This window comes from Triturus cristatus, chromosome 12 (assembly GCF_964204655.1).
Source record: "Triturus cristatus chromosome 12, aTriCri1.1, whole genome shotgun sequence".
In the NCBI taxonomy this organism is placed as follows: domain Eukaryota; kingdom Metazoa; phylum Chordata; class Amphibia; order Caudata; family Salamandridae; genus Triturus; species Triturus cristatus.
The window spans coordinates 18,421,587-18,709,944 of NC_140595.1; the positions used below are offsets into that span (position 1 = coordinate 18,421,587).

Consider the following 288,358-nt stretch of genomic DNA (forward strand, 5'->3'; position numbering starts at 1 on the left):
GAGACTTGTGCAAAGTTCTTCCGGGTTATTCTGTAGAGGAGGTTGGCATCTTCTTCCCATTCTTTTTGTTATTATTTAATAAAGGATTAAACTAAAGAATTAGTCAATGTCTATGGTGACTTTTCCCGTAACATTATTTTAGTTTTCTTTTTCATTTCTGCAGCGCCCACTATCACTTTTGTACGGAACTATCTTCATCTAAACGCCAATTTTCTATCGTTCTTGGGTTTCTTTTGGTCTTTTAGCTCTTTAAGTTGGAGAGATGTGGTAATACCTACTGGTTCACTGCAGCGTGGCTATATTTCCTACCTTTTCATTCATGTAAATAAAAATTCATTTACTCCATCGTATTTTTTTGAGTGATAAATAGAAAGCAAAACAAAAACAGTTCACACTATTTTTGCAGTTTATGTACTAAAAATGGAACTGACTGATTTTGCCAGAAACAAAATTGCAGCTTGCACATTTAAACCCTGGGTAAAAAGCGTTTGCTATTTATCTAGTGAATACCGGGCAAGTAACTTGAAACGATAGTGCTGCATGTTATAACTAAAGGGCTCATCAAGCCAGTTAGAGATGCAACAGAATGGCACCTTGCTACCAAGTGAGTCCAGTCTAGTTGTATTTTGGCGTTGCTGGAAAAAATATTCTTCTAGTTTTCAGAAAAGTAGGTAGCTGGTGCCATACTAAGAGCCTAGAAGTGTGTCCTTTTTAACTCTCTTATTCATTTCAGTTCCCTGTGACATGAGCATCTGACTGGGAGTGTAAAAATAAAATCCCAGATCTGCATATGTCCTATCCAGGGCTATTTAATGTGTTTGCCTGTCCCTGCTGGAATCACATGCTCAGCGGCAGCCAGGGGTAGCAGCTGCTGCCTCTGTCTCACCCTTCATTAGCCCTGGAAGGACCCTCACTAGCCCTCATCTGAGGGGTCGTGAAGGCAGCAGAAGCAACTGAAAGTAAACCATGCTCTGACAGAGCTAATAACGTTCCTTTTCCTGCCACTACTTAATTAATAAAATTAATCCCAGGGGCCTAACTTTTTTCAGAGGAGCCGGCCGCCATCTCTGCAGAACCTTGGCTACCCAGTATTGATTCCGGATCACTGACAGAATATCGAGGAGAAGAATATCGACCTACAAAAATATCGAGGAAAAAATATAGAATGCCAAAATATCGAATCCCTATCTACACACAGGTAAGTACAAAATTATCGATTCCAAAATATCGTTGTAAAAAATATAGGGGCCGATTCCGATCCTGGAGAAACCGGGTACGAACCGTCGGGCGGAGCGTTTTCTCTGTCCGACTCGTACCCGGTAAAAACACCATACAAACATGCAAGTACGATTCGTACGGAAACACCATTTCCGTACGATTCGTACAAAACACCGACCGACACAAAAACACATACAAATGTGATCCGGGACGGCGCGTACGCGACATGCAGACGCATTTAGGCAGCTTTTTACGTACCAGCAAGTACGATTCGTACCGACAGCACTCCGGACGGCTATATTTTTACGGCACACAAAAAGTGCCGGTAAAGCTAAGTACGCCGCGATGCGTGAGGAAAAGGGGGCCCGGTACGCGCCGAACACCCCCCCATCCCCCCTGTATGTACGGTGCGGACCCCCACCCCTGTATGTACGGTGCGGACCCCCACCCCACCCCCGTATGTACGGTGCGGACCCCCACCCCGTATGTATGGTGTGAACCCCCACCCCACCCCCATATGTACGGTGTGGACCCCCACCCCACCCCCGTATGGACGGTGTGGACCCCCACCCCCGTATGTTCGGTGCGGACCCCCACCCCGTATGTACGGTGCGGACCCCCACCCCCGTATGTACGGTGCGGACCCCCACCCCTGTATGTACGGTGCGGACCCCCACCCCACCCCCGTATGTACGGTGCAGACCCCCACCCCCGTATGTACGGTGCCAACCCCCACCCCCGTATGTACGGTGCGGACCTCCACCACACCCCCGTATGTACGGTGCGGACCCCACCCCACCCCCGTATGTACGGTGTGGACCCCCACCCCTGTATGTACGGTGCGGACCCACACCCGTATGTACGGTACGGACCCCCACCCCACCCCGTATGTACGGTGCGGACCCTCACCCCCGTATGTACGGTGCGGACCCCCACCCCACCCCTGTAGGTACGGTGCGGTCCCCACCCCGTATGTACGGTGCAGACCCCCACCCCACCCCCGTATGTATGGTGCGGACCCCCATGCCCATATGTACGGTGCGGACCCCCACCCCACCCCCGTATGTATGGGGCGGACCCCCACCCCACCCCCGAATGTACGGTGTGGACCCCCACCCCTGTATGTACGGTGCAGACCCCCACCCCACCCCCGTATGTACGGTGTGGACCCCCACCCCCGTATGTACGGTGCGGACCCCCACCCAACCCCTGTATGTACGGTGCGGACCCCCACCCCCGTATGTATGGTGCGGACCCCCACCCCACCCCCGTATGTACGGTGCGGACCCCCACCCCCATATGTATGGTGCGGACCCCCACCCCCTTATGTATGGTGTGAACCCCCACCCCACCCCCGTATGTACGGTGTGGACCCCCACCCCAACCCTGTATGTACGGTGTGGACCCCCACCCCCGTATGTACGGTGCGGACCCCCACCCCACCCCCGTATGTACGGTGCGGACCCCCACCCCACCCCCGTATGTACGGTGCCGACCCCCACCCCCGTATGTACGGTGCGGACCCCCACCCCACCCCCTTATGTACGGTGTGGACCCCCACCCCCGTATGTTCGGTGCGGAGCCCCACCCCCGTATGTATGGTGCGGACCCCCACCCCCGTATGTACGGTGCGGACCCCCACCCCACCCCGTATGTACGGTGCGGACCCCCACCCCCATATGTACGGTGCGGACCCCCACCTCAGCCCCGTAGGTACGGTGCGGTCCCCACCCCGTATGTAAGGTGCAGACCCCCACCCCCGTATGTACGGTGCAGACCCCCATGCCCGTATGTACAGTGCGGACCCCCACCCCACCCCCGTATGTATGGTGCGGACCCCCACCCCACCCCCGAATGTACGGTGCGGACCCCCACCCCCGTATGTACGGTGCAGACCCCCACCCCCGTATGTACGGTGCGGACCCCCACCCCCGTATGTACGGTGCGGACCCCCACCCCGTATGTACGGTGCAGACCCCCACCCCCGTATGTATGGTGCAGACCCCCACCCCACTCCCGTATGTACGGTGCGGACCTCCACCCCCGTATGTACGGTGCGGACCCCCACCCCCATATGTACGGTGCGGACCCCCAGCACTATGCACTGGGGGTCCGCACCGTACATACGGGGGTGGGGGTCCGCACCGTACATACGGGGGTGGGGGTCCGCACCGTACATATGGGGGTGGGGGTCCGCACCGTACATACAGGGGTGGGGGTCTGCACCGTACATACGGGGGTGGGGGTCCGCACCGTACATATGGGGGTGGGGGTACGCACCGTACATACGGGGGTGGGGTAGGGGTCTGCACCATACATACGGGGTGGGGGTCCGCACCGTACATTCGGGGGTGGGTTGGGGGTCCACACCGTACATACAGGGGTGGGGGTCCGCACCGTACATACGGGGGTGGGGGTCCGCACTGTACATACATGGGTGGGGTGCGGGTACGTCGCGGACATACGAGGGGGGCTGCGGGTACGTTACGGACTTGGGGGTGGGCTGGGGGTACGTCGTGGACATGGGGGGGCTGGGGGTACATCGCGGACATGGGGGATGGGGGTACGGCGCAGACATGGGGGGGCTGGGGGTACGTCGCGGACATGGGGGGATGGGGGTACGGCGCGGACATGGGGGGGTGTTCGGCGCGTATGCGGGCACATGTTTGGACGTCTCCATGGTTGCTGTGGAGGTTCGCTCCGTACGGTGTTTTTATCATACGGGTGTGGTTTCGGACGGACGGGATGGATCGTACTTGCGCGTTCGGACGTCGGTTTACCGAGTCGTACGTAAAAACGTCTGGGGACATGTCGGACACTTTTTCCGACCCGAGGACGTGTCGGGGTATATTCCCAATGCGATTCGTATGGTGTTTTTTACGTACGAATCGTACTTGCCAGTTTGTACGGGACTTGTACGATTCGTACGTAAAAGAATCCGGATACGATTCGTACGGGGAATATTTCTCCAGGATCGGAATCGGCCCCCTGGTTGGTCAAAATATCGAATTTTTTAAATGTCTTAAAAGTAATGTAAAATTAATGAAATAATAAATATAATTAACTGAAACATACTTACAAATACTTAAATAACTTTACAATTAATAAATAATTAATGTAAGTTAAAACATTTTTTTTTTAATACCTATATATATTAACGTAATATTAATAAAAAATATTCTATATTTTTAGCGTAGGATAGCGGGCGGATCAAATTTACTATTACCACTCCAGTAAGTCCAACAGTAGGGAAAGCATTGGATAGCGGGATGGTAAAAATTACTATTCCCACTCCAGAGAGTGCAACAGTAGGGAAAGCGCTGGATAGCGGGAGGGTAAAAATTACTATTCCCACTCCAGAGAGTGCAACAGTAGGGAAAACATTGGATAGCGTAGGTGTAAAAATTACTATTCCCACTCCAAAGGGTGCAACAGTAGGGAAAACGTTGGATAGCGTAGGGGTAAAAATTACTATTCCCACTCCAGAGAGTGCAACAGTAGGGAAATCGCTGGATAGCGGGAGGGTAAAAATTACTATTCCCACTCCAGAGAGTGCAACAGTAGGGAAAACATTGGATAGCGTAGGGGTAAACATTACTATTCCCACTCCACAGAGTGCAACAGTAGGGAAAGCGTTTGGTAGATTAGGGGTAAAAAATACTATTCCCACTCCAGAGAGTGCAACAGTAGGGAATGCGTTGGATAGCGAAGGGGTAAAAATTACTATTCCCACTACAAAGAGTGCAACAGTAGGGAAAGCATTGGATAGCGTAGGGGTAAAAATTACTATTCCCACTCCAAAGAGTGCAACAGCAGGGAAAGCGTTGGATAGAGTAGGGGTAAAAATTACTATTCCCACTCCAGAGAGTGCAACAGTAGAGAAAGCGTTGGATAGCGAAGGGGTAACAATTACTATTCCCACTACAAAGAGTGCAACAGTAGGGAAAGCGTTGGATAGCGTAGGGATAAAAATGACTATTCCCACTCCAGAGAGTGCAACAGTAGGGAAAGCGTTGGATAGCGGGAGGGCAAAATGTACTATTCCCACTCCAGTGAGTGCAACAGTAGGGAATACATCAGATGGCGTAGGGGTAAAAATTACTATTCCCACCCCAAAGAGTGCCACAGTAGGGAAAGCGTTGGATATCGTAGGGGTAAAAATTACTATTCCCACTCCAGAGAGTGCAACAGTAGGGAAAGCATTGGATAGCGGGAGGGTAAAATTTACTATTCCCATTCCAGTGAGTGCAACAGTAGGGAAAGCGTTGGATAGCGTAGGGGTAAAAATTACTATTCCCACTCCAGAGAGTGCAACAGTAGAGAAAGCGTTGGATAGCGAAGGGGTAAAAATTACTATTCCCACTACAAAGAGTGCAACAGTAGGGAAAGCGTTGGATAGCGTAGGGGTAAAAATTACTATTCCCACTCCAGAGAGTGCAACAGTAGGGAAAGCGTTGGATAGCGGGAGGGCAAAATTTACTATTCCCACTCCAGTGAGTGCAACAGTAGGGAATACATCAGATGGCGTAGGGGTAAAAATTACTATTCCCACCCCAAAGAGTGCCACAGTAAGGAAAGCGTTTGATATCGTAGGGGTAAAAATTACTATTCCCACTCCAGAGAGTGCAACAGTAGGGAAAGCATTGGGTAGCGGGAGGGTAAAATTTACTATTCCCACTCCAGTGAGTGCAACAGTAGGGAAAGCATTGGATAGCATAGGGGTACAAATTACTATTCCCACTCCAAAGAGTGCAACAGTAGGGAAAGCGTTGGATAGCGTAGGGGTAAAAATTACGATTCCCACTCCAGTGAGTGCAATAGTAGGGAAAGCGTTGGATAGCGTAGGGTAACAATTACTATTCCCACTCCAGTGAGTGCAATAGTAGGAAAAATAATAATTTAATATTTTATTAAAAATAAATTAATTATTAATAGTAATAAAAAAATCATTAAAATTATTTACCAATCACACAACCTTTAATAATTAATTATTTATAAATACCAATAAATATGTTTTTTAATTAATTACCTATTAATAATTATTTAACAACCAATTAATTTTCAATACAAAAATAATAATAAATACAAATACAAATTAATAATTAATAATAAATTAATTATCAATATACAAAAATAATTTCAAAAATTAATTATTTACAATTAAATTACTTCCCACCATATTCCCCTATAAACCCACAACCCACTACAAATAATAAATTAATACAATTAACATCATTATCAATTAAACAATTAATAGAAATTAATTACCAATTAATACACATTAATTACCAATTAATAATTAATCAACAACCAATTAATTTTCAAAACCAAAAATTGATAAATAATAACAAATACCAATTAATAATTAACAGTAAATTAATTATCAATACACAAAAATATTTTCAATAATTACTTAAATATAATTAAATTACTTCCCACCCTATTACCCTATAAACCCACAACCCGCTCTGAATAATTAATTAGTACAATTAACATAATTATCAATTAACCAATTAATACAAATTAATTACCAATTAATAAAAAATAATTACCAATTATTACAAATTAATTACCAATGAATAATTAATTACAATAAATTAGTTATTACCAAGTAATAATTACTTAATAACAATTAAATTACTTCCCACCCTATTCCCCTATAAACCCACAACCCGCTACAGAAGTAAAACGCAAAATTAAATTACAAATAATTAATAATTCCTAAAAATTATTATTTATTGTACTATAATTAAATTACTTCCCACCCTAATCCCCTATAAACCCACAACCCGCTACGGAATTAAATTACAAAAAAATTAAATAACTTAAAATTCATTACTTTAAAAATATTCAAACATACATTCCAAAATTAATACATACTTTTACCACATATACTAACACTTAAAACACTATAAAAAAATTCGATATTTTTAACAACTATGGGGTCGATTCCGATCCTGGAGGAATATTCCCCGTAAGAATCGAATCCGGATTTTTTTACGTACGAATCTTACAAGTCCCGTACAAACTGGCAAGTACGATTCGTATGTAAAAAACACCATACGAATCGCATTGGGAATATACCCCGACATGTCCTCGGGTCGGAAAAAGTGTCCGACACATCCCCGGACGTTTTTACGTACGACTCGGCAAACCGACGTCCGAACGCGCAAGTACGATCCGTCCCGTCCGTCCGAATCCACAACCGTATGGTAAAAACACCGTGCGGAGCGGACCTCCACAGCAACCATGGAGACGTCCAAACATGTGCCCGCATACGCGCCGAACACTCCCCCGTATGTCCGCGACGTCCCCCCAGCCCCCCCGTATGTACGCGACGTCCCCCCACCCCACCCCCGTATGTCCGCGACGTCCCCCCAGCCCCCCGTATGTACGCGACATCCCCCCACCCCACCCCCCGTATGTCTGCGACGTCCCCCCAGCCCCCCCGTATGTACGTGACGTCCCCCCACACCACCCCCCGTATTTCCGCGACGTCCCCCCAGCCCCCCGTATGTACGCGACGTCCCCCCACCCCACCCCCCATATGTCCGCGATGTCCCCCCAGCCCCCCGTATGTACGCGACGTCCCCCCACCCCACCCCCCGTATGTACAGTGCGGACCCTCACCCCCGTATGTACGGTGCGGACCCCCAGCGCTGGGGGTCCGCACCGTACATACGGGGGGTGGGGTGGGGGTCTGCACTGTACATACGGGGGGTGGGGTGGGGGGACGTCGCGTACATACGGGGGTGTGGTGGGGGGACGTCGCGTACATACAGGGGGGGCTGGGGGGACGTCACGGACATACGGGGGGCTGGGGGGATGTTGCGTACATACGGGGGGCTGGGGGGACATCGCGGATATACGGTGGGGCTGGGGGGACGTCGCGGGATACAGGGGGGGCTGGGGGGGGTTTCCGGCACGTACCGGGCCCCCTTTTCCTCACGCTTCGCGGCGTACTTCGCTTTACCGGCACTTTTTGTGTGCCGTAATAATATGGCCGTCCGGAGTGCTGTCGGCACGAATCGTACTTGCTGGTACGTAAAAAGCTGCCTAACTCCGTCCACATTTCGTGTACGCGCCGTCCCGGATCACATTTGTATGTGTTTTTGTGTCGGTCGGTGTTTTGTACGATTCGTACGGAAATGGTGTTTCCGTGCAAATCGTACTTGCATGTTTGTATGGCGTTTTTACCGGGTACGAGTCGGACGGAGAAAACGCTCCGACCGACGGTTCGTACCCGGTTTCTCCAGGATCGGAATCGTCCCCTATATTATGACTGTCGATATTACTTACTTCGATATTATGTAAATCGATATTTCTTACCTGATTTTCGATATTCTTCACCACTATATTTTGGCAATTCGATGTTCTGTCCATTCTATATTAAAAACTCGATATTCTGTCCAGTCGATATTTTTTTTTCGATATTTTGACTGTTTACCATTGATTCCACCATACTCATCTTTCGTCCCCCACCCTACGTCTGGACTCCTTATTTGACCTTCGTGGGTTGTGTTTTTATCAGTTTTCTCATTTTTAACTGTTTTCCTCCATTTCTCTCAATCCTGCTTGCACCGCTGCATGCTCTGCTCTCTCTTGCTCTGGGTCAAAGTCTGATGATGTCAAATAAGCCCCTGGTATATTTACGGATAACCCTAAATACATTAACAACTTCAGTTATATTGGCACAACGTGTTCTAGACATTGGTTAGTCTTGGGTATTGATATTGCAACTGAAACACTAACAACACTCAATGAGGAATTGACTGAAATTGAGAAACAGATAAAAGACTCTAGTTCAGTTACTGAGGCCAAGAAATTAATTGAATCCGTTCAAAAATCTGTTGATGAATTCCACAGAATTGAACAAAACAAGAAGTCTCTCAAAGTCAAGAAGGATATCAAAGCATACTCAATTGAACGTACATACCCCTACCTTCAAAAAGACTTTTACACCAACAGGTCCTACTCAAACCCGCAGAACAACAGACCCTGGGGACGTTTTAACAAACGGAATACCCTTGTGGGCTTCTCAGATACCTCAGCAGAATCCTCCGATAACTCTGACCCAGGTGAGGGACCTAGCACTTCCTCCCGTAACCAGAATTTTTTAGGCAGAGGCCAGACAGAACCATCGAGACGAGGGCGAGTAAAACGGGCTCAGAGATGGTACAACCAACCTGGCGAACGTCAAACCAGACAGAAGTTTTACCAATGGTAAATTCCGCTACAACTGCAACCCCTCAATTGGCAACTATCCCCATTTTCAATCTTTCGACACACAACCTACTAGACACTGAATTATCTCTGCTTAGTAAAGGGCTTTCCTTTGTCCCCACTACGCATCCCAACTACCTTGACCTTCATGCTGAGTTACTTAGATTTTTCAGACGCCTTCGTCTGTATGCCTATTTTTTGAATAATGCCACACCTCAACCTACTGCATTTACACCATTCCGCCCCCCCTCAACCTTTTTTCCAACATCCAACATGGTACCGGTGGAAATTGTCACCTTTGAAAAAATGGTACTCAAAGACCTCAACGCTTTGAGAGACACCAAAAAGTTTATTCCATTTAACATAACCCTTCAAGAAAAGAAAGCTATTGAATCCTTAAAAAGTAACAACTCCCTTATCATTAAATCCGCAGATAAGGGTGGTGGCATTGTTTTACAAGAACTCACTGATTATAAAGCAGAGGTATTCCGCCAACTACACAACACTGAGCACTACTGTAGACTGCCTAGAGACCCCACAAATGAATTACAGGCTCTTATAGTTCAAATTACTACTGAAGGAAGAGATGAAGGTTTTCTTAGCTCAAAAGAATTCCAATTTCTCAATGCCAAATCACCCAGAACACCGGTAATCTACACTCTTCCTAAAATACATAAACACCTCACCTCTCCCCCTGGCCGCCCTATAGTCTCGGGTTGCGGCTCTATTTTAGAACCGCTAGGCCAGTATGTCAACTATTTTATAAAAGACTTCGTACCCCAGACTCAATGCTATATTCGAGACAGCATGGATATGATCAATTTAATAGAACACCTTCCATTTGATCCTTCTGAGCACCTCCTCTGTACCCTTGACGTGGAATCACTTTATACCAATATTCCACAGCCCTTTGCCCTCAGAGTTATTCAACAAACTCTTGACTCTAGACCGAGACCGCATGGAGTCCCCACGTTATTCATCATGAAATTACTTGAAATTTGCCTCACTAGGAATTTCTTCTGTTTTGATGACATATTTTTCCAACAGGTTAAGGGCACGTCGATGGGCGCTATTTTTGCCCCAAACTTGGCCATTTTATGCATGGACTGTATTGAAACTACCACTATTCTGTCACCCACTAATCCCTTTATATCAGGCGTCAAAGTATGGCGTCGATATATAGACGATGTCTTTCTCATCTGGCACAATAATACTGACTCACTGTCTAATTTCCAGCATTGGCTTAACAACAACTGTCTAGGCCTCAAGTTCACACTCTCCAGTGACTCCACATCAATTCCCTTCCTTGATTTGACCATATACCACTCTGAAGGTGAGCTCCTAACCAAACTCTACAGGAAGCCTACCGAACGAAATACTCTGCTCCGTTATGAGAGTAATCACCCCAGAGCCTTGAGGGACTCTCTACCATACTCACAATTTTTGCGCATTCGGCGTAATTGCTTTTCTAAAGAGAATTATTTCACCGAGGCCTCAGTCCTCTCTGAAAAACTTAAAACTAGAGGTTACCCCAAACGTCTTGTTCGCAACGCCCAGAAACGGGCTTGGTATTGCCCTAGGGAAACATTGCTCACACCCAACCCCAAAAAAGAAACCAAAAGAATTGTATGTGTCACCACCTTCTCTGTCATCTCAAACCAGGTGCGAAAATCTGTCCTTAAACACTGGCCTATACTGAATGCAGGCAGCCTTAATCTGGAGAAACCATTATTTGCCTTCCGCAAAAATCGCAATTTAAAAGACCACCTTGTGCGAGCAGCAATTCCCAAAAAAACACCTCCCACAACACTTAATTCATATTGGGGTCTCGCACCACTGGTGGGGCATGCAAAATGTGGCAACTGTAATTTGTGTGATCTGACGTTAGAAGGCAAATCCTTTTCGTTCGGTGACATTGTCATTAATTCTAATGGTTTCTCGAATTGCAACACATGTAATGTGATTTATTTGATCCAGTGCCCATGCAAGAAAAACTATATTGGGCAGACTACCCAGAAGATTAAAACAAGGATTGGTCAACACCGCAGCAGGATTCGCTGTAATGTCCCTAATGCACCACTGGTAGAACATTTTAATCAGGCTAATCACCAGGACAATGAGATCAAATGGACTGTTCTGCGAATCATCAAGCTACCACCAAGAGGTGGTGATCTGGCACAAATGCTGAACAAAGAAGAACTGAAGCTTATCATTCAACTTGACACAATTCGCAATGGTTTAAACAGAAATGAAGATTGGCTCTCTCTTATTTAGACCCCTCTGCAAATTATGGGAATTCTGTATAACCCCTTGTTTTATGCCTTTGACAATTGTTGAAATTACGATACTGGTTTAACTGATCGTCGTATTGTTTTAACTGATCCACGCTCTGTTTCCGTATTCACCTTCTTCAAGTTACACTGACCCAACATGGCCGCCATCTATTCACTCACGCAATCACGTCCCAGCACGGCCGGCACTTCCTGTCACATGACCCGGGTCCGTTATCACGTGACTCCTGAATCCTTCTTTTACCCTCCAGCCAAGTCAGTCACTACCAACTGGCGATTGTGCGTTCCCCTGGATGCTGGTAAGTGTCATACTGGCGCGCTACTGTGCTCGTTCTCGACGACCTTGCTCCCCTCACCCTTAACTCCCGCGGTATGGTTTTCCACAGGCGGACCTTGGATTCGCAGGCCGTTTTGCTGGGAAGTTGGTCGTTCTTTGAAATTCCCGCAACCTGTTGCATCGTACTACTGGTGAGCGTACATTCCTTCACTCCGCCCTTCCCTTCCCTGGTTACCTTTTCGGGTTCTAATTGTTTTCCGTCCTAGGGTTAGCTGAACCACTGGTATTATCCTGGCTGACCCATGCAAGCAACTCCTCACTTGGACTCCAGTGCAACCTACTCTAGGAGCGATTCGGTTCCTTTTGGGTTAGTTTTCCGCCTTTCCTTCGTTCCCAGTCACGACGCGACCGGCTCACCGTTAGTCTTCACGTCCTCTTGACCTTTTCGCTATTGTGTTCATGTACCACTTCACCGTTAACCTTCTGGCGATTCACCTACACTCCACCACGCACCATCCCAGTCCATTGCACTTGTCCAATTCAGCCTTGAGCGTATGTGCAAGATTCGTTCATTCGGTTCACTTCACCAGCCATACCTTAACTTCGCCTCAACAACCAGCCGCCAGATGTGTCTCTCACGTATGGCATGCAGTGCATGGTTACTGACAGTTTTTCTCACAGTATTATTAGGTTTTAACTTACCTTTCCTTTCTCTCTTATTTTTTCCCCTTCTAATTGTACAGGAATTGTAAATTCAGGCTTTTTACTCCTTCTAGTCCTGATGATGATCTATGTATTGGTTGAATAGATCGAAACGTCGTCGACCCAATGTACAAACATGCATCTTAAACGCACTTGTTAAAAATTGTGCATGTTGTTGTACCTTTAAGAAAGCTTGCCCTTGTATTTGTACTGGCTATAAGCTTCATTCTTCAGCCTGATGTATGTTTTTTGTGTTTGATTGTCTGCACTTTCTGTTTAGTTTGTAAGGACACAGGACTGTGTCCCACTCTACATTCTAATTTTATGTCAGAAATTAATTCTAATTGATCATTAAAACTTCAATGCCCGGCTGGGCATTGTATAAATGATATAGAGCCGACTCTGGTCTATATTTATCGCATGTTGCATTGTTCTTGAAGGACCTGTTGTTTTTCAAAATAGTTAGCACCCTGGGTCCTTCGTACCTTACGGGTTTCCCCTTGTCAAGCTTTAATATATGTCAAATAAGCCCCTGGCCCCAAAAATGAGTGCCGGTACCCACTCCCTACAGGGGCTCCGGATCAGTCGAGGAGCCAGGTCTCGAAGGTCCTGCCTAAACAAGTGCAGGCCCGCCATCAGCAGGGCCACCGGAAATATGGGATTATGCGACTGCAGCATTTTCCGCATATTTAACTCTTTACCACTGCATAATCTGCCGAATTTAACCCAAAAAATTGTTTCTAGCTCAAATGGAGCAAAAGTTACTAAAATTTCAGCGACCTGTGTGACAGTGGAAGGCCTTATGAAAAGGTTACGGGATCATATTTCACTTGCTCACTGCTATGGATTTTAAGCTGGTACTAATAGTGAAACCCTGACCTAGACACTGTTATCATGTGAATTGAGTGACAAAATTATGAGGCAATACTATCACAAAAAGTGTGTCGTTAGGTTGCAGTATTTGCATATTTGGCTGCATTATTTAGTCCATCCTGCCTCATACTTTGGTCTTCCCTCTGCCACATCATTGCAGTAGCCAACCCTGTGTATACGTTCTTCATATACAGTTCTACCATCACTCCTGCTTTATAAGGGATGGTACTTTTTGTGGCATCAGATTTTTGGAGCCTACTTAAAAGTGAAAATACTCATACCTGTCTGTGAGAAGTTGGCCTGATATATGATGTCACTAGTTCTAGTGTACACCCTGTATCAGTCTAAACAACCCTTATGGTGATTGGTTGTAAAGTCAACCTTATAGACCAGCTATCCTAGTGGTAGCATGGACAAGAGCAGTCTTAGGCTAAACTCTGTATGGCATGTGAAGCCAGCTGTAATACCATATGTAATCCCTTGAATACCAAATGAAAGGACACCACAACAGATATATATATAAAATAAAGTGTATTTATTCTAGACAAACCCTCAGCACTCTTTATGAGATTAGAGGTAAGTACAACACAGTCTTATTTATGCATACATTAAGTCACACAGGTAAGTAATACAGTTAGGCCGTAGGGGCCACGCAAACCATATACTAAGTAAGTGGTATAAGAACCACTGTCATGAACACAGATAGGCCTAGGCCTAGGGAATTGCTGGGGCTACACTATACTACCAAAGGTTAGGAAGTGGGAGGCCCACGGGATTCAGGTGCAGAGTGGAAACACTCACGCGTAATGCGTAAAAGTCGATAGAAATAGTAGTTATTAGAAATTAACAGTTTTAGGACACTTCTGGAATAGCTAGGAGTTCGAGACTTGGAAACTAGACCCTAGGATAGTCAATACCCTTGTGAGCACCGGAGTACTCAAGTTACCTAGCCCATGGGCTGCGGGTGCATAGGTGTGAACTTACGTCGGGTTTCGTCGTTGACTCCTATGGATGCCTGAAGGAAAGTTGCTGACAGGCAGTCAGTGAAGAGTGTCCGGTGGATCCCAAGGATGGAATCAAGAAGGAAGGATACCTGCAAGCGGAAGGGACAGAGTCTAGGTCACCAGCCAGGAGCCGGGAAGGAACCAGGAAGGAACCAGGCAATGTCGTGCAGATGCAGGTGAAGAGGTAAAGCTTGTCGCAGCAGCCACGAGTACCAGGAGGCGTCGAGCATGACCAGGACCAGGAGGCGAGCTGTCCCACAAAGGCTCTTGCTGTTGGCGGCGTCGATGTCGAGTTAGGACCCAACAAACCTTGGCAAGCGGAACCGACGCAGAATGGAGGACTTGCTTCTGGTGCAGACCAGGAAGGTCTGGGGTGGTTCTCTTTCACAGAGGAGCGGGTGCCAGTCTGGAGGAGCCGGACCAGCAAGATGAAATCAAAGGTTCGTCGTCGCAGAGGTCACTAGCCAACGGGCCAGCAACCGGACAACACGTTGAGCAACTCAGGTGCAGAAGGGCCCCACGCGGAATACGTGAAGTGTGGGGAGCTGGTCTTCTTTGCAGATGGTTCTCGGGATGGGGGCTTCTCAATTCCCCAAGTACAGCCTCGAGGAAGCCTCAGAAGTCGCGCTAGTCAGTTACTAGCCACTTTTCCCAAGTCGACGGTCCCACGTCCCTCGTCGCCTCCACGGGTCTCAGCTTCGCTGCAGATGTGGATCTGGGTCAGAGGTGTCTGGAAGTCTTGGTGCTGGTCAGTCTCTGCAGTCGTCCCTCGTAGGATCAGTCGCAAAGCAAGCAGCGGTCGCTGGATGGTGCCTGGTTGCCCAGGGTGGTCACTCCTTGGCCACAAGGGAGATTTCTTCAGTCTTCTTCCTGAGGTCGAATGTCGAAGGTCCAGAGTTTCTGTTCAAGTTGCAGATTCAGGTTAATCTAATTTTACAGGGCTCAGCTACCTACTGATATACTGGGCTAGTGGGCTGGGCTACCTGCAAGGTCCCTCCTATGGGTGGGAACAGGAAGGGGAGTGGTTACACCCCCTTTCCTTTGTCCAGTTTCACGCCAGAGCTGGGGCTGGAGTGCCCCAGCGCCGGTTTGAACTGGACTATGCATGGGACACCTTGTGTGCCCCAGGCATGTCTCATTCCTTTCAGCCCTCCCTGCCCCAATACACTAACGTCTGTCTGGGGAGGTGCTAACACCTCCCCAAGCAGGAAACCTATTGTCCAGGCCTCCCTGGCTGGAAGGGCTCCCAGCTGCAGGAGGTCAGACTCGTGTCTGTGGCAGCAGCATCCATTTTGTGATGCTGAGGCTTTGGTCAGAGTTAAACAGCAAAGTAGGATTTTAACATGTCTCTCCCTCTAGAAGGGGGGAATAATATCCTCATCACCAGAGATGGTATGGGGGTATTATTCCAAAGTGTTAGACACCTTACACGACATGTTTTGATAAAGCCAAACCATAGTTACCATAACCGTTTAAGATTATAAGGTACTGTAAGAGTATATGGTAGGCTATATCATAGAACAGCTATAAGGACATGGTTCCGAAAGCTGCAGACAGGCTCAGCTCATGCCAGAGCACCATCTCACATGTTACCAAGCACTCTGCCTCCAGGATTGTTAAGGCCTGCCATAGGAGTGGCTCACAGGTACACATGTGTCTATTTTAAGGGTAGATATAGGTATACTTTATCTAAGCAAGGGGTGATTACACAACCTTGCCCCAGCTGAGTGACCAGCCAGTTGTGTCTGATTGGAAGGCCAGGCCAGGGGTGGCATAATACATGCTGCAGCCCCTGGGAGGCCTAGGGTACACCTATGCCCTGGATACCTAGGGTACACTGTACAGGGTCCAATAAGATGATCCTTACCAATTGGGTATGTACCTAGGGTACATGGAGTCCATTTTAAAGAGAGAGCAGACAGCCTGAGACCCTGAATGGCAGGATATCAGGCCAACTTAGTCGAAAAACCAGCTAGACACTAGGCAAAAAGTTGGGGGTAACCATAGTCAGATATCCACCTTCCTACACTGTCAACCTCTTAACTAAAAAGAAATGCGGGTGAAGTCAGAAGTTTAAGTGGGCGAGTCCATTAAAAGTGATTGGAGAATCAATACTTTCAGAGACTAATTAAAAGTGGGCCAGCCCATCAATGCGGATGGAGGCATTGTGTTTGTTAGGCAGGGGAATACAAGTAAAGAGACGGTGACACCAACCAAATGTGGGTGAGTTGACAGGTGGACTACCCCTTCATTTGCCCCAATTTCCAGGTACAGAACATTTTGTACTTCATTGACCTCCCACTGTTGATTTAAAATGAAATACTACAGCGTGAAATCATAGCAAAAAAACAAAAACCCAAAATGCCAACGAAGGCCTTGACCTTTGGGGTAGGGGGGTTGAAAATAACAAAAAATCAACATGGAAATGCCCTCTCAAAGCCAGGCCTGGTTCACCTCAGGTCTGTAGCTCATTCTCTCTACGGCTGCCGCAAATTTTTTTTTTTTTTGTATTCACAATGTTGTTGATTGTAATTGTATTGTGTTGTAATTGCATTTGTACCCCTGACGAGGCGTCAAAGCGCCTTTTCAGCGAGTAGCACCCTGATTGCCGCACTCACTAGCAGTATAGTACTTTTCTTCCTGCCGCTTTGCATTTTTTAAGCCTAATCGCATAGTTCAACCTGCGAAAAATGGCAATTCAGCACATCAACAAACAGGAAATGATTAAGCAAAGCGTCCTGGTTTTTGCTGAAGAAAATATGGTAATCATATATTTAAATGTGATTTAAAGACCGTACTCTTTGGAATACCCGACCTGACGATAACACAGTGTTGTTGAAATGTTTTAGAATTTGAATATTTCTAAATCCCCAGCATAAACAAAGCAGCACAGTTCCTCCTCATTTCCTTGTAAAAGCTCTACACAGTGAAAACACCACAAAGAGCACATACCAGATTGCCTTAGAGCCCATGTTAGGGTCAGGCAACATCGCTCTCCCCCTGGGAAGACAGATAAAAATGATGACCACAGCTAAACAGCATTTGAAATGCAATAGGTCTCGCATTTACGCAAGTTTAAGCTATTGGCATTGCCTTTTATTTATGTTTCAAAAACCGAAACATAAATAAAAGGCATTGTCATTTACAATGCCAATAGCTCAAACTCGCTTAAATGCGCGACCTGTTGCATTGCAAATGCTTGTCTTTCCTTCTGCTGATGTTCTGGGTGATCTGCAGGAGATATAAGGGTGCTGAAGACGTTTCAGGATTCTATCAGGGGCTAGTCTCCTTGCCGATCTATGTTGTGTTCCTTGAAGACGGGAGATGTGCAGTGGTTTGTAGTCCTGCTTTTGAATTCGGCCTGCTATGTTCCTTGAAGAGAGAAGGTGTGCAGTGGTTTGTAGTCCTGCTTTTGAATTCTGCCTGCTATGTTTCTTGAAGAGGGAAGGTGAAGGTGTGCAGTGGTTTGTAGTCCTGCTTTTGAATTCTGCCTGCTATGTTCCTTGAAGAGAGAAGGTGTGCAGTGGTTTGTAGTCCTGCTTTTGAATTCGGCCTGCTATGTTCCTTGAAGAGAGAAGGTGTGCAGTGGTTTGTAGTCCTGCTTTTGAATTCTGCCTGCTATGTTTCTTGAAGAGGGAAGGTGAAGGTGTGCAGTGGTTTGTAGTCCTGCTTTTGAATTCTGCCTGCTATGTTTCTTGAAGAGGGAAGGTGAAGGTGTGCAGTGGTTTGTAGTCCTGCTTTTGAATTCTGCCTGCTATGTTTCTTGAAGAGGGAAGGTGTGCCGTCGTTTGTAGTCTTGCTTTTTAATTCTGCCTGCGATGGTCCTTGAAGAGGGAAGGTGTGCAGTGGTTTGTAGTCTTGCTTTTGAATTCTGCCTGCTATGTTCCTTGAAGAGGGAAGGTGAAGGTGTGCAGTGGTTTGTAGTCCTGCTTTTGAATTCTGCCTGCTATGTTCCTTGAAGAGGGAAGGTGTGCAGTGGTTTGTAGCCTTGCTTTTGAAATATGCCTGCTATGTTCCTTGAAGAGGGAAGGTGTGCCGTTGTTTGTAGTCTTGGTTTTGAATTCTGCCTGCTATGGTTATTGAAGTGGAAAGGTGTGTCGTGGTTTGTAAGTCTTCGCTCCCCAGCTTTCAACAAGAATTCCTTTCTGCTGTTCTTTTTGCTTGCCTGCTATTCATTACACACAGTGCTCTTTACTTCTTTCATGGATGTGGCCTGCTCCACTCCTCGGTTCAACCCTTCAGTGGAATCCCCACTTGCTTACCTCTAGCTGATATTGTAGTCGATTATATCCTGGCTTGGTTGGAGACACCGCCTCTCAGTGGCTAGAGACTTTTTGCCTAATAAAGTAATTTTTTCACCATGTGATGTCTACGCACCATGTTTTACTTATGGCCTTACACATGTTTTGGAGCTTTTACTATACTGAGAGGGTGATAGCCATTTTACATTCAAACCAAAACATATCCTGGTTCTCATTGGCAACATACTGAAGTAGATTCATTCTTGGAAGAGCTGCAGGAAAAACCTAGGCAGGTAAAGTCTCCAGCCCTCAAGCGAAACTAGAAGCCCAGAGCAGCTTCATTTGCTTATCAGAAGTTGAAGCTAGCCACGGTGACCACCCACTTAACCTGGTTGTCCTTAGTGGTGCAACTCACACCAAACAAATGTGCCCTTCACATGCAACGTGAGGATGTGCCCCAAAGTGTTCAAGTCACACCAAACAAATGCGCAGTTCTTATTCCACTTGCCGCCTCGGATACAGCAGGACCTTGTGACTCCCCTGTCTGCGTGTCTCTAAGAATGGCACGCTCTGCTGCCGCAACTCTGCAGCCACAGCCATCACATTTTTTTCCTTTGATTGATGCCCCTGGGAGCCGCACGGGTTTGAGAGCGTGGTTTCTCGCCTGACCTGAGTTGAGTTTCAGGTCTAGGTACTTGGTGGAGGCTCCGGTAGACGCATGATGGCTGTGGAGGTAGGTGTGGGGGGCGTTCTTGATGTTTCTTGATGTTCCATGACTATTGTTGCTGGTGTGTGGCGGGTTTTGGGGAAAGCATTTTTGATGGTTGACTGGACCAGTTTGAATGAAAGATATATGCAGACCTTCAACCCCCCTTTTAACTTTGGGTCATAAATATTGAGGACCCACTGCAATGAGGGATCTCTGACTCAGAGTGGACCACTGCTCAGAGCTGCTAGTGGTTGATGAGCGAAATGATAGAATCCTGACGCATCTGTCGGCACGAAACTCACTCATTGCTGGAGTTGTGTCGTAAGCATGACGCAACTCCATCAATGCATGGGGGATGCCTATACCTATTGCACTGCGTCACCCTTACACCTGCAGTGGCGTCCTACAAGTGGTGTAGTGAAGTCTGATAGATTTCACTGCGACACATCTATGAGGCTTTCTTTTCGAGGAACGCCCACCCTGCATACATTATACCTGACGCAGGTACAATGTGGCGCAGGGCTTTACAAAGTCACCCATCTGCTTTAGTCCTTCACTTTGTAAATATGGCGCAACATGGGGTATTATTTACGCCAGCGCAAAAGTATTGTAAGGGGCTCATAAATAAGCCCCTTTTTTATTTATTTTCAAACTGCTGTTTTGTTCTACCAGTGGCGGTATGCATTTCCCTCCTAGTGTTTTACAAAGACTGTCTCAAGCCTCACCACCCATCCACCTCAGTGGCTAACCAGAGTGTGCTTAGGAGACTGCTTACTGTGGTCTGTGGTTTAAAACTGTGCTCAGAAAATGTATGCAAAAGACACACAATTGACGGACAGAATGCAGAACAAATCAAAACACTCACCCCCAGTCAAGAGATCTGGGTTAAATCCATCATTCTTTTGCTCACCATGCCACCCCAGTTTAGACCTGGCCATATGCAAATCAGTCTTGACCCTGTGCCTCATGGGACCAGTCCAGCCCGAACTGCCAAGCCAGGTCCTCCCTGGACCGGAAACAAGCATCCTAGGACCGGTTTCGGAGTTTCACCCCTCTTCAGCCAGGATACCATGCTAGTGTGCTGCTGTCCCAATAATTGGTGTAACAAGGTGTCAGGCACAATGGGCTACTATGTCAATAGAACACTTGGCACGTCCAGTGTTCAACTAAACCTAAACTTTAACGGAGCAGATAATTTTCCCTGCCGGGGATGCTCCGGGTTGGCAGTGAGTACCCCCCCACCACCCCCTATTTGGGAATATTCTAGGATGGGGTAAAGTAGGACTTTGTCAATCCTCAATTTTAGGCACCATATTACGGACAGTGTACACTGCCTAAATAAGACAGATTCTCTAAGCTGGTATGCCTAAGGGGTTCCACCTCAGAGGGAACTGAGCGGGCAAAATTCCCACAAAGAATAAGGGATACATGCCCATTGTCACACACTTCTAGCTATGAACACTCCTGTGCGTCATGATTTAGTATGCATAGGGACTGTTCTAAGGTTAAGTATAATCCTTCTCGCCATAATAGCCAAAGTAGGCAGGCGGGTTGGGGGAGGGGTCACCTAGCAAGTGGGCTGCTGTCCCATAGATGGGGCACGCAGGTGTTCAGGCACACACGGTGCTAGAAGGGCAGCGGCTGGTGAGATCAGCAAATAGATGGGGCAATGTGTGCCATAGTGTCTGAATTCTTTCCGTCCACAGTTGGCACGGGTGGAGTCATGTGAGGCAGTGGAACTTTCACACCAAAGCTGATTCAGGCTAACGTCAAGGGCTATCGTGAGATAGATGGGGTTCATTTACCACCGGTAGGGATGTATCTCTTTCTTCTAGATTTGCTGGAGGGTCTAGAGAGGAGAGGTTGCAGGTAAGACCATAGCTGTTTTGGTGGGGGGCTCTGGTGGCGACGGTGGCCACCTCCAGAGCTGTGGCGGAGTTACAGGGCGATCTGGAAGCAAATGGGTACAGAAGGATACCTCTGCACGGCACCATAGCGGGTGCCAGAGTCAAAGCCCAGGAGCCTCATGGGAGGTTCCTGGAAAACCGTGTCGGTGCCCTGTTAGTCCTTCGGGCGGTTGTGGGCCTGAACAACCGGGGGCTTGCCTTGCTACGCTACGCCCTGAAACGGGCGTGAGTAATAAGGGACCATATGTCACGTGATCCGGGAAGAGGATCACCAGAAGGGGCAGAACAGATGGGGTTCGCAATAGTGCTGCTTGGCTCATCAGGCGGGCAGGCGGCCCAGATGGTTGCCTTCCCTTGGATCGCCCGTAAGATAACCCACCAGATTACATAACGGTGTATGTAATAAACCTGCAGCAGTTGTACCCAAACAAACAAATGTGTGGCGTGTTTATTTATTAGCATGCATGCTACGTGTGCTGGGGTGGGGAGTGTTGCCAATGATGGTGCTATGGAAGAGGTTCATTGAAGGAATTGGATCTCATGTGACCAGTGCACAGCCGGGGAAGAAGGAAGACGGCTGCTGGTTCCAGGATTTTAAGCATGAACTGGAATGTTGAGATTACTTCCCTATGAATGTTCTGCTGTTTTTGTTGCTGCTGTGGATGGAAGCAATAAAGCATGTCTGCTTAGTATTGGCCCTGAGTCTTAATAACATGATGATGTTTCCCCCACTGGGCTGAAAACAATTTCCATTAAGATGCTCAAAACTGGGGTTTGTTGACCTAAAATTATATTGCTGAATGTGTTTTAGAGGGCCCCTTGAATCTGATTACCAGATGTGCCAATGCTTTCAGTGCCATGTGGCTCTGATACTGGCATTTCACTGGCACCTTATTGCATTCTGGGAGTTGTAGTCTCGGCTCACCATTAATTTAAGTAACTTTCCAATAGTTTGTGCAAAACATCCCCAGGCTTGAAACATAATGCCATTGCTTACATCGCTGGTAAACCCTCACTGGAAGTTTCATTTCAGAGCGGATCATATGATGAAGCCAGGTACATATAGCCTTTAGGGCTTAGAGATGGTGCCCACCACACAATGATTAGGTAGACGGCAACCATTTGCAAACTGGCCAGTGGCATTCCTGCTCCTGAGCCTGGCAAGAGAGCGGAAGTAGTACAGACACACCGGACACGTGAATAAGGGCACCTTTCATGTTTCCCTTGTTTTACGTGTGCCGAATGTGTGAGTTAATTGAGCGTATGTGAGTTTGTGTGCACAAGTGGTGTTTGGGTGCTGCACAGGCATATATCTGATTGGGGAGTCCAGGCTGGAAGATTCTGTGGAGGCCCACCCTTGCCTAATGGGCTCCATAGGTAGCATCTAGTGTATATTTTGGTGGGACTATGCGTGCATCGTAGTGGCCCAGACATGACATATTGGGGCATTCTTGTAGACATTCTGGTGATGAAAGTGGGCAGTCACTGCCCTGCTTGTGCACAGCCATGGTGACCTGAGCCATCCACGACATATCGTTTGCATTCTTGAGAATAGGCTGACTCTTCATGGCACAATGGGCTGAGAATCCATGCAAGATGATGGCTCCACCCGCACTTGAAGATGAGGAAGAGGTGGAGCAGAGAGGCAGCTCCAAAAATTCTTTTACTAAAAAGGAACAGTTGGGACTTTGGGACAAACACTGTTTTTTCATGAAACTTCTAAGCTTGTGTTTGAAGGAATCTGGCTTATTTGTTGAAATCATCTGATTACCATGTTGATTTTCGTCGATTTATTTCTATTTTTGAAACTTTGGTTCCCGAGGGCACTTGCTGCTTATGCTGTTGACATATGGGTGATTTACCCATCTATTTCGATAAAGCATTTACAGCAGCATTGATAATGCTGTCTGAGGTGAGAGCATGTACTATTGGAGTGAGATGGATGCCTGTTGAGCCTGCGAGCTCTGTGTAGTTGAGCTTTACTCTCTGTGGCTTATGATTGTGAGATGAGTATATGTTTTGATTCACCCGGGAGATATTTGTCTACTATCACAATTTCGAAGTCTTTTCACCTTATGTAAGCGGTAGCTGGAAAACGGGCAGGTACCAGAATTTTGTATCTTTCCTGTCCATCCATCTCTGGCATTCCTAGTATCATTCAGAGTGGAAGGAATGTTGGTTTTCCCGCCTTTGGGAAAACCAGGGTGCATCTGTAAGGCTGCCTCTTATAGGACGGCCCCTCCACTCTATACCCATGGGGAGTTTCAGACAGGCAAATCCTCAGCATGCCATGGATATTTAATTTTTAAACTTTTTATTTTTCTAATAAACAACCTCCAAAACCTAGAAGAAATGTCAAGCATTGGCAATGCCAATAGTTGTCGCCGTTAAAACCTATTAACTTTGTCAATGCTTTTTGTTCATGCCGTACAGCATGAACAAAAAGGCGGATACTGTACAGCATGAACAAAAGGTGGAAAAAGGAGCTGTGGGGTGGCTTTGTTATGTTGTGCAGGCACACATATTAGAATGAATGTGTATACAACCTTGAGAATCGGGAACACAGATGAGAGAACACAATATAGAGCGCAAAGAGAGAGAAGCACACGAGGAACACACATGCACTCCTATGGGGTGCAAGTAATAATCTAATAGCATCAGTTATCTGAAAAAATAGTCTTCTTAAAAATTGGTTTTAACAATAACATCCTGTAGTCATACAAACCATAGCAAATAGAAGCAATTTACACGATATCTTGAAGTGAACACCCATTTAATTTCCAGCTTCTGCTTCATAATCCTATTTTTGTACCGTTCTACCATTCTAATTACTCTAAACAAGATATAGGGTTTGAGATCCATCGGATTATTAGGACTACATCTCCCAGAATGCTTTCTGATGTTAAATAAAAATCCAGGACTAGAGCACTGTGTTCTTGGTGACATGGACTAATCTGATAACCTTACTTACAGGTAGGCTCAGTGTTTATATTTAGCAGATTTCAGTTGTGTTTTCTCAGTGTTTTCCGAACCATTTGAAATCAGTGCTTAGCAGTGTTCATTCGGGTGCCTGACAGTCAAGATAGACAATAACAGTGTTTTTCCAGTGTTTACAATTTGTTTTTGCAGTGATTGATACAAAGCACACATTTAATGTAAAAGAGAAGTAATGCAGTGTATGCAGTGCCTTCCCATTGGCACGAAGTCCAACAGACCTATGGTAGATTGTTTTGAGCAAGTGTCTTTATGCTTAGTTTATTGCTACAATGAAATGTGTAGGAATATTAAAATATGCAACACATCCTTGAGCGGAGGTCTTCAAACCTTTTGATGCCAAGACCCCCTTCAAAGGTTTTTAGGCTTAAGGACCCCCTTCTGACAAAAAGGTCTAGAACCTGGTACTCCTCATCATCGACAACTATTGACAATTATAATCGCCCCTAATTCCCACAGCAAATCATTTTTATGGTGGGGAAATAATATTGAACAGTGTTTAGCAATTCAAAGGTCAGTGAATGTGGGGATTTAGTCAAAGGTGTAGCAAAAACAAAGAGCCTCATATATGAGGAACTGGCGTAGGGCAGCGCTGCAAGTCTTCTAGCTGCGCTGCTCTACGCCAATGTGAAAATACGGTGCATTCTTCTCCTTTTCCCTTGTGTTGGCACACAAAGTGCTGTCTACCACCAACATAGGTAGGATTGTTTTTGTACAGGAAGGGGCACCTTCCTTCACAACAACAATCCAGAGAGGAGTTTTCCTCTTTCGTTGTGAGCTGCAGAATGTAGCACACGTGGAAATAGGAAAAAACTAGGCGAAATTAAAACATTTCTCCTCTTTACGCCTTCGCTGGGGAGGTGTCCATTTATGGAGCTGCCCCAGGTTTATGTGAATTTACAAATATGGGGAAGTATGAAAATCCATGGGTTTTGCGTGGGAACCCCACGCAAAGTCCATGGAACCTCTCCTTGATGCAGAGTAAGGGAACACAGTGACTTGCGCTGCTATGTCATATATCTATGAGGTCATGCAAAGCCATGCAGGTGACTTTGTACGGCCTCATAGGTATGGTTGAGACGCTTGCGCCGCCGGAGCATCAAAAAAGGTGATGCTCTGGTGATGCAAGCCTCTCATAAATAAGCCACAATATATTCTATACGTTTTTAAGGTCTTTTACCCAGGTATCTACCTATAAAATAATGGGCAGCGTAAATGAAAAATAAATAACAAAAGTTGTTACTCAGTGGGAAATGCACTGTAGTACATTATGAAACCTCTATTAGGTAATGCACTGCAGAGGTCTGTGTGTAACCAGAGAGCCGCAGAATTCAATCTGGATTGGGGCAGTGGAGAATAGTGATGTGTATTTTTAGTGCTACGAGATCACAGCCTGTGACAGAAAGCACTGTGAATAAGTAACTCATTATTTTATACTTGTTTTACACACAGTGTAAGATAGAATTGTGCAAAATGTGCAAATACTTTTACGATAAAATGGTGCTTCCAAAATGTAGAGTTCTGTAATGCATTTTTTTTTTTACATAATTGTCCCTTCAACAACTCTTTAGGGGTACTAAGGGCTGTGAAAATGCAGCTAAAATTAAAAGCAAGCACTTCACAGCCCAGCCGTTAACTCTTTGTACTACCACTCAAAAAAACAAATGTTTGTCATCACAAAGTGTGGAGGGATTCGATCAATTAAAGCCATGACCGGCTCCCAAGCACCCTTTACACTTGCAGATTAACTAATAGGCATATTTTAATTTAATTCACGCAAGCAGGCACCCTGCCAGGAAAACTTTTCACAGCACTAGAGACTCAATTGATAAAACTTCAGCTGATAACGATTTAAATTAATTGTCCCAGGACGGCTGTCTTGTTCCCAAACGAAAGCAAACATATGGGATCGCAGGCATAAGCTGGGGAATGGGCGACCCCCTTCCCAGTACTCCACGGCCGCCCTGGGGATCTCGCCCCACAGATTGAAGACCTCCATTCAAGTATGCAAATATTTTTCCCACAATGTTTAAATTAAGATCGACATCTTCTCATCCCTATCAAATGTTGAGGAGGCTTCCTTTAGAACCGTCTGCATCTTTTTTATAAAATCATGTTAAAAGCTCAATAGACATTTTGCAAATATAGAACTCTAACCGCATGTTAAAAAGTGGAACGAATAAAGCAGCAGACACAGCACACGTGTGCCCTGGCTGTTATCATGTCACCGGCATGTGCACTCAGTACCAGCCTCTTCATTTTATGTCTAGAAGCGTAATTGTAAATGAATGCCTTCGAAAGGAGGTCATGCTTATTTATTGACAATTAATTCAGCAGGTTCTCTGCCCTCTCTTCAAGGCGAGTATTCCTGGGACTCGCCCAGAAGGTTAAATGTGGCCTATGTCAAACACGGGAGACACCCAGCCTTCAGGCTGGAAACAGCTGCCTTGCAACCAGTGGGGAAATTACTAATATTGGCTGTTCTGCTTCTTGCTAGCCGGGCATCTAAATCTAGGATGTGTTACCTACTGCCAATGTTTACAGAGAGGCCATTCTTGGGTCTCATCTAGACATTTCATGCACTCTCTCTTCGAGACATGCTTGTTTACAATCAGTGGGCTGCAGCTCACATCTTGGCTAGACAGCGCATGCACTGCCTCTTGGAGACATGCTGTTTACAATCAGTGGACTACAGCTCACATCTTGGCTAGACAGCGCATGCACTGCCTCTTCGAGACATGCTGTTTACAATCGGTGGACTACAGCTCACATCTTGGCTAGACAGCGCATGCACTGCCTCTTCGAGATATGCTGTTTACAATCAGTGGGCTCCAGCTCACATTTTGGCTAGACAGCGCATGCACTGTCTCTTCGAGAAATGATGTTTATAATCAGTGGAATACAGCTCACATCTTGGCTAGACAGCGCATGCACTGCCTCTTCGAGACATGCTTGTTTACAATCAGTGGACTACAGCTCACATCTTGGCTAGACAGCACATGCACTGCCTCTTCGAGACATACTGTTTACAATCAGTGGACTACAGCTCACATCTTGGCTAGACAGGGCATGCACTGTCTCTTCGAGACATGCTGTTTACAATCAGTGGGCTACAGCTCACATCTTGGCTAGACAGCGCATGCACTGCCTCTTCGAGACATGCTGTTTACAATCAGTGGAGTACAGCTCACATCTTGGCCTAGACAGCGCATGCACTGCCTCTTTGAGACATGCTGTTTACAATCAGTGGACTACAGCTCACAACTTGGCTAGACAGCGCATGTACTGTCTCTTCGAGAAATACTGTTTACAATCAGTGGGCTACAGCTCACATCTTGGCTAGACAGCGCATGCACTGTCTTTTCGAGACATACTGTTTACAATCAGTGGGCTACAGCTCACATCTTGGCTAGACAGCGCATGCACTGCCTCATCGAGACATGCTGTTTGCAATCAGTGGGCTACAGCTCACATTTTGGCTAGACAGCGCATGCACTGACCATTTGAGGTCATCTTCAGGACAAAGGAAATAATGCTGTTACCATTTATTATATTGGTTTGCCAACCTTGATGCTAAACAATTAGGCGTGAATTACTTAAAGTGGGAAGAAAATGTGTGGAGGGGAATCCTTTGTGATTCAACCAGTCTTGGTCTTTAGCTGAATGCGAAAATGCTGAATACTTCTGCAGAACCTTCTATATCGCTATTAATATGTTTTAAATGTGCTTACCCTGATAATCAGTTTGCATAAATGTTATCTGTTTTCTTTAGTGGCATCCCTACACAGTTTATGAACTGAGAAAATTCAGGGATCTCAAATGTAGGAAGCAGGAACGCCGAGCGCCGTCTATGCCAAGGCGGACCTCTTTTACTACAAAGAGCCCAAAGGAAAACATTGACCTGAGCAACTTGAATTCCGTCCCGTTTATTTTTACTAGGGGAAACCACTATGGAAAATCAGCAAAATATTTAACTTAAACAGCACTGCAAAAAAAATTACTTTTGAAACGCGGTAGTGTCGTGGTTAGAAGTTTGAGACACAGACTTTAATAATGTTTGCTGCACTCCTTTCTACTCTCACTGTTGAAAGTGGTTCACTACAATCAGACATTCGGTAGCACTGCTCTTTTGCGAATCGCATTTCTCTGTGATTTATCTGTGCTTACTTTCACTAAACAAACTTTGCATCCTATTGATAATGGGATATTCTGCGGCATGACATCCTTTTTTTGTTTTTAGAATGGTACCGATCATTACAGTCCGGGTTCCAGTAAAGGTGCAGAAGTTTCAAAATAAACCCCACTTTATATACAATGAGACCCAGCATTCTAAGTTGGCCACCACATTAACAAGGCAACTGGGGTTTAATTTGTTTTTTCTTTCCTTTGTTACGCTGACGAGTTTGAACATTCGGTCACAGTTTTGTCAAGCACGCAATGGGCATTCATCAAATATCTTTTAAATAAGAAATGTGAATACTGGAGCTCATAGGACTAGCAGCAGTAACAAGGCTCCGAGATAGGTTAGCGAAAGATCACAGGAACATCAAAAGTGCTGAGGGGGCCAACAAGCATATACATGCTCTACAGCACCCACCCAACAACCAGGAAAGCACTCTTTATACTTCAGGGGCGTCACTAGGTTTGGTGTCACCCAGTGCGGGTAACTCATGCTGTCACCCCCTCACGACTTACGCCATGGACCTCCTCTGTGATAGAGCCAAGGCCACCTCGTCCGGCACGCCTTCCCGGTGGTCATCCTGACTCCTGCAAACCTCCCGTTCATCCACGTCCTTGGTCAGGGTGTCCCTTCTGGATCCGCCGGCCTCTGGTTGCACTGGTTGTTCTCCCACCGCTTTCTCCTCCGTAGCGTCCGCTACCGCGTCCTCCGTGTAATCCTTCTCTGCTCTCTTGCTTTCACCTCCTTCCAGCCGAGTATTACACCGGCAACAGAGGAAGAGACCAGGAAGCAGGACTCCTTGGTGCCCCCGGGGCACCGCCACAAGCCCCCAAGGCCTTTTCCTGGCTTACAGTACTCCCCTACCAGGCCAAGAGTCCACCGGAGTGCGAGAGAGGAAGTCCACATTGGAGCGACCCAGAGGTGATATTGAAAGGACTGGAGGGCCCATTTAATGGCAGAGGCGAGGCTGCAAAGTTTGGCCAGCAGCCAACACAGCGTAACAAGATTGGTGTCACCCCATGTGCTGGTGTCACCCGGTGCGGTCCGCACCCCCGCACCCTCCTAGTGACGCCACTGTTATACTTTAATGTTTAATATGCTGGTCCTTAGTACACAGGTGGCATACAATAGTTTACTTGCACCTGCATCCTTCAGACTACAACTCCCTTTCAGGACTAGTTAAATTTGCGTCTCTAACTGGATCTGCCCTGAACAGTACCAGAGTATGCTTTCTGTCCATCTGTGGATCCCTTGTGCGTGTTACATCCCTCACACCCCAGCACACTGCCCTCCAAGAAGCCTCACTCATCAATGAAGGGCTGAATGCCAGGGGTTGTGGCAGTGGCGGCTGATGGATTTTGGAAGCGGTCTGCCTGGGCTACAGCAGCAAATCCTCAGAGTTCAAAAGCACTCCATAGCACTCAGCTTCAGGCTTTGCCAACCCCTGGGCCGTATACCTTCACAGGTTTTCAAATTATCCGTGAGCACATACCCTTAAACACGAGCTCAGGCATGCAAGCTAACTTACATACACACACACAGTCGCAGGCACGCACACAGACAGTCATATAGACATACTCATGCACTCCCCAGCACACAGACAAACACACGCAGGCTGCTAAACACAACAAGCATTGGCATGGCCAATAGGTCTCGCCTTTGGGACCTTATAAGTGTTTAAAGAACAAGTTACTTACCTTCGGTAACGATGTATCTGTAAGAAACATTAGTTAGTTAGATTCCTCACCTTAGAATATCCCCAGGCATCAGGCTGGATCCGGAAAGATTTTTGTAGCAATACCCCTTGCGCGTCGGTAGGCGTCGTCTGCGGTTCCGCGTCTGTCGTCGGCGTCGTGCGCCGGAATGACGTCGTCGGAGTACTTAGACGCCGCCCTCACGCGCTGACGTCAGTTCTTATACATAGCTTTCCGCGCCAGGGATGCTGAGCCATGCAAGAGACCGACACTGGTGCCAAAAAATCTAGGGCCCTGAAAAGGATAGCCTTAACCCTAGATGTCAGTTCGCAGAACGGGGAGGATGGGTGGGTCGGTGAGGAATCTAACTAACTAATGTTTCTTACAGATACATCGTTACCGAAGGTAAGTAACTTGTTCATCTGAAAGAAACACGTTAGTTAGATTCCTCACCTTAGAATATATACCCCAGCAATACCAACCCCGGAGGTGGGCCTGCGAACCAAGATCACACCAGAAAGTCCTGGAGAACAGAACAGCCAAAGTGGCCATCTCTCCGGACTTGGCTGTCCAGGCAATAGTGCTTGGCAAACGTGTGCAGTGAAGCCCACGTTGCCGCCTGACAAATGTCCTGCAAGGGGACTCCCCGTCCCAGGGCAGTTGTCGCCGCTGTGGCCCGGGTGGAAAGGGCTCTCAGCCCAACAGGAGGGACCTTTTTCGCCAAGGAATAGCAGGGTTTAATACACAACACGACCCATCACGAGATGGTCCGCTTATGCACAGTTTTACCCTTCTTAGCACCTACATATCCAACAAAAAGTTGGTCGTCCACCCGGAACTGTTTTGTGCGGTCTAAATAAAAGGACAGCGCATGTTTTGGGTCCAGACGGTGGAGCCTCTCTTCATCTTTTGAAGGATGCGGAGGCGGAAAGAAGGTGGGCAGAGTGACAGATTGCCCGATGTGAAAGGGAGTCACAACTTTAGGAAGAAAAGAAGGACGTGTCCGGAGGACAACCTTATCCGGATGAACCGAAAGGAAGGGAGGCTTAGCTGACAGAGCCTGGAGCTCACTCACCCGCCTAGCGGAGGTGATAGCCACCAGGAAGGCAGTTTTCAGAGTCAGTAGACAAATTTGACAGTTGTGAAGGGGCTCAAAGGGAGCGCACATCAGAAAAGTGAGAACAAGGTTCAAGTCCCACTGAGGCATTACGAATGGAACAGGAGGGAACATATGAGTACTGCCCTTAAGAAAACGGGAGACAACAGGGGACTTGAAAAGAGAAGGCTGATCAGGAAGCCGTAAGAAAGCAGAGATTGCAGCAAGATAACCCTTCAAGGTGCCCAGGGCAGAGCCCTGCTGGGCCAAAGAAAGAAGAAAGAGTAGAACCTCAGAAAGAGGGGCGGAAAGGGGATCCACAGCCTTTGCTGTGCACCATGCCACAAATTTGTTCCACCGGCAGGCGTATACCGTCTTTGTGGAGGGACGCCTGGCTGCCAGAATGACATCACAGACTTCAGGAGGCAAGTCAAATGGCATCAACTGTCGCCGCTCAATCTCCACGCAAGGAGGTGGAGGCTGGAGAGGTTCGGGTGGAGGACCGTCCCCTGCTGCTGCGACAGACGGTCCTCCTGAAGAGGCAGTCGTATCGGGGGATCGATGGACATACTGATTAGCTCGGGATACCAGTACCTTTGTGCCCTATCCGGAGCCACCAAGATGACTTGGGCCCGGTCGCGCCTGATCTTCTTCAGCACTCTGGGCAGAAGTGGTATAGGCGGAAAGGCGTACTGCAGACCGCAACTCCACTCGCGCCGAAAAGTGTCTCCGAGCGAGTGCCGCCTTGGACATTCCAACGCGCAGAACTGCTGACATTGCGCGTTCTCTTCGATGGCGAATAGATCTAACCAAGGCTCTCCCCACTGCAGAAAGAGACCTTGCGCCACGTCCGAGTTCAGACACCATTCGTGATCCATCATGCACCGGCGGCTGAGTTCGTCTGCTCTGGCGTTCAGAGAGCCCGCCAGATGCTGAACCACCAGGGTGATGCCCTGATGTTCCAGCCATGTCCAGAGGCGCAGAGCATCCTGACAAAGGGTCCATGAGCCCACCCCGCTGTGGAAATTTAGCTCGCAAACTGAACATTATCTGCGCCATCTTGCCCCTCCCCAGCACCACGCACAAGCGAACGCACGGCCGCCATTTTAGGCACCCCACTCTCTCCCCGCTCACTCTCGACCGCCAGCGCTTTCCCCTGGCGCTGCAAGCATCCCCCGCGCGCTGGCCACCCCCGCTCTCTCATACAGGCCATAAACCCTCTCCTTCTGCGCGACCCTGCTACGGAACCACTTCCGACCGACAACCCATACATGGTCATGCCTCTCCTTTGATAACCCCCTTCCTCTGCACCCCATTGTCTGAACTGGTCCCAGGCCATCGCCTAGCCCTGCGGATGCAGTTTATTGCCCCTACTGTAAGGGAAACACCCCACATCAAAGGGATTACAGTAGAATCAAAGCCCCTACCCCCTGAGACCCGGCCGGTTGCACACACCCCCGGGAATTAGCGGAATTCCCTGCTGCGCGATAGCCATCTCCCACTGCGGGTAGGGTGGGAACCTCTACTGTAACCATGTGTGGGATCGGATCTGAGCCGGGGCTTCAGGGGATATTTCCCCGCACATCAAGGGAATCTCAAGAATGTACTATGTATAATAAAGCAATAAACCAGTGTATAAGAGACCAGGTCTCAGAGATGCAGTTAGAGCACCTCGTGACGATACCTTGCTGTCTGATCTGATGTGTTCTGCTCCGACGGAATAAAACTTTGTTTCCTGCCTTCCAGTCTCCGGCGCCTGCCTCTTTTATTGGTAAATTATCGAGTGGTATGAGAGGCGATTACCGCCGGGCAAATACTTGAAAGGTTATCGACTGAAACTGCCGCTACCATTTAACAATTGGCGTCCCAAACGTGGGGCCCATCAGCGACACGTGGATCCAGTGGGAGAGGTCCCGACGACAGAGTGAACGACTGCAACGATCGGGAGAGCTCCTGCCCAATAGACCCTCGTCTGGCAGCCGATCATCCGAACTTCACTGGTTCCGAGCAGACTTCTCTCGAGTGATCTACGGTCCTGACTGGGAACCATCAGGAGTGCCGCGGCAAATACGGAGAGTAGAGGACGATCGGGCGCTGGAGGCGGAAGACGAGAAACTGTCCACGCGGTCCGGGTAAGGTCGTGAAATACGACAAAAGTGCGAAATAATTGATTGATTGTTTGAATACTAGTATTGCTCATTGATTGTTCTCTTTGAGATATTCGCTGTCTACAAACGGGGAGGAGTAGAAATACTCTCTCTCTCTCCCTTTGCAGATAGTGAAGGGTAGGTAACGCAGACTTTTGTCCCCGTTGAAACCCGTCGTGCCTATCTTTATCTCCCCATTGATTGATTGTCCGAACATTGATTGTTTTGAAGAATAGTGCTTTTTGAGATATTCTCTGTTTGCAAATAACGTAGAATAGGAATATTCTGTCTAGTCTTTGCAAATAGTGAAGGGTAGGTAACGCAGACTTTTGTCCCCGTTGAAACCCGTCGTGCCTATCTTTATCTCCCCATTGATTGATTGATTGATTGTCCGAACACTAGTTGTTCGATATTGGTTCTTTGGAGGTATTCTCTGCTTACAAATAACGAAGAATAGAGATATTCTGTCTAGTCTTTGCAAGCAGTGAAAAGATAGGTAGTGCTGACTTTTGTCCCCGTTGAAACCCGTCATGCCTATCTTCTCCCCACTGATTGGTAGTTGGTTCTGCCCGGACCGCTTATTAGAGGTGAACCACCCGGCTCCACTGGAAGGCACCCCTAATAAGGACATGTTCACTAAATATGGACTAGTCGCCGTAGCTTATAGCAAGCTGTGGCATAAATATACCAAGAAGGACCCCGAAAGTCAGTGGCCACTGATGGGATCCTTCGACGACCACAAGATAGAAGCGCTAGAAGTAGCTCTGCGTAGCAATAAGACGACGCCTACTATGCTTGACAGTATTGGCATGTGGCGCAAAGAAGCGACGCAACGGAAAAAGAGGGAAGAAGTAAAAGCAGAAAAGGAATTACGAAAGGCAGCTCACCTTGCCGCTAGAAAGTTAGAAGAAGACATAAAGGAGAGAAGGGAAACTAAACTAAGACAGGAGCCCGAAACCTCAGGCCAGTACGCTGTTAGGACCCCTTCTTTGCTCTACCCTGAGTTGTCCTCCAAGCAGCGAACGAATGACGAATTACTGTTAGGTCCCCCGATCATTTACATGCCCCCTCCGTATGCACCCTCCCAATCAGTAGTGCAACACCCACAACCCCCGAACACGAGCGAAAGCAGTACAGGGGCCTCGGCCCTCACGGCCTCCGCGCCGGCTGAGCCTCTTGTACTGAACCCAATGTCGACTACAACGCTAGATGACCATGAGATGGGAAAGAAAGAGTCCACCAGAATGAATCGATTAACTAAGGATGAACGAACAGGAATCGACAAGATAGTAAAGGCACTGGTAGGATCCTTTTTGACCTTACAAAAACTAAAATAACGCTAGGAGTTAGCCCTTTGTGGGACATATGAAACCAAGGGAAGGAGTCAAGCTCACGGTCGAGACGACCACGAGGTAGCCCGACTCCATTACTCTCGCTACCTAAACATGTCTGCCCTACTGCCCACCCCGCCCAATAAGCATGACAAAATCCCGCACAAACGGAAGCCTGCTGACACCCACCATCGACGTCACCGAACTAGGGCTAGATCGCGCACAATTGGGCTATGTTATTTTTCCGATTGCACAGTAACCTCCTTGTGCTCGTCATCAGACTACAAATATGTACAAACACTCCAACGAAGTAATGTAGTTATAACATTTTAATAACTTATAGGATATAACAAACACACCAACAGGGTAAACAGGTTAAAACACGTTTTAAAACAACTATTTACATGACAGTCTGCTGCAACCTCCATCCCAAAGCCTTAACGTCCACGTGACACCGTCCTCGCCTCCCCTTCCTCGAAATTGCAACATTGGCCTGTTTTGGGCGGTCCCTCTTAGTTGACTTTGGGCTATAAAAGCCATGCAAAAATCCATTGACATCAGTGGCGAGCGATTGTGCGAATAGGCCGGAGGCTATACGAAGCGCCGAAGTTCTGGCAACACCAAGGCGGAGCCCGCCACGCTGTGCGGGCCTTTCCGCTTTCTCTTCTTCTTTCTTTAATGAGGGCTGGTGCCCTGGCGGGGGGAAGCGACGCGGACGGGCCTCCCCCACCTCCCCAGGTGGAGGCTTGCCGGGCACCCCAACCGTCTTTGACTCTCCGGCCAGCTAAGCTGCACCCAACCGTCTTTGACTCTCCGGCCAGCTAAGCTGCACCCAACCGTCTTTAATTCGCCGACCAGCTAAGCTGCACCCAACCGTCTTTCACTCACCGGCCAGCTAAGCTGCACCCAGCCATCTTTTTCATCGGCCTGCTGAATTTCACCCTGGCACGCTGTGCGGGTCTTCCCAGTCACTTCTTCCTTCAATAACGGAGGGTGCCCTGGCGGGGGGAGGCGACGCGGACGAGCCTCCCCCACCTCCCCAGGTGGAGGCTCGCCAGCAGATGAGGGCACCCCAAACCGCATCTTTCACACGTCAGCCAGCTGAGTTGCGCCTTGCCACTTCATTCGCCGTTCGGCTGAGCCGGCACCCCTGCACGCGGCCGCCAGGCAACCACCCAAGCACCGGGTTCACCAGGACTGCCGCTAGCACCCGACGTGAGGAGTGGGCCCCCGCAGCAAGGTAATCGGGGTCCCACCCCGGTGGTGATACCATCCAAACTGCTGTCGTCACTGCTACTGGAATCTCCCCGGTGGCAGTACCATCCGAACTGCCGCTGTTACTGCTGCTGGCTCCTCTCCGGTGACTGTACCGAAGAGCTGCTGCTACTGCTGCCCTTGAACTCCGGCGGTTGACCCCTCCGGTTCCAGGCCTGGCCCACCGTGAGACAATTCTGGACTCGAAAGCTTGTTTGCTAGGGCATGGGCCCCACCCTTGACAGAACACTCCCCTCAGCCTTGCAGAATTGGTTGGAGTCATTTGACGTTCGACTCCTGCGGACTTCCGGTAAGGACAAAACCACCACCATTGCTCTTTTTGCCCCCGGGCGGCAGCCACCTTGCCTCCGCTTGATACAGTGAGACAGTAAAGCGTCGGCGGAAGAACCCGCCTGCTGCCCCGCCCTAAGAACAAACCGTGGCATTGCTACAAGGTTGCAGTGACGCCATGCTGATGCAAAGTTGACGCTAACGAAAGTTCTCGAACTACCGAAAGGGATTCTGGTTCAACTGCTAATTCATGGAAAGACTTAGACTGTGCACTGGCCCGACCCCGCCCTAAGATGGCGCTGATGTAGGAGTGGCCTACAACTCCTTGTGGCGTTCCAGTCACGTGACATTCGTGTTAAAAAGAGATATATATACATGTATGCGATGCTTTCACACATGGCGGTGGGGGAGAGGGGGGAACCGATTTTTATGTTAATCCAGTGTTGCTCATGTTGCTCGACGCCTCTCACACCGTGGCCGGTCTATGGCGGCTGTAGGCCCGTACTTCCATACTGACATTGTTTTAAATAAAGGGCTTCTTAAAAAGGAATTACGAAATCAGTGTCATGACTAATCATCTGGGTTGTTGAAAGTTTTTTTCTTTTAAATAAATGATTGTTACTCCTAAGCGAAAGCATACAGATAATACAGACACAATTTGCCTAAAAATCTTTTTGTTTAACGGAATTTGTACCCATCACGCCTGCCCTTTTTCCAAGAATTGTCGTATCAATAATGAACTATAACTTAAGGTACATGTCGCATGCAAGGTATGGTATCCTGCACCATAATACACGACCAATTGAGAAATACATGCACGACCAGGGAACGCGAATTTAGGAGATGAATGAACTAGAGCATCTTTGCCTCGAACTAAAGAATAATGGGTCCGTGGTATTACCCACCCCTGCGGCTAGCCTGGTACATGGTAGGTAGAACCTTTCGTGTCTGCGCGCGCTGGGGTATTTTGAATACTGCACCTCCCCTCCCCTCTTATTTCCCCTCTATAGGTCACGACGAAGTTCCGACTGAAGAGTGGAGTGGACCTGGACCGCACCGAGTTCAATATCAGGGAAAACATAGACAAACGTTGTGAGATAGTGCGTAAAATTACAGACCATCATTGGGAACATGAAAAACCGTATGATATGATTGTGCGTGTGTACTACGATTATACGCTATGAATGTGTATGCATTTCATGTTTGGATCACTTGAAGAGAGCGTCACTGTATGATTGGAGTGCTTGTCCACCGATCAAAGGGAGGAGAATAAAGGGTCAGACACCCCCTAAGATAAACTACAAAGTGCTAAAGGTACGCCACATGCGTAGGAAATAGGGGACAGGAAAGGAGAGGTCCCCGTGCTCAACGCAGCCCTGAGTCTCCATCTTGATGCATGTACTGTCACCCCCTATCCGGCATTTGTGTGTACGTGATCACCGAATTTATGTCTTTTCCCCGCTTGTGTTTTCTTACATGGAACAGACCCATGCTACTCCATGTTGTGTGTGCACCAAGTGGCCTATTATCTTACCCATCTCTCTCTCTCTCGTTTTGTGTCGTATGTACGCCAGAATAGCCTACTTGATGCACACGTCTCTCTCTCTCTCTCTCTCTCTCTCTCTCTCTCTCTCTCTCTCTCTCTCTCTCTCTCTCTCTCTCTCTCTCACTCTCTCTCCCCCTCCCTCGCAAAAGGCTCTTTCTTGTCCTCTTTCTTCTTGAATAAATTAACGACATACACCTCTTTGGTAAGTGTATAATTGGCCCAAACACGGTGGTGTTCGAACAAAATTGACAGAAACAAAAACGACCATACTTTACCACGATTACTACCTCTCCTTTCTGCGAACGTTAAGCCTAATCGGCTGAGAAGGAAAGGACAGGTAAGACGACTGATGTCTCCCAATCTGACCCTCAACACGGGGACTATATGTCAGTGGTTTTTGTTCTTAAAGGACACCATCTCCACCACCCAGAATTACCCCTGACCAATTAGCCCGAAATAGAATGTCTAAAGCACCCTGTTCTCCCAGAGATAACTCCAGCCCTATACTAAGCCGTCTCAGAGTATCCCGAACGAAACAACTGATGGCCCTGTTTTAAACTGATAAAGGGTCACCTACTGTATGAAAAGGATACTCATGAACGCATGACAGTAGCACCTCGCACTTACGGGTACTACCAAACCTTGTATTATAAGGCGCAGAAACCGACACCTAGAAGGCCAGACGATGGACAGGGACACCCACAGAACCCTGCACCACAGCAGTAATTAATAGATTAGTAACACGCACATTAACATCAGAGTTAATAGGCACCAATCATGTAGTAACAGATAAGAGCATTTCCGCAACTACTCAGTGGTTGGGAGAGAGAATGAAGTATGTAAATGTCTTCCCTGCCAAGATCTCTAAGACTTTCGTTTCTTATAACCTATTCAAGGATAACCTGCAGCCATCGGAAGAGAGGGGTCGGACGTGACGCACAGTCTGGCTGCGGATCATAAAGCATCTATGACATCGACCAAGGGGGAAGCGACGAAGCAACAAGGGTGTGAGACGAGACACCGTTATCAGAACGATGAGCGCGAAGGGCTACATCGAGGCCCCTGCTCACTGACCAGCGTGCCTGAAGTCTCAACCCGTCGGGCCCGATTGATGGGCCCAGTGCTGAAAAGATTCTGCTCTCCTTGGTCCGCATTTTTGATCCGATCCCATGCCACCCCATTCTCTCTTCCTCTTTCATTTGGACTATGACTTTGACCTACTACCGAGGAACAAAAGGCCGGCACCCTGTCTCAAAAGTACCTGTGGTGAACTGTGTTAAGGAACAGGACTGTGATCAAAGAACAGTGAGTGGTCACACCCTGCCACGTGAAGAAATCGGATTTGAGCTGGACCTTAGTTCCACCGCCGGTGCCCAACAGTGCCAACGAAAAGAAGAACAACAATGAGAGCTTACCAGTGATAGCTCTTTATGAAACAAGGACACTGGAAAGAAGAACCCATGTCAAAATTGAAAATCCTCTCCCAACCACCTTATTATATTAACTATCTTCTTATCAAGTTTTCATGATGTTGCATCAATCACTTCCGACTGTACACTGAGAAGTTAAGAAAATGTAACTTTGTATAGTAACATTCATACAACACCAGCCATGTACACGACTATACTGCAACTTTGAATGTACTTCCTCCTCGCCTACTTTATCAAACTGTATGAGACAATGTACAAATGTGTCAGATTACTCCTGCCTACCCTAAACGACTCTGTATCTTTAAAATGTGTGACGAACATTGACGATACTGTAACTGAAAGGCTAACAAAGGCGAATATTGGCCGGACAAGCTGGCGAGATATGTTAAAAGGGAGGACTGTGGAAATTTAGCTCGCAAACTGAACATTATCTGCGCCATCTTGCCCCTCCCCAGCACCACGCACAAGCAAACGCACGGCCGCCATTTTAGGCACCCCACTCTCTCCCCGCTCACTCTCGACCGCCAGCGCTTTCCCCTGGCGCTGCAAGCATCCCCCGCGCGCTGGCCACCCCCGCTCTCTCATACAGGCCATAAACCCTCTCCTTCTGCGCGACCCTGCTACGGAACCACTTCCGACCGACAACCCATACATGGTCATGCCTCTCCTTTGATAACCCCCTTCCTCTGCGCCCCATTGTCTGAACTGGTCCCAGGCCATCGCCTAGCCCTGCGGATGCAGTTTATTGCCCCTACTGTAAGGGAAACACCCCACATCAAAGGGATTACAGTAGAATCAAAGCCCCTACCCCCTGAGACCCGGCCGGTTGCACACACCCCCGGGAATTAGCGGAATTCCCTGCTGCGCGATAGCCATCTCCCACTGCGGGTAGGGTGGGAACCTCTACTGTAACCATGTGTGGGATCGGATCTGAGCCGGGGCTTCAGGGGATATTTCCCCGCACATCAAGGGAATCTCAAGAATGTACTATGTATAATAAAGCAATAAACCAGTGTATAAGAGACCAGGTCTCAGAGATGCAGTTAGAGCACCTCGTGACGATACCTTGCTGTCTGATCTGATGTGTTCTGCTCCGACGGAATAAAACTTTGTTTCCTGCCTTCCAGTCTCCGGCGCCTGCCTCTTTTATTGGTAAATTATCGAGTGGTATGAGAGGCGATTACCGCCGGGCAAATACTTGAAAGGTTATCGACTGAAACTGCCGCTACCATTTAACACCGCCCTGTTTGTTGCAATACCACATGGCGGTGGTGTTGTCCATGAACACCTGCACAACACTTTCCCGGACAGAGGGAAGGAAGGCTTTTAGTGCAAGCCGGATCGCCCTCAGCTCCAAGAGGTTGATATGGAGCTGAGTCTCCTGCGGAGACCAGAGTCCTCTGATCTCCGCCTCTCCCATATGGCCCCCCCATCCCAGGAGGGACGCATCCGTAACTACAACATGCTCCGGTTGGGGTAGGGAGAGGGATCTGCCACTGACCCAATCGCGATTCGTGAGCCACCACTGCAGCTGGTTCGCAGTGCCCTCCGAGATCAAGACATGGTCAGACAGGTTGCCTCGATGCTGGGCCCACTGAAACTTCAGGTCCCACTGCAGAGCCCACATCCGCCACCTGGCGTGAGGTACCAACAGGATGCAGGAGGCCATCAGCCCCAGAAGCCGCAGCACCAACCTGACCGAAACCCAGGACAGAGGCCGGAAGATGGAAATCAGGGCCTGAATGTCCTGGACCCGCTGTTCCGGCGGATAGACCCGGAACTGCGCCGAATCGAGAACCGCCCCAATGAAAAGGAGCTTTTGGGAGGGACTCAGGTGCGACTTCGGCACATTGATGGAGAACCCCAGCGAGTGCAGGAGGTCGGCCGTAGTGTGGAGGTGGGAGACGACTTGCTGGGGCGAGCCCGCCTTCAACAGCCAGTCGTCGAGATAGGGGAAGACTGGAACCCCTGATCGGCGCAGATGAGCTGCGACCACCGCCATCACTTTCGTGAACACCCGAGGGGCACTGGTGAGGCCGAAGGGGAGCACGGTGAACTGAAAGTGCTCCTGACCCACCGTGAACCGCAGGTAACACCGGTGGGCCGGCAGGACAGGGATGTGGAAATAAGCGTCCTGCAAGTCCAACGCTACCATCCAGTCTCCTGGGTCTAGGGCAGCCAGAACCTGAGCTAAAGTGAGCATCTTGAAACGGTCCTTCCGGAGGAAGGAGTTCACGCTCCTGAGGTCCAAGATCGGGTGTAGGCCCCCTTTGCCCTTCTTGGGAACCAGAAAGTAGTGGGAATAACAACCACGACCTACTTCCGGACCAGGAACGCGCTCGACGGCCTCTTTGGCCAAGAGGGCCAAAACTTCCTCTCGTAGAAGATGCAAATGATCCCCCGACATACGGTGGTTCAGCGGTGGCATGGCTGGAGGGGTCGTCTCGAAGGGGAGGGAGTAGCCCCTTCGGACGATTTGCAGCACCCACCTGTCCGACGTGATGGAGCGCCAATGGAGCAGGTGATGGCGAACTCTGCCGCCCACTGGCGTTGAATGGGCCAGAATGCTCGGACTAGGAGGGCTTTGAGGCGGATGCTGTCGGGGTAGATGTGGACTGACCGGCACGTTGACCTCCAGTACCGCCTCGGCGGAATCCACGTCCGCGACCACGTGCAGGTTGGTTCTGCGGCCGGTGGCTGGGCGGACGTGAGGAGGCTTCCCTTCCTTGGCCACGAAAGGGACGAAAGGCGGAAGTTTGCGTCCGCGGGGCCAAAAGCCTCAAGGACTTGGCCGTGGCCCGGGAGTCCTTGAACCAAGCCAGCGCACTGTCCGCCTTCTCACCAAAAAGGCGAGTGCCATCAAAGGGCATGTCCATGAGGGACCTCTGGACATACCCTGAAAATGACGTGGACCTCAGCCAGGCGTGACGCCGAAGCGCCACCGTGGTGGAAATCGCCCGACCCAGCGAGTCCGTGGTGTCAAGTCCACACCGTATGGCGTGCCGTGCTGCATCTCGACCGTCAGCAAGTGCTTGAGTGAGTCATGCCCGGGCCTCCACCGGGCACAAGGGCAGCACGTCCTCCACCGTATCCCACAGAGAGTGGAAATAACGGTCCAAAAGGCAAGCAGTATTTGAAGACCGCAGCCCCAAAATCAGGGACGAGAACAGTTTCTTGCCAAACTGTTCCAACCTCTTGGATTCCCGATCCGGAGGAGCGGACGGGAAGGATGATTGGGAGGTTGAGGCCTGGATAACCAGATTCTTGGGGGTGGGGTGTTGGGAGAGGAAACTGGGGTCGCCCGGAGCAAGGCGGTGGCGCCGGGCAACGTTCCGGTCCACAGGGGGAACTGTGGAGGGCTTGGACCAAGTGCCCTGCAGAACGTCTATGAGGGCCTCTTTAAACTGCAGCAGAGGCTCAGTGGAGCTTGCTGTTGGTTGAAGGACCTCTGTGAGGACGTTAGTCCTCACGGCCACAGCAGGCAACTCCAGCCCTAGGGCTTCGGCCGCCTTGCGCAGCACCACTGAAAAAGCTGCACCCTCCTCCGAGGCCACAGTCGGCGGAGAGATGAAGCCAGCGTCCGGCGAAGTGTCCAGACCACTGGCATCCCCCAGTTCGTCTGCCCAGTCCTGTGCAAGTTGACCCTGGAGGGCCATAGGTTCCTCAGACCTCTCCCAGTCGCCCCCATCATCTGCTTTCTGATAAACAGGAGGAACGATCGGAGCCGGACGGTAGATGAAATGGTCAGCCATCGACGTCGGGTGCGGCGCCGTACCGGCGTCGGGTCCGGACCGGGGCTGAACCGGGGAACGGCGCCTGTAGGAGAGTAGGGTCTGCTTTCTATGTTCACCCCCACTTTTTGCTTTTGCTTCACTGGTTTTCGACTTAGATGTGGCTGTGGGCCTGCTAATCAGACCCACAGCCCAGCTGTTCTCTCTCTAAATTCATACTATGTACTTTAGGTACATAACCCAATTGGTAGGGATCACCTTCTAGGGCCCTGTACAGTGTACCTTAGGTACCCAGGGCATAGGTGTACCCTAGGCCTACCAGGGGCTGCAGCATGTATTATGCCACCCCTGGCTGGCCTTCCATTATGACACAACTGGCTGATCACTCAGCTGGGGCAAGGTCGTGTAATCACCCCTTGCTTAGGTGTAGTATTCCTATACCTACCTTAGATTTAGACACATGGGTAACCTATCAGTTACTCCTATGGAAGGCCTTAACAATCCTGAAGGCAGAGTGCTTGGTTACATGTGAGAAGGTGCTCTAGCATGAGCTGAGCCTGTCTGCAGCTTTCAGAACCATGTCCTTATAGCTGTTCTATGATATCGCCTACCATATACTCTTAAAGTGCCTTATAATCCTCGTGGTTATGGTAACTATGGTTTGGCTTTATCAAAACATGTCGTGTAAGGTGTCTAACACTTTGGAATACTACCCCCACACCATTTCTGGCGGTGAGGATAGTATTCCCCCCTTCTAGAGGGAGAAGACATGTTGAAGACCTACTACTACAATTACTCGGTTAAAGTTAACCAGAGCCCCAGCATCACAAAATGGATGCTGCTGCCACAGACACAAGTCTGACCTCCTGCTGCTGGGAGTCCTTCCAGCGAGGGAGGCTTGGACAATAGGTTTCCTGCCTTGGGAGGTGCTAGCACCACCCTAGACAGGACTTAGTGTATCGGGGCAGGGAGGGATGAATGAAACAAGACACTGCCTGGGGCACACAAGGTGTCCCATGCATAGTCCAGTTCAAACCGGTACTGGGGCACTCCAGCCCCAGTCCTGGCGCGAAACTGGACAAAGGGAAAGGGGTGTAACCACCCCCTCCCTGGTCCCACCCATAGGAGGGACCTAGCAGGTAACCCAGCCCCCCAGATTAGTATAAGAGTGGGAGCTGAGTCCCTAGGACTTTAGATTATCCTGAAAAACTGCAACTTGAACAGAAACTCTGGACCTTCGACATTCGACTACGGAAGAAGACTGAAGAATCTCCCTTGTGGCCAAGGAGTGACCACCCTGTGCAAACAGGCACCATCAAGCGACCTGCCGTTTGCTTTGCCCAAGTTCTACGAGGAACCAACTGCAGAGCCCGACCTGCGCCTTGACTTCCAGACTTCTCGGACCCTGATCCACATCCACAGCAAAGCTGAGATCCATGGAGGCGACGAGAGACGTGGGACCGGCTAACAGGGAAAATTGGCTACTAGCTTCCAGCGCAGCTTCTGAGGCATCCTCGAAGTTGTGCTCTGGGGATTGAGAAGCCCCAACCCCGAGCACTATCTGCACCAAAGATCAGCCCTCCACACTCCACGAGTTCTGCGTGGGGCCCGTCTGCATTTTCCTGCTTGACGCGTCTGTCCGGTTACTTGCCCGTTGGCTAGTAGCCTCTGTGACGACGAACCCTAAACTTTCCACTGATGGTTTGGCTCCTCCAGACTGGCCCTTGCTTCCCTGCGAAAGAAAAGCACCTCAGGCCTTCCTGGTCTGCAACAGAAGTGAATCCTTCATCCTGCATGGGTTGCGCTTGCCAAGGCTTGTTGGGTCCGAACTCGACATCGATGCCGCCAACAGCAAGAGCCTTTGTGGGGCAGCTTGGCTCCTGGTTCAGGTTGTCCTCAACGACTCCCGGTACCCGTGGCTGCTGCGACAAGCTTCACCTCTTCACCTGCATCTTCACGACATCGCCTGGTTCCTTCCTGGCTCCTGGCTGGTGACCTAGACTCTGTCCCTTCTGCTTGCAGGTACCTTCCTTCTTGATCCCATCCTTGGGATCCACCGGACACTCTTCACTGACTGCCTGTCAGCAACTTTCCTTCAGGCATCCATAGAAGCCCACGACGAAACCAGACGCAAGTTCACACCTATGCACCCGCAGCCCGTGGGCTAGGTAACTTGAGTACTCCGGTGCTCACAAGGGTATTGACTATCCTAGGGTCTAGTTTTCAAGTCTCTAACTCCTAGCTCCTTCCGAAGTGTCCTAAAACTCTTTAATTCTAAACACTACTATTTCTATCGACTTTAACGCATTACGCGTGAGTGTTTCCACTCTGCACCTGAATCCCGTGGGCCTCCCACTTCCTAGCAATTGGTAGTATAGTGTAGCCCCAGCGATTCCCTAGGCCTAACCTGTGTTCGTGACAGTGGTCCTTATACCACTTACTTAGTATATGGTTTGCGTGGCCCCTAGGGCCTAACTGTATTACTTACCTGTGTGACTTATGTATGCTTAAATAAGACTGTGTTGTACTTACCTCGAATCTCATAAAGAGTGCTGAGGGTATTTTGACTAGAATAAATACATTCTATTTTTTATTTTTTATTTTTTTTAAACCTTTATTCATCAAAAATGAGGACGCAGCTATTCAGCCGACAACCCGGAGGTGCGGCAGCTTCAAGAGAGCAATACAAAGATGCATCCACAGTGCATAGAAAGGAGAAACAAAAAGGTTCCATTTTAAATACACACAAACACAAACCAAACCCAAGCAAGGCGAAGTACACTGAATACACCTGGTGATTGCCCCTCAGGGGAGACCGGACCCCCTTCGTCTATCAGTCACAGTGCTGTGATAAGAGGAAAAAGGGGGAAAAGCAGAGGCCCAAGAAGTCAATTAACAATCAAAACATATGTACAGAGCTGGAAAGAATGCTAAGGAGAGAGCTGCTCCTCGGGGGGATCCAGATAAGGGGCAAGGCATATGCCCCCCCTATATTGGTTCCAACGCCCCCAAATGGCATGCCACTTCCGAGGGCGCCCTCTAGCGCAATATACCGTCTTTTCCCTGAACATATTCCAGTCCATGTTTTCCTTCCACGCAGCCAATGTGGGGGGTCCCACGGAGCCCCACAGGCGCGCGATGTCTCGCTTAGCCACCATGTTACCCAGAGTCACCCACTGGGTCTGTGCCTCATCGTGGTCAGCAGGCCCCCAAACGTTCAGGAGACAACACCGCGCCTCCGGCTGCATAACAATGCCCGTCACCTCCCCCATTACCGCATGGACTCTCCTCCAGAATTCCATGATGACGCCACATTCCCAAATGATATGCAGGAAGGTACCCACCATACCACAGCCCCTCCTACATAAGCCCTCCTCAGAAAATCCCATATGAACCAACCTTGGCCCCGTAACATAGACTCTGTGGAGTATTTTGAGCTGCACCAGCCGCAGACGTGACGGGATCGCAACCTCCTTAGGAGAGGAAACCGCAGACTGCCAGTCCTCGTCATCCAGCTCGAGTCCGTCCCTAATCCATTGATCCCGCAGCCCCAATAGCAGGTCAGCCCGAACATTAATCAATTTCGTATAGATAAGAGAGATCGTACTCTCCGGCATATGGCCATCGAGGATCCGGTCCTCCAATGGAGAGGATTCAGGCACCTTCTCACCTTCTACGAGAACTGACCGCAGGGCATGACGCACCTGAACATAGCGGAAAAACTCAGATTTCCCCAACTCATACTCCTTTTGCAGCTCTTCAAAGGACTTCACCCTCCCCTTGATCAGCAAATCTCCAACCCTGGAGATACCGATCAAGTCCCATTTCTCAAAACCTTTGGTATGCCAAAGCTTCCCTAATTTGTCAGACTCAAACAACGGGGTAGCAAGGGTGAGCCTATCCTTCCAGCCCAGCGAGTCATTCGCCAACTTCCACACCCGCACCGCCACCCCCGTGGGCCCTGTGAGGGACGAGTCCAGCGATCTCGAGTACAACGCTCGGTGATAATTACCGCCGCGCAACAACCATCGGTCCATGGCGTAGCCGGGGCTTAAAGCCGGACCATAGAAACCATGATTAATCGCGCTCAACTGGGTAGCCCAGTAATAGCGTCGAATGTCCGGAAGCGCAATACCCCCGTCGTACCACGGAAGCGTCAACTTAGCAATCGCAATGCGCGGCCGCCCATCCCACAACAACGATCGTTGGAGGCTCTCAACCTCTCGAAAGTAACTGGCCGGTACCCAGTCAAGAGTATTCTGCAAGGCGTAGAGGAACCGAGGAAGAGACATCATTTTGAACAAAGCGGCGCGTCCGAGGAGGGAGACCGGCATCCTCCGCCAGGCCGCAACATCCCGCCGCAAACGCGCCAGGGGAGGGAGCAGGTTCCTCTCATACCGCAAAGTGGAGTCAGTGGAGATAAAAATCCCCAGGTACACGAAGCCCTGCTGGGCGATCTGAATCGAACAAGTTCGCGGGACAGGTGGGACGTCGCCGCTCAGAACATACAAATATGATTTACTCCAATTGATGACGAGACCAGAGTTCTTACCAAAAGATGTCAGAACGTCACAAACCACTATAAGCGAGTTCTTGGGCGAGGCGAGATATAACAGGATGTCATCGGCATAGAGCGAAATACGGTCCTCGTGATCAGGCGACCATCTAAGTCCACGTATATCCGGGTGCCAGCGTATCCACGCCGCCAGCGGCTCGAGGGCAAGGGCGAACAACAAAGGCGACAGGGGGCAACCCTGCCGGGTGCCCCTCCCAAGCTGGAACGGAGTCGACGCTCGCCCATTTACCACAACACTCGCAAGAGGACCCTCATAAAGCAACCTCACCCAGCTCACAAAACCAGGGCCAAAGCCGAACTTGGCAAGCACCGCCCACAGGTATGCCCATTCCACCGTATCAAACGCCATCGTGGCATCTAGAGACGCCACAATAGCTGGTTCACGCAGTGTGCTCGCCCTGGCAATTACTCCATGAAGTCGCCTAAGGTTTAACGCAGTGTTACGGTGTGGGATAAAACCCGATTGATCCGGGTGGATCAGGTCTCCAAGTACCCTGACCAAGCGGCCCGCCAGGATTTTAGCCAGAATTTTCGGCTCAGCATTAAGGAGTGATATCGGCCGATAGGAGGCACACTTATCCCGGGGTTTACCATCCTTATGGATCACAACAATCGTCGCCAGTCGCTGGTCCAACGGAAGGGACCCACTCCCCTGCGCCTCCACAAACATGGCGCGCAGGTGAGGAGCGACCCTATCCGGAAACAGCTTATACAAGTCAATCGGCAAACCATTTGGGCCTGAGGCCTTGCCCGAGTGCAGCGCGCGGATAGCACCCGCCACCTCGTCAACCGTTATATCTCCATCGAGGTCATCTCTATCTACGTCAGAAAGGCAGGGCAGAGCGATGTCACGCAGGAGGTCACGCGAATCATCAGTTGGCCTATCCGAAACCGAGGTGTAAACCATACGGAAATAATCCGAAAAACACTGTTCTATACCCTCGGGGGCAACAACCACCTCTCCCCCCTCTCCCGTCAGCTCCGGCACCACTCTATTAACACGTTCTTTTTTGTCCAGCCACGCTAGGAGTTTCCCGGCCTTATCGCCAACATCGTACAAGCGACCCTGCTGTTCCCTACCGAGGGTCTTGGCGGCATTCGTCACCAGGTCCCTATATTCCGCTTGCTTCAAGCTCAGATCATGCAGTGAGGCCGCTGTAACCTCCCCCTCCAGGGCCACCTCTAAAGCCGTGATCTCATCCTCAACCTGCAGAACCTCGCCATCTCTCCGCCGCTTGGCGGCCACTACCAAGGAGAGGGCCTCCCCCCTCAACACGGTCTTAAATGCTTCCCACAACGACACAGCCGAGTCAACGGAACCCTGATTGTCCTTAAAATAGTGATCAACTGTCTTCAGCAGCGCACTGCGCATCTTGGGATCACGGAAGTACCAGGGGTTAATAGGAGCAACCCTGCCCCCTCCCTTGCGGCCGACATCCAGCCGGACCCACACTGGCGAATGATCAGATATGCCCCGCGCCATATGCCTAGCCTCAGATACCAATGAGGCGTGCGCAGCCAGAGTGAGCAGATAATCAATCCGAGAGAGACTACCATGCGCCCCGGAGTGGAAGGTATATTGGCTCTGCGTGGGGTGCCGGAGCCTCCAGCAGTCTACCAAACCGAATGTATCTAGAAAATCTGGAAGCCACTTCTGAGCCCCCCCGGTGTCCCTGGGCGGGTACCTATCTAGCAACCCAGAGCCGACAGCATTAAAGTCTCCCCCCACCACTAGCATACCCTCCGGGAGGTCCAACAAGGCCCTGCCCAGATCTGCATACGTGGAGGCCTGCAGGGCAGGAGGGACATAAACCGAAACCAACACCAACGTTCTGCCCTCCCACCTCCCCGCCACCGCCACAAACCTCCCCCTATCATCAACAATGGTGGAGTCCACCTCGAAAGGTAGTGAAGCTCTAACTAGGATACCCACACCCCTGGAGCCTGAGGAGAATCCCGAGTGGGCGATGAATTTGTAACCTTTTCTATTAAGAGCATGGCAAGTATTACCTATAAGGTGTGTCTCCTGCAGTAGGGCCACATCCGGCAAAGACCGTTTCAAGAACTGCAAGACTATCCCCCGCTTAATACGATCTCCCAAGCCATTAACATTCCAGCAAATAATATTGAAGCCCCTACCCCCCATCCCCACACACAAAGAGGCCCACCCCACTCCCGAAGTGCCACCAGTACACAACCCTGACAACCATTACTATGCCTTGCAAAAACAAACCCCCCAACAACAACCCCAAAATCCCAACTCCACCCCCCACCCTGCACCCCTGCTGCAGCTTACAAAGCCCCCCCAACTTGCAGTGTGCCTGTCGCCCTACCATAACGCAAAACTACAAAAAGTACCCTGAGGGAGGAAAGAGCTCCCATCTTCCTCCCGCAACCCTCCGTATTACTGCAATCAGCTCAAGTCATTGTCCGGAACCAAAGCAAGTCAGACTGGCCCCAAAGGCATCAACCCTGCCCATCCCGGTCACCCTCCACGTCTGTGGCAGCATCCCCGCCAGTCCGTCGTCGGGGCAAAGCGTCCAACCAGTCTCCGGCCATAGCAGGCGACTCAAAGAAGAAAGTCCGGTCCTCATACACCACACGTAATCTGGCAGGGAAAAGCATAGCATACTTCAGGTCCCGCTCCCGAAGACGTCTCTTCACCCCCAGGAAACTCTGCCTTTGCTTTTGCACCAGCTGGGTGAAGTCAGGATAGAAACTCACTGATGCGTTCTGATAAGAGACCGGGCCCGTCACCCGCGATGCTTGCAGGATAGCGTCCCGATCTCGGAAGTGAAAGAGCCGGGCGACAATCGGTCTCGGAGGGGCTCCCGGCCTGGGCCTCCCGCCAGGAACTCTGTGATCCCGCTCGACTGCAAAAAATTTCCCAAGGCCCTTAGGCTTCAGATGGTTAAGCACCAAGTCCTCCACGAGCAGATCTGCGGAGATCTCGTCCGAGGATTCCGGGACCCCAGTAATGCGCACGTTGTTGCGCCTGGCCCGGCCCTCAAAGTCCTCCAGCCGGCGGGCGGAGAGGTCGTTCTCGGCCCGCAGCTTACGAACTTCAGTCTGAAGTTCCGAGACATCATCAGCGAGGCCTGTGGTCTTGAGATCAAGGGATTTAACCCGCTCATTAGTTTTGCCCAAATCCACGCGGATTAGGTTGACATCCACCAAGATAGTATCCACTTTATGCGCCAGGGCATCAAACTGTCTCCCAATCGAGGCCTGCATCCCCTCGAGCGCACCCATGACATCCTGCAACGAGAGCTCCGAGGTCGGGGATGAGGCAGCCTTCTGTACGTCCAGCGACTGGCCCGATCCCCCAGGCGATCCCTTCTGCTGGGCATAGCGATCCATATTATTGGATTGGGTATAGGCTCCCCGCCTGGTAGCCTTGGGTTTCAGCCTATCCACCTCTGCTTTACCCGACATATCTGGCACCGAGCAACCCGGTGCAAGGAGACGACCCTCTCTCAGTTAGAGGGAACAGGAGAAGCCAGATCTGCAATAACCAGGCAGAGTAGGGCGCAAGGCGTCCAGAGGATAATAAAGCATCTGAAGGCACTCCCGGGCCAAGGCAGACAAAGGGCGAGAAAGTGAAAGTGAAAGTACGGCGTTCTCCGTCCGCCAGTTCACACCTCGCCAGGCCGCTGTTGTTCAATTAGAGGCCGGGCATCCTGCCAACGCCAGCCCCTGGCATCCCTCGGAGATAGGCCTCAATCTTCCGTCATGCACAACTCCGGTTCCCGGCGGGCGATCCAAGCCCGGGCAGCATCAATCGCCTCAGCAATGAGTCATCTGCAAGATGCCGTGCATATAAAACAGGATTTAAGACAGGATAATCGACGGAGGGCGCGTGGGTCCCGGTAGCTCAAAGCTCACGCGGCCATCTTGGTCAAGCGCTAGGCTCCTCCCCCTACATTCTATTTTTAATAATATATCTGTTGTGGTGTCCTTTCATTTGATATTCAGGGGATTGCAAATGGTATAACAGCTGGCTTCACATGCCATACAGAGTTTAGCCTAAGACTGCTCTTGTCCATGCTACCACTAGGATAGCTGGTCTATAAGGTTGACTTTACAACCAATCACCATAAGGGTTGTTTGGACTGATACAGGGTGTACACTAGAACTAGTGACAACATATATCAGGCCAACTTCTCACAGCGCCGTTTCCGGACGACGCCGTTCCCCGGTTCAGCCCCGGTCCGGACCCGACGCCAGTACGGCGCCGTCCGGCGCCGCACCCGACGTGGAGGTGGAACCGGTGTCGGCACCGGCAGAGGAGGCGTCATGAGGTCGACCGGCGCCGACCGAGATCCAGGCCTGGATCCCTCGGGGACCTGTGGTGTCGGGGCCGGAGCCATCGACGGCGCCCGGGCCGGAGCCGCCGGCACGCGAGGTCACCCAGTCGAACCTGCGGGGCCCGAAGGCGCGCCTACAGGCGTCGACGGCGGAGCCAGGCCCCTCATGACCGAGAGGAAGGCACTGACCTCCGCCTGAGTCGCGTCAGTCCCAGGGACCGCCGGGTATGGGGACGGACGCGGCTCCTGCGGCTCCGACGGAGCCGCGGGGGTGGGACTACCCTGACCCTCAGCCGAGTCGCGCGACCGGCAAGGGGAGTCCGAAGAGCGATGTCGTCTCTTGGACTTCTTGGAATGCTTCGACTTACCCGAAGACCCCGACGAGCGATGACGATGGCTGCGGCTCCGCGATCAGTCCTTGGACCTCCTCCTGGACCGGGACCGAGAGCGACGCGGAGCCGAGTGCCGAAGCTCGAGAAGCTTACGGGACCGCTCCCGCCTAGCTTTAGACGTCAAGGCCTTGCAATCGAGGCACGACTCCGTGTCATGGTCGGGCCCCAGGCAATACAGGCACCGGCAATGGTGACCCGTCACCGACATCAGGCGATGACAGGCGTCACAGGCCTTGAAACCAGGCATCCTACCGGCACCAGAGTCGAGTCGATAGACCAAAAGAAGTCAAAAAGTTAGTCAAAAAATGACTAGGGGTAAGCTCTTCCCGGATCGGCGCTTACTGGCGCGGAAAAAAGAAGAACTGACGTCAGCACGCGAGGGCGGCGTCTAAGTACTCCGACGACGTCATTCCGGCGCACGACGCCGACGACGGACGTGGAGCCGCAGACGACGCCTACCGACGCGCAAGGGGTATTGCTACAAAAATCTTTCCGGATCCAGCCTGACGCCTGGGGATATTCTAAGGTGAGGAATCTAACTAACGTGTTTCTTTCAGATCCATGCAACAGTTAATGGTGTTGCACCAAGGATATTGTGCTGTATAACTAAATACTTATAAGGTCCCAAAAGCGAGACCTATTGGCTATGCCAATGCTTGTTCTCAAATACTGTCCGGTGACGCGCATCTCTAATGACAGGGCCACATTACGGGTCTCGCAGAGAGTGGGTCACATGGCAGCGCGTGGGACTAGGAAGGAATGCCATAAGTGGTAGATGGGTGCACAAGAGAGCCAGGGGTAAGTAATACAGGTTCTGCTTTCTTTTCACGAAAAAAAAGATTTAATTACTGCTGCTAATCATGGCTAGAACAAGCAAGCGCAGTGAAACCTCATAACATGGCAGAGGCAAAAGGAGATGTTCCTGTAAAACTCAATGCTAGCATTCTTTGATGGCATCTAATGTACCTCAGAGTACTTCAGTGACACTCTGTTAGACCTCCCCTCGGATGTAACCCCTCTGTGGCAGCACTGTCACTGTGAGGCCTTTCTGGCTTCCTTTCTTGCCCCCTTATTTCTGTAGGGTGCTTAAACAAGGAACATTCTGAAGGGAAATCAGGCATCATAAAACCCATTTTAATGTGCAAAGCAATCTGTGCCCTACTCTCTAAAAGTGGCGAACTTTCGGATTCCTGCATAAACTGAAATACACAACATAAAAACACATTTTACATTTCAAAAGCGATTGCTGTGTCCGGATTTGTAAAAGTGCCAAACAGCTGGATTTTTTAGTTTCAACATAATTCTGTACTTAGAAATTCATCTACACATGCAGTCAGTCCCTGCCATTTTAAAAGCCCGGCTGCACTCACCATGGTAGCAGAGGATGCTAATGTTGTTGTCCATCGTGTCCAGGTGGTCCAGCTTCATAAATAGCATTGATTGGACGAGCAAAGAAGACCAGCGCGTGGGCTTTTATTTGGAGGCAAAGAGCATAAGCAGGCAGCAAAAAGCTCCTGGCTCGTTTCAACACCTGGCGGGAAAATAACAACAGGGAGGGTTCAAAGCAACGTCGGGGGCTGAGGAGGGCTGACATCAACGTAGCGTGGGCTGCTACAATGTAAGAATAAAATAAATAAGTAAAGGAAATGGACCTTGTGTAACGTAATCCAGTGCTCATGTACTGCGCTCCAGTGACCTGGGTCTGATTTTGTGCTTCATTAAAAAAATTGCAAGGAGGAGGATGGGAGCGGGATGGGAGGAGAAGGCCTGCAAACAATGCACTCTTATGCAGTGCTGCACTAGAAGATAAAAAAAAAACACCTTTCCAAGCACGCACCCGGTGGAAGGACACTGGCTGAGACAGGAAGGTGTACTTAGTGCATGCTCCACCGCACAGACGAACACAGAAAAGGAAAGTGAAATCAGGAGGCCATAAGCAGTGAGCAGCAAGGACACGGGAGTGACGCTGAAACCACCCAAAGGTAAGTAATGGATGGGCTCTAAGCCCCTTATAAGTTTTTGTTTGTTTTTGTTTACAAGAGACTCGTAGGCGTCAGCACATGCGTATATAGCACCATCATACCCCCACGGTGTGGCAAGCCGGCCTCACCGTTTTTTGTCACTGGAGCAGATTATACATCTGGTGTCCTCAAATTAATCTTCAACCAGGCAGAAAACTTTAAATACGAGGGGGCAGATTTACACGGACTGCAACTCCAGCAATACTCAAGGGCTGCCCATACCTAACATGCTGCGTCATGCCTTACGCCTGCTTCAAGCAGGTGCAGGGTTTTGACGCAGCGGCGTCGGAAAAGTGACTCATTGAAATCTTGTAGATTTCACTGCGCCACTTTTTAGAGGCTTTTTCCGACGGAATGCCCACCCTGCATACATTAAACCTGACGCAAGTTTAATGTAGCGCAGGGCTTTACAACGTGACGCATCTCCCTAGATGCATCATGTTGTAAATAAGGCGCAACATGGCGCATGATTTACGCCGCCGCTGCGTCACAGAAGTGACGCAACGGCGGTGTAAATGTGTCGCAAGGGGCTTGTAAATCTGCCCCGAGGTTCGGCCACAACTATCCTAGCAGTATGGTAGCTTGCTGCAAATCCCTAAATATTGTTGTATGGTTTTTGCAAAACATGTCTTTTCAGTGTACGGATGTAGATGGAATAGTAAAAATCACTTAATTATGTGGAGTGCTTGATGATGTGATTTAAATTTTTTGAAGCACTTTAAACAACATGTCAATTTAATCATGTCATTGAAAGTGAACATATTACTCTTTTTTTACCACAGATTATTCCAATCGTCCCTGAGTGATTCCTTTAATTCATTTACGTTCTGTTGTCCAGTATGAATGGGGTCTTGGATGTGTCTCAGACTGTACACGGGTCCAATGGAACTACATTTCCCAGTGGTCTCTGGTGCAGCCAATCTTGGCAGCGTCAGCACAGGCGATATATCAGCAATGCAACCACAATCCTTTTTGTTGTTCAATAAAATCTTTTGTCCATTGGTGCTGGAACAGTTTACAGAGTGGGGGCGCTGCCATTAGTGTCACATCATTGATGTCACAGGTATTGTGAAATATCGAAGCGTCATACAAACAACAAGTGAAACAAACAAACTCCCCCCATTCAGAAAGACTGGAGTAAGGGTTTAGGCCCTCATTTATGAGAAGTGACGCATCGCTGCGTAAAAGCAGCGATGCATCACTTCTCAGTGCGCCCTCCTGCGGCATGATGGATGCGTCATATTTACTGTATGACGCATCATGTCGCAAGGAGTTACAGAAACGTCAGTATTTCTGACGTATCTGTAGGGGCAAAAGTGATGCATTGCTGGAGTGTGTCACAAAAGTGACGCAACTCCAGCAATGTGTCCTTTCACATGGAGCAAGCCCCATGTGAAAGGGCCTGCGCCAGTCTTACGCCTGCCTCGACCCATTGGCACCCTAGAAGTGGCGCAGTGAAATCTCACAGATTTCACTGAGTCTCTTCTACGAGGTTTACTTACATAGGAACGCCCACACTGCATACATTATATCTGACGCAGGTGTAATGTAGCGCAGGGGTTTACAAAGTGACGCATCTGCTTAGGTGTGTCACTTTGTAAATAGGGCACAACAGGAGGCATGTTTTACGCCACCGATGCATCACAAAAAGTGACGCAACGGAAGCGCAAAACTGTTGCAAGGCCTCATAAATAAGGCCCTTAGTATGCAGCCAGGGGTTCATTTTGGAGCGCAACTTCTTTGTTTCCACCACATTTCAATATTACGGGAAATAAAAACAGTTTGCCTCATTTGTGCTTTCCTTGATGTTGATATATTTTGAAGTATTTGTACAGTTCGATTACAAGAATTTACATGTTGTGTTCAAAGAAATATAACATCTTATAACCTTTCCTTTAACATTCCTTGCACCCCAGAAACATTATCACAACGTTCACACTACAAAATCCTCTCACTGTTTAGTCAGAGAAAGTAAACTGAACACCCTTGTGCATGCAAAAAGTAGCAATTTGCCAGAAGACATTGCCCGACATTTGACCTCAATCTTTGCTCACCCAGCAAAAATGACAAAAGGAAAAAGAAACTGCAAGGCCTCCTTCATGTCCATTCACCTTCTGAGCTCCATCGTGGTTATTTCGGGGGTGCAGCAGCACTTCAAACACCCCTATTTCCAGTCTTCACCTTAGTGAGAGTTGCTGTTCCTTGCACCCATGTCTCTACAAACGGGTCATGAGTTCCTGTCATGTCTTCTCTGACTCCTTTGGGTTTTAGCAGCGTAGTACTTAATCTTCAATGTTGGCATACTACTGGGCTGATCTGTTTACTTCTTGGGGGTTAATTATCTTACATTTTATTTATTCCAACATTTCCCTTCTCCTGGTCTTGGGGAGTAAATATAATGATCTGTGAATTCCAAAGTTGTTTTGTGACTTAGGAATTCTTCTGTTTTTTGTTGTTGTTTTGGATGCATTTGCCTAGAGGCTTCCATTTTTTATAGTTTTTTTCTCCCTGGATTATTTTTCGGTTTTGAGTTTTGACTTCGGATTACAAATTTTAGATGGAATTGTGACCGCTTCCAGGGACTCGGATAATAGACTTCTAGACTCTAGTCTCTACACATGGGCTCTGCCATGCATCCCCCTTGAGGGGCAGGAATGCCGGCACGTGGTACCCTTCCTTCTGCCAGGCGCCCTTCATGGAAGGGAGGCGACGAGGGTGGATGGGTTGGATAAATGGAAGCACGGATGGGTTTAGGAAACGATAGAGTGAGGGTGGATGAGATATGGATGTATGTTTGCAGAGACAGATGGATGGATGGAAGGAAGGGTGTATGGGTTTAATGAAGAATGGAGTGAGGATGGATGGATGGAATAATGGAATGGTGGATGAGTTTAGGAGAGGATGGAGAGAGGATGGGTGGTAGATGGATGAATGAATGGAATGATCGATGGGTTAAGGGAAGGATGGAGTGAGGATGGAGGGGAGATGATGTAGATTTGCAGAAACAGATGGATGAATGGAAGCTTGGATGGGTTCAGGAAGGATGGAAAGAGAGTGATGCAGAGGTGGATGAATCAACGGAAGGATGGATAGATTTAGAGCAAGATGGAGACAGGGTGGATGGAGTGATGGATGCACAGTTGGATGGATGGGTGGAATTAGTGCAGGACAGGGAGAGGGTGGATGGAGGGATGCATGCATGGATGCAGAGTTGGATGGATGGATGGATTTAGAGCAGGATGGAGAGAGGGTGGATGGAGGGATGCATGCATGGATACAGAGTTGGATGGATGGATGGGTTTAGAGCAGGACGGAGAGAGGGTGGATGGGGTGATGCATGAATGGATGCAGAGTTGGATGGATGGGTGGAGTTAGAGCAGGACAGCGAGAGGGTGGATGGAGTGATGCATGCATGGATGCAGAATTGGATGGATGGGTGGGGTTAGAGCAGGACGGAGAGAGGGTGGATGGAGTGATGGATGCAGAGTTGGATGGATGGGTGGGGTTAGAGCAGGATGGAGAGAGAGTGGATGGAGTGATGCATGAATGGATGTAGAGTTGGATGGATGGGTGGAGTTAGAGCAGGACAGCGAGAGGGTGGATGGAGTGATGCATGCATGGATGCAGAGTTGGATGGATGGGTGGAGTTAGAGCAGGGCGGAGAGAGGGTGGATGGAGTGATGCGTACATGGATGCAGAGTTGGATGGATGGGTGGAGTTAGAGCAGGACAGAGAAATGGTGAATTGAGTGATGCATGCGTGGATGCAGAGTTGAATGGATGGGTGGAGTTAGAGCAGGAGGGAGAGAGAGTGGATGGAGTGATGCATGCATGGATGCAGAGTTGGATGGATGGGTGGAGTTAGAGCAGGACACAGAGAGGGTGGATGGCGGGATGCATGCATGGATGCAGAGTTGGATGGATGGGAGGGTGGAGGTAGAGCAGTACAGAGAGAGGATGGATGGAGTGATGCATGAAAAATGCAGAGTTGGATGGATGGGTGGGGTTAGAGCAGGATGGAGAGAGGGTGGATGAAGTGATGCATGCATGGATGAAGAGTTGGATGGATGGGGGTGGAATTAGAGCAGGATGGAAAGAGGATGGATGGAGGGATGCACGCATGAATGCAGAGTTGGATGGATTGGTGGGGTTAGAGCAGGACGGAGAGAGGGCGGATGAAGTGATGCATGCATGGATGCAGAGTTAGATGGATGGGGGTAGAATTAGAGCAGGATGGAGAGAGGATGGATGGAGTGATGCACGCATGGATGCAGAGTTGGATGGATGGGTGGAGTTAGAGCAGGACAGAGAGAGGGTGGATGGAGTGATGCATGTATGGATGCAGAGTTGGATGGATGGGTGGGCTTGGAGCAGGATGGAGAGAGGATGGATGGAGTGATGCATGCAAGGATGCAAGTTGGATGGATGGGAGGGTGGGTTTAGAGCAGGACGGAGAGAGGGTGGATGGAGTGAGGCATGCATGGATGCAGAGTTGGATGGGTGGCTAGAATTAGAGAAGGACGGAGAGAGGGTGGATGGTGTGATGCATGCATGGATGCAGAGTTGGGTGGAATTAGATAGAGCAGGATGGAGAGAGGGTGGATGGAGTGATGCATGCTTGGATGCAGAGTTGGATGGATGGATAGGTGGAATTAGAGCATGATGGAGAGAGGGTGGATGGAGTGATGCATGCATGGATGCAGAGTTTGATGGATGGGTGGATTTAGAGCAGGATGGAGACAGGGTGGATGGGGTGATGCATGCATGGATGCAGATTTGGATGGATGGATGGATGGAGTTAGAGCAGGATGGAGAGAGGGTGGATGGAGTGATGCATGCATGGATGCAGAGTTGAATGGATGGGTGGAGTTAGAGCAGGATGGAGAGAGGGTGGATGGAGTGATGCACGCATGGATGCAGAGTTGGATGGATGGGTGGAGTTAGAGCAGGACAGAGAGAGGGTGGATGGAGTGATGCATGTATGGATGCAGAGTTGGATGGATGGGTGGGCTTGGAGCAGGATGGAGAGAGGATGGATGGAGTGATGCATGCAAGGATGCAAGTTGGATGGATGGGAGGGTGGGTTTAGAGCAGGACGGAGAGAGGGTGGATGGAGTGAGGCATGCATGGATGCAGAGTTGGATGGGTGGCTAGAATTAGAGAAGGACGGAGAGAGGGTGGATGGAGTGATGCATGCATGGATGCAGAGTTGGATGGATGGGTGGAGTTAGAGCAGGACACAGAGAGGGTGGATGGCGGGATGCATGCATGGATGCAGAGTTGGATGGATGGGAGGGTGGAGGTAGAGCAGTACAGAGAGAGGATGGATGGAGTGATGCATGAAAAATGCAGAGTTGGATGGATGGGTGGGGTTAGAGCAGGATGGAGAGAGGGTGGATGGAGTGATGCATGCATGGATGAAGAGTTGGATGGATGGGGGTGGAATTAGAGCAGGATGGAAAGAGGATGGATGGAGGGATGCATGCATGAATGCAGAGTTGGATGGATTGGTGGGGTTAGAGCAGGACGGAGAGAGGGCGGATGAAGTGATGCATGCATGGATGCAGAGTTAGATGGATGGGTGTAGAATTAGAGCAGGATGGAGAGAGGATGGATGGAGTGATGCACGCATGGATGCAGAGTTGGATGGATGGGTGGAGTTAGAGCAGGACAGAGAGAGGGTGGATGGAGTGATGCATGTATGGATGCAGAGTTGGATGGATGGGTGGGCTTGGAGCAGGATGGAGAGAGGATGGATGGAGTGATGCATGCAAGGATGCAAGTTGGATGGATGGGAGGGTGGGTTTAGAGCAGGACGGAGAGAGGGTGGATGGAGTGAGGCATGCATGGATGCAGAGTTGGATGGGTGGCTAGAATTAGAGAAGGACGGAGAGAGGGTGGATGGAGTGATGCATGCATGGATGCAGAGTTGGGTGGAATTAGATAGAGCAGGATGGAGAGAGGGTGGATGGAGTGATGCATGCTTGGATGCAGAGTTGGATGGATGGATAGGTGGAATTAGAGCATGATGGAGAGAGGGTGGATGGAGTGATGCATGCATGGATGCAGAGTTTGATGGATGGGTGGATTTAGAGCAGGATGGAGACAGGGTGGATGGGGTGATGCATGCATGGATGCAGATTTGGATGGATGGATGGATGGAGTTAGAGCAGGATGGAGAGAGGGTGGATGAAGTGATGCATGCATGGATGCAGAGTTGAATGGATGGGTGGAGTTAGAGCAGGATGGAGAGAGGGTGGATGGAGTGATGCACGCATGGATGCAGAGTTGGATGGATGGGTGGAGTTAGAGCAGGACAGAGAGAGGGTGGATGGAGTGATGCATGTATGGATGCAGAGTTGGATGGATGGGTGGGCTTGGAGCAGGATGGAGAGAGGATGGATGGAGTGAGGCATGCATGGATGCAGAGTTGGATGGGTGGCTAGAATTAGAGAAGGACGGAGAGAGGGTGGATGGAGTGATGCATGCATGGATGCAGAGTTGGGTGGAATTAGATAGAGCAGGATGGAGAGAGGGTGGATGGAGTGATGCATGTTTGGATGCAGAGTTTGATGGATGGATAGGTGGAATTAGAGCATGATGGAGAGAGGGTGGATGGAGTGATGCATGCATGGATGCAGAGTTGGATGGATGGATGGATGGATGGGTGGAGTTAGAGCAGGATGGGGAGAGGGTGGATGGAGTGATGCATGCATGGATGCAGAGTTGGATGGATGGATGGGTGGAGTTAGAGCAGAATGGAGAGAGGTTGGATGGAGTGATGCATGCATGGATGCAGAGTTGGATTGATGGGTGGAATTCGAGCAGGATGGAGAGCGGATGGATGGAGTGATGCATGCATGGATGCAGAGTTGGATGGATGGGTGGGTGGAATTAGAGCAGGATGGAGAGAGGGTGGATGGCGGGATGCATGCATAGATGCAGAGTTGGATGGATCGGAGGGTGGGGTTAGAGCAGGACGGAGAGAGGGTGGATGGAGTGATGCATACAAGCATGCAGAGTTGGATGGATGGGTGGAATTAGAGCAGGATGGCGAGAGGATGGATGGAGTGATGCATGCAAGGATGCAGAGTTGCATGGATGGGTGGGTGGAATTAGAGCAGGATGGAGAGAGGATGGATGGAGTGATGCACGCATGGATGCAGAGTTGGATGGATGGATGGAGTTAGAGCAGGATGGAGAGAAGGTGGATGGGGTGATGCATGCATGGATGCAGAGTTGGATACATGGATGGATGGATGGATGGGTGGAGTTAGAGCAGGATGGAGAGAGGGTGGATGGAGTGATGCATGCATGGATGCAGAGTTGGATGGATGGGAGGGTGGGGTTAGAGCAGGACGGAGAGAGGGTGGATGGAGTGATGCATGCAAGCATGCAGAGTTGGATGGATGGGTGGAATTAGAGCAGGATGGCGAGAGGATGGATGGAGTGATGCACGCAAGGAAGCAGAGTTGCATGGATGGTTGGGTGGAATTAGAGCAGGACGGAGAGAGGATGGATGGAGTGATGCACGCATAGATGCAGAGTTGGATGGCTGAGTGGGTGGAATTAGAGCAGGACGGAGAGAGGGTGGATGGAGTGATGCACGCATAGATGCAGAGTTGGATGGCTGAGTGGGTGGAATTAGAGCAGGACGGAGAGAGGGTGGATGGAGTGATGCACGCATAGATGCAGAGTTGGATGGATGAGTGGGTGGAATTAGAGCAGGACGGAGAGAGGGTGGATGGAGTGATGCATGTATGGATGCAGAGTTGGATGGATGGGAGGGTGGAATTAGAGCAGGATGGTGAGAGGATGTGTGCATGCAGAAACAGATAGATGAATAGAAGGATGGATAGATTCACAAAAGGGTGGATAGAGGATGGATGGGAGAAGGATGAATGTATGAAGAAGGATAAATGGATGAATGAACAGAAAGAAAGAAGGGAAGTTAGATGAAGAAAAGGATGGCTGATGGAAAGAATAAAGGAGCAAGGAAGGAAGTGAGGCTGGCGAAAGAAGGGTGGATGGACAATAAAGTATTAGGAGACTGGAATGTTGAGAGCTCCATTGCAGACAGTGGAGTGGCTCCGGGCTTATAATGGTATAATGGGTGGTAGGAGCCTGGAGCATCAACATTCCAATGATAGTTTTCATGTTTCTCTCTTTTTAATTTAGAACATTCTACCCTTAGTGGGTGGAAGTTTCTAATAGCCATACAGCCCTGATGTGTCAGGCTATACCTGATGTTAGAGACCCTCACCCTTATTATAGACCCTCGCCTGCAGCTTGGGCCTATATCTCAGGTTCAGGGCCTTTAACAACCATATAGCCCTTGGCAGCGGGCAATAAGGCTATATTGAATTATGAAGTGTAAATAAAGAAGGAAAAGACAGATGAGAGGAAAGAAAGAGGAAAAATACAGTAGGCTGGAGAGAAGAAAAGAAAAAAAAGGAAAAGCCTGAAAGAAGGATGGAGAGAGACAAGGAAGGACCTTCAGGGAGAACCGGCTGCGAAGGACAACGGTGCATGCTTACCCAGTGAAATCTGGGATGTGGTTGAAAGTTGGGCCTATTTCATATTTCTGGCTATCCCCTTTCACATATGTGTAAAGGGAATCCTCACGTTGAGCAGACAATGACTGGGGCCTACCCAACTAAGAATGAATGGGTGAATGACTATCACTAAATGCTTATTTGTCAGCTACTGTAGATTGTAACGTATTCCACTGTGACTGTTTTACAAACATATGCGTTAAGTGGTAGGCTGAAGTGATGGCTTCTGGCTGCCACTCTGTCCTTTCCTTTGCAAAGAATAAATAAGAGGCCCAAATATCAACCCTTAGGGACAGCTTAACCCACTAGTGACTGCTGCTGTGAACTGGTGATGCCAGATTGAAGCACCCCAGCCTCCTAACCAGAGCAGCCATTCTTTGGTTCTGAGGTAGAAGTTGGCAGAGACTGGGTGTCATTCAGAGGGATAAACCTTATGCATAACGTGGCTCTGCCCACACTTCAGAATGGGCTGTTGGATGGCTTTCCACATCACCATCATCTCATACGGGACGAATCGGTGCACAATCAGCTGGTCCTTATAGAAGCATGCGTCAAAAGTGTCAACATTGGGCAGGGTGATGCCATATGTCAAAACGCCCACGTGGGAGTCTGGCTGGAGCCCAGCTTCCTGCAAGCACAAGCCCAGATAGGCATCGTCAATGGGAATAAGGGGGATTTTCTTGGACGCCTTAAAGATGGCATGAGACGTAAACCCAGACATCAGGATTCCTCCGCCGCCGCAGTATGCTGGAAATGTGTCGTTGGCAATGATCTCCTCAGGTACGTAATACTTGCTCCACGTATCCCGGACGAGCGGCATGCCAATGTTCAGCATTCCAACAAAGAGGTGAGGGTCCTCTCTCATGGAGTTCTTCACTCCCAAGAGGTACTGGACCACGTTGGAGGTATGGACGAATACATCGTCATCACCGTTGAAGACAAACTGGGCACCAGGGCAGTTGTCTTGCATCCACTCATAGAACAGGACCTGCTTGACTGTTAGGTTGTAGAAGGTGTCGTAGAAGTTCCACTGGAGAATGTCGCTGTAGTCGCTGCTCTCTGCCTTCAGGAGATTGTTCATCCTCTCCCTTTCATGGTCTTTGGTGGAGACCCCAAGGATGAAGAGTCGTTTCACTTGAACTCCATGGTACTCTGTCTCTGTCCCCCATGTTTTGCGGATAATTTCTCGCCGCTCAAAATTATCCGGAGCTGACTTGACCACCAACAGCAAGAAGATGTTTACAGATGCCTCGGCCCCCCCACATTTGAAGGGAGTGTCCAGAGTCCTATTAAATCTCTTACAGTGACGGTAGCGAAAGAAGTTCTGCATATTCAGAGGGAAGTGTTGAAAGCGAGTGGCGTTTACTCCGCGAACTTTTGTCTTGCATGTGGGTACTGCAAGGACAGGAGGCCGGTGGACATGTTGTATTGTGGTGATGGGCAAGTTGGATATCACAGTGGAGTCTTCATACAAGTTGTAAACAATGATTACTGTGCAGACCACTGTCATTGCAACTGTTAAACATCTGGGGCAGCTTCTCCTCATCTTCAGACTTTCAAAAAGAACCTGCAAAACACAAAGGCATGCATCAGGTATGTGTCCGAGGAGCATAGTCCATTACAGACAGGGCCTCCAATATTTCATAATTATCTTCCTTAGATGTTAGAAAACAACTTTTTACTGAGTTTTGCAGCCTGGTAGCTCTAAAAGGCCGCCAATATAGCGTGGCTTACCAGTGAACAAGTGCCCTGGAGATGATGAACACAATTTAGTCCAGTTCGGCCTAGAGGGTAAAAAACAAAGGGTAACAAGCACTGACAAAGCCAATAGGTCTGACAGCTCCCCTCACCCTTTTGTCTATGTCAGTGCTTGTTTTGTTGTGTCATGGTTTTTGCAAATCATTACTGTTGAGGAAGGTGCTGGGTCCTCATCAATCTGAAAAAAATGTCTAAATTCAAAAATGTTTTTGGTCTCAAAAAGTACACTGCCATGGTAGTCCCTGGCACCGAAGGGAACTAACTTGTTTGCGGATGTGCTCCCATTGAAAGGGCACAATACGTCACTCACAGTGAGGTGAACCAATGGCTGAAGCAGGCTGACCCACTGCCGCATCCTGTGAGCTGTAGTGGGTGGACGGCAAATGTGATTGACACAATAACAGACTAATGGATGAGGATTGCTTACTTAAAGCCCCTATAAGTATATGTTAGATGCAATTTAAGTAAAAATTAAAAAGGTGTTGGCTAACACCAGACCTAAAAAAACGAGGATACCCATTGGTGGGGTCTCCCTAGATTATAACGCCTACTTCTGGATGGCAATGGATCACTCCATCAAGCTCAGGTCATATGGTGCCATTGCCCGGGACGTTTTGAGGCACCGGAGGTATCTAGGCACTTCTCCAGGGTGGAGACAGTACAGAGGAGCTAAGACAGTGTAAGATCGGAAGATGAGACATTTAGGTACGTTATCTTCTCCAGTCTGTAAAAGAGTGGAAAAGGCGGATATGGATGCAAACTTTCTGGGTTGAACACAGAATGGGGGAGCTGAGCGTATTTTGGGCGGGGGCTAGATCCGGTACTGGAGATCATGAGAGAACACTTGTTGCACAAGTTACTTACCTTTGGTAATGATCTATCTGTAAGAAACATTAGTAGTGATAGATTTCTTACCTTAGAATTACCCCTAGGCGTCAGACTGGATCCAGAAAGTTTTCGCCAGCAGTACCCTTGCGCGTCAGTAGGTGGCGTCGTGCGGCTCCGCGTGCGTCGTTGGCGCCAAGATGACATCGCTGGAGCTACTTAGACGTGCCCTTGTGTGCTGACGTCAGTTCTGTACATGACTTTCTGCACCAGGAACGCAGAGCCATGCAAGAAACTGACCACTGGTGCCATGAAACTAGGGCCCTCAAAGGGATGACCTTAACCCTAGAAATCAGTTCGCAGAACGGGGAGGATGGGTGGGGCGGTAAGGAATCTATCACTACTAATGTTTCTTACAGATATATCATTACCGAAGGTAAGTAACTTGTGCATCTGAAAGAAACACGTAGTGATAGATTCCTTACCTTAGAATAGATACCCCTGCAATACCAACCACGGTGGTGGGTTTGTGAACCAAGATCACACCAGAAAATCCTGGAGAACAGGACGGCCAAATAACCCGTCTCTCTGGACTTGGCTGTCCAGGCAAGAATGCTTGGTAACCGTGTGCAGTGAGGCCTACATAGCTGCCTGACAGATGTCATGCAAGAGAACTCCCCGTCCCAAAGCAGTAGTGGCTGCCGTCGCCCTGGTAGAATGAGCGCGCAGTCCCACCGGAGGCTCTTTTTTAGCCAAAGAATAACAAGCTTTTTTGCACAGAACGACCCACCGAGAGACGGTCCGCTTTTGCACAGCCCGACCTTTCTTGGCGCCCGCGTATCCAACAAAGAGCTGGTCATCCACCCGGAACTGTTGTGTGTGGTTCAGGTAGAATGAGAGCGCACGTTTTGGGTCTAGACGGTGGAGCCTCTTTTCCTCTTTTGAGGGATACGGAGGCGGACAGAAGGTGTGCAAAGTGATGTTCTGCCCGATATGAAAGGCGGTGACAACCTTCAGCAGAAAAGATGGACGAGTCCTTAGAACCACTTTGTCCGGATCCACAGAGAGAAAAGGAGGTTTAGAAGAAAGAGCCTGGAGATGACTCACTCTTCTGGCAGAGGTGATGGCCACCAGGAAAGCTGTCTTTAAAGTGAGAAGATGAAGAGGACAGTTGTGAAGTGGTTCAAAGGGAGCACACATCAGATATGGTAGAACCAGGTTCAAGTCCCACTGAGGCATTATGAAAGGAACAGGACGGAAAAGATAAGTAATGCCTTTTAAGAATCTATTTACAACAGGGGACTTGAAAAGAGAAGGCAGATCTGGAAGCTGTTAAAAGGCTGAAATGGCGGAGAGATAGCCCTTGATAGTGCCCAGAGCAGCCTTTGCTGTGCATCATGCCACAAACTTATTCCACCTGCAGGCGTATACCGTCTTAGTGGAGGGACGTCTGGCTGCCAAGATTACATCACAAACTTCCGGAGGCTTCAACTGCCGCCGCTCAATCTCCACGCAAGCAGGTGGAGGCTGGACAGGTTCGGGTGGGGACCGTCCCCTGGCACTGCAACAGCAGATCCTACCGAAAAAGCAGTCAGATCGGGGATCGATAGCCATGCTGAGTAGCTCGGGATACCATGCTCTTCGAGCCCAGTCTGGGGCCACAAGAATGACTTGGGCCCGGTTGCGCTTGATCTTCTTCAGCACTCTGGGTAGAAGTGGTATAGGCGGAAAGGCGTATAGTAGATCGCAACCCCACTCGCGATGAAAAACAGTTGCCTAGCGAGTGCCGCCTTGGAAATCCCAACGCGCAGAACTGATGATATTGCGTGTTCTCTTCGGTGGTGAATAGATCTAGCCAAGGCTCTCCCCACTGGTGAAAGAGACCTTGCGTCACGTCCGAGTTCAGACGCCATTCGTGATCCATCATGCACTGGCGGCTGAGTTCGTCCTGTCTGGCGTTCAGAGAACCTGCCAGGTGTTGAACCCCCAGGGACATGCCCTGATGTTCCAGCCATGTCCAGAGGCACAGAACCTCCTGACATAGGGTCCATGACCCCACCTTGCCCTGTTTGTTGCAGTACCACATGGCGGTGTTGTTGTCCGTGAACAGCTGCACTACTCTCCCCTTGACAGAGGGAAGGAATGCCGTCAGTGCAAGTCGGATTGCCCGAAGCTCCAGAATGTTGATATGGAGCCGGGAGTCCTCTGATCTCTGCCTCACCCAAGTGGCTGCCGCATCCCAGAAGGCACGCGTCCGTCACAACTGTTTGTTCCGGTTGAGGAAGGGAGAGGGATCTGCCATTGACCCAATCATGATTCGAGAGCCACCACTGCAATTGTCGTGCACTTCAGGTCCCACTACAGAGCCCGCATATGCCATCTGGCATGATCCACTAACAGGATGCAGGAGGCAATCAGGCCCAGAAGCCGAAGGGTCATCCTGACCAAAACCCGGATAGAGGCTGAAAGATCGGAATAATCGCCTGAATATCCTGGACTCGCTGCTCGGGAGAATAAACCTGAAACTGCGCTGAGTCCAGAACCGCTCCGATGAAGAGGAGCTTCTGAGAGGAAATCAGGTGCGACTTCGGCACGTTGATGGAGAATCCCAGCAAATACAGGAGGTTGGCCGTAGTCTGGAGGTGGGAGACGACTGCCTGGGGCGAGCACGCCTTCAACAACTAGTCATTGAGATAGGGAAAGACTGGAACCCCTGATCTGTGCGGATGAGCTGCAACCACTGCCATCACTTTTGTGAACACCCGAGGGGCGCTGGTAAGGCCAAAGGGGAGCACGGTGAACTGAAAGTGCTTGTGACCTACCGTGACCCGCAGGTAACGCCGGTGGGCCTGTAGTATGGGGATATGAAAGTAAGCGTCCTGCAAGTCCAATGCTACCATCCAGTCTTGCGGGTATAGGGCAGACAAGACCTGAGCAAGTGTGAGCATCTTGAACTTCTCCTTCCGGAGGAAGCGATTGACGTTCCAAAGGTCTAAGATAGAACGCAGGCCCTTGTCCTTCCTTGGGACCAGTAAGTAGTGGGAATAACAACCAAGACCTACTTCTGGCCCAGGAACGCACTTGATGGCCCCCTTGGCCAAGAGGGCCGTGACTTCCTGTTGAAGAAGCGCAAGATGGTCCCCTGACATGTGATGGTACTGAGGTGGCATGGCTGGAGGGGACGTCTCGAAGGGGAGGGAATAGCCCCTTCGGACAATTTGCAGCTCCCACTTGTCCGATGTGATGTTGCGGCAGTGGGGGAGATGATGGAGAATCCTGCCACCCACTGGCGTTTGATGGGCCTGAAAGGTCGGACTAGGAAGGCTTTGCAGTGGATGCTGCGGGGGTGGAGGTGGACTGACCCGCCCGCTGGTCCCCAGAACCACCTTGACGGTTCCCACGTCCACAGCTGCGCTGAGGATGTTGCTGCGCAGGCATGTGGCTCTGGAACAAAGGTGTTGGGGCACCCCTTCCGTGGCCACGAAAGGAGCGAAAAGCGGAGGAGGGCGAGTGGCCGACAGGCCCAAGGACTTAGCCGTAGCCCGTGAGTCCTTAAAACGCTCCAACGTACTATCCGCCTTATTGCCAAAAAGGTGAATACCATCAAAGGGAATGTCCATCAAAGTGTTCTGGACATCCCCTGAGAAGCCAGTTGTCCTCAGCCAGACGTGGCGCCGAAGTGCCACCGTCGTGGAAATCGCCCTGCCCAGCGAGTCGGTGGTATCAAGCCCACAACGAATAGTGAACTTTGCTGCATCTCTGCCAGCTGCTATACCTTGGGAGCATACTGTCTGTGCCTCCTCCGGACAGTTGGGCAGCACCTGCGCAACCGTATTACACAGAGAATGGGAATAACGGCCCAAGAGGCATGCGGTGTTCACCGACCATAACCGTAAGTTGGCAGATGAAAACAGCTTCTTGCCAAGCTGCTCCAGCTACTTGGATTCCCTATCCGGAGGTGCAGAAGGGAACGCGCTCTGGGAAGCAGAGGCTTGGACAACCAAGCTCTCAGAAGGGTGGTGTTGGGAGTGAAAGAGGGGGTCGCCCGGAGCCGGGCGATGGCGGCGGGCCATGTTCCTGTCCACAGGAGCCCCTGTGTTGGGCCTGGACCAAATACCCAAAAGGACGTCAGAAAGTGTGTCATTAAAAGGCAGCAAGGGCACCGAAGAGGTAGCCGCCGGCTGAAGCACTTCTGTCAGGAGGTTAGTCCTGATGGCCACCGTGGTGGAGGGCCTTGGCTGCCCTACGTACTACCACTGCGTAACTGGATCCCTCCTCCATAGCCACTGTAGGAGGAGACAGCATGCCAAGGTCAGGTAAGGTGGAGGTGTCAAGACCACTGGCATCCCCCAAATCTTCTACAGAGTCCGGATCATAATCACACTGTTGTGTGAGACGGTCCTCAGACCCCTCCCAGTCCTCCCCTTCCTCCGAAGTCTGAGAAACAGGCTGAAAATAAGGAGGACGGACACAGTGGAAAAAGGGCTCTATCGGCGTCGGAATCGGTACCAAGCGGCGCCGTCCCGGCACCGTGTCCGGTTCAGAGCTGAAACTGGGACCAACGTCGTCCCGAGGGGCAGGCGACGTCGGAGGTGGTTCCGGTGGGGTTGACGTCGGTGGAGGTGTTATAAGGTCAACCGGCGTCGACCAGGGTCCGATCCCAGATCCCGGGAAGTCCTGCGGTGCCGGGGCCGGAGCCACCGGCGATGGAAGGAAAGGACCCCCAGTTGGGCCCGTGGGGCCTGTAGGCGCACCAGTGGGGCCAGACGGCCCAAAGAGTCGGGCCAAGGCAGCAAGAAACTCTTGCACCTGGGCAGGCATCGCTGATGGACCTGTAAAGGGTGGGTAGACCGGCAGCAATCGCATGCTCCGCCGGAGCCATGGGGGTGGCACCACCCGCACCCTCAGCCATGAGGCGCGATGGGCGAGGGGAAGTCAAGGAGCGACGACGCTTGTTCGACTTCTTTTTAGAATGCTTTGACTTACCTGACCCCGAGTGCGAAGACTTAGATCCAGAGGAACGATGGTGACGGCTCCGCGACCGGTCCCTCAACCTCCCACAGGACCAGGACCTTGAACGGCGCGGTGCCTACTGCCAGACTTCCAGCAACTTTCAGGACCGCTCCCGCAAAGTCTTCGGAGCCATGGCCCGGCAGTCCGGGCACTACTTGGAGTCGTGGTCGCGCCCCAGGCAGTAGAGACCCACGCGGTGTGGGTCCGTCACTGACATTGTGCGGTGACAGTCCCTCACCTCGGAATCCAAGCAGTAATGCTTTGCGAAAGTGTGAAGGGAGGCCCAAGTTGCCGCCCTACAAATGTCCTCCACAGGAACACCTCTAGACAAAGCAGAAGTGGAAGACTTAGCTCTAGTAGAATGTGCCCTTAAACCCTCTGGAGGTTCCTTATGTGAGAAAGTGCCCTCTTTCTTGCATGGTATGCCCCCACTTTTTGCTAAATTGCTGAATGTACTTTGACTGAGTGTACCCTGGACTCCTGCCAATCAGGTGCCCAGGGCCTATGTTCCTTCCTTAAAACACACAGACTCCCAATTGGCAAACCCTGGCCACATGTCAGCCCCTAGTAAATGGTACCCTAGGTACCCAGGGCCTTGTGACCAGGGAAGACCCCTAAGGGCTGCAGCACTCATTGTGCCACCCTTAGGGGCCCTGTACCCTTACACACACACACTGCCTTTGAAGGCTGAGTGTCTGGGTGCAGGACAAAATGAAGAGTCGACATGGCACACATCTCTGTGTGCCATGCCCAACACCCACACTGCCAAGGCATATGTCAGTCCCCCCTCTGGCTGGGTGCCTTATGCCCATGGTGTGGGCACAGGAGCAGTAGCCCTGTGCCCCTACAGTACCCAGGTCCATTCCCGGGCACTGTAAGTGCAGTGCTGCCATTTAAGAGTACATGGAGCTGAGAGCTCGTCAAACACGAGCTCCACAGCACCATAATGGCAACACTAAAGACTGGGAAGTTTGGTATCAAACTTCTCAGCACATTAAACCCACACTGATGCCAGTGTGAGATTTAATGTACCAAGCACCCCAGAGGGCATCTTAGAGATGCCCTCCTACAACTAACCTACAATCCACGTCTGCTCTGAGGCTGCCCAGGCTGCCACACAGCAGACACGTTGCTGGACCCCTGGGTGGGAGACCCCCTGCTCTCCCGGGCCTGCAACAATGCACATCCTGGGTGAGGTGATAGATCTCCTCCCCCAGGATGAGCAAAGGGAAGCTTCAAAGGCCTGCCGCCTCTAGGAGTTTCCCCAGGCCACTGCAACCACCCACTCTGGCGGGAAGCTTGGCCGGAAACCCCATACAAGGACAGGGGATGTGCCAGCCTGCCCACCCCACCCCTCAGGTGGGGGAGGCGAGGTGAAGCACATCTCCGGGCTCTCGCCATCTTGAAGATGGGAGGCCCTACCCTATCAGGATTAGGCTACTGCCCCCCTCCCACAGGAGAGGGGCAGGATAGGGGGTGTTCCCACCCCAGGACAATGACCCATTCGTCCCTGGTCTTCACCTACCTGTAACACCCCTAAATCTAGTATTTAGGGGCACCCTGAACCTTCCTTCCCCAGATTCCAGATTCCGAAACAACAAGAAGAGTGATAAGAAAAGAAGACGTGCCCTGCAGCTGCAAAGGAGAGGGAGACACCAACTGCTTTGGCCCCAGCCCTACCGGCCTGTCGACCTCGGACTTGCTCCTGCTCCAAACCCGGCATCTCTTGTGGCCAGCAACCTCAGAAACCCCAGAGGACCTGGCTACCTTTGAACTCTGATCCCCTGGGACTCCCATGAGTAGAGGCTCTACTCAGAACCTACCTTTCACCCCTGGCAGAAGCCCGGAACCGCGATCCCAGCCCACTCTGCACCCGCCAAGCCTGGCCGGTGCCGGAGTGAACTTAACCCACGAGGACGACACCACGCCGTCTGTGACCCCGAGTCCGGCACCCAAGGACCCCCCTCGACTATCCTGAAGAAGCTTGCAGCCTCAGAACAGAGTGCCACCCCAACCGCGATCAACAAGAGGGTAAGATTTCCGACATCAAATGGCACCTCTGCACCCGGCGCCCCACGGCCCTCTGTGCCCAATCCCGGGGTACCTACCTATCCTCCAACTACCCAACTTACCCCTCGAAGTGGTGGTGGTACCTGAAGAGTCCTCGTCCCCGAGCCTGCAGTCTTTTTCCAAACCAGAGATTTCCCATAGAAATCAATTGAGCGCCCGAGGGCTCAAAAGCACCCTGCATCCAGCCGCCCGAGTGGCCCTGGCAGTGAAAACTCTACTCTAACCTACTTCCCCACTTGCCCTGAGTAAGTGACCAGGAGCCCAGCTCCCACAGCCGCGTGGCTTGCCCGACAGCAGCCACCAACCCAGGCCCCCCTATCCCTCGTAGGATAACATTGGGCCTAACTCTCTCTGCACCCGGCCGTCCTGAAACCGCTGAGGGTGAACTGACTGTACCTACCTGACACTGGGGGACCCCTGAGTCTATGCCCAGAACTTCAACTCTGCCAGTCGAGTACTTACCCTTAAACCGCTAACTTCATTTTCCTCATAGGGTAACATTGACTGGCTTTTTCTTGGAAATTCTTCTAAGTGTGAACTTTTCAAAACTCAAAATATTCACCAAAAATCAACCGAGTACCAAAAACGAATTTACTCACCTGCTCTTAGGTGAGCTCCCAGTGCTGGATCTTGGTGCCCAGCACTGACTCTGAAAAGTACCCACAACTATACTTACCTTTAACTCATTTTTCTTCCATAGGAAACCATTGACTGCTTTTCTATGAAATTTCTTCTAAGTGTTGATTTCTGCAATTTCTAAATATTCCTCAAAAATCGTATAACATCTGAAAACGTAATTACTTACCTGTTTTGGATAAATGTCCCAGTACTGAGTCTAGACACCCAGTACTGGATTACAAAAGTAACGATAACCTACTGTACCTGTAACCTACATTTCCTTCTATAGGGAATCATTGATTGTTTGCTCTGAAATATTTTCTAAGTGCTCAGTTTTGAAATAGCTAAATATTAGTTAAAAATCATTACAGTACCAAAGTCGACTTTCAACAGCGGATTCTGAGAACTGACCCAGGACTGGATCTAGGATCCAAGCCTGGAATTACAAATGTAATCTAAAAAGTAATCTGTTGCATATAATTTGAATTTATCATTGAGCTCAATGTATTGTATTTAGAAATAGAGTTGCCTACTGCAACTATTTGTAACTGTTTACTAAAAAGTCTATTGCATATACAAAAGTATTTTTATGAAACATCTCCTGTCGAGAAAGTATATTTTAATTCCAAGTGTTGGTTCTAAAATAAAACAAGCATATATTTTTTATATACAAACCACTGGCCTAGAGTTCAGTTATTGAGTGTGTGGAACTATTTGCTGACTGAGTGTGTACAACAAATGCTTTACACGTCCTCTGATACTGCCTTACTGCTCGACCAGGCTACCACTTTGGAGAGTAAGGTTATATCTAACTTTAACCTCTGTTAAACTCTTGGGGTCTGTGGACTCTGTACACCCTGTACCTATTAAGGAACAGTACATACAGAGCCACTTTCTCACATTGGTGGATCAGCGGTGGGATACAAACTTGCATTTGTTGGACTACTTGGTTACCATCTGACCACACTACAGAACTCCTAAAAAATGCCTTTAGAATTCTGATTGGTCTTTCCAAAATTACTATAAGTCTTGCTAGGGCCTTGCTTAAGTCCCATTAGAATTTTAGAAAAATAAAAGTCACTATAGTCAGGGTAGAGGGTTAGAACTGTCAGGTTAGAATGTCTCAAACAAACCCAGCTATTAGTGATAATAATAACATGGACCTGGTGGAGGAGCTCGACCTCACACCTTACTTACACTTGTCTTTCAAGGAATTGAGGTCCTTATGCAAACTTAAAAATTTACAAATGGGCCTGCATCCAACCAAACTAGGGCTCCAGGAGCTCTTGGCTGAGTATGCTAAGGACCACCCATCTGAACATGGTGATGGCCAGTCAGATGAGGAAAGGGAAGCAGAGGAGGTTGACAACAACCCCCCATGCTATTCCCTAGGGAGGAGAGGGCACCCATACCCTCCAATCCAAGGATTAGCATCTGGGCACCTAGAGACTACACAGGTGGCTCTGGTCCCAGAGAGAACACTGGGGGACCCCCCAGTGAAGAGGACAGCCTTGTGAGGCTGGCCAAAAGATTAGAGCTAGAGTCCAGGCTCCTGGCTCTAGAAAAAGAAAGGAGAGAGATGGGGTTAGCACCCATCAATGGTGGCAGCAATAATAAAAATAAGGATAGGGAGGAACCTTCTGACCTTAAAATCCCCAAAGGGATTGTCCCTAAATTTGAGGAAGGTGATGATATCACGAAATGGTTCACAGCCTTTGAGCGGGCTTGTGATATCAGAAAAGTGAAGAAACCTCTCTGGGGGGCACTCCTGTGGGAACTGTTCTCTGGTAACTGCAGAGACAGGCTTCTGACCCTTTCTGGGCCAGAGGCAGGATCCTATGACCTCATGAAGAAAGCTCTGATTGAAGGATTTGGATTCACCACTGAGGAGTATAGAATTAGATTCAGGGGGGCTCACAAAACCCAGACCCAGTCCTAGATTGATTTTGTAGATTTCTCAGTGAAGACACTGGATGGTTGGTTAGCTGGACATGGTGTGCAGGGTTTTTATGGATTGTACAATTTATTCATGAAGGAACATATTTTGAGTAACTGCACAAATGAAAAGTTGCATCAGCATTTGGTAGACCTAGGTCTAATTACTCCCCAAGAATAGGGAAAGAAGGCAGACCACTGGGTCAAGACTAGGGTGACTAAGACAACCACTGGGGGTGACCAAAAGAAAGTGGTCCCAAAACCTCCCCAGGGGAAAGGTGGTGAGAATCCCCAAGATAAAAAGTGTGAGTCTTCCAAAGGGCCCCAAAAACCTGTTCAGGTGTGTGGGACCCAAACTACTCCCTATGTGCCCCAACCATATAGGAGGAAGAACTTTGATCCCTTAAAGGCCTGGTGTAATACCTGCAAGAAGCAAGGACACTTAACTGTAGCTTGCCTCCAAAACAAAGCCCCTAAGGCACCCAGTACAGCTACTCCTGGGGCAGCAAGCATACAAATGGGATCAGAAGTGTACCCTGAGCAAATCTGGAAACACACTGAAGCCAGTCTGGTCTCCTTGGGAGAAGTGGAGTTTGCCACTGTAGCTGTGTGGCCACCCAACTTAAAGAAATACTTGCAGTACCCCTGGGTGAATGGAACTAGGGTAGAAGCTCTGAGGGATACAGGTGCCAGTGTCACTATGGTGAAAGACACACTGGTTTCCCCTGAACAATACTTGATTGGGAAGTCTTATCCAGTCACCAACGCTGACAGTGTCACCACTAGTCATCCCATGGCCATGGTAACATTAGGCTGGGTGGGGGTTACTGGCCTGAAACAGGTAGTGGTCTCTCCAAAGTTGCCAGCTGCCTGTCTGCTTGGAAATGATCTGGAAACCTCAGCCTGGGCTGACGTTGAACTGAAGGCCCATGCAGCCATGCTGGGCATCCCTGAATTGGTGTGTGTGCAAACCAGAGCACAGAGCAAGAGGAAGAGTGAAAAGGTAGGTCTGGAGCCTGGAATAATGGCCCAGCCAACCAAGATAAAAGGAAAGAAGACTGGGGAACCAGCTTCTACACAGCAAACCATTCAGGACCCCTCTCCCCAGGGAGAGGATTTGGATACCCCTGAGGGACCTGGGTCCATGGAGCTTGACCCTTACCAGGTTGAACTCTTGGGCCCAGGGGGACCCTCTAGGGAAGAGCTGTGCCAGGGTCAGCGAGACTGTCCCACTCTTGAAAGCCTGAGGCAGCAAGCTGTTTCAGAAGCCAGGGGAGATGTCAGTGGTACCCACAGAGCGTATTGGGAAGAGGGATTACTGTATGCTCAGGCAAGAAACCCCACTCCTGGAGCCACCAGGAGGGTGGTAGTGCCACAGAAGTACAGGGAGTTCCTCCTAACTTTGGCTCATGACATCCCCCTAGCTGGACATCTGGGCAATCCAAAACTTGGGAAAGGCTAGTGAGTCACTTCTACTGGCCCCAGATGCACCAAAAGGTGAAGGAGTTTGTCAGCTCCTGTGTCACCTGTCAGGCCAGTGGCAAGACAGGTGGCCACCCAAAGACCCCCCTCATTCCACTACCAGTGGTGGGGGTCCCCTTTGAAAGGGTAGGAGTGGACATTGTGGGTCCACTTGAGCCACCCACAGCCTCAGGGAACAAATTTATTCTAGTGGTAGTGGATCATGCCACTAGGTACCCTGAAGCAATTCCCCTTAGGACTACTACAGCTCCTGCAGTGGCCAAGGCCCTCCTGGGTGTCTTCACCAGGGTGGGTTTTCCTAAGGAGGTGGTTTCAGACAGAGGTTCCAACTTTATGTCTGCTTACCTAACACACATGTGGAAGGAGTGTAGGGTGCAGTATAAGTTTACTACCCCCTACCACCCACAAACCAATGGCCTTGTTGAGAGATTCAACAAGACATTGAAAGGTATGATCATGGGGCTCCCTGAAAAACTCAAAAGGAGATGGGATGTCCTGTTACCATGCCTGCTTTTCGCTTACAGAGAAGTGCCACAGAAGGGAGTAGGTTTCTCACCCTTTGAACTTCTGTTTGGTCATCCTGTAAGGGGACCACTTTGTCTTGTAAAAGAGGGCTGGGAGAGGCCTCTTCAAGAACCCAAACAAGACATAGTGGACTATGTGCTTGGCCTAAGGTCCAGAATGGCTGAGTACATGGAAAAAGCATCCAAGAACCTTGAGGCCAGCCAGGAGCTCCAGAAGCACTGGTATGACCAAAAAGCTGCACTGGTTGAATTTCAACCTGGGCAACAGGTGTGGGTTTTGTAGCCAGTGGCACCAAGGGCTCTCCAAGATAAATGGAGTGGCCCTTACCCTATCCTAGAAAGAAAGAGTGAGGTCACCTATCTAGTTGACCTGGGCATTAGCAGGACACCCAAGAGGGTCATCCATGTGAACCGCCTCAAGCTCTACAATGACAGGGCTGACATCACCATGCTGATGGTGACTGATGAGGAACAGGAAGCAGAGCATGAACCTCTCCCTGACCTCCTCTCTTACAGCCCAAAGGATGGGTCAGTGGATGGTGTGATCTTATCAGACACCCTCTCTGCCCAACAGCAAACTGACTGCAAGCAAGTCTTGCAGCAGTATGCTAGCCTCTTCTCCCTGACCCCTGCTCTGACCAACTGGTGTACCCATGATGTGGACACTGGTGACAATGCACCTGTCAAAAACAAAATCTATCGACAGTCAGACCAGGTCAAGGAGAGCATCAAAACTGAGGTCAGCAAGATGCTGGAGTTAGGGGTCATTGAACCCTCTGAGAGCCCCTGGGCCAGCTCAGTGGTTCTAGTCCCCAAACCTCATCAACAGGGTGAAAAGAGAGAGATGAGGTTCTGTGTGGACTATAGAGGGCTCAACCCTGTCACCAAGACAGATGCTCACCCTATCCCAAGAGCAGATGAACTGATAGATAAATTAGGGGCTGCCCAATTCCTCAGTACCTTTGACTCAACTGCAGGGTACTGGCAGATTGGCATGGCCCCAGGAGCAAAAGAGAAATCAGCATTCTCCACCCCTGATGGACATTTTCAGTTTACTGTGATGCCCTTTGGGTTAAAGAATGCCCTTGACACTTTCCAGAGGCTGGTGAACCATGTCCTGGCTGGGCTGGAGTCCTTTAGTGCAGCTTATCTTGATGATATTTCTGTCGTTAGCTCCACCTGGCAGGATCACCTGATCCACCTTCGAAAAGTTTTAGAGGCCCTGCACAATGCAGGCCTCACTATCAAGGCATCCAAATGCCAGATAGGGCAGGGCACTGTGGTGTACTTGGGCCACCTTGTAGGTGGAGGCCAGGTACAGCCCTTACAACCTAAGATCCAGGCCATCATGGACTGGATAGCTCCAACAACCCAGACCCAAGTCAGGGCATTCCTTGGCTTGCCTGGATACTACAGGAGGTTTGTGAAGGGGTAAGGGTCCATTGTGACCCCCCTCACAGAACTTACCTCCAAGAAAATGCCCAAGAATGTGAACTGGACAGTTAGTTGCCAAAAGGCTTTTGACACCTTGAAAGAAGCAATGTGCTCAGCACCAATTCTAAAAGCTCCAGATTATGCCAAGCAGTTCATAGTGCAGACTGATGCCTCTGAGCTAGGGATAGGAGCGGTCCTATCCCAGACCAATGATGAAGGCCAAGACCAACCTGTTGCTTTTATAAGCAGGAGGCTACTCCCCAGAGAGCAGCGTTGGAGTGCCATTGAGAGGGAGGCCTTTGCTGTGGTTTGGTCCCTGAAGAAGTTGAGGTCATACCTGTTTGGTACTCACTTCCTGGTTCAAACTGACCACAGACCTCTCAGATGGATAATGCAGATGAAAGGAGAACATCCAAAGCTATTAAGGTGGTCCGTTTCCCTACAGGGAATGGACTTTGAAGTGGAACATAGACCAGGGACTGCCCATGCCAATGCAGATGGACTTTCCCGGTTCTTCCACTTAGACAATGAAGACTCCATAGGACAAGGTTAGTCTCATCACCTTTCGTTTGGGGGGGGGGGGGGGTTGTGTGAGAAAGTGCCCTCTTCCATTGCATGGTATGCCCCCACTTTTTGCTAAATTGCTGAATGTACTTTGACTGAGTGTACCCTGGACTCCTGCCAATCAGGTGCCCAGGGCCTATGTTCCTTCCTTAAAACACACAAACTCCCATTTGGCAAACCCTGGCCACATGTCAGCCCCTAGTAAATGGTACCCTAGGTACCCAGGACCTTGTGACCAGGGAAGACCCCTAAGGGCTGCAGCACTCATTGTGCCACCCTTAGGGGCCCTGTACCCTTACACACACACACTGCCTTTGCAGGCTGAGTGTCTGGGTGCAGGACAAAATGAAGAGTCGACATGGCACACATCTCTGTGTACCATGCCCAACACCCACACTGCCAAGGCATATGTCAGTCACCCCTCTGGCTGGGTGCCTTATGCCCATGGTGTGGGCACAGGAGCAGGAGCCCTGTGCCCCTACAGTACCCAGGTCCATTCCCGGGCACTGTAAGTGCAGTGCTGCCATTTAAGAGTACATGGTGCTGAGAGCTCGTCAAACACGATCTCCACAGCACCATAATGGGAACACTAAAGACTAAGACGTTTGGTATCAAACTTCTCAGCACATTAAACCCACACTGATGCCAGTGTGAGATTTAATGTACCAAGCACCCCAGAGGGCATCTTAGAGATGGCCTCCTACAACTAACCTACAATCCACGTCTGCTCTGAGGCTGCCCAGGCTGCCACACAGCAGACACTTTGCTGGACCCCTGGGTGGGAGAGCCCCTGCTCTCCCGGGCCTGCAACAATGCACATCCTGGGTGAGGTGATAGATCTCCTCCCCCAGGATGAGCAAAGGGAAGCTTCAAAGGCCTGCCGCCTCTAGGAGTTTCCCCAGGCCACTGCAACCCCCCACTCTGGCGGGAAGCTTGGCCGGAAACCCCATACAAGGACAGGGGATGTGCCAGCCTGCCCACCCCACCCCTCAGGTGGGGGAGGCGAGGTGAAGCACATCTCCGGGCTCTCGCCATCTTGAAGATGGGAGGCCCTACCCTATCAGGGTTAGGCTACTGCCCCCCTCCCACAGGAGAGGGGCAGGATAGGGGGTGTACCCACCCCAGGACAAGGACCCATTGGTCCCTGGCCTTCACCTACCTGTAACGCCCCTAAATCTGGTATTTAGGGGCACCCTGAACCTTCCTTCCCCAGATTCCAGATTCCGAAACAACAAGAAGAGTGATAAGAAAAGAAGACGTGCCCTGCAGCTGCAAAGGAGAGGGAGACACCAACTGCTTTGGCCCCAGCCCTACCGGCCTGTCGACCTCGGACTTGCTCCTGCTCCAAACCCGGCATCTCTTGTGGCCAGCAACCTCAGAAACCCCGGAGGACCTGGCTACCTTTGAACTCTGATCCCCTGGGACTCCCATGAGTAGAGACTCTACTCAGAACCTACCTTTCACCCCTGGCAGAAGCCCGGAACCGCGATCCCAGCCCACTCTGCACCCGCCAAGCCTGGCCGGTGCCGGAGTGAACTAAACCCACGAGGACGACCCCACGCCGACTGTGACCCCGAGTCCGGCACCCAAGGACCCCCCTCGACTATCCTGAAGAAGCTTGCAGCCTCAGAACAGAGTGCCACCCCAACCGCGATCAACAAGAGGGTAAGATTTCCGACATCAAAAGGCACCCCTGCACCCGGTGCCCCACGGCCCCCTGTGCCCAATCCCGGGGTACGTACCTATCCTCCAACTACCCAACTTACCCCTCGAAGTGGTGGTGGCACCTGAAGAGTCCTCGTCCCCGAGCCTGCAGTCTTTTTCCAAACCGGAGATTTCCCATAGAAATCAATTGAGCGCCCGAGGGCTCAAAAGCACCCTGCATCCAGCCGCCCGAGTGGCCCTGGCAGTGAAAACTCTACTCTAACCTACTTCCCCACTTGCCCTGAGTAAGTGACCAGGAGCCCAACTCCCACAGCCGCGTGGCTTGCCCGACAGCAGCCACCAACCCAGACCCCCCTATCCCTCATAGGATAACATTGGGCCTAACTCTCTCTGCACCCGGCCGTCCTGAAACCGCTGAGGGTGAATTGACTGTACCTACCTGACACTGGGGGACCCCTGAGTCTATGCCCAGAACTTCAACTCTGCCAGTCGAGCACTTACCCTTAAACCGCTAACTTCATTTTCCTCTTAGGGTAACATTGACTGGCTTTTTCTTGGAAATTCTTCTAAGTGTGAACTTTTCAAAACTCAAAATATTCACCAAAAATCAACCGAGTACCAAAAACGAATTTACTCACCTGCTCTTAGGTGAGCTCCCAGTGCTGGATCTTGGTGCCCAGCACTGACTCTGAAAAGTACCCACAACTATACTTACCTTTAACTCATTTTTCTTCTATAGGAAACCATTGACTGCTTTTCTAAATATTCCTCAAAAATCGTATAACATCTGAAAACGTATTTACTTACCTGTTTTTGGTAAATGTCCCAGTACTGAGTCTAGACACCCAGTACTGGATTACAAAAGTAACGATAACCTACTGTACCTGTAACCTACATTTCCTTCCATAGGGAATCATTGATTGTTTGCTCTGAAATATTTTCTAAGTGCTCACTTTTGAAATAGCTAAATATTAGTTAAAAATCATTACAGTACCAAAGTCGACTTTCATCAGCTGATTCTGAGAACTGACCCAGGACTGGATGTAGGATCCAAGCCTGGAATTACAAAAGTAATCTAAAAAGTAATCTGTTGCATATAATTTGAATTTATCATTGAGCTCAATGAATTGTGTTTAGAAATAGAGTTGCCTACTGCAACTATTTGTAACTGTTTTCTAAAAAGTCTATTGCATATACAAAAGTATTTTTATGAAACATCTCCTGTCGAGAAAGTATATTTTAATTCCAAGTGTTGGTTCTAAAATAAAACAAGCATATATTTTTTATATACAAACCATTGGCCTAGAGTTCAGTTATTGAGTGTGTGGAACTATTTGCTGACTGAGTGTGTACAACAAATGCTTTACACGTCTTCTGATACTGCCTTACTGCTTGACCAGGCTACCACTTTGGAGAGTAAGGTTATATCTAACTTTAACCTCTGTTAAACCCTTGGGGTCTGTAGACTCTGTACACCCTGTACCTATTAAGGAACAGTATATACAGAGCCACTTTCTCACACCTTACCAGCCAAAGAGTAGCATATCTTGATGCACAAGACAATCCATCTAAAAAGGGTGCGCTTTTGCACCGCTCTACCTTTCCTGCAGCCAACAAAGCCAATGAAGAGCTGGTCGTCAACTCGAAAGTTTTTTGTCCTGTCAAAGTAGAAGCTCACCGCCCTCTTAGGGTCCAAGCGGTGAAGTCTCTCCTCCTCCTTGGAAGGGTGAGGGGGAGGATAGAAGGTAGGGAGGGTAATGGACTGCCCCAGATGGAAGGGAGTTACCACCTTAGGCAGAAAAGCCTGAATGGTCAAGAACGGGGGTTTTGAACTCAGAGCTTGAAGCTCACTTACCCTCCTTGCGAAGGTGATCGCAATGAGAAAAACCGTCTTGAAAGACAACAGTCTCAAGGGACACTTGTGTAAGGGCTTGAAGGGAGAACCCATCAGATAAGTTAAGACAAGATTTAAGTCCCATTGAGGCACAATAAAAGGGGTAGGAGGAAACTTGTTTGTAAGGCCTTTCAGAAACTGTAAAACAATAGGAGATTTAAATAACGATGGTTAATCCGGCATACAAAGGAATGCCGACAAGGCTGAAAGATATCCCTTAACAGTGGCTACAGCAAAACCTTGCTGAGCAAGAGAAAGAGCAAACTGAAGAATGTCAGATAAACGAGCCCTCAAAGGATCAATAGATTTCTCCCCACACCAGAGCACAAATTTAGACCACCTATAGAAATAGATAGATTTGGTGGAATGACGTCTGGCAGACAAAATTACATCTACCACATCTGGCGGGAGAGAAAAAGAATTCAGGTTGCCCCGTTCAATCTCCAGGCATGAAGGTGTAAGCTCTGGAGGTGGGGGTGTAGAACCTGCCCCTCCGACTGCGAGAGGAGGTCTGCCCTCAGAGGGAGATGGAGCGGAGGGCACGAGGAGAGGTGGAGAAGATCTGTATACCACACCCTTCTTGGCCAATCCGGGGCGATCAATATGACTTGGGCCCGGTCTTGGCGAATCTTCCTCAGAACCCGAGGAATCAAGGGTATGGGAGGAAATGCGTTAAGGAGTTGTGAGCTCCAACTCAACTGAAACGCGTCCCCCAACGCTCCCTGCATCGGATACTGGAGACTGCAGAATGACGGGCAGTGAGCGTTCTCGTGAGTGGCAAACAGGTCCACCCGAGGAGTTCCCCACATCCGAAAGACGAGACGAACCCCCTCCGGATAAAGCCTCCACTCGTGGTCGGCGGAGAACTGCCGACTGAGACTGTCTGCACGCATGTTCAGAACCCCGGCCAGATGATTTGCCATCAGACAAATCTGATGATCCTGAGCCCAGGATCAGAGACGTAGAGCCTCTCTGCAGAGACAAAGAGACCCCACTCCTCCCTGTTTGTTGACATACCACATCGCGGTAGTGTTGTCCGTCAGGACTTGAACCGACTGACCGCGAAGGGAAGGGAGAGAGGCCTTGAGCGCCAAACATATCGCCTGCAATTCCAGAAGGTTGATGTGAAGCAACGTTTCCTCTGGAGACCAAAGACCCTTGATCTCCAGATCCCCCACATGAGCACCTCACCCTAAAGTGGATGCATCCGTTATTACTGTGGCCACCGATGGAGGTAGATGGAAAGGCTTTCCTTGAGACAGATTGCCCTCCACGCTCCACCAAGACAGATCCGCCGCAGCTTCTCTGGAGATCCTCACAGACTCCCTGACATCTCCTTTGTGCTGATACCACTGCCTGCGGAGGCACCACTGGAGCGCCCTCATGTGCCAGCGTGCATGGTTGACCAACAGAATGCAGGAAGCAAACAGACCGAGCAGGCGAAGGACCTTCAGGACTGGAACGACCGCTCCATTGTAAAACAAGGGAATCATTTCCTGTATGTCGAGAATCCTTTGTGGAGGTGGGAATGCTCGACACACAGGAGTGTCCAGTACTGCCCCTATGAACAGGTTGCGCTGAGAGGGCACCAGGTGAGATTTGGGCACGTTGATCGAGAAACCCAATTTGTACAACAGCTGAGTTATAACCTGCAGATGATGAAGCACCTTCTCTGGCGACTCCGCTTTGCTCAGCCAGTCGTCCAGATAGGGGAAAACTGGAATCCCCGACCTTCTGAGATGGGCTGCCATCACTGCCATCACCTTGGTGAAGACTCGAGGTGCAGTAGTATGACCAAACGGAAGGACCGCAAACTGATAATGTTGCGACCCTACCGTAAACCGGAGATACTTCCTGTGCAATTTCAGGATGGGGATGTGGAAATACGCATCCTGCAAGTTGATCGACACCATCCAGTCCTCCTGATGCAGCGCTTGAAGAACCTGCGCAAGGGTGAGCGTCTTGAACTTCTCTTGCTTCAGAAAAGGATTCAAGATCCTGAGGTCCAATATTGGACGCAATCTGCCATCCTTTTTCGGAATCAGGAAATACCGGGAGTAGCATCCCTGACCCCATTCCTGCTCTGGAACCACCTCTATCGCACCTTTTTTCAGTAACGTCAGGACTTCTTCCTGCAGGAGAAGACGGTGGTCCTCCGAGCAAGCTCCTTGACAAGGAGGGTAATTTGGAGGGAATTCCCGAAAGGGAAGGGCGTACCCATTTTCTACAAGATCTGGAACCCAAAGGTCTGTATTAACCGATTCCCAATCTTGTAGAAAATGCGTAAGCCGGCCACCCACAGGACCAACATGATCCAGAATGGTGGATCTAGGGCTGCTTTGCAGTGGTGGGAGGGGCTGAGGAGGAGGAGAGCTGTCGACCTCGAGTGCGACCCCTGATTCTGCCTCTGTAGCTCTTATACAGAGAGCTTTGCTGCTGTTGCTGCTGGTGCTGTCTGTAAGAACGAAAGGTTGACCTTCCGAAGCCCCTGTACCGCTTTCTTGCCAAAAAGTCCGGAACCATCAAAAGGCAAGTCCAAGAGCGTTGACTGGACATCAGGGGAGAACTCTGAAGATTTAAGATCCCATGACTCTTGCAACCGAGTCAGCTGTATCCAAGCCACTTTGGATTACCTGACGTGCTGCCGCTTGGGTATCTGAAAGGACCTCATTGAAACTCATCCTATCCTCTTCTGACAGCTTTGGGGCTAGCTGCTTTGCTGAGTCCATAAGAGCATGGATATATCGGCCCAAAAGACAGGTGGCATTCGTCGATTTAAGGGTCATGCTGGCAGAAGAGAAGACCTTCTTGGACGACTGATCCAATTTCTTCGCCTCCCTGTCACTCGGGACTTGGGAAAAAGAACCTGTTGATTTTCTGGAACAGGCAGCCTGAACCACCAGACTCTACGGAGATGGGTGAGATGTCAAAAAGTCTGGGTCCCCTGGAGCTGCCCTATACCTCCTAGCAATAACTTTAGAAACTGCAGGAGCAGAGAAGGGCTTACCCCACACCTCCATTACTGGTTCTATAATGGCGTCATTAAAAGGGAATAAAGGCACCGATGCAGTAGAAGGAGAATGCAGAACCTCCGTTAGGATGTTAAGCTTGAACTCTGCAGAAGGCAACTGCAGATCTAAAAGTTCAGCCGCCTTCATAATAACAGCGTGGTATGGAGCCACATCCTTCGAAGGAGCATCAGAAGGAGGAGTAATCTCCCATTCAGGTGATAAATCCAGGCCACTAGCCTCCTTCAACTCATCAAACACATCGTCCGACTCCATCAGCTCACCTTTCTCTACTTCCTCCATCAGGTACCTCTGTTCATCCAGCACCCTTTGGGCCTCCCTCCTAGACCTGATCCTCACAACAGGAGTCGGCGGCGCCGTGACCGAATCCGACAGCGCCGGAGCCGGCATCAAGCGTGGATCCGAAGGGACAGCCGGCGTCAAACGAGGTCGAGTCGGCACCGGTGAAGAAGGGAGCGGCGTCGATGTCCTTGGCGCCGGTAGATGCCAAGACGGCGTCGCCGAAAAAATGGCATGAAGGGAACCTGCGGATAAACTAGGGGAACTCCCAAACTGAAGGCAATAGGATCCATAGGACCCAAAGGTGCACCAGAGGGGTACATGGCTCTGGAGAAGACTCCATACATAGCATTAAGATAATGCGTAGGGTCCTGACCTGGGCCTGGAAACGCAGGATATTGCTCAGGCATCACCGGACTCGGGCCGACCGGCGCCGACGGTGGAATCAGCAGAGCCGAAGGCTCACCCGGAGCAGGAAGCTCCTCAATTGGAACCGGAGATGAAGCCGGAGCCGGAGATGGAGCCGGCGTCAGAGATGGAGCCGGGGCCGGAGCCGGAGAATGCTCCGGTGAAGCCACTGGTGACGATAGGCTAATAGGAGAATCAGGAACAGGCAAAGGAGATACAAAGTCCTTACGGCGTCAGGAGGGCGATGTCGATCTCGGAGCCGCATCCCAATCTGAGTGATGTCGAGATGAATGCCTCTTCTTTTTCTCGTGCTTCTTGGACTTAGAAGCATGCCCCGACGTCGACTTCGACGCCGACCTCGATCTTCTCCGGCCTCTTTTTTCCTTCTTCATCTTGGCAATGAACAATTTTGCTTCCCTCTCCTTAAGAGCCTTGGAGCTCATCTTGCGACAGCAAGAGCATCCTTCCACATCATGGTCTGATGACAGGCACCACACGCAGTCTTCATGCGGATCCTTTATCGACATGTGCTTCCCATATTCTTGACAAGGTTTAAAACCAGACTTCTTCGTCGACATTTCAGCTGAAGAAGAGAGAGAGAAACCAGCTACAGAGAGAGAGTCCCGAAATCCGTTGGCGTCGACAGCGCGGAAAAAAGGGAACTGACGCCATCACGCCGACGAGGTCTTCTTATGGAGTCGGTGACATCAGCGGAGTCGCGAGCGGAGCCGTGTCTCTGTGATGTCGTCTTCTACCTCATCGGCGTGGACTGCTTCAAAAGTTTCCGAATGTTGCTGGCGCAGGGGATATTCACAAGGTGAGGAATCCACTGGCAGATGTATCCATCAGAAAGACATTGTCAAGAGGTAGGAACGTAATCGTAGATCTAGAGATGGAACAATATCTAATGCGGCGTTGCAACAGGAATGGAAATGGCCATATTTCGTTGGAACCGTATAGCTCTCCGCAGTAGACTTCCATGCCAACTGGCAGCACACTCTGCCTTCTAGAAGGCTCTAGGAATCACAACAGGACGGGCCGTCTAGACATAACATGTTGGTAACTGTACGAAATTGATGAATATGATGTGGGTATTTTGGCACTGAAGATTGGTGGTCGTTCCCTAGAGCTGTTGGATAAGTGCCTCAATTTACATTTTGTCAGGGCAAACATACAACTCTGTTTCGCGGAACATTTTAACATGAGCTTATGGAAAGTTACCTGGGCAAGATGGTGGATTGGACTGTGCCCAGGTGCCAAGGTCAGCCGGAAGAGTATTAAAGAACAACCAAGAAATGACTCGTGTTTGCAAAATCTTTGAAGTTAGTCTACTACAGTCGAAGGCAATTTGTTAACTTTTTCCAGCTGCACTGGACATCTATGAACACTCAGCTCGACATCTGTCTGGCCTCGGGCCATCTCCTTCAACAGGAACCAGGAGACAAAAAAGGAGACCTAGGTCAGGTAGAAATGAGGTATATATTTTGGGTGTTAGTCCAGACACATATTTTAGTGCAATTTCCTGACACACTAACTGAGTGTTGGTCATACAAAAGTATTTGTGCCATTATTCGTAGGCGGAAGTTTTCAGTTTATCGGCAGGGAATCATGTCAAGCAACATTCTTTGCAATTTTCCATCTGGTATAGGATTGTGGTAAAGCAAAAGTCCTTCTTCCATGTATGTGCACGTTTTGTGGGGCCTTACTGCTTTTTCAGTTAAATTCGAATTTATTACCTAAATGTAATTTTTTAGCACACACTTTTGTCCCCATTTCCCTTTTTGGGTCTGTCTAGAAAGCTTTTCTTTTTTTTAAACTTGAGATGATGTAATCACCAAAAACAGGGAAACAATGTACAGAAAAATACTTTGGCCCCGCCCACTTCTTGATCTTCTTCTTTGTAGGCATTTGATTGGGCAGTAGTTGTGTTAGCCTACCTATGAAGTATTTCCTTTGGTAATTACTAATAGAGACATTACATTGTTACAGGTGGAAGGAGCCATGGTGTAACCTTGTGACGCATACAATAGGAAGGAGTTTATGTTGTAAATTACCTGATAATTCAAATAGGGAGAGCTTCTATACTGTGGACTCTGGCAGATGCAATAGGAATGGTTGTTACATTGTGAGCTCCTTTATAAACACCATAGGAAGGGGCTTTAGAAAAGGTGTTTTTTGAATGTACTAAACCCATTTAGTGATTCGGTGCCATGTTACCGAATTGATCAATTGGTTTAGGAAATAGTAAGGAATTGCTATTCGGTGACCTGCTGACCCCAGCAGGCCATCATCCCTGTGATGGCAGCAAATTGTAGTGGCCCACCTCAGTAATATTAATGAGGTAGGTCCAATAGCGACCCGCTGAGATTTGGTATTTTGTGAACCGACCTATTGCTACAAAGGCCAGACTACAAAATACTGAGTGAGGCGTTTGTGTTGGGCCCAGGCGGAAGTGCACATCAGAGACCTCCCGCACTCCTCACTGGTTGCTATTCTGAACTTAGAGTGCACAAAGTGCGACGCCGATGAATGTGGCGCAGTGTACGGAATTGAACCGGGACCCATTTATCCCATTTCACTTGTGCCCGATCGGGGTCAATCACACCAGCTGGATGGCGACCCCGGCTAGATCCCCCTCTTTTCCAGCACTAATAGGAGCTATTTTATTTTTATTTTTTTTTTATTTATTTTTTTTGAAACCGTTTATTACAAAATTCAAAAAATATACACAGATGGGCCTACAACCTTCAGGCCGGCCGCTAGCAGACAGAAGGAGCATATGGTACAAACAATAGCGCGCATGCTGCGGCAAAGGGAAATGCACAGGAGTTAGCAGCGTTGATAGCCACACCATCCGGACCCATATAACGAATAGGAGCTATTTTAATAAAACAATTGTGACCACACTAGGTAACTGTACCAAATATTCAACTGTACAACCATATACATAAGTGTTTGAACTGAGCACATCAACTAGGTATCATGTACCTACTATGCAACTGTGCCAACTATGTAACGCTGTGTAAACAAAGAAGCAACTCTAGCAACTGGGTTACTGTACAAACTGTATGGCCATACCATATAACCGTGCCGACTGTGCGACTCTATGAAATATATACTATGTGTTTCAAGTCTGTAAATAACCAGCAGTGTAAATACATTGATAAGCGTACCAGTCCTCCTATACGCGGATGACGCTGTTTTACTGGCTAGGACGCCGGTAGGCCTACAGCGCCTACTAGATGCTTTTGGTGAATTTATGTCGTCCCTGGATCTAATTGTAAATATAGGTAAATCACATGTTATGACAATCGGCAGGAGAGCTAAAAAAACAAAAACTTTCTTTTGTAATGGAGGACTAGTGTCGTATGTCCCCTCTTTTACCTATCTTGGGGTAGTTTTTGATGAAAGGAGTACTTGGGCCCCACAACAAAAATTAAAAAAGAACGCAGTAATTAGATCAACTTCTGCTGTTCTAGGTTTTGCGAAACGTTTGGGTGCAAGACCGATGGAGGCCATCTTAAAAATATACTCCTCCAAGTGTTTGGCCATAGCGGGCTACGGCTCCGCTATTTGGGGATATAAACCCCAACCAGATCTTCAGGTGGCTGAAAATAGTTTTCTGCGGAAACTGCTTTCATTACCACAATCTGCCCCTAATTTCTCTCTGCATCAGGAACTAGGTTTGGGATATTTATCTGACACCCTGAGCATGGCTCCGTTACTCTGCTGGCTCAGAGTTTGGCTTAATTCAGATTTGAGTCTCAATCAAGAGATACTTGGGGATTGTGTTAAACTGGATAGAGCTGGTAAGATCAACTGGTTGGTCTACGTTAAAACTATGTTCGCCAAACTGGGACGTCAGGAGTTATATGATCATCCGGAAAACATTAGGAACGATGATTTGAAATGGGTAAAAAGTAATTTTATAAAATTAATGACCATGGAAAGGGAGGGGAATGAAACACAAAAACCTTTGGTGAGGGCACATTCCCTATTAAAAACTACTCTGTTAATAGAACCCTACTTGCTTATAGTCACCAAACCATTTCATCGTTGGCCCCTGACTAGACTGCGATTTAATTTAATACACTTTATTTTGGGGGACTACCCGACTTGGTCCAAACCTGAGGATGCTGGATTATGCTCCTGCGATAACTACTCCATCCAAGATACTTCACATTTTGTATTATTTTGTAAACACTATTCGGGGGCCCGTAAGAAGTTCTTGGTTCCCCTACTCAGACAGAAGGGTTTTTTTCAGGCCAAACCTGCCCTACTATATTTACAAATGCTATCCAATAATTATGAAACTTTTTGTATAGCGTCTTTTCTTGTGGCCGCAGTTAGGGTGAGGGGTAGGATGATAGTCAGTAGGACCTCGCCGCTTGATTAGAAAATGGCAGGTATTTACGGAATGGTATTCCTTATGTGATCATGACTGTTTATGCACTTTAGCTTCTGTGCTATGAATTATTTTTAAGATTGGTTTTATGATGAATGTAATAGTCTTATTTATTGTATTTTGCATGTGTATATGAATGTATATGTTGTGTGTACTTTTATAATTTTAATTAATCGATTAAAGTGGAATGAACTGAACTGAACTGATAAGCGTACCAAGTGTGTGGCAACTAGGTACACAAACAATTGAACTGTGTTATAGAACTGTACCAAAAATGCAACCGCGATTTCTTTAAAACTGTGCCAACAGTGCACATTTGCTGAATATGAAAGTAGATGTTGTAACAATACCAACCATTTCACTGGTTCAGCACTAGACATGTAATTGTGCCGACAATGTAACTGTAACACTTTCGCTTCTGTAGTATGGTAGTAGTGTTTAAACTATGTAACTGTAACAACAATCTAACTACACTATGTAACTGTACCAACTATTCAATTGCACTCTGTAACTGTTCCAACTATGCATCTTTCTAGACAATTATACTACACTACCAAACTATACAAATATAAAACGGTGTTACCAACTATGTCATCACATTTCGTAACTGTACCAACCGCGTAAAGATACTGTCTTACTGAGCTAGCCATGAAACTGTAACATCTTTGCAAATCGAACAGCTATTAGTAATCTAAGTTGCAGTCCTGTGTCAATGATCCATGTAACGGTAGCACTACTCAAATCTTCCATTTAACTGCGTCAACATTATAAGCGTGCTATGTAACTCCACTACGTAATTATATCAACTAAGTAACTGTATGTCAATGAAGCTCGTAATCGTGATATTTTACTGTACCAAGTTTGTAACATTCCTAACAGTGTAAAACTCAGTTACGCGATACTATAAGAGTACACATTATGAAACATTCTATGTCAATCAACTGCACTATGCAATGGTGTAATGCAAGGACATTAGAATTATCTGGCAACAACAACACAAATGCAGCAGGGTTGACAAAATTATGCAGCAAGAAAATGCAAATGATGCAGAACAATTCAGCAAAATCTGCGATGGTAATATATTGCCATTACTCTCAGCTATATCTGCTAATAAAATATATCCATCGGTAAGATGGCATGAGGGTTAAGGTGCCTGCTGGGGAGATCAACGTATAAACAGGTATCACACTGCAGCTCAGCTGGTTAACGCACTTGCTTCGGAGATGTGTGAGCCGTTGCTTATGGCTTTTAATCATCATAACATATCTTGGAGGGTTAATGTGCCTGCAGCAAAGCACTGCGCGTGCAGCTTACATGGTCAAATCCTGAGGATGCAGCCCAGACAAGGAATGGCAGTCTTATTTGGGACCGTGTTTTCAGAACGAGCAGAACACGCTCCTACTCTGGTAAATAGGTTACTACATTAAGCACCGGCTGCACACCGCTGCTTGCAAACATCTACATTCAACCAGTGTGAATCTTTGGAGGGCCAACTGAAGCATTCATTCTTCTGAGGTTGATAACACGAGTTGCATTCAGCTGGGTAGCAATTCACACCAATTATTATGCGGCAAAATATTTAATTATATAGTGCATGCTGCTCCTAAATAGCCGTGGCCGATATAAATCTACACAAACATTTGCATACATAGGGTGCGGTTCATTACACACCACATGCATTCAGATGCAGGACATTTTTCTTCCATGTATTTAAACAGACAGATGCAAACCTTGGTTCTGTTCCGCTGTCTCTCTTGTCCTGATTGCCACACAGCATCCTCTGTGTTTAGGTCTCGGCTAGCGAAGGCTGCGCTTGCGCAGTCTCGCTCGCGAGAGATAATGACTTGGAAAAGAGGGGCTTGAACCCGCCCCTCTTCTCCATTGGCTGACCTCTTGAATGCTGGCCAGCCATTGGAGAAGAGGTTCGTCACTCCGAACAGGCCCCGTCCTTTTCGGATTCGGGGGCGTGTTTTTTGCAACTTTTCTAATTATCTCCTCCAGCCAATGGCAAGAGGAGAGAACAGAAAAACACGCCCCGAATCCGGAAACGACGCTGCCTTTCTCCGAGGCATTTCTTCTTCGCCTCGGAGAAAGGCGGCGGTGTTCATGGCGTCCTCTCCCCCTGCTCTTGGTTCCCGTGTTCAGCTGCTGCACTGTCTTACGTCTGCGAGCGTCGCATCCACGGGCCGTTTGTTGTTGCCGGGCTGGCGCCGCTGCTTTCATTCTCCTCACGTAGGTTGTGGCGCAGTTGTTGTGTTGTGCATTAACAATGAAATGTCGCCAGTCTTATTGGCTATGCCAATGCTTGTGCTTAATTCCTACGGTGCCTAAAATATAAAAAGAAACAAATTGACTACTATTTTGATTATGCCCCCTGTGCATTGGTTAATACGGATCCATGTGCTCCGTAGCTCACAGATATTCATTCATTGGCCTGGGGTTGAATGGGGACCCCACTCAAGGGTTGTGATGCCCCTGTATGTTCGCCCCCAGGTGATGTTGTTACGCCGTTAATGCAGGGTGCTGGAACCAGTGTGCGGGGGTTCTCGACGGTGTCCATGGCCAGCTCACAGTTGTGTGGGGTCGCCTTTAAGCGCTTCAAGGTCTTCTCTGCGCTGTTTAAGGAGCTCTCGGTTGGAGTCTCGTGCATATGCATGGACCTTTCGGATCAGATGTGCTGCCTGTAACTGCACCACCTTTCCTTCTGTGCTGGGATCCCCTTGGCAAACGCGCGTGCTAACTGTCTTTCTCTGTGGGTTTTAGTCGCCCTCCGGCTCCCAACGACCTGTCTTCGCTTTTGAAGGTTTATTAACTGATGCTAGAGTCTATCAATAAACGTTGCCTCCTATGAAGCTCACGTGTGTGCCTAGAGACCAGTTCCTTTACGGAGAATTGCAGCTTTAGATATTGTGTTTCAGACTCTTACAAGTCGCAAGAAATGTCAAGTCTTTTCTGCTCACAAAAGTAGCTCTTACCGGTAGTCCAGACCTACTTTCTACGTTAAGTTATTTAGCACGACATTGTCAGTTTCTATGTTTTTCAAGTGCTCAAACTGTACAGTGCAATTGTGGACGGATCAGCATCTTTGGTTGCAAGTCTGTTGTTGAATGCCCTACATTGGATTAGATGGATGAGTGTGATGCTGATGGCCTGGCGCGTGGTCTGATCTTGTGCCGAACTGGTCCCTGTTGATGAGCGTGACCAACCTGTTTACTGGCGTTACATAACTGACGAGTACAGTAAGCCAAACAAGTTTTTTTAATTACGTTTTTTTCCCTAGCTGCTCAGAAAATAATTTTTCTTAAACCGCAGTCTCTCCCGGCGAACATGTTGTGTTTTTCTTTTTTTTAATACCATAAATAACCCTGCTGGGGGTGTTGCCCATGAGATAATTGTCTTTCCTATGCGCCTGCGATGGGTGGATAACTCGGTCGGCTGTGAGAATCTCGTACCTTCTAAATAAATGCTGTCTAGAACCTTCATTAATGCCCTTGTAGAAATATTTGCTTTTGTGCAAACCCCACTTGCTATAACAACTCAGTATAACTCCGAAGATTATTTTTATAATGACCTACACACCGCACTGAATTACACTTAGCCTCTTGTGTGCATTTGTCTCAGTCTCCCTCATACTAGGGCCTCAAGAGGCTGTTTCCCTGATGCTGCTACTTGTCAGGCCTACTGTTGGCTGGGTGCCTGGCCACTGGCTTTGACTTCTGGAGTCATATGAGGCCGATCTTGCCGCTAGCAATCCCCCTCGCTCTATCTTCCTTTGTTGTTCAGTGTTAGAAGTTAACGAATTACTCATACATGTTACTGGGCCAAAACGTAGTCAGTAGAAGCTGCGGGGGATTTCTGCGCATGGGGCTTTGAGTTTCCGAGGATTGGATAGTTATATTTAAAATATACTGACTCAGTACAGAGTCTGCAGTATCACCTGGTCTGGCGTGGTACATTCACAATTCCAAGTGCTACGTTTTTAGAAAAGAGCATAGGTTGTTACGTACCCTATTTTCTGCACGTGAAGTTCGTGGATTTTATTTCACGTGGTATTAGCAGGCTGCATGTCTCTTGCTTCGTGCTTACTGCTTGAAACCCTCCCAACCCCCGCCCCATCTATCCCATGATTCCACAGGGGTATGAAGTGCCCGACCCTCTCCTCCTAACCCCAGTGCCTATATTTGTTTCGGAGCCCGGCACTATCTCACAACTTCTCTCTCTCAAAATATCACTACCTCACTCTCTAGCTCACAACCTCACGACTTCACTCTCTCTCACTCACTACCTCAATCACTCTCTATCTCACTACCTCACTCTTTCTATCTCACTAACTCACTTTCACTCTCTTTCACTACCTCTCTCTCTATCTCACTACATCACAACATCACTCTCCCTCACTACCTCACTCTTTCTCTATCTCACTACCTCACTCTCTATCTACCTCACTCTCTATCTCACTACCTCACTCTCTATCTACCTCACTCTCTCTCACTACCTCACTCTCTATTTCAATACCTCACTCTCTCTCTCTATCTCACTACCTCACTCTCTCTCTGCTAATGCAATAGGTATCACATATGCAAAAAAAAAAGCTAATGCCAATAGAAATGACAATGCCATTTATTTAGGGATACAAAAATGATAAAAAAATAATGAGCAATACCAATAGCTCTACCTATAATATTGCCGAGACCATTGCATTGTAAATGCTTGTTTTCCGAATCCTTTCATATGGGCCTAGTTCCTGCCCCCCTCCCCTACAGAGTCTTAGCTTCCCTCGGATGGTGCAGACATCTGACATTTCAGGAGCCAGTTCCCCACTGCCTGCCCTTCGAGACAGAGCGGCCTGCAGTCTTTCTTCTACTTCTCGAATTAGAGGACTCCTGAGCAGCCCCATGGATTGGCAGGAACGAGGAGGGAGTTACCCCCTAACAGCAGAGTTGGTTTGGGATCGAAAGTAGGCATCGGCACCCGAAAAAAAGCGGCACACATTTGCGGATTGCGCCTTTTCACAAAACACTGCTTCAGTGTTTTAAGTATTATGAAAAGAAGGAGGGGGGTGGGGTTCTCTAAAAGAGCCATGTTTTCTTAACTTTACTGAGGAAAAATAATGTAAATGTTGCGAGGTCTCTTTGTGCATGAATGACTTCCCAGTGGTGACCCACACCTGAATATTAGTGAGACCACTTCTGCTCAGGCCCCCTGCTCTATCTGCATACAATAATGGACCGGCCCAGTGAGAGAGTGGGAATGACACCTCCGCCCCCTTGGTAAAAGTGAGGTAATAAAGGCCTGTTTACCTCCGGAAAGGCCGCTCAGGCCCCCAGTGGGTCACTGGCCGCATCTGAACAGCCCAACTCAGCCTCTATGCTGCCCAAAACAAGCATCTGCAATGCAATAGGTCTCGCATTTAAGCACGTTTGAGCTATTGGCATTGTAAATGACAATGCCGTTTATTTATGTTTTGTTTTTTAAATCATAAATAAAAGCCATCCTCATTTACAATGCCAGTAGCTTAAACTCTAGCAAATGCAAAACCTATTGCATTCCAAATGCTTGAAGGCATCGCTGAGTTGCCCACTTCTGTCTCCCATGGCCCCGAAGAGCTCCCCTTTTGCTACGAGTTAAATAAACAAGCCGGTGGTCACAACTGTGCACAAGAGACCCTCCTGTCCTGCTGCAGTTAGAGAAATTCATTAAAGAAAATAGTACTTACAGACTAAAGAAGACATACTGTGTAACAACCGAAGTAAAAAGACAGGGCGGTACTAAGGAGGGACTAACAAGCCTAATAACGAATCACAAGCCGTTGACAAATATGGGCTGAGAGTGGGTGGGGCTTCAAGTACATACTCCATTACATCATGGCTCGCATAGCAGCGGATGCACTGCCCAGGCTCGACCTAAAAACAGCCCACAGCTGCTACTCAGATACCAGCCCCCCCTTACCAATCCGACCCTGCCTATTAGCTTCCCTGTTGCCGATCCCAGCCTGCCCTGCACCCATCTCTGATCTCCTGGCTCCAGAGCCCCAAAACCACCACTCATCACCCCCTTACCAAAAGAAAGTACCCCAGAGTCTTAGCCTGACTCCTACACCCTATGCACAACATCACCCCTTCGTTACCCTCATGACACCCCGTGGACGGTGTTCAATAACCATTATTCCCTATACACCTTCACACCAACCACTCCTTCTCCCCAACTTGGTGTGAGAAAGTGCCCTCTTTCTGCATGGTTGCCCCCACCTTTTGCTGAATTGCTGATGTGCTTTGACTGAGTGTGCCCTGGGCTCCTGCCAATCAGGTACCCAGGGCCTATGTTCTTTCCCTAAACCTGCATCAAAAACAAAATCCAATTGGCATCTCTGGCCACAGGTCAGTCCCTGGAAAATGGTACCACAGGTACCCAGGGCACTGTGACCAGGGAATACATCTAAGGCACTTATTGTGCCTCCCTTAGAGGCCCTGTACCATTACACTCCGAAAAAGGGAAGAGTTGACATGGCACATGTGCCATGCCTACAACCCACTGCCCTGGCATAGTTTAGTCACCCCTCTAGCTGGGTGCACTATACCAGTGGTGAGGGTACCGGTGCATAAGCCCTGTACGCCTACAGTGTCTAAGTCCATTCTTAGCCATTGTAAGTACAGGGCTGCCATTAAGAGTATATGGTGGAGGAGGAGCCTAGCGCGCATCCAAGATGGTCGCGTGAGCACAGGGCTCCCCGGACCCTCGCTGCTCCTCGGAATTTATCCTGACTTTATCCTGACTTGGTTGATGGAATCTGGAAGACGAATGTTGGCTGAACACTAAACTCCTTTCGGAAACCGAATCGGACCTGGCAATCCTGAGTTATGGTGGTTTGAACTTTTGAGGCCCAACCGATGGCTCTGCCCGATGCGAAGGTGATCTGTGGAGCCGGGGCGTAGTTGAACAACAACGGCAGCGGGGCTGTGCCAGTGGCCGTCCCATCACTTTCGGTTTCACTTTTGGATCTCTGAGGGGCTGGACAGTGGAATTGCTTGGTGCGATTGGGCTTTCACTTTGCCTTCGCTTGATGCCTGTGTCTTCGCCTGCTACCAGTGTGCCCATCGACGGTGGTCCCTTCGCTCCGCTACATTGCGGCCTCTGGTGCGGCCCGCGTCTGCTTGGCCTGTGCCCCCTCGACGCTTCCTCGGTGGTCCCCTTCGGCGAACGTGGTTCTCATGGGAGGCAAGGGAAACCCCGAGAGGCGTAAGACCAAGACATCCCTACGTGGGGGACCGGTCCAGACGAACAACATGGACCGCTACACTCAGGGTAAAGGGTCCCCCGGGACGGCCAGTGTCCCCCCGGATGATGCCAGTGGTGGCCCGTCCGTTTCTCCGGATCTGTCCCTGCAGGACATCATGGGCGCCATTAATGGCATCAGGGAGACCATCGCTACGCAGTACGAGGCCTTGGCCCGTAAAATCGACACGGTGGCGATTGATGTTACGCTAATCCGGGCGGATCTCTCTAAGACCAACGAGAGGGTTCAATCGCTGGATGTGCGGACGTCCTCCCTTGGTACGGACGTGTCGGACCTGCAGACTACTCTCGGCGATCTCAAGTCGGCCAACGACCTGATGGCCCGGCGGCTGGAGGACTTCGAGGGACGGGCTCGACGCAATAACATCCGCGTCATAGGCGTTCCGGAGACCTCCGACAACCGCCCGGTTGATCTCATGGTTGAGGAGCTCATCCTCGAACAGCTTGCCCCCGCTGGCCTGAGTAAGTTCTTCGCCGTGGAGTGGGCCCATCGAGTTCCAAGTGGTCGGCCGCGACCGGGAGCCCCCCCGAGGCCTATTGTTGCGAAACTTTTTCATTACAGAGACCGAGATGCGATTCTGCAGGCCTCACGGGTCCATGGCCCGGTCCGATATGAGAACTCGTCCATTAACTTTTTCCCGGACTTCACCCAACTTGTCCAGAAACAGCGGATGGGCTTCCAGGGGGTGAAGCGTCGTCTCCGGGACCTGGGTCTCAAGTACTCTATGCTTTTTCCTGCTAGGCTCCGAGTGGAATATGAAGATCGGACTACCTTTTTTGACTCTCCTGCGACTGTGAGTGACTGGCTGGATTCGCTGCCGGACCGGGGTGACCGGACTGGGCCCTCTGCCGGTACCGAGGGTGGCGGGTCTCCTTCGGAGTGACTTTTGGTCCTTGACTTTGCCATTTTGTATTGTTCGGCTGGGTTCTACTTCTTTTGTGCATTCTGTTTCATTATGATCTGTGTGGGGGGCGGGCGGGGACGGGTCCCTTTCCTCCTCCGGGGTCTTTTCGTAGAATGGGGTTTGTAGGGCGACAGGCACACTGCAAGTTGGGGTGGTTTTTGGACCGCAGGGGTGCAGGGTGGGGGGTGTTGGACTCGGGGGGGGGTTGGCGGGTGGGTGGGGTTGTTTGGATTTGTGTTTTTTGTTTTCAAGGCGAGGTATTGGCTATGGTTCAGTTTCGGGTGTTGCGCTATTTGCTAGGGGACCTTTGATCTACTGGAGGGGATGGGGGGGGACGGGTTGAGATTGATGTCTTGGAACGTCAACGGATTGGGGGACCGTATCAAACGGGGTGTTGTGCTGCAATATTTGCGTCGTCTGACTCCTGATGTGGTGTTCTTACAGGAGACGCATCTGGTTGGTAATGTTTGTCATGCCATGAACAGGGGGGGATACCGACTCGTGGCCCATTCTGGTTTCACCACTGGTTCTAGAGAGGTAGGCATTCTCCTGCGATCTTCACTTCCGTTAGAGATCACCAGGGTAGTCCTAGACGATAGAGGGCGCTATGTGGCTCTGACTGGGAGGTGGGAGGGGCAGTCCCTTTCCTTGATCTCGGTCTATGTTCCCCCGGGCCTCCAGAACTCCACCTTCTCAGACTTGGGTCGTATGCTGCTTGGGCTTCCTGACAGTCTTTTGCTTATGGGTGGGGACTTTAATTCGGTTGTCTCGGGTGACCTGGATCGCCACCCGCCCAGGGCCCTCCCTGCTGCCCAGGCGTGGCTCGGCGGACTCCTGGAGACCTTCGGTCTGGTGGATTGTTGGAGGTTAATGCATCCGACACAGTGTCAGTACACATTTCACTCTGGGGCCCATGGGAGTCTCTCCAGATTGGATTATTTTCTTATGCCTGCTGCCCAGACTGCCCGGATTCGAGAGGTTAAACACCTGGCCCGGGGTATCTCTGATCATTCCCCACTGTGGCTGCTTTTTGACACTGGGACGCCGTCCGCTGGGCGGATCGCTCCTATTAACCCTTGGTACCTGTGAGACCCCAAGATCCGTGATAGCCTGATTAAGTCGATTGATCAATATTTTCTTGAGAATGAGGGGTCGGTGTTGTCCTCAGTGTCCCTGTGGGAAGCTTTTAAAGCAGTGCTCCGCGGGCATGCCCTGTCCCAGATAGTGGAGGCTAAGAGGGTTAATAGAGAGGCGGTGGTGACGCTGGAGACTGAAATATCGGGGCTGGAGACAGCCTTGGAGGCGGGTGTCACTCCGGAGGGGCTGCATGCCCTCAGCCTGAAGCAGTTTGAATATAAGTCTCTTGTTACTGACGCTGCCAAGACCATGTATAGGGAGCAGCAGGGTAGGTTGTATGATGCCGGAGACAAGGCGGGTAAGCTGATTGCCTGGTTGGACAAGAAGGAGAGAGTGAATCGCGTGGTCCCGGAGCTTCGGGCTTCGGATGGAGTGTGTGTGACTGAACCTGGTGAGATTGTGGAGTGTTTTGCTGACCACCTCCGGCCTGTGTACTCCCCGGTGTCTGATAGAGATGAGGACGACTCTCGTCTTCTGCTGCGGGATATTGCCCTGCCCGGCTTATCCGTCGAGGACCGCGAGCTGATGGATGCCCCTTTGTCTGTCGACGAGATTGCTACTGCGATTCGCTCCCTTCGCTCGGGCAAGGCTATGGGCCCCAACGGCCTGCCGATTGAACTGTATAAATTACGCCCGGATAAAATCGCGCCTTTCCTCCGTCATATGTTTCAGGAGTCGCTCGAGAGGGGTTCCCTTCCCGACGACCAGCGTCTGGTTACTATAGTGGTGATTCCCAAGGATGGTAAGCCACGTGACCGCTGTGCCTCATATAGGCCTATTTCCCTATTAAACGCCGAACCCAAAATCCTTGCTAAGGTCCTCGCTAATCGCTTGCTGAGCGTTATATGTGATTTGATACATCCGGATCAATGCGGCTTCATCCCTCATCGTAATACCGCTCTCAACCTACGGCGTCTGCACGGCGTCCTCGCTAGGGCGGAGTACTTCTCTGAACCGGCCGTATTGGTTTCCTTAGACGCCACGATGGCCTTTGACACCATTGAGTGGCCATTCCTTTGGGCCGTCTTGGCGAAGTTTGGCTTTGGGGAGGGATTTCTTAGCTGGGTGAAGCTTCTTTATGCTGGACCAATGGCTCAGGTTGTTGTCAATGGGCGGGTTTCTCGGCCTTTCGCTCTCGGGAGGGGAACTAGGCAGGGGTGCCCGTTGTCCCTGCTGCTCTTTGCTCTCGCCTTGGAACCGCTCGCTGCCTGGCTCCGTTGGGAGCCCTCGATCAGGGGGCTCCAGTGGGCCCCGGGTTTCGAGGATCGGGTCTCATTGTACGCGGATGATATTCTCTTGTATCTCACCTCGCCGCGGAAGTCGCTCAATGTTCTCTTTGATGTCCTTACTTCCTTCGGGAAAAATTCAGGTCTGATAATTAATTGGTCCAAATCTTGTGTGTATCCTATCTCTGGTGGCCTTCCTCTCTTGCCGCCTCGGCTTCCGCTCTAAATATCTCAGTCCGGCTTTAAATACCTGGGGGTGTACGTTTCGTTGGATCCGGCGGTCCGCTATGAGCAGAATCTCCTGTCTCCACTCCGGCGCTTGAGGGCGGATACGGCTCGGTGGTGTAAGTTGCCCTTGTCTCCACTTGGTCGCGCGGCGCTGTTTAAAATGATGTCCCTTCCCAGATTTCTTTATGCACTCCAGAACTCCTTCGATGTCATTCCGGCGGCCTACTTTAGGGAAGTGGAGAGTTTGCAGAGGAGACTGGTTTGGGACGGGCGAGCGCGTATCGCTTTGGCAAAGCTGACTCTCCCCTGGTATGACGGGGGCATCGCGCTTCCTGATATTAGACGGTACTATTGGGCCTCCCAGCTGTCTGCCATTAACCATGCTACGTACGCTCCTGGTTTGAACCCGGCATATGAGATGGATAAATTCCTGCTTCCCGGCGGTAACTATAACAGAGCGCTTTACTCTCGATCCGCTGGTAGGACCCTTACGGGCCCTACTAGGATTGCGGTACGTGTGTGGAAGGCGGCGAACGTAGCGATGGGCTGGAGTGAGCGTTTAACGTGTGCCACTCCTTTATTCGCCTCAGAACGCTTGGGAAGCCTCTGGACAACGAAAGGCTTCGAGCGCTGGGACACGATCGGCATCAGCAGAGTGGGGGACCTATGGGTTAAAGGTGCGGTTAAATCCTTCGCGGCGCTCCAGAGCGAGCACGAGCTTAGTGAAAGAGAGTTCTTCCGTTATGCACAGGTTCGGCACGCCCTGCTCTCGGTCTTTGGGGAGGGGACCACGGTCCCTGCTTCTTCGCCTCTCGAGGACCGCATACTCGATGGTCACGTCCCCGACAGTACTATCTCCTTGATTTACAAAAAACTGATAAATAATCGGGCTGACCTCTTGGTGCGTCTTCGGGAGGCATGGACGGGAGATGGGGTGGAGTTGGACGACGAGGACTGGCAGACTGCACTGTCATCCCCTAAGGAGGTGGCCATCCCGGCCCGTCTCCGTCTGGTCCAGCTTAAGATTCTCCATCGTGTTTATGTGACGGGCCCCCGCTTGGTCTCGATGGGGTTCTCTGACGACGGACTCTGTAAGCGTGGCTGCGGGCTCAGTGCCACCTTTCTCCACGTTCTATGGGAATGCCGCGAGGTGGCGGAATATTGGCGCCGGGTGCATGATGTTATGAGACGAGTCACCGGGGTCGCTCTGCTGCCGGAGGTGCGTCGCTGTGTTCTGAATGTATGGGAGCCCAATGACTATAATGCGGCTCAGGCTCGGTGGGCGGCCTTGGGGAACATGATTGCAAAAAGAGATATAGCGCAGCTTTGGGGTTCCCAACGGCCTCCCACCGTGTCCGTATGGAAGGAGAACATGGACTGGTGCATGTTCAGGGAGAAAACTGTGTATGTGGCTCGTGGTAAACCGGGGGCATGGGGTAGAATTTGGGGGCAGTGGAACGTGTATCGCGGGTCTATCTGTGCTCCCCCCCTGGTGGATACGTCTGGGGTTGCCTCGTCCCCCTGATCCTTGAGGGTTCCTTGCTTATCTCGTACTTCGGAGTACAGATTTGGTTCTCCCTTGGCCCCCCCCTCCCTCTCAGGCCTCCTTTTATCGACCGCCCTCGGGTGGTCGGGTGTGGACTCCCCCGGCTGTGGTTCGACGCCCATTTCAAGTCGTTTCGCCTTGCTTTTTGTTTTTCTTTATTTTTGTTGTTATTTATATTAAAAGTGTGTATCCTGACTTCCCTTATGTGCAGTCTGATCTACTGTAATATAGCGGAGCCCCGGTGGGCCAGTCATTGTTTTTTTGATCTGCTTGACCACTTTAACTACTAGCGGCCGGCCCTGGCGGTTGTAGGCCCGTGCTTGTAACCTTTTCCCTGCACAATAAAACTTTTTTTCAAAAAAAAAAAAAAAAAAAAAAAGAGTATATGGTGCTGGGAGCTTGTCATTATGAACTCCACAGCACCATAATGGCTACACTGAAAACTGAGACGTTTGGTATCAAACTTCTCAGTACATTAAACCCACATTGATGCCAGTGTGGGATTTGACGAAAAATGCACACAGAGGGCATCTTAAAGATGCCCCCTGAAAAACGACCTACCACTAGTGTCCAGGCTGAGTGGCTGCTTTCAGCTGCCACCACCAGACATGTTTCTGGACCCCTGGGTCGAGAGCCTGCTGCTCTGGGGGCCTGAAACAATGCACAACCTGGGGCGAGGTGCCAAGCCTCCTCCCTCAGGATGGGCAGGAGGGGAAGCTTCAAAGGCTTGCAACCTTTGTGAGCTTCCCCAAGCCACTTGCTGCTTTCAGCAACTGGTCCCCACTGGTTCTGACCCCACTTTGGGTGGGAGAACTGGCGGGAAAAACAAGTGAAGAAGAGAGGTGGGCCCACCTCTGCCAACTCCACCCCTCAGGTGGGGGATGCAAGGTGAAGCACAATTCTCAGTCCCCGTCATCTTGCAGATGGGGGGACTCAGCCAACCAGGCAAAGGCTTATGCCCCCTCCCACTGGAGAGTTGCATAATAGGGGGTGTATCAATGCAGATATCTAGGACCCCCTGCAATTATTCTAAAGCTCCTAGGGCAGGGTAATAATACAATTGAAAGCAAAATCCCTAGGCAGTCAATCGGTTCAAATGATTTAACAACTCATGATAAAAAGGAAAACATGATATGAAGGACTCGGTGTGAACACAAATGAACTATATTAAAACATGTATAAGTTTTATTTAACTTAATTAAAAAAATTTTTTATCAGAAAGAGACTCAGACAATTCATAAATACAATACAACATGGTGTTGATAAAGCACAAATCTCATGAATCACTTAAAAAGCAATGTAAACTGGGAAGGATAGGACGAACATTAATTCATGCATATAGACATAATGAAACAAGTAGTGGCTATGAGATGGATCTTCTCAACGCGCGTTTCAGCACTTAAAGCGCCTTCATCAGGGGGGCCACAACCTTATCTTTATGTATATGAAGCCGCGGATATGTGTCCGTATAGATAACGCTATGCTGGTAAGTCAATAATGTGGAACCTGCACTCGAGCCAGTTTATTCATATGGTAAAACAAGACGCCCTTCAACGATAATACAATCCATGCTTTGATTCACGAACTGAAGGGCATAATCACGCGATGACTTGCGGAAAAGTCCGCATAGCTCTTGAGCCGGTTAGATTAGATGTTGTATGTGGATGCCATGCCAAAAACTTGCAGATGGGGGGGACTCAGCCAACCAGGGAAAGGCTTATGCCCCCCTCCCAATAGAGAGTAGCATAATAGGGGGTGTAACCACCGCTGGGAAGGGACCCATTGGTCCCAACCTTTTTACCTACCTGTAACGCCCCTAAATCTAGTATTTAGGGGCACCCCTGAACCTTGCTTCCTCAGACAAGAACCATCAAGAAGAAAAGAAGAAGGACTGAACAGCCGTGCCGAAGGTAACAAGGGGAGGACGCTCACTGACTTGGCCCCAGCCCTACCTGCTCCAGAGAAATCCCAGTGTGTCCTGCAGACAGCAACCTCGACAAACCCGGAGGACCTGCCTGCCTTCAATCCCAAAGACTCTGTCTCCGGTGAACACCAGATTTGTTCAAACAACAGACTCCAGTTCCGCAAGGATGCGCGGGTCTGCACCACTCTGCACCCGAAGCCCACGGCCCGAGTTCGAGTGGCCCAACACAAAGAGGAGGTCCCCCTGGCAATCCTGACCCAAAATCCAGCGACCCATGACCTACCTCAAGCCTCCAGCTGATGCCTGCAGCCCCAAACCGGAAGGTCCCCCCAACTGCGACCAGGAGCTGGTAAGACTATCCGACCCTAAAAGGCACCCCTGCACCAGACACCCCACGGCCTTGGGTGGCCCAAGCGATGGTGCCTAACCAACTCCCTAGATCCCAACTTACCTCTCCAAGTGGTGGTTGCACCCAGAAGACCTTCATCCCCGAGCCTGCAGTGCTTTTGCAAACCAGAGACTCCCCATTGAAAGTTACAGGGCTTCCGATGCCAAAACAGCACTCTGCACCCGGTCACCCCAGTGCCGCTGAGGGTGCATATTTTGTGCTGGCCTAAACCCCCAATTGCCCTGAGCTTAAATCCAGGAGCTTTGCTTCAACAACCCAGTGGCCTGCGCGTCATCAGCAACCAACCGGAGGACGCCTATCCCCCACTGGATAACATTTGGCCTTAGCACTCTGCACCCAGCCGCCCTAGTGTCACTGAGGGTGTAACAAGAGTGCATTATTGACTCTGGGGGACCCCTGAGTCTAACCCCAGAACACCAAATCCCACAACAAAGTACTTACCTTAAAACCGATAACACTATTTTCCTCCATAGGATAACATTGACTGTTTTTCTATGAAAAGTTTTTAAGTGTGGAGTTGGAAAACCTAAAGAAATTCTTTAAAATTGTACTAACTACCAAAAACGCTTTTACTTACCTGTTTACAGGAAATGTCCCAGTGCAGTATCCAGGCATACTGCACTGTGTAAGAAAAGTAATTTCAAAAGTAACTTACCTGTCATTTTACAAACAAATCCTATACAAAGTATATGTACTATATTCTGAAAAGCATTGCATTATCAGTAACACTACTGTATTCAAATCAAAGTACATTTACAATCGCAATTCAATCTATTTACAAACTACATTACTACTTCAAAGTATGTATTGCTTACATGTGCCAGGCTTGATTGGTTCTAGAAAATAAAATAACTAAAAGAATATTTCTATACAAAAACCATTGGTCTGAGTTCAGTCTTTGAGCGTGTGAATTCATTTGCTGCCTGAGTGCGTACAACACATGCTTATCACTACCCTCTGATAAAGCCTTACTGCTCCCCACACTACCACAAATAGAGAGTGAGGCACTATTTAACTCTACCTCTGCCTACCTTTGGTGTTCCAGTCGACTCTGTGCACACTATACCTCACTTTGGTATAGTATATACAGAGCCAGGTTCCTACAGCTGGGATCTCGACCTCTTTGTTCCTTGAAGAAGACAGCATTTGCAATATGAGACCTATTGGCTTTGCCCATGATATTTAACCATGCAGTGCATCATGGTTAATATTTTGTTTTAAAATGAAAAAGTGTTGTGATGCCGTTGCTGCATCATTTTTTAGGCACGTGCCAACACGCATGCTGACAAAATGAGGCAAGAATTGTTTTACTTTTTTATTAGGTCTCACCTACGCTTCGCGCATGTGCTGCATAGGAGGACCTTTAGCCGTCGCTCTGCTCTTTTTGGAAGCACACACTCGTGCTTGTGGCGGCATCCAGCTTGCAGGAGCGAGCAGAGGGCGCACCACAAGCACGAGTGCAGTGCTTCAAAAAAGAGCAGACTGCGCGCTCACGCATACACAGCTCCCAGGCTTGTCTGCATGTTGGAATAACAGACGCTTTGCCGCTTGCAGATTCCTACTTTGACGCCTCTCATTCAATTTCTCTTTCCTCCATAGCTCTGCTTTCCCAGGTCTCTCGTCTATCCCGCCGTCCACAAGGCCACCTTCCCTCTTCAGTTTCACGCTCCATCTTGTTTTTTGTAAATTCCACGAGCTCGCTGAAAAAGGATTCCGCTCCACAATAGAAATGCTTCTAGGTTTGATATTTTTATCTGTCACATCTTTTTTTTTTTTTTTACCGAATTGAAAAATGCTTTTCCACCTTGCCTCAAATACTTTCAAGAAGGTTAGAGAGCAAAGAACGCCGAACCCTTCCTGCGCGGTGATTTTGTTTAAAACATATGATTTCTTTCAGACGGCGTGGTCTGTAGATTAATCAGTTCATCGCTGACTCCCCCACCCCTCCCCCTCAGCTGCATACCTCGCATCCCACGGCGTTTTGCCTGCAGGAGCGAGCAGTGCCTCCTTGTTTACAAAGAAAGGGACAGGTTGCCTCTCTCTACCTCTCTACCTCTCTCTACCTCTCTCTCTACCTCTCTACCGCAATCTCTACCTCTCTCTTTACCTCTCTCTCTACCTTTCTCTCCCTCTCTACCTCTCTCTACCGCTCTCTACCCCTCCCTCTACCTCTCTCTACCTCTCTCCACCTCTCTACCTCTCTCTCTACCTCTCTACCTCTCTCTCTCTATCTACCTATCTCTCTCTACCTCTCTCTCTACCTCTCTCTCTCTACCTCTCTCTACCTCTCTCTCTACCCCTCTCTCTCTCTACCTCTCTCTCTCTCTCTACCTCTCTCTACCTCTCTCTCTCTACCTCTACCTCTCTACCACTCTCTACCTCTCTCTCTCTTCCTCTACCTCTCTACCTCTACCTCTCTATCTCTCTACTTCTCTACCTCTACCGCTCTACCTCTACCTCTCTCTATACCTCTCTACCTCTACCTCTCTACCTCTACCTCTCTACCTCTCTCTACCTCTCTACATCTCTCTCTACCCCTCTCTCTCTCTACCTCTCTCTCTACCTCTCTCCCTCTACCGCTCTCTCTACTTCTCTCTACCTCTCATTATTTCTCTCTACCTCTCTACCTCTCTACCTCTCTCTCTCTCTCTCTCTCTCTCTACCTCTCTCTCTACCTCTCTCTACCTCTCTACCTCTACCTCTCTACTTCTTTCTCTCTACCTCTCTCTCTACCTCTCTCTCTCTACCTCTACCTCTCTGTCTACCTCTCTCTCTACCTCTCTCTCTCTCTACCTCTCTCTCTCTACCTCTCTCTCAATCTTTATCTCTACCTCTCTCTCTACCCCTACTTGTCTACCCCTCTCTCTATCTCTCTCTCTCTACCTCTACCTCTCTCTCTACCTCTCTACCTCTCTCTTTACCTCTCTACCTCTCTCTACCTCTCTCTCTCTACCTCTCTCTACCCCTCTCTCTCTCTCTCTCTCTCTCTTTCTCTCTCTCTCTCTCCCTCTATCTCTCTACAACTCTCTCTATCTCTCTACCTCTCTCTACCTCTCTCTCTACCTCTCTCTACCTCTCTACCTCTCTCTCTCTACCTCTCTCTACCTCTCTCTCTCTACCTCTACCTCTCTGCCTCTCTCTCCCTCTCTACCTATCTCTCTCTACCTCTCCACCTCTCTCTCTCTCTACCCCTCTACCTCTCTGTACCTCTCTACCTCTCTCTCTCTCTCTCTCTCTCTCTACCTCTCTCTCTACCTCTCTCTACCTCTCTACCTCTACCTCTCTACTTCTTTCTCTCTACCTCTCTCTCTACCTCTCTCTCTCTACCTCTACCTCTCTGTCTACCTCTCTCTCTACCTCTCTCTCTCTCTACCTCTCTCTCTCTACCTCTCTCTCAATCTTTATCTCTACCTCTCTCTCGACCCCTACTTGTCTACCCCTCTCTCTATCTCTCTCTCTCTACCTCTACCTCTCTCTCTACCTCTCTACCTCTCTCTTTACCTCTCTACCTCTCTCTACCTCTCTCTCTCTACCTCTCTCTACCCCTCTCTCTCTCTCTCTCTCTCTCTCTTTCTCTCTCTCTCTCTCCCTCTATCTCTCTACAACTCTCTCTATCTCTCTACCTCTCTCTACCTCTCTCTCTACCTCTCTCTACCTCTCTACCTCTCTCTCTCTACCTCTCTCTACCTCTCTCTCTCTACCTCTACCTCTCTGCCTCTCTCTCCCTCTCTACCTATCTCTCTCTACCTCTCCACCTCTCTCTCTCTCTACCCCTCTACCTCTCTGTACCTCTCTACCTCTCTCTACCTCTCTAACTCTCTCTACCTCTCTCTGCCTCTCACTTCCTCTTATAGTCAATAGGTCTCCCCTTTGGGACCTCATAAGTGTTTAGTTATCCAGTACAATATCCTTGGTGCAACAACATCAAGAGTTGCATGGCTTAACTCTTATAAGGTCCCAAAGGCGAGACCTATTGGCTATGCCAATGCTTGTATACTGATACAAGATGGATTGGTGTCTAAAAAGTTAATAACTAGCCCTATGGTACGCCCACCGCATCATTTTGTATGAGCGCACAAAATGCATCGAGAAATGTTTTATTTACCAACCCGAGATGGATGGAAAAATAAAAAGGTTGTATCAAAAGTGATTTGTTTATAATTATTGTGCAAAAACACTTGAACAAAAAAGAACAGTTGGCTGGAGGGTAGAAGATGAGGGCTGAAGCAACACGGAGGATGGGCGGGGGGAAGGGCACTTGCAAGAAAGGACAACGTGGAGCACTGGATGGGGGAAAGGACACCACAAGTAAGTGGAGCACTGGAGGTATGGAGAGAATAACTTCAGGACTACAGCTGGAAAATATATGCGCTCTCTTGGACTCCTTACGAAGAAGAAAATAAAGTGTTCCTAAAAAGTGAATACTCATGGGAGAATAGAAGCAACCAATCAGAGAAGTGGTAAACAGGCTGTGCTCCCTGGGAGGGACAGAGGTATGCTTGAAGAGATAAAACAATAAAGTCAGCAAATAGAAAGCAGACAAATGTGAGGGACCAAACTCATAGCCAATGGAAAGCACTGGGAGTAATGCATTCATAGGTAAGCTTTTAGCATGTACTAAATGTGTCTTTGGAACTGTCTGGTAGGATTTGACCTAAAAATGTGGGCACTTGCCTGCAAATGGTGAAAATCAAAACCTACTGAATATGTAGATAACTAAAAGCAAGTCTTTCAAGATCTCCTAGTCTCAATACACTTCCACCTGCAGCCATTCTCTAATCAGGTTCCTCTCCTCAACTCTACACATCCACCCGCAGACATTGTCTTATCAGGTTCCTCTCCCCGACTCTACACATCCACCCACAGCCATTCTCTTATCAGGTTCCTCTCCCCGACTCTACACTTCCACCCCCAGCCATTCTCTCATCAGGTTCCTCTCCCCGACTCTACACATCCACACGCAGGCATTCTCTTATCAGGTTCCTCTCCCCAACTCTACACTTCCACCGCAGCCATTCTCTTATCAGGTTCCCCTCCCTGACTCTACACTAACCCAAAAGCCATTCTCTTATCAGGTTCTTTTCCCCGACTCTACACTTCCACCCGCAGTCATACTTTCATCAGGTTCCTCTCCCCGACTCCACACTTCCACCCGCAACCATTACCTTATCAGGTTCCTCTCTCTGATTCTACACTTCCCCCGAAGCCATTCTCTTATCAGGTTCCTCTCCCTGACTCTACACTTCCACCCACAGCCATTCTCTTATCAGGTTCCTCTCCCCGACTCCACACTTCCACCCGCAGCCATTATCTTACCAGGTTCCTCTCTCTGACTCTACTCTTCCTCCGAAGCCATTCTCTTATCAGGTTCCTCTCCCCGACTCTACACTTCCACCCTCAGCCATTCTCTTATCAGGTTCCTCTCCCTGACTCCACACTTCCACCCGCAGCCATTATCTTATCAGGTTCCTCTCTCTGACTCTACACTTCCCCCGCAGCCATTCTCTAATCAGGTTCCTCTCCCCGACTCAACACTTCCACCCACAGCCATTCTATTATCAGGTTCCTCTCCCCGACTCTACACTTCCACCCACAGCCATTCTCCCATCAGGTTCCTCTCCCCGACTCTACACTTCCCCCGCAGCCATTATCTTATCAGGTTCCTCTCCCCGACTCTACACTTCCCCCGCAGCCATTCTCTTATAGGTTCCTCTCCCTGACTCTACACTTTTACCCACAGCCCTTCTCTTATCAGGTTCCTCTCCTCAGCTCTACACTTCCATCCGCAGCCATTGTCTTATCGGGTTCCTCTCCCCGACTCTACACTTCCACCCACAGCCATTCTCTTATCAGGTTCCTCTCTTCGACTCTACACTTCCCCCGCAGCCATTCTCTTATCAGGTTCCTCTCCCCAACTCTACACTTCCACTGCAGCCATTCTCTTATCAGGTTACTTTCCCCGACTCTACACTTCCACCCGCAGTCATTCTTTTATCAGGTTCCTCTCCCCGACCCTACATTTCCATCCACAACCATTATCTTATCAGGTTCCTCTCTCTGATTCTACAATTCCCCCGAAGCCATTCTCTTATCAGGTTCCTCTCCCCTACTCTACACTTCCACCCACAGCCATTCTCTTATCAGGTTCCTCTCTCTGACTCTACACTTCCTCTGAAGCCATTCTTTTATCAGGTTCCTCTCCCCAACTCTACACATCCCCCGCAGCCATTATCTTATCAGGTTCCTCTCCCCGACCCTACACTTCCACCCCAGCCATTATCTTATCAGGTTCCTCTCTCTGACTCTACACTTCCTCCGAAGTCATTCTCTTATCAGTTTCCTCTCCCCGACTCTACACTTCCCCCGCAGCCATTCTCTTATCAGGTTCCTCTCTCCGACTCTACACTTCCCCCGCAGCCATTCTCTTATCAGGTTCCTCTCCCTGACTCTACACATCCACCCACAGTCATTCTCTTATCAGGTTCCTCTCCTATAAGAATGGCTTGAGTGGCATGTACTAGTAATTTTTAATAAGTATAGCATTAATAATGAACTGTTGTGGTCATCTCCAAATTATCTAGACAGTGCTACCTTGTGGCAGGTTGTCACAATCACTGGTGCTGACAATTAATTGCTGGTGCTGAATACCGGAAACCACCGGCTCAAATTGAGCACTGCCTTTAGTATTCACGTAGAGCTCAAAGACATTTCACCTCCTCTGTTCCTACTTTCGAAACTGCCTGCAAGACTTACCTACTCATGCTTGAAGGTGGTCCCAACTGACTTATACTTAGGCTCTCTTGAAATCCTGTGACCCTCATTACCACTTGAATATAAGTAACTACCTAGAGGCCTATTCACAAGCTGCATTTAGTAGTAATTTTTGTAGTTCCACAAATACTACTACAAAGGTACCACAAAAGGCTATTCACAAACTTTCGTGTGAAGGTTACGCATCCACCGCTCCTATATTTTTCTGTGTGGAGATATCTGTCCCGATTGTAGAGTCTCTGCACATGTAAGAGGGAACTCTCACGACTAAAAAGAAGTGGCTTAGAGAAGAGTAAAGAGGGGATTAGGGAGGGTTGAGGAGTGGCTTAAGGATGGACATGCACCCACCCACCAAAGAGTCGGCCCAGATCCAAAATGGTAGTAAATTACTCCAGCTCAGAGCTGGAATAAGTCAAGAATCACCCGTGGTCACTCACAGGTACTTCAACCACCCCCCCCCCCCCATAGAAAATAATAGAGCTAGTAACTTAAAATGAAACCCCATAGGCAATAATGTTAAATTACATTATTTAACATAGGAGAAATATAAATAGATATTTAATGTTACCTTCTACATATATGAATACAAAATATTGAATTTTTAACTATAAGATAGTTTAATAACCTCTTTGAATTATTAAAATATAATTCAATTGCTTCTAATTAATTCTGTATTTCATTTTTATTGATTACTTATGCATAATAAAACGTATTTTTGTTTCACTTTAGGTTAGAATTTATTTTTCAATTTAAACTGCAGCAAAATCATTTTGATTTAATTGAATGAATGTATATTTATTGAAGATTTTATTCAAAATTAAGTAGATAATGCCAAGCTGGAATCACAAACTTCATATGTTCTTGATGAAGAAGCGGACTGACATGACATGCAAGGTGAGCTAAGGTATTAGGGTAACTATGGGGTAACTTCTGTTCCTAAACTGAGGGAGAGTCCCTCTGGTATTTGTTTGGCAGATGGCTGAGAGTAGGCTTGGGCTAAAATTCCATTCCGCTCGCGGAAATTGCGATAATTTGACATTTTTGCGTTCCGCGGAGAGCGCGAAAATGTCAAAATTTCCGCAATCCGCGTTTTACCGGAAATATTTTGCTTGCTCCCGCTGTAAAATAATACATTCTTGCGTGCGCGCGATCGCCTTACCTGAATCCCCGCGTTCGCCGACAAGTTTTCCCGGTCCGGTCGCGTTCTCATCGAGATGTTGGATTATTGGTAGCCATTTGCGCTGTCTTGCGACAGTTCGCGCCCGCAGTAACGTCATACGTTGCGTGATCACGTCTTTCTTCTCGCGATCATGCACCGCGAGACAAGTGAAAACAAGATGGCCGCGCCCGCGAGCAACCGCATGGGTAAGTTGGCGAGCCGCGTCCACGCAGAAAATACCGCGAACGGACGGGAAAAAAACTTCCGCATCTTCGCGATATTTCCGCGTGTTTGCGGAGATTTTTAACATTTTTGCGATAATTTGCGAAAGTGAATTTCGCAAACTCCGCCCACCCCTAGCTGAGAGCCGACAGGACAATTGTGCTTCAGACCCAGGCAAATGTCTTTTAGGTTACTCAAAAAAAACATAGGCATCTGGTTAGAGATGTCAGGTCAAGAAATAGTCACTCACCGGGTAGGGAGTGAGGGAGATTACTCTGGCTGAAAGCTTGACATTAGGAAAAAACAGAACTGACACTGGTATCAGAATTTATGAAGGCTTTGGGCCCTTCACCTGCCCGGTATGTATAGAATCCTTCACCTTAAATATATTTCCGCATTACTGGATTGACTGTGAGAGGATTCCTGCTCCCCCCACACTATCTCAATACTTGCTTCAAGCTGCCCTTTTCCCCCACAAACTGCGGCGATAGAAGGCTCAGCTCCTCGGTGGTCGTGGCCTCTGCCGTGTGGCAGATTCAGATGAGTGGGCTGAGACACTCTGGGGAAGCTGCCTGGTCATCCAACGTCCTCAGATCCCCTCTTCCTGCTGGCATCTTGGCTTAAGATGCCCAGCTCTCAATGCTCTCACCCTCTTCGGTCCTTTATCCTAAACCCTCCTCTTCTGTATGAAATGGCGCTTCATGCTTCACCTTTCACATGGATAGTTGTCCGGCGGGAACCTGCTGTTACTCCTTGTTGCTGTTCGCTCGATATCCAGGCGCGGCAAGAGTCCATCGCAGGTCCCAGCTCTCGTGTTGTGGCTAGCCACTGTAATCCAGAAAGCCCTCGCCTCCCCACTCTCGCTCAGACTTATCCATTAACGACTCACTGTAGGGACGTTTGTAATGACATTCTGCCCTCTTGATGTCTTATCACCAGTTTAATTCGGTCCTTAGCTTTCTTCATTCATCATGGGTACATCCCTCCCGTTGGAATGGTTTGATCTTTTCCTCCTCTCCTCGTTGGACCTCATCTGGCAGATTTGTAGCAGTTGTTGTACTGTAAATTCAGTGCAAAGGGCTCATTGGATTGAAACGCTCTGTGCTGAGTAATCCACGAATGTGATGCAAATGCACACACTTCTTCTGTCCTTCCTTTCTATGTCGCCAACACATGGGTCGCAAACATCTACCACTCTTTGTTCTTCTTCGTCTGTTGCTGATTTGTTCTTGTGTTCAAGATAAGTCGTGTAAATATTCTCAGATACGAATGCTGAGTTACTCTCCTTAACCATTCCAATCATTTGTAGATAAAATGCGCAAATGAAATTGAAAGAATTATTGTGTAAGATCAATCGTGAAAATGTTATCATCAGTTCCACCAGTGTCTTAATTTCTGGAAGTTCAGACTTTCTTTAATGGGCTGTTTTGAACCCTCAGAAGAGGTCTCGAGCCACTCTGGCTAGTGACATCATACGTAAATAGTATCTTATGGGACATTATGTTTTTTTCTTACCAGCAGTATAATCGTTCAGTTGTATCCTTAAGTACCGTAGGCATAGAATCCACATTTACATTTTTTCAGCCTAGTGGTAATCTCTTTGTTTTTGTAGAAACCGCCGTAATGGGGGTTCCTCTGATGGTATCAACATTCTGTAGTATGGCCACCTTTGTTGACGTCCACCTAGCAAAGTTTTTGTTTTTCAAAAACAAACTTCCAAAGCAGGAGCTTGCTTTTGAAAACCAAATAACTAATGACCCGCACACCCAAGGAGTTTTTTCTATGGGTGTGGGAGTCATTATTTTAATTTTTCTGTTTGTCGCAGCCAAATAATCCCTGGAGGTGACGCACAGAAAAAAACAGGATATTCGACAGTCAGCCCTTAATTGGGTATGTGGTGTGATCCCCTTCCTGTGACAGACAGCACTTTGCCAGGCTGCCAGAGCCAACTTTCTATGATGTTCCACCCGACTTTAAATGGCATGGGAAGGCCGAGGTTTTACAGAATGGAGTGCCCTGTCATGGACGTGACGAACACCCTGTCCACCAAACTGGAACTCAGGCCCCAAATTCCGAGAGTGAAAGCGAGTGACATTAGCTGGAGGCAGTGTAGTCGTAAATATAGAGATCGAAGAAATCAGGTCTCTTATGTTCATTTTTTAATAATATTAAATCAATTATTAGATCAATTTTGTTTGGCAAATATCAACATTTTTGCGTAATTTATCATGGTTGTACTGTTGTTCTGACATTTCTGTGTGTATTTAATTTTGGATTGGTGTCACTTCTGCCCATTTCTGCCTGGTTGTTCTGGGGGCGGGGGTGCGTTCCATTAAAAAAAAACATTTATTTTCTGTCAGGACTGAGTCCGCTCGTTCCATATCTCGGTTTGTTTCGAAACTCAGCTAGACCGCCCGGTTTCGCCGCGGGGCTTTGGCTGCATCAGATAGTAGTGGCTTGGAATGTCACCTTTGCAGTGAGTGGGGCCGGTGCAAAGTGTCACGTTCTTCCCATCAGGTTCTGCATTCTTCAAATGACAATGGGGCATATTAGCAAGGATCAAATCGCTGCTTTATCGGCACATTTTGCGGATAAAGTGGCGATTTTTTTATCGCCCAATTACCAAGCTGTCGCTAACAGCAGTTAGCGACAGCTTCCAGGCGATAGCGACCGGTTTGGGGCCTGCTTTGCATGTCAGCGATATTTATCGCTAATGACATGCAAAGTGGGCGTACCCAAACTGGTAGCGACTGAAAGCAGTCGCTAACACAGCTATCGCCTATTAGCAATACCCGCGGTGCGATAAAAAAACACGCGCTAACCGCGATTAGGGCCAGGATTTTACACCTGGTAAAAACATGACTTACCTGTTTCTTTAACCCCTTCAGTGCCCATAACGAGCTGGACTCGTCATGGGCTGCGGTGGCGCTGTGCCCATGACGAGTCCAGCTCGTCATGAACTCCGTCCGCTAATGCAAAGCGCGGCACTGGGCAGGGAAAGGGGCGGGCATGCAAGGGGTCAATGGGAGTGGATTGACAGGCTAAGTCCACTATGGTATTAATGCGTGAATATCGCTGGATTTCCAGCGATATTCAGGCATTTTGCCGCTATCGCTGGATATTTTATCACAGTGGTAGGCGGCGATAAAAACAAACGCGCTAAGCGCGTTTTGCGATAATTATCGCAAGTTGTTGCTAATATCCCCCTATAGGTCCTCACACCTAATGTTAGGCGCCCCAACTTCACTCATACATCATGCAGTACTTTTACTTGAAGGACTGAATATTTTCTGAACTAGGATTCCCAAAAATGAAAAACGATTTTCCTTGTGTCGGCCCTGAAAGGGAGTGTCTATGTTCTTGTGCATCGGTGGTACATGTATGCATGAATGGAGAGGTCCTTGTGAAACACTGTTGACTACAAGTGACGCACATTTCAATTGGACTGTCAAGCTCCGAGACCAACCTACGTCTATTCCGTTCATCATCTAGAGCACACTACTTAGTGCCCCAGTATAACGCGCAGGTCACAGCATAGCCCGTTTGGCAGCGGAACAGGAGGATCCCTATGATGAAGCATGCCACCAAGGTCAACCCTGGTGGGGGAGGGTTATGTACAAAAAACAAGAGTTTTCTCTCTGTCCTGTAGACGGTTAGCACACCGAGAATGGATGGGCCCCTACTAACGTATACCTCCATAAGGGAGGTATACGTTAGTAGGAGGATGAGCCCCTCTGGTATATTCCTCTTATCTCTACCTTTCATTTGAAGAGAGCACATTTCTACCAGACTGCCAAGCTTCGAGTCCAACCTAGCTTTGAGACCAACCTAAGAGCACCCTTGAAAAAAAGTTTTCTAACCCTGGACTCATCCTCTATGTGCCCTTTTTTTTGTTTGAGGAAGAAGGTCTGTTGAGGTTTGTGGGTCAAAGTCTCAATGTGTGTTAAGGTTGGACATCTTTGCTCAGTTTCTGTTACAGCAAAGTCAGCAACATATTAAAAAACTGTTTGAGAATTAAGGGGCTGGTTTAGAGTTTGGCTGATGAGATACTTCATGCCACCAGTGGCGCCATATTACAAATGTCATAGGATACAATGCAGCAGACGGGACATCTGTCATGTTTGTGATGGGGCATCGAGCTACCAAACTCTAAATCAGGCCCTGTTTCTATTTTTGGATGCTTTTTTGTTTAAGGAAAAAACGGTTGGTGGAAATGGCTAAATAAAGAGTAATAAAGTGTTTTTTTTAGGGAGATGTATCCTATTGGTATTTCAGTGGATATGGTAATTAGGAAACATTTTTGAAAAAATTGTTTTGTGCTCCGAAGGGCTCATAACTTTTTTTAAATGCTAAAGAATGCCCCTCATGCCAAGTGTTCATGCCAAGGCCCGCCAGTTTGTTGGATCTGGTGGTTAGTGAATTATTAGCTGATAAGCAACAACCACACATAAATCTAACTACAACTGGTGATGATGTCTTCGCTGCTTTTCCAGTTCAAAGCTAGCAAAAAATGAGAAACTCGACAATGAACAACGAAATGTGATCATTGCAGAGACGTTTTCACGAATTTGGGTCCCAGTTAAAAGATCAGTGTAGAGCAGATAAAAAATGCATTGAAGATCGTCTTGGTACACATTAGAATGGAGGCAGAGTGTCTTTAGTTCAGAAATGTTGGAGTATGTTGAGGAATGTAGTGGTAGTAAGGTCAAAGCTTTCTCATTTTGTTCAGTGAGTGAGGAGATTTGTATAGTGCTTGAATGCAAACTCAATGACTTCTAGGCATTTTAGATCTGAACAGTGGTTCCGTTTTTCTTACGATACTCTACAAGTTGGTTCAACCAAGTTTGAAGAGTTTATAATTCAGGTCCTGATTTCGATCTCAGCAGATGGGCTACACCGTATCCTGTCTACTGAAAAATAAATCCCATTGGCCATAACGGAATTTATATTTCGGCGGACGGGATATGCGTCACCGCTGTGATGGAGTCACCTGTCCGCCAAGATCTAAATCAGGCCCTGAGTTTGCAAATTGAATTGGGGAGTTACGGAGAGTTTGCAGGCAGGGTACTCGACCAAAAACGCGACAGAGCGCCCTTTCTACCAAACCCATAGCCCACATACTCTAGTTAGAGATGGGATATATTCTGCCAGGTGGAAACCTTATACCGATTGCCTCACGGACAGCTGACCATCGGTCTAAGTAGCTCGGACTGTCCACCCGATTTAGGGGTAATGGTCTGAAATACTTTTTATTCCGGTTTAGGGCCACCAGAGAAAGGCAGGTGGTTCAAAGCAGAAAAAAAGTGTTCCTCACGGTTCAGGAGAAAACTCATAGGGTCTCAAGTGTGATTCTAAGACCCTAAGTGACCCCTGTTAGTTATTTCATGGAGCACAATCAGAATCTATATAAAAGAAGTGAATAAATAGGGTTACTAAAACATCAACAGTTGTATCAACAAAGTTTACAGAAGCATGGAAGAACCAGTGATTTGCAGTCGAAGTCAGACATTTTTTGGCCACTCCGGAAGCCCAATTAGAATTTAGATGTTCTGCCACAGAGTGGTCAGGGCCTAGCTCATATGCTTTTCACTTTAAGTAAAGCACCTATATTAGGCAGTGCCTAATTCGAGTCGGTGGTTTCCGGTGCTCGGCACCGGTACTGTCAACACCGACACTTATGACAGCTATTACATGGTGTTGCTGTTTGTGTAATTTAGAGATGAGTAGAACAACAGATGTTTATTAATGTAATATGCATGAAAACAACTAATATCTGACGCCCAAGCCATTCTTATGGGTTTGGAGGCCACAACCCGTTTGAATTGTCACACTTGTAGCAGTGTGATGGTTGGTGGTTGTGTGGGTACTGTCATTGGCAACGCTGGCAGCAGCAATGGTGGGTGCGAGCTGAAGTGGCCTCCTGACGAGGGCCCTGGCACTTATTTTTTTTATAATTTAAGCAGTAGTATTAGGTAATGAGCCCATTTCACGGTATCCTCTGAGCATCTATGATTTGCCACATCTGGCCAATGATATATTTGGGTGGCCAACAGTTTGAACAGTTGGTTGCTTATTTGCTTGCTTTCTCCAAAACTGTTTGGAGTAAGTTTGTTCCCAAGAAGGATTTGATCGTGATAAACACCCTTCAACTTGAGGTTTTAGAAAGGAGCTCTTTTGTGGGCCACCTGTTCATTATGTTTGCTTTAAACTGTAAGTCTGAGAAGTAGTTAATTTGATGAACCTTACTTGGTGACCATGTCTCTTATATTTAATTCTCAGGGGGTTTCTCAGAATACACATGCATATTTTGATGTTCAGAAATGATGAGAGTCCTGTCAAAGTTGTTCATCCAAGTAGGAAAGAACAACATTGCCACATGAAGACCCTGTCTGTAGTGGAACTAACTATGAACAAAGAACAAATGATGAACTTGGATAAAGCCGAGAATAAACTGCCAGTGGCTTCGGGTAATTTAATTATTTATCAAAAAAGATTCCTTTCTGTGTATTACTCTTTTAGTTGGTGACCATGAGGCCTACACATTTAGATCAATAACCTTTGATTTTTGACTGTGACACTGGACAAATATTATTACTCCAGACTAGAATATACTTTTTGTTACTCTCAAAATTTATTTTTCATAGGAAAACACTTATGTTCAATAAAATCATATTTTAAAATTGCATTCAATATATACTCTGATTGGGTGCTCTGGTACAGTCTTATATATGCTATCTAACAATTCCGTATTACGGTATCTATCTCAGAGTCACACACAGTTCAAATCATGTACTTTCAAAATTGCAAATTAAATACTACACAAATACATTTCATATGCTTTAAAAAGTCCCACTGTCGACGCGTTTCGGTGCATAGGTTACAATAGTAGCACCTTCCTCAGGACGGACGAGAATTTAAAACCAAAGTTTTGTTCTTCTTTTTTAAGTGTAGGGGTTGAAGTCCTTCTGTGGGTGTTCAGGACGACTTTATCACCTCTCAACTTTTGTGATTTTAGACCACTTGCATCATAGTCAGTGGAGTCATAGAATTTTTTAAAAAGTCACGTTGACACATGTTCAATGGTGTCTTAAAGCAGGTACGTCTTTCGATATGCACCTCCTGTATTCAATTGTTTAGCTGTGCCAATAGGTTTTTCGCCTAATGTTTAAGTTCAGGCTGTCCTTCCCTGCACCTTTTCAAGTGGTGTCCTGATACCAGTTAGAGCCTGCAATATCTTGTGGCAGCCTGAATCTTGACAACGCTGTCTTCTTTTCTTTAAGCGTTGTCAGCCACACTGTAGGTTTTCTTGGGGGTGTTTTTACTTTTACTCCCAACCTTTAAAAATCGGCGAGCCTGCTAGTCACAACATCCTGCTTCCACCGCAACTGGTAATTTAAGCCTTCTGACATCTACTTTGTAGTTTTTCTCTGTCTGGCACCTTGAGGCACAGCCTCTCTTACTGCGTGTGAGCCCAACTTCCAGGAGCACAGCACCAATAGTTGTAAGTTTCACTTATTGAGACATAGTCCCAATTCATGGTAGCATGGCTGATGAGGGGTGAAACTACGAAACTGGTCCCCTGATGTTTGTTTCCGGTCCAGGGAGGACCTGGATTGGCAGTTCAGCCTGGACTGTTCCCATAAGGAGCAGGATCAGGACTGATTTGCATATGGCTGGGTCAAAACTGAGGTGGTGAAGTGAGCTAAAGAACGATGATGGATTTAACCCAGATCTAATAGTGACTGGGGGTGAGTGTCTGAAAAGTTTCATCATCTCCTTGTGTTTGCTTTGTTCTCCCCATGGGTCTTCATTGCTTGAGGTGCAGTCTCTCTCCATGGGTGTTCATGGCTTGGGGTGCAGTCTCTCTCCTTGGGTCTTTATGCCTTGGGGTGCACTCTCTTTCTATGACCTTCATGCCTTAGTGTGCAGTCTCTCTCCTTGGGTCTTCATGGCTTGAGGTGTAATCTCTCCCCATGGGTCTTCGTGACTTGGGGTGTACTCTTTCTCCTTGGGTCTTCATGCCTTGGAGTGCAGTCTCTCTCCTTGGGTCTTCATGGGGTGGGGTGTGCTCTCTCTCCTTGGGTCTTCATGCCTTGGGGATCAGTCTCTCTCATTGAGTCTTCATGGCTTGGGGGTGCAGTCTCTCCCCTTGGGTCTTCGTTGTTTGGGTTGTACTCTCCTTGGGTCTTCATGCCTTGGGGTGCAGTCTCTCTCCCTGGGTCTTCGTGGGGTGGGGTGTACTCTCTCTTCTTGGGTCTCCATGCCTTGGGGTGCAGTCTCTTTCCTTGGGTCTTCATGGCTTGGGGGTGCAGTCTCTCTCCTTGGGTCTTCATGGGGTGGCGTGTACTCTCCTTGAGTCTTCATGCCTTGGGGTGCAGTCTCTCTCCTTGGGTTTTCGTAGGGTAGGGTGTACTCTCTCTCTTTGAGTCTCCGTGCCTTAGGGAGCAGTCACTCTCCTTGGGTCATCATGACTTGGGGGTGCAGTCTCTCTCCTTGGGTCTTCGTGGGTTGGGGTGTACTCTCCTTGGGTCTTCATGCCTTGGGGTGCAGTCTCTCTCCTTAGGTCTTCGTGGGGTGGAGTGTACTCTCTCTCCTTGGGTCTTTGTGGGGTGGGGTGTACTCTCTCTCCTTGGGTCTTCATGTCTTGGGGTGCAGTCTCTCTCCTTGGGTCTTCATGGGGTGGGGTGTACTTCCTTTCCTTGGGTCTTCATGACATGGGGAGCAGTCTCTCTCCTTGGGTCTTCATGGCCTGGGGGTGCAGTCTCTCTCCCCGTGTCTTCGTGGAGTGGGGTGTACTCTCCTTGGGCCTTCATGGCTTGGCGGTGCAGTCTCTCTCCTTGGGTCTTCGTGGGTTGGGGTGTACTCTCCTTGGGTCTTCATGCTTTGGGGTGCAGTCTCTCTCCTTGGGGTTTCATGGGTGGGGTGTACTCTCTCTCCTTGGGTCTTCATGCCTTGGGGTACAGTCTCTCTCCTTGGGTCGTTGTGGGGTGAGGTGTATGCTCTCTCTTTAGGTCTTCATGCCTTGGGGGTGCAGTCTCTCTCCTTGGGTCTTCATGCCTTGGGGTGCAGTCTCTCTCCTTGTGTCTTCATGGCTTTGAGTGTAATCTCTCTCCTTGGGTCTTCATGGCTTGGGGTGCAGTCTCTCTCCTTCGGTCTTCGTGGGTTGGGGTGTACTCTCCTTGGGTCTTCATGGCTTGGAGTGTACTCTTTCTCCTTGGGTCTTCATGTCTTGGGGTGCCGTCTCTCTCCTTGGGTCATCATGGGGTGGGGTGTACTCTCTCTCCTTGGGTCATCATGACTTGGGGGTGCAGTCTCTCTCCTTGGGTCTTCGTGGGTTGGGGTGTACTCTCCTTGGGTCTTCATGCCTTGGGGTGCAGTCTCTCTCCTTAGGTCTTCGTGGGGTGGAGTGTACTCTCTCTCCTTGGGTCTTTGTGGGGTGGGATGTACTCTCTCTCCTTGGGTCTTCATGTCTTGGGGTGCAGTCTCTCTCCTTGGGTCTTCATGGGGTGGTGTGTACTTCCTTTCCTTGGGTCTTCATGACATGGGGAGCAGTCTCTCTCCTTGGGTCTTCATGGCTTGGGGGTGCAGTCTCTCTCCCTGTGTCTTCGTGGAGTGGGATGTACTCTCCTTGGGCCTTCATGGCTTGGGGGTTCAGTCTCTCTCCTTGGGTCTTCGTGGGTAGGGGTGTACTCTCCTTGGGTCTTCATGCTTTGGGGTGCAGTCTCTCTCCTTGGGGTTTCATGGGTGGGGTGTACTCTCTCTCCTTGGGTCTTCATGCCTTGGGGGTGCAGTCTCTCTCCTTGGGTCTTCGTGCCTTGGGGTGCAGTCTCTCTCCTTGTGTCTTCATGGCTTTGAGTGTAATCTCTCTCATTGGGTCTTCATGGCTTGGGGTGCAGTCTCTCTCCTTCGGTCTTCGTGGGTTGGGGTGTACTCTCCTTGGGTCTTCATGGCTTGGAGTGTACTCTTTCTCCTTGGGTCTTCATGTCTTGGGGTACTGTCTCTCTCTTTGGGTCATCATGGGGTGGGGTGTACTCTCTCTCCTTGGATCTTCAAGCCTTGGGGTGCAGTCTCTTTCCTTGGGTCGTCGTGGGGTGTGGTGTGCTCTCTCTCCTTGGGTCATTATGCCTTGGGGTGCAGTCTCTCTCCTTGGGTCTTCATGCCTTGGGGTGCAGTCTCTTTCCTAGGGTCGTCATAGCGTGGGGTGTACTTTCTCTCCTTGGGTCTTCATGACTTGGGGTGCAGTCTCTCTCCTTGTGTCTTCATGGCTTTGAGTGTAATCTCTCTCTTTGGGTCTTCATGGCTTGGGGTGCAGTCTCTCTCCTTGGGTCTTCGTGGTTTGGGGTGTACTCTCCTTGGGTCTTCATGGCTTGGAGTGTACTCTCTCTCCTTGGGTCTTCATACCTTGGGGTGCCGTCTCTCTCCTTGGGTCATCGTGGGGTGCGGTGTACTCTCTCTCCTTGGGTCTGCATGCCTTAGGGTGCAGTCTCTCTCCTTGGGTCTTCATGCCATGGGGTGCAGTCTCTCTCCTTGGTGTAGGAGAGTAGGATCTGCTTCACATGGGTACCCCCACTTTTTGCTGGTGTTTCACTGTTTTTCGACCTTAGTCTGGCTGTGGCCCTGCTAATCAGGACCACAGCCTAGCTGCTTCCTCTCTAAAATGGTTTGCATGTACATTAGGGACATATCTAATTGGATTCTGGAGTGTCTTATAAGCCCCTAGTATATGGTATACTATGTACCTAGGGCATAGGTACCTCAAGGCCTACCAGGGGCTGAACCATGTATTATGCCACCCCTGCAAGCACTTCAAAATGGCACCACAGGTCTGCTACTGCAGCCTGGGTAAGGGTGTGCTTGCACCCCTTACAGTGGTATAGGCTACCTATATCCACATATATATATACAGACACATATAAACCTGTAAGTCACTCCTATGGCAGGCCTTGACAATCCTGAAGGCAGAGTGCTTGGTTTTGTGTGAGAGGGTGCTCAAGGATGAGCTGAGCCCCTATGCAGCTTTCGGAAATACTTCGTTATTGCTGTTCTGTGATACAGCCATACCATATACTCTTAAGTGCATTATAACCTCGCGGTAAATGCTAACTTTGGAATGGCTGCATCAAAACATGTCATGTTTGGTGTCAAATGCTTTGGAATACTACCCCCTCCAGTTCTGGCGGCGGGGGTAGCATTCCACCCTTCTAGAGGGAGAGACAGGTTCACACTGGTCAAACCCGGTAGGACTTTCCTGAGCCCTGGCATCACAAAATGAATGCCTCTGACCGAAATTCCGGCAGGGGAGGCCTGGACAATAGGTTTCCTGTCAAAGGGAGGTGTAACCACCTCCCCAGACAGGCAGATGTGTATTGGGGCTGGGTGGGAGCACTCTCTGGTGCTTTGAAGTCCTGCACTGGGGGCACACTTGGTGTCCCTGTGCATAGCCAAGTTCAAACAAGTTGCAAGGGCTACCTGCCCCTGCTCTGGCATGAAACTGGACAAAGGGGAAGGAGTATAACCACCCCCACCCCTGGTCCTCCCATAGGTGGGACCTTAGAGTTAGTCCATTCCCTAAACGTAGTATAAGCATAGGAATCCAGTCCCTAGGACTTTAGATTATCCTGGACGAAACTCTGCAACATATATCCTGGACCTTTGATGTTCTAGCCTGACTAGAAGATTGAAGAAATCTCCCTTGGGGTCAAGGAGTGACTCCCCTGCTTGGCAGGCACCAAAGAAGCAACTGACCGGTCTGCATCGCTGAAGCTCCCGCCGGACGCCGAAGTCTTTGCATCACCAGAGGTAGATTTCCAGTTTTCTCGAGGCTACCCTGAGTCCACAGCAAAGCTGAGGCCCGTGGCTATCGTGGGTGACGTGGAACCGTGACCCCTGGACACCTTGAACTTTTGCAGCAACACTATCTTCCTGGTTCTCCTTGAAGTTGTGCTTTGGGCTCCGAGTAGCCCCAGCCTTGAACACCTCCTGCACTGAAGATTGCTGGCCTCCACTCCACGAGTGACCCGTGGGCCAGTTTCAAGTGAGACCACTTGAGGCTCCTTTGCGATCACTAGCCCGTTGGCTAGCAGGTCCCCACGAAGGCAACTCCTCTTCTGCTTGGGCTTTCCTGGTTGCTCCAGACGTGCCCTGACTTACCCTCACTGAGTGAGTCCCTCAGACCTTGCTGGTCTGCACCGCAGTCCTTTCTTGGAATTCCAGTGACTTGCCGTTGCCAAGGCTTGTTGGGTCCATTCTGGTCGCTGACACCGCAGCACTTGACAGACTTCGTGGGACAGCTCGAATCCAGCTCATGGACTATGTCGACGCCTCCTGGACCTCGTGGCTGAAGAGTCAAGACATCGATCAACTCACCTGAAGCACCCAACATCTGTGGGCATTGGTCCATCCTGCCCTCGGTCACTGGCTAGTGACCCAGACTCTGTCCCTTCTGCTTTCAGGTTCCTTACATCCTAGATCCAGGCTTGGATCTCAACGGACACTTCTCCTCTTCACGGCAGCAGCAGTTCTTTGCAGGCTTCCATTGCAATTGACGACGCAACCCGACACCAAAAGACACCTATGCACCCGGCTTCCCTGGGTGAGGTAACTCGAGTACTCCAGTGCTCCCGTGGGTGCTAACCCTAGAACTTCTTAAGTCCAAAAGGGTTTGGTCCTGACTCGATTCCTAGTGTCCCTAATCTTTAAAATTCCAACCGCGACATTGCCCATAGAAGATAACGGGAACCCGCGGTTGCGTTTACACACTGCATACAGTCCCCGTGAGTCCCCTGTGTCACTACCTTGGGTGGTTCCTTGGGGTCCCAGCGATTCTACAGGCTCTAGGCCTTGTGTCTAGTTCAGTCATGGTTCTTATACCACTTTTTTGGTATATGGTTTGGTACGCCCCTAGGGCCCAAACGTGTATTTGTGCTATTACTGATGATTGCTCACTTGTAACTTAAGTACTTCGAACTCCAGCCTCATAAGGGGACTAGAGGGGTGTGTGTTAACCTAAATACATATATTTTAAATATATACCTGGTGTGGTTGTCCTTTCATTTGATCATTCAAGAGATTATAGACTGGTAAAACAAGCTTCTTTACATTCCTTCAAGACTTAGCCTGAAGGCTGCTCTCCATAGCTACCACTAGGATAGCTTTCAATAAAGGTTGTCTTTAACCATTCACCATAAGTGGTTGTTTGGACTGATACAAAGTGCCCACTAGAACTAGTGTACAGCATATGTCAGGCCACCTTCTCACAATTGGGTCTTCATGGGGTGGGGTGTACTCTCTCTCCTTGGGTCTTCATGCCTTGGGGTGCAGTCTCTCTCATTAGGTCTTCATGCCTTGTGGTGCAGTCTCTCTCCTTGGGTCATCGTGGGGTGGGGTGTACTGTCTCTCCTTGGGTCTTCATGCCTTGGGGTGCTGTCTCATTTACTGGATGTGAGATTTACTTTTAGAAATTATATATCATTCCCTGGGCATGAGTATTACAAACTGGAACACCTCGTGACGTAAGGGGATTACATCTTGGTTTTACTCAATGACTATGAACCCCACACTTTTATGCATTGTCTCACTCATTTGGTGTGAATCTCACTCCTTGCCCACAGTTTCATTCGCTGAGTGTGAGGCACACCTTCTGGAGCGTAGTCTCACTCTAGGACTCACTCCGAATGGGCATGGCGATGCTCCAGAATGGAGGCTTTCATCAAACAAGGGAGGCTGCGCTGCACAAAGTGGAATTTATTTATTTATATAGTGGCTGAATCGACCCCCGGAGGGGTATCTCTGCGCTTCGGACAGGCAACAAGAAAAGCTAAAAGCTAGAACATAATCAGAAACTGAAAAGGATGGTCTTAAGGTGCTTTCTAAATTGAAGATGGTCGGGGCATTGTCTCAAGTGTATGGGGAGCTGATTCCAATAAAGAGGGCCAAGGTGGGAGAGTGCCTTCGGGCCCAGAGGGACCACAAGAAGGGATTTAGATCCAGAGCGGAGGGACCTAGAGGGCATGTATGGCGTATATTTCTCGCGTACTGGAAGCCAGTGAAGCTGACGAAGAAGATGTCGGGAAGCAGTCCTGAGGGGCATTAAGGACTAGTCACGCTGTGGTGTTCTGGACCACCTGCAATCTACAGTACGAGGACTCATTGGCCGAGACCAAGAGGCCATTGCATTAGTCCAGACGGCTCAGTATGAGTGCCTGCGTCAGAGTCTTCCGAGTTGAGTCAGGAAGCAAGGGAAAGACTGGGCGTAGTAATCCCAGCGTGCGAATGCAGGAGCCAGCTGTCTGAGCAGAGTGCTCCTTTAAAGTGAGAGCCTGGTTCAGGCAAATGCCTAGGTTCTTAACAAGGGACTTAGGGGGAGCACCGAGGTCCACCGGCCACCATTCGGGAGTCCACAATAAAGAAGCATCTCCAAAGAGCAAGATCTTGGTCTTCTCAACATTAAATTGGAGGAAATTACATCTCATCCAATTTGAGATAGCCCTCATACCAGAAGAGAAGGCCGACTGCACAGATGGAGTAAATTTGTCAAAAGGAAATAGCAGCTGCGTATCGTCGGCGTAAGAAATGGGAATGAAACCACAAGTCCTAAGGAGGTTGGCCAAGGGATCAACATAGATATTAAACAAGGTGGGGCTCAGACAGGAGCCCTGAGGTATTCCCTTGGTCAGTTTCATAGATGCCGAACAATAGGTGCCAAGATTGACGGTCTGGGAACAAGAGGATAAAAAACTCGTCATCCACTGGTGGGCATTGTCTCTGAGTCCAATCTCCTCCAGTCTCCTGAGCAATATCTGATGCAAAACCGTGTCGAACGCGGCAGAGAGGTCCAACAGCACCAGAATCGTAGATTGACCCATGTCTTGGGTCATCCTGATGTTATCTGTGACCGCTAGCAGGGCTGATTCTGTGCTGTATTTGGGCCTAAAGCCTGACTGGGAAGGATCTAAACTACCAGTGAGCTCGGCATGGTTGGATAAATGTTTGTTAATGTGCTTCTCTAATAATTTGCTCAGGAGGGGCAGTAGCGAGATGGGACAGAGATTGGAAAGATCCGTCAGAGGAGCCTTGGTGTTCTTCCGGATAGGCATAACCTGTGCTGCTTTCCATTCCAGAGGAACATGACCCTCTCTCAAAGAGAGATTGAGAAGAAACTCTATGGACGGAGGAAGTTGACTAGACAAGGAGGCTGTGACTTTGGCCGGTATAGTATCTAAGGGGGAGCCAGATTTTACGGTACAAAGCAGTGTTTCTACATCTACTGAGGTCACAGGGGGGAAACTCTCTAACAACTGGGGGTTTGCTTGTTCTGGCTGGTCAAATGCCATGATGACCGGAGGCTGGCTCCCTGACGAGACAATTTTATTGTAAAGGAGCTCTACTTTCTGCGAAAAATAATGTGCGATGTCATTGCAAAGAGATAGTGAGGGGGCCTCTAGATTATCACATCCCTTAGGGTTGATAAAGGACAGAAGGATTCGGTAGAGGGTTTTGGGGGTGTTTCCAGCCTGGGCTAACTGAGATGCGTTGTAAGCTTTCTGTGTGGCCTTTAAGTTTTTATGGTAGCCAGAGAGAGTGACCATAAATCTATCTTTATCCCTCTCATCATGGGTGCTACGCCAGCGTCTTTCGTGTTTTCTGCATAGTTGTCTTTGGGCTCGGAGCTGAGGAGATAACCAGGAATCCGCCTCCAGTGATGGAGGCTGTACTCTGTGGTGTGAGACTTGCACCATGTGTGAGGTTTGCGGACTGCACAGCCAGGTTCTGACCAGATTGATGGTCTAACAAAGCCACAAACCTTTCGCAACTGTGATTCCAGGCTTGCGCTGTGACCTTAATGCCTGAGACTGAGGAGTGGGCCATAAGTGTCCAGCTATAAGGGCTGCTGAGGGCTGGGCCCACCAGCCTTTCATGATGGGAGTCCCAGGGTCAGGCCAGGAGCTTTCACGCCGTTCATCTTGGTTGGACATACCCTAGGCTCGTGGTGTGCCAGCCAGGTACCTGCTACCTGATGGAGGAGGAGACAGGGAGTAAAGGGAGGGGTCTGGGACAGGCATATGACCCTAACTGCAAGCCCTCTCTTTTTGGAAGAGCCTTACCATCAGAGCATCGTGACGCTATACACAGAGCACCTGCTTTTTTCGTTGACAAGAGGCCCTTTTTAAATGCAACAACCAGTAATACTTCCCCTTTTTAATTTTGTACGTTTGAGCCACTCTAAGGTTAATAAGCCCTGAACTTGTGGAAAAGGTTCATGTGATTTACAATCGGTAAGATAATGTTTGCATGATTTTATTTCACATGTCCAGTTTTAATAATTCAGAATGTATTTTTGTTGACAGGAGGCTGCTTGAGAGTACTTATATAAACATATGTCAGCCATCAACCAGTGGGTGCCTGGCAGTAGGCCAACACTCATGCTCCAGGAAACGCTTCGTGTAAATTGTCACAAAGGAGCACGCTTAACGTGTCACACCTTGACTGACTGACCCCACGAGCTCCAATTAAAGCCGATAACAGCAGAGCTCAGCTGAGCTTCTTTCATCAGCATCTTATCTCTTCGTTTGTCTTTTCTTACATGCATGCTATGTTTATGGATGCATGCCTTATTTTTTAAATGTAGGTTCGTTTATTGCCTCAGACACTCACTGCTTTGCAATGACAGTTGGGCAGTCATGAACGTGTGGGTTATTTATGGAAAATACATAGTAAATAACATATTTGTACATGCATAATGAAAATATAGGTCTTATTTATGAGCCCCTGCGTCACTTTTGCGCTGCTGTTGTGTCACTTTTTGTGATGCGGTGGCGTAAATAATGCGCCACGTTGCGCCATACTTACAAAGTGACGCATCTAGTCAGATGCGTCATTTCATGAACCCCTGAGCTACATTATACTTGTGTCAGGTATAATGCATACCGGCATCAAAGCCTCGTAGAAATTTTTAAGATTTCAGTGCACCACTTCTAGGACGCCATTGCATCAAAACCTTGGCAGGCATAAGGGTGATGCAGGCCCTTTCACACAGGGCTTGCCCCATGTGAAAGGACACATTGATGGAGTTGCGCCTGTTGTCAGACACACCACAGCAATGCGTCACTTTTGCGCTAACAGATACGTCAGAAATACTGACGTATCTGTAACTCCTTTCGACATGATGCGCTGTACTGTAAATACGACGCATCTATGGTGTCGCGAGGAGGGTGTACTGAGAAGTGTTGCATCGCTGCTTTGTCGCAGCGATGCAACACTTCTCATAAATAAGGCCCACACATTGCACAATGTATATCTCGGCTATAACTTCAATGCAAGTCTTTCTCAGGACTGCCTACCATAGAGTGACAGATTTATAGTGATATGTAGATGGGCATAAACATCTGGTATATATATATATATATATATATATCAAAGAGTACAATGTAAATATAATAAATTTGCATGCACATAAAAAAGTGAATTGCTAAGTGTATATCTCGACTATAACTTCAACAGACCTCCCTGTAACGGAGTGAGAACACTGATTATGCTAATTAGGCCACGGCCTAACTTCTACACGTTTTTCCCTTCTTTCCAGTTTCAAGGCTGGGCAGCCTGGATTATTTTTTTAAATTTTTTTTTATTTTAACTTGTTCGTGCACAAAGCAACACAGCATGTTAGAATTATAAATCCCACAGTCATAAAACAAATATTCTCAGTATACAAATCAAGGACAATGCAATACAGTGTCATTTTGTAGAAACAGCAACTATCCGATGCCATATACTGTACATCACCCTAAATAATAGGATCTAAAAGAACAGCATCAAACACCCATGCAAATAACCAAAGAACTCCCTCCCTCCCCACCCCCCAGGGTCAACTAGATACACCCCTCCCATCACCTATATATCATGAAAATCAGTACGGAACCAGGGTGATGACTCAATTTCACCATATGGCCCCTAAGCCACCCGAGCGATGTACCTACCCTGTCGTCGCGCTCAGATTGCACCCCCAGGGTCCCCTCAGTGTTCCTTGAGGGGGAGGCGACGACCTCCTCCCGAAGCGGGACCTCTCGAATCATTCCCTGCCATGCACTCACATCATCTTCTAATTTGTTGTCTCTTCGGACTCATCTCATACGAACTACCTCCGCCGTTGCCCACCCCACCCAGGTCCCTGGCCCAATTCTTTAGTGTGGGTGGCTTCGCACTCATCCAATAAATCGCCACCCGCCTTTTTGCCAACACTAAACCTAGCTGCAAAAATCGTCTTGAAAGTTTCTTGCCCTTGGGCCTAGAGATAAGTCCCAGAAGTACCTGCCTACTTGAGCGTTGAATTGACCACCCCGTTACTTGTTTCAAATGATCCAATACCGCCTCCCAAAAGGAGGTCACCATAGGGCAATACAATACCATATGCAGAAACCTGGCATCAGCATATCCACACCTGGGGCACTCTGTGGACCTGTCAGAGTATATTTTGTGTAGTGTATATGGGGTCAGGTATGTTTGGTGAACAATGTTATATTGAAGTAGTTTGAACCGCACATTAGAGCTAATTTGTTTGACCTCTATATGCACCTTTTTCCACTCAGTCTCCGTCAGAGGCGTCTCAAGGAGTTCATCCCACTTGCCCTGTATTGGCAACGGAGCCACCGCAAAGTCGTCTCTCAACGCCCTAGAAATATGAGTTACCAATCGGCGGCCCCCGACCATCATGACCAGAGTCCGAAGGGTATTAGATATGGGCGGTTCCTCGGGAAATGTCGGCCACACCTCTTGCGCTATCGCCGAAATCTTAGCGTATTGGAGGTATTGTCCGCGACCTAAATTAAACGCTGACTCAGCCTCCTCTGTAGTGAGAAACCGCTGATTCAGGTACAAGTCACCCATCGTATCACAGCCTCCCGTTGTCCATCGAGTGATGGACATATGCTGGCCGACATTCCGAAACGGTGTAAACGCCCATAGCGGGGCCTCCGGAGCATACGGGGCTCTTTTCATCATGTTGCGGACTGTGTATTCCCATATAGCAGCCACCTGTCTAATAATATACGGAAGGTGCACTGGGACCTTCGATCCCAACATAAGGAGTTCCGGTAGGGGGGTCTCTCCATGGGTCCCCTTCAACAGCCGTTTCTCCCAATTGTAGCCATCATCCAGCCAGTGTACCGCATGCTGTAATTGTGTCGCAATATAATAATATGCGAATCTGGGGACCTCTAACCCTCCCTGCTCCCAAGTTCTCTGCAGGGTAGCGAGCTTCACTTGTTTACGTTTACATCCCCACAGCAAGTCCACCAGTAAGCGATCCAATTGTGTGAAGTACACCCATGGGACACGATAAAGCGAGCTCTGCAAAACATACAGACAACGTGGAAGAACCATCATTTTGATCAATGAAATCCGCCCCATCAGTGACAACGGGAGATCTCTGCAAAACCTGATGTAATTTTTAATCCCCTCTAATCACCGCCCCACATTCAGGTTGTGGTATACATCATGGGTATGCGCCAGCCGGACCTGAGGTATCAGACCGAGTCAGTAACCCAACCCATCCCCACTTCTGGCAGATCGTCTAGACTCACCCCTCTCAGGTTACCCATGGGGAAAAGTTTGCATTTCCCCTGGTTAAGACGGAGTTCAGAAAGCAGACCAAATCAGGCAAGTTCCCGAAGAAGCTCCGGGACCGCCACTTCAGGTTGAGTGAGGAAGACCATCGTGTTGTCTGCATATATTGACACACCACATGAGTTGTATCACCCACCCGGATCCCCCAGCACTCTATTCGTCGGCAAAGGACAGCCACCAGCGGCTCCATCACTAACACAAAAAGGAGCGGCAACAGGGAACAACCCTGCCGCATACCACGTTGGAGCACTAACTTATCGGACACCTGGTTATGGAGTCGAACCCGGGCGGTCAGACCAGAATAGAGCAGCCTCACCCACCTCATATACGAGTCTCCAAGTTTCAGCCGAGCCAGAACCCACCACACATAGTCCTATTCAACCGTGTCGAAGGTCTGACGGATATCTAGGAAACAGAGCGCGCAGGCAGAGCCCTCAAGTTCCGGTGCATGTCATAAATGCGCCAGACGGCGCAAATTATGTGTTGTATTGCGGGTTGGGATGAACCCAGACTGGTCAGGATGTACCAGCTGGGTCATATGTGGTAAAAGCCGGGCCGCCAACACTCCACTCAAAACCTTAATATCAATATTGAGGAGAGAGATAGGGCGGTAAGAGCCCGGGAAATGGGGGTCCCTGTCTGGTTTAATACTCATGGAGACCAAGGCCTCCATCAAAGTATTGGGTAGTGTCCCTGTCTCGAAGGCCTCCATATATACTGCTAGAAGATAGTCAACCAAGTTACCAGCAAAAGTCTTATAAAACTCGGCCGGGAGACCATCGCTCCCGGGACATTTCCCATTTTTCAGATGATGAATTTGCAACAACAGTTCTTCCCGTGTGGGGGGCACCCCCAAAGTCTCCGTCTCCAACTCACCCAGTGAGGGAAGCTCAATATCTGAAAAGAAGTCCTGAAATGTGAGAGGTCCAGGACGGACCTCCGCAGAGCACGTTTGTCCCAAGTGTGCCGCAAATGTTCGCACAATCGCCTCCCGTGTATGCAACAGAATCCCGTTACTATCCCTGAGCTGCAAGATCGGATCAGAAGCAGTCTCTGATTTGATTAGCAGAGCTAAAAGCGCCCCGGACCTATCTCCCGCTGCATATAATCTCTGCCTATACGTGGTATATTTATACTTCTCAAGACGGGACCATGCTTCAAGTAGTTCTCCCTGTACCCTCCCCCATTCCATCCGACTCTCAGGGACCTGATGTAATGTCCCTTCCAGAGCCTTCAATCGTCTCTCCAAGGACTCTATATCCGCTAATAGTTGCCGATACACACCATATGCCGTTTTCATACAAACCCCTCGAATACCTACTTTCATGGCCTCCCATTCCGTGGATCTCGCATAAGTGGAACCCCAGTTCTCCGCAAAATAATGTCTTAACTCTTGTTTCACCGCCTGTACAAAGGGAGGATCCTGCACGGCTTCAGCATGAAGACGCCATAATGGGATAGGGGGCCTGCCCGGACCGGAGTGCACAGTCAATAATAGCGGGGAGTGATCAGAGATATATCATGGCAAATAAGCGACTGCCTCTGTTGTGGCCACCAGATTATCCAAGAGATAACAGGTATCTATCCTCGAGAAGGTGTTAGTCGCTGGAGTAAAACAGGAGAACTCACGTTGTACCGGGTTACGGAGCCGCCATACATCTTGCAGCCACAGGCCCTGCAAAACACCTCGAAGAGCTTCCACCATTCGCGGTTTGTTGTTGCCTCTGGGGGGCTCCCTATCTAGGAACCCGTCTAGTGAACAGTTAAAATCCCCCATGAAAAGTATCTCAGCTTCCAGAAATGGAGTTGCCGCCTTCAGCACCGTTCTTAAAAAGTCGGGACAATCAAAGTTGGGTGCGTACACATTAATAATACATAATTCCGTGCCTTCCCATCTCCTGAACACAATAACATAATGCCCGTCTCGATCCAGTACATGATGGAGATGCTGGAACGGCACTCCAGGTGCCACCCAGATCAGCGCCCCTCGGGCGAAGCCCGAATAGGACGTGGCATATATTTGTCCCCCCAACGCTTACGTAGGTTTTTAATGGAGTCCTCCCATATATGTGTCTACTGAAGGCCGGCTACTGCAACACCATACCGTTTTAAGAAGGCATGTATTCTGCGGCGCTTAGCAATGTTACCCAACCCGCGGAAGTTCCAACTAAGGAACTTCAGTGTTTGTACTGTCGTGGTAGAGCAATGTGAAAGGTGCATGCCTGAACCCCTCCTGTCTCTGGCTCTTGGCCGTGCATAACCAACACTGGTGCAATACGGTTCATCCCTTGGTGACCCTGAAAAATCCCCAACAACAAATCAAACATATACAAAACAAAACCTGCATGTCACGTCCCCCCACCCCCCGGGCAGTCATGTGAATGAACATACATATTGCTATATAAGCCATCCCACAAACTGCCCAACACCTCCCCCCCTCCCCCTTACCCATTACAACTAGAAATTGCTGTACAAGAGAGTTGGCTACCCCGGGGCGCGAGATTGCTCCCAAGTCTCCCCGGTGAACCGAATCTCTTTAGGGGGTGCTACTATACCGCCAGCAGCCCAAAGCGGGCCACTTTTCCGCCAAATAATCATAACGTCAATCGCTAGAGTGATCAAACCCGAGGCATGGAGCCCAATCCGAGGAAGGGGAATGGAAATTCACACTGACATCCTACACCCACAACCCCAAAACATCCCACTTTTATTCACAATTGTAGCCCCAATGAACAGCCCCCCCCACCCAACCAATTTCCCTCATAGGTTACCCGTTAGTGTTGGTTCCCACCATTTCAATTTAACAATACTAAAGATACTTTACAGCTTTTTGGCATTAGTCCTTTCCACTGCCGGAGCCTCCTGTGTCAGGGATGAGTTGTGGTGTACCCTCCACAGAACCCGAAACAAGCTCTGTGTCCGAAACCTGTAAGGTGCCATTGCGCTGCACCATGATCCGACCCAAACTCATTGTGCGCCGCTCAGACGTGTGTCTCAAAGGTTGCCGTTTATTCCTTACAGGCGATCTGGTGGAGCGTGAGTCCGCCGTATTTGACACGGAGGCCAGTCTTCGGCCTTCCGGAGCTTTAGTGTCCAGCCAGTCTCTCGCCTCCTCCGCAGAAAAAGAGAACAAGACCCGGTCCTCACTCACCACCCTGAGTTTCGCTGGGAACATGAGACTGTATTTCAGATTTAAGTCTCGGAGACGACGTTTGATGGATATAAAGGTCTTCCTCTGTTCTTGGACTCTCTGCGTGTAGTCGGGATATATCGCAATGGAATGTCCCTCAAAGAAGAAACATTGTCCGCTACGGGAGAGCTGGAGCAGGAAGTCTCTATCTCTAAAATTGAACAATTTAGCGATTATGGCCTGAGGAGGGGCCCCAAGTCGGGGGGGGACACCACCACTCTATGCGCCCTCTCCACACTTAAGAATTTGAACAACTGATTGGGTGCCATTTCGGTTGTAATCCAGTTCTCCAAGAAGAGATCTGTGGCTTCCCCGTCTGCCCTTTCCGGAAAACCTACAAACTGGAGGTTCCCTCTTCTCGACCGCCCTTCAGAATCTTCAGCCCGATCCTCAAGCTTAATTACCTTCCACTGCAGGTCCACCACCGTGGCGCTAAGACTCTTAACCTCACTCTTCAGAGTCTCTGAATCCTTTTCAGTGATCGACACCCGATCCGAGACCTTACGTAGGTCGCATCTCAACAAGTTGACATCAATAGCCATGGCATTTATTTTCCTGATCATATCATCTCTAGTCGCCTGCACAGCTCGGATCACATCTATGAGGTCGGAGTATCTTCTCCCGCCACTTCAGCTGCCTCTTTCTCCAATGCGTTGCCATTACCTCGATCATCCGGGCCGTGTGTGACCGGCTGGGCATAATTCAGGATTTTATTTGCTTGTGATTTTGGCGGGTTACCTTTGCCCATAGTTCTTGGCTAACAAATAGATACTGCTAACAAACATTGACACGGCAGTCGGGCTGTCACCGAGTGTATCCACATTTTAGTAAAGTATCTCCCAGGGAGCGGAAAATAATGTCGGCACGGGACATTCACCCCAAGTTATGCAGTGTAGGTAAACATATCCCTTCCAGGAATAGTGTGGGGATCAGAAAGCGCCAGGAGCCGCGAGCCAACCAGTCCAGGGCCCCTGTCTAGATTGTTTTCGCCTGGTACCGACTGTACGCACAGAGTGCCAGATCTGCAAGTATGCTCTATACCCTGGGGCACCACCACTACCAGTCCGTCAGGCAATAACTTCGGTAAGTGGGTCGTAGCGCCACACAGGGCATGCCAGAAAGGCCACTTCCGCTTCCCAGGGCCATGCACAATTCCCAGACACTCAGCAGAACTTCCAAGGGCTCCCTACATGGGCAACGACATGCTGTTGTTCTTCCAGTGTCAGAACTCGCCGCCTAATCAATCCATCTGGGCACAAGAGGTATGCACAGTGGCACAGATCGCCGGCACCCCTCCCGCACCTCGGCGCCTCAATGCAGTCTAGCTCTGGGTGGGACTCAGGCCTCAGGGGGCTGCGACGCTCGCGTTAGCAGAACGCCGATGGCTCAGACAAACGGGAACAGGGAGCCGGCGCGTCTTCTCTTCACTGGGTGGCACTCCGTCAGCGGATCCAGCGCGCCCAAGCAAGGGTCGTGAATCCACAACCCAGACAGCGATGATCCCGGTGCTCAGCGGTGGACTCCGCGGTCATCGCTATGTGGATCTCGAGCCTAACACAATGGCGGGCCCCACCGACGCCGGAGCCGAACTACTGCAACCCCCGTAACTTCCCACAGAAAGTGGCTATCTGCGCCAGGATCCACCAACACGGTCCTCCGGCTATCATCCGTCAGTGTAAGTTCTCCTTTCAGCAATATTTACACATTGGAGGCAGGATATAACAGTATTTATTAGGCCGCCGCCGGAGCGTGTTCAAAGTATGACCATTCACGAGCTAGGCAAGCCACGCCCCCCGGATGGGCAGCCTGGATGTCTGACTCAGGTTAGGCGGTGCTGGACAAACACACTTCACAAATGAGTGGTCTGTCCATTGTCCTGCGGTCATTCCCAGGTCTCTTCCATGGGAAATTTGGAATCCAGCACGTGACCCATGCTTGGCATCTTGCTGTAAGGAAGTGGCTCCTGTGTCCAGTAGCGGCCGCTATTAAGCATGGGTGGTAGGGGTGAATGAAAAAAATGTAAAAAAACTCACTTATCTGAATGCCGCTGGGTTCTGCCACCTCTACTCCTTCTCCTTGCTGCAACAGTAAGCTCCCAGTCTCCCAGAAGCCCTGTCCAATCACAACGCACCCTTAAGCAGCGTTGTGATTGGCTTGGAGGCTTTGCATGTTCCTCACCAGGCTGTGTAATGAAGCCTGATGGGGAAGATGCGACGTGCGCATGACTGCTTGACCAGCTATTCAAACTGTGATGCGCACTTTAGAGTGTGCTTTACACTCGTCCCCTGCACTGGTCAGCCTGGCCCACCTGCCCTGCACCTGAGAGTAGTTATTATTGTTTTCCTTTTCCTTTTCACACTGCTCGCAGAGCAGTGGGGCGACACTCCTCTGCCTTAGCGGAGGAGCCGCCACTGCCTGTGTGCCGCCCATACGTCCGGCATCCTCTGCGCAGTCAGATCACAGTCTGTGATGGTGTGCAGGGTAAACATTTTGGTGCCCCTTCCTCACACAAGAAGGCTATTGACCATGGAAGGTTGAAGGCTTGAGTGGATCTGCCAGGATTCAAACATGTGATTTACAAACTGCACACGGATCTCTACGGGAGGCACATAAACTAGGGGTGTGCAAAATTTGCATACTGTGCTTTTATGTAATTACGTGAAATTATGGTAAAATTATGTGAAATTACCCGTAAATACGCAAAATGCAAATCTGCCATTTTGCACTATATTTTAGTGTGAAAGGTGTCCTCACATCAAATTTTGGCACATGGACGTATTTAAACAAAGCACTGTGAACGGCCACTCACGGTCTGTTGTTTGTGTGCATTTCCTGTGAATGTTTACAATGAATGGTGATAAATTTTTACTGTAAATGTGCATAATTATGCAAAGTGGCGTATAAGCTTCATTTCAGGAATTTTGTGTAACAAGAGTAAAATGAAATTTCCAGAATAATGCGAATAACACTGGTGTAATTTAGAATTCACCCACCCCTAGCATAGCCCACTGGCCTACACCAGTACTTAATTTGTAAAATATTAAGTGCCAGGGCTCTGACCAGGAGGCCACTGCTGCTTGTACCACCCATCGCCCTTGTCATCGCTGCCAAAACAACTACTGACCCTCTCTCTCACATGTAAATGCGACAGTTCAGATTATTCCAGGTTCCCAAAGCTAAAGGAATGGCTGGGAAGGTAGGTGTTAGCAATTTTTTAATGTGTATTGTATTCCTAAACAACTGTTGTTCTGCTCATCTCGAAATTAGATGAGCAGTGCCACCATGTGGTAGACTGTTCCAAGTATGGTGTTGACAATTTGGTGCTAGTGCCAAGCACAGGAAACCAATTAAGTGCCTGCCAGTGCTGAGCACCGGAAAGCACCGGCTCAAATTAAGCACTGGCTTACACTGACTGTTCACACAAAAAGAGTGTGCTTAGAAAGAGGTGGAACACCTGCTTGTGAAAGGCACACCTTTTTTCTAATTTTTTTCTCAGTGTTATCTTTGAAGTACGCCCACCTGAGTTATAGTTGGCTTGACTGGTTCTGCCCGGCACCCCTGCTCCTGAGGGTGAAATAACACAGGCGTGGTGCTCACCATTTTCCGTGAACAATTAACATTCTGAGTGTGCTCATGTCAAGGGCGAGGCACCGCCTAGAGCTCCAGGCGTGAACCCCTATCCATCCCACAGCAGCTTCTGTTTGTCACAGAGCTCTGCTGCGCTGTTCTTAACATTTTGACTTCTGTGGTCCCCTGCTGAATCATTCCTGGAAGCCAGGGACCCCAGTGTAAGAGGTATTTACAAGCTGAACCTCAAAACAATGTACAAAAAACACATATGCCCCTTTCTACCAAATGTAATTTTTTTTTTATGTATTTTTTTTTAAGGTTTTATATAGCGCGAACAAGACTCTTGCGAGTATCAGAGCGCTTTACAGGTTGGAAGAAGGCAAAGTATAGTATGCACAGACAACAGACAATAAAAGAAATACAATGAGTAGACATAGAGTTCAAGTGAATTTAGCCATGAGGATAGCTTTCACTTCTCTTTTGAAGGAGGAAGTGGAGGGGTTCATTCTTGTTTCACTGGGCAAAGCGTTCCATATCTTCGGAGCCATACCAGAGAAGGAACGGTTATAAGTTTTTTTCTTGGCAAATCGTTGAGGTTGTAGGAGAAGGGTTTTGGCGCTCCCAGAGGCTCTGTTGCCCGCAGAGAGAACCAGTTTCTGTGCTAGGTATTGTGGGGTTTTGTGGTAGAGGGCCTTGTTCGTCATGCAGGCGATTTTAGGTACATTCTGGCTTCAAATGGAAGCCAGTTGATGGCTCTCAAGTCAGGGGAGATGTGAGCGTTTCTTTTAGATCCTGTGATGAGTCTCGCAGCTGAATTGATCGTGGCTCTTAACGGTGCTGTTGAAGATCTTGGGAGGGTAACTGCTCCATATTCCACTCGGGGGATTACTAGGGCTTGAACTGCTTGTTTGAAATCGTGTGCAAGCAGAAAGGGTTTCAGTTTTCGCAGGGTCTTTAGTTGGAAGTTAGCTCCTTTAGTTGAGGTGCTAAATGTGTTTCTGCATCTTTAAGTTACTGTCTAGCGTTATGTATATACACCATATTAATCTGTTAATATTATTTCATTTTCTAACTAGTCGCCGACCCCCTTAGTGGGTGTCGTGCACCCCCAGGAGGCCGTAGACCCCTGGAAGGGCTGCCATCTTGCTGTTGTTTTACAATCTGGCCTGTTCTTTTAAGCTCAGGCTGGAAAAACATGGAGAAAATAAGTACAATTCTTCGGAAACATCAAAAACATTACAAAAATTGTTAAAAAGTGCTTCGGAGCTGTCTAAAATATTGCAGAATGATTATTAGAGCAAATATGTTACAAAGAATCCTGACAGTTTTACCTACAATCTTTTTCATCTACCACTTCGCGGCTGTTCCACACTGGCAAAACAGAAACAAATGCTGGTAACTTTTTTTTCAGAAGAGTGGCAAGACTAAGTCCCCAGGTTAAGAGCTGCGGCATTAGAGCACCAAAACGGACACCGTCACACAATAAGCTGAATTTAACAATAAACTATAAGGTGAAATGTCAAGTATTTGGATGAAGCATAATTGTTGAAAACAAACAGGTGCGCAGTGCAAACGCGCGCTCAACAGTACATTTCAATGCTAAGTAAAAAAATCAGTTTTTCTATGGATAGAAAGCAAATCATGCCCCCGTAGCAAACACCATGTACGTGTCGGGCTGTTTGCAAGGCTGCGCGTTGCTTCTGCAGGTACAGAGGGGTTACATGCTCATGAACCGTTCCCACCTCTTTCTGAACTTGAGTTCCCGAAGTGACCGTCTGATACTGCCAGCGAGAGTCACTCTCTCCTCCAGCTTCCCCTCACTGTATTATTCACAGACTAGGCTGAGTGTGCCTCTTCTCCCACCCAAAGAGCACACCTGGATGTGAATAATTACACTCTGGTCCAACAAAACCTAGTTTGACTGAGGTGGGGCTCGCTGTCTCCTTATCATAAATGCATTATTTATGTTTCTAAAGAAGGACAGTTGTAGGTTATGTTGTTTACTGACTTGACTTATGGGCCTTGCATGATGAAAGCTCTGGTGTGACTATAGATTTCAAGATCAGAATGACCTAGAGGGAGGTTCACTGAAACATTTTCAATGATGGAGACATGCTTAAGATGTAGCTACAGTCCTCTTCTGTCGAAGGCTGTCACTCTTAGGTCTCGCCTGCGTGAGCAGGCACTAGCGCATGTGCTTTTCCTTGCGAGGCTCTTGTGTTCAAATAATGGGCTTGGAGCCAGCCCACTGCTTACTATTCGTTTACATCATTGTCGCTCTTCTTTGCTGCCCTTTCATTGGGCAGTGCTTGCCATGCACTGCTTCCTTTTCTTTCTGTGGTGCACGGACCAAGTACAGATTTGATTACTGTCTCTCTTCTGGGCATCTGCTGCTCGCTCTGTGATTCAGGTACAATTTCTGAGCTATGACGCGATAAGCACTGTCCGCATCATAGCTCTTTTTATAACTTATTCCCACACGTCCCTGTTTATTCCCACATGTTACCTGCCACCGTCCTTCTCAGTCTCGTGCCTGTTTCTTCTCTCCCTACCGACAGAAGGTAAAAAGTGCTATGAAGCGTACAGAGCTCGCTGCTTTATAGCGCGTTCTATAACGATCCTGTTATCCATCCCCACCCGCACCCTTGTTACCCACCCAATTGCCAAAGCTAATAGCTCGCCCATAGCTGAGACCAATCGCCTTTGCCATTGCTTGTTTTTCGGCGCAGTTCCATGTTCAACCACCAGAGGCTCAACTTTGATGACTTTGAGATGAACATTCTGTTTCACACCCATGGGAAGTTGTCTCCCCTGCTTGTACCAACAGTTGTGGTCAGAGGCCTCCTTTGGTATTTACGATTATAAGGTTCAATATTCCATATATTTCACTGTAACCCTCTAGATCGCATCCGGCGTTACTTTGAAGCAAAGCTCACATTTCCCCTCAGCAGGGAAGGTGGAAAATAGGCTTGTGTGGAAATTTCAAATACGCGCAACTGCCAAGTTCGAAAAGGTGCTATTTGGGTAATCAATATTGTGTGTGCGCGCCTGGGGTGACGTCTTCCATTCAAAGCGTCATCTGGATATATGATTACTGCACATCCTGGGAGGGGTGTGTCCCCCGGGCACAACTCTCCTCCTAATAGAGTCTCATCAGGTTATAAATTATGAAGTGATCAAAAAAGAAAGTTCAATCCATGTTTTTATTTTAGTTTAAATCCTTGTGGTAATTCTTGTTATTCCGCTTGTGCAATTCAAGTAGCAAGGCTTAAATCATAAGGACTGGATTAAGGTATCCAATGCATTTGGGTATTTACCCTTCATCGGGGACCAATTCTGCAACAAACATATAATACTAGGGGGGACTGAAACTATGTTCATTAGAATGTTGAAATGATGCATAAAGGTGCATGCGATCCCACAAATCACAATTAAATACTGGTGATTTTTCACCACATCTTCCACATTTGGGTGTAAATTTTTACCTTATTAAGCTGAATTGTTTGCTAGTAAACCATAAATTATATTTGTCTTACAGAATATTTGCAGCTGCCTAATGCCCCCAGGTCACGTGGGAAACCTTCAGCCATCAGTGCTTTCAATGCTGCAGGTTTTTAAGCTCATAATTACATTATCGAGCAACCAAACTGCAAATCCCACATTGAAATTTGCTAAAAAAGCCAGACCTGGTTGAAGATGTCGTCACATACACCAGGCCACTTGGCAACTATGGCGTGCTGGTAAAAATGTACATGCCGTGTTTTTAAACTTGTATTCTTGTGAGCCAACATGAATTATTGAGGCGCCCAGATTAACCTGAAAGTACATGCCCTGTACCACACACAGAAACTACAATTCAGGAATTGGACAGCCGATGTTCAGACAATTTAAGATCCAAATATAAAGGTACCCAAAGGGGAAAATGCAGGTAGACTGGTTTGATTGTTATTGCCATACTGAAAACCGGACGCTATGAATCATTGAGTGAAAATAGATCTGAATATTCCCAGAAAGCATGACTGCAATTCAAAAAGTCGCTGACTAAACAGCCTTGGGGAGTTATTGCTTCACACTATCTGATGCACTGAAGGGAGTAATTGACTTCTCCCCATTAGAGATTCACCTCTGCAATCAAAGGTTTGGAGTGAAATTTGGCACTGCACACACACGCGGTCTGGTTCCTGGCGCACACAGCCATGGTTGCAGTGCAGAGAGACCCTCCACTGCCGCACACAGAGGAAAAAAATTAGAGGGAGCATTGCTTGTGACTGATTTCACTCAACTCCAAAATCAACACAGGAAGCCAGTCCTGTTAGGCTTATCCACAGGTACGCCAACAAAGGTCCCAAAGAGCGCAATCAAAGAGAGTTCAATTCTATGAAGAGATTGGCAGCACCCATCTTGGAACTTGTTAGCGACTTGTACACTAGTTTCACCTTGACCAGCCCGCTGGGATTGCCATCACACGGTGGAGAATAGGAACTCTGCTCATGCTAAAGACCTCATCTGGGAGATTTAGAAAAAATAGAATGTATTTTCCCCACTGACTTATATTGAAACAGATGCAATATGCCTGAATTGGGTCTATTGGTATGTATGGTGACAGACAATCAACATTTTATTTTTGGCAGTATAATAACATAGCACAAACAAAAACAGAGTTCTAAACTTACGCAAAAAAAACCCAGAGATCTAAACTCTGTGTTTGGTTGCTCTATGCAAAACTACCAATAATAAAATGTTGGGGCCAGTCACACGCTCTAATCTCACCTTTCAAGAATTAATTACAAGACGTTAACCTTTGATGTCAGCTGGGCATCAACATTTCACTTTTGCCTTGTTTCTAGCAGATCATGATTCGGCAATCCAAATCGAGTCTCTGCATGACGGTATCGTGAGACGGGAGGCTAGCCTTGCAATCGGTAGTCTCCTGCCTGAATTTGGAGGCGGGGGCTAGCCTTGAAATCGGTAGTCTCCTGCCTGAATTTGGAGGCGGGGGCTAGCCTTGAAATCGGTAGTCTCCTGCCTGAATTTGGAGGCGGGGGCTAGCCTTGAAATCGGTAGTCTCCTGCCTGAATTTGGAGGCGGGGGCTAGCCTTGCAATCGGTAGTCTCCTGTCTGAATCGGGAGGGTTGGAATGTATGCTCATCGACCCGAAATGGGAAGAACTCGACCACAGTGAACAAGATTCCTAGTGAGACATTTGCTCCATCGGTGGAGGGGAACAACCTTTACAACGCAACTTTTACAACGCACTACCATTACAACGAAACTGTTACAACGCAAGTGGATTTACAACGCATGCCATTACAACGCAAGTCTTTACATCGTGCTAACATTACAAATAGTGTAGTTTACTATCCCAACACCTTCCCTACTGTTAAGTGGACTGGAGTTGGAATAGTAAATTACACTTTTCTAATGTTAGCACGCCATCTAGCGCAAGTCGATGTAAAGACTTGCGTTGTAATGGCATGCTTTGTAAATCCACTTGCGTTGTAACAGTTTCGTTGTAACAGCATGCGTTGTAACAGCATGCGTTGTAACGTCATTCATCCATCGGTGGAAGAACCGGCAGCATGCTGCACACTGTTGAAAGGCAACATGCTGGTGCAAAAGAGAACACTCAATAAGAAAATAGAGAAATTAATAAATACCTAAATGAATTATTGGTTAAATGAATATGTAAACTAATAACCTCATAAATTAATTAAAATAGAAATTCATACATATATTGAATAAATAAATGAAAACATAAGAAAACAAGTTACTTACCTGTAGAACAAGTTACTTACCTTCGGTATTGCTTTTTCTGGTGGATACAGTATCTGCCTATGGATTCCTCACCTTATGAATATCCCCTGCGCCAGCATTCCGCGGAATTTTTTCCTAGCTCTCCACGCCGATGAAGACGTTGGCTCCACTCGCGACTCCGCATGACGTCACCGGAGCCATAAGAGAGCCTCGTCGGCGTGATGACGTCAGTTCCCTTTTTTCCGCGCCGTCGACGCGTAACGGTTTTCTAGCACTCTCCATAGTTTTTGGAGTTACTTTGTTGTTCCTGTTGCTAGAAGTGATGTCGTCTTCAAGGAAGTCTGGTTTTAATCCCTGTAGGAAATGTGGGGGTCACATGTCCATCACTGACCCCCATGAAGATTGTTTATGGTGCTTGTCGTCGGATCACGACTTGGAGGACTGTTCCTGTTGCAGGAAAATGAATCCTAAAGCCCTTAAAGAATGGGAAGCCAAGTTGTTTCTGGCCAAGGCGAAGAAAGAAGAAAGAGGGCAAAAGCGTGATAAGTCGAAGTCGTCGACTTCGCATACATCAAAGTCTAGAAAGCACAAGAAAAAAAGAAGACTTGGATCTCTGAGCCGCTCAATGAAGGGTAAGGGTTCGAGGTCGCCTTCGCCTGCCCCCCGATCTCGCCGTAAGGACTTTGTATCTCCTTTGCCCTCTCCTTCTCCTCGTGCGACTCCGGAGAAGTCTCCTTCGCCTAGAGGCACTCTGGTGCAGTCTCCGGCTTCAGACGCCGAGCTGGTTCAGGATGTTCCAGCTTCTCCTCTCCCTGAGATTGAACCGGTGGATTCGGCAGTGGATCCGATCGTTCCAACGTCGGACACTCCACATTTGGATACTGGCTCGAATCCATATCCACAGTTCCCAGCTCCAGGTGCGGATCCGTCGCATTTTTTTAATGCTATGTACGGAGTATTTAAAAGGGCAGCTAACCCATTCGGAGCACCTTCTGGACCAGTGGGTCCACTGGCATTCAACTTGGGCGTGCTCCAGCACTATGCCCAGGCACCCTTTATGCCCTTCATGCCGATGGCGCCGTCATGGCAATTTCCGGCGCCGAGAGTCTTGACGCCGTTGATAGAATCCTCGGCGCCATCTGGAGAGCCCTCCTCTCGGCCTCGTGTGGATCTTGTGCCTCCTTCGGAGCCTCTTTCGACACCAGCTCCGGAACAGTCGGCGCCGCGTACGACGCTGCCGACACCGCGTCTGCAGATTTGTTCAAGAAGAGAGGCTCAGAGACTTTTAGAAGAGGAGCAGTATTGTAGAGAGGAAGTAGAGGAGGGCGAGTTGGAAGAGTCTCTGGATGAATTCGAGGGAATTCAGGAGGCAAGTGAATTGGACACCTCCCCTGAGTGGGAACTCTTTTCTACGGGGGGTTCTCCTCCTCAGGAGGTAGCTCCCTACCATTTGTTGATAAGGAAAGCTGCAGAGCTTTTGGATTTGCAGTTACCTACTGCTGAACATAAACCAAATTTGCTGACTGAGGTTTTGCATTCACCTTCCTCCACAGTTGAGCCTCTGTTACTCTTTAATGAAGCTTTGTTGGATCCTATCCTCGAGGTTTGGCATAAACCACTCTCTTCGCATCCTGTTTCTAAAGCTGTGGCTAGAAGATAAAGGGCTGCACCAGGGGATCCACTATATCTCACTTCTCATCCATCTCCAGAAAGTTTGGTGGTGCAGGCATCTTGCTCCACACAATCTTCAGGTGCTTTTCCACAGGCCCCAGCTGACAGGGACTCAAAGAAAATGGAACAGTCAGCTAAAAAGGTTTTCTCCTCTTCTAGCATGGCACTGAAATCGACCAATGCTACTTGTCTGTTGGGTCGTTATATACATGCTTTGATGGTTTCGGCAAAACAATTGACCCCTAAGTTACCTGATGAGGAGAGGGGGAACTTTATGGAGGTTCTGTCAGACGCTCAGGCTGCGGCTAGACAGGTTATTCAATCAGCCCTGGATACGGCTGACTCAGTAGCCAGAGTTATGGGCTCCTCCATAGCTACAAGAAGGCAGGCATGGCTTCGTTCTTCTGGATTTTCCCCTGATGTCCAGGCCACTCTTGTTGATTTGCACCTTTGACGTGTCGAAGCTCTTTGGGGAAAAAGCAGATTCGGCCTTATAAAGGTTTAAGGATAGCAGAGCCACTGCAAAGTCCTTGGGATTGCAGACCCAGTCGAGGAGTTTTGGCTTCAAGAAATATCGAGGCTTTGGAAGGTCTTCCTTTTGCAACTTCCATCAACCTCTGTAGCTGCAGCAGAATCCTCTCTATAAATCTTATAGAGGAAGAGCCAAAGGTCGCCAACGCGGTTCTGCCCGCAATCTCTCCTCCTTCTCTTCTGGCTCCCCCTGCTCCCTCTGGTACCGCAGGAAAGCGGCCCCAGATCCCCCATCCTGGATCATGTGGGTCCTGTAGGGGGTGGGCTGACTCACTTTCTACAAGGTTGGAAATGGGTCACGACAGACCTTTGGGTTTTAAACCTTGTGGAGAATGGGTACGCCCTTCCCTTTCAGGAATTTCCTCCTCCGTACCCTTCTTGTCAAGGTTTTTGTTCAGAGGACTATTTGCTTCTGCTGCAGAAGGAGGTTCTTGCATTACTACAAAAAGGTGCGATAGAGGTTGTTCCAGAGCAGGAAAGGGGTCAGAGATGCTACTCCCGGTATTTTCTGATCCCCAGAAAGGACGGCAGGTTACGTCTGATCCTGGACCTCAGGGTCTTGAATTTTTTTCCTGAAGCAGGAGAAATTCAAGATGCTGACCCTTGCTCAGGTTCTTCTGGCGCTGCAGCAAGAGGACTGGATGGTGCAGAGTGGAAACACTCATGCGTAATGCGTTAAAGTCGATAGAAATAGTACTGTTTAGAAATTAAGAGTTTTAGGACACTTCGGAAGGAACTATGAGTTAGAGACTTGGAAACTAGACACTAGGATAGTCAATACCCTTGTGAGCACTGGAGTACTCAAGTTACCTAGCCCACGGGCTGCGGGTGCATAGGTGTGAACTTGCGTCGGGTTTCGTCGTCGACTCCTATGGATGCCTGAAGAAAAGATGATGACAGGCAGTCAGTGACGAGTGTCCGGTGGATTCCAAGGATGGAATCAAGAAGGAGGATACCTGCAAGCAGAGGGGACAGAGTCTAGGTCACCAGCCAGGAGCCGGGAAGGAACCAGGAAGGAACCAGGCGATGTCGTGAAGATGCAGGTGAAGAGGTGAAGCTTGTCGCAGCAGCCACGGGTACCAGGAGGTGTCGAGGACAACCAGAACCAGGAGGCGAGCTGTCCCACGAGGGCTCTTGCTGTCGGCGGTGTCGATGTCGAATTCGGACCCAACAAGCCTTGGCAAGCGCAACCCACACAGGATGAAGGATTCGCTTCTGTTGCAGACCAGGAAGGCCTGAGGTGCTTCTCTTTCACAGGGAAGCAAGGGCCAGTCTGGAGAAGCCAAACCAGTGGCGGAAAACACAAAGGCTACTAGCCAACAGGCAAGCAACCGGACAGACGCGTCAAGCAGGAAAATGCAGAAGGGCCCCACGCAGAACTCGTGGAGTGTGGAGGGCTGATCTTTGGTGCAGATGGTGCTCTGGGATGGGGCTTCTCAATCCCCAGACCACAACTTCGAGGATGCCTCAGAAGCTGTGCTGGAAGCAAGTAGCCAATTTTCCCAGGTAGCCGGTCCCACGTCTCTCGTCGCCTCCACGGATCTCAGCTTTGCTGTGGATGTGGATCAGGGTCGGAGAAGTCTGGAAGTCAAGGCGCTGGTTGGGCTCTGCAGTCGGTTCCTCGTAGAACTTTAGGCAAAGCAAATGGCAGGTCGCTTGATGGTGCCTGTTTGCACAGGGTGGCCACTCCTTGGCCACAAGGGAGATTCTTCAGTCTTCTTCCGTAGTCGAATGTCGAAGGTCCAGAGTTTCTGTTCAAGTTCGAGGTTGTGCACCGGGGATTGAGAAGCCCCAACCCCAAGCACCATCTGCACCGAAGATCAGCCTCCCACACTCCACGAGTCCTGCGTGGGGCCCTTCTGCATTTTCCTGCTTGCCGCGTCTGTCCGGTTGCTTGCCCGTTGGCTAGCAACCTTTGCGACGACACACCTTCAATTTTCTACTGCTGGTTTGGCTCCTCCAGACTGGCTCCTGCTCCTCTGCAAAAGAGAAGCACCCCAGACCTTCCTGGTGTAATGATCGCGGATGTTCTGCAGGAGCGTCCGGAACGTTGGAGAAAGTCCACAGTCGTCCCCCACGTTCCTCCGACTCTATCAAACACTAGAGTACGAAGGACCCGCTGGGGAAAACAGGGAAACAAAACAAGGATAGGTGGGGGAACACAGGCAGGTCTTGAAGGATGATTCTGGCAGCCAAGATAGCAGGAAGATGATGGTTCTTTATAGGAAGGAATAAACGAGCCTCTCCGCTGTAACACAAAGGCAGGTAAATGAATATAACTACAGCACTACCTTGGAGCTTTCTTCACTTCATTCCCATCCACACACCTACCGGGATTAATGTCAGCCTCCTGGATTATGGCCTGCAGGAATAAGTAGGTATAACTCTGCATGACCCCCTTATGATCGGTTCCCAGAGGAGGACTCAGATACACAATGTGTAAGTCACTTTACAGGCTGAGAACAACAAAGATATGTTTCATAAAAGATGTAAGGGTGTGATTCCTCATATGCTTATACAAAGTGTAGGAAGGCCACGTACCGTGACTCTTAAGTAGGTAGGTGGAAAACCTAATCCACTGCTCAATGGTCCTCGCAATAAATCACCCTAGGATGCCTGATGCGGGTCTAAGAGAACATAGGGTAGGGACAAGTAGTGGATGCGCCAAGGAGGCTCTTGATGCTAGAACTGGGGTGAGAGCACCAAGTCTGACTCCAACTACTGCACCAGACGTGGAGTCGCTCCAACAGGAGGCGTAAACACAACACAATACAAGCCTGATTCTGGAAATAGCAGGCTGACAAACAACACGACACAACACAAGCCTGATAAGCAGGGGTAGGGTTTAACAGGCTTACATACAACATAACACAACTCTAGCCAGAGGGGTACATTCTGGAGAGGGATATCAGCAAAGGAGCAGTGCAGGCTAAGGGAATCACTAAACGACAGCCAACTTCAAACTCGGAGGTAAGGAGAGACGAGTGACGGGCGACCCCCGCACTGCTAAGTAACACTTAGACCTTACTTGGCAAGGCGCAACACGCTTGGTCGCTCTGGTGGAAGGAGCGCCTCTAAGTTTCACCAGCAGGAACAGCGGTAGTAATCCCGGAGCCGGGACGCGTCTGAATCGACTCGTCCGCGGCTTTGTGCTGGAAAACAGGAAGTACGAGTAACCGGAAGTCAGGCAACAACGATCAAGACGGAACTGGGGCTCAGAGCTAGAACGCGAAGCGGCGTCTGCACGCCCTTCGTCGTTTAAATACACACTGCACCCAGGGGCCGGACCGCGGGGCATGACACCTGGTCTGCACCAGAAGCAAGTCCTCTGTTCTTCGTGGGTTCCGCCTGCCAAGGCTTGGTGAGTCCTAGTTCGACTTCGACGCCGCCGACAGCAAGAGTCTTCGTGGGACAGCTCGCCTCCTGGTCCTGGTCGTCCTCGACGTTCCCTGGTCCTCGTGGCTGCAGCGACAAGCTTCACCTTCACCTGCAATCTTCACGACATCGCCTGGTTCCTTCCTGGTTCCACGTGGTCACTGGCTAGTGACCTTGACTCTGTCCCTTCTGCTTGCAGGTCTCCTCTCTTCTTGATCCCAGCCTTGGGATCCACCGGACACTCTTCACTGACTGCCTGTCAGCAACTTTCCTTCAGGCATCCATAGAAGTCCACAACGAAACCCGACGCAACTTCACACCTATGCACCCGCAGCCCGTGGGCTAGGTAACTTGAGTACTCCGGTGCTCACAAGGGTATTGACTATCCTAGGGTCTAGTTTCCAAGTCTCTAACTCCTAGATCCTTCCGAAGTGTCCTAAAACTCTTAATTTCTAAATGTTACTATTTCTATCGACTTTAACGCATTACGCGTGAGTGTTTCCACTCTGCACCTGAATCCCGTGGGCCTCCCACTGCCTAGCACCTGATAGGATAGTGTAGCCCCAGCGATTCTCTAGGCCTAGCCCTAACCTGTGTTCGTGACAGGGGTTCTTATACCACTTACTTAGTATATGGTTTGCGTGGCCCCTAGGGCCTAACTGTATTACTTACCTGTGAGACTTATGTATGCTTAAATAAGACTGTGTTGTACTTACCTCGAATCTCATAAAGAGTGCTGAGGGTATTTTGACTAGAATAAATACATTCAATTTTTATAATATATCTGTTGTGGTGTCCTTTCATTTGGTATTCAAGGGATTGCAAATGGTATATCAGCTGGCTTCACATGCCATACAGAGTTTAGCCTAAGACTGCTCTTGTCCATGCTACCACTAGGATAGCTGGTCTATAAGGTTGACTTTACAACCAATCACCATAAGGGTTGTTTGGACTGATACAAGGTGTACACTAGAACTAGTGACATCATATATCAGGCCAACTTCTCACATTGGTGGCAGCGGTGGGATCTGAGATTGCTGTTGTAATACCATTACAATCTTGAGATATCAAATTGAAAGATCACAAAGATATTTGTAAGGTACATATAACATAGCTTATAAATACTTAAGTTCTACTGATCTTAGTTGTTGTAGGTTGAAGGGCCTAGCACACCCTGACTACAACTACTAGAGAGGTTTTATTAGATACAACTAGTGTAGGTAGGTGCACACACCACACCCTCACTAGAACATGTCTCTGAGAGGAGATCAAGTTGATTCTCTCTCAGGAGGGTGATATCCTAGAAAGATACCCTCTAGATATGATACCCTAACTTTTCTTCAGGAAATGAGACAATTGTGTACCTCCAGAAAGTTAAGACAGGGTTCAAACCCTACCCTCATTCATCTAGTGGAGATCTTAGAAGTGTATGATGCTCAGAGAGCCTCCCAGGATGGTACCTTAGGTACCAATGAGGGCCTACCCTCCACAGAAGGCGGATGTATGTCGTTACAACGCACACTTTTACAACGCATGCACTTACAACGCATTTTTTATAACGCAACATCCATTACAACGCATTCCATTACATAGCATGACACTACAACGCATTTTTAAAAACTACCTTTACAACGCATTCCATTACATCGCATACTACCTTTACAACGCATACCATTACAACGCATAATATTAAATTGCATTTAAGGTAAGTATTAGATAGTATAGGGGTAAAAATTACTTTTCTAACTCCAGGGGGTGCAACAGTAGGGTAAGTGTTGGATAGTATAGGGGTAAAAATTACTATTCTAACTCCAGGGGGTGCAACAGTAGGGAAAGTGTTGGATAGTATAGGGGTAAAAATTACTATTCTAACTCCAGGGGGTGCAACAGTAGGGTAAGTGTTGTATAGTATAGGGGTAAAAATTACTATTCTAACTCCAGGGGGTGCAACAGTAGGGTAAGTGTTGGATAATATAGGGGTAAAAATTGCTATTCTAACTCCAGGGGGTGCAACAGTAGGGTAAGTGTTGGATAGTATAGGGGTAAAAATTACTATTCTAACTCCAGGGGGTGCAACAGTATGGAAAGTGTTGGATAGTATAGGGGTAAAAATTACTATTCTAACTCCAGGGGGTGCAACAGTAGTTTAAGTGTTGGATAGTATAGGGGTAAAAATTACTATTCTAACTCCAGGGGGTGCAACAGTAGGGTAAGTGTTGGATAGTATAGGGGTAAAAATTACTATTCTAACTCCAGGGGGTGCAACAGTAGGGTAAGTGTTGGATAGTATAGGGGTAAAAATTACTATTCTAACTCCAGGGGGTGCAACAGTAGGGTAAGTGTTGGATAGTATAGGGGTAAAAATTACTATTCTAACTCCAGGGGGTGCAACAGTAGGGTAAGTGTTGGATAGTGTAGTGTAATATTATGCGTTGTAATGGTATGCGTTGTAAAGGTAGTATGCGATGTAATGGAATGCGTTGTAAAGGTAGTTTTTAAAAATGCGTTGTAGTGTCATGCTATGTAATGGAATGCGTTGTAGTGGATGTTGCGTTGTAAAAAATGCGTTGTAAGTGTAGTGCGTTGTTAAAGTTGCGTTGTAAATGTTGTTCCCCCAGAAGGCTCCCCTCACAACACTGATCTAGATGAGTCAGGAGGGACTTCAGAAGATGAGGTAGACAGCCAGGTCCAAGTTAGGAGACTTAGCCAGGCTAACTTAAGCCTACATGGGAGTCTGAGTGGACTTAACCAGAGAAGCAGGAGAGGAAGATCCCCTTCCAGGGAATCTATCCACTCCCATGTCTCTAAAAGCTCCAATGCCTCTTCTCACAGGGAAATAACTTCTCCACAGAGAAAAGAGCATCAGGCCAGAATGAGGGAAGTCAATCTGAGGATTGAAAGGGAAGAACTTGCCCTTGCCAAAGAGAGACTTGCTCTGGCCAGAGAGCAAAAGTTAAGTGGGTTAGGACCCACTGGTGGCAGCAATATCCCTAAGGATAGAGACAGGGCCTATGATAATAGAAACCTGAGCAAGATTGTCCCTCTCTACAAGTGTGGGGATGACATCCACAAATGGATAACTGCTTTGGAGAGGGCTTGCAAAGTACAGCAGGTACCCCAAAGTCAGTGGGCAGCTATCTTGTGGCTCTCCTTCTCTGAGAAAGGTAGAGACAAGCTCCTCACAGTTAGTGATGAGGATGCTGACAATTACACTGTCCTGAAGAGTGCTCTGATTGATGGGTTTGGCCTAACCACTGAACAATACAGGTTGTTGTTCAGGGATACCCAGAAGACACAGACTCGGGACTGGACTGACTTTGTAGATTGTGCCACTAAGGCTTTGGAAGGCTGGTTATTGGGTAGTAAGGTTAAGGACTACACAGGATTGTATAATTTGATCATGAGAGAACAAATCCTTAACAACTGTCAAAACCAGTTACTGCATCAACACTTGATTGACTCTTGTGAGAAGTTGGCCTGGTATATGCTGCTCACTAATTCTAGTGATCACCTTGTACCATGCCAAACAACCCTTATGGTGGTGGTTGAAGTCAACCTTGATAGACCAGCTATCCTAGTGGTAGCGTGGACAGTGCAGTCTGCAGGCTAAACTCTTGAGGGCATGTGAAGCCAGCTGTTTTACCATATGTAACCTCCTTGAAAACCAAATGAAAGGACACCACACAGATATATATTCAAAATATATATGTATTTATTTACTTAAAAGTATCCCCTATACTCTTTATGAGCACAGAAGCACATTCCTTTAAAACAAGGCAGTGTTTAAATATACAAAAGTTGCACAATTATGGATGGGCCAGGTGGCCAGCTAAACCATATACTGAAACAGTGGTATAAGAACCACGAATAGAAAGGAAGGAAGGCCTAGGGCCTTGGGAATCGCTGGGACGACAGGGAGCTAACTGTAGTTAGTGACCAGGAGGCCCACAGGATGCGTGTGCAGGGTTAAAAGTTACACGCGTGCACCTATTGATTTCAATGGGTGCGTAAAAGTCACAAAGTTAAAGAAAAAGGAGTCTTCCGGATGGACCAGAACCTAACAACTTGAAACCTAGACACTAGAGATGTTTCTCTACCCAGGAGCACCGGAGTGCCAGCGTTACCTCACCCACAGGAAGCGGGTGCATAAGGGTCAAAGTGCATCGGGTTTCGTCGTGCAGGTCTATGGAGCCTGAGGATGAAGATGCTGCAGGCGGCCAGGCAGGAAGAGTTCGGGTGGATCTAAGGATGGATCTGAAGAGTAGACGACCTGTAAGCAGAGGGGACAATGTTCAGAGTCACTAGCCAGAGACCGGCGTGGAACCAGGAAGGAACCAGGCGATGTCGGGTGCCAACAGGTGAAGAAAAGAAGCTTGTCTCTGCAGCCATGTGGAAGTGAAGAGGTCAACGACATCCAGGAGTCACTCGCGAGCTATCCCACAAAGGCTCTAGCTGATGGCGGTGTCGGCTTCTTGATCGGAGCAAACAGGCCTTGGCTAATGCAAGCCAGGCAGGGATCGAGGAAAGCTTGGTGCTCTGGCCAGCAAGGTCAGAGGGGCTGCTCCTTTTCACAGGAGCAAGGGCCAGTCTGGAGTAACCAGACCAGCAGTGTTGTTTGTAGTTTTCGTCGCCAAGATGGCCACTAGCCAACGGGCCAGTGACCGGGATGACGCATCGAGTGGCAAAAAGCACAAGGGCCCCACGCAGATCTCGTGGATGGTGGAGGGCTGGTCTTTGGTGCAAATGCTGCTCGGTGTTGGGGCTTCTCAGGGCCCAAAGCACAGCATTGAGGATGCCTCAGGTGCTGCGCAGTCAGCTTGTCGTGGACATTTCAAGATGGCTGGTCCCACGTCTCTCGGTGCCTCCACGGGTCTCTTCTTTGCAGGGACTGTGGATCGGGCTCAGAGATGTCTGGGAGTCTGGGTCTTGTTGGGCTCTGGGCTCGGTCTCCGGCGGGAGGCGGCGGCAAAGCAGTCGTTGAGTTGCTGGATGGTGCCTGTATTCACAGGGTGGTCACTCCTTGGCCACAAGGGAGATTCTCTTCAGTCTTCTGTGCAGCAGAACGTCGAAGTCCAGTAGTTCTTCTTATTAAAGTCGAGTTTCAGGATGATCTGAAGTCTTGGGACACAGCTCCTACTCGTATTCCAAATCTAGGGTCCGGATTACCTGCTAGGTCCCTCCTCTGGGTGGGACCAGGAAGGGGGGTGGTTACACCCCCTTTCCTTTGTCCAGTTTCGCGCCAGGAATGGGGCTGGAGAGCCCCAGCTCTGGTTTGAACTGGCATATGCACAGGGACACCTTGTGTGCCCCAGGCATGTCTCAATCTATTCAGCTCTCCCTAACCCACTACAAAAAATCCTGTCTGGGGTGGTGCAAGCACCTCCCCTGACAGGAAACCCTTTGTCCACACCTCCCAAGCTGGAAGGACTCCCAGCAGCAGGAGGGCAAACTTGTGTCTGTGGTGGCAGCATCCATTTTGTGATGCTGAGGCTCTGTCTAACTTTACCCGGGTTTCAGGTTAGGTACATGTCGTGTCCCTCTAGAAGGGTGGAATGCTACCCCCGTCGCCAGAATTGGTGAGGTGGTAGTATTCCAAATTGTATGACACCTGACTCGACATGTTTTGATTAAGCCAAACCAAAGTTAGCATTTGACCGCGAGGTACATAATGCACTTAAGAGTATATGGTATGGCAATATCATGAAACAGCTAAAGGACGATGTTCCGAAAGCTGCAGACAGGCTCAGCTCATGCCAGAGCACCATCTCACATGAAACCAAGCACTCTGCCTCCAGGATTGTTAAGGCCTGCCATAGGAGTGACTGATAGGTTACCATGTGTCCATATATGTTAGATATAGATATACTATATCTAAGTAAGAGGTGATTACACCAACTTACCCCAGCTGAGTGATCAGCCAGTTGTGTCAAATAGTGAGGCCAGGCCAGGGGTGGCATAATACATGCTGCAGCCCCTGGTAGGCCTTGGATACACCTATGCCCTGGGTACCTGGGGTACACTGTTACAGGGTCCAATAAGGTGACCCAGTTCCAATTGGTAATGCACCTAGTGTGCATTGGCATTAATTTAGGGAGAGAGCAGCAGGGCTGTGGGTCTGATTAGCAGGCCCACAACCACACTAAGTCATAAAACCAGTGAAGCAAAAGCAAATATTTGGGGTGACCATAGGATAGCAGACCCTACTCTCCTACAACTCTGACCTAACTTCTACCCAGGAATTGGGAAAGAAGGCAGATAGGTGGGTCAGGACTAGAGTTAAGCAGAGAAACCAGAACCAGGGCGGTGATCAGAAAAAGGCAGACCAGAAGAGTAATGAGCAGAAATCAAAAGACCAGAAGTCTTCACCAGGCCCCCAAAAGGCTCAGGGGGAGGGTGGTCCCAAAAAAGATAAAAAGAAAGATGGCCAAAAGAAACCTTGGTGTAACTATTGTAAGTCCAATTCCCATTGGTTTAGTGAGTGCACCAAAAAGGACATGCCCTCAGCCACCATTGCCCCTAAGGCAACTGTACCCCCTAGTCCAGCTGTAAGTGGTGGTTCCCAGCAAAAGGGTGTAATGGGGTTAACCCTGGGAACTGAAGTGGATTCTGGCCTAGTCAGAATACCCACTCAGGCCGTTCTGATCTGTGATGGGGACATAGCTTTGTCCTCTACTGTGGGTCCCAGTAACCTGGGCAAGTACATACAGACTCCTTTAATCAATCAAAGAATGGCTCAGGCCTACAGGGACACAGGTGCTAGTGTCACAATGGTGACACCTGCCTTTGTGGACAGATCATGCTAGGTGAGAACTACCTAGTGACCAACGCTAGCAATGCCACTACCTCCCATAGTGTGGCAATTGTTAACTTCTCCTGGGGAGGGGTAACTGGCCTCAAGAACGTTGTGGTGAGTTCAGACCTTCCTGTAGAGTGTCTGTTGGGAAATGACCTTGAAACTTCAGTGTGGGCTGAAGTGGAGTATAGGACCCATGCAGAAATGCTGGGAATAGATGCACATGTCCTTGCTGTGACTAGGTCACAGGCCAAAAAGTGCAACACTGAACAAGTGCTGGATCCTGGGAAAATGGACCAGACACAACCCAAGAGAAAGAGCAGTAGGGTTAAGGCTGTGCCTTCCCCCCTGCCTCAGGTAGAGAGTCAGCCCTCACAGGAGGATGATTCTGAGAGCCCTGAAGGAACTGTCCTAGAAGAACTGGAACCTGACCAGGTTGAGTTTCTTGGGACAGGGGGACCTTCAAGGGCAGATCTGAGGCAGGCCCAATTAGACTGCCCCTCTCTTGAACCCCTCAGACAGCAGGCTGCTGCTGAGGCTGCAGGGAATGCTCAAGGTACCCATAGAGTGTATTGGGATGTAGGGCTACTGCACTCAGAGGCTACAGACCCGAAGCCTGGTGCGTCCAGGAGGTTGGTCATACTATTGAGTTTCGGAGGCTTCCTTCTTACCTTGGCCCATGATATTCCCCTTGCAGGACACTTAGGCCAGAATAAGACTTGGGACAGACTTGTCCCTCACTTTCACTGGCCTCACATGTCAGAAGATACCAAGGAGTTTTGTCGCTCCTGTGTCACCTGCCAAGCCAGTGGCAAATCAGGTGGCACCACAAAGGCCCCCCTCATACCACTACCAGTGGTGGGGGTTCCCTTTGAGAGAGTGGGGATAGACATTGTTGGACCAATGGACACCCCAACAGCATCTGGGCGCAGATTCATACTGGTGATAGTGGACCATGCCACCAGGTACCCAGAAGCTATACCCCTGAGGACCACAACAGCTCCTGTTGTGGCAAGGGCCCTACTTGGAGTATTCTCCAGAGTGGGTTTTCCAAAGGAGGTTGTCTCTGACAGAGGTGCCAACTTCATGTCAGGATATTTAACTGCAATGTGGAAGGAGTGTGGTGTGAACTACAAATTCACTACACCCTATCACCCACAATGCAATGGGCTTGTGGAAAGGTTCAACAATACCCTAAAAGGGATGATAAAAGGTTTGCCAGACAAGCTTAGGCGAAGATGGGACATCCTTTTACCCTGCCTTCTGTTTGCTTACAGAGAGGTCCCACAAAAGGGGGTTGGCTACAGCCCTTTTGAGCTTTTGTATGGGCATCCTGTAAGGGGACCCCTGTGTCTAGTAAGGGAAGGATGGGAGAGACCTCTCAGACAACCCAAACTGGATATAGTGGATTATGTACTTGGCCTCCGCTCCAGGATGGCAAAGTATATGAAGAAGGCTTCTAAAAACATTGAGGCAAGCCAAGAACTCCAAAAAGCTTGGCATGACCAAAAGGCTGTGCTGACTGTGTACCAGCCAGGACAGAAAGTGTGGGTGATGGAGCCAGTGGCCCCAGCAGCACTCCAGGACAAATGGTCTGGACCCCACACTATTGTTGAACAGAAGGGAGAAGTCACCTACTTGGTGGACCTTGGGACTCCCAGAAGCCCCCACAGGGTGCTTCATGTCAACAGGTTAAAGGCATATGTTGACAGGGCAGACATGGGCTTACTCATGGCTACAGATGAGGGGCAGGAGGAAGAGAGGGACCCTCTCCCAGACCTGCTGACTCAGAACCCTGATGATGGTTCAGTTGATGGTGTGGTCTTTTCTGACAGCCTCACTGACCATCAGCAACAGGACTGCAGACAAGTTCTACAGGCCTACAGACATATGTTCTCTCTGACCCCAAGTCAGACAAACTGGTGCACCCATGAGGTGGACACTGGTGACAGTCTGCCTGTGAAGAGTAAAATCTACAGGCAACCTGACCATGTCAGGGACTGCATAAAGATTGAGGTACAAAAGATGTTGGAGCTGGGAGTCATTGAACCTTTAGAGAGCCCTTGGGCTAGTCCTGTAGTTCTTGTGCCAAAACCTCACACCCAAGATGGTAAGAGAGAGATGAGGTTTTGCGTGGATTACAGAGGTCTCAATGCTGTCACTAGGACAGATGCCCACCCAATACCTAGGGCAGATGAGCTCATTGACAGATTGGCAGCTGCCAAGTTTTTGAGTACATTTGACCTGACAGCAGGCTACTGGCAAATCAGACTAGCTGAGAGTGCAAAGGCCAAAACTGCTTTCTCAACCCCAGGAGGACATTATCAATTTGTGGTAATGCCCTTTGGCTTGAAGAATGCACCTGCCACTTTCCAAAGGTTGGTGAATCAAGTCCTTACAGGCCTGGATGACTACTGTGCAGCTTATCTTGATGATATTGATGTCTTTAGCTCCACCTGGGAGGATCACCTGGTCCACCTGAGGAATGTTTTAGAGGCCCTGCAAAAGGCAAGCCTCACTATCAAGGCCACTAAGTGCCAGATAGGGCAGAACAAGGCTGTGTACCTGGGCCACCTAGTAGGTGGGGGTCAGGTTCAACCACTGGAGAGCAAGATCCAACCCATAAAGAACTGGACTCCTCCAATTACCCAGACTCAGGTCAGAGCTTTCTTGGGCCCGACTGGGTACTACAGAAAGTTTGTTAAGAACTATGGGTCCATTGTGACACCACTTAATGACTTGACCTCTAAGAAGATGCCAAAGAAAGTTCAGTGGACAGTAAGCTGTCAGAAGGCATTTGATGACCTGAAGCAGGCCATGTGCACTGCACCTATACTGAAAAGTCCAGACTACTCCAAAGAGTTCATTGTCCAGACAGATGCTTCTGAGTTGGGTGTGGGAGCTGTTCTTTCACAACTGAATATAGATGGTCAAGACCAGCCCATTGCTTTTATTAGTAGAAGGCTGACCCCTAGAGAGAAACGTTGGTCAGCTATTGAAAGGGAGGCCTTTGCTGTGGTTTGGGCCCTGAAGAAGCCGAGGCCATACCTGTTTGGCACTCACTTCAAGATTCAGACAGACCATAAGCCTCTCTTGTGGCTAAATCAGATGAAGGGTGAGAATCCCAAACTTCTTAGGTGGTCCATTTCCCTACAGGGGATGGACTTCACAGTGGAACATAGACCTGGGACTGACCATGCCAATGCAGATGGACTCTCCAGATATTTCCACTTAGAACATGAAGACTCAACTGGTCAAGGTTAGTTTAATGTCCCTAAGTTTGGGGGGGGGGGGGTTGTGTAGGAGAGTAGGGTCTGCTTTCTAGGTTCACCCCCACTTTTTGCTTTTGCTTCACTGGTTTTCGACTTAGATGTGGCTGTGGGCCTGCTAATCAGACACACAGCCCAGCTGTCTCTCTCTAAATTCATACTATGTACTTTAGGTACATAACCCAATTGGTAAGGATCACCCTCTAGGGCCCTGTACAGTGTACCTTAGGTACCCAGGGCATGGGTGTACCAGAGGCCTACCAGGGGCTGCAGCATGTATTATGCCACCCCTGGCTGGCCTTCCATTATGACACAACTGGCTGATCACTCAGCTGGGGCAAGGTCGGGTAATCACCCCTTGCTTAGGTATAGTATTCCTATACCTGCCTCATATATAGACACATGTGTAACCTATCAGTCACTCCTATGGCAGGCCTTAACAATCCTGAAGACAGAGTGCTTGGTAACATGTGAGATGGTGCTCTAGCATGAGCTGAGCCTGTCTGCAGCTTTCGGAACCATCTCCTTATAGCTGTTCTATGATATCGTCTACCATATACTCTTAAAGTGCCTTTTAATCCTCGCGGTTATGGTAACTATGGTTTGGCTTTATCAAAACATGTCGTGTAAGGTGTCTAACACTTTGGAATACTACACCCACACCATTTCTGGCGATGAGGATAGTATTCCTACCTTCTAGAGGGAGAAGACATGTTGAAGACCTACTACCCGGTAAAAGTTAACCAGAGCCCCAGCATCACAAAATGGATGCTGCTGCCACAGACACGAGTCTGACCTCCTGCTGCTGGGAGACCTTCCAGCGAGGGAGGCTTGGACAATAGGTTTCCTGCCTTGGGAGGTGCTAGCACCACCCTAGACAGGACTTAGTGTATTGGGGCAGGGAGGGATGAAAGAAATGAGACACTGCCTGGGGCACACAAGGTGTCCCATGCATAGTCCCGTTCAAACCGGTGCTGGGGCACTCCAGCCCCAGTCCTGGCGCGAAACTGGACAAAGGGAAGGGGGTGTAACCACCCCCCTCCCTTGTCCCACCCATAGGAGGGACCTAGCAGGTAACCCAGCCCCCCAGATTAGTATAAGAGTGGGAGCTGAGTCCCTAGGACTTTGGATTATCCTGATAACTGAAACTTGAACAGAAACTCTGGACCTTCGACTTTCGACTACGGAAGAAGACTGAAGAATCTCCCTTGTGGCCAAGGAGTGACCACCCTGTGCAAACAGGCACCATCAAGCGACCTGACATTTGCTTTGCCTAAAGTTCTACGAGGAACCGACTGCAGAGCCCGACCAGCGCCTTGACTTCCAGACTTCCCTGACCCTGATCCACATCCACAGCAAAGCTGAGATCCGTGGAGGCGACGAGAGACGTGGGACCGGCTACCTGGGAAAATCGGCTACTTGCTTCCAGCGCAGCTTCTGAGGCATCCTCGAAGTTGTGCTCTGGGGATTGAGAAGCCTCAACCCCGAGCACCATCTGCACCGAAGATCAGCCCTCCACACTCCACGAGTTCTGTGTGGGGCCCTTCTGCATTTTCCTGCTCGTCGCATCTGTCCGGTTGCTTGCCCGTTGGCTAGTAGCCTTTGTGACGACGAACCTTAAACTTTCCACTGCTGGTTTGGCTCCTCTAGACTGGCCCTTGCTTCCCTGTGAAAGAGAAGTACCTCAGGCCTTCCTGGTCTGCAACAGAAGCGAATCCTTCATCCTGCGTGGATTGCGCTTGCCAAGGCTTGTTGGGTCCGAATTCGACATCGACACCGCCGACAGCAAGAGCCCTTGTGGGACGGCTAGCCTCCTGGTTCTGGTTGTCCTCGACGCCTCCTGGTACCCGTGGCTGCTGCGACAAGCTTCACCTCTTCACCTGCATCTTCACGACATCGCCTGGTTCCTTCCTGGTTCCTTCCCGGCTCCTGGCTGGTGACCTAGACTCTGTCCCCTCTGCTTGCAGGTATCCTCCTTCTTGATTCCATTCTTGGAATCCACCGGACACTCGTCACTGACTGCCTGTCAGCATCTTTTCTTCAGGCATCCATAGGAGTCGATGACGAAACCCGACGCAAGTTCACACCTATGCACCCGCAGCCCGTGGGCTAGGTAACTTGAATACTCCGGTGCTCACAAGGGTATTGACTATCCTAGTGTCTAGTTTCCAAGTCTCTAACTCCTAGTTCTTACCGAAGTGTCCTAAAACTCTTAATTTCTAAACATTACTATTTCTATCGACTTTAACGCATTACGCGTGAGTGTTTCCACTACTCTGCACCTGAATCCCGTGGGCCTCCCACTGCCTAGCAACTGGTAGTATAGTGTAGCCCCAGCGATTCCCTAGGCCTTGGCCTAACCTGTGTTCGTGACAGTGGTTCCTATACCACTTACTTAGTATGTGGTTTGCGTGGCCCCTAGGGCCTAACTGTATTACTTACCTGTGTGACTTATGTATGCTTAAATAAGACTGTTGTACTTACCTCGAATCTCATAAAGAGTGCTGAGGGTATTTTGACTAGAATAAATACATTCTATTTTTATAATATATCTGTTGTGGTGTCCTTTCATTTGGTATTCAAGGGATTGCAAATGGTATAACAGCTGGCTTCACATGCCATACAGAGTTTAGCCTAAGTCTGCTCTTGTCCATGCTACCACTAGGATAGCTGGTCTATAAGGTTGACTTTACAATCAATCACCATAAGGGTTGTTTGGACTGATACAAGGTGTACACTAGAACTAGTGATATCATATATCAGGCCAACTTCTCACAGTCAAGGGTTATAGAGTGAGATAGGTGCAAAGAGAAGGGGAGGAGGAAGTGGTCAGACCAGCCTACTGTAATAGGGTCAACAGTAGTTAGCATATCTGCTTTGGATACGACAAGGTCAAGAATGGAACCCCTAGAGTGAGTCGGTTTTGTGTTATGTTGAACAAGATAATTTCCTAGGAGATAAGTGACAAGCCTGTTGGCAGCTGAATCTTCCAACTTGAGTGGAATATTCCAGTAAATATTCAAATAAGCATGTACCATGAACTGTATTTACCTAATGCTAAGGGGCGAACTTTGCTGGGAGGTGAAGCAGTGTGCTCCCACCCCTTTCTGTTTGAAAAGGCTCCCTTGAGCCATTGAGCTGACGAGCTTGTGGAGATGCACCTCTGCGCCTGTTAGAGGTACTGAGACCTGAAAGGATTCTGGCAGCCTGCACAGCAACCCCAGATTCAATTTATTTGTATCTCTACTGATGACGGATGATATCCAGAAGCACATGTCCAGAAATGCACAGCACTAACCTGCACCAACTTTGGTGGAATACTCCAGTAAATATTCAAGTAAGCATGTACCATGAACTGCATTTACCATAATGCTAAGGGGCGAACTGTGCTGGGAGGTAAAGAAGTGTGCTCCCACCCCTTTCTGTTTGAAAAGGCTCCCTTGAGCCATTGAGCTGACGAGCTTGTGGAGATACACTTGTGCCCCTGTGAGAGGTACTGAGACCTGAAAGGATTGTGCCAGCCTGCTTAGCAACCCCGGATTAAATTCATTTTTATCTCTACTGATGGCGGATGATATCCAGAAACACGCGTCTAGAGATTTACAGCACCAACCTGCACCAACTTTGGTGGAATACTCCAGTAAATATTCAAGTAAGCATGTACCATGAACTGCATTTACCATAATGCTAAGGGGCGAACTGTGCTGGGAGGTGAAGCAGTGTGCTCCCACTCCTTTCTGTTTGAAAAGGCTCCCTTGAGCCATTGAGCTCACGAGCTTGTGGAGATGCACCTGTGCACCTTTGAGAGGTAGTGAGACCTGAATGGATTGTGACAGCCAGCTCAGCAACCCCAGATTAAATTCATTTTTATCTCTACTGATGATGGATGATATCCAGAAACACGTGTCTAGAGATTTACAGCACTAACCTGCACCAACTTTGGTGCAATACTCCAGTAAATATTAAAGTAAGCATGTACCATGAACTGCATTTACCATAATGCTAAGGGGCGAACTGTGCTGGGAGGTGAAGCAGTGTGCTCCCACCCCTTTCTGCCCAAGTGAAGATTAAAGTGCCCAGGAAAAATCTGTTTGTCGCTTTGAGTGGATTGGTCACTCGCAAAGTCAATGAATTCCTCCGTGAAGATGAATCTGTCACCAGGCAGGTGATAAATGGCATGAAATCCGAAAGGGGAGAAGTGTTGTACTTAAAGCTCCAGAGAAATGCATTTGAGTGAACGGAAGGAGCTGTTGGGAAAAACCTTAAATTGCAGGGAGTTTCTGAAGACAACTGCCACGCTTTCCCCAACTTTATCTACTGTATCATTTCTGATAATTGAATAGTCCGTGGGGAGCAGAAGATCGAAAGAAGTATGAGAGGTGTCATTGAACCTGTTCTCAGTCAGGAGAAGTATATCAAGATTGTGAAGATTGAGGGTGTCTGAGATTTCCATCTTGTGTTTGTTTGCAGATCTGCAGTTGTGAAGCAAACAGGGCAACTCTGACATGACGGTTTTGGTGAAGTGGTTTTAGGGCTTTTAGGAGTGATAGGGATACAGATCCTGACTGATGGTCCCTGGGTAGGACAAGGCTGATTTTTAGGTTGGGCAAGGGAGATGGTCGGAATAGTGCAAAGATTGAAATTAGCTGGAGAGGAGAGGGTGAGCGGGTTGGCGTTAGAAGTCTTATAACTAGCCAATATATTAGAGATGTCTGTAGGGAACAGATTGTGTGTGGCTTTTTTGGGGCATGGGAGCAGGGTACTCCTCAGGAGTTTGGGGAAGTGAGTGTTCGCAAGGGGTATTGTGTTGTTGGGTAAAGTGGATATTTTAGCATTTAGGGGTGAGATCGTATCTTCAAGCTGAGAGACAGAGGAGATGAGATATCCTAGTATATTTTCTAAGAAGAGTAGGACTGAGCACAGAGTGTTAAGTGACTCGATAGGTTCAGGAAAGAGTTCAACCTGAGAGGGAGAGGAAGGAGGGGGGAGGCAAGGCGCGTTGGGGTGGAGGAGAATAAAGTAGAGGGAGACTCCTGAGATGTTGCTTGGTAGTGATTGTCGGTGCAACTTTGGTAGAGCGAAAACTGTCTGGGCATACATTGAATAATAAGGAAGTATTGAGTTCAAGCTTAGGAAGAGACAGGTTTGGGCTGTGGTGGAAGGACGAAAAGAGGGGAGGGGATAGAGCTGTGTCACAGAAGGGCAGGAGGTCAGGGAAGGAGAAAAGATGAAGGGATAAAGAGGGAATGTGGGCTGGCAGAAATTAGTATATGGGGGCTGGAAACAACCACTGTGGGGAAGATAGATGAAGAGAGATGTAAGGGGTTTGTACATGGTTCAGGTTAAAGGGAGAGGGGGAGACTGGGTGTGGTGGAAGAAAGGGAAGAGCATATGGTGGAGAAGTCGCTAAGTGAGCTGGGAGGTCAGGCTGTTGGAAAAATGGATTGGATAAGAGGGTGATTAGCCTTAGGGGGGTTACCTTGTGATTCCAGATGGTGCTAAAGGGTAAACAAGGGTACTTTCCATTGACGTGGCTGGAGTGTTGAGGGTAACGTCCCAGTTGGAGAGGGGGAGATTGGGAGATGGGCTAACAGGGGTGAAGGAGGGGAACTGGTCTGCAAGGGGGAGGCCTGTACCTCCTGGAAGAGCAGCCTACTGGTGTCCAGGTGGGTCGGGGGAGGCGAGAGAAAACTGAGGGAGGAGTTAGTTGACAAAGGTAGGGAGATCGCAAAGCCAGGGATGGAGAACGGGGATGGAAAGAGGTAGTCAAAAAGAGAGAGACAAGTGTCTTTGGCTTGAATCAAGACTGTGCTGTTTTTATAGAGTGAGATAGTGAGTGAGCCATTGAAACAAGTAGAGGGGGAGATTTTTAGTTGGTGCCCGTGAGGGATTGAGGAGGAGGAAGTAACATTGAAGGAGTTGTTGAAGGGATGTTGTAGGTGAAGATATTGAGGTCAGTTTTAAGCCTCCAATATCAACCACTGTGGTATTGGTCAACAAATAGGGAGTCAGGAAATTGGTCAAGGGTGTGATGTTTGAGCCTTTTTGCTGATGCTTTGGACAAATTGGGGGGGTAAATGATCTTGAAGCAGTTGACACAAGACTTCACTTGATTGGTTGACATAGTTGAGAAATGAAGAGGGTGTGGTGAGGATAGTGGAGGGGAAGGGGAGAAAACTGTGAGGGTAGCGACCGTGAGTAGAAGCAGTGTGAGGAGAAAGAACATAGCTCAGGGGAGCCTTAATTAAGACAGCTGAAAGGAGAGGACAGGGTGAGGAGTATTAAACCAGTTGAAGGAAAAGGAAAAGTAGATGAAGCTGAGGCTCCAGGGCAGGAAGTGTACCAGTCACGGGTAGAGGCAGGTTAAAGCAGCAGACCTCCGGTTGTGTAGGAAGAGTCCTTCTTTTGTGTCAGAGGATCAAGATCACGGAAATCATAGGATTTCCAACTTTCTTGGACCAAGTTGTTATTTTCCTTTCTGCATCTGTATTTCCTTTGTCTATCTAACTGTACTTTTTTCACTTCTATGACCATTTTCATTAGGCCCATAAATTTCATTAACTCCAGTGCCATCGACAGGAGCACTGGGTTGGTGGAGCTACTCATGGGCGGCATTGTGATACGGTGCAAGGGACATTGGTGGGTACGACCTGCTCACCTAATGGCCTTGCTGCTGCATCATTGATGACACTGCCGGCTGCCTCCCAACTTTTTCCTTCAAAAGATTAGAACTGGCGACCAAACCAAGCTTTCCACAAGATGCAGCCATCTTAAACTATTCCCATCCAGAAAAACATGTTCCTCATAAGAGGTATTAAACTGAATACAGGAAGGGCTTGCAAGACCAATGACTGCCATCTTGGTTGAGGGCGAATATGCACTGTGCTGGAGTGATTTTCACACATATGACCTACATATACATGAAACTGCTCTAATATTCTTTAAAAATGGCCACATGTTCTGAAAGCCTTTCTTATTTAAGCTCTGGTTTATGCAGTATGAAACTCCTCTATTGCAATGCACACTGACCCCCGTTGCAATTTGTTCTCGCTATATAAAACTGCAAAAGGAATAAACTCACTAAATGCTTTAACTGCATTTTTCCTACATTTGTGCTGTGAAATGTTGACATACTAAAGCCTTGCTTAGATGTGTTTTGCAAAAAAACGTAGAATCTCCCCACGCAAGCCAGTTTAGATGGGGCTCTGTCCACGATTTCTATTGTTCCGCCTTAGATGTGTGGCTGATTCAGAACACTGCTGGGACCAGTGTCCAGAAGAAACATGGTTTTCACCCACTAGACACCGGACACGTGATTTTCAGCCATCGCTACCACAGTGACTCGCTTTTGACTTGTTATCTAACCTACCAGCCACCGTCATGACCCTGACATAATAAATGAATCCCACCTGGTTCAATAAACCACTGAACAAACAAAAACAAGCAATACTTTGCCAGGAACACACCTGATAAAGATCCCATGACCTTGTGACTGACTTCACTCAACTTCAAAATGAACCCAGAAAGCCAATCCTGTTAGGCTTATCCACAGGTACTCCCTCAAAGGTCCCAGAGAGCGCAATCAAAGAGAGTTCAATTCTATGAAGAGATTGGCAGCAGCCATCTTGGAACTGCCACGTGACTATAGTTAGTGACTTGTACACTAGCTTCACCTCGACCAGCCCGCTGGGATCGCCATCGCACTGCGGGGAATCCGAACTCTGCTCATGCTAAAGACCTCATCCATAAATGCCAACATTTTAGAGCAGGCAAGTGGAAGATTTAGATAAAATAGAATGTATTTTCCCCACTGACTTATATTGAAACAGATAGACTTGAATCGGGTCTATTGGTATGTATGGAAACAGACAATCAGCATTTTATTTTTGGCAGTTTAATACCACAGTGCAAACAAAAACTGAGTTCTAAACTTTAGTAAACAAAAACAGAGATCTAAACTCTGTGCTTGGTTGCTCTATGTAAAACTGCCAAAAATAAAATGCCGAGGCCAGTCACACACTCCTGTCTCACCTTTTAAGAATTAATTACAAGGCGTTAACCTTTGATGTCAGCTGGGCATCAATATTTCACTTTTGACTTGTTTCCAGCAGATCATGATTCATCTATCCAAATCAAGTTTCTGCATGAAGGAATCGTGAGTTGGGAGGCTAGTCTTGAAATCGGTAGTCTCCCGCCTGAATAGTGAGGTGGGAGGCTAGTCTTGAAATCGGTAGTCTCCCGCCTGAATAGTGAGGTGGGAGGCTAGTCTTGAAATCGGTAGTCTCCCGCCTGAATAGTGAGGTGGGAGGCTAGTCTTGAAATCGGTAGTCTCCCGCCTGAATCGGGAGGTGGGAGGCTAGTCTTGAAATCGGTAGTCTCCCGCCTGAATCGGGAGGTGGGAGGCTAGTCTTGAAATCGGTAGTCTCCCGCCTGAATCGGGAGAGTTCGCATGTATGCACATCAACACGAAATGGGAAGAACTCGACGGCAGTGAACAAGATGTCCAGTGAGACATTTGCTACATCGGTGCAAGAACTGGAAGTATGCTGCACACTGTTGAAAGGCATCATGCTGGTGCAATAGAGAGCACTCAATAAGAAAATGGGGAAATTAATAAATACGTGGATAAATTAATGATTTAATGAATATGTAAACTAATAACCTCATAAATTAATACATATTTGAAAATAGAAATACATACACATATCAATTAAAACATAAATGATCAAATGCATGACTAAATGCAAATACATTTAAGAATAAATATATAAATTGACCAACGAATGAGCCATCCACTTGAAAATTCGATTGTGTTTCACCAATTCTGGAAGGATTACGTTCACTATCATTGAAGCAATGATTGATCCCGATGGCCCTCAGGGGCAGCTACAGCTTTCCAGAGCTCCCTTCCTGCAGACCTGCAACTGAAGCTGTGCGCCTTCGATAACAACGGAAACCCCACATCTTGCGCATGTACATGAGCCATGTTTTGCACAAAGTTACCCTTCGAAGGGTGTTCCACGGATGCACCATTACCTGTGCAAGGTCGCTGTTAAGCACAGTAACACCTTATGCTACAAGTTCACTATATGAAAGTATTCCAAATAAAAGTAAAGTCAAATAAATGAAATAGCTCCTGTTCAATCATCCTAGTGTTATTTGTATTGATAAAGCGCACTATCTCCCGAGCGAGGGTTTCCTGGAGCTGAGGAGGTTTGTGGGGGGTATCGAGCCCTACCTATAGTAGGTTAATTAACTGAAAAGCCAGTTCTTCAGCTTCTTTCAAAATTCAGGCAGAGAGGAGAAGGCTCTGATGTGTAGAGGGCGGTGGTTTCACGCTTTAGAAATAATGCAAGGGAACACCTATGCGTGAGATGTGTGCGAGTAGGAGTCCTGTGGAGCCGAGGTGTTTGGGTGGTTGGTGGAAGGAGATGTAAGTCTTCAGGTAGGTGGGGCCTGAGCTGTGTAGGGCCTTGAATGTGTGTGTGAGGAGTTTGAAATGAGTGTGTTTGTGTCTCTGGGGCCAGTGGAGCTCCCTGAGGTGGGGTGCGCTGTGAGTTCTGTTTGTTAGGGAGCGGAAGAGTCTGGCACAGAGGCCGGCAGACCTCAGACTAGGTGAAGTTTTATTTGGCAAGGAGCAGTACACTACTGCTAAATCCAAGGCAAGCCAGCTGGCAGGCGCCCGGCATTTATTGTCTGCCAGGCATTGGTGGTCTGAGTGTAGTTGCACCATCAGCTGGACCTGTTTTTCCTGTCCACCATCTGACGTCAATAAACATAGTGATCCACCCACAACTATATGTGTATGCCAGAATCTCCCAGAATAAAGTATAAGACCCCACAATGGTGGAGAATATACACTAGTTGTTAAAATACCCCTCACACACCAAAAGGAACCTTGGTGTCATACTTCATCGTAGGGGTCTTGCCGCCCCTCTACGGGACGGGGCGTGCTATGACCTACGTGTGCGTGGGAGCACTGTTGTTATGAGACAGCTATGTGTAATGTAGGGGTGTGAGAGGAAGGGTCTGGAGTGAATGGGAAAAGTGAGATAAAAAATACCTGGCTCGTCGGTCTAAAAAACTTTAATATACCTTTGAGCTGGTATTAATAAAATGTGGGGGGGAGGAGGTGTAAATGCCTCAATGAGCTGTGCCTCCTATGTCTGCCGACATGTTTCGAAGCTCCCCAGGCTTCTTCTTCAGGACCTTAAGGATCCCTCCCTATACTCACAGTGACGTGTGATAACGTGAAAAACTAATTATAAAAGAAAGTGTGTGAAAGGAATAATACCTTCCTGAAAATATAATGTATATGGTGCCTCAATAGGTCTTTGGTGTCAATATACTTGAACTTCGCAAAATAGAAAACGTCATGAGCCTGTTGACCGGGTGGTTGGAGTGCCTGATAGGCTATGACTCCCGGGTGCACTGCCCTGCTGAATATAACCTCCCCGATCGGTTCCGTTGGGTGGCATCTGACGTGCCACCATACAAGTGTCACCAGGATATCTCTGGTGGTCCAGGACGGGATATTTAGTGACCTCAACACTTGCGCATGCCAACAATCAATCGGGTGGGGGGTAGTCCCAGGAGGTACTCAGTGATTTTGATTTGCTTGTAGGAACATAAGTTGTCAGATATGACTTTTTGTCAATGAGACGAGTAGGTCAGATGTCAGACCTCTCCCCATCTCCAACTCAGTCTTTAGCATAAATAGCATGAATCTGTGGTCACAGGTAACCAAGAGGTCTACCAAAATGGGCATGGCAGGTGGGCCCTTATCCAGGTCTGCCACAGCCTTTCCTGCTACCCTAATCTGCCTCTCAGCCTCAGCCCTCCAAGTGCATTCTGGGAACTGCAGTCCTCAATAGTGTTCATACTCACAATAAATCAAGTGTTTGCCCTGCAGTGGTGGCCCCGCAGGTGCTGGATATCCTTGGGCAAGTGTTTCATGCTAATGGTCACTCATTTGCAAGGAGCACCCATTAGGGGTGCTCGGGGTAAGTCTGTGATTGACTGGACTTTGGGGCAGATGGTCATAGGTTTGAGTTTGCGATTACTTAACAGTGAATTTTTGTAACTCACTATTAGGTAATCTCAAACAGCCCTGAACTAATGTGTCTTTGTCAGATTTTTCTGTTTCTAGTGGGTTGCAAATAGACCTACCTCATTAATATTCATGAGATAGGTATCGGTTTGCGACTCATTGGGAATCGCTAAAATCACAAGGGTGGTAACCTGTTAGGGTCAGCAGTCCACCATATCTGCAATTGCTTTTAAATAAAGCAACGTTTTCTTTAAATTTAAATGCAGCCTGTTTTCCTTAAAGGAAAATGAAATGCGTTTCAAAAAGGAAAAAGAAACGTTTTCATCTTTTAAGAGTAGGCAGTGGTCCTTGGGGCCATTACCTGCTCTTAAAAACGTTTCAGCAAACATTCACAAGGGGAAGGAGTCCCTTAGGGACCCCTTCCCGATTTCAGATGGGTTACCACCTACTTGAAGTAGGCAATAAAATGCGAATGTTTTGCGACCGAATTTCGGAAGGGACGCCCTTAACACGTCCCTTTCTAATACTGAATTGCAGTTTGTGATTCAGTAATAGGTGACCAAATTGCAAAATAGGCATTTGTACATGACAAAATGCTTTTCTGGGGGTCGGAAATGGCCCGATTCCTCAAATCAGGCCATTTTAGAGCTCAAAAAAGCTATGTACATCTGGCCGTATGTTCTTTCATTACAGAGAGTCAGGACAGTCAGTTTAAGGGTGATGTAAGCGCCCAGGATAGTCAGTTTAAGGATGACTGAGGCTGGGTCGAAGATAGTGCAGCTCGGATGAGTTCGATGTGGACTTTATCCTTTTCCGGTTAGGGACATGGAGAGATTGCAGCAGGCGAGGGTGTGAAACTGATAACTGAGATACGAAAGGTACAGGGATGGCAGAGGGACGTTTTGTGGCTTTACTCACAGAGTACACTTCCTTGGAATTGCTAAAAGTTTTTCATAATTATACGTTTTCTGAGGGACACTCGCACCGCTGTGAAACCCTCTTGTAACAGATACCTGGCACCCTTCCTTCCCAGTTATTGGTTCATTTCTCATCATCATCACATTGTTTGAGTACACCTGATGGTGGTGGGGGGTGGGCAACAGTCTTTCCCTTACTCAACCCTCATTTCATCACCTCATATTGGCATCTGTCTGAAATCCTGCCCCACCTCTGACCCCCAGACCCAACTGCAGGGGTAAGGCTGAGACAGGAAGGTGTGTGGAAGGCAGCAGCTGTGGAGCCAGGGTGCTGGGAACGCCAGACACTCAAAGCTGTTTATTTATGTATGTTTTATGCATGAAACAAGACAGAGTAAAAAAATGTCACAGTTCAAATAGACATTTAGGGTCTGTTTTAGATCTCAATGGAGAGGTTACTCCATCACAAAAGTGACAGATATACCATCCGCAGAAATATAAATCCCATAGGATATGATCGGATTTATATTTCGATCGACGGGATATCTGTTATAGTTGAGATAGAGTAAGTCCTCCGCCGAGACCTATATCAGGCCTTCAGTTTCAATACAGATCACATGACAACAATGTAGGCACATGTAGCTGGGGCCCTGATCTACAGTTTGATGGACGGGTTACTGCGTCACTAATATGTTTGCTGTCCCATCCGCCCTATCACGAGTGTCACATATATCCTTTGTCCCTTGTAAAGCTGCAGGTGGGATACACACCACATTTGTGAGTACTTGTCCACCAAACTCTAAATTAGGTCCTAAGTCACAAGTTCTGCCCTTTTGCACAATCTCTGGACTTTGTTATCTTTTTCGATGCTGTTTACATCATTCACGTGACCGCATATATGGCAGTAGTTGACGGTAAAATATGGTATATGATGCTGCACAACAAACCCCTCACTTCTCATTAACCTTGACACAGCGAATATTAAAAAGAGGTTGAAAGTCGACTTCAGAAAAGGAAGGACTGGGAGCAGTTTCCAAACCTAGGCTGTTCTTAAGAAGTTCTAAACAATTCTTCAATGACCTAGAGTGGTTACTAAAGAGAAGTAAGGGATTGGCATTGGAGATACTTATGTTTGGGGACCGGCACTTATTTTTCTTCAATAGACTTTGACCCAGAGTGAGAAAGAAAAAAAAAGAAGAAAGAAAGAGAACAAGAAAGATGGACAAACAGCAACAAAGGGCGAACGTTGGGATAAGAATGAACTTGCAAAAAGAACTATTGAAACAGAATGCAGAACAATGTCATACATTCACCCCAGTACAGAGATCTGAGCCTAAATCCATCGTCTTGTTTGCTTACCATGCCATTCCAGTTTGGACCCAGCCATATGAAAATCAGTCTTGACCCTGTGCCCAATGGGAACAGTCCAGCCTGAACTGCCAGGCCAGGTCCTCCCTGGACTGGAAACAAGCATCCTAGGACCGGTTTTGAGCCCAGATCTCTGTACTGGGGTGAATGTATGACATTGTTCTGCATTCTGTCCATCAACTGTTGTTTTTGCTTTTGTCACCCCGAGTGGGAGGGGTATGCCCAGACGTGGGTCCTGTGCTCTCCATGCCACTGGAAACAAGTTATCCTGGCTGAAGAGGGGTGAAACCCCGAAACCGGTCCTAGGATGCTTGTTTACAGTCCAGAGAGGACCTGGCTTGGCAGTTTGGGCTTGACTGTTCCCATGAGGCACAGGGTCAAGACTGATTTGCATATAGCTGGGTTCAAACTAGAACTGCATGGTGAGCAAAAAACACGACGGATTTAGGACCAGATCTCTGTACTGGGGTGAATGTATGACATTGTTTTGCATTCTGTCCACCAACTGTTGTTTTTGCATTTGTCACCCAGAGTGGGAATGGTATGTCCAGACATGGGTCCCGTGCTCTCCATGCCACTGGAATCAAGCTATCCTGGCTGAAGAGGGGTGAAACCCCGAAACCGGTCCTAGGATTCTTGTTTCCAGTCCAGAGAGGACCTGGCCTGGCAGTTCGGGCTGGACTGTTCCCATGAGGCACAGGGTCAAGACTGATATGCATATGGCTGGGTTCAAACTAGAACGGCATGGTGAGCAAAAAAACGATGGATTTAGACCCAGATCTCTGTACTGGGGTGAATGTATGACATTGTTCTGCATTCTGTCCATCAACTGTTGTTTTTGCATAAGAAAGAACTTGCAACAGTGTTGGAAAGGGCAGGGCGTGTCTGGTGATAGATGAAAGAACCATGAGCTGGAATGAAGACTACGCAGCCTTGGTATCTGGCAGTCCTGACATTTGCCAACACAGCTGCTGGCTTCTGAGAAAACCTTTGAGCACAGGTACTTATTATTTTACAAATTTAACTCAAGACAAACGCCCAGTTTCTAGTAACTGTAGCAGAGGAGTGGCCGGAAAACACATGTAGGAGTCATTCACACGAAGCAAGCATTTGGCCCTAGGCCGGTATCTGTGCTTGCCTGCTCCCTACTACCACCACCAATGAGGGGCTTTGACTTTGGCACCGGAAGTCAATGTTATTCCCAATAGGGGGTACCATGTGGGCACCCACCTAGTCGTACCCAACAAGTAAGAGAGAGATTGAAGCATGGCCGTCTTGTCAAGTGCTGTCAGCCCAGCGGTGTGGAAGCCAGTGGCGTAAGGCAAAATGATGGGGCCTCCCTGCAGAATGTAAGTAGGGGTCCCTGAGTCTCACATATATTACAGATATTCGTTGACCTTGGCCTGAATGGACACCCCCTGAATGGTTGAGGGGCCCCTGAAGGGGTAAGGACCCCCCTGCAAAGCAGGGACTGCATGGCTTTGTATTATGCCCCTGGTGGAAGCCGCGGGCGCTTGAAGGGGTGACTTTAGGGGGAGGCCAATGTTAGTGGCACTGGGAGAAAGGGGGAGAAAAGGCTGGGTGGGTCTGCGTGAAAAGGATGAAGGTCAGAGAGATATTACAGAGTCAGAAGGGTGGTCGGTCTGTGAGATGCAACTAGCACAGGCTAAATAAGCCGGGATTTGAACCCGGATCTCATGTGGCAGGGTTACCAGCTGTCGCCAGTGGGACACATCATATTGTGAGTCAGCTTGTTGACTTGGGGTTCCACAAGGACCTCGAGCTGGGTCAGAGCCTCACGTCGGATTGAGGTAGCTCCTGCTTTCAGTGGTGCGCCCACCTCTACACTTCTGTACACTTCTCATGCTTGTTCCTGCTGGCTGTACAGGCACGTTAAAGCTGGCTTCGCTTTTACTTAAAAAAACACCCTTTGGGATGTAGTTGAGTACTTGGAGGGCCTTAGATCAGTATATTATAGATTTGTGCCCTACTAATACGACACCCCTCACAGCAAACGCCTACTATTTCTCAGAAGACAGCTCTGCTCTTGTCTCAAAATCCTTCAACAAACATTAGCATGTTTTTTGAAGTATTTATTTATTTATTTGAGCGATTTTTAGAGCGCGCAATTACCCAAGGGTGTCTCGGCGCTGTAATTGTAGAACTTCCAATGAATCGGGGAGTAATTAGGCTGGGAACAACCAAGTTTTTAGTTTTTTTCTGATATTGAGCAGTGTTGGCGCAGATTTAATGTAGAGGGGGAGCGTGTTCCACAACTTGGCTGTGGCGACAGAGAAGCGATTGTCTCCCCAATTAGCTCTTCTTGTTCGAGGGACCCTTAGTAAATGAGCAGTGGATGAGCGTAATGTTCTAAGGTGTTCAAGCGGGCGGAAGGCTTGTCTTAAGAATAGAGGGCCTTGGTTGTGGATAGCTTTGAATGCTATGCATAAAGCCTTAAATTTGATCCGGCTTCTCACCGGCAGGCAATGTAACTGTTTGATATAAGGTGAGATGGATGCAAACTTGGGGATGGATAGCAGTGTCCTAGCTGCCGCATTTTGCACTGTCTGCAATTTATTGAGGACCTTTTGTTGTGCATTTAGTAGGAGGGCATTGCAATAGTCTACTTTGGAGAGGACTAGTGAGCTGACTAAGGTTTTGCCTGCAGATGGAGGAAGGTATGGGATTAGTTTTTTAATCCTTTTTAGGATGTGGAAAGATGAGGAGACCACCGAATTAGCGTGTTGCTGGAAGGACATCTTATTATCGAAGATGGCACCCAGGTTTCGTACCTTGGTCACTGGTTCAGGAGGTTGTCCCATCTGAGATGGCCACCATTGCGGGGACCAAGTAGGTTGCAGTCTCCCGAATGTCATCACTTCTGTTTTATCAGAATTCAATTTTAGACAATTGGATGACATCCAGGAGCTTATTGCCCTCATTCCATTTTGGAAATTGGCTGCCACAGAGGTGCCATCATTGTACACAGACAACACCAATTGGGTGTCGTCAGCGTATGTAGTGAGTGAGATTCCATAGGATTTTATGACCCTCGCCAAGTCCGACACATATATGTTGAAGAGTGTCGGGCTTAGCGAGGATCCCTGCGGTACTCCACAAGGCAAGGAGAAAGTCTGAGAGATATCTTATCTTCACTGTTTGTGGGCGGTCAGACAAAAATGACGCAAGAAGATCTTTAGCTTTGTCTTTTATTCCCATGGCCGTGACACGGTTGATCAAGGTGACATGATCAACCGTGTCAACTGCCGCGGAGAGATCTAGGAGTATCAGGATCGCTGAGCCTCCGTTGTCCATAATGGACCTTATCTCATCCGCTGCTTTTAGGAGCGCAGTCTCTGTTCCGTGGCCCTGTCGAAACCCAAACTGGGTGTCGTCCAGCAGGTTGTTGTTATGTATGTAAGTTGACAACTGGATGTTCATGATTTTTTCAAAGATCTTAGCAGGGAACGGGAGACATGCGATGGGCCTGTAACTGGCAGGGAGGCGGGGGTCTAGGGTGGGTTTTTTTTAAAAGAGGTTTAATGGTCGATTCCTTCCAGACAGAAGGGTAGATGCCCGTTGTAAACATTGCATTACAGATGGTAGATAGTGACGGGGCAATAGCTTCAGAGATGAGATTAAGAATGCCTGGAGGGCAAGGATCAAAAGGTGAACCCGATTTGGTTTGGGCTATTAAAGGTTGGATGAGGTCTTGCGTGGTGGCTTCAAAAATTGGAAAAACTGAAACAATTTCGACGGTAGGTTGCGAAGTGGAGGTGAGTGACGAGTCCGGGGAGAAAGTAGTAAAAATATCTCTGACTTTATCTTCGAAGAATTTGGCCAAGGCATCAGAAAGTGCTTGTGATCCTTCTGGGCGAGGTGCGAGGGGGTTGGATAAGTAACTGACCACCTGGAATAGTTTACCTGTGTTGTTTTTGGGCTGATTGATTTGGTTGGTGTAATAAGTGGTTTTCTCTGCTATTATGAGTTTTTGTAGTTTGCTAAAGCATTTTTGTATGTGGTTTTTTCACCGGGATTAAAATGGCGACGCCACTGCCTTTCTAGATTCCTGCAGTGTTGTCTCTGTAGTCGGAGTGGTTCGGTGAACCAAGGTGCGGAAGGGAGTTTTCTGGTTCGGTGAAAGGTTTTGCTAGGTGCTAGCTTGTTGCAGGCTGACTTTAGGTTGTTCAGGTAATTAGCGGAAGCTACTATGGGATCCTGTTCATTTGGCATTGGGCTATCTCGCATTATCTGCGTGAGAACGTCCAGATTAATGTTTTTCCAATCTCTAAAGTTCGTAGGTGTAGAAGGTGTGGACGGGGGTTTGTTAGAGTTAATTGGAATGGAAAAACATAAGGCCGCATGATCTGTCCAAACTAGAGGGATGACCTTGGTGATGGTAATTTTTGAGTTACTGGTGAAGAGTCCGTCCAATGTGTGCCCCGCTTTGTGTGTGGGCTGTTTAACAATTTGTTGGAGACCAGCCGCCTCTAGGTCATTAATTAGAGTTAGAGTGTCAGGGTCATCCGAGGCTTCTAGGTGAAAATTAAAGTCACCCAAGATGGTGAAGTGTGGTGATCCTGCTGAAGCCTCGATGATGTTATCTAGAAGCGAGAGGAATTTGGATCTGGATCCTGGAGGGCGGTAGATTAATATGCCTTTAAATGATGATCTGCTTGAGAGGCTTATAGTAAAGAGGAGTGCCTCGCACTCGGTGTAGTTTAACTCTGTTGTAGTTATTTTAAAGTGGTCTTTATATATAATTGCTATTCCCCCCCCTTACCTTTTCGGTCTGTCTAACTTGCAGACGCAGTAGTTAGTAGGCGTAGCCTCCCTGAAATCAGGACCGGATGATTCGTCCCCCCATGTCTCAGTGACAAACAATAAGTCTAGTTTCTGTGAGTCTATGAACTCAGCGATTTCAAATTTGTGTTTCGGCAAAGACCGTACATTTATGAGTGCTGCTAGTATTTGAGGGGAAGGGGTTGTGGGAGGAGCAGGTATATTCTGAGTGCAGGTGGGACAGTTGAATGGTCCTATACAAGGATCGGCATAGCTAAAATGAGGTAGAGTGTGGACTGCCTCTGATCTAGGTCTAATGCTTAGGAGTTGAGCCGAGGTGTAAGTAAGTGGCGCCGTGTTTTGAGTGAGTCCTGGGGATGGTGATATAGGGGGGTGGCCCTAGGCCCGTCCTCGGCGCGGACGAGCGCAGACGAGCTTGCCTTAAGCGCGCCTTCGGCACGCAAACGTCGCGCCCGCTGCGCTCGTCCGCTGCGCTTCCGATGGATGCACATATTTATAAGTGGAGCCGAATACAAATGCGGGGGGGGGCGTGTCCTCGCAAGTGGGCGTGTCCCGTGGCTTGGCGAGGGGAATGGCGGCCGAAGTCGTCAGCAAGACTCGGTTTGCAGCGCTAAATCCGCTGTAATGTGTAAAGATAGTCGATATTCTCATGAAGTAAATCCAAGTTCAAGTTTAATAACTCCAAGTTGAGTTTAAACAGCATCCCCAGCAGGCACAGTCCAACTTCTGATCCCCCAACATTCCAGATCCCACATATGTCACCGATGACTGACCTGCATTCTAAAACATCATCATCATCAAATCCTTACATATCTTCCCCCTTAATAATACAAACAATAAATTATTACAAAACATCAAATATTCTACTAGATCTAAACTTTACATCACATATTCTACTAGGTCTAAACTTAATATCTAATATCCTATCAGTTCTAAATTTATATTTAATATTCTACTAGGTCTAAATTTTACACACATCACACATACTTCTTGTGGTCCCATTTTCCAAAATTACCACATTGCGTTTGACTTCCTTTACTTTACAAGGATCAGAGTACTTGCTCTGACCCTTGTGAACAAACCTTCTTAACTTAACAACTACCAAATCTCCTGGTTTAACGGAACAACGTTTCACACTGTTCCTTCTGTTATAATATTCCATGTTTTTCACTTGTGATCTTAACACATTCCTCAAAATTTCCGCTCTGTCAACTCTCACACTGCTTGCCTTGTTCAACCATATTGGACATTCTTTCACTCCAGGATTCCTCCCTTTCAAAGAGACAAAAGGAGAAACCCCCGTTGTTGAGTGAGGACTAGTCCTATGTGTCCATATCATTCTTCTCAATTCCCTCTTCCACAGAAGATGATTAGCAAGAGACAACTGAATGTTACTCATCACCAAGCGGTTTACTCTCTCTACAACCCCATTAGCTTGAGGTCTGAAAAGTGCCACCTTATCATGTTGCACTCCCATACCCGATAGATACTCCTTCATTTTCCTAGATATAAATTGCGCTCCATTATCCGATACAATTCTCCTTGGCACTCCCTCTTCAACAAAAACATCTTCTAAGAATTCAATGATATGTGAACTCTTTACTTCTCCCACATCTTTGAAAACAAACCACTTGCTGTGAATATCTACCAGGATGATAATGAATCTGCTCCTTGAACCCAATTTTAATATAGGTCCCAAAATATCTATGGCCAATTCCTCCCAAGGTTTCTCCGGAAAATTTACAATCTCCAACGGAGGTTCCTTGACTTGTTTCGATTTATCACTATTAGCACAGATCGAACAATGTTTTACTTTTTCCTCCACATCCCGATCCATACCGGGCCACGTCCTAAATGACCCTCATGGACGATATTAAGAATCCTACTCCTGATGCCCATAGGAGGTATTAATTGATTCCTTCTCATTAATTTCCCATCAACTATACTTAATTCCTCCCTAATTCTGAAATATTCCTTTAACCCAGAATTCACTTCATCTTCATTGTTCCACCCATGCACAACCTTTTCCTCAACGACATCCATTCCCTTATCCACACTCCTAGCTGCCATCCATTCCTCCGGCATTACAGCCAACTCTCCAATAGATATTTCCTCAATTTCAGTATCTCCACCATCTTCAGGGGCCCTTGATAAGAAATCGGCAACCACATTGTTTACTCCTTTCACAAACTCTATTTCAAAATTGTTCTTGATCCCATCCTCGTCGCCAATATAAAGATAGTCGATATTCTCATGAAGTAAATCCAAGTTCAAGTTTAATAACTCCAAGTTGAGTTTAAACAGCATCCCTAGCAGGCACAGTCCAACTTCTGATCCCCCAACATTCCAGATCCCACATATGTCACCGATGACTGACCTGCATTCTAAAACATCATCATCATCAAATCCTTACATAATGGAGTGACCTGCCCAGGAAGATCTGGTGCCAGGAGGCAAGTGAGTGATTTTAAAATTCAAAGTGCAATATATTAAAAACAGGTGATGCGATCAATTTGTACTCCCGGCTGAGCCTCAGGAGGTTCCACAATTTAGTATAAAGAGGGATTTTTTTGAAACGTTAACTTGTTTTATACCTCAATCAATATTAATGCCTCCTTAGACATTTAACAATATGTGAATATATGGAGGTAAGAGAACTAGTTTTACAAACTTTCATGTGAGCGACATTCCAACTTCAAACCTTCCTGCCTGGAGCATATATTACTAAAGAAGGAAGTCAGGCTTGTTTGGAAAGCCAGGAATGTTCCAAGATATTTTGAGTTCTTGAACACAGGCCTATGAAAACTTGTACGTTTTGCTCTTTTTATTTAAAAAAAATTGTGCTTGAAAATGCATCATTTCAGCCCATTTATTTTTAAAGATGTGCATGGGGAAAAGTCCCTGAACGCCACATAAATGCCGTGCCCACCCCTGCCTCACCACTCTCAAACTTCACCAGCCGCCACTGACAGGTTCATGTTGAAGAAGAATAGAGGGATGTGGATAAAGCAGCACATGGCAGCTGACGAGGGCAGGTACGTACTTGAAGAGGGGTGGACGTCCAAATGGCAGATAGAAGCCGGTGAGGGCAGGTACGTACTTGAAGAAGTTGGATGTCCCAATGGAATATGGAAGCAGGTGAGGGTAGGTATGTACTTGAAGAGTGATGGACGTCCCAGTGGCAGATAGAAGCTGGTGAGGGAAGGTAGTACTTGAAGAGGGATGGACGCTCCAATGGCAGATAGAAGCCAGAGAGTGCAAATGCGTACTCAAAGAGGGGTAGACGGCCCAATGGCAGATAGAAGCGGGCAAGGGAAGGTACATTCTTGAAGAGGGATGGATGTTCAAATGGCAGATAGAAGCCAGCATGGGCTGGTAGGTACTCGAAGATGGATGGATGCCCCAATGGCTGATAGAAGCTAGCACGGGGTGGTACGTACTCAAAGAGGGATGGACACCCCAATGGCAGATAGAAGCCAGCAAGGGCATGTATGTACTAGAAGATGGAAGAACACCCCAATGGCAGATAGAAGCCGGAGAGGGCAGATATGTACTCAAAGTGGGGTGAACACTACACAGGCAGGTAAAAGCTGGCAAGGGCAGGTATATCGTCGAAGATGGATGGACGCCCTAATGGCAGATAGAAGCCGGCAAGGGCAGGTACGTACTCGAAGAGGGATGGACATCCCAATGGCAAATAGAAGCCGGCAAGTGCAGGTAAATACTTGAAGGGGGATGGGCGTCCAAATGGCAGATAGAAGCTGGCATGGGCTGGTAAGTACACGAAGAGAGATGGACACCCCAATGGCAGATAGAAGCCAGCAAGGTAAGGTATGTACTTGAAGATGGATGGACGCCCTAATGGCAGATAGAAGCCAGCAAGGTAAGGTATGTACTTGAAGATGGATGGACGCCCTAATGGCAGATAGAAGCTGGCAAGGGCAGGTACATCCTAGAAGACTAAAGAACGCCCCAATGGCAGGTTGAAGCCGGAGAAGGCAAGTGCGTACCCAAAGAGGGTTGACGTCCCAATGGCAGATAGAAGTAGACAAGGAAAGGTATGTACTTGAAGAGGGATGGATGCCCCAATGGCAGATAGAAGCCGGAGAGGGCAGGTACGTACTTGAAGCGGGATGGACGCCCAAATGGCAGATAAAAGCCGGAGAGGGCAGATATGTACTCGAAGAGGGGTGAACGTCCCAATGGCAGATAGAAGTCAGAGAGGGAAGGTGCGTACTTGAACAGGGATAGAGGGATGGTTGATGAAGTTGTATGTGGAAGCTGGAGAGGGCAGGTGCATAGTTGAAGAAGGACGGGGCTGAAGCGACAGGTAGAATCAGGAGGGGGCAGTGGTGTACTGGAAGAGGCACGGAGGGTGAAAGGGCAGGTGCATAGTTGAAGAAGGACGGGGCTGAAGCGACAGGTAGAATCAGGAGGGAGCAGTGGTGTACTGGAAGAGGCATGGAGGGTGAAAGGGCAGGTGCATAGTTGAAAAGTGATGGTCCGGAAAAATGGATGGAGGTGATGTCATTTTAACTATGAAGAGGAATGAGGTAAAGGGCAGGTACCGGGTCTCCCACAACCTGCTAAATCCGTGGCAGTAAATGTGCGCCTTCATTTACTGTCGTGGGATGACGCAGTCGACAACGACCTGACATTACACTGAGCAATAATGATACTATTAGATCTCTGAGTAAAACTGAAGACGCGACCTCATCTGCCTTTGGTGATCCCGGGCCAGACCTGGCAATTACCGGCCCCGCCCCTGTCTGACGCCACACTCCCAGAACCGCCTCCTGGAACACTGTGCACGAGGGGCTTCTGCAACTGAACATGATACGTGCTCAGGGTCGGACTAGAACAGAAAATAGGCCCGGGCAACAAATTAAAAGAGGCTCCCATTAGGAAATCACACAGCTAAAAAGTGCAAACCAGGGCAGATTTTAACCTGCACACAGAGGTCGTGTATGTGTTTTGCAAGGTATGTGCAACTGTGTGTATTTGTGCTTGCTGTAGTCAGTTTGTGGTAATATCAGGAAAATAAACAGCAAAAACCGGCCTAGCAGGTCAAAACACAGGCCCACAAGCAGCCAGAAACCTGACCCACACACTGACCTGTCAGACAAGACCTTTGGGCACAGACCTATGGCCCAGTTCGAGCCTGACTACGGATGTGAAGGGGCTGCCTGCTCGTTTCCCTTCACTGGGAAGGGCAAAAAGAAACCAAGCCCAGGCCACGGCTTGCATCAGCCATGAGGGGCGTTGGTTACAACACTCGCCTTCACAACATTTATTTATTTAAAGCAGTTTTATATTGCGCAAACTTTTCCCACAGGTGTCAGATGGCAACTTTAGGTTAATACAGGTATAGAATACATATTTACAAAGTGGAGCTCATGTGAATGCCAGGTAGCCGTGAGGGTCATAAAATGGGTTGAATTATTCCTACAAGTGTCCTTGGGAGAGAAGATCTGTTTTGAAAGTCCAGAAAGAGGGGGTGGTTCGGAGGATTGAAGGAAGCGACTTCTAAATTCTAGCCACATGGTCTGAGAAGGATTGAGTATTAATCATTCCCCTTTGAAAGCAGGAGGTTTGAGCAGTAGGTTTTCAGCATTGCGTGAAGGTCTAGAGCCACCTGAGATTTTGAGTTTATCGCCAGATAGCGAGGGGTGGAGGAGTGCAAGGCTTTGTGGGTGATACAGGCAGTCTTGTAAATTGATCTAGCTTCGATGGGAAGCCAGCAAAGAGAAAACAGTTTGGGTGTGATGATATCATTTCTTTTGGCCCCATATACGAAACAAGCTCCTAAATTGAGGATGGAGTTTAGATGGGAAAGTTAGGTTTTGGGGAGGCCAGCAAGGAGAGAGTTGCAGCAGTCCAATAGGGAACGAGACAATGATTAGACCAAAGTTTTTAGGTCTTGCTCAGGAAAGAAATGCTGAACCTCCCCAGAGAAGGCGCAGCTGGTAACGTGCATTCTTGGCGATGGTATTTGTATGTGAATGTAGGTTGAGCCTTTTGTCTAGGATGACCCCTAGGGATATGGCACTGGTAACAATGATAGGTTTGTTGTTAAGTATGTTCAGATTGGCCATCCAAGATTGAACAGGAGAAGGAGAGAGTGGGGTAGAGAGAAGAGGGTTTTCTGTTTTGGAAGGATTCAGAATTAGTTGACGAGTTGACATCCAATCTTGGATGGAGTTGAGAGTGGTGTTGAGTATTTAAACGTCGTGTGCAGAAGACACCTTTAGGTAGATTTGGGTGTCATCAGCATAGAGGTGATAATGGATCCCAGATTTTTTAGGAGATTTTCCAGCGGTTCCATGTAAATATTGAACAGCGTGGGTGTGAGGATCGATCCTTGAGGAAAACGCCTTGTCCTACAGCTATTGAAGTGGAGAGACAATTTGTTTTTTTGATCATCTGAGATCTGCCAGAGAGGAAAGATTCAAACCATTTGAGCACTGCACCTTCAAAAACCATTCTTAAAGTGTTCAGAAGAGTATTGTGATTAACAGTGTCAAAGGCTGTGGATGGGTTAAGAAGGATCAGGAGATAAGACTCACCAGATTCAAGTACTCGCAGGGCATTGTCGATCACTTTTAGCAGGGATTTTTCGGGGCTGTAGCCTTGAGTGAAACCAGATTGGAATTTGTCAAAAAGGTTGTTGTCCTTGATATGTTGGAAAAGTTGCTTTGCAACTTTCAGTCATTTTAGCAAGAAAAGGAAGGTTCGTGATAGGGCGGAAATTGTTGAGGTCATTCACATCAGCAGAGGGTTTCTTAAGAAGTGGGGTAACCTGTCCAGTTTTAAGGGCAACAGGAAGGGAGCCCTGGCTGAGGAAGAGGTTTACCAGACTGGTCCAGTAGGAAAGCGTGTGGATGTAGAAGTTAATGGCGATGTCACTAGGGATGTGGTCGAGAGAATGGTTAGAAGGTTTTGTTTCTAGAATGCTTTTGAGGAGGGCATCTTCAGTGATGATGTCAAAGTTCTGCCACAGGATTGTGGATTTGCGGTCTTCAAGGGGGGTAGGATGAGTGACCTGATCCGCAAGCTATTTCCCTTTTTTATTGAAGAATAGTGCAAATTCTGCTGCTTTCTTGGGAGGGTTATCAAATTTGATGGTTGAGGGTGAGATGTTGGTACTTTTGGTGAGGTGAAATAACTTTTTCAGTCTGTTCTTGGCGGAGTCGGGGAGGGTTGTGAAGTGCATCGCTTTTTCACAGAAGATGTATTTGTGGTAGCACAATCTTGCATAGTGGAAATTGGAGAGACTAATGGTGGAAGGAGAATGTCTCCATTGTTTCTACAGGTACCTCAAATTCTTTCTTTCTTCATAGACGGATTTATTGAACCATGGTGCAGAAGGAGTGGGCCTTTTCTTTTGACTTTGTAGTAGAGCAACATTTTCAATTACGACTGAAAGACCGGTGAGACATTGGGTGGTAAGATCATTGACATCAGAGTTGGGGTCCTTAGACTGGACATGATCTCATAGCTGTGTTGCACAAAATGTCAATGTTGATGTTTTTGGTGCTACGGAACAAGGAAGTAGTTCTTTTAGGTTGGCCCTGGGTAACAGAATGAGATAGGTGCAGAGAGAAGGGGAGGAGGAAGTGGTTAGACCAGTCTACTGGTATAGGATCAACAGCAGTTTGCATATCTGTTTTGGAGATAACAAGGTCAGGAATGGAGCCCTTAGAGTGCGTCGGTTTTGTGCTGCATTGGAAAAGATCATTTCCTAAGAGAAAATAGGCAAGCCTGTTGGCAACTGAATCTTCCAGAGTGCCCCAGTGAAGATTAAAGTCCCCAAGAAAAATCTGTTTGTCGCTTACTGAGTATTGGTCACTAGAAAAGTCAGTGAATTCCTCCATAAAGTTGGAGCAGTCACCAGGTGGGTGACTAATGGTATCAAACCTGAAAGGGGAGTCGTCCTGTACATGAAGCTCCAAAGAAAAGCATTTGAAGGTGAGGAAAGAGCAGATGGGAAAAGCCTTGAATTGAAGGGGGTTTCTGAAGATAACTGCCACGCCTCCCTCAACTTAATCCTCTATAATTTCTGATAACGGAATAGTCAGTGGGGGGGCAGAAGATCGAAAGAAGTATGTAAGATATGAAACCTTTCTCTCTGGTCTGTGAGCTACTCAGACCTGAGAGGAGACACCCTGAGATCTCTGATCTGTGAGCTACTCACGTCTGAGCTGAGACACCCTGAGACCTCAGGTCTGTGAACTACTCACACCTGAGACGAGACACCCTGAGAGCTCAGGTCTGTGAGCTTCTCACGTCTGAGATGAAAAACCCTGGGAACTCTGGGCTGTGAGCTACATGTGACATGTGGAGGTCTCTGGTCTCTGAGCTTCTCACATCTGAAATAAGGCAGCTTCCTACTCACATATGAAATAAGGCAGCTTGAGAGGTGCGTGGTCTGTGAGTTACTCGCACCTGAGATGAGACAGCTTGAAAGGTGTGTGGTCTGTGAGTTATTCACATCTGAGATGAGGCAGCTTGAGAGGTGTTTGGTCTGTGAGTTACTCGCACCTGTGATGAGGCCGCTTGAGAGGTGTCTGGTCTGTGAGTTACTCACACCTGAGATGAGGCAGCTTGAGAGGTGTGTGGTCTGTGAGCTACTCGCAAATTAAATGAGTCAGCTTGAGAGGTGTGTGGCCTGTGAGTTACTCACACCTGAGATGAGGCAACATGAGAGGTGTGTGATCTGTGAGTTACTCGCATCTGAGATGAGGCAGCTTGAGAGGTGTATTGCTTGTGAGTTACTCGCACCTGAGATGAGGTAGCTTGAGAGGTTTCTGGTCTGTGAGTTACTCACATCTGAGATGTCTCGGTGTCCTTCCTCCATGTCAGTACCTGTCTCTGTGTTCTTGGTCTCTGTCAGTACCTGTCTCTGTGTTCTTGGTCTCTGTCAGTACCTGTCTCTTTGTCTTTCCTCTCTGCCAGTACCTGATTTAGTCCATGCTATCTGCCAGTACCTGTTGCTGTGCCCCTTCTCTCTATGAGTACATGTCGCTGTGTCCTTCCTCCATGACAGTATATGTCGCTGTGTCGCTCCTATCAGTACCTGTCTTGGTGTCCTTCCTCTCTATCAGTACATGTCGCTGTGTCCTTCCTCCATGTCAGTACCCGTCTCTGTGACTCTCCTGTCAGTACCTGTTTCAGTGTCTTTCCTCCATGTCAGTACCTGCCTCTGTGTTCTCGGTCTCTGTCAGTACCTGTCACTTTGCCCATGCTATCTACCAGTACCTGTGTCTGTGCCCCTCCTCTCTAACAGTATATGTCGCTGTGTCCTTCCTCCATATCAGTACCTGTCTCTGTGCCCCTCCTGTCAGTACTTGTCACTGTGTCCCTCTTCTCTGTCAGACCATGTCTTTGTGTCCCTCCTCTCTGTCAGTACCTGTCTTGGTGTCCCTCCTGTCAGTACCTGTCTCGGTGTCCCTCCTGTCAGTACCTGTCTCGGTGTCCTTCCTCTCTATCAGTACATGTTGCTGTGTCCTTCCTCCATGTCAGTACCTGTCTCTGTTCCCCTCCTGCCAGTACCTGTCTCTCTGACCTTCCTCTCTATCAGTACATGCCGCTGTGTCCTTCCTCCATGTCAGTACCTGTCTCTTTGCCCCTCCTGTCAAAACCTGTCTCAGTGTCCTTCCTCTCTATCAGTACATGTCGCTGTGTCCTTCCTCCATGTCAATACCTGTCTCTATGTCCCTCCTGTCAGTACCTGTCTCGGTGTCTCTCCTGTCAGTACCTGTCTCGGTGTCCTTCCTCTCTATCAGTACATGTCGCTGTGTTCTTCCTCCATGTCACTACCTGTCTCTGTGTCCCTTTTCTCTGTCAGTACCTGTCTCTGTGTCCCTCTTCTCTGCCAGTATCTGTCTCGGTGTCTCTCCTTTCAGTACCTGTCTCTCTGTTTTTCCTCCATGTCAGTGCCTGTCTCTGTGTCCCTCCTGTCAGTACTTGTCTCTGTGTCTCTCCTGTCAGTACCTGTCTCGGTGTCCTTCCTGTCAGTACCTGTCTCTGTGTACTTCCTCTCTATCAGTACATGCCGCTGTGTCCTTCCTTCATGTCAGTACCTGTCTCTGTGTCCCTCCTGTCAGTACCTGTCTCGGTGTCCTTCCTGTCAGTACCTGTCTCGGTGTCCTTCCTCCATGTCAGTACCTGTCTCTGTGTCTCTACTGTCAGTACCTGTCTCGGTGTCCTTCCTGTCAGTACCTGTCTCTGTGCCCCTCCTCTATGTCAGTACATGTCGCTGTGTCCTTCCTCCATGTCAGTAGCTATCTCGGTGTCCTTCCTCTCTATCGAACAACTAACTTGTTTTGAAGTCACTAAGTCTAACTTGTCTTTGGACTCACTACATCTGGCTGGTTTTTGGAGTCACTAGCTCTGACTTGTTTGTGAAGTCGCTAGGTCTGGCTTTATTTTTTAAGTCACTAGGTCTGGCTTGTTTGTGGAAGCACTAGGTCTGGCTTGTTTTTGACGTCACTATTTCTGATGGATACATCTGTCTGTGGATTCCTCACCTTGTGAATATCCCCTGCGCCAGCATTCCACAGAATTTTTTTTCCCAGCTCTCCACGCCGACGTGGACGTCATAATGCCATGGCTCCGCTCGCGACTCCATATGACGCCACCGGAGCCATACGAGAGCCACGTCGGCGTGATGACGTCAGTTCCACCCATTTTTTCCATGCCTCCGAGGCGACAGGTGGACCGACAACAGATTCAAAGTATAAACAGTACACAACATTCAAACAAATATACATAGTACATAATCAAAAGGAAAGCTAAAGAACATAAGCATTTCCTATAAATGTACCAGATAGAAAGAAGATACAGTGTGAAACAATATGTCAAAAAAGGCATCCTTTAAGGTATACAAAGGTGGACAACGGGGAGGCGGGTGGGTCAGTGAGGAATCCACAGGCAGATACTGTATCCACCGGAAAATGCGTTACCGAAGGTAAGTAACTTGATCTTCTGATGGATACATCTGCCAGTGGATTCCTCACCTTGTGAGTAATTCCCACAGCAGTCCCACTCCCGGAGGAAGGTGTCCACCTTTCCTATACCAAAATGTCATGCAAGACAGAGCACGCAAAATGGCCCTCCCTCCTCATCTCAGAATCTAAGCAATAATGCTTTGCAAAAGTATGGAGGGAGGCCCAAGCTGCTGCCTTACAAATGTCTGCAACCGGAACACCCCTGGCCAAAGCAGAGGTGGAAGACTTAGCTCTAGTTGAATGAGCCCTAATACCCTCAGGAGGAACCTTACCAGCAAGGGCGTAGCAGATCTTGATGGCCAGGATGATCCATCTGGACAGAGTGTGCTTGTGCACAGCTTTGCCTTTTGAGTGTCCAATATAGCCCACGAAGAGCTGATCTTCCAAACGAAAATCCTTTGTTCTGTCCAAATAAAAGCTCACTGCTGTTTTAGGGTCCAAGCGGTGAAGTCTCTCCTCCTCCATGGAAGGGTGAGGGTGAGGGGGAGGATAAAACACTGGGAGAGTAATGGACTGCCCCAAATGAAAAAGAGTAACTACCTTAGGTAGGAAAGTAGCCCTGGTCATGAGAACCATCCTTTCATCATGTAAGGATAAAAACGGGGGTTTAGAACTAAGAGCTTGAAGCTCACACACCCTCCTTGCCGAGGTTATGGCTACAAGAAAGACCGTTTTAAAGAACAACAGCCTCAAAGGATAGCTATGAAGGGGCTCAAAAGGGGACCCCATCAAAAAACTTAACACAAGATTAAGGTCCCACTATGGCATTACAAAGGGAGTAGGTGGAAACCTGTTAGTAAGACCGTTGATAAATCTCAATACAATAGGAGATTTAAATAACAACGGCTGATCAGGAATACACATAAAGCCGATAAGGCTGATAAATAGCCCTTAACCGTGGCCACAGCACAACCCTGCTGAGCCAAGGAAAGAGCAAACTGAAGCACATTTGACAAGTGGGCCTTTAAAGGGTCAATGGATCTCTCTCCACACCATTTTACAAACTTAGACCATCTATAGGAATAAATCGACTTAGTGGAGTGTCGCCTGGATGATAATATAACATCCAATACGTCCGGCGGGAGAATGAAGGAACTCAGGTTGCCCTGTTCAATCTCCAGGCATGAGGTGCAGGTTCTGGAGGTGGGGGTGTAGAACCTGCACCTCCGACTGCAAGAGGAGGTCTGCCCTGAGAGGGAAAAGGAGCGGATGGTGCGACAAAAGGTAAAGTAGATCTGTGTACCACACCCTTCTTGGCCAGTCCGGGGCGATCAATATAACTTGGGCCCGGTCTTGGCGAATCTTCCTCAGAACCCGAGGAATCAAGGGTATGGGAGGAAATGCGTAAAGGAGTTGTGAGCTCCAACTCAACTGAAACGCGTCCCTCAACGCCCCCTGCATCGGAAACTGGAGACTGCAAAATGACGGGCAGTGCGCGTTCTCTTGAGTGGCAAAAAGGTCCACCCGAGGTGTCCCCCATGTCCGAAAGATGTGCTGAACTACCTCTGGATGAAGCCTCCACTCGTGGTCGATGGAAAACTGTCGACTGAGACTGTCTGCACGCATGTTCAGCACCCCAGCCAGATGATTCACCATCAAGCATATCCGATGGTCCTGAGCCCAGGACCAGAGTCGCAAAGCCTCTCTGCAGAGACGGTACGACCTTACTCCTCCCTGCTTGTTGACATACCACATCGCGGTAGTGTTGTCCGTCAGGACTTGAACCGACTGACCGCGAAGGGAAGGGGGAAAGGCCTTGAGCGCCAAACGTATCGCCCGCAATTCCAAAAGATTGATATGAGACAATCTTTCCTCTGGAGACCAAAGACCCTTGATCTCCAGATCCCCCAGATGCGCACCCCACCCTAAAGTGGATGCATCCGTTATCACTGTGGCCACCGATGGAGGTAGATGGAAGGGCTTTCCTTGAGACAGATTGCCCTCCACTCTCCACCAAGACAGATCCGCCGCAGCTTCTCTGGCGATCCTCACAGACTCCCTGAGATCTCCGTTGTGCTGATACCACTGCCTGCGGAGACACCACTGGAGCGCCCTCATGTGCCAGCCTGCATGGTTGACCAACAGAATGCAGGAGGCGCGAACAGACCGAGCAAGCGAAGGACCTTCAGAACTGAAACAACCGCTTCATTGTGGAATAAAGGGATCATCTCCTGAATGTTGAGAATTCTTTGTGGAGGAGGAAATGCTCGACTCACAGTATTGTCCAGTATCGCCCCTATGAACAGGTTGCGCTGAGAGGGCACCAAGTGAGATTTGGTCACATTGATTGAAAACCCAAGTTGAATAACAGATGAGATGTTACCTGCAGATGATGCTGCAACATCTCTGGCGACCCTGCTTTCAGTAGCCAGTCGTCCAGGTTGGGGGAAACCGGAATCCCCAACCTCCTGAGATGGGCAGCCACCACCGCCATCACCTTGGTGAAGACTCGAGGTGCAGTAGTAAGACCAAACGGGAGGACCGCAAATCGGTAGTGGTCAGGTGTGAGCTCCCCCCTCCACCCCTGAGATCTCAGCAGGTCCCTGCCCAGGTGTGAGCAGCCCCCCACCCATGAGATCTCAGTCTGTCCCTGGTCAGGTGTGAGCTCCCCCCTCCACCCCTGAGATCTCAGCAGGTCCCTGCCCAGGTGTGAGCAGCCCCCTACCCATGACATCTCAGCCTGCCCCTGGTCAGGTGTGAGCAGCTCCACCCCCCACCCCCCACCCCAGAGATCTCAGCAGGTCCCTGCCCAGGTGTGAGCAGCCCCCCACCCATGAGATCTCAGTCTGTACCTGGTCAGGTGTGAGCTCCCCCCTACCCATGAGATCTCAGCCTGTGCCTGGTCAGGTGTGAGCTCCCCCCTCCACCCCTGAGATCTCAGCAGGTCCCTGCCCAGGTGTGAGCAGCCCCCCACCCATGAGATCTCAGTCTGTCCCTGGTCAGGTGTGAGCTCCCCCCTCCAACTCTGAGATCTCAGCAGGTCCCTGCCCAGGTGTGAGCAGCCCCCCACCCATGAGATCTCAGCCTGCCCCATGTCAGGTGTGAGCTCCCCCCCTCCACCCCTGAGATCTCAGCAGGTCCCTGCCCAGGTGTGAGCATACCCCCGCCAATGAGATCTCAGACTGTCCCTGGTCAGGTGTGAGCAGCCCCCTCCCACCCCAGAGATCTCAGCAGGTCCCTGCCCAGGTGTGAGCAGCCCCTGCCCATGAGATCACTGTCTGTCCCTGGTCAGGTGTGAGCACCCCTCCCCCCACCCCTGAGATCTCAGCAGGTCCCTGCCCAGGTGTGAACAGCCCCCCCCACCCATGAGATCTCAGCCTGTGCCTGGTCAGGTGTGAGCTCCCCCCCTCCACCCCTGAGATCTCAGCAGGTCCCTGCCCAGGTGTGAGCAGCCCCCCACCCATGAGATCTCAGTCTGTCCCTGGTCAGGTGTGAGCTCCCCCCTCCACCCCTGAGATCTCAGCAGGTCCCTGCCCAGGTGTGAGCAGCCCCCCACCCATGCGATCTCAGTCTGTCCCTGGTCAGGTGTGAGCTCCCCCATCCACCCCTGAGATCTCAGCAGGTCCCTGCCCAGGTGTGAGCAGCCCCCCACCCATGAGATCTCAGTCTGTCCCTGGTCAGGTGTGAGCTCCCCCCTCCAACCCTGAGATCTCAGCAGGTCCCTGCCCAGGTGTGAGCAGCCCCCCACCCATGAGATCTCAGTCTGTCCCTGGTCAGGTGTGAGCTCCCCCCTCCACCCCTGAGATCTCAGCAGGTCCCTGCCCAGGTGTGAGCAGCCCCCTACCCATGACATCTCAGCCTGCCCCTGGTCAGGTGTGAGCAGCTCCACCCCCCACCCCAGAGATCTCAGCAGGTCCCTGCCCAGGTGTGAGCAGCCCCCCACCCATAAGATCTCAGTCTGTACCTGGTCAGGTGTGAGCTCCCCCCTACCCATGAGATCTCAGCCTGTGCCTGGTCAGGTGTGAGCTCCCCCCTCCACCCCTGAGATCTCAGCAGGTCCCTGCCCAGGTGTTAGCAGCCCCCCACCCATGAGAGCTCAGTCTGTCCCTGGTCAGGTGTGAGCTCCCCCCCTCCACCCCTGAGATTTCAGCAGGTCCCTGCCCAGGTGTGAGCAGCCCCCCACCCATGAGATCTGAGTCTGTCCCTGGTCAGGTGTGAGCTCCCCCCTCCACCCCTGAGATCTCAGCAGGTCCCTGCCCAGGTGTGAGCAGCCCCCCACCCATGAGATCTCAGTCTGTCCCTGGTCAGGTGTGAGCTCCCCCATCCACCCCTGAGATCTCAGCAGGTCCCTGCCCAGGTGTGAGCAGCCCCCTACCCATGACATCTCAGCCTGCCCCTGGTCAGGTGTGAGCAGCTCCACCCCCCACCCCAGAGATCTCAGCAGGTCCCTGCCCAGGTGTGAGCAGCCCCCTACCCATGACATCTCAGCCTGCCCCTGGTCAGGTGTGAGCAGCTCCACCCCCCACCCCAGAGATCTCAGCAGGTCCCTGCCCAGGTGTGAGCAGCCCCCCACCCATGAGATCTCAGTCTGTACCTGGTCAGGTGTGAGCTCCCCCCTACCCATGAGATCTCAGCCTGTGCCTGGTCAGGTGTGAGCTCCCCCCTCCACCCCTGAGATCTCAGCAGGTCCCTGCCCAGGTGTGAGCAGCCCCCCACCCATGAGATCTCAGTCTGTCCCTGGTCAGGTGTGAGCTCCCCCCCTCCACCCCTGAGATTTCAGCAGGTCCCTGCCCAGGTGTGAGCAGCCCCCCACCCGTGACATCTCATCCTGTCGCTGGTCAGGTGTGAGCAGCTCCCCCCCCTCCCCCCCCCCCCCGCAGAGATCTCAGCAGGTCTCTGCCCAGGTGTGAGCAGCCCCCACCCATGAGATCACAGGCTGTCCCTGGTATGGTGTGAGCACCCCTCCTCCCATGAGATCGCAGCCTGTCCTCGCTCAGATGTGAGCACCACCCCCCACCCATGAGATTTCTGGTTGTCCCAGGTCAAAGGTGAACAGTGCACCTATCCCTGAGGTATCAGGCTGTCCCAGGTCAATTGTGAACAGTGCACCGTTCCCTGAGATCTCAGGTTGTGCCACGTTAGGAGTGAGCAGCCCAACTAGCCTTAAGAATGATATCACGCTGTCCCAGGCTGGGTTTGTGCTTTAGAAACTCTACATGCATCCATCCATATATTCCAAGATGAATTGAGGTTGTTTTTCCAGCGACGACAGTGCCAAGAAACGTATTACCCATAATCTGTGAATTCTTTCTGGTTCGTCCACTGTGTACAGTACCTCATCTCACAGTGTCATCAATTCGATCGGCAGAGTATTGTCCACATCACAGCAGAGAGGTCAAGGATGAAATGGGCATTGGGCTGGGATTACGTCAATTTATCCAGATTCCTGGGATGGCTTTCTACACTCGTGAGGGGTGTGATCAGGGTGTAGGCCTCTCTATCGAGGCCATGCAACGACATAACATCCACCAGAGGGTTGGGTAACATTTCCTGTTCTTACCTGCACAGATAACTCCTCTCACGTACCTTGGCTGTGGTGGTTGAGTAAGTGTCATGGGGGCCATACTGTGCGGTATAACGCATGTCACAAAGTACGGGTGTACCGTGTGTGTGGACGACTTACCCTACTGCAGAGGGTTCACCTATCCAGGACTAAATCTCCCCTACACCTCACCTGTGCTTAATTCGAACTCGAAATCCAAACAAGCGCCCAGAGGTGGTACCGTCTTTAGTTGGCCCTCTTGGCAAATCTATCAGCGTATTCACCCAAAGACGATTTTTTTGACCTGGAGATTTACAGAGAGCGACAGTGAATGAGCTTAATGGGTTGTGGGCCTGCGGTGGAGTTTATATGGTACGGAACCCGAAGATCCTATGCCAACGTAGACTTTCTTCCTTCGGAGGGGCATGAAATCAATACATTCAAGATAACTTTATTTCGGTCGTCAGACCATAAAAGTACAATAAAATATTTACACGTACAGAAATAAGACCATAAATAAGAATTCATTTAAGACAATTATTAAACATTAAGTTATCATTGAACACTTAGTATGAACATTTCATCAAATAAAGCTCATCCTTCTCCGCCACATGCCATGTAAAAAACGAGAAACAGCGTAAACGATGGGAGGGTTAGTGTCATACATCAAGACTCTACATGCTTGTACGCACTGTCTAAGGCCCAAATTTTTGCACAGGGGGACAAGCCAACATTTTCGAATCGTGCAGTAAAATGGACAGAAGAACATAATATGAATAATGTCTTCATGACAAATTTTGCAGGCTGGACAAGTGCCCTCCTTTGTTTTGTCCCATCTGGATGTTAATGCCCCAATTGGCAGGGACCCATGCCTCAGCTGAGTATATAATTTTCTGGCTAAAGGAGGCTGAACTAAGTCCAAGAATGCCTCAAAGGCAGAATCTGTTTTCACCATTAGGAACTCAGAGGACAGCCTCCCCAGAGAGGTAGAGCAGCATACTTTTTTGGAATTGTAAGATCTTACAGCTGCCCGTATCTCTGACTTCTGGATCCTCACACAACTTATAGCCGGAGTATCCCAAAGATGGGCCAGACCAACTAGATACAGAGAAGTCTTAATATGGAGAAGCCATGGTATTTTCTTGTAGTTTAGCTGTCTCCATACCGCTATAAATTCCCCTCTAAAAGTTAAAAGTTCAGGGACAGACCATAGCCTTTTCCAGAAAAGTAATGGTCGTAGGGCCGCCAGGTCACTTACGGATTCTAGGTCCATATCCAAACGTAATGGTATTAGGGGAGTGCTCTGGGGGAGGCCGACCAACCCGCGAATAAAGGCATGTTCTACCTTCTGCAAGTTGGATGTGTTTATGTGGCCCCACAACTCAGCGGCATATAAAGCCGCTGACCTCACCTGAATTTTATAAATTTCCAGCACAGGAGTGATTGGCTTAAATATAGAGGTTCTATGAGATCTTCCGATTCCTCCCGCTATCTGTGAGAGCCTCAGGGAAGATTTAGCTACATGAGCATCCCATGTAAAGTGCTCAGTTAGGGTAACTCCCAGATAAGTAAAGGTCTTAACTCTTTCAAGGGGGACCCCAGCTAATGTAGGGTTCGGACGGGTGCGCCTAGGGGGACTGAAGATCATAAACTTAGTTTTCCCCAAATTAATCTCCAGTCCCCTCGAGGCACAAAAGATCAGAAAGCCGTCCAAAACCCGCTGGATACCCGTTGATGTCCGCGACAACAACAATGTGTCGTCAGCGAACATCAAAGCGGGCACCCTGCCAGAAGCCAAGAACGGTGCATCGCTATCCTTGAGGTTATTTAGTTCATTAATCAGACCGTTAACATATAAACTGAACAGTGTGGGAGCCAGTACACAACCCTGTCGAACCCCACGAGTTACAGGAAAGCGGGCTGAAAGTTCCCCATTCTTCCCGCACCTCACCTGTGCAAAGTTCCCTGTATGGAAGCGAACCAGGACGTCGAGTAGAGACATTGGTAAACCAAGATCCTTCAGGACCGACCATAATTTCTCCCTAGGGACCAGATCAAATGCGGCTCGCAGGTCCACAAAAACGAGATAGAGGCTGCCACCCTCCATTCTTGTGGTTTTCCAATAAAGAACCTGGAGCCGAAAGATCTGGTCAAGAGTAGAAATTCCTGTTCGAAAACCGGCTTGCAAAGGCATCAGAATTTCATTCATTTCCATCCAGTCAAGTACTCTATTAAGAAGTATTCTACCCATCAGTTTTTGGGTAGTATCCAATAAACTGATGGGTCTGTAGTTGGATGGAGCAAGTGGACAGCCCTTCTTAAATATTGGAACGATCTCGGCTCCAAGCCATGTCTCTGGCAGCATTGAACCCTGCAAGACCGCATTAAAAAGAATGGTCAGATATGGTGCCCAAATTTTAGGTTCGGAACGGAAAAGGTCCCCAGGAATCTTATCAAGCCCTGGCGCTTTGTTTAAGGGTAAGCCCTTGATTGCAGATTCAACTTCTTTTAGGGAGATGTGGTCAGAGTAATAGTCGACCCCATTTCCATCTGTTAAATCATAAGGGCTCGTCCCTAGTCCTAAGTGACTCTGGGGTAGGGAGGAATCTGAAAGAACAGTCGTCTCTGGGACTGGTATATGATTCTGGACCAAGTTGGCAGTGGTCCTTGAATCAGGAGTAGAGTAGAGTTCGTTGCAGTGTGCCTCCCATACCATGGGGGCAATATTAGATACCCCCTCCTCCGGCTCGCCTCTCGATGAAAGAGAGACAATATTCCAGAAATTCTTGTAATCCTTAAGAAGGAGTGCCTGTCTCATATCCTCCCATCTGGTTTCCTCCCACTCTTTCCTAGCCCTGTTCAGTTCCTTCTTATAGGCCAACCTTAATGTTCTAATGTTAGAAGTAACCTTTGATTTAATTGTGGCAAGCATGTCTCTCTTTGCAATTTTGCAAGCATAGTCATACCAGGGGTGAGTTTTAGCCCTTGGGCATCGAGGCCTGGTCATTGGATAAAATATTTCTCCAAGGGTCGTGGTCAACTTCCTATGTATTGCTACAGCCTGGGTAGGAGAGGCAAGGTCCGCCATTTCGCTAATTAATGGAGTGGCAATCTGGTAAATTTTTGCGAGGCGTATTGGTGAATTCAAGCATATTGGCCTTTTAACCCTTCTCCTGTTATTGGTCAAAATATAAGGTGGAGGGGCTGGCAATGTACTTGGATCTGTGTTGAATAGACCAAAAGCGCTAGGCTTAAGCATTAAAACCAGGGCATTGTGGTCGCTATCTTGCCTATTTACAACAGTGAAATCTTTGAGCTTGTCCCAATGTTTAGCTTCTATTAGAATGTAATCTAGAATAGAAGTGCTGTTGGATCTGTTGAATGTTGGTAATCCAGAGCATGGATTATCAAACCTTCCATTGCACGCCCATAAGGACATTGCAAGTGTGAAAGATTTGATTTGTAAGACAAGCTTGGTCCATGCCCTTACTGGGGCTATCGCAGGAGATGGAATAGAACCCGAGGAGTCCACTTCATCGGAATCATCACAATGAGGGATACTCAAGGGTTCGTACTGGCAATTGAAATCACCGGCTAAAATAATCGATATTGTGGGGTCAAGGGACTGGACAAAGGAGTCAAGAGTAGTAATAACGTTTGACTCATTTCCATTTAAAGTGGGTCTGGAATAAATGTTTATAAGGGCCACTTGTGACTTGTCTGGTAGGATTAGTAGGACACATTGGATGTCTAAAGAGTTTGTTCCTAGTGCAACAGCTTGGATCCCCAAATGTGTTCCTACCCAGATAGACAAGCCGCCAGAAGGGCGGCCCTTACCTGAGGATACCGCGAGGATATCAAAGGTCGCAAAACCGTGGCATACACTCCCTTCCAGGGCCCAAGTTTCTTGCATAATGCAAATGTCATGGTCTGCCATAAAGGTAAGCCACTCTGGCTCCAGTAATTTATTCCTAATTCCGGCTATATTCCATGATAGAATCTTCACGCATCCCTGTTTCCTTTTGTCTAAGCCATACGCCTCCTTCTCCTGTTCTATTAAGGGAGCTTGCACTGAAGTTTCATCTGTTCCCTTTTGTGCCCCCGCAATATCGTTAAGGGAGGAATCAGCGCCAGGGGATTGAGGAGAGGTAGTCACCGTCGATCCGGAGCCACCCTTCGGGTCAGTATGGATTAATTCCGTACTAGGGGTTTCCCCATGGATCAGTCAATCTACCTCCTCTAAGGCGCTGAACCTATTCCTATGGGCATATGTCTGAAGGGAGGGGATGGGATTTTGAATACGTTCCATGAATGGCTTCCACTGACTGGTCCTATTTTGTAACAGGAACTGATTTCTATCGCTTTGGGGCCTCTGTGCATAGGTTAGGTTTGGGCTTTAAGTGGGGTAAAAATAGGACAGATGTAGGGGAAATATCTGAGAATTCCACCAAGGGGGAATTCTACATATATAATCCACTACAACAGGGTCCCTAAAATTAATAATTATGACATCTCCTGCCACTGATTTGGGGCCCCTTCCAATCCACTCAATTCTTCTCACCGCTAAAATTTCCCCTGTCATGTTGGGGGGGAGAGGTCTATTTTTACTTAGCCATTGAATACATTTGTTTTTCAAATCACTGTCATATTCTTTTTTCCCCTCGGAGAGGGTTGGAACACCTGCTAGGACCACCACATAAGGTTGTGCTTCTGGGGGGAGATTAATAAAACACAGCTGAGAAGTACCAGCCCTAGGCTCCTCAGATATCTTTGCCATAGACTGAACAATTTTTGGGGGCATCACATTCTCTTTATAGTGTGGCCTAAGAATGGCAGAGGGAGTCCTTGGGGGCTGGGAGGTGGAATTCGCTACCATTGAGACAGGGGGAAGTGTAAACGTGGGGTTTGTCTGTTTATCAATACTTGTTGGAGTTCCCTGGATTGAGCTCTGTGCTACTCGGGTATCATCAATTACTACCCTCGAACTGTCAGTTGCAGGAACTATCTTGTCCTTAACAGTTGTAGACTTCACTGTACCCCCTTCCAACTTATTTATATAGGACGAGATTCTATCTAGTTTGGAAACAAGGGGTTTGATATGGGAGGCTATAATTCGCTCCAAACATGTCTGTAAATCGGCCACCATGTTGGAGACCCAACAAGGCACCCCTACTTGGGGATGCAGTGAGCTATCTAGTGGGGTCACCAAGTTGTGATTGGGCAACGATTTTTTTCCAGGTTTTCTAATTTTATTCTGACAACAGTTTTTCCTTAGTTTATGGCCTAGCTTCCCAGGTTTTACAATCCCTATAGGAGAGGAGGAGGGAGGAATAGAACGGACGTCCGCGGCATTATTAAAAGGTAACACAGGAGCCTGGACTAATTCCTCATTCCTCTCAAGGTCTGGGGATATCTGTGAACATGGGAGCTCTACATAGGTAGGAACAAGATAGGAATCAGCAATCGTAGGGTCAATAGTAGTAGCAGAACAGTCCCCCGCATAATCTTGTAAACATAAAGTAGGAGTAATAGAGAGTCTCCTTTCTGTGTTTTCTATGGCAGTGGCTACAACACCAATAGTCTGTTGTAGCATTTTATCAATGGCCGTAAGTGTCGGTAGCGGTTGAGTCGCAGTTGGATGAAGTCTGGTATTAGGGCGTGCAGCTACAGACTTTGACACTTTACCCGGTTTGGTCATGGTATATAAAAGGTTCTGTATACTATAACGGATAGAACCACTGTAACGTAACACAGGTCAGAATTATAAGCAAATCAATGAGAGCCACATCAAAGTAGAAATGGCTCGGTTGGACCATGAACAGTGCCTTCGTTACGCAGCCAGCCGGAGCTCAATAGTCAAAACCACTACCGGGATGTCTATAACAGGATTCAAATGGTGTGGCCCAGCCCAGCCGCGACCAGCCCCGGATGGCCACAGACGGTCCCGCCCTTGTCCCGGGCTTCTCCCGCGACGCGGGAGCAGCGTCGATGCTTTAAGCGCCTCCTGGCGCGCAACTATCGGTCAGCTGGTTTGAAGCGCTAGGGCTGCTGGGGCGTGTAGTCCCGACTCCCCACTGCGGCCGCGCTGGATGTAAATGCGGCGGCGGGAGACCGGGACTGCTTCAATCAGCAGGGCAGCAGGAGCGGACAACGAAATCCAGAGGACTGCACCACTGGGAAGGAGCGAGGAACAAAGAGCCAGGTAGGAATGCGAGTTAGAACCCCGCTCTGCCGAAGCAGCGTCGATGCTTTAAGCGCCTCCTGGCGCGCAACTATCGGTCAGCTGGTTTGAAGCGCTAGGGCTGCTGGGGCGTGTAGTCCCGACTCCCCACTGCGGCCGCGCTGGATGTAAATGCGGCGGCGGGAGACCGGGACTGCTTCAATCAGCAGGGCAGCAGGAGCGGACAACGAAATCCAGAGGACTGCACCACTGGGAAGGAGCGAGGAACAAAGAGCCAGGTAGGAATGCGAGTTAGAATCAATACAATGTGTCTGATTTCTACAGCACAATTACAACACAAAGAGAGAGTGTTTGTATGTGTTCTCTTGTTTTGCAGAAAGCTCTGACAGAAATCCGTGGATGACTCAGAATGCCAGTTTGGTACCTGCACGTTTCAGAACATTTGAAAATTCATATAACTTTTTAGGTCTCGGTTGGCGATAGCGGCGCACATGCGCTGCTCTCGGCATTCGAGAGTTTCTTGGAATCAATACAGAATCCGAAGCTCTCCGAGGCGGAGTTGAAGCCCCGCCCATCTTTTCAATTAGGTAGCGTCATCTCACATGCAAAACGCTGGCTTCTGATTGTAAAGAAGGCTTCTTAGTCCCTCCTTGTTGCCATCTTGTCTCCTTTTGCCGCCGCCCCCAGGATTGGATTGTTTACTGGTGGCGTGACACTGTCTCCTTCATTAGTCCCTACGCACTTTTCGCGCGCTTACTTTCGCATCGGCTTTCACTTAAAGTGATAGCGCAATGCGAAAATAAACATGCGGCTGCCTTTGCGGTACCGCGCTTGTTTGTATATGCTGTTTATTTGGCTACCACTCATCTCAAAACAAGAGTGGAGTCAGGGCACACAATCGTTATTCCCACCTCATTTTATTTATTTACTTGCAGATTTCTATAGCGCGAACTCGACCCTGTGTCGTTCATGCTGAGTGAGAGTAGAGAGTGACTTCCTGTGCCCTCTGCAATGATTGACGTCAGTGCTTATCTTCCTGTACCATCTGTTCTAGGTGACATCAACACTTGCCTGAGTGAGTGACAGCGGGGCTTGTCTTCCTGTGGCATCTGTAGGGATTAAAAGTACCCCCTGGATGTCTGTATTGATTGACGACTGACACTACCTTTCTGTGTTGTAGATGATGAGTCACACTTGTGACTTGTGCCTACTTCCTTTGCCACCTACTGTAACTTCCGGGCTCCCAGTGTAAGACGCCTCCAGGCGCTTATCTACTGATATGCTTTGCTACATTGAGTGACGGGTTGGCCTCTCATCCATTCATGTACCAGCCGACACCAGAACTGAAAATCCGTGCCCCCTCTAGTGAGTGATAGTTGGGCTGCTTGACTTTAGTAAAGTTTAGTTTAGTCGTCTGTGGTGACAGCTGGAAGTGTACCAGAGGTGCCATCTTGTTTCAGCTCCAGTGACTGTCAACTGGCCGACGTCCTCTGATATCTAGTGAGTTGTTAATGCACTGTCAGTTTGTGCCGCCCTCATTGAGCGACAGTTTTGCTGGTGTGCTCTGCTGCCTTTTGTGTGTTTACAGCGTGTACTACATTGTCACACATCTGGCCTGCCAAGCTGTGCCCCTTCTAGGGCCACTCAAGATGGAGCTTGTGCACTTGTATTCTAGAAATGGATGAATTTCCTTACACACCATTTTGTGTGTGCTCACAATCGGTCGCTGTGTATTATGCATACGGTCTCAGCTCAAGCCCAGCGAGCAGGGCAATTACCACTGAGTAGTCCCTGCTCTGCGTGCCTTCTGCAGACACCTGGCAGCCAAGAGGACATCTGACTAATCTCTCTAAGTAGCTGCCAGGGACGTGTCTCCGTGTGAAACCGCTGCTATATACCGACGGGGGCTTGCAGCCGCACCCGCATCGAGGGGTGTGCAGCACAGGAGCGCATGCCAGCATCTGAGGCAGCGTGCTCTCTTTAACATAGCAAGTGTATGTGTCTCGCAGTGCACCCTCTCTGTATCTTCACAGATGGCTACACTCCCGGTGCTCTCTTTAATAACCCGTTTATACGCCCCGAGCTGTCTGTTATCCTGCCTATAATCACCTCAGCTGCTGCTCCGAGCGTCATTCATTGCTAAATTGTTTACAGCGTCTGTAATTGCCCATGTATGCACTAAACCAGAGTTCTTCAATCTGTGGGGCACGCCCCCCCCACCAGGGGGGCGCGACACCATCTCATGGGGGGCACGTACTCCACACTAAGATCTTCCCCTTTGTTGGGCTTCTACTGTCCCGCATTGCAAGTCTTCACCCATTTCAAATGGGAATTTTTTAATTGTAGAGCTCTGGTAACAGAGGGTTGGAGGGGGGAGGAAGGGGAAATAGATAAGGCAAGACATGCCCATGCTTTTGTCATGTAAAGAGAGCTGAGATAACTGTTCCAGGAGGGTGCTAATTCTTAGAGCTGAAATGCTTCAGCTGCAGTGGGCGGCAGGGAGTCTCCTGCTAAAAACGAAAGCAATCGACCTGTTGCTTCGCGTTTGATTTCATAGCAGAGGAGACTCCTTGCCTCCCACTGCAGCTGAAATGACTGTTCCTTGCTTTCAGTTTAGCAGAGGAGACATCCTGCCTCCCACTGCAGCTGAAGCATTTCAACTCTACAAGTTTAACTCCGTCCTGGGAGGGTTAGCTCTTAGCAAAAGGAGACAGTTTCTTTTAAATTTACACAGGCAGGCACGCAACGCCCACAGGGCTTCAAGTTGCCAAAAGCAAAATGCCAGCCAGCCATGTGTTGTTTAAACAACCTGCAAAATTATTATCTTGACACTAAATATGCTCATAAAGAAGTATGTATACATTTGTAATGTGACTTTCCTGTCTTTATTTCATTTTATTATCAGTCATGGATCATTCAGGCAGCCCTAGAACACAATTAAAAGTGCTTCTATTTATATTTGCTGTTCAAGGTATGCACACACAAGTGCTGACAATACAGCTTTAGGTGACTGTTCATTTTTTTATTTTTGTACTGCCCGGGTCATCAAAATAATGAGCTGGCAACCCTAATCATAAAACTGGAAGTTTGTTGTAAGATCAGCACAATTATTTCCTCCACCCTGATCCCTGGTTAATGCCATAATAGCAGCCATAATAGCAATAGTTTAACATATCTGAAACCCTATGCTGCGTCAATAACCTGCTGAGTTACTTCAAGTGTTTGGGAATGCACCGTGCATTCAGACAACTCGTTCCTCATTCTCTCCCTTCACTTTCATGCGCACCCTGCACTCACAGCGATCGCAATGCCCTCACACTGATCCCGATGCACTCACACCACTCACCCGCTTACCCTGTACTCACATTTATAACTCTGCACTCAAAATGCACTTGCACTGTCCATCCTGTACCTCACCCTGCAGTAACACAAGCACACTGCTCACACTCATGTCCCCCTTACTGCTCAATCTGCAATTTCACTCAAATACGACCAGCACTAACCATACATTCATTCATCCCACTCTGCACTTACATCCGCACCCAAATTCACATGGTCACCTCACTCACCCTGCAGTCACTCCTCTTACCCTACTCTCACACTGTTGTATCGCTCACCCTGCACTCACACGGGTACTCCTGACACCCACACAGCGCAGAGGTTTAATGTGGCTGCTACAAAGAACGTGTACCAAGCAGATCAAAGAACTGAGTGTGAGTAAACAATGAGTAGTGCTATAAAAAATTAAATGTTTGCCAGGAAGGTGCTATAGAGAGACGAGGTGCATTGTTGGTGAGTGGTAGTGAGGAAATTCATGGATGAGGAGGAAATGGGGGAGGGGCACCAAAACAGACCGTTCCACTGTGTGCGACCAGTGCTAGGGTCAGCCCTGGCTGGGAGTGTTCGCTCCCACCCAAAGTTTGGGTCTAGTTGCGCCCCTGTACACAAGTATGGGCATGTCGTGCCCATCAAGGTTTTCTTCCTAAATTACTAAAGGTCACATTTACATGCACTGCAGTCCAGCCTTCCAGGGGGCCCCTGCATAGAGGCAGCTCTGTTTTTGCCCTGATGGCTTGGAATAATTCCTAAACAGATTCTTGTCAATACCGCTTTGTTTCATTCCTTTTTAATGTGATTGATGTGAGGGAGTCTATTACTATTTGCAGAGAAATGTTTTTGTTTTATGCAACAACCATAAAAAAGTTTCTTTTAGATCAAAACGGGTCCTCACATATGAGAAATTGGAGGATATCACAGATATTATTCGCTGTAAAATGTGTGGGCTGCTGCTTTATTACAACAGTGAAAACACACATCACTATCTCTGAACATTAGATGTAAACCCTTTTAGAATTTCGACCATAGCGCCTGTGCACCGTTAGTAGCCTGGGTAAGGCAGAGCTGAAAGTGAATCATTTAATCTCAAAGCTGTTCTGAACAGGGGCCCCCAAAATAGTATTGGCCCAGGGCACCCAAAATCCTTAACAGGTCCGTGCCACCACAAAGTCTGTCAGACAACATTGCTCTGAAGTAAAATAGGCAACATCATTCATTTATTATCAGTTCTATAAGCCCGATGTGTCCTAAACCCCCACTGCTTCAGGCAAGCAACTTATCGTACCACTAAGGAATTCTCAATTAGGTGTTCGGTCAGTGCCCTCTCTGTGGACTTTCACCTTTGTCTTCGGATCCATAACTGGTTGGTGGGAAATTATCCCATTATAATGCTGCCTAAAACGTTTGTTAATGGTTCCTAGAGAACAATTGTTTCTCGTGTACCTACTCTGAGCTAGAGAGTGCTCGAAAAATCTTTTAACACTGTCTCCCTTACAGTCACTGTTTTAGCTGAAAATATCTGCAGAATATTCAGCTTTGAGATAGCTGCTATCCAAACTCTCTTGCCTTTCAGCTCGTCGTATTTATGTGAGATCGGGTTCTCAGCACTTGCGGTATTAAAGACTAAGTACCGTTCAAGACTGGATGTGGAGCACAACCTGAGGATGGCAGTAGCAAAAGTCCATCCACAGATTGACAGACTATGTGGCTAAAAAACGGCACACCCGTCACATTTATGTTGGTGGTGTTATTATTAATCTATGTCATGTGTAAAACAAAGCATCCTAAACAATTTGCTGACATTTTATCTTGGAAAACTGTGTTTTGAACTGTGTAATAAGCCTCTGTCATTTCACCACACCCACTAACAAACCTGCAGTTTACTAAACACTCTTATTGTGTTGAACATTATTTGCCGGATATGGCCTCTGATATGCTCGTGGCGGTCGATTATGTAGTGTACCAGTTTCCAGAAATTTCTGTCAGGTGGTGGGGGGGCCCAACAGCTAAAATAATTCAGCTGGGGGGCTCAACCTACAAAAGTTTGAAGACCTCTGCACTAAACAGACGGTTGGTGCCTCGCAAACCATCTCTATAAATACCTTGTCTCTGTATTCAGACCAAGTACTTCTTTTCAACAGCAGTCATTTCAGGGGGCAGACAGTTTCAGTTTCCCGAATATGTTGCATAAAGTTTCTGGTCTTGTCCTTGCAGTGATAAACAACTTATTGGAGAGAGTTGGACTCAGAGAGTCGATATAGTGTGGGTTTAAAACCGATTTGGGGGGTGCAGAATGAAGGCTAATGTGAAAGACGATGCCACAGACTGACCCGTGATTCACTTTAATCGCATCATCAACGGCAGCAATTCCAGCAGCTCGGCCTCCAGGCCTTTTTAAAAGCCTAGAGTCAAGCCGCGGCGCAGCCAGTCTGTTGGCTTCATTTGACCAGTGGCCCTTGATCAGCAATTTCTGATGGCCCGGCTACTGTTTCTCCTCTCTCGCCACAAGCACAGCGTGGAAATAACGTGGTACAAGGCCCACTTTTAAGGATGCTGTGGTTCACACCCCAGAAATGCACTGAAGCGCATCAGCCCCCCACTCCGTTCACACTATACGTAACACAATAAACAAGCATTAAAAATGCAATAGGTCTGCCTTTCATTAAGTTAAAGCCATTTGCTTTCCTATACAATACCATTACCAAAGCAAATGGCTTTAACTTAATCAAAGGCGAGACCTATTGTATTTTCAATGCTTGTTATACAAGCATCAGAGTTCGGAAAGTGTAGGGTTTTTTATATTTTGCACGTTTCACTTGTTTTACCGTCCGTCCGTCTGTCTATCTATCTGTCTGTCTATGAACCCCTCTCTTAATCTGCAAAACTCTTCCCAAAGTCAGTGTTAGGTCCATGTATCCTATCTTTAAACAAGCATTTGCAATGCAATAGGTCTCGCAACTGCGAGTTTTGGAGCTATTGGTATTGTAAATGGTATTGTAAATGACAATGCCTTTAATTTATTCACAAGCATCAGGCATCAGACATCCACAAGCATCAGACATCAGGCATAAGACATCCACAAGCATCAGGCATCAGACATCAGTCATGAGACATCAGGCATCAGGCATCCACAAGCATCAGACATCAGTCATCAGGCATCAGACATCCACAAGCATCAGACATCAGGCATCAGGGATCAGACATCAGACATCCACAAGCATCAGGCATCAGACATCAGGCATCAGACATCCACAAGCATCAAACATCAGGCATCAGACATCCACAAGCATCAGACATTTACAAGCATCAGACATTAGACATCAGGCATCAGACATCAGGCATCAGACATCATGAATCAGACATCAGGCATCAGACATCCACAAACATCAGGCACCAGGCATCAGACATCAGGCATCAGACATACACAAGCATCAGATATCAGGCATCAGACATCCACAAGCATCAGGCATCAGACATCAGGCATCAGACATCATGCATCAGACATCATGCATGAGACATCCACAAGCATCAGACATCAGGCATCAAACATCCACAAGCATCAGACATCCACAAGCATCAGACATCATGCATCAGACATCAGGCAACACACATCCACAAGCATCAGGCATCAGACATCAAACATTGGGCATCAGACATCAGGCATCAGACATCCACAAGCATCAAGCATAAGACATCAGGCACCAGACATCCACAAGCATCAGACATCGGGAATCAAACATCAGGCATCCGACATCAGGCATCAGACATCAGGCATCAGACATCAGGCATCAGACATCAGGCATAAGACATCATGCATTAGACATCATGCATCAGACATCCACAAGCATCAGACATCAGGCATCAGACATCCACAAGCATCAGACATCCACAAGCATCAGACATCAGGCATCAGACATCATGCATCAGACATCACGCATCACACATCAGGCAACATACATCCACAAGCATCAGGCATCAGACATCAAACATCAGGCATCAGATATCAGACATCAGGCATCAGACATCCACAAGCATCAGGCATCAGATATCCACAAGCGTCAGGCATCAGACATCAGGCATCCACAAGCATCAGACATCCACAAGCATCAGGCATCAGGCATCCACAAGCATCAGGCATCAGACATCAGGCATCAGACATCCACAAGTATCAGACATCAGGCATCAGGCATCCACAAGCATCAGACATCAGGCATCAAACATCAGGCATCAGACATTCACAATCATCAGGCAACAGACATCCACAAGCATCAGGCATCAGACATCCACAAGCAGCAGGCATCATACATCAGGCATTAGACATCCACAAGCATCAGGCATCAGACATCAGTCATGAGACATCAGGCATCAGACATCCACAAGCATCAGACATCAGGCATCAGACATCCACAAGCATCAGACATCAGGCATCCACAAGCATCAGACATCAGGCATCAACCATCAGGCATCAGACATCCACAAGCATCAGGCAACAGACATCCACAAGCATCAGACATCCACAAGCATCAGGCATCATACATCAGGCATTAGATATCCACAAGCATCAGACATCAGTCATGAGACATCAGGCATCAGACATCCATAAGAAGTGGAGAAGTGTAGCTCACTGGTTAGAGGAGGCATACCCTGAAGCAGAGGTCAGACCCGGGACCAGGGTTCAATTCCCGACGCGGCAGGGTCCGGAGCCCAATTGTCCACGGACTCGATAATTCTCGCTTCGGTGCCCACTCTAAGCACGAGTTCACACTATGCAGCTCTGGGCAACAAGCTTGCTTAATCTCCACAACGGCCCCCCCGCGGCGGGATGCCTGGCTTTCACCTTGGGGATGCCCAGTACGGGTTATCTCACAGGGAAAAAACCAGGACGGGTTCCCAATGCAAGCGCCAAGATGCCCAAGGGTGAGTTGAGCGCTATATAAGAACTAGTAATAATAATAATAATAATAATAAGCATCAGACATCAGACATCCACAAGCATCACACATCAGGCATCAGACATCAGATGTCAGACATCAGGCATCAGACATCAGGCATCCGCAAGCATCAGGCATCAGACATCCACAAGCATCAAGCATCAGACATCAGGCATCAGACATCCACAAGCATCAGACATCAGGAATCAGACATCAGGAATCAGACATCAGGCATCAGACATCAGGCATCAGACATCAGGCATCAGACATCAGGCACCAGACATCCACAAGTATCAGACATCCACAAGCATCAGACATCAGGCATCAGACATCATGCATCAGACATCAGGCATCAGACATCCGGCATCAGACATTCACAAACATCAGGCATCAGACATCAGGCATAAAGACATCCAAAAGCATCGGGCATCAGACATCCACAAGCATCAGACATTATGCATCAGACATCATGCATCCAACATCAGGTGTCAGACATCATGCATCAGACATCATGCATCAGACATCCACAAGCATCAGACATCAGGCATCAGACAGCCACAAGCATCAGACATCCACAAGCATCAGACATCAGGAATCAAACATCTACAAGCATCAGACATCCACAAGCACCAGACATCATGAATCAGACATCGGGCAACACACATCCACAAGCATCAGGCATCAGACATCAAACATCGGGCATCAGACATCAGGCATCAGACTTCCACAAGCATCAAGCATCAGGCATCAGACATCCACAAGCATCAGACATGAGGTATCAGACATCATGCATCAGACATCAGGCAACACACATCCACAAGCATCAGGCATCAGACATCAAACATTGGGCATCAGACATCAGGCATCAGACATCCACAAGCATCAAGCATAAGACATCAGGCACCAGACATCCACAAGCATCAGACATCGGGAATCAAACATCAGGCATCCGACATCAGGCATCAGACATCAGCCATCAGGCATAAGACATCATGCATTAGACATCATGCATCAGACATCCACAAGCATCAGACATCAGGCATCAGACATCCACAAGCATCAGACATCCACAAGCATCAGACATCAGGCATCAGACATCATGCATCAGAAATCACGCATCACACATCAGGCAACATACATCCACAAGCATCAGGCATCAGACATCAAACATCAGGCATCAGATATCAGACATCAGGCATCAGACATCCACAAGCATCAGACATCAGGAATCAGACATCAGGAATCAGACATCAGACATCAGGCATCAGACATCAGGCATCAGACATCAGGCATCAGACATCAGGCACCAGACATCCACAAGTATCAGACATCCACAAGCATCAGACATCAGGCATCAGACATCATGCATCAGACATCAGGCATCAGACATCCGGCATCAGACATTCACAAACATCAGGCATCAGACATCAGGCATAAAGACATCCAAAAGCATCGGGCATCAGACATCCACAAGCATCAGACATTATGCATCAGACATCATGCATCCAACATCAGGTGTCAGACATCATGCATCAGACATCAGGCATCCACAAGCATCAGACATCCATAAGCATCAGGCATCAGGCATCCACAAGCATCAGGCATCAGACATCAGGCATCAGACATCCACAAGCATCAGACATCAGGCATCAAACATCAGGCATCAGACATCCACAAGAATCAGGCAACAGACATCCACAAGCATCAGACATCAGGCATCAGACATCCACAAGCAGCAGGCATCATACATCAGGCATTAGACATCCACAAGCATCAGGCATCAGACATCAGTCATGAGACATCAGGCATCAGACATCCACAAGCATCAGACATCAGGCATCAGACATCCACAAGCATCAGACATCAGGCATCCACAAGCATCAGACATCAGGCATCAACCATCAGGCATCAGACATCCACAAGCATCAGGCAACAGACATCCACAAGCATCAGACATCAGGCATCAGACATCCACAAGCATCAGGCATCATACAGCAGGCATTAGATATCCACAAGCATCAGGCATCAGACATCAGTCATGAGACATCAGGCATCAGACATCCATAAGCATCAGACATCAGACATCCACAAGCATCACACATCAGGCATCAGACATCAGACGTCAGACATCAGGCATCAGACATCAGGCATCCGCAAGCATCAGGCATCAGACATCCACAAGCATCAAGCATCAGACATCAGGCATCAGACATCCACAAGCATCAGACATCAGGAATCAGACATCAGGAATCAGACATCAGACATCAGGCATCAGACATCAGGCATCAGACATCCACAAGTATCAGACATCCACAAGCATCAGACATCAGGCATCAGATATCATGCATCAGACATCAGGCATCAGACATCCGGCATCAGACATTCACAAACATCAGGCATCAGACATCAGACATAAAGACATCCAAAAGCATCGGGCATCAGACATCCACAAGCATCAGACATTATGCATCAGACATCATGCATCCAACATCAGGTGTCAGACATCATGCATCAGACATCATGCATCAGACATCCACAAGCATCAGACATCAGGCATCAGACAGCCACAAGCATCAGACATCCACAAGCATCAGACATCAGGAATCAAACATCCACAAGCATCAGACATCCACAAGCACCAGACATCATGAATCAGACATCGGGCAACACACATCCACAAGCATCAGGCATCAGATATCAAACATCGGGCATCAGACATCAGGCATCAGACTTCCACAAGCATCAAGCATCAGACATCAGGCATCAGACATCCACAAGTATCAGACATCAGGTATCAGACATCATGCATCAGACATCAGGCAACACACATCCACAAGCATCAGGTATCAGACATCCACAAGCATCAAGCATCAGACATCAGGCATCAGACATCCACAAGCATCAGACATCAGGAATCAGACATCAGGAATCAGACATCAGGCATCAGGCATCAGACATCAGGCACCCGACATCCACAAGCATCAGACATCAGACATCATGCATCAGACATCATGCATCAGACATCAGGTGTCAGACATCATGCATCAGACATCCACAAGCATCAGACATCAGGCATCAGACAGCCACAAGCATCAGACATCAGGAATCAAACATCCACAAGCATCAGACATCCACAAGAATCAGACATCATGCATCAGACATCAGGCAACACACATCCACAAGCCTCAGGCATCAGACATCAAACATCGGGCATCAGATATCAGGCATCAGACTTCCACAAGCATCAAGCATCAGACATCAGGCATCAGACATCCACAAGCATCAGCCATCAGGTATCAGACATCATGCATCAGACATCAGGCAACACACATCCACAAGCATCAGGCATCAGACATCCACAAGCATCAAGCATCAAATATCAGGCATCAGACATCCACAAGCATCAGCCATCAGGTATCAGACATCATGCATCAGACATCAGGCAACACACATCCACAAGCATCAGGCATCAGACATCCACAAGCATCAAGCATCAGATATCAGGCATCAGACATCCACAAGCATCAGACATCAGGAATCAGACATCAGGAATCAGACATCAGGAATCAGACATCAGACATCAGGCATCAGACATCAGGCATCAGACATCAGGCACCAGACATCCACAAGCATCAGACATTCACAAGCATCAGACATCCACAAGCATCAGACATCAGGCATCAGACATCATGCATCAGACATCAGGCATCAGACATCCGGCATCAGACATCCGGCATCAGACATTCACAAACATCAGGCATCAGGCATCAGACATCCACAAGCATCAGACATCAGGCATCTGACATCCACAAGCATCAGACATCAGACATCAGGCATCAGACATCATGCATCAGACATCATGCATCAGGTGTCAGACATCATGCATCAGACATCCACAAGCATCAGACATCAGGCATCAGACAGCCACAGGCATCAGACATCCACAAGCATCAGACATCAGGAATCAAACATCCACGAGCATCAGACATCCACAAGCATCAGACATCATGCATCAGAAATCAGGCAACACACATCCACAAGCATCAGGCATCAGACATCAAACATCGAGCCTCAGACATCAGGCATCACACATCCACAAGCATCAAGCATCAGACATCAGGCATCAGACATCCACAAGCATCAGACATCAGGAATCAGACATCAGGTCTCAGACATCAGGCATAAGACATCAGACATCCACAAGCATCAGGCATCAGACATCCACAAGCATCAGGCATCAGACATCCGCAAGCATCAGGCATCAGACATCAGACAGTGTGCTCAGTTGTATTATGTCCGCTGGAATAGTAGCAAAGTAAACAAAGCAAAGTACTAACTTGTACTACAAAAAGTATGTGCGCTGCTATTAATATAAAGCTTAGCGTGCAGCGCAGTTATGTGCTCATGGCAACCTAAAAACAAACAAAAATGTAAAAAGACCGTGCACTGTTGGCATTAAATAATGTTAAAGACGTACATCTCGAACATGCAGGCTTTTGTAAGCACATGATAACGTGAATGTTTAAAAAGACGAACAAGACAAGCCCGGTGGAGTGTGGCGCGCGTGCTTGGCGGGGGCGGGTGAGCGCATTCCAGGCCGGTGAGCGGACCCTTTGAAGTAGGATGCCAAACGGATTGCATGGCGGCACGATGCACGTGATTGTGCGCGTGCTCGCCATGCAATCCGCTTTTGGGAGCACTTTTGGGAGCCCCTTACTAGAGTCTCGCCTGGCGATCGCTTACGCGATAGCCAGGCGAGACCTAAAAAGTTCCATGCAGGTTCAATAACAGGGTCAAAGTTTGATGAAATTGAGCACAGATGCAGATCTGAGTTACACAATTTAGGGTCCCTCTTATGTAAAGGTTGGGGGGCGGTAATCCACCGAAATATTACGGAAATCAATTAAAAGTGGCAATGGGCGACAACGCACAAGTACGGCGGAGGGGGCACCCCCCATGTATATGACGGAGTGTACCGCCCTCTGGTTCATAAGTGCCATGGATGACAACAAGTACGGCGGAGGGGGTACCACGCATGTATGTGACAGGGTGTACCGCCCTCTGGTTCGTAAGTGCCATGGGGGCCAATGCACACATGTACGGCGGAGGGGGAATCCCTCATGTATGTGACGGAGTATACTGCCCTCTGGTTTATAAGTGCCATGGATGACAATGCACAAGTACGGCGGAGAGGGCATCCCCCATGTATGTGACAGGGTGTACCGCCCTCTGGTTCGTAAGTGCCATGGGGGCCAATGCACACATGTACGGCGGAGGGGGCATCCCTCATGTATGTGACGGAGTGTACCGCCCTCTGGTTCATAAGTGTCATGGATGACAACGCACAAGTACGGCGGAGGGGGCATCCCCCATGTATGTGACGGAGTGTACCGCCCTCTGGTTTATAAGTGCCATGGATGACAATGCACAAGTACGGCGGAGGGGGCATCCCCCATGTATGTGACAGGGTGTACCGCCCTCTTTTTCGTTAGTGCCATAGGCGACAATGTACACATCCACGGCGGAGGGGGCACCCCCCATGTATGTGGCAGGGTGTACCGCCCTCTGGTTCCTAAGTGCCATGTGCGACAACGCAGAAGTACGGCGGAGGGGGCACCCCCTATGTAAGTGACAGAGTGTACAGCCCTCTGATTGTAAATGCCATGGGCGACAACGCACAAGTACGGCGGAGGAGGCACCCCCTATGTAAGTGACGGAGTGTACAGCTCTCTGATTGTATGTGCCATGGGCGACAGCGCGCATGTACGGCGGGAGGGGGCACCCCCTATTTAAGTGACGGAGTGTACCGCCCTCTGGTTCGTAAGTGCCATGGGCGACTTGTAGTACGGCGGAGTGGGCACCCGGACCCCCCATGTATGTGACGGAGTGTACCGCCCTCTGGTTCGTAAGTGCCATGGGAGACTTGTAGTATGGCGGAGTGGGCACCCGGACCCCCCATGTATGTGACGGAGTGTACCGCCCTCTGGTTCGTAAGTGCCATGGGAGACTTGTAGTATGGCGGAGTGGGCACCCGGACCCCCCATGTATGTGACGGAGTGTACCGCCCTGGTTCGTAAGTGCCATGGGCGACAAAGGACCTGGACGGCGGAGGGAACACCCGCCATGTTCGTGACATACATGTCCATCCTTCAAACTCGACATAAGGCGCTAAAGCGTAACTTCAGAGCTAGTATGTAATATGAATATACCATGTATCCGGGCAGTAGCATTACTGTACCGTCTCACTGTCCAGCCTACGCTCCCAACATTGTGGGTTTTCAAATTCATCACTGCGAAGGCTCCCGCGCACAGCCCCTGTCTTTCGAGTGAATTAAACCGAGAAACCCCTGTCTGATGGCCGATGCGCTGTCGTGACGCGTCATCAAAACAACAGTGTCACTCTCGTAAAAATACTTGCTATTTTTCTAAAAATGTACAACACAAAAAGGGTAATTTGAATTTTTTTTAGGAGTATCAATAAAATTGATCCTGCTAACAATAAAATGTAAAATGAAAGCTTTATTAAGTGTTTTCTAAAGCGCTGGTTCCCGTCTTTTAACTTCGGAGCTCTGAGATGAGAAGTGCAGCAGGTCTGAAGCGCGAGAAAGAACCAGGTGAGTGCAGCTGTCCCACTCCGGCGGGGGACACCCAGGGTCGGCCAGGGACAGAAGAGAGACGGGCACCCAATAAAGGGGGCCCCATCGGTGAATTGGAAAGCTGTAAAAGGGGCCCATGTTTACCAATTCGGGCAGTTTTGAATGTGTACAGACGAGCTGTTTACGTGTTTTACGCGGCATGGAGGAGTGCATGGATGTCAGCTTGGTGCATGCAACGCTTGTTTTCATATCAGGGACATCAACAGCAAGAGCCGGTCCAACAGACGACAAACAGGCCCGGAAACGGCCCACACACCGACCTGTCAGACCAGCCGGGCAGGCACTGACCCCGGGTCCCTGGCTGCACCCATCCATCCCACATTATTCAATCGCAAACCCTTAGAATCGGATTCAACCAACGGTCTCATGAAAAGGTCAGTTCTGAGACAAATGTGTTGGACTTACCGCATGTGGGTTGAATCCCAGCGTGCTGTTGGTCCCAGTCTGGTCCTGGCCTCTGGCTGTCTCTTGCTCAGGTGAGTTCCCTCTCCCAGTGCGCTGCGGACACTGCGTGCAGTGCTGCTGGTTCCACCAGACTGTCCCAGGCTTGGCTGAGATTCAGGTGAAGTATGCTGTTGCCTCAACCCAGCCCTGTCCTCTAGCTGTCACTTGCTCAGGTGTGCTCCTGCTTCCAGTGACCAGTGGATGCTGTGTGCACTGCAGCTGCTTCCACTGCACCAGGCTCTCCCTGGCCTGGGTGAGGGTCAGGTGGAGGATGCTGTTGCCTCAGCCCTAGCCCTGGCCTCAGGCTGTCTCTTGCTCAGGTGTGCTCTTCCTTCCAGTGCTGTGCTCTTTCTTCCAGTGCTAGCAGACACTGCTTGCAGTGCTGCCGGTTCTTCTGCACCAGGGCTCTCTCCCAGGTTTGGTCGAGGGTCCAGTGGAGTATGTTGTTTCCTCAGCCCTAGCCCTGGTCTCTGGCTGTCACTTGCTCAGGTGTGCTCCTGCTTCCAGTGACCAGTGGATGCTGTGTGCACTGCAGCTGCTTCCACTGCACCAGGCTCTCCCTGGCCTGGGTGAGGGTCAGGTGGAGGATGCTGTTGCCTCAGCCCTAGCCCTGGCCTCAGGCTGTCTCTTGCTCAGGTGTGCTCTTCCTTCCAGTGCTGTGCTCTTTCTTCCAGTGCTAGCAGACACTGCTTGCAGTGCTGCCGGTTCTTCTGCACCAGGGCTCTCTCCCAGGTTTGGTCGAGGGTCCAGTGGAGTATGTTGTTTCCTCAGCCCTAGCCCTGGTCTCTGGCTGTCACTTGCTCAGGTGTGCTCCTGCTTCCAGTGACCAGTGGATGCTGTGTGCACTGCAGCTGCTTCCACTGCACCAGGCTCTCCCTGGCCTGGGTGAGGGTCAGGTGGAGGATGCTGTTGCCTCAGCCCTAGCCCTGGCCTCAGGCTGTCTCTTGCTCAGGTGTGCTCTTCCTTCCAGTGCTGTGCTCTTTCTTCCAGTGCTAGCAGACACTGCTTGCAGTGCTGCCGGTTCTTCTGCACCAGGGCTCTCTCCCAGGTTTGGTCGAGGGTCCAGTGGAGTATGTTGTTTCCTCAGCCCTAGCCCTGGTCTCTGGCTGTCACTTGCTCAGGTGTGCTCCTGCTTCCAGTGACCAGTGGATGCTGTGTGCACTGCAGCTGCTTCCACTGCACCAGGCTCTCCCTGGCCTGGGTGAGGGTCAGGTGGAGGATGCTGTTGCCTCAGCCCTAGCCCTGGCCTCAGGCTGTCTCTTGCTCAGGTGTGCTCTTCCTTCCAGTGCTGTGCTCTTTCTTCCAGTGCTAGCAAACACTGCTTGCAGTGCTGCCGGTTCTTCTGCACCAGGGCTCTCTCCCAGGTTTGGTCGAGGGTCCAGTGGAGTATGTTGTTGCCTCAGCCCTAGCCCTGGTCTCTGGCTGTCACTTGCTCAGGTGTGCTCCTGCTTCCAGTGACCAGTGGATGCTGTGTGCACTGCAGCTGCTTCCACTGCACCAGGCTCTCCCTGGCCTGGGTGCGGGTTAGGTGGAGGATGCTGTTGCCTCAGCCCTAGCCCTGGCCTCAGGCTGCCTCTTGCTCAGGTGTGCTCTTCCTTCCAGTGCTGTGCTCTTTCTTCCAGTGCTTGCATACACTATGTGCAGAGCTGCTGTTTCCACTGCACCTGGCTTCTCCCAGACTTGGGTGAGGGTCAGGTGGAGGGTGTTGTTACCTCAGCCCTAGCCCTGGTCTCTGGGTGTCACTTGCTGCTGCTTACAGTGCTAGAAGACACTGCGTGCAGTGCTGCTGCTTCCACTGCACCAGGGATCTCCAAGGCTTTGAGGAGAGTCAGGTGGAGGATGCAGATGCCTAGGCCTGAGTCCTGGTCACTGGCTGTCTCTTGCTCAGATGTGCTCTTTCTTCCAGTGCTAGCAGACACTGCTTGCAGTGCTGCCGGTTCTACTGCACCAGGGCTCTCTCCCAGGTTTGGTCGAGGGTCCAGTGGAGTATGTTGTTGCCTCAGCCCTAGCCCTGGCCTCAGGCTGTCTCTTGCTCAGGTGTGCTCTTCCTTCCAGTGCTGTGCTCTTTCTTCCAGTGCTAGCAGACACTGCTTGCAGTGCTGCCGGTTCTACTGCACCAGGGCTCTCTCCCAGGTTTGGTCGAGGGTCCAGTGGAGTATGTTGTTGCCTCAGCCCTAGCCCTGGTCTCTGGCTGTCACTTGCTCAGGTGTGCTCCTGCTTCCAGTGACCAGTGGGTGCTGTGTGCACTGCAGCTGCTTCCACTGCACCAGGCTCTCCCTGGCCTGGGTGAGGGTCAGGTGGAGGATGCTGTTGCCTCAGCCCTAGCCCTGGTCTCTGGCTGTCTCTTGCTCAGGTGTACTCTTCCTTCCAGTGCTGTGCTCTTTCTTCCAGTGCTAGCAGACACTGCTTGCAGTGCTGTCGTTTCTTCTGCACCAGGGCTCTCTCCCAGGTTTGGTCGAGGGTCCAGTGGAGTATGTTGTTGCCTCAGCCCTAGCCCTGGTCTCTGGCTGTCACTTGCTCAGGTGTGCTCCTGCTTCCAGTGACCAGTAGATGCTGTGTGCACTGCAGCTGCTTCCACTGCACCAGGCTCTCCCTGGCCTGGGTGCGGGTTAGGTGGAGGATGCTGTTGCCTCAGCCCTAGCCCTGGCCTCAGCCCTGGCCTCAGGCTGCCTCTTGCTCAGGTGTGCTCTTCCTTCCAGTGCTGTGCTCTTTCTTCCAGTGCTTGCATACACTTCTCCCAGACTTGGGTGAGGGTCAGGTGGAGGGTGTTGTTACCTCAGCCCTAGCCCTGGTCTCTGGGTGTCACTTGCTGCTGCTTACAGTGCTAGAAGACACTGCGTGCAGTGCTGCTGCTTCCACTGCACCAGGGATCTCCAAGGCTTTGAGGAGAGTCAGGTGGAGGATGCAGATGCCTAGGCCTGAGTCCTGGTAACTGGCTGTCTCTTGCTCAGATGTGCTCTTTCTTCCAGTGCTAGCAGACACTGCTTGCAGTGCTGCCGGTTCTACTGCACCAGGGCTCTCTCCCAGGTTTGGTCGAGGGTCCAGTGGAGTATGTTGTTGCCTCAGCCCTAGCCCTGGCCTCAGGCTGTCTCTTGCTCAGGTGTGCTCTTCCTTCCAGTGCTGTGCTCTTTCTTCCAGTGCTAGCAGACACTGCTTGCAGTGCTGCAGGTTCTTCTGCACCAGGGCTCTCTCCCAGGTTTGGTTGAGGGTCCAGTGGAGTATGTTGTTTCCTCAGCCCTAGCCCTGGTCTCTGGCTGTCACTTGCTCAGGTGTGCTCCTGCTTCCTGTGACCAGTGGATGCTGTGTGCACTGCAGCTGCTTCCACTGCACCAGGCTCTCCCTGGCCTGGGTGAGGGTCAGGTGGAGGATGCTGTTGCCTCAGCCCTAGCCCTGGCCTTAGGCTGTCTCTTGCTCAGGTGTGCTCTTCCTTCCAGTGCTGTGCTCTTTCTTCCAGTGCTAGCAGACACTGCTTGCAGTGCTGCCGGTTCTTCTGCACCAGGGCTCTCTCCCAGGTTTGGTCGAGGGTCCAGTGGAGTATGTTGTTGCCTCAGCCCTAGCCCTGGTCTCTGGCTGTCACTTGCTCAGGTGTGCTCCTGCTTCCAGTGACCAGTGGATGTTGTGTGCACTGCAGCTGCTTCCACTGCACCAGGCTCTCCCTGGCCTGGGTGAGGGTCAGGTGGAGGATGCTGTTGCCTCAGCCCTAGCCTCTGGCTGTCTCTTGCTCAGGTGTACTCTTCCTTCCAGTGCTGTGCTCTTTCTTTCAGTGCTAGCAGACACTGCTTGCAGTGCTGCCGGTTCTACTGCACCAGGGCTCTCTCCCAGGTTTGGTCGAGGGTCCAGTGGAGTATGTTGTTGCCTCAGCCCTAGCCCTGGTCTCTGGCTGTCACTTGCTGCTGCTTCCAGTGCTAGCAGACACTGCGTGCAGTGCTGCTGCTTCCACTGCACCAGGGATCTCCAAGGCTTTGAGGAGAGTCAGGTGGAGGATGCAGATGCCTAGGCCCGAGTCCTGGTCACTGGCTGTCTCTTGCTCAGATGTGCTCTTTCTTCCAGTGCTAGCAGACACTGCTTGCAGTGCTGCCGGTTCTACTGCACCAGGGCTCTCTCCCAGGTTTGGTCGAGGGTCCAGTGGAGTATGTTGTTGCCTCAGCCCTAGCCCTGGTCTCTGGCTGTCACTTGCTGCTGCTTCCAGTGCTAGCGGACACTGCCTGCAGTGCTGCTGCTTCCACTGCACCGGGCTCTCCCAAGCCTGGGTGAGGTTCTGGTGGCTGCCGCCTGCGTTACTGCGACACGCGCAGCTGTCCGTGGATTTACCTCCCACAGGTAGGGCGTGGCTCGGGCTGCTCAGCTTGGATGTAAATATTGATTTAAAAAATATCTGTTTTAATGATGGAAGTGGTGGCAGTGCGCAGTCTGCGGCAGATGTGTGCTCCGTCATGAGTCACGCGCACAGACCCACCTGCTGGGAAAGGTTTTATGGCATTACAATCTCCCGGAACTGGGTTAAATTGATCCTTCCTCATAGCCCATGATTGCCTCAAGATTGAGGGCTTTAAGCCTATGCGTGGTCATGTCAATATGTTTTCCGGTTTCTTTTTAAAGATTTACCATAGACATGTGTTCTCTTTATGGTGCACGAACAGCCACGTTTGAACGCTCTCACGCGAAGACAGTCCTTAGATAAAATGACCTCTTTAGTATCCGGCAGCATCAACGAACCTCTGTACAGTGACCTCTCACCCCAAGAGAGGTCAAGGGGTCCGCTCAAGCGTCGCTACAAAAATAAAGGTCGTTTGGCAACATATTTTTATTGCATCTTCTAAACCTTGTTTGTGAATAAAGCAACTAAAAGTTCACTTCATTTATTTTCGCGAGCCTGACCTGTGCTGGAAGGCTGACGGGGCTGAGTGGGGACGCTGCACCCAAGGGGGCCAATGGCTTTTAGTAAACCTCTAGTTCACAAACGTTTTCTCACGTCCATGAAAGCCGGACTGTGAGGTCTCCATCAGGCCCCGGGGAGAGTCACACCCCTAGTGCAAAAGCCGGCAGCAGGGAAGCGTGAGGAGTTAACCGAGCTGGCCGAGGGGCTTCTCACTTTCACTCCCTTGGGAATAGTAATAGCATTAGTGAAGGCGTAGTAGACCTTTATACCCATGAATGAGTCCTCAAAGCGTATTAGTGAAGGGGTAGTCGAGGTTTATACACATGAATGAGTCAACAAAGTGCATTAGTGAAGGGGTACTAGAGATTTGTACCCTTTAACATGTTGCCAAAGCACATTAGCGAAGGGGTAGTGGAGCTTTGTACCCTTCAACAAGTTGCCAAAGAGCATAAGTGAAGGGGTAGTACAGCTTTGTACCCTTCAACGAACTACCAAAGCGCATTAGTGAAAGGGTAGTAGAGCTTTGTACCCTTCAACGAGTTGCGAAAGTGCATTCGTGAAGGGGTATTAGAGCTTTGTACCCTTCAACGAGTCACAAAAGCGCATTAGTGAAGGGGTAGTAGAGCTTTGTACCCTTCAATGAGTTGTCAAAGTGCATTAGCGAGGGGGTAGTACAGCTTTGTACCCTTCAAAGCGTCACAAAAGCGCATTAGTGAAGGGATAGTAGAGCTTTGTACCCTTAAACAAGTCACTAAAGCGCATTAGTGAAGGGGTACTAGAGCTTTGTAGCCTTCAACGAGTTGCCAAAGAGCATTAGAGAAGGGATAGTAGAGCTTTGTATCCTTCAACAAGTTGCCAAAGCGCATTAGTGAAGGGGTAGTACAGCTTTGTACCCTTCAACGAGCTACTAAAGCGCATTAGTGAAGGGGTAGTAGAGCTTTGTACCCTTCAACGAGTTGTCAAAGTGCATTAGCGAAGGGCTAGTAGAGCTTTGTACCCTTCACCGCATCACAAAAGCGCATTAGTGAAGGGGTAGTAGAGCTTTGCACTCTTCAACGAGTTGCCAAAGCGCATTAGTGAAGGGGAAATAGAGCTTTGTACCCTTCAACGACTCACAAAAGCGCATTAGTGAAGGGCTAGTAGAGCTTTGTACCCTTCAACGGGTCGCAAAACCGCATTAGTGAAGGGGTAGTAGAGATTTGTACCCTTCAACGAGTTGCCAAAGTGCATTAGTGAAGGGGTAGTAGAGCTTTGTACCCTTCAACGAGTTGCCAAAGCGCCTTAGTGAACGGGTAGTATAGCTTTGTACCCTTCAACAAGTCTCCAAAGTGAAGCAGTGAATGGGTTTTAGCACTCTATACACGTGAATGAGTCACCAAAGCGCATTAGTGAAGAGGTAGTAGAGCTTTGTACCCTTCAACGGGTCACCAAAGCGCATTAATGAAGGGGTAGTAGAGCTTTGTACCCTTAAACGAGCTACAAAAGCGCATTAGTGAAGGGGTAGTAGAGCTTTGTACCCTTCAACGAGTTGCCAAAGCGCATTATTGAAGGGGAAATATAATTTTGTACCCTTCAACCACTCACAAAAGCGCATTAGTGAAGGGGTAGTAGAGCTTTGTACCCATGAACGAGTCACCAAAGCGCATTAGTAAAGGGATGGTAGAGCTTTGTGCCCTTCAACGAGTCACTAAAGCACTTTAGTGAAGGGGTAGTAGAGCTTGGATACCATTCAACAAGTCTCCAAAGTGCAGTAGTGAACGGGTAATAGCACTTTATACACATGAATGAGTCACAAAAGCGCATTAGTGAAGGGGTACTAGAGCTTTATACACATGAATGAGTCCCCAAAGCGTATTAGTGAAGGGGTAGTAGAGCTTTATACACATGAATGAGTCAACAAAGCGCATTAGTGAAGGGGTACTAGAGATTTTTACCCTTTAACATGTTGCCAAAGCACATTAGTGAAGGGGTAGTGGAGCTTTGTACCCTTCAATAAGTTGCCAAAGAGCATAAGTGAAGGGGTAGTAGAGCTTTGTACCCTTCAACGAGACACTAAATTGCATTAGTGAAGGGGTAGTTTGAGAAGTTGGCATGATATATGATGTCACTAGTTCTAATGTACACCGTGTATCAGTCCAAACAACTTGGTTGTAAAGTCAACCTTATAGACCAGCTATCCTAGTGGTAGCATGGAAAAGAGAAGTCTTAGGCTAAACTCTGTATGGCATGTGAAGCCAGCTGTTATACCACTACAATCCCTTGAATACCAAATGAAAGGACACCACACTAGGTATATATACAATTAGAATGTATTTATTCTAACATATACCCTCAGCACTCTTTATGAGTTCAGAGGTCTAAGCACAAACAATTTCTTAAGTAGCATACGTTAAGTTACACAGGAAAATACAGTTAGGCCCAGGGGCCACGCAAACCATATACTAAGAAAGTGGTATAAGTAACACGTCACAAACAGGGAGTAGGCCTAGGGAATCGCTGGGGCTACACTACCCTACCAATAGTTAGGAAGTGGGAGGCCCGCGGGAAGCGTGTGCAGTGTGGAAACACACACGCGGGTTACATTAAAGTCAATGGGAATGTAACAGTTAGAAATAGGAAGAATAAGGACACTTCCGAAGTAACTAGGAGGAAGCAACTAAAGACTTAGACACTTGGATAGTCAATATCCACTGGAGCACCGGAGTACTCGCGGTACCTCACCCACAGGAGACGGGTGCATAGGTGTGAAGATGTGTCGGGTGTTGTCGCTGGATCCTATGGATGCCTGAAGAACAGATGCTGGCAGGCGGCCAGGAGGAAGATGTCCGGTGGATCCAAGGCTGGATCTTGAAGGAAGAACACCTGCAAGCAGAGGGGACAAAGTCTGGGTCACTAGCCAGTGACCGTGTGGAACCAGGAAGGAACCAGGTGATGTCGTGCAGAACACAGGTGATGTCTTGAAGCTTGTCTCTGCAGCTGCGTGGACCAGGAGGTGTCGAGGACAACCAGAACCAGGGTACGAGCTTTCCCATAAAGGATCTTACTGATGGCGGAGTCGACGTTCCGATCGGAGTCAACAAGCCTTAGCAAAGGTAACCCACGCGGAATGGGAAATTCGCTTCAGGTGCAGACCAGGAAGGTCTGAGGTTCTTCTCTTTCACAGGGAAGCAAGGGCCAGTCTGGAGGAGCCAAACGAGTGGTGTAAAGTTAAGGGTTCGTCGTCACTGAGGCTACTAGCCAACGGGCCAGCAACCGGACAGACGCGTCAATTAGGAAAATGCAGAAGGGCCCCACGCAGAACTCGTGGAGTGTGGAGGGCTGATCTTCAGTGCAGATTGTGCTCGTGGTTGGGGCTTCTCAATCCCCAGAGCACAACTTCGAGGATGCCTCAGAAGCTGCGCTGGAAGCTACTCGCCAATTTTCCCAGGTAGCCGGTCCCACGTCTCTCGTCGCCTCCACGGATCTCAGCTTGGCTGTGGATGTGGATCAGGGTCGGAGAAGTCTGGAGGTCAAGGCGCTGGTCGGGCTTTGCAGTCAGTTCCTCGTAGAACTTGGGCAAAGCACACAGCAGATCGCTTGTTGGTGCCTGTTTGCACAGGTTGGCCACTCCTTGGCCACCAGGGAGATTCTTCAGTCTTCTTGTCGTCGAATGTCGAAGGTCCAGAGTTTCGTGTCTAGTTTCAATTCAGGATAATCCAAAGTCCTAGGGACTCAGCTCCCACTCTTATACTAATCTGGGGGGCTGGGCTACCAGCTAGGTCCCTCCTATGGGTGGGACCAGGGAGGGGGGTGGTTACACCCCCTTCCCTTTGTCCAGTTTCACGCCAGGGCTGGGGCTGGAGTGCCCCAGCACCGGTTTGAACCGGACTATGCATGGGACACCTTGTGTGCCCCAGGCAGTGTCTCGTTTCTTTCATCCCTCCCTGCCCCAATACACTAAGCCCTGTCTAGGGTGGTGCTATCACCTCCCAAGGCAGGAAACCTATTGTCCAAGCCTCCCTCGCTGGAAGGACTCCCAGCAGCAGGAGGTCAGACTTGTGTCCGTGGCAGCAGCATCCATTTTGTGATGCTGGGGCTCTGGTTAACTTTAACCGGGTAGTAGGATTTTAACATGTCTTCTCCCTCTAGAAGGGGGGAATACTATCCTCATCGCCAGAAATGGTGTGGGGGTGGTATTCCAAAGTGTTAGACACCTTACACGACATGTTTTGATAAAGCCAAACCATAGTTACCATAACCGCGAGGATTATAAGGCACTTTAAGAGTATATGGTAGGCGATATCATAGAACAGCTATAAGGACATGGTTCCGAAAGCTCCAGACAGGCTCAGCTCACGCTAGAGCACCATCTCACATGTTACCAAGCACTCTGCCTCCAGGATTGTTAAGGCCTGCCATAGCAGTGGCTTAAAGGTTATCCATGTGTCTATATATAAGGTAGGTATAGGAATACTGTAGGAAGGTGGATATCTGACTATGGTTACCCCCAAATTTTTTGCCTAGTGTCTAGCTGGTTTTTCGACTTAGTTGGCCTGAGATCCTGCTATTCAGGATCTCAGCCTGGCTGTTCTCTCTTTAAAATGGACTCCATGTACCCTAGGTACATAACCAATTGGAAGTGGATCACCCTGTGAGCCCCTGTACCAGTGTACACTAGGTACCCAGGGCATTGGTGTATCTAAGGCCTACCAGGGGCTGAAGCATGTATTGTGCCACCCCTGGCCTGGCCTAACAAATTTGACACAACTGGCTGATCACTCAGCTGGGGTAAGTTGGTGTAACCACCTCTTACTTAGGTGTAGTATACCTATACCTAACCTTAAATGGGACAAATGTTAACCTATAAGTCACTCCTATGGCAGGCCTTAACAATCCTGAAGGCAGAGTGCTTGGTTCCATGTGAGATGGTGCTCTGGCATGAGCTGAGCCTGTCTGCAGTGGTCGGAACCACTTCCTTCTACTGTTTCCAGATATCGTCATACCATATACTCTTAAGTGCATTATGAACCTCGCGGTTAAATGCTATCTTTGGTTTGGCTTTATCAAAACATGTCGAGTAAGGTGTCATACGAATTGGAATACTAACCCCTCGCCAATTCTGGCGACGGGGTTAGCATTCCACCCTTCTAGAGGGACACGACATGTACAGTACCTGAAACCCGGGTAAAATCAGACATAGCCTCAGCTCCACAAAATGGATGCTGCCACCACAGACACAAGTCTGCCCTCCTGCTGCTGGGAGTCCTTCCAGCTTGGGAGATGTGGACAAAGGGTTTCCTGCCAGGGGAGGTGCGTGCACCACCCCAGACAGGATTTTGTGTATTGGTCAGGTAGGGCTTGAAAGAAACCAGACATGCCTGAGGCTCACAAGGAGCCTCGGTGCATATGCCAGTTCAAACCGGTCCTGGGGCACACCAGTCCCGGGCCTGGGGCGAGCTGGACAAAGGATTGGGGGTGTAACCACCCCCCTTCCTGGTCCCACCCTTAGGGAGGGACCTAGCAGGTAGTCCGGCCCCTAGAATCCGCTTAAAGGTAGGAGCTGTGTCCTAAGACTTCAGACATCCTGGAATCAACTTGAAACTAAGAAGAAGACGGGAACTTCGACATTCTGCTGCACAGAAGACTGAAGGAAATCTCCCCTGTGGTCAGGGAGTGACCACCTTGCTAACGCAGGCACCATCCAGCGAATCAACATCTGCTTTGCCGCCACCTCCTGCCGGAGCCCGAGCCCAGAGACTGACAAGACCTGGACCTCCAGACCTCTCACCGCCCGATCCACAGTCGCTGAAAAGAGGAGACCCGTGGAGGCAACGAGACACGTGGAGCCAGCCATCTTGGAACGACGACGACAAGCTGCAAGCGCAACAACCGAGGCTCCCTCCAAGTTGTGCTCTGGGATCTGAGAAGCCCAACACCCGAGCAGCATCTGCGTCAAAGGTGAGCCCTCCAGCATCTCCACGATCTGCGTGGGGCCCTTCTGCATTTTGCCACTCGACGCGCCTAACCGGTTGCTGGCCCGCTGGCTAGTGGCCATCTTGGCGACGAACTTCAAGAAATACACCGCTGGTCTGGTTGCTCCAGACTGGCCCTTGCTCCCCTCCAAAGGAGCAGTCCCTCTGACCTTGCTGGTCAGAACAATCAGCTTATCTTGTTCTCCACAACAATTGCTTTTGCCAAGGCTTGTTTTCTTCGATCAAGTCGCCGACACCGCCGACAGCGAGAGCCTGCGTGGGATAGATCGTGAACCGACTCCTGGGCGTCATCAACCTCCAGGGACCACGTGGCTGCAGAGACAAGCTACACCTTTCTTCCTGTTTGCACCCGACATTGCCTGGTACCCACCTGGTGCCACGCTGGTCACTGGCTAGTGACTGTGAACACTGTCCCCTCTGCTTACAGGTCTTCAACATCTCCGATCCACTCTTGGATCCACCGCATCTCTCCCGGACCGACCGCCTGCAGCATCTTTGTCCACAGGCTCCACGGAACAGATAGAAGAAACCTGACGCACTTCGACACCTAGCACCCGCTTCCTGTGGGTTAGGTAAAGTTGGCACTCCGGTGCCCAAGTGTAGAGTATCATCTCTAGTGTCTGTGTTTCCAATCTTGAGTTCCTAGTCCATCCGGAAGACCCTTTTTGCAGTAACTTTGTACTTTTTACGCACCCATTGAAACCTATGGGAGCACGCGTGTGACTATTTGCTCTGCACACGCCACCCGTGGACCTCCTGGTCACTAACTGAAGTTAGCTCCTTGTAGGCCCAGCGATTCTAGAGGCCCTAGGCCTTTTCCCTTTTCTGTTCGTGGTACTTATACCACTATTTTAGTATATGGTTTGAGCGGCCACCAGGGCCTATCCATATAAAGTGCAACTTCTGTGTATTCTACTGTAATCTTGTTTGACGATTTGTGCTCCTGTGCTCATAAAGAGACTAGGGGTTACTTTGAGAAATAAATACATATATATTTTGAATATATATCTGTGTGGTGTCCTTTCATTGGTATAAAAGGGGGTTGCATTTGGTAAAACAGCTGGCTTAACACGCTTCACGAGTTTAGCCTCAAAGACTGCTTAGCCCACGCTACCACTAGGGCAGCTAGTCCGAAAAGGTTGACTTACAACCACACCATAAGGGTTGCTTGGCATGGTACAAGGTGATCACTTTAACTAGTGAGCATCATATACCAGGCCAACTTCTCACATTGGTGAGCAGCGGTTGGATTTGAGCTTGCTGTGTTTTACCATTGTAATCTCTTGGTTACCAATTGAAAGATCACATAGGTACCTGTAGGTACATATAAAACAAGATTAGATATACATAAGTTCTACTGAACTTAGTTGTTGTAGAGCAAAGGGAGTAGCACACCCTGACTACAACTACTAGATAGGTTTAGTAGGTAAACCCAAGTGTAGGTAGATTGCAACACATCCACCCACACTTAAGAGCAATGGCTGGGGCAGAGGGGTCCAATGTACCTATCTCTGTTGAGAGTGACCCCCAGAGGGCACCATCCATCTTTGCTACCCTTAATCAGAATGAGCTCAGGCATTTGGCAACTCTTAGAGGCCTTAAACAGCCCAAGAACCCTACCTCTGCTGAGCTCAGAGAACTCTTGCAAAATGATGAAAATCAGAGAGAGCTCAAGAAAGCTTCCCAGTTAGGCCCCTTAGGGACAGGAACAGGAGGCCCCCCTTCTGAAGATGCTACAGAAGTACCCCTTTCCAATAGCCATCCCTTAGATGAGAATCATACTACAGAGGAGGAAAGTGGTGAGGATACAGAAAGTAGTGAGGATGAAGGGAGAACTAGCCCAGTGCCAAGTGTTATACTTGGCCCAGCTAAACTAAGGCTATTGGGGACTGACAATGGGATCATCCCATTGGATCTCCCCAGTGGAGTTAACCAGGGGCTAGGGAGGCAAATGAATCGCTCAGGTGACTCTAATGCTTCTCATGCCTCTAGAGGCTCTCAAGGTCACTCCAGGAAAAGGATGACCACCCCTCAGAGGAGGGAACATGAGGCCAGAATGCAGGAAGCCCAGATGAGGATCAGGAAACAGGAGCTAGAAGTAGCCCTGATGGAAGAGAAACTGAACAAGGCTAGGCAACCTAGAGAGAGTGGGTCTATACCCACTGGTGGCAGCATTGTCCCTAAGGACAAAGATAGGATCTTTGATAATAGGAACCTGTCTAAGGTTGTGCCCCCCTACAAAAGTGGGGACGACATCAACAAATGGATGACTGCTCTTGAGAGAGCCTGCAAAGTGCAGCAGGTTCCTGAAGACCAGTGGGCAGCAATCCTCTGGCTCTCCTTTGAAGGAAGAGGCAGAGACGGACTCCTCACTGTTAGGGAGGAGGATGTCAGAAACTACAGAGTCCTGAAGAGTGTCCTAGTTGATGGGTTAGGCTTAACCACTGAACAGTACAGGTTAATGTTCAGAGACACCCAGAAGACACAGACTCAGGACTGGTCTGAATACATTGAATGTGCCACTAAGGCTTTGGAGGGTTGGTTGCTGGGAAGTAAGGTATCTGATTATACAGGATTGTACAATTTGATGATGAGAGAACAGATTTTAAGTAACTGTCAAAACCAGCTCCTCCATCAACACCTGGTAGACTCAGATTTGACCTCTCCCCAAGAATTGGGAAAGAGGGCAGATAAATGGGTCAGGACCAGGATCAGGCCTAAGAATCAGGGTGGTGACCAAAAGAAAGATACCACCAAACCTCAAGAGAAGGGTGGGGATAAAGCAAAAGAGAAATCTTCCTCAGGGCCCCACAACTCCACACAGGGTGGTGGGTCCCAAGCTCCCTCCTCTACCACAGGTAAAAAGCCTTACTGCCATGAATGTAAAATTCCTGGGCATTGGAAAACTGACAGCAGTTGCCCAAAGGCTAAAAACAAAACTGTTCCTCCAATTACTCCTGTCACACCACCTATTACTGTCAGCAGTAATCCCCCAGGTGGTGGGAGTGCCCCCAGAAATGTGGGTGGGTTTACTTGGGGAACACAGGGGGACCCTGGCTTAGCCAATTCCCCTACAACAGATCCTCTTGTCTGTGATGGTGGCATGGGGTTTGCCAACTTCACTGCCTGTCCCAACACTTTGGGTAGGTACAGACAGGAGCCCTACATCAATGGTACAAAAGCTGAGGCCTACAGAGACACTGGAGCTAGCATCACTATGGTGGCCCATTGGCTAGTTCCCTCTGAGCAGCTTTTGCCTGGTTTCTCCTACCAGGTGACTAACATTGATGGCAAACAGAACAGTCATCCCATGGCAGAGGTATGTCTCAGCTGGGGAGGTGTCACTGGCCCTAAAAGGGTGGCAGTGTCCCCAACCCTGCCTGTAGACTGCTTACTGGGGAATGACTTAGAACTCTCAGCTTGGGCTGGAGTTGAACAAGACACCCATTCTAAAATGGTAGGCCTTTCACAAAAGGGTAGTGGGGTTGTGCCATTCACAACCCCTGTCCAAATAGATTTCCTCCCTGGAAGGGTTGGAAGGGCAGTGGTAGCCACAGCCCAGGCACAGACAGACTTCCCTGTAGAGACTGGCAGAGCTGTGACAGTCACAGATCAAACACAAACTGAGTGCCCCCCTGAAAAGGTTGGCAAGGCTGTAATGGTCTCAGCCTATACTCAGACTGACATAGGTGTAGTGAAGCCTGAAACTATGGATCACTCCACACAAACAGAGAGTAGTGGGGAGGAAGAAAAGTCTCCCTCTCCCCAGACATTAGGAAAAGGTCAGCCTCCTCAGGGAGCTGACCTCACCCCTTGTGAAGGAACTGCCCCAGAGGTGGCCAGGCCTGGCCTGGCAGAGCCTCTGATGTCAGTGGCCCCTTCCAAGGTGGGACCCAGTCTGGTGCAGGTAGCCTGCCTCTCTCTACCCTGCCTCAGTCAGCCCATGGCTGCAGAGGTCAGGGAGGCCAGTGGACCCCCAGAGGGCCCCTGTCCACAAGAACCCCCCCATCAAAAGAATGAGGATTGCCTGGCTAGTAGCCCTAGTCAGGTGATGGGTAAAAACATTCCTGAGGGATCTCCTTTACAGGTAGTTAGGGACCTCCCCCAGAGGGATTTTGTTGGGCACAGGCAAACATGGGACCTTAGGGCCCCAAACCTGACCTGTTCCTCCAGTAAGCCCACAAAAGGGACCCAGCCTCCAGCTTTAGGTAGCCAGAGGCTGACCCTGAGAGCACAGTGCAACTCAGTTAAGGAAAGAAAGGCATCCATGGTGGAGGATGATTGGAGGAAGCTGAGGCCTCACTTTGAGGACACTCACTTCAGTACTCCATCTCAACACCAGCCTTTTACTTTGCCAAGACACACCAAAGGTAGAGATTCCCTATGGTGGAGATCCTCTGATACCCTTAGGGTGAGGGATTGCTTAGTGGACCATGAGACAGGGGGTAATCATGCCAGTGCTGGTTCCTCCTTATATGGCCACTTGGGCAATATAGGCTTACCTGGTCAAGGTCAGCCTTATCTCCCTTCGTTTGGGGGGGGGTTGTGTAGGAAGGTGGATATCTGACTATGGTTACCCCCAAATTTTTTGCCTAGTGTCTAGCTGGTTTTTCGACTTAGTTGGCCTGAGATCCTGCCATTCAGGATCTCAGCCTGGCTGTTCTCTCTTTAAAATGGACTCCATGTACCCTAGGTACATAACCAATTGGAAGTGGATCACCCTGTGAGCCCCTGTACCAGTGTACACTAGGTACCCAGGGCATTGGTGTATCTAAGGCCTACCAGGGGCTGAAGCATGTATTGTGCCACCCCTGGCCTGGCCTAACAAATTTGACACAACTGGCTGATCACTCAGCTGGGGTAAGTTGGTGTAACCACCTCTTACTTAGGTGTAGTATACCTATACCTAACCTTAAATGGGACACATGTTAACCTATAAGTCACTCCTATGGCAGGCCTTAACAATCCTGAAGGCAGAGTGCTTGGTTCCATGTGAGATGGTGCTCTGGCATGAGCTGAGCCTGTCTGCAGTGGTCGGAACCACTTCCTTCTACTGTTTCCAGATATCGTCATACCATATACTCTTAAGTGCATTATGAACCTCGCGGTTAAATGCTATCTTTGGTTTGGCTTTATCAAAACATGTCGAGTAAGGTGTCATACGAATTGGAATACTAACCCCTCGCCAATTCTGGCGACGGGGTTAGCATTCCACCCTTCTAGAGGGACACGACATGTACAGTACCTGAAACCCGGGTAAAATCAGACATAGCCTCAGCTCCACAAAATGGATGCTGCCACCACAGACACAAGTCTGCCCTCCTGCTGCTGGGAGTCCTTCCAGCTTGGGAGATGTGGACAAAGGGTTTCCTGCCAGGGGAGGTGCGTGCACCACCCCAGACAGGATTTTGTGTATTGGTCAGGTAGGGCTTGAAAGAAACCAGACATGCCTGAGGCTCACAAGGAGCCTCGGTGCATATGCCAGTTCAAACCGGTCCTGGGGCACACCAGTCCCGGGCCTGGGGCGAGCTGGACAATGGATTGGGGGTGTAACCACCCCCCTTCCTGGTCCCACCCTTAGGGAGGGACCTAGCAGGTAGTCCGGCCCCTAGAATCCGCTTAAAGGTAGGAGCTGTGTCCTAAGACTTCAGACATCCTGGAATCAACTTGAAACTAAGAAGAAGACGGGAACTTCGACATTCTGCTGCACAGAAGACTGAAGGAAAACTCCCCTGTGGTCAGGGAGTGACCACCTTGCTAACGCAAGCACCATCCAGCGAATCAACGTCTGCTTTGCCGCCGCCTCCCGCCGGAGCCCAAGCCCAGAGACTGACAAGACCTGGACCTCCAGACCTCTCACCGCCCGATCCACAGTCCCTGAAAAGAGGAGACCCGTGGAGGCAACGAGACACGTGGAGCCAGCCATCTTGGAACGACGACGACAAGCTGCAAGCGCAACAACCGAGGCTCCCTCCAAGTTGTGCTTTGGGATCTGAGAAGCCCAACACCCGAGCAGCATCTGCGCCAAAGGTGAGCCCTCCAGCATCTCCACGATCTGCGTGGGGCCCTTCTGCATTTTGCCACTCGACGCGCCTAACCGGTTGCTGGCCCGCTGGCTAGTGGCCATCTTGGCGACGAACTTCAAGAAATACACCACTGGTCTGGTTGCTCCAGACTGGCCCTTGCTCCCCTCCAAAGGAGCAGTCCCTCTGACCTTGCTGGTCAGAACTATCAGCTTATCTTGTTCTCCACAACAATTGATTTTGCCAAGGCTTGTTTGCTTCGATCAAGTCGCTGACACCGCCGACAGCGAGAGCCTGGGTGGGACAGCTCGTGAACTGACTTCTGGGCGTCGTCAACCTCCAGGGACCACGTGGCTGCAGAGACAAGCTACACCTTTCTTCCTGTTTGCACCCGACATTGCCTGGTACCCACCTGGTGCCACGCTGGTCACTGGCTAGTGACTGTGAACACTGTCCCCTCTGCTTACAGGTCTTCAACATCTCCGATCCACTCTTGGATCCACAGCATCTCTCCCGGACCGACCGCCTGCAGCATCTTTGTCCACAGGCTCCACGGAACAGATAGAAGAAACCCAACGCACTTCGACACCTAGCACCCGCTTCCTGTGGGTGAGGTAAAGTTGGCACTCCGGTGCCCAAGTGTAGAGTATCATCTCTAGTGTCTGTGTTTCCAATCTTGAGTTCCTAGTCCATCCGGAAGACCCTTTTTGCAGTAACTTTGTACTTTTTACGCACCCATTGAAACCTATGGGAGCACGCGTGTGACTATTTGCTCTGCACACGCCACCCGTGGACCTCCTGGTCACTAACTGAAGTTAGCTCCTTGTAGGCCCAGCGATTCTAGAGGCCCTAGGCCTTTTCCCTTTTCTGTTCGTGGTACTTATACCACTATTTTAGTATATGGTTTGAGCGGCCACCAGGGCCTATCCATATAAAGGGCAACTTCTGTGTATTCTACTGTAATCTTGTTTGACGATTTGTGCTCCTGTGCTCATAAAGAGACTAGGGGTTACTTTGAGAAATAAATACATATATATTTTGAATATATATCTGTGTGGTGTCCTTTCATTGGTATAAAAGGGGGTTGCATTTGGTAAAATAGCTGGCTTAACACGCTTCACGAGTTTAGCCTCAAAGACTGCTTAGCCTACGCTACCACTAGGGCAGCTAGTCCGAAAAGGTTGACTTACAACCACACCATAAGGGTTGCTTGGCATGGTACAAGGTGATCACTTTAACTAGTGAGCATCATATACCAGGCCAACTTCTCACAAATACTATACCTAAGCAAGGGATGATTACACGACCTTGTCCCAGCTGAGTGATCAGCCAGTTGTGTCATGATGGGAGGCCAGCCAGGGGTGGCATAATACATGCTGCAGCCCCTGGTAGGCCTAGGGTACACCCATGCCCTGGGTACCTAAGGTACACTGTACAGGGCCCTAGAGGGTGATCCTTACCAATTGGGTTATGTACCTAAAGTACATAGTATGAATTTAGAGAGAGAACAGCTGGGCTGTGGGTCTGATTAGCAGGCCCACAGCCACATCTAAGTCGAAAACCAGTGAAGCAAAAGCAAAACGTGGGGGTGACCATAGGGTGACCCTACTCTCCTACAGGTAGTAGAGCTTTGTACCTTTCAACAAGTAACTAAGCACATTAGTGAAAGGGTAGTAGAGCTTTATATACATGAACGAGTCACCAAAGCGCATTAGTGAAGGGATAGGAGAGCTTTGTACCCTTAAACGAGTCACTAAAGCGCATTAGTGAAGGGGTAGTAGAGCTTTGTACCCTTCAATGACTCACAAAAGCGCATTAGTGAAGGGGTAATAGAGCTTTGTACCCTTCAACGATTTGTCAAAGTGCATTAGCGAAGGGGTAGTAGAGCTTTGTACCCTTCAACACGTCAAAAAAGAACATTAGTGAAGGGGTAGTGAGCTTTGTACCCTTCAACGACTCACAAAAGCGCATTAGTGAAGGGGTAGTAGAGCTTTGTACCTTCAACGAGTCACAAAAGCGCATTAGTGATAGGGTAGTAGAGCTTTGTACCCTTCAACGAGTTGCCAATGCGCTATAGTGAAGGGGTAGTATAGATTTATACCCTTCAACGAGTCACTGAAGCGCATTAGTGAAGGGGTAGTAGAGCTTTGTACCTTCAACGAGTCACAAAAGCGCATTAGTGAAAGGGTAGTAGAGCTTTGTACCCTTCAACGAGTTGCCAATGCGCAATAGTGAAGGGGTAGTATAGCTTTATACCCTTTAACGAGTCACCAAAGCGCATTAGTGAAGGGGTAGTAGAGATTTATACCCATGAACGAGTCACCAAAGCGCATTAGTGAAGGGGTAGTAGAGCTTTGTACCCTTCAACGAGCTACCAAAGCGCATTAGTGAAAGGATAGTAGAGCTTTGTACCCTTCAACGAGTTGCGAAAGTGCATTCGTGAAGGGGTATTAGAGCTTTGTGCCCTTCAACGAGTCACAAAAGCGCATTAGTGAAGGGGTAGTAGAGCTTTGTAACCTTCAACGAGTTGCCAAAGCGCATTAGTGAACGGGTAGTAGAGCTTTGTACCCTTAAACAAGTCTCCAAAGTGCAGCAGTGAACGGGTTTTAGCACTTTATACACGTGAATGAGTCACCAAAGTGCATTAGTGAATGGATAGTAGAGCTATGTACGCTTCAACAAATCACCTAAGCGCATTAGTGAAGGGGTAGTAGAGCTTTGTACGCTTCAACGAGTCAGAAAAGTGCATTAGTGAAGGGGTAGTAGAGCTTTGTACCCTTCAATGAGTCACAAAAGCGCATTAGTGAAGGGATAGTAGAGCTTTGTACCCTTAAACAAGTCACTAAAGTGCATTAGTGAAGGGGTACTAGAGCTTTGTAGCCTTCAACGAGTTGCCAAAGAGCATTAGAGAAGGGATAGTAGAGCTTTGTATCCTTCAACGAGTTGCCAAAGCGCATTAGTGAAGGGGTAGTAGAGCTTTGTACCCTTCAACGAGCTACCAAAGCGCATTAGTGAGGGGGTAGTAGAGCTTTGTACCCTTCAACGAGTTGTCAAAGTGCATTAGCGAAGGGCTAGTAGAGCTTTGTACCCTTCAACGCGTCACAAAAGCGCATTAGTGAAGGGGTAGTAGAGCTTTGCACCCTTCAACGAGTTGCCAAAGCGCATTAGTGAAGGGGAAATAGAGCTTTGTACCCTTCAACGACTCACAAAAGCGCATTAGTGAAGGGGTAGTATAGCTTTGTACCCTTCAACGGGTCACAAAACCGCATTAGTGAAGGGGTAGTAGAGATTTGTACCCTTCAACGAGTTGCCAAAGTGCATTAGTGAAGGGGTAGTAGAGCTTTGTACCCTTCAACGAGTTGCCAAAGCGCCTCAGTGAACGGGTAGTATAGCTTTGTACCCTTCAACAAGTCTCCAAAGTGAAGCAGTGAATGGGTTTTAGCACTTTATACACGTGAATGAGTCACCAAAGAGCATTAGTGAAGAGGTAGTAGAGCTTTGTACCCTTAAACGAGCTACCAAATCGCATTAGTGAAGGGGTAGTAGAGCTTTGTACCCTTCAACAAGTCACAAAAGCGCATTAGTGAAGGGGTAGTAGAGCTTTGTACCCTTCAACGAGTTGCCAAAGCGCATTATTGAAGGGGAATTAGAATGTTGTACCCTTCAACCACTCACAAAAGCGCATTAGTGCATTGTGGATGAGTAATCGGAATATGGAGCTCATGCGGATAGGAAATATTGCATATCTGTGTTGGACCGTGGGCGGGTGTGATGTGCGGGTGGGGGGGAGGGTTTGGGGGTCTGATGTTCTGCAGACCAGGGGGGGGCTGAACAAGGATGCCACTTCTCACTGTTCTTTTCTTCATCTTGGTACCGTGTATGGGGACAAATTCCCCGGTGTCCTTACAAATGCCAATAAAGTTTGTTGTAAAAAAAAAGCGCATTAGTGAAGGTGTAGTAGAGCTTTGTACCCTTCAACGAGTTGCCAAAGTGCATTAGCGAAGGGGTAGTAGAGCTTTGTACCCTTCAACGAGTCACAAAAGCGCATTAATGAAGGGGTAGTAGAGCTTTGTACCCTTCAACGAGTCACCAACGTGCATTAGTGAAGGGGTAGTAGAGCGTTGGACCCTTCAAAGAGTCACCATGCCGCATTAGTGAAGGGGTAGTAGAGATTTGCACCCTTCAACGAGCTACCAAAGCGCATTAGTGAAGGGGTAGTAGAGCTCTGTACCCTTCGAGTCACAAAAGCGAATTAGTGAAGGGGTAGTAGAGCTTTGTACCCTTCAACGAGTTGCCAAAGCGCATTAGTGAAGCGGTAGTAGAGCTTTGTACCCTTAAACAAGTCACTGAAGTGCATTAATGAAGGGGTAGTAGAGCTTTGTGCCCTTCAACGAGTCACCAAAGCGCATTAGTGAAGGGGTAGTAGAGCTTTATACCCATGAACGAGTCACTAAAGCGCATTAGTGAAGGGGTAGTAGAGCTTTATACCCATGAAAGTGTCACCAAAGCACATTACTTAAGGGGTAGTAGAGCTTTGTACCCATGAACGAGTCACCAAAGCGCATTAGTAAAGGGATAGTAGAGCTTTGTGCCCTTCAACGAGTCACTAAAGCACTTGAGTGAAGGGGTAGTAGAGCTTGGATACCATTCAACAAGTCTCCAAAGTGCAGTAGTGAACGGGTAATAGCACTTTATACACATGAATGAGTCACCAAAGCGCATTAGTGAAGGGGCACTAGAGCTTTATACACATGAATGAGTCCCCAAAGCGTATTAGTGAAGGGGTAGTAGAGCTTTATACACATGAATGAGTCAACAAAGCGCATTAGTGAAGGGGTACTAGAGATTTGTACCCTTTAACATGTTGCCAAAGCACATTAGTGAAGGGGTAGTGGAGCTTTGTACCCTTCAATAAGTTGCCAAAGAGCATAAGTGAAGGGGTAGTAGAGCTTTGTACCCTTCAACGAGACACTAAATTGCATTAGTGAAGGGGTAGTGTGAGAAGTTGGCCTGATATATGAAGTCACTAGTTCTAGTGTATACCTTGTATCAGTCCAAACAACCCTTATGGTGATTGGTTGTAAAGTCAACCTTATAGACCAGCTATCCTAGTGGTAGCATGGAAAAGAGAAGTCTTAGGCTAAACTCTGTATGGCATATGAAGCCAGCTGTTATACCACTACAATCCCTTGACTACCAAATAAAAGGACACCACACTAGGTATATATACAATTAGAATGTATTTATTCTAACATATACCCTCAGCACTCTTTATGAGTTCAGAGGTCTAAGCACAAACAATTTCTTAAGTAGCATACGTTAAGTTACACAGGAAAATACAGTTAGGCCCAGGGGCCACGCAAACCATATACTAAGAAAGTGGTATAAGTAACACGTCACAAACAGGGAGTAGGCCTAGGGAATCGCTGGGGCTACACTACCCTACCAATAGTTAGGAAGTGGGAGGCCCGCGGGAAGCGTGTGCAGTGTGGAAACACACACGCGGGTTACATTAAAGTCAATGGGAATGTAACAGTTAGAAATAGGAAGAATAAAGACACTTCCGAAGTAACTAGGAGGAAGCAACTAAAGACTTAGACACTTGGATAGTCAATATCCACTGGAGCACCGGAGTACTCGCGCTACCTCACCCACAGGAGACGGGTGCATAGGTGTGAAGATGTGTCGGGTGTCGTCGCTGGATCCTATGGATGCCTGAAGAACAGATGCTGGCAGGCGGCCAGGAGGAAGATGTCCGGTGGATCCAAGGCTGGATATTGAAGGAAGAACACCTGCAAGCAGAGGGGACAAAGTCTGGGTCACTAGCCAGTGACCGTGTGGAACCAGGAAGGAACCAGGTGATGTCGTGCAGAACACAGGTGATGTCTTGAAGCTTGTCTCTGCAGCTGCGTGGACCAGGAGGCGTCGAGGACAACCAGAACCAGGGTACGAGCTTTCCCATAAAGGATCTTGCTGATGGCGGAGTCGACGTCCCGATCGGAGTCAACAAGACTTGGCAAAGGCAACCCACGTGGAATGGGAAATTCGCTTCAGGTGCAGACCAGGAAGGTCTGAGGTGCTTCTCTTTCACAGGGAAGCAAGGGCCAGTCTGGAGGAGCCAAACCAGTGGTGGAAAGTTAAGGGTTCGCCATCACTGAGGCTACTAGCCAATGGGCCAGCAACCGGACAGACGCATCAAGCAGGAAAATGCAGAAGGGCGCCACGCAGAACTCGTGGAGTGTGGAGGGCTGATCTTTAGTGCAGATTGTGCTCGTGGTTGGGGCTTCTCAATCCCCAGAACACAACTTCGAGGATGCCTCAGAAGCTGCGCTGGAAGCTACTCGCCAATTTTCCCAGGTAGCCGGTCCCAAGTCTCTCGTCGCCTCCACGGATCTCAGCTTGGCTGTGGATGTGGATCAGGGTCGGAGAAGTCTGGAGGTCAAGGCGCTGGTCGGGCTCTGCAGTCGGTTCCTCGTAGAACTTGGGCAAAGCAAATGGCAGATCGCTTGTTGGTGCCTGTTTGCACAGGGTGGCCACTCCTTGGCCACCAGGGAGATTCTTCAGTCTTCTTGTCGTCGAATGTCGAAGGTCCTGAGTTTCGTGTCTAGTTTCAATTCAGGATAATCCAAAGTCCTAGGGACTCAGCTCCCACTCTTATACTAATCTGGGGGGCTGGGCTACCAGCTAGGTCCCTCCTATGGGTGGGACCAGGGAGGGGGGTGGTTACACCCCCTTCCCTTTGTCCAGTTTCACGCCAGGGCTGGGTCTGGAGTGCCCCAGCACCGGTTTGAACCGGACTATGCATGGGACACCTTGTGTGCCTCAGGCAGTGTCTCGTTTCTTTCATCCCTCCCTGCCCCAATACACTAAGCCCTGTCTAGGGTGGTGCTAGCACCTCCCAAGGCAGGAAACCTATTGTCCAAGCCTCCCTCGCTGGAAGGACTTCCAGCAGCAGGAGGTCAGACTTGTGTCCGTGGCAGCAGCATCCATTTTGTGATGCTGGGGCTCTGGTTAACTTTAACCGGGTAGTAGGATTTTAACATGTCTTCTCCCTCTAGAAGGGGGGAATACTATCCTCATCGCCAGAAATGGTGTGGGGGTGGTATTCCAAAGTGTTAGACACCTTGCACGACATGTTTTGATAAAGCCAAACCATAGTTACCATAACCGCGAGGATTATAAGGCACTTTAAGAGTATATGGTAGGCGATATCATAGAACAGCTATAAGCACATGGTTCCGGAAGCTGCAGACAGGCTCAGCTCATGCTAGAGCACCATCTCACATGTTACCAAGCCCTCTGCCTCCAGGATTGTTAAGGCCTGCCATAGGAGTGGCTTAAAGGTTACCCATGTGTCTATATATAAGGTAGGTATAGGAATACTATACCTAAGCAAGGGATGATTACACGACCTTGCCCCAGCTGAGTGATCAGCCAGTTGTGTCATGATGGGAGGCCAGCCAGGGGTGGCATAATACATGCTGCAGCCCCTGGTAGGCCTAGGGTACACCCATGCCCTGGGTACCTAAGGTACACTGTACAGGGCCCTAGAGGGTGATCCTTACCAATTGGGTTATGTACCTAAAGTACATAGTATGAATTTAGAGAGAGAACAGCTGGGCTGTGGGTCTGATTAGCAGGCCCACAGCCACATCTAAGTCGAAAACCAGTGAAGCAAAAGCAAAAAGTGGGGGTAACCATAGGAAGCAGACCCTACTCTCCTACAGGTAGTAGAGCTTTGTACCTTTCAACAAGTAACTAAGCACATTAGTGAAAGGGTAGTAGAGCTTTATATACATGAACGAGTCACCAAAGCGCATTAGTGAAGGGATAGGAGAGCTTTGTACCCTTAAATGAGTCACTAAAGCGCATTAGTGAAGGGGTAGTAGAGCTTTGTACCCTTCAATGACTCACAAAAGCGCATTAGTGAAGGGGTAGTAGAGCTTTGTCCCCTTCAACGATTTGTCAAAGTGCATTAGCGAAGGGGTAGTAGAGCTTTGTACCCTTCAACACGTCACAAAAGCACATTAGTGAAGGGGTAGTAGAGCTTTGTACCCTTCAACAAGTTGCCAAAGCGCATTAGTGAAGGGGAAATAGAGCTTTGTACCCTTCAACGACTCACAAAAGCGCATTAGTGAAGGGGTAGTAGAGCTTTGTACCTTCAATGAGTCACAAAAGCGCATTAGTGAAGGGGTAGTAGAGCTTTGTACCCTTCAACGAGTTGCCAATGCGCATTAGTGAAGGGGTAGTAGAGCTTTGTACCCTTCAACAAGTTGCCAACGTGCAATAGTGAAGGGGTAGTATAGCTTTATACCCTTCAACGAGTCACTGAAGTGCATTAATGAAGGGGTATTAGAGCTTTGTGCCCTAGAACGAGTCACCAAAGCGCATTAGTGAAGGGGTAGTAGAGCTTTATACCCATGAACGAGTCACCAAAGCGCATTAGTGAAGGGGTAGTAGAGCTTTGTACCCTTCAACGAGCTACCAAAGCGCAATAGTGAAAGGATAGTAGAGCTTTGTACCCTTCAACGAGTTGCGAAAGTGCATTCGTGAAGGGGTATTAGAGTTTTGTGCCCTTCAACGAGTCACAAAAGCGCATTAGTGAAGGGGTAGTAGAGCTTTGTAACCTTCAACGAGTTGCCAAAGCGCATTAGTGAACGGGTAGTAGAGCTGTGTACCCTTCAACGAGTTGCCAAAGCGCATTAGTGAAGGGGTAGTATAGCTTTGTACCCTTAAACAAGTCTCCAAAGTGCAGCAGTGAATGGGTTTTAGCACTTTATACACGTGAATGAGTCACCAAAGTGCATTAGTGAAGGGGTAGTAGAGCTTTGTACCCTTCAACGAGTCACCAAAGCGCATTGATGAAGAGGTAGTAGAGTTTTGTACCCTTCAACGAGCTACCAGAGCGCATTAGTGAAGGGGTAGTAGAGCCTTGTATCCTTCAATGAGTCACAAAAGTGCATTAGTGAAGGGGTAGTAGAGTTTTGTACCCTTCAACGAGCTACCAAAGCGCATTAGTGAAGGGGTAGTAGAGCTTTGTACCCTTCAACGAGTCACAAAAGTGCATTAGTGAAGGGGAAGTAGACCTTTATACCCATGAACGAGTCAAAAAAGCGCATTATTGAAGGGGTAGTAGCGCTCCATACCCATTAACATGTCACCAAATCACATTAGTGAAGGGGTAGTATAGTTTTCTACCCATGAACGAGTCACCAAAGTGTATTAGCGTAGGGTTAGTAGAGCTTTCTACCCTTCAACGAGTCACCAAAGTGCATTAGCAAAAGGGGTAGTTGAGCTTTGTACTCTTCAACAAGTCACCAAAGCTCATTAGTGAAGGGGTAGTAGAACTTTATACTGATGAAGGAGTCACCAAAGTGCATTAGTGAAGGGGTAGTAGGGCTTAATCCTATGGACGAGTCAGCAAAGCGGATTAGTGAAGGCATAGAAGAGCTTTATACCCATGAACGAGTCCCCAAAGTGCATTAGTGAAGGCATAGTAGAGCTTTATACCCATGAACGAGTCACCAAAGCGCATTAATGAAGGGGTAGTAGAGCTTTGTACCCTTCAACGAGTCACCAAAGCGCATTAGTGAAGGGGTAGTAGAGCTTTATACCCATGAACGAGTAACAAAACCGTATTAGGGAACGGGTAGTAGAGCTTTGTATCCTTCAAAGAGTCACTAAAGCGCATTAGCGAAGGAGTAGTAGAGCTTTATACCATTGAACGAGTCACCAAAGCGCATTAGCGAATGGGTAGTAGAGCTTTATACCCATGAACGAGTCACCAAAGCGCATTAGTGAAGGGGTAGTAGAGATTTATACCCTAGAACAAGTCCTTAAAGCGCATTAGTGAAGGGTTAGTCGAGCTTTGCACCCTTCAACGACTCACCAAAACACATTAGCGAAGGGGTAATAGTGCTTTATACAAATGAACGAGTCACCAAAGCGCATTAGTGAAGGGGTAGTAGAGCTTTATAACCATAAACAAGTCACCAAAGTTCATTAGTGAAGGCGTAGTAGAGCTTTTTACCCATGAACGAGTCACCAAAGTGCATTAATCAAGGCGTAGTACAGGTTTATAGTTGAACGAGTCACTAAAGTGCACTAGTGAAGGCGTAGTAGAGCTTTATACCCGTGAACGAGTCAAAAAAGCACCTTAGTGAAGGGGTAGTAGAGGTTTGTACCCTTCAACGAGTCACCAAAGCGCATTAGTGATGGGGTAGTAGAGCTTTATACCTATGAACGAGTCACCAAAGTGCATTAGTGAAGGCGTAGTAGAGCTTTATACCCATGAACGAGTCACCAAACCGCATTAGCGAAGAGGTAATAGAGCTTTGTACCCTTCAACGATTCACCAAAGCGCATTAGCGAAAGGGTAGGAGAGGTTTATACCAATAAACGAGTCACCAAACCGCATTAGTGGAGGCGTAGTAGAGCTTTATACACATGAACGAGTCACCAAAGCGCAATAGTGAAAGGGTAGTAGTGCTTTATACCCATGAACGAGTCACCAAAGCGCAATAGTGAAAGGGTAGTAGAGTTTTATACCCATGAACGACTCACCAAAGTGCATTCATAAAGGGGTAGCAGAGCTTTGCACCCTTCAACGAGTCACCAAAGCGCATTAGTGTAGTGGTAGTAGACATTTATACCCATGAACGAGTCATTAGACCACATGAGCAAAGCAGTGGTAAAGCTATGTACCCTTCAACGAGTCACCAAAGCGCATTAGCGAAGGGGTAGTAGTGCTTTATACCAATGAATGAGTCACCGAACCAAATTTGTGAAGGGGTAGTAGAGGTTTATACTCATGAACGAGTCACCAAAGTGCATTAGTGAAGGCGTAGTAGAGCTTTATACCCATGAACGGGTCACCAAAAGGGCATTAGGGAAGGCGTAGTAGAGCTTTATACCCATGAACGAGTCACCAAAGCGCATTAATGAAGGGGTAGTAGAGCTTTGTACCCTTCAATGAGTCACCAAAGCGCATTAGCGAAGGGGTAGTAGTGCTTTATACCAATGAATGAGTCACTGAACCAAATTTGTGAAGGGGTAGTAGAGGTTTATACTCATGAATGAGTCACCAAAGTGTATCAGTGAAGGCGTAGTAGAGGTTTATACCCATGAACGAGTCACAAAACCGCATTAGGGAAGGGGTAGTAAAGCTTTGTACCCTTTAACGAGTCACCAAAGTGCATTAGTGAAGAGGTAGTAGAGCTTTATACCCGTGAACGAGTCACCAAACCGCATTAGCGAAGGGGTAGTAGAGCTTTGAACCCTTCAACGAGTCACTAAAGCGCATTAGCGAAGGGGTAATAGAGCTTTATAACCATGAACGAGTCACCAAAGCGCATTAGCGAAGGGGTAGTAGAACGTTATACCAAGGAACGAGTCACCAAAGCTCAATAGTGAAAGGGTAGTAGAGCTTTATACCCATGAACGAGTCACCAAAGCGCATTAGTGAGTGGGTAGTAGAGCTTTATACCCATGAATGAGTCCCCAAAGTGCATTAGCGAAGGGGTAGTAGAGCTTTGTACCCTTCAACGACTCACCAAAGTGCATTGGCGAAGAGGTAGTTGAGCTTTGTACCCTTCAATAAGCCACCAAAGCGCATTAGTGAAGGGGTAGTAGAACTTTATACCCATGAATGAGTCACCAAAGCACATTAGTGAAGGGGTAGAAGAGCTTTATACCTAAGAATGAGTCACCAAAGTGCATTAGTGGAGGCGTAGTAGAGCTTTATACCCATGAACGAGTCACCAAAGTACATTAGTGAAGGGGTAGTAGGGATTTATACCCATGATAGAGTCACCAAAGCGCATTGGTGAAGGGGTAGAAGAGCTTTATACCCATGAACGAGTCACTAAAGCACATTACCGAAGGGGTAGTAGAGCATTATACCAATGAACAAGTTACCAAACCGCATTAGTGAAGGGGTAGTAGGGCTTTATTCCCATGAACGAGTCACCAAAGCGCATTAGTGAAGGGGTGGTAGAGCTTTATACAAAAGAACGAGTCACCAAACCGCATTAGTGAAGGGGTAGTAGAGCTTTTTAACCATGAACGAGTCACCAAAGAGCATTAGTGAAGGGGTGTTAGAGCTTTATATCCATGAACGCGTCACCAAAGCGTATTAGTGAAGGGGTAGTATAGTTTTATACTCATGAACGAGTCACGAAAGCGCATTAGTGAAGGGGTAGTTCAGCTTTGTACCCTTCAACAAGTCACCAAAGCGCATTAGTGAAGGGGTAGTAGAACTTTATACCAATGAAGGAGTCCCCATAGCACATTAGTGAAGGTGTAGTAGAGCTTTACACCTATTAACGAGTCACCAAAGTGCATTACTGAAGGGGTAGTAGAGCTTTATACCCTTCAACAAGTCACCAAAGCGTATTATTGAAGGGGTAGTAGAGCTTTATACCCATTAATGAGTCACCAAAGCGCATTAGTGAAGGGGTAGTATAGTTTTATACCCATGAACGAGTCAGCAAATATTATTAGCGAAGGGTTAGTAGAGCTTTGTACCTTTTAACGAGTCACCAAAGCGCATTAGCGAAGGGGTGGTTGAGCTTTGTACCCTTCAACAAGTCACCGAAGCGCATTAGTGAAGGGGTAGGCGAACTTTATACCAATGAAGGAGTCAAGTGCCTTAGTGAAGGGGTACTAGGTCTTTATACCCATGAAAGAGTCACCAAAGCGCATTAGTGAAGGGGTAGTAGAGCTTTATACCCATGAACGAGTCAACAAAGCACATTAACGAAGGGGTAGTAGAGCATTATACCAATGAACAAGTTACCAAAGTGCATTAGTGAAGGGGTACTAGGTCTTTATACCCATGAACGAGTTACCAAAGCGCATTAGTGAAAGGATGGAAGAGCTTTATACCCATGAATGAGCCACCAAAGCGCATTAGTGAAGGGGTAGTAGAGATTTATAACCATGAACGAGTCACCAAAGAGCATTAGTGAAGGGGTGGTAGAGCTTTATATCCATGAACAAGTCGCCAAAGTGCATTAGTGAAGGCATAGTAGAGCTTCATACCCATGAATGAGTCACCAAAGCGCATTAGTGAAAGGTTAATAGAGCTTTGTACCCTTCAACAAGTCACCAAAGTGCATTAGTGAAGGGGTAGTAGAAGTTTATACCAATGAAGGAGTCACCAAAGCGCATTAGTGAAGGGGTAGTAGAGCTTTATACCCATGAACGAGTCACCAAAGTTCATTAGTGAAGGTTTAGTAGAGCTTTATATCCATGAACGAGTCACCAAACCGCATTAATGAAGGGGTAGCAGAGCTTTTTACCCTTTAACGAGTCACAAAAGTGCATTAGTGAAGGGGTAGTAGAGCTTTCGACCTGTGAACGAGTCACCAAACCGCATTAGCGAATGGGTAGTAGAGCTTTGAACCCTTCAACTAGTCACTAAAGCGCATTAGCGATTGGGTAGTAGAGCTTTATACCAAAGAACGAGTCACCAAAGCGCATTAGCGAAGGGGTAGTAGAGCTTTATACCATGAACGAGTCACCAAAGCGCATTAGCGAAGGGGTAGTAGAACAGTATACCAAGGACCGAGTCACCAAAACTCAATAGTGAAAGGGTAGTAGAGCTTTATACCCATGAACGAGTCACCAAAGCGCATTAGTGTATGGGTAGTAGAGATGTATACCTATGAATGAGTCCCCAAAGCCCATTACTGAGGGGGTAGTAGAGCTTTGTACCCTTCAACGACTCACCAAAGTGCATTAACGAAGGGGTAGTAGTGCTTTATACCCATGAACGGGTCACAAAAGCCATTAGCGAAAGGGTAGTTGAGCTTTAGCCCCATGAACGAGTCACCAAAGCGCAATAGTGAAAGTGTAGTAGAGCTTTGCACCTTTCAACGAGTCACCAAAGCGCATTAGTGAAGTGGTAGTAGACATTTATACCCATGAACGTGTCCCCAAAGTGCATTAGTGAAGGCATAGTAGAGCTTTATACTCATGAACGAGCCACTAAAGTGTATTAGCGAAGGGTTAGTAGAGCTTTGTACCCTTCAACGATTCACCAAAGCGCATTAGTGGAGGGGTAGTAGAACTTTATTCCAATGAAGGAGTCATCATAGCGCATTAGTGAAGGTGCAGTAGAGCTTTACACCTATTAACGAGTCACCAAAGTGCATTACTGAAGGGGTAGTAGACCTTTATACCCTTCAACAAGTCACCAGAGCATATTATTGAAGGGGTAGTAGAGCTTTATACCAATTAACGAGTCACCAAAGCGCATTAGTGAAGGGGTAGTATAGTTTTATACCCATGAACGAGTCAGCAAAGTTTATTAGCGAAGGGTTAGTAGAGCTTTGTACCCTTCAACGAGTCACCGAAGTGTATTAGCGAAGGGGTGGTTGAGCTTTGTACCCTTCAACAAGTCACCAAAGCGCATTAGTGGAGGCGCAGTAGAGCTTTATACCCATAAACGAGTTCCCAAAGTGCATTAGTGAAGGCACAGTAGAGCTTTATATCCATTAAGGAGTCCCCAAAGTGCATTAGTGAAGGTGTAGTAGAGCTCTATACCCATGAACGAGTCAACAAAGTGCATTAGTGAAGGGGTACTAGGGCTTTATACCCATAAAAGAGTCACCAAAGCGCATTAGTGAAGGGGTAGTTGAGCTTTATATCCAAGAACAAGTCACCAAAGCACATTACCGAAGGGGTAGTAGAGCATTATACCAATGAACAACTTACCAAAGTGCATTGGTGAAGGGGTAGTATGGCTTTATACCCATGAACGAGTCACCAAAGCGCTTTAGTGAAGGGGTAGTAGACCTTTATACCCTTCAACGAGTCCCCAAAGTGCATTAGTGAAGGTGTAGTAGAGCTTTCTGCCCATGAACCAGTCACCAAAGTGCATTAGTGAAGGGGTACTAGGGCTTTATACCAATGAAAGAGTCACCAAAGCGCATTACTGAAGGGGTAGTAGAGCTTTATACTCATGAACGAGTCACCAAAGCACATTACCGAAGGGGTAGTAGAGCATTATACCAATGAACAAGTTACCAAAGTGCATTAGTGAAGGGGTAGTAGGGCTTTATACCCATTAAAGAGTCACCAAAGGGCATTAGTGAAGGGGTAGTATAGTTTTAGATCCATGAACGAGTGACCAAAGTGTATTAGCCAAGGGTTAGCAGAGCTTTGTACCCTTCAACGAGTCACCAAAGTTAATTGGCGAAGAGGTAGTTGAGCTTTGTACCCTTCAATAAGTCACCAAAGCGCATTAGGGAAGGGGTAGTAGAACTTTATACCCATGAATGAGTCACCGAAGCACATTAGTGAAGGGGTAGAAGAGCTTTATACCTATGAATGAGTCACCAAAGTGCATTAGTGGAGACGTAGTAGAGGTTTATACCCATGAACGAGTCACCAAAGTGCATTAGTGAAGGGGTAGTAGGGATTTATACCCATGAAACAGTCACCAAAGCGCATTAGTGAAGGGGTAGTAGAGCTTTATACCCATGAACGAGTCACTAAAGCACATTACCGAAGGGGTAGTACAGCATTATACCAATGAACAAGTTACCAAACCGCATTAGTGAAGGGGTAGTAGGGCTTTATCCCCATGAACGAGTCACCAAAGCACATTAGTGAAGGGGTGGTAGAGCTTTATACCAATGAACGAGTCACCAAAGCGCATTAGTGAAGGGGTAGTAGAGCTTTTTAACCATGAACGAGTCACCAAAGATCATTAGTGAAGGGGTGGTAGAGCTTTATACCCATGAACGTGTCACCAAAGCGTATTAGTGAAGGGGTAGTATAGTTTATACTCATGAACGAGTCACCAATGTGTATTAGCGAAGGGTTAGTAGAGCTTTGTACGCTTCAACGAGTAACCAAAGCGCATTAGCGAAGGGGTAGTTAAGCTTTGTACCCTTCAACAAGTCACCAAAGCGTATTATTGAAGGGGTAGTAGAGCTTTATACCCATTAATGAGTCACCAAACCGCATTAGTGACGGGGTAGTATAGTTTTATCCCCATGAACGAGTCAGCAAAGATTATTAGCGAAGGGTTAGTAGAGCTTTGTACCCTTCAACGAGTCACCAAAGCGCATTAGCGAAGGGGTGGTTGAGCTTTGTACCCATCAACAAGTCACCAAAGCGCATTAGTGAAGGGGTAGTAAAACTTTATACCAATGAAGGAGTCACCAAAGTGAATTAGTGAAGGGGTAGTAGAGCTTTATAAATATGAACAAGTCACCAAAGTGCATTACTGAAGGCGTAGTAGAGCTTCATAGCCATGAACGAGTCCCCAAAGTGCATTAGTGAAGGCATAGAAGAGCTTTATACCCATGAACGAGTCACTAAAGCGCATTAGTGTAGGGGTAGTAGAGCTTTATACTCATGAACGAGTCACCAAAGTGTATTAGCGAAGGGTTAGTAGAGCATTGAACCCTTCAACGAGTCACCAAAGCGCATTAGCGAAGGGGTAGTTGAGCTTTGTACCCTTCAACAAGTCACCAAAGCGCATTGGTGAAGGGGTAGTAGAACTTTATACCAATGAACAAGTCACCAAACCACATTAGTGAAGGGGTAGAAGAGCTTTATACCTATGAACGAGTCACCAAAGTGCATTAGTGGAGGAGTAATAGAGCTTTATACCCATAAACGAGTCCCCAAAGGGCATTAGTGAAGGCATAGTAGAGCTTTATATCCATTAACGAGTCCCCAAAGTGCATTAGTGAAGGTGTAGTAGAGGTTTATACCCATGAACGAGTCACCAAAGTGCATTAGTGGAGGTGTAATAGAGCTTTAGACCCATAAACAAGTCCCCAAAGTCCATTAGTGAAGGCATAGTAGAGCTTTATATCCATTAACGAGTCCCCAAAGTGCATTAGTGAAGGTGTAGTAGAGGTTTATACCCATGAACGAGTCACCAAAGTGCATTAGTGAAGGGGTACTAAGAATTTATACCCATGAAAGAGTCACCAAAGCGCATTAGTGAAGGGGTAGTAGAGCTTTATACCCATGAACGAGTCACCAAAGCACATTATCGAAGGGGTAGTAGAGCATTATACCAATGAAGAAGTTACCAAAGTGCATTAGTGAAGGGGTAGTAGGGCTTTATAGCCATGAAAGAGTCACCAAAGCGCATTAGTGAAGGGGTGGAAGAGCTTTATACCCATGAATGAGCCAGCAAAGCACATTAGTGAAGGGGTAGTAGAGATTAATAACCATGAACGAGTCACCAAAGAGCATTAGTGAAGGGGTGGTAGAGCTTTATACCCATTAACGAGTCGCCAAAGTGCATTAGTGAAGGCATAGTAGAGCTTCATACCCATGAATGAGTCACCAAAGCGCATTAGTGAAGGGTTAATAGAGCTTTGCACCCTTCAACGAGTCACCAAAGCGAATTAGCGAAGGGGTAGTTGAGCTTTGTACCCTTCAACAAGTCACCAAAGCGCATTAGTGAAGGGGTAGTAGAAGTTTATACCAATGAAGCAGTCACCAAAGTGCATTAGTGAAGGGGTAGTAGAGCTTCATACCCATGAACGAGTCCCCAAAGTGCATTATTGAAGGCATAGTAGAGCTTTATATCCATGAACGAGTAACCAAACTGCATTAATGAAGGAGTAGCAGAGCTTTGTACCCTTTAACGAGTCACCAAAGTGCACTAGTGAAGGGGTAGTAGAGCTTTATACCCATGAACGAGTCACCAAAGTTCATTAGTGAAGGCTTAGTAGAGCTTTATATCCATGAACGAGTCACCAAACTGCATTAATGAAGGGGTAGCAGAGCTATGTACCCTTCAACGAGTCACCAAAGCGCATTAGCGAAGGGGTAGTAGTGCTTTATACCAATGAATGAGTCACCGAACCAACTTTGTGAAGGGGTAGTAGAGGTTTATACTCATGAACGAGTCACCAAAGTGCATTAGTGAAGGCGTAGTAGAGCTTTATCTCCATGAACGAGTTGCAAAACCGCATTAGGGAAGGGGTAGTAAAGCTTTGTACCCTTTAACGAGTCACCAAAGTGCATTAGTGAAGGGGTAGTAGAGCTTTATACCCGTGAACGAGTCACCAAACCGCATTAGCGAAGGGGTAGTAGAGCTTTGAACCCTTCAACGAGTCACTAAAGCGCTTTAACGAAGGGGAAATAGAGCTTTATAACCATGAACGAGTCACCAAAGCGCATTAGCGAAGGGGTAGTAGAACGTTATACCAAGGAACGAGTCACCAAAGCTCAATAGTGAAAGGGTAGTAGAGCTTTATACCCATGAAAGAGTCACCAAAGCGCATTACTGAAGGGGTAGTAGAGCTTTATACCCATGAACGAGTCACCAAAGGACATTACCGACGGGGTAGTAGAGCATTACACCAATTAACAAGTTACCAAAGTGCATTAGTGAAGGGGTAGTAGGGCTTTATACCCATTAACGAGTCACCAAAGTGCATTAGTGAAGGGGTAATATAGTTTTATATCCATGAACGAGTCACCAAAGTGTATTAGCCAAGGGTTAGTAGAGCTTTGTACCCTTCAACGAGTCACCAAAGTGCATTGGCGAAGAGGTAGTTGAGCTTTGTACCCTTCAATAAGTCACCAAAGCGCATTAGTGAAGGGGTAGTAAAACTTTATACCCATGAATGAGTCACCAAAGCACATTAGTGAAGGGGTAGAAGAGCTTTATACCTAAGAATGAGTCACCAAAGTGCATTAGTGGAGGCGTAGTAGAGCTTTATACCCATGAACGAGTCACCAAAGTACATTAGTGAAGGGGTAGTAGGGATTTATACCCATGAAAGAGTCACCAAAGCGCATTAGTGAAGGGGTAGTAGAGCTTTATACCCATGAACGAGTCACTAAAGCACATTACCGAAGGGGTAGTAGAGCATTATACCAATGAACAAGTTACCAAACCGCATTAGTGAAGGGGTAGTAGGGCTTTATTCCCATGAACGAGTCACCAAAGCGCATTAGTGAAGTGGTGGTTGAGCTTTGTACCCTTCAACAAGTCACCAAAGCGCATTAGTGGAGGCGCAGTAGAGCTTTATACCCATAAACGAGTTCCCAAAGTGCATTAGTGAAGGCATAGTAGAGCTTTATATCCATTAAGGAGTCCCCAAAGTGCATTAGTGAAGGTGTAGTAGAGCTCTATACCCATGAACGAGTCAACAAAGTGCATTAGTGAAGGGGTACTAGTGCTTTATACCCATGAAAGAGTCACCAAAGCGCATTAGTGAAGGGGTAGTTGAGCTTTATATCCAAGAACGAGTCACCAAAGCACATTACCGAAGGGGTAGTAGAGCATTATACCAATGAACAACTTACCAAAGTGCATTAGTGAAGGGGTAGTAGGGCTTTATACCCATGAATGAGTCACCAAAGCGCTTTAGTGAAGGGGTAGTAGACCTTTATACCCTTCAACGAGTCCCCAAAGTGCATTAGTGAAGGTGTAGTAGAGCTTTATGCCCATGAACCAGTCACCAAAGTGCATTAGTGAAGGGGTACTAGGGCTTTATACCAATGAAAGAGTCACCAAAGCGCATTACTGAAGGGGTAGTAGAGCTTTATACTCATGAAAGAGTCACCAAAGCACATTACCGAAGGGGTAGTAGAGCATTACACCAATGAACAAGTTACCAAAGTGCATTAGTGAAGGGGTAGTAGGGCTTTATACCCATTAAAGAGTCACCAAAGGGCATTAGTGAAGGGGTAGTATAGTTTTGGATCCATGAACGAGTCACCAAAGTGTATTAGCCAAGGGTTAGTAGAGCTTTGTACCCTTCAACGAGTCACCAAAGTTCATTGGCGAAGAGGTAGTTGAGCTTTGTACCCTTCAATAAGTCACCAAAGCGCATTAGTGAAGGGGTTGTAGAACTTTATACCCATGAATGAGTCACTAAAGCACATTAGTTAAGGGGTAGAAGAGCTTTATACCTATGAATGAGTCACCAAAGTGCATTCGTAGAGACGTAGTAGAGGTTTATACCCATGAACGAGTCACCAAAGTGCATTAGTGAAGGGATAGTAGGGATTTATACCCATGAAAGAGTCATCAAAGCGCATTAGTGAAGGGGTAGTAGAGCTTTATACCCATGAACGAGTCACTAAAGCACATTACCGAAGGGGTAGTAGAGCATTATACCAATGAACAAGTTACCAAACCGCATTAGTGAAGGGGTAGTAGGGCTTTATCTCCATGAACGAGTCACCAAAGCACATTAGTGAAGGGGTGGTAGAGCTTTATACCAATGAACGAGTCACCAAAGCGCATTAGTGAAGGGGTAGTAGAGCTTTTTAACCATGAACGAGTCACCAAAGAGCATTAGTGAAGGGGTGGTAGAGCTTTATACCCATGAACGTGTCACCAAAGCGTATTAGTGAAGGGGTAGTATAGTTTATACTCATGAACGAGTCACCAATGTGTATTAGCGAAGGGTTAGTAGAGCTTTGTACCCGTCAACGAGTAACCAAAGCGCATTAGCGAAGGGGTAGTTAAGCTTTGTACCCTTCAACAAGTCACCAAAGCGTATTATTGAAGTGGTAGTAGAGCTTTATACCCATTAATGAGTCACCAAACCGCATTAGTGACGGGGTAGTATAGTTTTATCCCCATGAACGAGTCAGCAAAGATTATTAGCGAAGGGTTAGTAGAGCTTTGTACCCTTCAACTAGTCACCAAAGCGCATTAGCGGAGGGGTGGTTGAGCTTTATACCCTTCAACAAGTCACCAAAGCGCATTAGTGAAGGGGTAGTAGAACTTTATACCAATGAAGGAGTCACCAAAGTGAATTAGTGAAGGGGTAGTAGAGGTTTATAAATATGAACGAGTCACCAAAGTGCATTACTGAAGGCGTAGTAGAGCTTCATAGCCATGAACGAGTCCCCAAAGTGCATTACTGAAGGCATAGAAGAGCTTTATACCCATGAATGAGTCACCAAAGCGCATTAGTGTAGGGGTAGTAGAGCTTTATACTCATGAACGAGTCACCAAAGAGTATTAGCGAAGGGTTAGTAGAGCATTGAACCCTTCAACGAGTCACCAAAGCGCATTAGCGAAGGGGTAGTTGAGCTTTGTACCCTTCAACAAGTCACCAAAGCGCATTGGTGAAGGGGTAGTAGAACTTTATACCAATGAACAAGTCACCAAACCACATTAGTGAAGGGGTAGAAGAGCTTTATACCTATGAACGAGTCACCAAAGTGCATTAGTGGAGGTGTAATAGAGCTTTATACCCATAAACGAGTCCCCAAAGGGCATTAGTGAAGGCATAGTAGAGCTTTATATCCATTAACGAGTCCCCAAAGTGCATTAGTGAAGGTGTAGTAGAGGTTTATACCCATGAACGAGTCACCAAAGTGCATTAGTGGAGGTGTAATAGAGCTTTATACCCATAAACAAGTCCCCAAAGTCCATTAGTGAAGGCATAGTAGAGCTTTATATCCATTAACGAGTCCCCAAAGTGCATTAGTGAAGGTGTAGTAGAGGTTTATACCCATGAACGAGTCCCCAAAGTGCATTAGTGAAGGTGTAGTAGAGCTTTATACCCATGAACGAGTCACCAAAGCACATTATCGAAGGGGTAGTAGAGCATTATACCAATGGAGAAGTTACCAAAGTGCATTAGTGAAGGGGTAGTAGGGCTTTATAACCATGAACGAGTCACCAAAGCGAATTAGTGAAGGGGTGGAAGAGCTTTATACCCATGAATGAGCCAGCAAAGCGCATTAGTGAAGGGGTAGTAGAGATTAATAACCATGAAAGAGTCACCAAAGAGCATTAGTGAAGGGGTGGTAGAGCTTTATACCCATTAACGAGTCGCCAAAGTGCATTAGTGAAGGCATAGTAGAGCTTCACACCCATGAATGAGTCACCAAAGCGCATTAGTGAAGGGGTAGTTGAGCTTTGTACCCTTCAACAAGTCACCAAAGCGCATTGGTGAAGGGGTAGTAGAAGTTTATACCAATGAAGCAGTCACCAAAGTACATTAGTGAAGGGGTAGTAGAGCTTCATCCTCATGAAAGAGTCCCCAAAGTGCATTAGTGAAGGCATAGTAGAGCTTTATATCCATGAGCGAGTCACCAAACTGCATTAATGAAGGGGTAGCAGAGCTTTGTACCCTTTAACGAGTCACCAAAGTGCATTAGTGAAGGGGTAGTAGAGCTTTATAACCATGAACGAGTCACCAAAGTTCATTAGTGAAGGCTTAGTAGAGCTTTATATCCATGAACGAGTCACCAAACTGCATTAATGAAGGCGTAGTAGAGCTTTATACCCATGAACGGGTCACCAAAAGGGCATTAGGGAAGGTGTAGTAGAGCTTTATACCCATGAACGAGTCACCAAAGCGCATTAATGAAGGGGTAGTAGAGCTTTGTACCCTTCAAAGAGTCACCAAAGCGCATTAGCGAAGGGGTAGTAGTGCTTTATACCAATGAATGAGTCACCGAACCAAATTTGTGCAGGGGTAGTAGAGGTTTATACTCATGAACGAGTCACCAAAGTGCATTAGTGAAGGCGTAGTAGAGCTTTATCTCCATGAACGAGTCACAAAACCGCATTAGGGAAGGGGTAGTAAAGCTTTGTACCCTTTAACGAGTCACCAAAGTGCATTAGTGAAGGGGTAGTAGAGCTTTATACCCGTGAACGAGTCACCAAACCGCATTAGGGAAGGGGTAGTAGAGCTTTGAACCCTTCAACGAGTCACTAAAGCGCTTTAGCGAAGGGGAAATAGAGCTTTATAACCATGAACGAGTCACCAAAGCGCATTAGCGAAGGGGTAGTAGAACGTTATACCAAGGAACGAGTCACCAAAGCTCAATAGTGAAAGGGTAGTAGAGCTTTTTACCCATGAAAGAGTCACCAAAGCGCATTACTGAAGGGGTAGTAGAGCTTTATACCCATGAATGAGTCACCAAAGGACATTACCGACGGGGTAGTAGAGCATTATACCAATGAACAAGTTACCAAAGTGCATTAGTGAAGGGGTAGTAGGGCTTTATACCCATTAACGAGTCACCAAAGGGCATTAGTGAAGGGGTAGTATAGTTTTATATCCATGAACGAGTCACCAAAGTGTATTAGCCAAGGGTTAGTAGAGCTTTGTACCCTTCAACGAGTCACCAAAGTGCATTGGCGAAGAGGTAGTTGAGCTTTGTACCCTTCAATAAGTCACCAAAGCGCATTAGTGAAGGGGTAGTAGAACTTTATACCCATGAATGAGTCACCAAAGCACATTAGTGAAGGGGTAGAAGAGCTTTATACCTAAGAATGAGTCACCAAAGTGCATTAGTGGAGGCGTAGTAGAGCTTTATACCCATGAACGAGTCACCAAAGTACATTAGTGAAGGGGTAGTAGGGATTTATACCCATTAAAGAGTCACCAAAGCGCATTAGTGAAGGGGTAGTAGAGCTTTATACCCATGAACGAGTCACTAAAGCACATTACCGAAGGGGAAGTAGAGCATTATACCAATGATCAAGTTACCAAACCGCATTAGTGAAGGGGTAGTAGGGCTTTATTCCCATGAACGAGTCACCAAAGCGCATTAGTGAAGGGGTGGTAGAGCTTTATACAAAAGAACGAGCTTTTTAACCATGAACGAGTCACCAAAGAGCATTAGTGAAGGTGGTTAGAGCTTTATACCCATGAACGCGTCACCAAAGCGTATTAGTGAAGGGGTAGTATAGTTTTATACTCATGAACGAGTCACCAATGTGTATTAGTGAAGGGTTAGTAGAGCTTTGTACCCTTCAACGAGTCACCAAAGCGCATTAGCGAAGGGGTAGTTAAGCTTTGTACCCTTCTACAAGTCACCAAAGCGCATTAGTGAAGGGGTAGTAGAACTTTATACCAATGAAGGAGTCCCCATAGCGCATTAGTGAAGGTATAGTAGAGCTTTACACCTATTAACGAGTCACCAAAGTGCATTATTGAAGGGGTAGTAGACCTTTATACCCTTCAACAAGTCACCAAAGCGTATAATTGAAGGGGTAGTAGAGCTTTATACCCATTAATGAGTCACCAAAGCGCATTAGTGAAGGGGTAGTATAGTTTTATACCCATGAACGAGTCAGCAAAGATTATTAGCGAAGGGTTAGTAGAGCTTTGTACCTTTTAACGAGTCACAAGCGCATTAGCGAAGGGGTGGTTGAGCTTTGTACCCTTCAACAAGTCACCAAAGCGCATTAGTGAAGGGGTAGTAGAGCTTTATAAATATGAACGAGTCACCAAAGTGCATTACTGAAGGCGTAGTAAAGCTTCATAGCCATGAACGAGTCCCCAAAGTGCATTAGTGAAGGCATAGTAGAGCTTTATACACATGAACGAGTCACCAAAGTGCATTAGTGAAGGCGTAGTAGAGCTTTATACCCATGAACGAGTTACCAAAGCGCATTAGCGAAGGGGTAGTTGAGCTTTGTACCCTTCAACAAGTCACCAAAGCGCATTAGTGAAGGGGTAGAAGAGCTTTATACCTATGAACGAGTCACCAAAGTGCATTAGTGGAGGTGTAGTAGAGCTTTACACCCATAAACGAGTCCCCAAAGTGCAATAGTGAAGGCGTAGTGGAGCTTTATACCCATGAACGAGTCACCAAAGTGCATTAGTGAAGGGGTAGTAGGGATTTATACCCATGAAAGAGTCACCAAAGCGCATTAGTGAAGGGGTAGTAGAGCTTTATACCCATGAACGAGTCACTAAAGCACATTACCGAAGGGGTAGTAGAGCATTATACCAATGAACAAGTTACCAAACCGCATTAGTGAAGGGGTAGTAGAGCTTTTTAACCATGAACGAGTCAACAAAGAGCATTAGTGAAGGGGTGGTAGAGCATTATACCCATGAACGTGTCACCAAAGCATATTAGTGAAGGGGTAGTATAGTTTATACTCATGAACGAGTCACCAATGTGTATTAGCGAAGGGTTAGTAGAGCTTTGTACCCTTCAACGAGTCACCAAAGCACATTAGCGAAGGGGTAGTTAAGCTTTGTACCCTTCAACAAGTCACCAAAGCGCATTAGTGAAGGGGTAGTAGAACTTTATACCAATGAAGGAGTCACCATATTGCATTAGTGAAGGTGTAGTAGAGCTTTACACCTATTACCGAGTCACCAAAGTGCATTACTGAAGGGGTAGTAGACCTTTATACCCTTCAACAAGTCACCAAAGCGTATTATTGAAGGGATAGTAGAGCTTTATACCCATTAATGAGTCACCATACCGCATTAATGAAGGGGTAGTATTGTTTTATCCCCATGAACGAGTCAGCAAAGATTATTAGCGACGGGTTAGTAGAGCTTTGTACCCTTCAAGGAGTCACCAAAGTGCATTACCGAAGGGGTGGTTGAGCTTTGTACCCTTCAACAAGTCACCAAAGCGCATTAGTGAAGGGGTAGTAGAACTTTATACCAATGAAGGAGTCACCAAAGTGCATTACTGAAGGCGTAGTAGAGCTTCATAGCCAAAAACAAGTCCCCAAAGTGCATTAGTGAAGGCATAGTAGAGCTTTATACCCATGAACGAGTCACCAAAGCGCCTTAGTGAAGGGGTAGTAGAGCTTTATACTCATGAACGAGTCACCAAAGTGTATTAGCGAAGGGTTAGTAGAGCATTGAACCCTTCAACGAGTCACCAAAGCGCATTAGCGAAGGGGTAGTTGAGCTTTGTACCCTTCAACAAGTCACAAAAGCGCATTAGTGAAGGGGTAGTAGAACTTTATACCAATGAAAAGTCACCCAACCACATTAGTGAAGGGGTAGAAGAGCTTTATACCTATGAACGAGTCACCAAAGTGCATTAGTGGAGGTGAAATAGAGCTTTATACCCATAAACGAGTCCCCAAAGTGCATTAGTGAAGGCATAGTAGAGCTTTATATCCATTAACGAGTCCCCAAAGTGCATTAGTGAAGGTGTAGTAGAGGTTTATACCCATGAACGAGTCACCAAAGTGCATTAGTGGAGGTGTAATAGAGCTTTATACCCATAAACAAGTCCCCAAAGTCCATTAGTGAAGGCATAGTAGAGGTTTATATCCATTAACGAGTCTCCAAAGTGCATTAGTGAAGGGGTAGTAAAGCTTTATACCCATGAACGAGTCACCAAAGCACATTATCGAAGGGGTAGTAGAGCATTATACCAATGAACAAGTTACCAAAGTCTATTAGTGAAGGGGTAGTAGGGCTTTATACCCATGAACGAGTCACCAAAGCGCATTAGTGAAGGGGTGGAAGAGCTTTATACCCATGAATGAGCCAGCAAAGCGCATTAGTGAAGGGGTAGTAGGGATTAATAACCATGAACGAGTCACCAAAGAGCATTAGTGAAGGGGTGGTAGAGCTTTATACCCATTAACGAGTCGCCAAAGTGCATTAGTGAAGGCATAGTAGAGCTTCATACCCATGAATGAGTCACCAAAGCGCATTAGTGAAGGGTTAATAGAGCTTTGTACCCTTCAACGAGTCACCAAAGCGCATTAGCGAAGGGGTAGTTGAGCTTTGTACCCTTCAACAAGTCACCAAAGCGCATTAGTGAAGGGGTAGTAGAAGTTTATACCAATGAAGGAGTCACCAAAGTGCATTAGTGAAGGGGTAGTAGAGCTTCATACCCATGAACGAGTCCCCAAAGTGCATTAGTGAAGGCATAGTAGAGCTTTATACCCATGAACGAGTCACCAAAGTTCATTAGTGAAGGCTTAGTAGAGCTTTATATCCATGAACGAGTCACGAAACTGCATTAATGAAGTGGTAGCAGAGCTTTGTACCCTTTAACGAGTCACCAAAGTGCATTAGTGAAGGGGTAGTAGAGCTTTATACCCGTGAACGAGTCACCAAACCGCATTAGCGAAGGGGTGGTAGAGCTTTGCACCCTTCAACGAGTCACTAAAGCGCTTTAGCGAAGGGGAAATAGAGCTTTATAACCATGAACGAGTCACCAAAGCGCATTAGCGAAGGGGTAGTAGAACGTTATACCAAGGAACGAGTCACCAAAGCTCAATAGTGAAAGGGTAGTAGAGCTTTATACCCATGAAAGAGTCACCAAAGCGCATTACTGAAGGGGTAGTAGAGCTTTATACCCATGAACGAGTCACCAAAGGACATTACCGACGGGGTAGTAGAGCATTATACCAATTAACAAGTTACCAAAGTGCATTAGTGAAGGGGTAGTAGGGCTTTATACCCATTAATGAGTCACCAAAGGGCATTAGTGAAGGGGTAGTATAGTTTTATATCCATGAACGAGTCACCAGAGTGTATTAGCCAAGGGTTAGTAGAGCTTTGTACCCTTCAACGAGTCACCAAAGTGCATTGGCTGAAGAGGTAGTTGAGCTTTGTACCCTTCAATAAGTCACCAAAGCGCATTAGTGAAGGGGTAGTAGAACTTTATACCCATGAATGAGTCACCAAAGCACATTAGTGAAGGGGTAGAAGAGCTTTATACCTAAGAATGAGTCACCAAAGTGCATTAGTGGAGGCGTGGTAGAGCTTTATACCCATGAACGAGTCACCAAAGTACATTAGTGAAGGGGTAGTAGGGATTTATACCCATGAAAGAGTCACCAAAGCGCATTAGTGAAGGGGTAGTAGAGCTTTATACCCATGAACGAGTCACTAAAGCACATTACCCAAGGGGTAGTAGAGCATTATACCAATGAACAAGTTACCAAACCGCATTAGTGAAGGGGTAGTAGGGCTTTATTCCCATGAGCGAGTCACCAAAGCGCATTAGTGAAGGGGTGGTTGAGCTTTGTACCCTTCAACAAGTCACCAAAGCGCATTAGTGGAGGCGCAGTAGAGCTTTATACCCATAAACGAGTTCCCAAAGTGCATTAGTGAAGGCATAGTAGAGCTTTATATCCATTAAGGAGTCCCCAAAGTGCATTAGTGAAGGTGTAGTAGAGCTCTATACCCATGAACGAGTCAACAAAGTGCATTAGTGAAGGGGTACTAGGGCTTTATACCCATGAAAGAGTCACCAAAGCGCATTAGTGAAGGGGTAGTTGAGCTTTATATCCAAGAACGAGTCACCAAAGCACATTACCGAAGGGGTAGTAGAGCATTACACCAATGAACAACTTACCAAAGTGCATTAGTGAAGGGGTACTAGGGCTTTATACCAATGAAAGAGTCCCCAAAGCGCATTACTAAAGGGGTAGTAGAGCTTTATACTCATGAACGAGTCACCAAAGCACATTACCGAAGGGGTAGTAGAGCATTATACCAATGAACAAGTTACCAAAGTGCATTAGTGAAGGGGTAGTAGGGCTTTATACCCATTAAAGAGTCACCAAAGGGCATTAGTGAAGGGGTAGTATAGTTTTAGATCCATGAACGAGTCACCAAAGTGTATTAGCCAAGGGTTAGTAGAGCTTTGTACCCTTCAACGAGTCACCAAAGTTCATTGGCGAAGAGGTAGTTGAGCTTTGTACCCTTCAATAAGTCACCAAAGCGCATTAGTGAAGGGGTAGTAGAACTTTATACCCATGAATGAGTCACCGAAGCACATTAGTGAAGGGGTAGAAGAGCTTTATACCTATGAATGAGTCACCAAAGTGCATTAGTGGAGACGTAGTAGAGGTTTATACCCATGAACGAGTCACCAAAGTGCATTAGTGAAGGGGTAGTAGGGATTTATACCCATGAAAGAGTCACCAAAGCGCATTAGTGAAGGGGTAGTAGAGCTTAATACCCATGAACGAGTCACTAAAGCACATTACCGAAGGGGTAGTAAAGCATTATACCAATGAACAAGTTACCAAACCGCATTAGTGAAGGGTAGTAGGGCTTTATCCCCATGAACGAGTCTCCAAAGCACATTAGTGAAGGGGTGGTTGAGCTTTATACCAATGAACGAGTCACCAAAGCGCATTAGTGAAGGGGTAGTATAGTTTATACTCATGAACGAGTCACCAATGTGTATTAGCGAAGGGTTAGTAGAGCTTTGTACCCTTCAACGAGTAACCAAAGCGCATTAGCGAAGGGGTAGTTAAGCTTTGTACCCTTCAACAAGTCATCAAAGCGTATTATTGAAGGGGTAGTAGAGCTTTATACCCATTAATGAGTCACCAAACCGCATTAGTGACGGGGTAGTATAGTTGTATCCCCACGAACGAGTCAGCAAAGATTATTAGCGAAGGGTTAGTAGAGCTTTGTACCCTTCAACGAGTCACCAAAGCGCATTAGCGAAGGGGTGGTTGAGCTTTGTACCCTTCAACAAGTCACCAAAGCGCATTAGTGAAGGGGTAGTAGAACTTTATACCAATGAAGGAGTCACCAAAGTGAATTAGTGAAGGGGTAGTAGAGCTTTATAAATATGAACAAGTCACCAAAGTGCATTACTGAAGGCGTAGTAGAGCTTCATAGCCATGAACGAGTCCCCAAAGTGCATTAGTGAAGGCATAGAAGAGCTTTATAGCCATGAACGAGTCACCAAAGCGCATTAGTGTAGGGGTAGTAGAGCTTTATACTCATGAACGAGTCACCAAAGCGTATTAGCGAAGGGTTAGTAGAGCATTGAACCCTTCAACGAGTCACCAAAGCGCATTAGCGAAGGGGTAGTTGAGCTTTGTACCCTTCAACAAGTCACCAAAGCGCATTGGTGAAGGGGTAGTAGAACTTTATACCAATGAACAAGTCACCAAACCAGATTAGTGAAGGGGTAGAAGAGCTTTATACCTATGAACGAGTCACCAAAGTGCATTAGTGGAGGTGTAATAGAGCTTTATACCCATAAACGAGTCCCCAAAGGGCATTAGTGAAGGCATAGTAGAGCTTTATATCCATTAACGAGTCCCCAAAGTGCATTAGTGAAGGTGTAGTAGAGGTTTATACCCATGAACGAGTCACCAAAGTGCATTAGTGGAGGTGTAATAGAGCTTTATACCCATAAACAAGTCCCCAAAGTCCATTAGTGAAGGCATAGTAGAGCTTTATATCCATTAGCGAGTCCCCAAAGTGCATTAGTGAAGGTGTAGTAGAGGTTTATACCCATGAACGAGTCACCAAAGTGCATTAGTGAAGGGGTACTTAGACTTTATACCCATGAAAGAGTCACCAAAGCGCATTAGTGAAGGGGTAGTAGAGCTTTATACCCATGAACGAGTCACCAAAGCACATTATCGAAGGGGTAGTAGAGCATTATACCAATGAAGAAGTTACCAAAGTGCATTAGTGAAGGGGTAGTAGGGCTTTATAACCATGAACGAGTCACCAAAGCGCATTAGTGAAGGGTTGGAAGAGCTTTATACCCATGAATGAGCCAGCAAAGCGCATTAGTGAAGGGGTAGTAGAGATTAATAACCATGAACGAGTCACCAAAGAGCATTAGTGAAGGGGTGGTAGAGCTTTATACCCATTAACGAGTCGCCAAAGTGCATTAGTGAAGGCATAGTAGAGCTTCATACCCATGAATGAGTCACCAAAGCGCATTAGTGAAGGGTTAATAGAGCTTTGCACCCTTCAACGAGTCACCAAAGCGCATTAGCGAAGGAGTAGTTGAGCTTTGTACCCTTCAACAAGTCACCAAAGCGCATTGGTGAAGGGGTAGTAGAAGTTTATGCCAATGAAGCAGTCACCAAAGTGCATTAGTGAAGGGGTAGTAGAGCTTCATACCCATGAACGAGTCCACAAAGTGCATTAGTGAAGGCCTAGTAGAGCTTTATATCCATGAACGAGTCACCAAACTGCATTAATGAAGGGTTAGCAGAGCTTTGTACCCTTTAACTAGTCACCTAAGTGCATTAGTGAAGGGGTAGTAGAGCTTTATACCCATGAACGAGTCACCAAAGTTCATTAGTGAAGGCTTAGTAGAGCTTATATCCATGAACGAGTCACCAAACTGCATTAATGAAGGGGTAGCAGAGCTATGTACCCTTCAACGAGTCACCAAAGCGCATTAGCGAAGGGGTAGTAGTGCTTTATACCAATGAATGAGTCACCGAACCAAATTTGTGAAGGGGTAGTAGAGGTTTATACTCATGAACGAGTCACCAAAGTGCATTAGTGAAGGCGTAGTAGAGCTTTATACCCATGAACGGGTCACCAAAAGGGCACTAGGGAAGGTGTAGTAGAGCTTTATACCCATGAACGAGTCACCAAAGCGCATTAATGAAGGGGTAGTAGAGCTTTGTACCCTTCAACGAGTCACCAAAGCGCATTAGCGAAGGGGTAGTAGTGCTTTATACCAATGAATGAGTCACCGAACCAAATTTGTGAAGGGGTAGTAGAGGTTTATACTCATGAACGAGTCACCAAAGTGCATTAGTGAAGGCGTAGTAGAGCTTTATCTCCATGAACGAGTCACAAAACCGCATTAGGGAAGGGGTAGTAAAGCTTTGTACCCTTTAACGAGTCACCAAAGTGCATTAGTGAAGGGGTAGTAGAGCTTTATACCCGTGAACGAGTCACCAAACCGCATTAGCGAAGGGGTAGTAGAGCTTTGAACCCTTCAACAAGTCACTAAAGCGCTTTAGCGAAGGGGAAATAGAGCTTTATAACCATGAACGAGTCACCAAAGCGCATTAGCGAAGGGGTAGTAGAACGTTATACCAAGGAACGAGTCACCAAAGCTCAATAGTGAAAGGGTAGTAGAGCTTTATACCCATGAAAGAGTCACCAAAGCGCATTACTGAAGGGGTAGTAGAGCTTTATACCCATGAACGAGTCACCAAAGGACATTACCGACGGGGTAGTAGAGCATTATACCAATGAACAAGTTACCAAAGTGCATTAGTGAAGGGGTAGTAGGGCTTTATACCCATTAACGAGTCACCAAAGGGCATTAGTGAAGGGGTAGTATAGTTTTATATCCATGAACGAGTCACCAAAGTGTATTAGCCAAGGGTTAGTAGAGCTTTGTACCCTTCAACGAGTCACCAAAGTGCATTGGCAAAGAGGTAGTTGAGCTTTGTACCCTTCAATAAGTCACCAAAGCGCATTAGTGAAGGGGTAGTAGAACTTTATACCCATGAATGAGTCACCAAAGCACATTAGTGAAGGGGTAGAAGAGCTTTATACCTAAGAATGAGTCACCAAAGTGCATTAGTGGAGGCTTAGTAGAGCTTTATACCCATGAACGAGTCACCAAAGTACATTAGTGAAGGGGTAGTAGGGATTTATACCCATGAAAGAGTCCCCAAAGCGCATTAGTGAAGGGGTAGTAGAGCTTTATACCCATGAACGAGTCACTAAAGCACATTACCGGAGGGGTAGTAGATCATTATACCAATGAACAAGTTACCAAACCGCATTAGTGAAGGGGTAGTAGGGCTTTATTCCCATGAACGAGTCACCAAAGCGCATTAGTGAAGGGGTGGTAGAGCTTTATACAAAAGAACGAGCTTTTTAACCATGAACGAGTCACCAAAGAGCATTAGTGAAGGGGGTTAGACCTTTATACCCATGAACGTGTCACCAAAGCGTATTAGTGAAGGGGTAGTATAGTTTTATACTCATGAACGAGTCACCAATGTGTATTAGTGAAGGGTTAGTAGAGCTTTGTACCCTTCAACGAGTCACCAAAGCGCATTAGCGAAGGGGTAGTTAAGCTTTGTACCCTTTAACAAGTCACCAAAGCGCATTAATGAAGGGGTAGTAGAACTTTATACCAATGAAGGAGTCCCCATAGCGCATTAGTGAAGGTGTAGTAGAGCTTTACACCTATTAACGAGTCACCAAAGTGCATTATTGAAGGGGTAGTAGACCTTTATACCCTTCAACAAGTCACCAAAGCGTATTATTGAAGGGGTAGTAGAGCTTTATACCCATTAATGAGTCACCAAAGCGCATTAGTGAAGGGGTAGTATAGTTTTATACCCATGAACGAGTCAGCAAAGATTATTAGGGAAAGGTTAGTAGAGCTTTGTACCTTTTAACGAGTCACCAAAGCGCATTAGCGAAGGGGTGGTTGAGCTTTGTACCCTTCAACAAGTCACCAAAGCGCATTAGTGAAGGGGTAGGCGAACTTTATACCAATGAAGGAGTCACCAAAGTGCATTAGTGAAGGGGTAGTAGAGCTTTATAAATATGAACGAGTCACCAAAGTGCATTACTGAAGGCGTAGTAGAGCTTCATAGCCATGAACGAGTCCCCAAAGTGCATTAGTGAAGGCATAGTGGAGCTTTATACACATGAACGAGTCACCAAAGTGCATTAGTGAAGGCGTAGTAGAGCTTTATACCCATGAACGAGTCACCAAAGCGCATTAGTGAAAGGGTAGTAGAGCTTTATACTCACGAACGAGTCACCAAAGTGTATTAGTGAAGGGGTGGTAGCTGCAGCCTTTCCTGACAACACTGAGGTGAAACCCCACGACGTAGTTCCGGGAGACTTGGTCCTCGTGAGGAACTTTGATCGAAAGACTCAGCTGGAACCTAGGTGGAAGTCGCCTCAGCTGGTGTTGCTCACCACAAGGACAGCCGTGAAGATCGAGGGCAGAAAAGGCTGGATTCACTCAAGTCATATCAAGAAATTTCATGGACTACAATCAGATGTGAATACCACACCTCGTGTGTCTTCACCCATTGACTCAAAACTTCCTCTTGTTGAAAAGAGTAATTCCGAACATTATAAACTAAAGCTCAGGTCCAACCAGTCAAGCAATTTGATTGTTTAAGTCCTCTCCAAGGTGAAGCGGTTGAATTGTCTCTGACATGTATCCCTTGGACCTGAATAGAGAAAGCACCCGAAAAATGTTGAAACGACAGGCGTACTGTAAATCACTGCGTAGTCATTGCATAGTGACGTTATTAATTTTGTTTTTCTTAAGTCTTTTAATAATTACTGCAAGTATATTGTTGCACATATATTATCCTATTTCTAGACATGTTTACAATGTTACTGCTGAACATTCTTTTAGTGAATTACCTCCGCTTGAGTTGTCTTATAGATTTGCGCTGCGCAATAACACGTTTATCAGTATGTTACATCATTCCCATCAGGTTAGCAATGCTACAAATTGTTGGATATGTGGCCGACTCCCTCCCTATCAGAATTATAAAGGAATTCTACCTCTCTTTCCATATCCGTTCACACACAACGGCTCCTGTGGAGCATGGTTTAGTTTAATTAATTCTCTAGATTCGAATTCTGCAGTTTATCAAGATAACTGGGTATGGGGAAATCTGAACTTAGTTTTGCTTAAGGTCTGCTATCCTAACAAGGAGGGACTTCCCCAGAGAACAGGAACTGATCTAGAAAATGAAGTGTATGGATTAGGTAATTTTACGCTTAATCTTATGATCCTAAATGTCGAATCCGAAGTTACTCCAATTTTGCCCGCTATGTCAATATTTCCAGTAAAGGGTGAACTATGTGTAAGAAAGAATGGTTCCATACATATGGGCCATAGTAGATGCACCATTATAGTAGAATTTAGTGATCAAGGCAAGTCTACATTTAGAGCTTCTCGCCATTCTTATTTCATATGTGGTCAGACGGCATATGTACGTTTGCCTCTAGATTGGGATGGTACTTGCTATATTGGATTCCTTTTGCCACCTGTTTTCCTAGCTCCTCCTGATTATCACAGAAATACTCATTTAGTATATAATAGAGTAAGGAGAGATCTCCCGATAGTCGATTACACTGAAACAGCATGGGAAAAATACACAGATTTCAATAAAGGTCTCTTTCCCTATATAGGTACCGTTACTAATAGTAAGCTGATACGTAGATTAACTAGAACCCTTGAAGCAGTAGTGAATGAAACTATTTCCGCCTTAGGCAATTTAACAGAAGAGCAGTCTGCTATGCGGATTGTTGTGCTTCAAAATCGTCTTGTCCTTGACGTCATCCTAGCCGATAGGGGCGGAGCCTGTAGGGTCATCGGATCAAGCTGTTGCATTTTCATACCAGAAAATTCGCCATCTGTATATAAAGCCATAACTCGCCTTCATAAGATTGTAAGCCAGATACATCAGAATCCAGGCACCTGGACTTGGTCCAGTTGGTTTTGGAGTGTATTATCTACCTTTGGATGGAAGGTCCTATCTTTCCTAGGTATTGGCCTTCTCATACTATTCAGTTGCTGTCTATGTCTACAATGTGGACCAGCGATCTGTGGTCTGTGTGCCACATCGTGTATTCCACCACCAGGATTTCATTCATCACGGAAGAAGAAAGAAGAACAAATGATGCTATATGAACAGATCAATGGATTGATGAAGATTGATATCTCTTAACGGGCAAGTAGGGGACAAGGAGGGAATGTGGAAATATGGATTTTTCTGATCAGTTTTGTCCCCTATCTTGGACCCCAACGGCTTCATGTATGAATCACAAGTACATGTATGTTCCCTCCAGTTCCAGTTATGAAGACGCAAACACATGTGCGTCCACCGTCAACATGTCCTCTGTCAGATCCGCCATGAATAGGCCGGATATTCCATTCTTAAGTATGAAAGGCCACCGGCTTTATATGGTTCACTTATGCCATTTTACAGTCCAGGCAAGTAGGCCCTGATTCTGTCATCAAACTCTTCTTGCCTTCTGCCTCTGAAAGCTCCAGTCTGAGCCTGCATCTGTGACCATGAACTTTGTCTCATTCCCTGCGCGGCTCATGAAGCCTGACATCAGCCTGCTGCCTGCCAAAAACTGTATTTCACCTTCGAAATTATCTGCTCCGTTCCCTGCCCGATGCATTCCTGTCTAGTAGTTTAAGTAAACATTCTTCCAGCTACCGAGCAAAGGCTCGGCTTCTCTGTCTTTATGCAAATAATTCATAGCCCTATTACTATGGAAGATTTCCGCCCTCGCATCTAGTGTAGACACTTAGACGCTTGTACACGCACTAACAGTCAGTATAGTCAGTATAGAATAAGATTCTACTCTAAAACGACCTCTCTTTTGGATAACTTAGTTCTTTAAACATAGGATGTTAGATATGATTTGGGATTAGGTTGACTTGACCCTCCAGACTTCTGTCGCCACATGTAGAGCTAAATGTCAAGTCCCCTTCACCCCCTAGTTACACGTCAATCACACGTCATGCTGCTGCGCGCGCATTTCTGCCAAGTATTTCTGCTGACATTGCGAAATTCTTTCATGTAACCACCCTCTTATGACATCACATCTGATGACGTTCTTTAAATCACACCTAGTTACGCCTATTTTTCTGCTACGTATGAATATATTATCACCACTATCAATTGTTACGCCTCTTGTATTTGCTTCACTGTAATGCCTATTGTATAAAAGTAATTGATTGTCAATAACGTATGTACTTCACTTCCTGAACCTTCGTGGTGATGGAACTTGGAGCAACCGATTATAATCGACCACTGGAATAAAGCCCATTCCGAACCTCTAATACCACGGATTCTGCCTCTTATTTACTGAGCTATTTTATTATGTTTCTGTATCAAATTAAGTCCCGGTAATTAAATTATTTACCACAGAAGGGTTAGTAGAGCATTGAACCCTTCAACGAGTCACCAAAGCGCATTAGCGAAGGGGTAGTTGAGCTTTGTACCCTTCAACAAGTCACCAAAGCGCATTAGTGAAGGGGTAGTAGAACTTTATACCAATGAACAAGTCACCAAAGGACATTAGTGAAGGGGTAGAAGAGCTTTATACCTATGAACGAGTCACCAAAGTGCATTAGTGGAGGTGTAGTAGAGCTTTATACCCATAAACGAGTCCCCAAAGTGCAATAGTACAGGCGTAGTGGAGCTTTATACCCATGAACGAGTCACCAAAGTGCATTAGTGAAGGGGTAGTAGGGATTTATACCCATGAAAGAGTCACCAAAGCGCATTAGTGAAGGGGTAGTAGAGCTTTATACCCATGAACGAGTCACTAAAGCACATTACCGAAGGGGTAGTAGAGCATTATACCAATGAACAAGTTTCCAAACCGCATTAGTGAAGGGGTAGTCGAGCTTTTTAACCATGAAAGAGTCACCAAAGAGTATTAGTGAAGGGGTGGTAGAGCATTATACCCATGAACGTGTCACCAAAGCATATTAGTGAAGCGGTAGTATAGTTTATACTCATGAACGAGTCACCAATGTGTATTAGCGAAGGGTTAGTAGAGCTTTGTACCCTTCAACGAGTCACCAAAGCGCATTAGCGAAGGGGTAGTTAAGCTTTGTACCCTTCAACAAGTCACCAAAGCGCATTAGTGAAGGGGTAGTAGAACTTTATACCAATGAAGGAGTCACCATAGCGCATTAGTGAAGGTGTAGTAGAGCTTTACACCTATTACCTAGTCACCAAAGTGCATTACTGAAGGGGTAGTAGACCTTTATACCCTTCAACAAGTCACCAAAGCGTATTATTGAAGGGGTAGTAGAGCTTTATACCCATTAATGAGTCACCATACCGCATTAATGAAGGGGTAGTATCCCCATGAACGAGTCAGAAAAGATTATTAGCGACGGGTTAGTAGAGCTTTGTACCCTTCAAGGAGTCACCAAAGTGCATTACCGAAGGGGTGGTTGAGCTTTGTACCCTTCAACGATTCACCAAAGCGCATTAGCGAAGGGGTAGTAGAGCTTTATACTCATAAACAAGTCACCAAAGTTCATTAGTGAAGGCGTAGTAGAGCTTTATACCCATGAACGAGTCACCAAAGTGCATTAATCAAGGTGTAGTACAGGTTTATAGTTGAACGAGTCACCAAAGTGCATTAGTGAAGGGGTAGTAGAGCTTTGTACCCTTCAACGAGTCACTAAAGCGCATTAGCAAAGGAGTAGTAGAGCTTTATACCATTGAACGAGTCACCAAAGCGCATTAGCGAATGGGTAGTAGAGCTTTATACCCATGAACGAGTCACCAAAGCGCATTAGTGAAGGGGTAGTAGAGACTTATACACTAGAACGAGTCCTCAAAGCGCATTAGTGAAGGGGTAGTAGAGCTTTGTACCCTTCAACGACTCACCAAAACACATTAGCGAAGGGGTAGTAGTGTTTATACTAATGAATGAGTCACCAAAGCGCATTAGTGAAGGGGTAGTAGAGCTTTATACTCATAAACAAGTCACCAAAGTTCATTAGTGAAGGCGTAGTAGAGCTTTATACCCATGAACGAGTCACCAAAATGCATTAATCAAGGCGTAGTACAGGTTTATAGTTGAACGTGTCACCAAAGTGCATTAGTGAAGGCGTAGTAGAGCTTTATACCCGTGAACGAGTCAAAAAAGTACCTTAGTGAAGGGGTATTAGAGGTTTGTACCCTTCAACGAGTCACGAAAGCGCATTTGTGATGGGGTAGTAGAGCTTTATACCTATGAACGGGTCACCAAAGTGCATTAGTGAAGGCGTAGTAGAGCTTTATACCCATGAATGAGTCACCAAACCGCATTAGCGAAGGGGTAGTAGAGCTTGTACCTTTCAACGATTCACCAAAGCGCATTAGCGAAGGGGTAGTAGAGGTGCATACCAATAAACGAGTCACCAAACCGCATTAGCTGATGCGTAGTAGAACTTTATACACATGAACGGGTCACCAAAGCGCATTAGCGAAGGGGTAGTGGAGCTTTATCCCCATGAACGAGTCACCAAAGCGCAATAGTGAAAGGGTAGTAGAGTTTTATACCCATGACCGACTCACCAAAGTGCATTCATAAAGGGGTAGTAGAGTTTTGCACCCTTCAACGAGTCACCAAAGCGCATTAGTGTAGTGGTAGTAGACATTTATACCCATGAACGAGTCATTAAACCGCATGAGCAAAGGAGTGGTAAAGCTATGTACCCTTCAACGAGTCACCAAATCGCATTAGCGAAGGGGTAGTAGTGCTTTATACCAATGAATGAGTCACCGAACCAAATTTGTGAAGGGGTTGTAGAGCTTTATACTCATGAACAAGTCACCAAAGTGCATTAGTGAAGGCGTAGTAGAGCTTTATACCCATGAACGGGTTACCAAAAGAGCATTAGGGAAGGGGTAGAGGAGCATTCTACCCATGAACGAGTCACCAAAGTGCATTAGTAAAAGGGTAGTAGAGCTTTGTACCCTTCAACGAGTCACCAAAGCGCATTAGTGAAGGGGTAGTAGAGCTTTATACCCATGAACGAGTCACAAAACCACATTTGGGAAGGGGTAGTAGAGCTTTGTACCCTTCAAAGCGCATTAGGAAAGGGGTAGTAGAGCTTTATACCATTGAACGAGTCACCAAAGCGCATTAGCGAATGGGTAGTAGAGCTTTATACCCATGAACGAGTCACCAAAGCGCATTAGTGAAGGGGTAGTAGAGATTTATACCCTAGAACGAGTCCTCAAAGCTCATTAGTGAAGGGGTAGTAGAGCTTTCTACCCTTCAATGACTCATCAAAACACATTAGCGAAGGGATAGTAGTACTTTATACCAATGAACGAGTCACCAAAGCGCATTAGTGAAGGGGTAGTAGAGCTTTATACTCATAAACAAGTCACCAAAGTTCATTAGTGAAGGCGTAGTAGAGCTTTATACCCATGAATGAGTCACCAAAGTGCATTAATCAAGGCGTAGTACAGGTTTATAGTTGAACGAGTCACCAAAGTGCATTAGTGAAGGCGTAGTAGAGCTTTATACTTGTGAACGAGTCAAAAAAGCACCATAGTGAAGGGGTAGTAGAGGTTTGCACCCTTCAACGAGTCACCAAAGCGCATTAGTAATGGGGTAGTAGAGCTTTATACCTATGAACAGGTCACCAAAGTGCATTAGTAAAGGTGTAGTAGAGCTTTATACCCATGAACGAGTCACCAAACCGCATTAGCGAAGGGGTAGTAGAGCTTAGTACTCTTCAACGATTCACCAAAGCGCATTAGCGAAGGGGTAGCAGAGGTGTATCCCAATAAACGAGTCACCAAACCGTATTAGCGGATGCGTAGTAGAACTTTATACACATGAACTGGTCACCAAAGCGCATTAGCGAAGGGGTAGTGGCGCTTTATCCCCATGAACGAGTCACCAAAGCGCAATAGTGAAAGGGTAGTAGAGTTTTATACCCATGAACGACTCACCAAAGTGCATTCATAGAGAGGTAGTAGAGCTTTGCAACCTTCAACAAATCACCAAAGCGCATTATTGTAGTGGTAGTTGACATTTATACCTATGAAGGAGTCAATAAACCGCTTGAGCAAAGGAGTGGTAAAGCTATGTACCCTTCAACGAGTCACCAAAGTGCATTAGCGAAGGGGTAGTGGCGCTTTATCCCCATGAACGAGTCACCAAAGCGCAATAGTGAAAGGGTATTAGAGTTTTATACCCATGAACGACTCACCAAAGTGCATTCATTAAGGGGGAGTAGAGCTTTGCACCCTTCAACGAGTCACCAAAGCGCATTAGTGTAGTGGTAGTAGACATTTATACCCATGAACGAGTCATTAAACCGCTTGAGCAAAGGAGTGGTAAAGCTATGTACCCTTCAACGAGTCACCAAAGCGCATTAGCGAAGGGGTAGTAGTGCTTTATACCAATGAATGAGTCACCGAACCAAATTTGTGAAGGGGTAGTAGAGCTTTATACCCATGAACGGGTCACCAAAAGGGCATTAGGGAAGGGGTAGAGGAGCTTTCTACCCATGAACAAATCACCAAAGTGCATTAGTGAAAGGGTAGTAGAGCTTTATACCCATGAACGAGTCACCAAAGCACATTAGTGAAGTGGTAGTAGACCTTTATACCCATGAACGAGTCACCAAACCGCATTAGCAAAGGGGTAGTAGAACTTTGTACCCTTCAAGGAGTCACCAAAGAGCAGTAGCGAAGGGGTAGTAGTGCTTTATACCAATGAACGAGTCACCAAAGTGCATTTGTGAAGGGGTAGTAGAGGTTTATTCTCATGAACGAGTCACCAAAGTGCATTAGTGAAGGCGTAGTAGAGCTTTATACCCATGAATGAGTCACCAAAGAACATTATTGAAGGCGTAGTAGAGCTTTATACCCATGAACGAGTCACCAAAGTGCATTAGTGAAGGCGTAGTAGAGCTTTATATCTATGAACGAGTCACCAAACCGCATTAATGAAGGGGTAGTAGAGCTTTGTACCCTTTAACGAGTCACCAAAGTGCATTAGTGAAGGGGTAGTAGAGCTTAGTACCCGTGAACGGGTCACCAAACCGTATTAGCGAAGGGGTAGTAGAGCTTTGAACCCTTCAACGAGTCACTAAAGCGCATTAGCGAAGGGGTAGTAGAGCTTTATAACCATGAACGAGTCACCAAAGCGCATTAGCGAAGGGGTAGTAGAACGTTATACCAAGGAACGAGTCACCAAAGCTCAATAGTGAAAGGGTAGTAGAGGTTTATACACATGAACGAGTCACCAAAGCGCATTAGTGAGTGGGTAGTAGACCTTTACACCCTTCAACGACTCACCAAAGTGCATTAGCGACGGGGTAGTAGAGCTTTATACCCCTGAACGGGTCAGACAAGCCATTAGTGAAGGGTTAGTGGAGCTTTATCCCCATGAACGAGTCACCAAAGCGCAATAGTGAAAGGGTAGTAGAGGTTTACACCCTTCAAAGAGTCACCAAAGCGCATTAGTGAAGTGGTAGTAGACCTTTATACCCATGAACGAGTCCCCAAACTGCATTAGCAAAGGGGTAGTAGAGCTCTGTACCCTTCAAGGAGTCACCAAAGCGCAATAGCGAAGGGGTAGTAGTGCTTTATACCAATGAACGAGTCACCAAAGTGCATTTGTGAAGGGGTAGTAGAGGTTTATACTCATGAACGAGTCACCAAAGTGCATTAGTGAAGGCGTAGTAGAGCTTTATACCCATGAACGAGTCACCAAAGTACATTATTGAAGGCGTAGTAGAGCTTTATACCCTTGAACGAGTCACCAAAGTGCATTAGTGAAGGCGTAGTAGAGCTTTATACTCATGAACAAGTCACCAAAGCGCCTTAGTGAAGGGGTAGTAGAGCTTTGTACCCTTCAACGAGTCACCAAAGCGCATTATTGAAGGGGTAGTAGAGGTTTGTACCCTTCAACGAGTTAGCAAAGCGCATTAGAAAAGGGGTAGTAGTGCTTTATACCAATAAACGAGACACCAAAGCGCATTTGTGAAGAGGTAGTAGAGCTTTATACTCATGAATGAGTCACCAAAGTGCATTAGTGAAGGCGTAGTAGTGCTTTATACCATTGAATGAGTCACCAAAGTGCATTAGTGAAGGCGTAGTAGAGCTTTATACCCATGAACAAGTCACCAAAGTGCATTAGTCAAGGCGTAGTAGAGCTTTATACCCATGAACGGGTCACCAAAGTGCATTCGCGAACGGGTGTAGAGCTTTGTACCCTTCAACGAGTCACCAAAGCAAATTAGTGAAGGGGTAGTAGAGCTTTATACTCATGAACGAGTCACCAAAGCGCATTAGTGAAGGGGTAGTAGACCTTTATACCCTTCAACGAGTCACCAAAGTGCATTATTGAAGGGGTAGTAGAGCTTCATACCCATTAATGAGTCACCAAAGTGCATTAGTGAAGGGGTAGTATAGTTTTATAACCATGGACGAGTCACCAAAGTGTATTAGCGGAGGGTTAGTAGAGCTTTGTACCCTTCAAAGAGTCACCAAAGCGCATTAGTGAAGGGGTAGTAGAACGTTAAACCAATGAAGGAGTCACCAAAGCGCAATAGTGAAGGTGTAGTAGAGCTTTATACCCATGAACGAGTCCCAAAAGGGCATTAGTGAAGGCATAGTAGAGCTTTATAGCCATGAAGAAGTCACCAAAGTTCATTACTGAAGGCGTAGTAGAGATTTATACCCATGAACGAGTCACCAAAGCACATTCATGAAGGGGTAGTAGAGCTTTGCACCCTTCAACGAGTCATCAAAAAGGCATTAGGGAAGTGCTAGTAGACTTTTATACCCATGAACGAGTCATGAAACCGCATTAGCAAAGGAGTAGTAGAGCTTTGTACCCTTCAACGAGTCACCAAAGCGCATTAGCGAAGGGGTAGTAGTGCTTTATACCAATGAATGGGTCACCAAAGCACATTTGTGAAGTTGTAGTAGAGCTTTATAGTCATGAACGAGTCACCAAAGTGCATTAGTGAAGGCATAGTAGAGCTTTATACCCATGAACGGTCACCAAAGCACATTAGTGAAGGGGTATTAGACCTTTATACCCATGAACGAGCCACCAAAGTGCATTAGTGAAGGGGTAGTAGAGCTTTATACCCATGAGTGAGTCATCAAAGTGCATTAGTGGAGTGGTGGTAGAGCTTTTTACTCTTCAACGAGCTACCAAAGCGCATTAGTGAAGGGGTAGTAGAGCTTTTTACCCATGAACAATTCACTAAAGGGCATTAGTGAAGGAGTAGTAGAGTTTTATACCCATGAATGAGTCACCAAAATGCATTAATGAAGGGGCAGTAGGGTTTTATACCCATGAATGAGTCACCAAAGCGCATTAGTGAAGGGGCAGTAGAGCTTTATACCCATGAACGAGCCACCAAAGCGCATTAGTGAAGGGGTAGTAGAGGTTTGCACCCTTCAACGAGTCACCAACGTGTATTAGCGAAGGCGTAGTAGATCTTTATATCAATGAACGAATCATCAAAGGGCATTAGTGACGGGGTATTAGAGCTTTATACCTATGAACGAGTCACCAAAGCGCATTAGTAAAGGGGCAGTAGGGCTTTATACCCATGAACCAGTCACCGAAGTGCATTGGTGAAGGGATAGTAGAGCTTTATACCCATGAACGAGTCATCAAAGCTCATTAGCGAAGGGGTAGTGGAGCTTTATCCCCATGAACGAGTCACCAAAGCACATTTATGAAGGGGTAGTAGAGCTTTGCACCCTTCAACGAGTCACCAAAGCACATTACTGAAGTGGTGGTAAACTTTTATACCCATGAACGAGTCATTAAACCGCATTAGCAAAGGAGTAGTAGAGCTTTGTACCCTTCAACGAGTCACCAAAGCGCATTAGCGAAGGGGTAGTGGTGCTTTATACCAGTGAATGGGTCACCAAAGCACATTTGTGAAGTTGTAGTAGAGCTTTATACTCATGAACGAGTCACCAAAGGGCATTAGTGAAGGCGTAGTAGAGCTTTATACCTATGAACGGTCACCAAAGCACATTAGTGGAGGGGTGGTAGAGCTTTTTACCCTTCAACGAGCTACCAAAGCGCCTTAGTGAAGGCGTAGTAGAGCTTTATATCAATGAACAAATCATCAAAGGGCATTAGTGAAGGGGTATTAGAGCTTTATACCTATGAACGAGTCACCAAAGCGCATTAGTAAAGGGGCAGTAGGGCTTTATACCCATGAACGAGTCACCGAAGTGCTTTAGGGAAGGGATAGTAGAGCTTTATACCCATGAACGAGTCACCAAAGTCGATTAGTGAAGGGGTAGTAGAGCTTTATACCCATGAACGAGTCACCAAAGCTCAATTGTGAAAGGGTAGTAGAGCTTTATACCCATGAACGAGTCACCAAAGCGCATTAGTGAGTGGGTAGTAGAGCTTTATACCCATGAATGAGTCCCCAAAGCACATTAGTGAAGAGGTAGTAGAGCTTTATACCCTTCAACGAGTCACCAAAGCGCATGAGCGAAGGGGTAGTAGCGCTTTGCACCCTTCAACAAGTGGCCAAAGCACAGTAGCAAATGGGTAGTACCACTTTATACCCTTGAATGAGTTGCCAAAGTGCATTAGTGAAGGGGTAGTAGCACTTTATACCCATTAATTAGTCACCAATGGGCATTAGCGAATGGGTAGAAGTGTTTTATACTGTTCAACAAGTGGCCAAAGTGCAGTAGCGAATGAGTAGTAATGCTTTATAGCCATGAAAGAGTCATCAAAAGGCATTAGTGAATGGCTATTAGCATTTTATACTATTGAATGAGTCACCAAAAGGCATTACGAATGGGTAGTTGCACTTGGTACCCTTCAATGAGGGGCCAATGCACAACAGCGAATAGGTTGTTGCGCTTTAGATCTATGAACGAGTCGCCAAAGCGCAATAGTAAACGGATAGTAGCACTTTATACCTATGAACCAGTTGCCACAGGGCATTAGCAAATGAGCAGCATGATACACAGTGAGGGATGCTTGGTTCGGGAGGAGCTGTGCTCCAGTGTGGTTGTGGGAAGCATTTGGGTGTCATGTGTGAGTTACCAGAGTGGCCTATTGTCAGTGAGAGGTCTTTTTTTCTTTTTTTTCTTTCTTTCTTTCTTTCCTTCTTTCTTTTTTTTCCTCCTTTCTCTTTCTCTTTCCTTCTTTCTTTCTTTTTCTCTTTCCTACTTCTTTCTTTCTTCCTACCTTTCTTTCTCTCCTCTCTTTCTTACTTTCTTACCTCTATCTCTCTTACCCCCTGTAGTCTTTCTCTCACCCTCCTGCTTTTCTCATTGTCACACATCTCTTACTCAATGTTTTTCTATTTCTTTGTCCTATTGTTTCCCTCCCTTCATTCACTCTGCTTCATATCTCTTTCTCTCTCATACGTGCGCCCACACTGTCTCTTTCTATCTCTCTCCCCTTTTCTGTATTTATTTCTCACAATCTCTTGGTTCTCTTGGTTTTCTTCTCCTCCCGCTATAGCCCCATCCACCTCTCTTTCAGTCTCTCCCTACACTTACTGCCTCTCCCTCGACCGCTCACATTATCTTGATTTACTCTCTTTTGCCATCCCTATTTCTCTCTCTTATTTCCCAAACCTTCTCTCTCTCCTGCCTCGTGTCTCTCGTGTCTGTAGATGTTTCCCCTCTTCCCTCTTATACCTCACCCATCTCTCCTCTTTCATTCCCTCTTCCTAGTCCCCTCTTTCTCTCCCTCTCTCACTCTCTGTCTCAAACTTTGTCTCTCTCTCTTCTCTCTGTCTCTCTGGCTCCTTCCTCCCTCTCTCTCTCCTCCTTTTCTCTATCTCCTCCTGTCTAACAAAGTGTTTGTATCTCTGTCCTCCACTTGTCAAGTCATCCATCTTTATGTTCCCAGCCTTTCCTCTCGTTTGCTCTCCCCCCCCATCTTCTCTTGCTCAGTCACTCTCTCTGTCCTTTCCCCTGACTCCCTCTCCATTTTACACGTCACTGTTTGCATTGATATGTAACACCCTTAGCCTGCCTCTTGATCGATGGAGTCTGCAAACCGAATATTCAGTTTTACTGACAGACGCTTTGCAGTCAGTTCCCTTCAGAGGTGGCTCTTCGCCCCCAGTTCATATGCACAGACTGTGCCACGTCCTGGTTCCTCCTTGAGAGGGTTCTGCTGTTCTCCATCACGGGACCTGATGCTTCTATTTCCGCCTCTTCCTGGTTGTGTGCCAGGCGCCACCTCAGCTGCTGTGTGCTCCAAGTGTGAGGTGGTGACTCTCCCCAATGTGTGCCCTGCATTAGTAAAAACACGAAATCTGGCAGTAAGGGTCGCAAAGAAAGAATTTCAGCACCTACATCTTGTCAAACTTTCTGAATGTGTAATGACAAGACGTTTGTGCGTGCCTGATTAATTAAAACACATTTTTAAGAAAAAATACCGAGCAGCCGCGTATCTTCTACAGAGCAGAATATCGTCGTCAGAATAACATCTAACATAAATATTTTGTACTCAGTATCATTTACAAAAATGTCACCTCACTAACTTTAATTATTGAAAATCTAAACCCAATAGGCTAACATCTTTGTTGAAAATATTAAAAACACTGTTTTTGTGTCAGACAATGTTTTGGCAAACTATCTTTTGCTCGGATTTGGAAGGTTTAGAGGTAGAAGCAGCAGGGGCGGAGGTGGACTGCCCCCCAAGCTGATTCACAGAGCCGCCCCTGCGGAAGCCCCGTCCGCGGCCACACTGAGGCTGGTTCTGCACAGGCTTGTTGAAGGAACGTGTCTGGGTGCCCCTGCCTTGGCCACGAAAGGATCGAAACCCAGGAGTGGCTGTGGCCCGCGAGTCCTTAAAGCGCTCCAGCGCACTGTCGGCCTTATCGCCAAACATGCGAGTGCCATCAAACAGCATGTCCATGAGCGAGCTCTGGACGTCAGGCGAGAACCCAGTGGATCGCAACCAGGCGTGGCGACGCAACGCCACAGTCGTAGAAATCGCCCTGCCCAAAGAGTCAGCAGTGTCCAAACCACACAGAATGGTGAACTTAGCCACATCCTTACCCTCAGCAACCGCCTGGGAAAGCACAGAATGGACCTCCTCAGGACACTGAGGTAACACCTGAGCAACTGTGCCCCACACCACGTGGGAATAGCGGCCCAACAAGCAGGCGGTGTTCACCGACCGCAGCCCCAAGCTGGCCAACGAGAACAACCGCTTACCAAACTGCTCTAGCTCCTTAAGGTCCTTATCCGGCGGGGCCGTGGGAAAGGCACTCGGCTACGCTGAGGCGTGGATGACCACACTCTCAGACGTGTGATGAGTCGTCAGAAATGTGGGGTCACCAGGCACCGGGCGGTGACGCCTGGCGACATTCTTATCCACAGGGGCCCCTGTGGCCGGCCGCGACCAAGTGCCCAACAGGACGTCCGTAAGGGCGTCGTTGAAGGGAAGCAGTGGCTCCGACGAAGTCGACGCCGTCTGGAGCACCTCAGTAAGGAGGTTAGTTTTGAGGGCCACCGTAGGAAGATCAAGGGTGAGGACCTCAGCAGCCCGACGGGGCACCATCGTGTAGGAAGCGCCCTCGTCCATCGTAGGTGGGGGAGAGGCAAACCCTGGGTCAGAAGAGACATCGAGGTCGCCGGCGTCCTCCAGATCGTACACCCAGTCCTGCTCGGAGTCACATTGACGGGCAAGAGGGTCCTCGGACCCCTCCCACTCATCCTCCACCTCCGTTGCAGGAGGAACCGGTTGCGGCGGCAGAGCCGGAGAAGTTACATACGGCATCAGAAACGGCGCTGTGAAAGGCGCCAGCCGGGGCCGGGCCGGCGCCATCTCCCAATGCGGATCCCAGGTAGGAACAAAATGGTCCTGAAACCAGGGCAAGGGTGGAATGAATGGCACCCACTGCGGGGCCATAGCCGGCAGCGCCAGACCTCGTGGCGCCGGAAAAAGAAAGAACTGACAGCAGCGCGCATGGGTGGCGCCTAAGTAGTCTCCGTGATGTCATCTCGGCGCTTACGACGCCAGCGACGGACGTGGAGCCGCATGACACCACCTACTGGCACGCAGGGGTACTGCTAGCAAAACTTTCCGGATCCTGTCTGACGCCTCGGGATATTCTAAGGTAAGGAATCTATCACTAACGTGTCTCTTTCAGATGCAGACCGCGGAGGTGGCAAGTTGGGACCTGGACCCCCGCCCCCCTCCCCTAGGTGAAGGTAGGGCAGACACTGTGCTGCGCAGCCTGCTGGAGACATCAACCCAGTCGGCAGGGGGGGGGGGCAGGGGGAGCGACAGAAGGGGCACTATCAACTACATGTGGCCTCCCTGCCCTCACAGTGTGGGATTGAAGGCCTGTGGGAAAACCCTCTGGGGCACGCCCTGTTGTGTCTGGCATCGGCAGCTTGGTGGTGCATCATTACCGCATCCGGGACTTGAGGGGGTGGCCTGCCCACTTCAACTTGTGGAGCTGCGGCAGTGGGCCTGCCGCAGCTTAGCTTCGATGATGGGCCCCTGGCAGCGGAGATACAGAGGAGAGGCAGCTATGGCGATGGGACACCACGGAGCCACACCAGTGAATTGGGAGCGAGGAGGGAATAACGCCCTGCCGGTCTTAGGGTGACCAACCATCCGTAAATTTCACAGGCTGCCCGTAATTTGGGCCTCTTGTCCGTTGTCCGTGTGGGTTTATTTCAGGGACGCCTTTTGTCCATAATTTCAGACATTCCAGAGAGCTGTCCCCTGCAAGCAGCCTGTAACTCTCCCTGCAGGGGCCAGCTCGCGCTCCTGCTGAGATCAGCGGCCTGCAGCAGCCCCTCCCCGACCCGGCACAGACTGCTATCAGCGTATTATCATGCTGCATGTCGACCTAATGATCACATACAGAATGATTATGGGCCTCTGCACAGTGACAGCATTTGCTGGGCCTCCTCCTGCCAGAGCCCAGCGCATGACAAACTGCTTGTTTTATACCCCTTTAGCGTTTACACATCACATCCCCTTGGGATGATTGATCAGATCAGGTGTTTATTTTTCAGTGGGGAGAGGGGGCATGTAAGATATGAGCCTACAGCTCTCCCTAACATACCATCATCACAGATTTTTTATTCAGACCCCTTGGGGTCCCTTTTTTGATTCACGAGTTTGTGAACCTTTCTAAAGGCTTGTTACTGTGCGGCTGGAGGGCTCCTACATAGAGGAGCAGAAGGTCAGAGGTCACCTGACAGGGCGGGTGGTTTGGGAGGACAGCTCAGAAACACAACAATAAATCGGCCTGACCATGAAGACAACCAGCCTGGGATCGTGAGCGCCTGGTGCCCAAGATCACACATGCTGTACAGTCCAGGTGGCATCTGTTGGTGCAAGCATCTCTGCGGGGCCGCAGAAGGCCGGCGCTGGTATGAGGTTGGACACCCTGGAAAGGGGAAAGATAGTGATGAGAGTGTGCACTATTGTGTGAGCCAGATCACATAGCATTTGCTGGGCCTCCTCCTGCCAGAGCCCAGGGCCTGGCAACCTGCTTTTGTTTATGGGCTCCTGTCACCTCACTAGGGGCTCTGGGGGGATGGAGGTTTCATTTTGGCGCGTGATACCCAGGTGCATCCACTGTTAGCCTCTTAAACTGTCACACAAGCAGTGATAACGGTACAAATACAATTGCCCTTCATAATTTATTTATTTTTCTACAAAACTGCAAAGTTTCGGCTTTTGGGCTTTTATTATTTTCATGTTAACCCTGGCCCTCTGAGTCCCATTAACGTTTAAACCTTCAGTGGGGGAGAGGGGGCATATAAGATCTGAGAAGCCTTCAGCTTTGATAATTCTCTTCATTTTTTTAAAATATGCAAATGCAGGTGTTTAAGTTTCACTTGCACATACCACAGATGCAGTGCAAAGTTCTCTCCACCTAATATAAACTTATTTTGACTTGTACTTGTGTTGGTTGTCTATTTCCTTATGTATTATTGTGCGACCTCCTCTGATGTGTGTGCAAAACGTACCCTTTGTCCCGAATGTTTGTCCTGAATTCTGACCTTCTGTCCTGAAGTTGCACCCATGCCAGTTGGTCACCCTAGCCGGTCAGGACCTGGGGCTGCTGCAGGGAGCCTGGCCTGTGTGCTGCCTGCAAACCTGCATGGTGCAGGGAGATGCCTGCTGTTGTTGTGAGTTTAAAACATGAGTTCCTGGGAACAAGCTGTGTATTTTCTTTGTCATACAGAGAGCACACCGCCCTCTGGAGCCAAAGCCCAGACCCGGAGCACTCCCTCGGCCTGTGATCCTTCGTCTCCTTAACTTTAAGGATCAGGACATGATTTTGCAGGAGGCCCTCTCCCAGCCGGATATGCAGCTCTCCAACTCTAAAGTGCTTATTTTCCCTGACTACACCAAGGTGGTGCAGCAGCGTCAATGCTCATTTGCTGAAATGAAACAAAAGCTCTGTGCAGTCGATTTGCGCTACATGCTTCTCTTCCCACATCAAAGTTATTTTTGAATCCTGTTCTCTCTTCTTTGACAATCTGGCCTTGTTCACTGTTTTCAATGTGTGTTTTGCCTTTGCAGGTTGTTAATGGCAGGCACAACAACTATTATTTTTAAACCTGTATGGCTTCACACTGCATGCCCCCAGGTTGTCACAGTAGATCCTGCTCTCCGGCAGGAACCACCTATTGTTCTCTGTGTTGACTCCTTCTAGCATTGTGTGATTTAAGTTAGCATTTGCGGCACCATTTTGTATTCAGCCACCATTTTGTATCCTGATCGAAACCCAGTTTCTGTCTCATTCTGTTTGCCTCAGCAGAAATCAGTCTTGATGAGCTAATTAATAAACTGTTCATATATTTGCATATTTTTCTGTCTAGATAGGCTTGCTACCATAGCTCAGAGTGTTGTGGGCAGGCACAGTAACCTTGAAACCGAGATAGCAAGTACACAGTCTCAGGATGGGAGCTCATCCCTCTATGTCTCCTTTGTTCGTTAGCTACTAACTGGAAAATTGAAATTCCAGTTAGGGACTGCCTTCGGGAGTATTGGAAATGTATATCTGGTATTAACATGTTGGGGAGAGTCAGTCCCTCTGCAGCAATCTTAGGAGGCTGGTCAGACGGACTCCGCTCAAGCGCATACTGATAAATAACTTTGGTTTGTATTCTCTACTGTCTGACCGACTCTTCATTTGTATGGAAGGCAGAGAGGTGGTCGCTAGTGACCCAGGTGGCCCTAATTGGGTCACTTCCTTCAGTTGGTGCTCGAACAGGGACCCCATCGTGTGAGGGATGCTTCCTTGCCTGAGGACGGGTGAGGAGGTCGGGGCCACGTCGGGTCGGACGGACGGACCAGGGATCCCTGCACGAGAGTCTGGTACTCGCAGCTCTTCGTCTGTCTGACCAGGTGGTGCCTCGGCCAGTGGTCATCCCGGCTGGGGTCCTGAACAGCGAAACCCTTGGATCTGACCGTCTGGTCCGAAGAGTCGGCAGTGGAGAATAAATTGGTTCGACCTGTGTGCACCAGGTGAGTTTGCTTTGGTTTGAGGTGGCTACTACGCCATTTTGGTTTGTATTTGGTGCGGTCTGAGGACCGTATTTGGACAAGTGCTTGAATTTGTTTGAGTTCTTTGTGAACATGGTACCACTTAGGTTTGTATTTGACGAGGTCTGAGGTCCAACTTTGGTTAGTTATTTGCAAATATCTTCTCAGCATAAATGGTGAACTAGTATTCTTGTAGAAAATGCCCTGATTTAGCAAACTGTGTTGTGTGGCTTGTCGTTGTTGTTCCGCTGATGCTCGTTTGGAAGGAAGTCAGCCTGGGCCTCCAGAAGGCACACACAACTTTGAGATGGACGTCAAGCATGGCCTTGGCCCTATTATGTTTAGTACATTATGGCACATATACACAAGGGACAATGCTGAGTTGCAGTGGCCATTGATAGGGACTTTCGATGAACACAAACATAATTTTCAGCAGGATAAATTGTTTGCAAAAAGAAGTAGACAATAGATGTTTGAATCCCTTAGAACATGGCAGAAGGAAGCTAAACAAAGACGAGTGAAAGCAGAGAAGGGGGCCCATCAGGGAAGGATGCAGACAGTGACTCAGAAAACTGTAGCATATGATAGGGAGAAAACGGAGAAAGGAGTAGAATGTGCAGACAGGAAGTTTCGATTGCAATGTGAAAAGTCTTATGTTGCTCGGGCCGATTATGATATATTTGTAGAGGAATTATTGAATGCTCGACCCCTGCTGCGTATGCTCCGCAGAGGGTATACCCTGTCCTCCCCCCACCACCTCATTCACCCGATTCTTCTGTTTCTGTTGTCTCTGCCCCTGCCTCTGCTACTGTTGCTTCTTCTGCTTTGGCCACAGCACCTCCTGTCCTTTCGTTGCATTCGCCATCTGTGGCAACTACGTCTGTTGGTGTTCCGGCAACACCTGCCATCTCGGCATCCCTCTCGCCAGCTCTTATGCCTACAACACAGCCAGTAGCGACATTATTGCCTGGTAACTCTGTTATCACCCCCACTGTTTTCCCCAATTCCCCGATGTCACAAAATATTGACACACCAGTACGTGGCCCTGAGGACAAGGACTGGATGAAATTAAGGGACCGGTTGTAGGAAGGTGGAATCTGACTGCATGGTTTCCCCCACTTTTTTCCTGGTGTTTTGCTAGTTTTTGACTTAGTCTGATTGGGATCCTGCTAATCAGGACCCCAGTCTATCTGCTTTCTCCCTAAAGTGGTTGTTCATGTACTTTAGGTACACTCCAGATTGGATTCTGTGGTACCCTTATCAGTCCCTAGTATGGTATACTATGTACCCAGGGCATAGGTACCCCAGAGGCCTCTCAAGGGCTGCTGCATGTATTATGCCACCCCTGGGAGACCATTCAAAATGACACAACAAACAAGTTACTTACCTTCGGTAACGATATATCTGTAAGAAACATTAGTTAGTTAGATTCCTCACCTTAGAATATCCCCAGGCGTCAGGCTGGATCTGGAAAGATTTTTCGTCAGCAATACCCTTGCGCGTCGCTAGACGTCTTCTGTGGCTCCGTGTCCGTCGTCGGCGTCGTGCGCCAGGATGACATCGTCGGAGTACTTAGACGCCGCCCTCGCGCGCTGACGTCAGTTCGGTGAAGAATCTAACTAACTAATGTTTCTTACAGATATATCGTTACCGAAGGTAAGTAACTTGTTTATCTGAAAGAACCAAGTTAGTTAGATTCCTCACCTTAGAATAGATACCCCAGCAATACCAACCCCGGTGGTGGGTCTGCGAACCAAGGTCACACCAGAAAGTCCTGGAGAACAGAACAGCCAAAGAAGCTGTCTCTCCGGACTTGGCTGCCCAGGCAATAATGTTTAGCAAACGTATGCAGCGAGGCCCACGTTGCTGCCTGACAGATGTGCTGCAAGGGGACTCCCCGGCCCAGGGCAGTTGTCGCAGCTGTGGCCTGAGTGGAATGGGCCCTCAGCCCTACAGGAGGTTCCTTTTTAGCCAAGGAGTAACAAGCTTTGATACACAAAACGGCCCACCGAGAGATGGTTCGCTTGTGCACCACCCACACCTTCTTAGCGCCCACGTAGCCAACAAAGAGCTGGTCGTCCACCCAGAACTGCTTGGTGCAGTCCAAATAAAAGGACATCGCTCGTTTTTGGTCCAGATGGTGGAGCCTCTCTTCCTCTTTCGAACGATGCGGAGGCGGATAGAAGGTGGGCAACGTAACAGACTGCCCGATGTGAAAGGCAGTTACCACCTTAGGGAGAAAGGAAGGACGAGTCCTGAGAACAACTTTGTCCGGATGGACAGAAAGGAAAGAAGGCTTAGAAGAGAGAGCCTGGAGCTCACTCACCCTTCTAGCAGAGGTGATGGCTACCAGGAAAGCAGTCTTAAGCGTCAAGA

General features: G+C 48.3%; 1 protein-coding gene across 1 annotated transcript; it reads right to left on the reverse strand.

Annotated features, from left to right (window-relative positions):
- Positions 1-56,225: 56,225 nt before the first annotated feature.
- Positions 56,226-221,944, reverse strand: LOC146772224 (N-acetyllactosaminide beta-1,3-N-acetylglucosaminyltransferase 3-like). Its single transcript, XM_085639003.1, has 2 exons — positions 217,624-221,944; positions 56,226-64,556 (listed from the first exon to the last, which is right to left on the reverse strand). Exon 2 carries the CDS (start codon positions 64,533-64,535, stop codon positions 63,402-63,404), a length of 1,134 nt encoding a protein of 377 aa, XP_085495129.1. The 5' UTR covers positions 64,536-64,556; positions 217,624-221,944; the 3' UTR covers positions 56,226-63,401.
- Positions 221,945-288,358: the final 66,414 nt, after the last annotated feature.

What these genes read in the sequence shown, in the direction of transcription:
- LOC146772224 (XM_085639003.1), bottom strand. Translation starts at nt 64,535, where the DNA reads ATGAGGAGAAGCTGCCCCAGATGTTTAACAGTTGCAATGACAGTGGTC.